At 40.6% G+C, this 288,358-nt stretch overlaps 1 protein-coding gene across 1 annotated transcript; it reads left to right on the top strand.

Moving 5' to 3' along the window:
- Positions 1-100,065: 100,065 nt before the first annotated feature.
- On the top strand, positions 100,066-106,146 carry CB4H12orf42 (chromosome B4 C12orf42 homolog). Its single transcript, XM_047867346.1, is given in 5 exon segments — positions 100,066-100,117; positions 101,324-101,461; positions 105,649-105,830; positions 105,833-105,997; positions 106,000-106,146. Coding segments are annotated over 5 exon segments (684 nt in total).
- Positions 106,147-288,358: the final 182,212 nt, after the last annotated feature.

Below are 288,358 nucleotides of genomic sequence, written 5' to 3'. Positions count from 1 at the left end.
GCCTGCTGATATCAGGCTTTTCCCATCCTTGCTTTGGAATCTCCAAGACCCGTGCCTAGGTGTTGATTATTCTAGAAACCTGATTTTTGATCATTTTATTGAGAAAACAAAATGTTTTGCCAGTCAGTGAAAGGAGAATCTGGTTAGGTAGTACTTTAGAAATAGATCTGGATTGAGATTAATTTAAATACCATTCCTGTGCTAACTACATAAATACTATTCCAAATAGCTCTTGGCTGTAAGGCAGAGTAGCAAAGTTATCTTTTAAAAATGTCTTTGACAACAAAGTTGGATGAGACCAGAATCAGAGTTCAATTCCACAAATTTGTTAGTGTCAAGTGACTTTATTAGATGTTTTTTTTTCTCTTACTTGGATCTCATGTAATAAGATACAGTCCATGAGTTCATTCAGCCAACCATTGGCTCATCTATCCTTTTATCCACTTACCTCCTCAGGCCTCCCACCCACCTATCAACCTGACCATCTTTCCTCCTATCCATCTCTGCATGCGTCCATTTATCTACCCGGGAAATATTTGTAAGCATCTACCCAGAATAAGGCCTTCTTAGTTACAGAGGGGACTGAAAAACAAGCAAGACAGTCTCTGTTCTCAAAGTACTTAAAGGTTACTAATGGGCTCTTAGATCATTACAATGGGGACCTGGATAGAGATAAGGAGAAAGAGTGTGTCAAGGCAGAGGACAGACTATGAATGCTGCTTGGAGCTGGGAGTGTGTGAAGCATGGTGGGATAAGTGAGGTGTGTGCATGCGGTAGGGGTGGGGGTCGGGGGGGTGTTGACTAGGGGAGAATGGTGGCTCTGGCTGGGAAGGTGGTCTGTGTAAAGACACAGAGGGACTTAAATGCCAAACCAAAGAGTGTGGAGAACCTTTGGTGATTTCTCACCAGGGAAAATAACGTGACGAGTAAGTAGTCTTCGGGAAGATCCATCTGGTCAATTTGGGAGAGGGACTGGAAGAGAGAAATAAGAGAGAGATAAGAGGCAGAGAGACCGGTTAGTGCTTCCAGATCATTAAGTTTACTTTGATTTGGGTCACTTACAACACATGGACTGGGCCACAGTTAAGTTAGGGGACTTTCCCATTAAAACTACTCAGGTACCGGTCATATTTCAGGGATAGAAGATAGAAGTTATGTTTATGTTACTCTTTTTAGCTGACGTTCAATGTTGACTTTCCCCTAAATGTTGAGGAGGGTGATTTATTTAGTCACAAGAATTGTTCTGGAACATTGAGCTGGAACATTCAGGTAGGTTTTGCTTAGGAGGAAGACACAATTATCAGGCACAAGTTTGCGAGCGGGGGAAGGAAAAGTCCTTTCTCTTAGTAAAATAACATCGACATTAGAAACCAATCTTTTGTCCTTGCACATACTAGTTGTAATATCTTTTATGTAACTACTGTGATGACAAATATTTGACTCATTAGTGATGTAGTTTTGAAACACAATGCTCTGGGTAGGGAAGGCTAAAAGAGAAGTGAAGAATTTTGAATCCGTTCTCAAGGTCACCAATATAAAAGAAAACAAAATCAGAACCATGCAAAGTACAGAACAGTAGATTCTTCTTACAGAGTGGCTAGGATGTTTGTAAAGTTATTTCAGGGCAAAATATCTTTGCTGTCTCGGGAGCAAACTGTTTCAGCTCCCTGCATACAGCAGTAAACGGCATGTATGTGAATAAACTTGCTCCTTTTTGGGGAGCAGACCATTTTAATGCTTTCTCCAGTATCAAGAAAATGTCTTGTCCCCACGAATTTATTATTCCTGCATAGCCCCATTGGAGACAACCTAAAACCTCACTGCAGAAATGTTCTCTGGTTACCACTGGATTTCCAGCCTCCCAAGGAAGTTGTCCTAGTATGTTGAGCTCGGCCCAGGTCTGTGTGTCATCCCCTAAAATGCACTGAACCTTTTGGTTCATAGAATTCTCTCTCAGATCTTGAGGGCTTGCCCAGCTCCTCACATCGACTGAAAAACTCTGCGAGTCAAAACCCTTTTCCTACATTGCATTTATATCAACTTCTGTATTATCTTATATAAATGTACATACCTTTATTGAAGAGCACACATTTTAATTATAAAAGAACCAGCAACCCAAATGATACCCCAGCTACACACATGAACACACACTCAGTTGCAAAAAGGCTGGTAAGAAACATATTGGGAGTGCCTAGGTGGCTCAGTCGGTTAAGCGTCCAACTTCTGCTTAGGGCATGATCTCACAGTTCGTGAGTTCGATCCCTACATCGGGCTCTGTGCTATCAGCACAGGCACACTTCAGATGCCTTGTCCTCCTCTCTCTTTGCCCCTCCCCAGCTCCTTCTCTCTCTCTCTCCCTCAAAATAAATCAAAACTAAAAAAATAAAAATAAAAAAAACACTTCGAAACAAAGACAAAGGTGTCTCAGTAATTACCACAAAGTCATCAGGACCCATCAGAAGAACAAGAATACTTGCAAGAGAAGACAGAGGGGGTTTTCTTTTCCTGGAAACGGGCGAAAAATGAATAAAATTTGGCACTTTCTCAGTGTAACAGCTGTGCCTGTCTCCACAAGAAAACACCATCAAGCAATTCGTGAATTCATGTTAAATAATTGCTCTTCACGTAAGGTGACCATTGTGTTCTGTCCCTCATTATGAATATCTTGTGGTCTGATTTTCAGCACATTTAATCCTGTTCAAAACCAAATTAAACTCTGAAAGCATATGTTACTGTAAAGTATGAGTCACAGACTGTCATGATATTTTGCAGAAGATTATTCAGCAGCTGTCTTAAAAATAAAAAAAGCAAAGAGCTACATCTACGCGATGCTTGTTATGTGCCAGAGGCTGTATTAACTGATTTGGGGCCAATGTTAGGGGAGTGTGGCTGGGGACACATGAGGTCTGCGTTCAAAGGGTCTGGGATTCGAACCCACAGCATCACCTCCTATCAGAGAGGCGAGCTCACCTGAAGGAGGACCTGCTTCACTCTCCAGAAAATGCCCGCAAGAGACCATCTGGCTGACCCCCCAGGGAGGCCCCACATTCCTGGGCAGTGCTGGGAAAAGGGGAGACCATCAAGAATAGCCCACCTAGGGGCACCCGGGTGGCTCAGTCCCTTAAGCCCCTGTCTTCAGCTCAGGTCATGATCTTGTGGTTTGTGGGATCCAGCCCCCCATCAGGCTGTCTGCTGTCAGCATGGAGGCAGCTTCAGATCCTCTGTCACCCTCTCTCTCTGCCCCTCCCCACTCTCTCTCTCTCTCTCTCTCTTTCAAAAAAAAAAAAAAAGAAAGAAAGAACAGGCCACCTAATGGCTGTGGTGTTTCAGTCTGTGGTTTTCTACCAGTAGCAGGGTTGAGTGGGTTGAGGGACATGTGAGACAACGTGAATGTGCAGTTATAGAACGTATTAATTTCATTGACCAGAATCTACAAGAAAGGAAAGGGGCCCCTGACACCCAGGCATTTTTAGACACGCATGCTGGAATTTACAATTTAAACAATTACTCCCCTCTAAATATTGATTTGTTTTTATTGCTTCTTCTTGATTTCCATAAAGTACCCCCCGCCTCATTCAGGGGAGTCTCACAGGGCTGTCTGACTCTTTGACCGAAGGAGGCGTATTCATCACCGTTTTTATAACCACTATCATTATGGTGCCTGGACTACCTTCGTTGCTGGCCATGCAGCCCTCTCTCGGGTGACACCGGGTACATACAACTCCAGTGTGCTCCTGACATCTTATAGACCCATTCGGTCTGACATTCGTAGGTTTCCACTGCCCTTGTATGTTGTGCTTGGTGAAGCCTGGCGTTTCCTCAGATTATTAAAGTTAATTTCTCAGATACATCTTTAACTTGATCACTTCACATATGTCATGGTAAGTTTTATTTACCACATGAATTCCCTAACATCTACTTCATCAGACTGTGATTAAAAGAGCTAACTGGTGTAGATGCTTGGCACAGCGTAGGTGTTTGATAAATGCTCGCTTTTGTTATTAGTCACTGGAGATCACAGCGCCAGCAAAGGAAGGAAGAGACAAATGAAACATGTCAGGCTCCAGAGCCCAGGCTTTCCCCGCCTCACACACAACTCGGCCTCTCCTATGAACAGAAAAGCCAAGTTCACTCTTTGATATGGAAGATTAGTATCTCTCAAATTTTTGTTCTGGCTCATCTGATAAACACCACAGCACGTGTTTGTATTACAATCATATTTATTTGGTTATCACTGTTTAGTTGAGGGAAAAGAATCTCAGTGTTTAGCTTCAAGGCTCTTAATAATAAAGGGCTTGATGTTCAAAGTATTCTCATTTTGATTCTGACATATGACATTTTACTTGTGCTCATTCAAAGGTTAAAAATTTGGACCTAGTTAAAATGTTAGTGAGCAGAAAGAGTTCCAGAACATGCGCTTTATGAAGCTGGGGTATCAGATGGCGTTTGCTGCCTTGGTAACAAGTCCAGTTGTGGCACCTGTGTTTCTGTGTCATCTACTTAATTATGCTCTACAAACTCAGAGCACCCTAGTTAGTTGCGAGGTCTCATTGCATTGGTCATTCAGGCCGTTACCAGGGGAAACACTATTGGGCTCCTTTATGACTTATATTTAGAGTAGGAGTAGGGTATGGAATTCCAACAATCAGTTTTATGTCTCTCTCTCTCTCTTTCCAATTGTGCTTATCAGAAATTTAGTTTCTGTAATTTTACTTTTGGATAGAACTCCATTTTATAGTACCTGGCGGTGCTATATCAAATGGAAGAAAATTAGAGGGTTCTGTGAAGAATGTACTGCTATAGTTTTGCATAATAAAATCGACAAGTAAGTCTTCCTTGATCATTAGTTTGCTTATTGGGGCAGTCGGTTAAGTGCCTTGGCTCTGATCACGATCTCACGGATTTGTGGTCTGTGTGCTGATGGCCTGCATTCGTCTTCTAGCTGATGGCACAGAGCCCGCTTGGGATTCTGTGTCTCCTTCTCTCTGCCCCTCCCCTGCTGGTGCTCTCGCTTGCTCTGTCTCTCTCAAAATAAATAAATAAATTTAAAATAAATAAATAAATAAATAAATAAATAAATAAAGTGTTTGCTTATTAAGAAAGATTAATAGGGTTCAATATATATCCTTGTTAGAAGATTGATTTAAAAATTTTTTTTAATGTTTATCTTTGAGAGAGACAGAGAGAGTGAGTGGAAGAGGGACAGAGAGAGAGGGAGACACAGAATCCAAAGTAGGCTCCAGGCTCCCAGCTGTCAGCACAGAGCCCAACTTAGGGCTTGAACTCATGAACTGTGACATCATGACCAGAGCCAAAGTCAAATGGTCGACCGTTTGAGCCAGTCAGGTGCCCCAAGATTGGTGTTTTATTTTTGGATATGTAGCAAGTTAATTAGTTGCGTATTCACTTGATATAATGGATAAAACTGGTAAAGGAATCTGCAGTTGTGCAATGCACTAGAATAGACGGGAGAGTGTGGGAGCGACACAGCAGAGTATTTTTCTGTACTTCTATCTCGAAGGGAAATAAAACAATAGTGAAAGCTACTGGGGGTATATTTTGAGGAAACATCTTAATTCAAATCCTCCTGATTTAGTAGCTGAGTATCCCTGGGACTGCCAGCTAATCTTTCTGTTTTCTCACCTGGAGACAGACTGTCATACCTACTCTGTAGGGTTGTTGAGATGTGTTCAGTCACTGCTGATCCTACTTTCTCCTTAACCTAGTGCTTGACTTTCAAGACAGGGAATGGATATGAGCTTAGAGGCTCTTTTACTTTTAGCCCTGATTTGCTGATCAAAGGTTGCTCTGAACTCTAAGAACAAGAACTTCTCTGGGAATAATTCTCACGTGCCCTGGTCTCCCAGCTGTTCTTGCTGGACAAAGTTACGACCCCAGATGTCCTCCTCATAGCTCTTTTCTAGGCATTACTTAGGGCTAATATGGTAAACACGGGCATATGTTTCCCCATCCACCCTGGAACTTGCTTGTGCCCATGATAATCATGGTGCTCTTTCCCAAGATCCCTGGGAAAGCTCAACATCCTGGTAACATTCCAGGGAGCCGCTGCCAGTTGATCTGAGCTGATGTTCAAGTTGAAGCTGATTTTTTGTGCTGACCAAACATCCCTGCAGGAAAAAATTTACAGCATACAAATTTGAACACAAGGATCTTGACTCAGAGATGGGCACACAGATATTTTTACCTTTTATTTACACAAGCATGGAGAGATTAAATGGGTTGCTCAAAATCCCAAGTTGGTTGAAGAACCAGTATTAAAATTGGGGGGCTCTTGATCTCAAAATTAAGGCTCCTCTCAGTCTAAATTTTCACATTTTTGCTTATTAAAAGGTTGTCCCACTGCAAATGAATGGCTGCAGGAAACAGTGACTCGGAAGTCTTTGTGGGATGTCCAGCTATAGCCTGGATGACAGAGAAGGGGAGTGTTAGAGAGGGGCTCAGACATCAGCTGGGATCTTGGATTAAATGATCCTTAATATGTCTTCCGGGCCCCAGATTCCAAGATTCTCCTAACAGGGTCCCTGAAGAATGCAATTTCCTAAACATGAAACATCTCAGGAAGTAAGTTCCATGTCTGGGGCTCATTTGTAATTAGCCATGCAAGATTCTAAATAAAATTTGGGTTAATTAGCTTTTGTCTGGTTGCATGAAACACAGTTAGCACTTCTGACCATGTCAGTGCATTTGCTCATGGAAACGTTGTTAGCAGACTTGTGAAAACGGAGATTTAGAAAATAAGGATTGCTATGTCAGTACCTCATGGTTTTAAAGTCAGGGAGCTCCTGAATGCATGACCAGATATCACTTTCTTTTTGGTAGGGAAGAAATCTTACTCACTTAAATACCATGTTTAAATAGGCTGTATAAGAAAGTTGGCAACTTGAGATAATCCTAGAATACGAAATTTCAGAAGTGCACATCTGTCCATTTCTGACAACAATGAATGTTAAGTAGATTTTCAAGGTTTTTTTTTTTTAATGGATAACACAGTTTTGTTCTTATTGAACCTTAAAAGCCATAGTGAGCCTCTCTTGTCTCCCACCTTCCCCTTCCTGTGCTGTAAATCTAACTTCCGCCTGTCCTATTGTTCAGAAAAAAGCAGCCATATTGTGCTGATTGCTATAAAATTAAAGCAGAAAGAGAGAGGCACAAATGTGGGAGCCCATCTTACCAGCAGGGATACCGCTATCTTTTATTTTGCATTTTGGGAGGGTCAGAAAGTCATGACAGGCATCTGACCTCTGATAACCTCTTCAGTGCTTCTGTGTGCAGTTTTTGGGGGAAGAACTTAATTAAATACAATTGAATTTCCCTGCTAACATTGCCACTGAAAAGACTCCTTTTAAATGGCTTGGTGTTTGCTGGTGAGGAACAAACAAAGATGCTTCTTTTGTTCCTCAAAGAAAAGTTAGCATATGTTAGTTAAGGATTTGTGATTTTCTTTTGACTAGCCTGGCGGGTTCCTAAAAAATTCAATGAGTCTTCTGAAATGGGACCCACAATAAAAGATAAAGCATATGAAGAGCTAAAACCCTAACTCTTCTTATTCCTGATAATTTTTGTGAAGGTTAATGCTTTTAAGACTTTACTAGGTTTGTTTATGCTCAAATAAAAATGATGATCTTAGATTTATAATGTAGTTGCTAATACTTGGCCACAAAAAATATAACTTGTCCATCTCCCGCATTCTCCAGCTACCAGAGGAAGAGAAGAACTGCCAGCAGATGTATTTCTAGTATTTTCTGTTAGGAAACTGTTACAAGAGGTGTTGAGAAAGAATGCACAGTTTTTGGTTACAAGCAATTTCTCACGTATAGTAATTGTTGATAAGAAGCTCATCTGCAAGTTACACATCAATAAAAAGCAATAACTACATAAATATGTGGCTTAAAATCCATTTTCCCATTGTTATTCTTGGGCTTCTGAAACCAGAGGAATTGGAGAATCAATTTTATAATCATGACCTATAGAAAGAGTAAATTATTTTATTCAAGTTTGCGTCTTGGTGCTTATTTTGAGAGGAATCAGGTTTATGTCTTAGATTCAAAGAATCTTTTAATCCCGCATGATTTTGTTTTCCTTGAAGAGAGGATTAGAATGAGGAATTGGTGCTTTTGAATTTAAAGTTGACTATTGTGTGTGTTAAGCCCACTTCCTCAACTCACACCCCCTTCCTCTGTTTCTGAGCTTTCTCAGGTCTCTCTAATTATTTAGGGGGTGAAGGAAGTCACCACTTGACCCTGCTGACCTGTCTGGCTTCTGTATCATCTCTTGTTTAACACCCTTGGTTGAACTCCTGAAAGTAGTATGTGTTATACCCATGGCTTTTCTTTCCAGATCACTGTGTCTCCAGAATCTAGTTTCTGTGTTCACCCATGTACCATGTACTATGTACCCCAGCTGCAGTCACCAACACTGGGGCTACCATGTACGTTTGGAAGTGAGTATCCTACACAAGCTTTCCAGGACAAGGGGCTAAGTGGAGGCTGAAATCCAGAGACATTTCCTGGCCCCACCAAACCCTGTTGTAGGGATGTAACAGTCCAGAGGGGTCAGCGTTTTATTTTCTGGGTTTTTTTTGTACTTTTCCCAAAGTCTCCATAGTGCTAGCTGTGGCTTTGTCAACAATTCCCTGACCCCAGTCTCAGCCTTTCATGTCTGATCTTATTCTTCCAAATCTAGACCTTTAAAAAGATAATAAATAAGTATCTGATCAAGAGTGAAATCATTAGCAAACTGGTGTGGCCACTCTAGAAAACAGTATGGAGATTTCCTCAAAAAATTATAAATAGAACCACCCTACGGCCCAGAAATTGTACTACTAAGTATTTACCCAAAGGATACAGGAATGCTGTTTTGAAGGGGCACATACACCCCAATGTTTAGAGCAGCACTATCAACAATAGCCAAAGTATGGAAAAAGCCTAAATGTCTATCGACAGATGAACAGATAAAGAAGATGGCATATATACAATGGAATATTACTCGGTGATCAAAAAGAATAAAATCTTGCCATTTGCAACAACGTGGATGGAACTAGAGTCTATTATGCTAAGCAAAATAAGTCAGAGAAAGACAAGTATCATATAATTTCACTCATATGTGGAATTTAAGATACAAAACAGATGAACGTAAGGGAAGGGAAACAAAAATAAGATAAAGGCAGGGAGGAAGACAAACCATAAGAGACTCTTAAATACAGAGAAAAAACTGAGGATCATTGGAGAGGTGTTGCGTTGGGGGGATGAGCTAAATGGGCAAGGAGCATTAAGGAGGACACTTGCTGGGATGAGCACTGGGTGTTATATGTAAGTGATGAATTACTAAGTTCTATTCCTGAAAAAAAAAGGTAAAGGTACAAAGCTAAAAAAAAAAAAAAAGAAAGTTCAACCTTGTGCAATATTTGGTTGCATGTTAGCAACGGGTTTGTGAGATGCCATAGTCCTATATGTGACCTACCAGTTAGAACCATGGATCCAGCTAGTAGTGGTGATTTCTGTGAAGAAGACAGTCTGTGTTACCTTTGTTAAGAGAAAATTACCCAAAACTTGGAAATAAAGTAGAAGAATGAATATACAAAGAAAAAAAAAAGAGAGAGTAAAATCATTAGTTTTTTAAGGGGACAAAATTTTTTTGTAAACTGGATCCTGTCCAAGGTTGTTAAAATCTTAAATCACCATGGGATTGGATGGGTCATTTTTCTGTTTATTGAGCAAAATTCTAGTTGAGGGAAGGAAAAATCAAGGCTGGAATCCTTAAAAAAAATGCCATGTCAATTCCTTATCAGATCAATCCTGCCTCCCATTCCACAGCCCAGTTGCTGAAGTCCTCAGAGCACAGGCAAAGAACAAAGCCTGTACGACCAGGCAGACCCATGTTGGAATCCCAGGGCCACCACTTAGTGATATGGCCTTGGGCTGTCATAAATCCTCTGGGCTTCAGAGTTCTCCTCTACAAAATAGTGATAAGAATAGGCGCCTCTCCGTAGTTCTTTGGTGGAGGATTAGGGGAGCTATTGGAGGGACTCACCTCCCATCTTGTGGGGAGTTGGGATATTCTCACAACGGAGACGTTTCCCCATGCTGATTATCTGCTAATGATACTCTTACTTCCTCTTCTTCAACTAGATATTTTTTTTTGCTCAAACTTCGGGATTCAACATCTCTTCCAAGAATTGTCTCCTGATATTTTTGGCTTGACTAAACATTCTTCTTAGCTCTGGGTTAGTTGCTCCTCTGGTAACTTAAGCATCTTTTTTATCATAGATTTTATCCTGCTGTGTTGTAATCTCCCTGGGGGACACTTATGGAGGTTATGCTTCATTTACGTTTACATCCTGGGTGTTTAATGTAGTGCATAGCATTTCGATAATTATTTGGTAAACTCAGTTGTCTGGATTTCAACAGCTGGAGAAATGTTAAAAAAAACAGCTATGGCAGCTGGGAAGCGCATATTATGGAGTAGTGGGGACTGAACCATTTTCCTTGCATATTTCATTTCTAACGAGTATTCATTCCTCATTCTTAATTTCTGGACAATTAAACTTTCCAGGTTTCTTCTTGGAGAGGAACTGACCTATTTCCAAGGCTTCAGTTACCTCTGGTCCTGATCCTACAAACTTTTCAAACCAGTTACCTACTACAAAGCTGAGTAGATCAGCACCTTGCTGAATGGAACTCAACATCGCCTGGGAGCTTACTATAAAGGCAGAGGGTGAGGCTCCACTCTAGACCTCCTGAGTCAGGATCTGCATTTTAACTAGTTTCCCAAGTGATTTCAATATGCTATAAAATGTAAGAATCGCTCGATTGGTAGCAAGTGCTTTTAAGAACAGTGTATTCCTTGAATATCCTTTATATAAACGTATTTGTCTGTGAAGAATCAGGAAAAGGTATTAGGATTGTTGCAAAGAGTATGAGATAGGACACTGATAGATCAATGAGGTCTTGGTCAAAACCAGGAAGTAATTCTGTGACCAAGAAAACCTCAAATAAAACACTCCATATTAGATCAGAACAAGGCAGACAATCTAAATATTTTAAATGGTTTCAAATAAGTGAGAAATGAATTTTTTAGCTTAATGTCTTGATCTTATGCTAGGAAATAAACATGTTTATATTTTTAAAGAAAGGCCACATTTCTAGGAAGAAACATACACACCCCATTGTGGCAAACACATTTTTTTTTTTTTTGGTAGCAGTTAAATGATCTAAGTGAAGATTTCAGAGCTCTCTCCTAGTTTCCGTTTTCTGTTCCAATCCCTAGGCAAAGCAAGTATTTGCTTTTAGCATAGTTGATACCCAAGCACTTTGCAAATGTTTCCACAAAGCCAGCTGCCCTTTATAGATCCCCCTGGGAACCTTTCTTTTGGTTACTAACCCTCAAGCGCCCACAACCCCTGTTTGCGAAGGTATTTGTCATATGGGAAGGGCTCATGAATCTTCAGATCTTTTCCGTGAACATGTTCAAGACTCCAGTCTGGAAAACTTTTTGCTTTGGCTCAGATCTTTGGGCTCATCTGAAGACTAGGTCCTCCAGCCTAGGCATAGATTGTAGCCCTTGGAAAGAAAAAACTAAACCAAACAACACCTCTGTAGTATGTCTTGGCTAACTCTTATAGGATCGAAAGTTCTGAGAAAATTCATCTTGAAAGCTTTATTGGATTCCAAATGTAGTTTTGGAGGAAAGTTTCTCATTATGAGTGTTGGGGCCACGTGGAATCTTGGGTTTACTTGCTTTGTCTCTTCTCTAGTTCAGTCCTGATTTTTCCCTGGGGCGGTTCATTCATTATACCTACCATTGAACCTCATTTTTCTTCTCTTTCCTGAGTGCATTCAACGATGGACCTTTAGATTGAATAAAGGACTATAGTCAAACGCTGGGGGAATCAAGTTGCAAGATTGTCAGTGACAGAGACCTGGTAACTCCTGAGATGTAGTGGCTGTCCAAGAACCTGACTATGGATTCAGGTTTTACTGTTCACACATCTAATAGCTATTTCAATTATGTAGACGGTGTGTGGGTGTACGTGTGCATCTATGTGCATGCCTCTGTGCGCAAACAGAACAAAAACTTGAACTCTCCAGCACGTACCACCTGTTTTCACATCATTGTTGTTACAAAAGGGTTTTCTTTCTTTCTTTTAATTAGCTGAGCTGTCCTATTTTTCAGTAACTTGCCTCTTCCCTAACATATGGGCTGTAACCGTATTTCTTTTCATTAGACCTGGGCCTTGTTTGTCATTTATACCATACTTTTGCCTTTCTCTTTCATTTTGAAAGAAAGAGAGGTTTTTCTATTATTTTAGAGCAAAGCACCTCTGGTTTATGTGGCGACTCTTGTGGCTTTCTAAATGCACTTGATTTAGCTTTCAATGTGTAATTACTGCCAAACAAGTTAATTGCTTTATAACTGTCCAAAATTCCCTGGTTTAATTTTGCTTTCATTTTCCAACCTTCATTATACATCCACTGTTCAACATAAACACAAATGATTGTTAATGAATGCCTAATGCCATATTCATTAGAAAATCAGGTTAATGACTGGCAATGAATATCCCAGCTCCTTTATTCTTTCAAGACATTTTTTTTTTGCTTGTTGATTACAATAGTGTTTTTGTTTACAAAGAAATCCTACCTGCATTATAGGCTTGCTTAAAAGTTTAAGATAAAGCTTTTCTAAGAAATCAGATAACCCCAATCCCTGATTCTTCTTTCTGCGTATGGGTGCCTTTACCCTTTAGAAGGAGTCTCCTATAAAATGGAACAGTCAGAATGCACATGATTTCCTTGGACTGTCATAGATAGCCTGTTGGTTATCATGAAACCTTATTGTTTGGAGAGCAAAAATCTCAGGATTGCTGTGTACAGGTGTTTAGGTGGTGCACTGAACAACCTTAAGAGGTATTGTTTGCTTTACACTCTGAATGATGCCATCTACTTGTGCTACCATATAACTCAGAGCAGTGACACAAGAAATCTCCACTGAAATAAGAAGTGTGCATAGTAGTGTGGTTTGGGACAGCATTTAGTGCTTGGTGCTGACCACCGTGGACAAGGGTTATCTCTACTCAGAAGACTACCAGATAGGGTTGGAATGAGTGGTAAGAAGTCCACTGAGGAGGAGAATGGAGGTACACATCGTGGAGATGGGCCTTACTCTCCACCTGGCGATTCTTGTTTTGTGAGACCCCTTCCTTTCCCCACAGATGTGGGGTTACTTTCCTAAGAAAACTTGACTTCTGGGTTTTGACGGCCATTTGTGTGCTGATTACTGAACAGGGGATTACGTGTGGACCTAAACACAGAGCCCAGACTTTTGTCTCTACGTGCTTAGGTGGACTCGTGTGGTTTCCTCATCTGTCAAATAAGGATGTTGGGGATGTAGTATCCCTTCTAGCTCTTGTGCTCTGTGACTCCTTTTGGGATCGTAATAAAGTCCATCTGCATTCTTTAAAACGATTGATTGGATGCTTACCGTTTGCCTGGCACAGAGCTGATGCCAGGGATCCTGGCTTTGTGGGAAGACAAATAAGTGTGGCCCGATGCCCCCCATTACACCTGCCAGGAAGTACAAGTGTGACACACAGTACCAGTCATTGTCAGTGCTCTGGAATCTTGTGATGCTCCCCAGTCTCTTTCAATCTTCTTTCTTTCTTCTTCCATCTGGAACCTTCTTCTACTTCTCTTGTCACCTTCCTTTAGTCGTGGTACTTTGATCTCAGAGACATCCCTGTCTCTTTCGGTTTTGTCTCTTTTTGAGGTTCTGCTCTCCACCAGCCAGATCTGCATAATCCACACTCCTTGGCTGCACGCATGTCTGTACTCCACGTGGCTCTCCTTCATCACATCCAGTAGTATTGCAATTTCGTGTGGTTCTTTGGGTTCTAGCTTCTGCCTTGGACTCTAATCTCCTCAAGGAAAGGAAGTGGTAGACTATTGCTTTTATGGTGTCTAGACATTTGCCAGTGTCCTGGTAATAGGTCTGTTAAGGTATTGTTATCATGACAACGGGCTCCTCAGGCCAATAAAAGGCTGAGGCACAATTTTAGCAATATATTAACCACCAAAAAAAGGTCAAGAACCCTGAAGATTGTGACTAATTCAACAAAAATAGTATTAAATTGAAGAACAAAAGTATGAAAATAAATCCTGATGTTATCTTATTAAGGTTTGGTATTTTAATATTAAAATTACAAGATTCCCTACCTTTGTCACATCCTCAGGGGTACCTCTTCTGACTCCTGAGTGGACCTATTGTGTGTATATTTGTATCAGTCAGGTTTCTGCTCTGATCATTCTGCATAACAAACAACTCCAAAATCAGCGATTTTTCAGCATGAGGCATTTGTTTCTTATTTATGTTCCCTGGTCTGCATGTTGGGCTTGGCTCTGCTGGGCTCAGCTGGGATCGCCTCAAGGCTGTGGGTTGGGGTCTAGTCTGTTACATTTGTCTCCTGGGTCTAGGAAGAGTAACTACTTCGGGCATGTTTTTTTTCTCGCTAAGACGGAAACACAAGGGGCCAAGGCAAACTCTGCATGTGCATTTAAAGCCTCTGCTCATCTCACTGGCTAGAGCAAGTCACAGGGCTTAGCTCCACATCAATGAGACAAAGAAACATTCTTCATTTACTCAAGCGGGAAGTACTTCAAAGCCTCCCGGCAAAGGATGTAAATGTTTAAATCTATTTCATCCTAATAGAGTATAATGTTCTTAAAATACTTTGTCTTTCTCATTCATGCATTTGTCACAGTTGAAAATTTGCATTTATTTGTTTTATTCTTTAGCCACTACCTGTGTTTACTTCTGGACTTTTGAAGGTAGGGATTTGTGTCTGTCTGCCTTCATGTTGATCCCCTAGCCCCTAGCACAGTGTTCTGGACAATATCAAGTACTCAACAAATGAAGAGCCATTGTTCAAATGAATTAGCTTATAATCTACCTAAAAATCATCTCAGGAATGGAAATATATCTTTGTGAAAATTACTGAAGTGATACTAAGTGCCTTGTAGCAAATCTTTCAGAAATCCCCTTTTGCTATATTCCCATGGTGAGACATGCAGCCCTCTCCCATGCAGATGTGAGTTAGCAGAGGGGGACTGTGGAGTTTAATTGTTTGGGGTTCAGTTGCTGATACATGGGAAACTATGTTCCTTTATATCTGTTTTTTTCTTTTTTTTTACTTTTTAGCTGGGAAGGATTCTTTTTTTATTTCAAAATAAGGAGAATATTGAAACACATCCTATGGAACTTTGGATCTCTGTCTGGGATTTACACTACCTTTTTATCCTGTATACACAGATATGTATCCTGAGAAAATAACATTCATTTGATAAAACAACTGGCTTGTATCAAACAACTAGGAATCACAGCGCATCAGGTGTATGTGCAGTGCTTGTCCGTGGCACAATGTGCAGAAACTAGGACAAGAGTTCTATCTAAAATAAGCAATAAGGGGCGCCTGGGTGGCGCAGTCGGTTAAGCGTCCGACTTCAGCCAGGTCACGATCTCGCGGTCCGTGAGTTCGAGCCCCGCGTCGGGCTCTGGGCTGATGGCTCAGAGCCTGGAGCCTGTTTCCGATTCTGTGTCTCCCTCTCTCTCTGCCCCTCCCCCGTTCATGCTCTGTGTCTCTCTGTCCGAAAAATAAATAAACGTTGAAAAAAAAAAAAAAAATTTAAAAAAAAATAAAATAAGCAATAAAAATAAACAATTGAGTTCATTCATCATGCAAAAGGCTGACTGGTTAGTGATGTTCTCCCCCATCCCACCTTGTACCCACTGGTTCCTAGCGCTCTCCTCACGGTGAAAGCCACAGTGAGTGTTGCTACAGCGTGCCTATGCATGCCTATAAATGACTGCAGTGTGCACATGGAGATGGTCACCATGGCTGGCCTGTCCAGTTGTCATGGAGCTGTGGTAGCTTCCCAGGTTTCAACCTACCAGAGCTGTGTTTACAAAAGCAGGGTTGGGAGAGAAAGAACCTTTCAGCCAGCACTTAAATTTACATCCTAGGGGCTCCAGTTGCCTTCCTTTCCTTCCTATTTACCACAGAGGGAATGGCAATGTCTTTTGGAGAAGACCACAGAGCTCACTGACACTGATGACATCCCAAGCTCTGAATTCCTGCTTGCTGAAAAGTACCATATGGGGACTGCAAATAGGATTCAAGGGCAGAAATCCAGGGATGCGGGACATCATATTTTAAGAGTAAGGAAAAAGACCAGAGGGAAGAGGAGAAACATAACCTAGTTGAAAAACATGCTCTGGTTTTCTAACTGTTCTTCTACACCACTAAACAGCAAGCACAGGAATCTAGACAAATAAGGCACCTGAAGTATGCCGTTTCATCCCTTATTTTTCCATTTGAATTTCAGGCAGTTGACCTCTTAAGAACCTTTGCAACTAAAGGATTCCACGAGTCCCAGTATGGACTGTGTTGAGGACGGAAGAGACCCCGAGAGAGTCCCTGCACTGCTGTCATTCCACCACTAGTACCTTAAAGCTCCAAGGAGGCAAAGCTTTGTGGGAGGGGACCACAGGCCCATTCACTTGACAAGCAGTGACGCAAGTCACAGTGAGGATCGGAGGTTGTTAATTAGCTTATGGTACAGACATGTAATGCCTCTCAAGCTTACAGACAGGTGCCACCTGGGCACATACCGCCCTCTTCTTCCTGCAGCTGAAGTGAGCACTGGGCCACCGTGAGGTCAGGGGCTTGGCACCAGCTGGATCCTCTTTCAGATTGTTTCATCCCCTCTTTTTCTCTTCCCCTTTTTTCTTTCCACGTTTGTGTGACTTCAGAGGAATTCTAGAATAGGACTAGAACATTTTAAGATTTGTGTCTTTAAAAGATTTTCCTATTATTTGTCATTGTCTGTTTTATATTGACTATTATATGTTTTATTACCTATTATATATTATGTGTTCTATATTGTGCGTTGCACATTATATATTGTATATAACATACCTTATATAATAGGTTGGGCATCCTGTCTAATATATGGCCATATATTATAGATCAAATGGTCCATATTGTATATGTGTGTATTCTAATTTTACACATTATATATTACATATACTGGCTGCCTTTGGTCAGGAGTCTGTTCTGAAAGCAACAGTAAAGAAAAACTCTTTACCTTCTAAGAGCCTGTCAGATAAGGAGGAATATAAACAATGGAAAATTAGCAAGTAAACAAAAAATAAATCAAGTAATTGCAGGGAGTGAAAACTGCAATGCTGTGAAGAAGGTAAATTGGGGTAATCAGGTCAAAGATTAAATGGGTGGCAGGGAGGATGTGGCCTTAGCGAGGATAAGGTGGTCTGGGTAGACTTTGCAAAGAGGTGATATTTGAGCCTCATCCAGAACTATGAGAGAGAGACACCCAGGTGACATCCTGGTCGGCAGAAAGTTCTTGGAGGCACACTATTTAAAGCAGAAAGAGCAACCTGAGACGGACTGGGCTTAGCACATTGAAGAGTGGACAGGATGTGAACGCACTGTAGTGGAGAGCAAAGGAGTGGATGAGATGGTAGCAGGAGCCACTAGATCACACGGGGCCTCATGGCCGATGAAAGGAGTTTGTCTTCCACATGCAAGGCAGAAGCCATAATGAGAGTTTATTTTATAGCAGAAGAAATAATCTGAACTTCTTAAAGTTCACTGGGCACTGAATACAGGATGAATTTTAGGGAAATAGGAGACCTTGAATTCAATAAAGAAGTTACTGGAATATTCCAGAGAGGGGAGATGGTGACTAGGACTAGGTTTGTAGCAGTTGAATGAGTTGGAGGAGGTGGTTAGACTTGAGAAATATTTTGGTCGTGGAGCTAATAAGACATCATGATCGAATGTGGGGTGTGAAGAAAAGAATAATCAGGGAAGGCTTTTGGATTTTTGCCTCAAAAAAAGGGTGCATGATAGTGGAGGTGGTAGGAATCTTGAGAATAGATTTTTGGTGGCAATCATCAGTGGTTGCATGTGGAGAATGCTAAGCTTGAGATGCTTAGTAGTTAATGTCATGTTAGTTAGAACTTAGTCTCATGGTCAGACCTCACTGCAAGAGAGGTGAGGGAATGTCCACTAACTGGGCACATTGTGGCTTCAAACTAGTGCTCTATTACAGAGGAAGAGCAGAGAAAGAATGTGAGGGTAGGTGCCTAACAGTATCTGCCCCAGAAATAAATAATAAAAATATGACCCACAATATGGCTTCCAAAAATAATTACGTTGGAATGATTCATAGGTCAAAGAAGAAATAATGACGGAAAAGAAGGAAAATACTCAGGATTGAATGATAATAATTTTAAAAACGTGAGATGTAGCTAAACTGGTTCTTAGGGGATAGATTTATGCCTTAAATGTCATATTAGAGAAGAATGGAGGTTGAAAATTAAAGAGTGAGGAATTCAACTTAAGAGTAACTCAGACAACAAAATGAATTCAAAGGGAACAGAAAGAAGGAACTAATCAAAGTAAGAAGAAAAAATCACCAAAATAGAAAACAAATGCAACTAAAGATAATTTAAAAAGCCAAAAGACTGTTATTTATTGGAAGGGGTGTATAAATGAGATAATCCAAGCAAGACTGATCTAGAAAAAAAAGAGAAACAATATTATGAATGAAAAGGCAGATATAAGTACAAATACAATGGAGACTTGTAAAATCCAGAGTCAATACTATATAAATAACTTGTGTCAACAATTAAAAACACACTACTGAGTCAATATTCAGAAATTTCCATACCCTCAAAAATAGCATGCTAAGAGTTTTGTAGCTGAGTTTTATTAAAATTTCAAATGTGAGATCATCCTTATTTGGAGAAAGAGAAAAAGGCCCCTGAGTTAATTTTTGAAGTTAGCAAAACATTTAAAATAAAATGGGATAAACTATGGCTCAATCTCATTTATGAAGAATATTAAATTAAGAACTAGCCAAATTATATTCAGCAATGTATACAATAAAATACCAAGTAGAATTTATTCTAGGGATGCAAGAATAGTTTCATGTCAAAGCATCAATTCGTGAAATACATATTAATAGATTTACAGAGTGAAGTCATAGAACCATCCCAGTAGATACTTCAGCATTAATTTATGAGAGGGAAAAAATCTTTTTAGAATACTGGAAATAGAAGGGAACCTCCCTAACTTGAAAAAAATCTATAAAAATCTACAGAAAAAATAATTAGATTTAACGGTGTGTTTTTGGAAACATCTTCATTAAAGTAAGGGAAAACAAGGGGCTCCTGGGTGGCTCAGTTGGTTAAGCATCCAACTTCAGCTCAGGTCATGATTTCACTGATCGTGAATTTGAGCCCCTTGTCAGACTCTGTGTTGACAGCTCAGAGCCTGAAGCCTGCTTCTGATTCTGTGTCTCCCTCTCCCTCTTGGGCTCTGTCTCTTTCTCTCAAAAATAAATAAACGTTAAAAAAATTTAATTAAAAAAAAGTAAGGGAAAACAAGAATGCTTACTATCTTTGCTTCTATTCAAAAATGTCCTGGGGGCCCAAGGCAATGAAATACAAGGAAAAAAAAAAAGAGGTGTAAGACTTTTTTGGAAAAAAAGATAATATCTATTATGTACCCTCAAAATCTAAAATTATACTCATATTACTAAAACTTATAAATTATTGAAACCAAAAGTATAAATTACTTTGGAAAAAACCTAACAAAATGTTTGTAAGACCTACAAGGATGAAAGTACAAAGCATTACTTAAGGATATACAATGAGGGTCTGAATACAGGAAGGGATGCTATGCCAATGAATGAAAAGATTATCACGGTACTTTGATGAAGTTAAAGAGCTGATCCTACAAGTTACATGAAAGATAAAAGACTAAGAGAAGAAAGAATTATGAAGAATAAGATATGGGAGCTTATCTGACCAGATATCAAATTTTTTTATAAAGCTACAATAAGACAATGAGCTATTGGCTCAAGCATAAGTTGATGGAATATAATAGAATACATAAATCTGATGTGTGAAAGAAGGGACATTAGAGACTAATGGAGAATGGAAGTACTACCTAATTAATGGATCTGGACAACTGACCATTCCTACACAAAAAAAGTGAAATTAAATGTCTACTTCACACTATATAGCAAAGTAAATTTGGAGGGTTCCTGGGTGACTCAGTCAGTTGAGCATCTGACTCTTGATTTCGGCTCAGGTCATTATCCCAGGGTCATGAGATCGAGCCCTGTCTAGGGCTCCATACCGAACATGAAGCTTGTTTGGGATTCTCTCTCTCTCTCTGTCTTGTTCTGTTTCTCTCACTCCCCTACTCCTCCCCTGCTTGCATTCTCTCAAAAAAAGAAAGAAAGAAAGAAAGAAAGAAAGAAAGAAAGAAAGAAAAAAAGAAAGAAAAGTAAATTTGGCATGAGTTTAAGACTTAAACGTGAAAGGAATAACTTTTAGAAGAAAATAAAAAACACTTTTGTGACCTTAAACCCTTAAGAAGGATTTGTTAAACGAGGCATACATACAAAGCACAAACTTTAAAAGTACATCGATATGTTTACTACATTAAAATTAAAATGTTTTATTCACCAATATTTATAATAAAAGCCAAAAGACAAGTTATAAGTTAATGATAAATACTGGAAAAGCAAATACTAACAGGAGATTGGTATCTAGCATTTATGGAGAATTCCTAGCAGTTGGTAAGAGGAAGGTAGGTAATGAGGTTGGAAAATGAGCAAAGGATATGAATTGACAATTCACAAAGAGGAAACCTAATATCCAATAAGTGTGCAAACAAATGCTCATGCTTGCGAGTGTTGAGGGAAATGCAGATAAAAACCATAATTAAGGATCATTTCATATTCATCAGTTGACATGAGCTAAAAAGTTTGTTGATAACAAGTGTTGGCAGAGGTGTAGAGAAATGCTCATACCCACTGTTGCAGAATCACTTTGGAGAGTGTTTTCAGGATCCAACACAGTTGTATATTCCACAAACACCTTTGACTCAACCATGTCCCCTCAAGTGTGAAATTTGAGACTAAGTGTAGTCAAGCAGACACATAGAATAGTTCTGTTGCATTGATTTTTGATAATAGAAGATTGAAAGGACATACATGTCCATTAACGGGAGAATGGATAAATACATTGTGGTCTATTTATACAGTAGACTATTGCAAGTAGCTTAGAGGAATGAATGAAAACTACATATATCATCAAGGATAAATCTCAATAACCTAATGCTGAGTGGAAAAATCAAGTTATAGAATTAACTCCATGTTTAGTGTGATAGATAGTGTCATTTAGGGGATAAATTTATACGACTTTGCTGTCCCTTCCCAGTTCAGAGTCATTTGAGATGTAGACTCACAAATCAGACAGATGGTGATAAAAATATATTCCAGGTCAAAGATGGACTTAAGGACTTATTAATGTTTCCCAAAATATACACAGATCATATAATCTTCTGTTCACAAACGGCCAATGGTCTTCGATTTCACTTCCAATAAAATCCAAAGTCTTTATTATGACTCCAAGATGCTATGCAGTCTGGGCCCCACTACCCTTCTGACCTTGTCACTTACCCTTTTCTCTCCAGCCATTCACGACTTGAGCCCTTCGTGGATACTTCCCTCCTAGTCCCTTTGCACTTATTGTTCTGCCTACCTGGAATGCACTTTGCTCCCTCCCTTCTTTCAGGGCTTGGCCCCACTTGCCTCAGAACCAGCAGAGCCTGGTCTGGAGGGACATGCAGGGCTGGTGCTCTCCTCGGTGAATGGATTTGAAATTACCCACCTGCTAGTCTGTGCCCAAGGATCTAAAATAACTGTGTCCAAATTTTAATTGCAAACTCTTAGCAATGAAAGAAAAGTTCCCATTTCCAATATATTTATATTTATTTATGTAACATATTCTACTCCATTCATTGGAATGTTATAACTATATTATAAATATATTATAAAATACATATCCCATCAAATTTAAAAATAAATGGGACCAAAGTCAAAGTGAGTATTATTTTTTCATGTCTGATCATGATCATTTCATACTACCTTTAATTAATGTGCCAAGAAATATTATACACAAGGGTCATTGTTAAAACAGGATATAAAATCTTTATATAAAGTCTTCAGTAAGTCTTCTTACTAAATTTCAAATATTTTGGCCAACTTCTTGACAACCCATTTGAGATCATCATTTTTTTTTTTTTTACCCTGTAATGTGGTGGATGAAGACATTATACTAGAAAAAAGAGAAGTGCTAACACAGCCATTTTCTTCAACTGATTAATTCAACAAATATTGATTCAAGGCCTGCTATGTGCTAGAATGTAAACTTTGTAAGGGCAGGGTGTAGGCTATTTGTTTTACTTTTGGTTGTATCTCCTTACTTTTGGTTGGACGCCTGATACATATTAGATGCTCAGTTGGTATTTGCCGAATAAATGAGTGAATGAGCTGGGCACTCTGCTGGTGCTAGAGATAGTCTGGTGAGCCTTTGTCCCTGATTTTCTACTGCTGTGTTTAGCTGTTGTTTCTAGCATGACCTTGCTTTGCTTTGCAAGCTGCCCCATCTGTACCACCACTTCCACTGGTCTTGTTTCCCAGCATGTAACCCCACACTGGATGGGATTTGTTCTACAGGGTTTGGAGTCAGCCTCAGTTGTTGCATCCCTCCTCAAGGCATGGGGATGGAAAGGGGATTCCATCCAAAGAGCTTCCCACCAACTCCATCCTTCCAATGCTTGCTTTTCCTCATAGCATTGTTGGGATACAACTGTTGGTACTTGTGGAAAAAATTTCATTGCCTTCTGGAAAGTATGGTTTCAAGTGATTCCACATTTTAAACATTTAGCCAAATCAGTGATTGCACGCTAAGCACATATTTTAAAGTTATGTGCAACTCAAGGCTTGAATACAAGCTGTGGTGGTTTCGAATGGGAAAACATGGAGGAGAGTTGGTCATAAACAGGTTAGTAACTTGGAATGCATCGTTTCCATTGCAAGTATTAAGAATGAGCCAGGAAGTAGGTATGCTGTGGATGAGCTGAGGGCTGCGAGAAGTAAGGTAAATGTAGGGCAGGTCATGACACTTGTGACCTAGAAAAGAGCATCAGTTTCTCAGCAGGTGTGAGTAAGATTTGCACAGGAAGACATTTTCAGATCTTCTGTGAATGAGTAATTTGAGAAGTGGAGTGTCTTCATCTCAGCATGCCATGGTAGCAAGCTTGTTCTCTATCTCCTGTGTGATTTCGGCAGGAAATTAATCCTGCTGTGTCTGAGATGGTCTGGGGACACCTTTTATATTCAACTAAGTGCTTCTCCAGACGTTTAAGTGTGGCCCCTGGATGATTTTAGAAATGTTTGGCTTTTCTAATATTCACTATGAAAGTCTGAAAGAAAGAGGAATGTCCATTCGCTTAGACCCAAAACCAATAGTAATTGGCCCCCAGATGATAACTGGCAAGTCAGTGCCCTACAGAAATGACACAAGGAGCTTATCTGCATCCCTGGAGGAGTCCCACTAGAGACTCTGCTGGTGTCCAGGAATTGTCTCTGCCTGGATTCATAGGGTATGAGTTGGATTGCAGGGTGAAATCATTGGCATAGAAACTGAATGAACACCCTCAGTTTTGCCTTTTAACGGACCTGAGTTGTTGTCAGTGTTAAATGAGTTGACAAGAGTTAGATGTTTCATTCATCCAACAAATTGCGTTAAGTGAAATATGTACCAGGCATGGTTTTAGGCAGCTAGCAGTGAACAAAATAAAAGACTTTGACCTCATGGAGATTCCATTTCAGTGTGAAAGTCAGACAGTACACCAACAGGTCAGACAGTGGTAAGTACTATAGAGAAAAAGTAGGACCAGAGAATGGGTGCATGGGCCATTGTTGATAGTGTATCAGATAGGATTCTTATTTGCACTCAAGAAAAGCTAACTCTGGCCAATTAATCAGAAAAGGGAGTGAGCAAAATGAAACTGGGTGGTTTACAGGATCTTCAGGAGGGCTACGGAACCAGATCCAAGGGTGAGCTTCCAGGAACAGTGACTCCAAGTCCACTGCAGAACTGAGCTGATAATCTGCTGTCACCTCCACACCTCCACAGCTGAGAACCAGATGCCCAGACCGCACTGCCGTCACTTCCATGCAATACTCTAACTTGCAGCAGAAGGAGAAAGAGCTTCCTGCCCTTTCCTTGCATGTTACTAGCTCATCAGTCTGGCTGCTGCTGTCAGTGTCTGTGCCTTGACAGTGTCGGTTAGTCAGATTTATTTCAAGATCAAAAGAGTTAGGGCTTTCTCTGCCCGACCGCCGCTGCACCACCATCAGGGACATGAGCCGTGTGCAGCCTATCAAGTTGGCCTGGGTCACCAGGGATGTGTGGCAGGACCGGCTTCCAGGGACAGTGCACGCAGGTGCACATGCAGTTCATGGACGACAGGAGACACTCCATCATCTGCAACATGAAAGGCCCCATGTGTGAGGGATATGGGCTCACCCTTTTGGAGCCAGAGTGAGCAGCTCAGAGGTTGCACAAACCTGTGGCTGGGTCCTGGATGTCTGGGTTAACCACTTGGCTCACAGGGATGATCTGTGATTGTTAATAAAGTGTTTGTGTTGTACGTTAAAAAAAAAGGATCAAATAAGTTAGGGTTAATAAACAACTTCAGCCAGGCTGCAGGACACAAAATCAACCAAAAAACTGGTTGTGTTTCTGCACGCTAGCAATAAACAATCTGAAAAGGAAATTAAAACAATTCTATTTACATATGTATCCATTTACATACTTAGGAATAAGTTTAACCAAGGAAGCTTAGGTTTTATATGTTGAAAATTATTAAAAAATGCTGAAAGAAATTAAAGAAGACCCAAATAAACGGAGAGGCATCTGCATTCATAGATCAAAAGGCTTAGCATTACTAATATGATACCACTATCCAAAGTGATCGAGAAATGTAATGCGACCCTATCAAAATCCCAACTTTTTCTTTTAAGAAATAGAAAAAAATCATCCTAATATCCATGGAATTTCAAGGGACCCCAAATAGCCAAAACAATGTTGAAAAAGTACAAATTAGGAGAGCTCACACTTCTTGATTTCAAAACTTACTACAAAACTACAATAATCTAAACAGTGTGGTACTGTCATAAAGACAGACATAAAGACCAAAGGAATAGAACTGACAGCCCAGAAATAAACCCTCCCAAATATGGTCAATTGATAATTTGACAAGTATGCTAAGACCATTCAATGTGGAAAGCTCAGTCTTCTCAAGAAATTGTGCTAGAATAACTGGATATTCACATGCAAAAGAATGCAATTGGACCTTACACAATATATAAAAATTAGCTCAGAGTGGATCAAAGACCTAAACGTAAGAGCTAAAAAGGTAAAGCTCTTAGAATAAAACAGGAAAAAATCCTCATTATTCACCCTCATTGCCATATTTATGGCCATGACTTCTTAAATATGGTATTACAACAGGCGACAAAAGAAAAGATGAGTTGGACTTCATCAGATTAAATACTTTTATGCATCAAAGGACACTATCAAGAGAATGAAAAGACAACCCACAAAATAGGAGAACATATTTGCAAATTTTTATCTGATAAGGGATTAATATCCAGAATGTGTAAAGAATTCCATGGGGCGCCTGGGTGGCGCAGTCGGTTAAGCGCCCGACTTCAGCCAGGTCACAATCTCACGGTCCGTGAGTTCGAGCCCCGCGTCGGGCTCTGGGCTGATGGCTCAGAGCCTGGAGCCTGTTTCCGATTCTGTGTCTCCCTCTCTCTCTGCCCCTCCCCCGTTCATGCTCTGTCTCTCTCTGTCCCCAAAATAAATAAACGTTGAAAAAAAATTAAAAAAAAAAAAAGAATTCCTACAACTCAACTACAAAAAACAAATAATCTGATTAAAAATCGGCAAAGGACTTGAATAAACACTTCTCTGAAGAACTTATACAAATGGCTAATAAACATATAAAAAAGATATTCAACACCATTAGCCATTAGGGAAATGCAAAAACAAAACCACAGTAAGATATTACTTTATACCCATTAGATGACCATTATTAGAAAAACAGAAAATATCAAATGTTGGCAAGAATACAAAAAAATTGGAACCCCCTGTGCATTGCTGGCAGGAATGTAAAATGGTATAGCTGCTGTGGGAATATGTCGAAATGAACTGAAAACAGAGATTCAAACAGATATGTGTGTGACAATCAGAGCAGCCCATTCACAATAGCCAAAACATAGAAGCAACTCAGGATCATCAACAGATAAAGGAATAAACATACTGTGATGTATACAAACAATGGAATATTATTCAACCATTAAAAGGAAAGAAGTTTTGATACATGCTAACACACAGATGAAACTTGGAAGCATTATGCTAAGTGAAAAGTTTTTGTTTTAATTTATTTATTTTGAGACAGAGAGAGAGAGAGAGAGAGAGAGAGAGGGAGAGTAAGGGGAGGGGCAGAGAGAGAGGGAGAAAGAGAATCCCAAGTAGGCTCCATGCTGCCAGTGCAGAGCTTAATGTGGGGCTCGATCCCATGAACTGTAAGATCATGACCTGAGCCAAAATCAAGAGTTGGGTGTTCAACTGACTGAGCCACCCATGCATCCCCTGAGTGAAAATTATTGTATGATTACACTTACATGCAGCATGTTGCCCCAAGGTCAGGAACTAATTGGGTGGCTTGTTGAATGAATGCATAAACATTGGGTAGAAAGAAGAGGGGAACTCAAGGGCAGTTCTGTGGTTTTCACTCATGGAAAGAGAAAGAATGGAGCTGGTAAACAGGTCCTTGGACAGTCAAGAAGGTCACTACATAAAGAGTAAGCATGTTCCAGGCAGAAAGAATGACAAGTGTAAAGTCCTGAGACAATAACAAGTCTAGGATATTGAGGGAATAGCAAAGCGTCTGGGGTAGGGTCCTGAGGGGAGAGTAGTAGATGAAGTAAGAGAGGTAACAGGGACTTCCCTCTTTGCCCGGCAGAGTCCAGGTTTACGCCTGTTGTTTCAGGATAATTATTGGTAGGCTCCCTTTTTATGCTAAAAAACACACTGAATTGGTCAAAGCCATTATGTGTGCACCAGATCCTGTTCAGATTGTCTGTATGTGTGCGTGCAGGTACCAGTCCTATTAAGTTCAGTTAGAAGCCATTGGGGATTGTACTCTGAATGAGGTGAGGAGCCGCTGGGGGGCTGTGAGTGGCAGGATATGATTTCCCTTTAACAGGACTGTTCATCTGACTTCTGGAGGTGACAGACAAACTAGCAGGTGTGGATTTCCCCCCAAGAGAGGGGGGGGCTTCTGCAGGAAGCATTCCCAGGGAGCTGTCCTGACTCTCAAGACATCCTCCCAGGTCTAATACCTGGAGCCTCAGTCAACACTCCAGGGTACCTACTTGAGGGTGTTCAACCCACTTCAAAGATGCATTGCCTTATGAGGGAGGGAGGGCGACTTCAGTCAGCTCTGTGTGTTTTAAGCAATCCCATAGTACAGGATGGGTTGCTATAATTTGGATCATGTCAACTCTCTTCTGTGATACACTTTATGCCTGAGGATCAAGGTCTCACATTAACAACTATTTCAGGAAGGCTGTGAGTGGCAGCCTCCTTCACTAATGGTGGATGTCACATTGTTCAGATGATTTTGGGGTTTTAGAGTGTTGAGAAAGGATGAAATAAGCCAGAGATAACCAGGGGGCAGGACAAGATGGGTCTCCAAAAGGCCAATTCACTTCCAGAGTAGAGTTTGGAATTACCATTGAGCTCTTGCCTGTATTCCAGGTTCCTTAGCAATGTGATGCTGAGGATGCTGGCACCTGCTTTCAGATGGCTATTGCTAGACTGGGTGGCAAATGGAAAAAATAGTGAAGGGTGGTGATTATACAAGCAAACCCTGGGGTCAGTCTTGGCTTTGCTGCTTTCTGCTCTGTGAGGTAGGCCTTGCCTTCCTATGTCTTAGCTTCCTCGTCTGCAAGATGGGATGATATTAGCACCAACCTCGAATGTTGTTGTGGGAATTGAGTTCAACGTACCTCTCAAAATTAAATAAATGTTAAAAAATAAATAAATAAACCTGTTGTCCTTTTGTTTTTTGACTCACACTAACTGATATTGAGTCATATAGACTAATGTATTGAAGGCTGGTTTTTTGAGACTGGCCCATTTTGATCACTATGATTGGGATTGCTGTCGTCTTTCTGTTTGGGGAAGTAGGTGGGTTGTTTCCTATGGAGGGCTCTGCATGTCTATCAGCCAACACTGTTGGTTTTAAATAAAGCCAAGCTTAGCCTTTGTCTCAAATTTTCATTTTCATTTCAAATTTGAGGAAAATAAAACCAAACTTGTCAAATTTCAAGGTGAAACTTTTTTTTTTTTAATCTGATGAGACAGGTAAAATTTAGAACCTCGGTAAACAGAAATGATGACATCAATTATCCTAAGAAAAATAAGGCAAAGATTCTCTAATATAGAAGGTGACATCATTACAGTTCGTTATAATCATTTAAAAACTTTATTGAGTATGATCTGGATGTATTTATGAATCCTGTTTCGCCTGAGTAGTTTGCATGTTCTGTTAATGGGTTACTTATCACACAAGAAAGAGTACATCTCGAGGAAAGATATATTTGGATCCATTACTCATCATAAGTATAATTATTGTTTAACAATATTATGAAGGGCTAATGATGAGATGCAGGTGTTTAAACATGCAGTGCCAATAGATTTGACACGGTATTCAGTTCTAGGCATATACATTTTTAAAGGCTCCTATTCACCAGGGGGGACAATAAAACTCCACACAATGGTAAGTGTGTTTGCTAAAAACATGACGTGACTGGTTAAGTTTTAGTCTTTAGATTTTAAAATGGATTTTTTTTTCAGTGATACTTGTTTCTTAACTCACTGGTCTATACTTTAAAATTCAGAGTAAAAAACAAAACAGAGCTATATTGATAAAGGCCACTTCTCTGGGCCCTTCCAATCATATCTGGAAGGTGTTGGGAGGTTGGAGGACCCATGTGCAGTTCACCCTCAGACTCAGCAAATAAACTCCAAAGTGGTATTCTGAAGTTTTGACAAGTACCATTTACCTGGAATTATTGGTACCTTAGAAAGGATGCAGCTTCACCTTCTAGCTCCCCAAGTGAGAAGACCGAGTCTGGAAAAGGTCATGATTTGTCCAAGGAAACATGGCTGGCAGACCACACTTCGTAGACTCAAACCGGAGCCTTGAATTGTTGTGCCAGAACTTTTCCTAGTGTGCTATGTTGCCTCTTGTCAAACGTGAGACTCTAATTATTTGAATTCTTGATTAGTACACCCAATTGATAGACATTTTTAAGTATTTACTATGTGCCTAATTGAGGCTCTAGGATCTCTGAAATTCTCAGACTTGGTTTTGATGTAACTATTTTGCTCTTTATTTTCTTATGTGCTAATATTGTCTTCATTAAGTTCTGTGAGGGTGTTAATATGTTTTTGGCTTGTCTTGAATCTTTAGCCCTTAATTGGGAAGGAATAGAAGAAACCAACACTTACTACACAGTGCTTTACACTTGATATGTGTTACTTTTATGAAAAACTTACAAAGTTGACATTGCACCCTAGAAAAAGAGACGCTAAGTCATTTTTTAAAAATCTTTTTTCTTAACATTTATTTATTTTTGAGAGAGAGAGACAGAGACAGAGCGTGAGTGGGGGAGGAGCAGTGAGAAAGGGAGACACAGGATCCGAAGCAGGCTCCAGGCTCTGAGTTGTCAGCACAGAGCCCAAGGCAGAGCTCGAACCCATGAACTGTGAGATCATGACCTGAGTGGGAGTTGGATGCTTAACTGACTGAGCCACCCAGGCACCCTGGGAAGCTAAGTCATTTGATAAGGTTTAAATATCTTTTAAGTGACAATGAAAGAGATTTGTTTACTTAAAAGTTAGGATAAGTGTCTGCCATTCAAACCACTTAAATTTTGTTGAATGAATGAATGATTGAATGAACGATTGAATGCTGGGCTTTGAACTCAGGTCTATGTGGCTCCAAAGATCTTTCCACAATATTTAGTTGCCTTCTTTGTATCCCCTAAGGTCAAGAACACAATGGCTTAAATATCAGCTAGCATATAAGCAATGGTTTAATAAATGTTTTTGCTTATGATGGCATATCAGTTCCCTAAGGCTTAGAATACTTTATAGCTGTCATTATAGATTTCTTCTAAGAATAGAAAGTATGCACCTAAAAAAATTAATTTTTGAAATTGTCATTGGAAGATCAAAGGACATAACAATGGCCATAACAGGGCTGTGAATACTACTCAAAATCCTGGAGGCATGAACATGCCCTCCAGGGATTGAGGCAGCTCTTTCTGCACCAAACACTTCTGGTGATTTTCCGTATCCATGAAAGGGTCACGGCACCCAGACTCCACTTAAACATTTTATGTGGACATATGAGTTTAGTTCAATAATAGCTTACGTTGGCCTGGGTTCAGCACCTTTTTGATGTCATTTAATCTAATCATTCAACAGTATTTAAAAGCATGTCCCCATTTTACAGGTGAAGAAAGTTGCATTCAAGAATGGCTAAGTAGAGATTAAATCCCATTGTACAAGCCCACTGTTATGTCATTTACCTTGGTTGTGGTTTATTATCACATTCCTAGCTATTTGCTGACTCATTCATTCATTCATTCATTCACTCATTCATTTAAAGAATGAGTATTAGTTGTTATTACATCATAGGAAGCGGAGCCAGAGAAACACAAGTCAAATTGTTGTCAAGAGCACATCTACACTCCCTCATGTATCAAGAAATATGTGAACAAGAAATATGTGAGCAATTATTCATTGCAGTATTCCTTAAGGTAGTCTCAAATCAGAAACAGCCTATATATTTACCATCAGGGACTGGTTAAATGCATTCTCAACACTATATGATACCATGTCCTTTGAAAAAGAATGAGGCAGAATCATGGGCTGAAGAGAAAACATGCCTGTGATGAATTCGTAAGTCGAAGAAGCAAACTGTAGACAGTATCATATCGTGACAAGGGGACAAGGACAAGATGTGTGTGTGTATTCACAACCTTGACCTCTCCACTGGCTTTTGGAAGAGAAAAGTGCCTTTGCTGCTTGGGCCCACTAGCCATGTCCAGCTTTTCATTGGGTTCATCCAGTATTGGCTCTAGAGAAGAACTAAAAGAATCCTAGGAGGACTATTGATTTTGGAATGAGCTAAAGCTATGAAGGGATAAAAGTATATTCAGGAGAGGAAGGAGGAAAGGCAGAAAAACTAAAGCTAGCATGGATTAAAATTTGAAGAGTTTCTGTTTTTGTTTTTTGTTTTTTGATTTTGTTTTGAGTAGGGAGGACAAAGGGTGTGAGAGAAGGGAAAAGGCAGAGGGGGTGGGTGGGAAGGAGGGAGAGAGAAATAGAGAGACAGAGAGAGAGAGAGAGAGAGGGGTGGGGGAGGGAGAGAGAAAGAGAAAGCTATCATGGTGTGAAGAGCAGGACCTTAGGGAGAAAGGGGAAGATGTGAGACACAATTTCAGAACACATTGCTATTTGCCATGCAAGGCAATACTTCTTTTATTTGCTGATTGTTTATAATACTGATGTGAAGATTTTACTTGCTTTCCTACTAGTTTTTGGATGTAGGGCCTGGCCTTGCTTTCTTTTGAGTGTGGCACCCATGCTGAAGTGGTGGACCATGACAAAACAGTTTTATCTGGGTTCCATCGTGCTCTCATTTGTGTAAAAAAAATGTATGTGTATAATGGCACTCTATATGCATCAAAACTTTCTGAAAGCAACCCAAGAACATTTTTGTAATTTTAATGACTTCTTGAGAGTAGTGGGATCATCACACTCATCTATACTGTTTAAGATTTTTAGAGGGAGCACTCATTACTTTTATAATTTTAAAAAAGAGGTGTATTTTAGTGATACCACTTTATTTCTGATAAATGGAATAGCAATATTAAGAGGAGGTGCTGCCCCAAGCAACAGTTATATTTCTTGCCTCTAAAGGCTTTAAATATGTAAGATTGTGGAGAAAACTGCTTCTGATGCCTATCTTAAGTTTAAACAATTGCACCAAGACTTATTGGAAGGGGAGCAGTGCACAGACCAAAAGGAAGATGTAGCTAAACCACTAAGGGTTTAATTCCTCACAATGGCTCTAGGGAGTGTATCAGGGAGAATCTTTATATTTTCAAACTGCAGAAAGGACCTGAGGGGTTCATAGCATCTAAGTGGATCTAGACAGCTGAGTTTGGAAAACAGCATGAAGGCATTTCTATAGGTTGAGAAACAAAGATATTTGCCAAGGGTTGAGGAGATGATGGAAGGTCTGTCTCTTCAATTTCTGCTGGGTGCTGCCTCCTGACATAGTGAAGAATTGGTTTGATGCTGAATAGACCAGAAAACAAAACAACCAAAAACAACAACAATAACAACAACAACAACAACAACAACAACAACAACACCAGACACATGTTTATATTGGGGTCTAAGGGATCAATACACAGCTCTCATTTTTATTTTGCATAATTTTGAACCAGGCAGAGACAGAGTAGCTGGCTGATAGACATCGGAATATCAAATAGGTTAGGAATGTGATTTAGGTGTGTGGCCAAAATGGGCTTTCTATTCAGACCCCCAGAATGGCAGCCTTGCCTGAACCAAGATGATAGCTCTCGGAAATGGCAGCACTCCCCTGAAGGGTGGGAGACAACAGACACTTCCTGACAAGCTTCACTCATGACTAAAGGCAGACTGGAGTCAACTGATTTCTGTAGACCCCAGAGACGAAGGAGAGTGAACGGAGTCAACCATGCTCAGTTCTTTCCTCCAAACTCCTCCATCAAGTAGGTCACTGCACCTGTAGAGAGTGATGAAAAGGCAGGACTGATTTTTCAGGCAGAGTCTTCTCTCCAGTATAAAACTGAAGCATATGTTTTTCTAAAAAAAAAACCCTGAGAGGTTTAATGGGGGAGGACCTGGACTCTTCATATAAGAACTGGTGTCTTAGCATGAAGCCCTCTTGGGGCACCTGGGTGACTCCGTTGGTTAAGTGACTGACTTTGGCTCAGGTCATGATCTCATGGTTCATGGGTTTGACCCCACATTAGGCTCTCTGCTGTCAGCACAGTGCCTACTTCTGATCCTCTGTCTCCCTCTCTCTCTGCCCCTCCTACACTTGCTCTCTCTCTCGCTCTCTCTCTCTCTCAAAAATAAATAAACTTAAAAAAAAAAAGAATGAAACCCTCTCATTCTGTTTGGAGGAGCCCCAGCCAGCCCACCCACCCACCCAGAAGTGAAGCCAGTCGGTTCACATTTCTTGGCTGCCTCTACCAAGCTCATGGTCATGGGAAGAAACCCCGAATTCTCTAATAAGAGAAGCACATTTGCACAAACAGAAAGGAAATTCATCAACGAGGCTTTTAGTCACAATACAGGCATACCTTGCAGATATTGAGGGTTCAGTCCGAGACCACTGCAATAAAGTGAATATCACAATAAAGTAAGTCAAATGAATTTGTTTGTTTACAGTGCATATAAAAGTTATGTTTACACTATACTATTATATAGTATAATAATTCTGTTATTATACAGAATTAAGTGTGCAATAGCATTATGTCTAAAAAAAACCCCATGTTTATACCTTAATTAATACTTTATTGCTACAAAATGCTAACCATCATCTGAGCTTTCAGTGAGTTGTAATCGTCAATCACAGATCACTATAACAAACATAAGAACAATTAAAAAGTTTGAAATATTATGAGAATTGCCAAAATGTGACACAAACACAGGAAGTGAGCAAATGCTGTTGGAAAAATGGTGCCCATAGACTTGTTGTATGCAGAGTTTCCATAAAACTTCAATTTGTAAAAAATATAATATCTGTGAAGCACAATAAAGCAAAATGCTATAAAGTGAGGTATGCCTTTACCAAGAACTACCAGAATTTAAGGAAAGCCAATGGCACAAAAAGGACCAAGAAGACCCAATAGAGAAATTGACATTCGAAGAAACTGATATAATTCAGAAGCCAGAAGAAACTTTTCACTTTAGGAGATATCTAATTAGCGCCTCTGGGGAATGCTGAGGAAATCTATAAAATAAGAACAGCTCTGTCCTTGAAAAAGAAGCACGGAGCAAGTAGAAAGAGCTCATGGAATCAAATATATGCCGGTTAAAAGTAAGTAGTTTAACAGAAGACTGCAAGAAGAAGTTGCAAAATATCTCCCAGAGTGTAAGGCAAAAAGAAAAAAAACAAGAAAAATTCAAGAGGAAAAGTTAAGGCATGGGGAATCAATCAAAAAGTGATCAAAGCAAACATAGAAAATAGGAAGTCCACAGGGTGGATCCAGCCTGAAGCACCAATGATTCCTTACTGGTGGATCTGTGAGTCTGGCAGCAGGAGGCTGTAGGGCCACCAGGCCCAGGTACTGACACTTGTCTCCTTCCATCAAGTTCTATTATCATCCCCTCTCCTACTTCCATTGTTCCCATTTGACTTCTGTTTAACAGAGAGCTTAGTGATCCGCCCCAGGTCGGAGCGCTCATTGTTAAGGCCTGAGCCCACAGAACTACCCTGGCCAGTCCTAAGGAACCTTTGGCTTCAGGATGGTGTCAGAGGGAGCATTGCTGTAATACAAGTAGCCTGGGTATAAATCACACAGAATAAATTCTGGAAGCCCCAGGGGAAAAATTATTTGAGCTAAAGTTTAGAAGTTTAATATCTAAAACCAAATCCAGTTATGAGGATGACTAAAATTGAGATTTTGTTAGATATATTTGTATGTGTGTGTTTGGAACAGTGGGAGCCATTTGGGCAGTTATTGCACCTCTGTGTGATTCATTTTCCTCCTCTGTGAAATGGGGAGAGGAAAGTATTGGCTTCATCGGGTTGCCATAAGGATTTGATGAATTCCTGTGTCTAAAGTATTTAAAGCAATGCCTGGTCTATACCAGGTACTCAATAAAATGTTTGTTGCTACTGGTTTATAATGAGTAGTAGATCATTAATAAAAGCTACTCCTAAAAAGATAAAAATCTATAGAGAAGGACAAGCATGCTTTTTCTTCTAAAAAGCAGGTGACTCTTCATGTTTTGGAGGATCTCAACATTCTTGTCTGAAATTTTAGAAATTTAGAAATTTTTGAAATTTCCGAAATTTCACAACTTGATTTTCTTTTCATCCTCTTCATTAGATATGGGCTTATATATCAAACCTCTAACCCCTATTTCAAATAACTTTTTCCCTCTGAGTTCCCCAAATTTATTCTGCATGATATATGCTCAGGTTGCTTGCTTGTATTACAGCAATGCTCATTCTGACACGATCAGCTTTGCCAAGCAGTGCTTTTCAGTCTTCAGGTTTTTGGTATTGTTTGGTAGGAAGCATTGTATTTATTTTCAACAGCACAGGATTAAGAAATAACACCTTACGAAAGAAAAAAAAAATCTCACGGCAGAAGCTTAACATCTGTTTGTGCAATGGCCTCAATAGGTAACTCTGAATCCCCTTTGGTAAACTTCCTATTAGAATTCTGGCTGGTCTACTTCTTATTTGTTAGAAATAACTTTCACCAGAGGAAATTGGGCCAAAAACCTTGCCAGCGTATTTAACTCTTGTCCTTTAAGAAATTATACTTTGATTTTCGAGGTTTGACTTTGCTAGATAATGAAATTATCATGGTGGAACAAGCCATAGAAATAATAAATACAGTAATTCTTCTTTGCCTATTGTGTGTCTTTGCTATTCATAAATTTTAGGGCCTTAGATATTAGATACACTTACGTAAGGCCTCACGAACGGTAATTATCTTTTGGCCAAAGAAAAAGCCCAAACGAATGCTAAGCTGCATTATCGCTTGGCTTCTGACATGAGCTGATAATCAGATTTTCTTGCTTAAATCCATGGTGCTCGAACAATGCTACCCACTGTCTGTGCTTCCCGATATTACCCTTAATTAGAAAGAACAGAAACACAAATCTGAATTATTTCAAAATCTGGTTTCCATGGTCAGTGGTTTGAAGGGCTTAACTTTATTATAAATAAACCTGGCTTTATTGGCTAATGAAATCTGAAATGTGAAGCCTGGGATACAGGGAGTGTAATACTCTGATGTTTACACATCAAAATATCCAGTGTGGGCAAAGTGTTTTGTAATAAATCTTTGGATAATTGAATTATGATTCCTTTGTCCGAGTACAATCTAAAACCCCAGCCCTAAGGAGAACCTGAAAGGAACTTCAGTTTACGTTTCCTTGAGACGTGACACCTTTAGGTTTAATAATGTATGTACCCATAGCTGTCAAGGAGGTGTTGACCTTTTATTTATTTTCTTCCACTTTAGTAGGGTTTTTTTTGACAAGTTAGGGCACATAGTTGTAAGTGTGTGATGGTCTGGCCTTGTACACATACACATACATCCCTCAATGTATTAGTTTTAAATATTCACGTTGGGCCCTTTGTGCTACATAGAATAGTGTGTGGGCTGGCATCTGAGGATAAAATGAGAGATCGGTTATATTTTTATTTATGGTCATGTAAAAAGAAGGCAAGGATACCTGACCCTATTTGAAGGGTTAATCAGTAACTAAATGAAGATGGTGACTTTGTTAGTTTCCTGGAAAACAACATCGAAGCTAATTCCTAGAACTTCTATTGCATAGAAGGACCTCAGTGGTGTTGACAAATGTGTACACACATACACATCCCACACACACATATATATATACATATGTCCTATTTTATACATAGCATATCTCTCTATATCCTGCTTCTCTGTGGCTGGTGGGGTCCTAAGTATCAGCATGTTTGTAGACTGTGGCCTTGATCCCTTTCATTCTCCGTTTAATGGTATTTTTTTCCAAGACCCTATCTTTTCTTCTTTGTGAATATTATGCTTTTCCTTTCAACCCCTCATTAATATTTTCTCCCCACTCATTCCTTCATGACCTCTGTGCTATAGGTGCTTTGTAGTTGCTTCATCACCTAAACATTCATGGCAGCAGGAATTACTTTTCCATCTGTTTTCCAGAGGAAGATATTGAAGATATCTCAATATTGAAGATATTGAGAAAGATAGAATAATTTTCCTAGGATCACATATCCAGTAAATGGTGGAGGCAGGATTCCAACACAGATACCATTAATTCCAAATCCCATGATCTTGAGTACTCTGTTGTACTGTCCCACCAAACGGTATGTATGTTAGTTTCTTTTGGTTTATTTCCTTTGTCTTCATTGCAGTTCTATTTCATTGGCTGGGCTAGATGCCCTCTTTCTCCAGTTACCAGGGACTAGACTGGATTGGATTTGTCTGGAGTTCAGGCTCCTGTGATTTAAGAGTTATCATGGAGCTAGGTATTTGCTTTAAATGGAGGTGTTGGGGTAAGAAGCATCGCTTTTACTACTTCCTGGGATAGCAATCATAAGTGCCTATGGCGCTCCTGGCAGGAAGTATCAGGAAGATGCCATTTGGAAAAGCTAGATGGATCCTTCAGGACTATGAGATGGATGACCACAGGGGGAAAAATACCATCTAACCTGGATAATATAGGAGACTGAGCAGTGAGGGGTGGCTGGTTAAACATGGTAGACTGACCACATCTACTGATCTCCTCTCCCTCTCTCCAAACGCCGCAGAATTAGCAACAGAACAAAGCCTCTCAGGTGGTATGCTGCAAATGGGTCACAGGTGGGCTGAGATATTAATCTATTTAGCCCTCTTGATAGTGTTATGAGGGCTGGGATAGCAAGTAAAGTCAGACCAGTTGGCCTTGGCCTTGAATAGTCTTATCCATTTACCCCAGTGTTCCCTACAAATGCCATCTACTTTTTGTCTTATGTGATTTTGAAAATAATTGGGAACCACTGCTTTTAAACAAAATGCATTCACTCACCAGAAAGAAAAACAAAGAGAGGAGATAACATCAAGTGAACAATTTGAACAATTCTTTTGAAAGCTGTGAAGTTGGCTAAAATGTCGTCGCTGACCTAAAAGAATGGAGTGATTCCCAACACAAGTCTACATGGGGGTCCTACAAGGAGAAGTGAATCAACTCATTCTACCACCAAGAAACCTGGGACTTGAAGGTTTCACATAGCGTCTAAAGCAGGAAAGGAGCAAGGGGCTTAAAACAAGGGGCTGGTGGCAGTCTGGATCCAGAACTCCATTTTTCCTTTGCTCACCCTTGCAGAGTCAGACAAGGATTTATTCTCTGGCAAAATTAAGGCAGAGTGGCTCTCAACCCAGGGACAGTGGGCTCAGAGATGAGGTGGACTCTCCAAATAGGGGTTTCTTGAAATTTTAGGTGGTAGTCTGTGGGACCTTCAGACCCTTTTTCCTGGTCTATTCCCAGAATTCAATCAACCAGACAAATATTTCCTGGAGCATTCTTCTGTGGAGAAACCAGAGAAATGCCCTTCACATTCTGACCTTGAGGGATCTGTCATGGGAAAGTCAAGCTCACTGCTTGTGATGCAACAGTGAAGCCGGGTAATCAACAAGTGAATCTAGAGTTTGCAGATAGCTTGTAGTGCCTTACTATTAAATATCAATGGATAGCCAAAATTGCAAATAAGTTTTTATAATTTTTAATTTTCAGAAGAATTTTTATGCTGATGCAACTGTTACTCAAGCTGTTAAGAGTATTTTTAGAGATGGTGACAACATTGGGACACATTTATAATAAATTGTTTTGAAATATAAATTTTAGTATGTCTAGAGTTGATGATTTTTGCAGACAATTTTTCTAAAAATATTTAACTCTTCATACAAATCTGTTTTGTGTAAATCTGAATTTAATTTTAAATTTAAATTTATACAATGGTATTTTCAGGTTTCCTCTGGACATTTCTGTAATTTGTGAAGGTCTTACAAGAAACTAAAAGTGGCTTGATGTTTTTCATATAATTCAAAACACTTGTTATGCAATTCCATGTAGATCTTCCTACCTCACTGCACATAGGGAGGCTGGTTTTAGCTCCTTACACTGTGGTTCAGTCCATATATTGACAACAGAAAAATACCCCTTTATTTTAGTTGTAAGGATTTGTAGCAAATGTCATCTTTTTCATTTGGGGGCTAAGGAAATGACCTAGGATTTTTGGGCCCAGCTAATTGGAGAATGATGTCAACTAAGGCAAAGTGGGCCTCATCCTTATCAGTATCAGTACTATCTTTATCAGAATTGATCAGTTTTACCAAGAGTGAAATAAACCATTCCATGACCACAGAATCCTCATATCACAAACAGGTCCCTGGGCACCAGGCAGAACAGTCAAGAGAGTACACTTCACCCAACTCAAGCTGTCCTACGCAAAAAGCAATTCAAAGCCAACATGTGCTTGCCTCATTGGTAAGGTGGCGGTGGTGGCCCCGGAGTCTGTAGTGATCCACTGTCAAACCTTGATACTGGAAATCTCAACAAAACCTCATGATATCCCATTGGTTCTGAATTTCAATCCCTGCAGCCAACAAAATGTAATGGGCTATTGTAATCAGATGTGGACATTTGCTTTATCCCTGAAGTCTGGGGGGAAGCACTCAATGTAAACCACACGGACCAAGATTTGAAGTCACGTAGGGGTGCCTGGGTGGCTCAGTCAGGTGGCTCAGTCGGTTCAGCATCCCACTCTTGGTTTTGGCTCAGGTCATGATCTCATGGTTTGTGAGTTCAAGCCCTGCATTGGGCTGGGTTTCTCTCTCCCTCTCTTTCTGCCTCCGCTTGCTCTCTTTGTCTCTCAAAATAAATGAATAAACTTAAAAAAAATATTTGGAGTCACATGGATGCCTAAATACTTGTTCCTAGAAGTAGAATAAAAGTATGTACAGTCTGAGAAGTAACAAATGCCTTCCCCAGGGGTGATGGTAATGGAGGCTGTACCCCTCTCATTGAGTGAGAAGTCAGCTTTGGGCTAGAGAAAGGGCTAAAGTTTTAAACGTAGACTGTCCCTACACTCAGTTTTTCATCGACGTTGGCCAGTCACAGCGACTGGCTGCAGTGCATTTTACTCTAATGCTGAGTGGGAAGAGATTAAGAGCAGTGATTAAGACCACACAGGGCATGGTCCTACTTCACCAAATGGTGGGTAATGCTTCACATAGAAGAAATAATCTTTTTATTCTATATTTATATTTAGACCCCCGGGGTAATATTCTAAGTGGCTATTTTCAATCACAATTCGAATTTCCTCTTGCTGAAATCCCATCCTTATTTCTTACTGTGAGTCTTCACGTTCAGTTAAAGGAAGGTTTTGGATTTCCCAAAATCAAGTTTAAGCACTCTCTGCCAAATACTACGGTATTGAGGAAATCCAAACCTTTCTTTCCGGACTGCAGCGGTGGTCCATTTTCATTATCATGTGGGGACACATACTCAGACAGAGAAGCCCCAATTTCTGTTCCTCTCTTCCCGTGTCTCTAATTACAGTTGCTGCTAGGTGTCCTGAAGTTGATGCTTCCCCTATAGATTTTGCCAGGAGAGAAAGAAAAGTCACCGTCATTGGCTACTGTACTTAGAATGGTTCCTAAGCCCAAGCAAGAAAACCACAGTGATGTTGGCAAGCAAACAATTGAACAGTACAGGTGCTGGCAGTAGGCACTGCCCCAAAATCAACATGACTTGGGAGGAGAGGGGGTTGGAGAACAATGAAAGGTGCTTTTCATTCAGAGAAATTTATTTCTTTTAAATATTTGCAATCTGCGGCCGATAGCACAGGAGGCCACTTGGCATTATTCCCCCACAAAGGGGAGGGCTGGGTGGTAATGAGCAGATGCTCGAGAGGCCTGTGGCGTGAGGTGCACCATCCGTCAAGAAGATCAATATTGACTGTTCTTGTATCTTTGTGGGGAAAGTTTGCTCTTCTTAAACAAAACAAAACACAAAAAAAGTGGGGGCTGTGCCTTAATATATAGAGCATGGATTTGACTTCAGGCAGTAAATCAACTGCGAACAGCAAGGACTTCAGAGGTGGAACTGAGTACTCCCCTCCCCCGCCCAGTGAGGACACGTTCAGCGTTTTAAGGAATAAAATGTATCTGGCTCATGACACTGATCGTCTTTGCTCCCTCCATTCTTTTTCACTCCAGCTAAATCAGACCTTGACGAAGATACAATACGGCTGTAATACTGTACTTCAAAATCTATTTAAAAATATGCGTTAATGTAGTTCACTTTGACTCCATGTGTATCAGTAAAGCAGCATGTCTTTTGCCGCAGGGAGTGTGCTATGCACTGGGGTGACCAAGGTGAAGAAGACAGCTGCTTTTGGTGCCTCAGTTTCCCCAGTGTGTCAAACTTAGATCACAGCAAGAATGCTGGTCATGACTGGCCTCTCATACCACGGAAAAGATTTTATATTTGATTCTTTAGATCAACGTGTAGTCTACTTCTTTAATATGCATACAAATCAGGGCTGCCTAGATGGCTTAGTCAGTTGAGCGTCTGATTTCAGCTCAGATCGTGATCTCAATGTTCGTGGGTTCAAGCCCCACATTGGGCTCCCTGCTGTCAGCGTGGAGCTCACTTTGGATCCTCTTTCCCCCACTCTCTCTGCACCTCCCCCTCTGTCTCCTTCTCTCTCTCTCTCTCAAAAATAAACAAAATAAAACATTAAAAAAACCATGCATACAAATCAGCTGGGAACTCTGTTAAAATTCAGATTCTGATTCTAAGGCCAGGCCACAGAGTCTCCATTTCTAACAAGTTCCCAGGTGATGTTAATAATGCTGGTCCATGGACACACTTTGAGTAAGAAGAATCCACATAATATTGTACCAATCACCTGTGTGACACCTGTTAGCCATGTACATTCTTGGGCCCCCTTCTCAACTTTTTGAATCAAAATCTGCACCTTATTTACTTTTAAGTTTATTTATTTTGAGAGAGAGAGAGAGAGAGAGAGAGAGAGAGAGACAGAGACAGAGAGAGAGGGAGAAAGAGAATCCCAAGCAGATTTTGAGCTGTCAGCACAGAGCCTGACGCGGGGCTTGATCTCACAAACTGTGTGATCATGACCTGAGCTAAGATCAAGAGTCAGAGGCTTAACTGACTGAGCCACCCAGGCACCCCAATCAAAATCTGCATTAACATGTTCTCCAGGTGATATTTATGCATACTAAAGTTAGTTGATCATCAGTTAGTTGATGGGAAACCATTGAACAGTTAAGAAGGTGAGTGCTTTGTTTATTATTGTATTTATTATGTTGGATTGTAGAAAGAGAAGGTGTAAAGGGAATCCCAGTGAGGTGAACCACAGGCAGGAAATGGGTGGAGAAGCTAAGACAGGACTGTAGGGGGATGGGTCTGAAGGATACTGAGAGTGTAAGGCTGACAGGATTCACGCTTGACCTTAGCCAAAAGGCCGAGAAGCGATGAGGCTGACAGGATCCAGTTATGAGTGGATCTACGGGTCAAGAAAGTTGGGGGAGGCCACAGTGACCTTCTAGGTTCTGGTTTGGATGTCTAAATTGCTGGTTGTGCCAATAAGATGGGGAAGCAATGGGGTGCGGGGTTAAGAACACGGGCTGGGGAGTGGGAAAGAGTAGATTTGATGCTGTCTTTAACGCTGACTACTTACACAGACTTGGCAAGTTCATTTTTCATCAGCAAAACATGGACGATGGTGTTTGTGAGGTAATGTTAGGCCCGTTTTGCAAAGGTAGAAATGGAGGAGTGGGGAGGGTGAGTTGTCCCAGCTCCCCTGGGTGGAGAGGAGTGGAGGTGAGGTTTCCATATGGGCCTTCACTGTTTGACAGTCCCTGCTCTGAACGTTTAGCTCCAAGGTTTGTCCACGGAGAGATGCTCTCAGGTAATCAGAGGTACTCACCCAGCTATGAAAAGTTCCTTCTCATTTCACGTTCTCTAGAGGTTTCTTACTTCACCCCTGAGCTACCCCTGCCTCTCTACAACTGTAGAAAGCCCTTCCCTTTCATTTCCCTTAGCTCATCTAAGATGATCTTCAGAAAGACTTAAGATGGAACAAATACTGCTAGAAAAAATGCTGGCAGTGGAGGAAATTTATAAGCTACAGGTTTCTGAGCTTGCCTCAGTTAATCTCTCACACCCTGTTGCTGGGGCAGCTGGCCTGGGGTACTCAGTTCCTGGCCCTCTTCCCACCTTCTAACAGATTATGTGTCCTCTTCAGTTTCATCCCTGCAGGTCTGCCCTGCTCCTTGGTTTGTCGTCATGGCCAAGGGAGAGTTCTTACTCATTTCCTCCTAAGATCCTCCTTCTCTGTGTAAAGGTTCTGGCTTGCAATACAAGCCTTTTCCTCAGGGAATGGATGGGCTGGGGGAGCATGGGTGTGGGGTGAAAACTTCACCTTTCAGGTAAGATCCTATTCCTCATGCAAGAGTGGTTTGGACTCATAGATCCACTGGGTTAACACCACCTTAAACATACAGCATCCAAACAATAATACCCAATCATATCCAAGCAACCAATCTCACACACAAACATTAATAGGAAGTTAGAACTGACTACATGTTTGCTGAATTGTTTTATTTAAAATTGAATCAGATTGTCCTAATTTATGACCTGATTCATGTTAATTATCTGATACCTTTCTCCTCTTTATTTTCCATTTTTATTTTTTATAATATTATTTCAAGATGGCAAAGCCCAACGTGAAACCTCCTTTTGCTTCAATCTTCTGTTTTCCTTCCCTATGGCCTGTGTCTCCCTGTGCCCTGTGACTGTAGTTGGAATTACCCCCATCAAGAAATCACATGGCTACCCCATCTCTGCTTTCGAATCTTTGCTTTAAAGCCCTCTTGTCCAAGAAAGCATCTCTTATTTCTGTATATAAATTAGTACACTATCCTTAACATTTTTCCATCCCCCTTACCTTGTCTTGCTTTTCTTCTTAGCAATAAAACAATTGTCATCAGATATATTATACATGTATTTATTTATTTTTATGTCATCTCCACTAGAATGTCACTTTTATGAGGACAGAGACTTCATCTATTACCAGTTTTTAGAATAATGTCTAGTATGTAGTATAACACAGTAAAAATACGTTGAATGGACAGATAAGTAACTTAATTAGCTGCATGAATAAAATATATGGGAAGGATGTGCATGTATAGGTAATGGAAGTTCATTGCTTTCAGGATCATCTTATTTAAAGGATAAAGAAGCAAAAAAAAAAAATTAAAATATCACTTACTTATGGAAGTAAGAATGGCAGATGGCATGGATTATTTTAGGAACCAGAGACCTAATTTTATTTTGTATATTTCCCCTCTATCTTATAGCCCAGCACTTCTCATGAGAGAACTTGCTTACCTTCCTTCAGATTCTCTGATCACATGAAGAATTTGCTGTTTTCTGCATTTTCAGGTACATTAAGAAACAATCCCAAGAAAGACAAGAGTTTCTTTAGAAACTCTAGAATATGTACAAATAAAAGCATAAAGACTTTGTTGAGGAGCATTTGAAATATGTTTCAAATAGCAACAATGAAGAATTCATTGGCTTATGAAGTTGGTAAATCCACGGGACGGACTGGCTCAAAGCATGGCTGGATCCACTCTTCACTGATATTATCACAATTTTCTTTCTTTCTTTCTTTTTTAAATCTCCATTTGATATAATTCTCACTTTGGGTTTATTTTCAGAATGGATAGCAATAATGGGTCCTGGCAGCTACAGGCTTATAAAATCTTTAGAGCTTCTAATTTGAAAAGCAGAGAAACCTTCTTTTGCTCTGCATCTTTAACAATCCTCACCTCCCACCCAGTGATTCTGCTTGGCCAGACTTGAGTCTCATGTTCATTTCTGGAGCAATCAGGTTTGTGGGAGAATAGAGCACACCGGTCAACTTTTGGTACTTTGGCATTTAACCTCGACGGCTGCATTAATTACACAAAATACATGTGTGTGTGAGGGGTGGGTGGGTGGAGAGGACAGTGGGAGGCATAGTTTCCCCAAATAAATTGATACAGGACATTTTACTTTGACATTTTGTGTCAAGCCAAAATGATACACACATGCATTAATTATATTCTATACAATGCGGCCACCTGAAGTATTATGACAACTTTGGACCATTTCGCTGACCTGAAAAGATAAATTAATTTATATATCCAGTTTCCTACCTAAGAGAAAATAAGTTTTTAGGGCAATTCATAAGGCTGATAATTGTTACACTCTCATTTGGACAATGTATCATTTTACAATGTATTTATTTATTTACTTGTATTTATATAGCAACAAGTCTGTTGCTTATGTGTAGATACCAGGATTATTTGAAAGGTTTTGTTTATTTAATGATAGTTTCAAAGACCTGGAGTAATGCAATTTGAATGAGATCTGTTGAGAATCACACTGTGATGCCCACTCAAACTCTTTTTTTTTTTTTTTAACAACACGTTAGGAAACTGAGTGGAAGGCAGACATATATTCACCTGGTTCAAAACCCCAAATATAAAGAGGTATTGTTCCCCTTTGCTGCAGTCTGCCTCATTCCCCTTCCCCCACAGGAAGCCACTTTTCCTGGTTTCTTGGGAATCCTTCCACATTTTCTCTACGCAAATAAACGTGTGTATATGAGCAAATACAAGCGTGCAGGTAAGCTGCAGCAGTCTGGACTTTGCTGTCTTCACTTAACATAATAACTTGGGGGCTCTATACATAGCAGTACACCGAGAGTTTACTTCTTCTTTTTCTTACAATTTCAGAGTAACATATTTGAAGAATATACCTTAATTTAGCCAGTCTCCTTGATGGACCCTGGTGATTCCCCCTCATCCTCTCCCCTCCCCAATTCCCCAATCCCAATGAAATAATTAGGATTTCATATTTTGGAGCCTTGATGGATGGCATGTATTAAAATTTATTAAAAAAATAAAATATAAAATAAAATAAAAATTATTTAGATTTTTGACCCAGTCCACTTTCGTTAGTTTTATAGAGAGTAATTTGGGCTTAGTGCCAGCCAACTGATGTAATTCAATTCCAACCTCCTAATTATTTTCAAAATACAATGAAAGGATGGAAAATAATTGCCACTACTGGTCTCTGAAAAGTGTGTGGCTTCAAGAGTCGGTATACAGAATTTGATGGTTTTGATGGGCAACCATACCTTTGAGAAACATCATGGTTAACAATTACATGGCTTGCTCTGAAAGCTCTAAATTCCTTGCCATGTTGATATTTGTCTTAAATTTGGGGACATGAAGTCTTCAGGCATGCCGGGATTGAAGGGGCACCCCCTTGAGGGGTATATGAAGACAGCAGGGACTCTGCAGAGATGAGGGGCTTACTTGGCTATAAACAGCACAGATGAGCAGCAGCCTTTGGTCCTGGGAACCATATCTAGATAGGAGCAGAGCCCTATAAGTAGCAAGGAGGGCAGTTAGTGTTAGGCACCTGGGAGCAGAGGAGAGTCGAGCTAGTTTGGTTCGGTTGTGAGGCAATGGGGAAGCATTTCTTTTTTCTTTCTTAAACAAAGGAGTGATGTAATTCAATTGTACCTAGCAGCAGCCACAGGCAGTGATTGAGGGGGCAAGCTTGCAGCCAGGAAAACCATTTTTGAGGCGATTACAATCATCTAAGTGAGGAACAAGGAGAGCAGAAACACAGCAGTGGAGTTAGAGGAAAGGGAGTGACCAAGAGAGACATTTAAGAGGTAACACCCATAGGACGTGACCATGGATTACAGATGAAGACTGAGGGAGAGGGCCAAGTTGGGGAGGGTTATATATTCATTAAGCCTTTCAACAAAGGAAGATTGAGCACCTATTTGGTGACTGGCCCCATGCTAGCTTCTGGAGACATACAAGGTTTCTGTCCTGTTAGGATGTGTCTTTTGAGAAAGGCAGAAATTACCAAGTAAACAAATAAGCAAGATGGGTGAGTTGCCTCATGCCTCTTCACAATCAGCTTCTCCTCTACCCCAGTCTGAGACAACCACTGATTTATTTAACGTTCCTATAGTTTTGCCTTTTCCAGAATGCCATATGCATAACTGTGAAAATGGTTACAAATTTGTATGTGGTTGATGAAACTCATACAGCTGGACACTAAAAAGAATGAGGTCTCCTCTATATAAGTCATGCCTCAGTAAAACCCACATGAAAAAAGCTTGTATACCAAAAATGTAAAAAAATAAGAAAAAGATAAGAAAAAATGGATTAATGGATAAGAATAACCGGCATGGCAGAGGGCTGGGGGTATTTAAAATATGGAGGTCAGGAAAGCTGTCTATGAAGAGTTTACATTCTGCCCACGATTTGTATATTTCATGTGTTCGGGGGGAAAAAGAAAAAGAGACCATTGTGGCTGGAATATAGTTAATAAAGAAGAGAGTTGCATAAACTGAGATTAAGAGGCAAGCAAAGTGCAGATTGTGAAGAGCTTTTTAGGTCGCAGTGAGGAGCTTTGGATATTATCCTAAATGTAATGGGAGGCCATTGAAGATTTTGGGTGGAGCTGTACCATCTTCTGATTTCCTTTTTTAAATGATCTTAGTGTTTTCATTTGGGTAATTAACTATAAAGGGAACAAGTGCGAAAGCAGGGAGACCAATTAGGAGACTACAGTAAAAGTCCAAGTGAAAGATGAAGGGGAACCAGATGGCCACTATGGCAGTAAGATGGGAGCAGGTGGGCGGGAGTTAGAAATAAGTTGTAGATGGATAAAACCAATAATCCTGCTGATGGTTAGGATATGAGGATAAGGGATCCAGAGTGATTCTTATTTCTTCGGTTTGAACCAACTGGATGATGGTACTGTCACTTACCTGGTTGGAGAATTAGTGAGGATTTATTTTAGGGAGGAGAGTAAAGAGTAGAATAAGATCTTATTTCCCTCATAGACACAAAGAGAGTCACAAAGTTTGGGAGATTTTGGAGTTGCCATCTTGATTAGTCTAGATCAATCACATTCACCCTTGAAATGGCTTCTCCCAGATTTTGCCTCTCAATGCACTGTTCCTTGAATAACCCCAGTAATCTCACATCCCTGGATCTTTCAAGTTTCTATTCTCGTGGACTAAGGACAATCCACAAAATTACAAAAATGGCTACAATAATTCATTGCACCCCCAAAAGTATGCCTCTTTAAAATGGTTTTTTTTTTTCAATCCTCCTATCAAGAGGTAAAGCTCATTTCTCCACTCCTTGAATCTGTGCTTGGCCAAATGACTTATTCTGGCCATTGGAACCTTAGAAAACATGACATAAATAGAATGTTGAAAAGTACTTGTACACTGAGGCTTGTCTCTCTTACTGAAGGAAACTCTTCCATCTTTCCATGAATGAGTTCACCCTACCTTCCTGGATGATGCGAAACTTGAGGTTGTCACTCCAGCTAACGTTATCAATAGAACATTAGCCTTGGACTTTCCTTTCTGGGCTATGATCGCAATGTCAGATGCCAAGCCCAGGATGGTGGCAATGGCCAAAGAAGGAGTTTTTGGAGTCCCAATTGGCCTACTAAGCAACCAGGATCTTCCCTTCAGCAGACAGATGGAATGTTCCTCTTGTAACACACCTAACCTTTTGGTTAAAAGCAACAAATGCACATTTACTTAAATAACAAGAAGGAATTAGAGTGCTAATTTTGCTCTAAATGAACCAAACCCAAGTGGCATGAAGAGAAAAAGGGAGCTAAACCTATTTTCTTATCAGCTGAGCAGAAGTTAGCGAAGGAGACCGTTCTATCTAATGGAACTGAACAGACACATTCAAATGGGCATATTTATAGATGTTTTATTTGTTTGTGACTTAGAATAAAGCTCTGAACTCGAGGAAAATATTGTGAAGTCCTGAGAAGGTTGTAAGGAAATCTTGGGAGCAGATGACCTGATTAAGAAAGGGAAGAAAATCTGGGGGCTGAGATCAGAACTCAAAGAAATAGTATTCAAGGAGTATGCACGGGAGGGGAATTGAGAAGGCAAGATCTAGTATGGTGAGGAAGAAGCAGAAGCCAACAAGAGGCATGGCGATTTGAAGTACCCAATCGATATTTAGATTTTTGAGTTTGAATTCCAGAGTAACCAATGACTAGCTGTGTAATGTGGGGCAAGTTTCTTAACCTCTCTTTTCTTTAACTTTTCTAAGTTAAAATGGGGGGATACTAATATATTTAACTCCTAAGGTTTATTGTGTGGGATAAATATCACAATATAGTTAGAGTTTTTGGAACAGTGCCTGGCCCACAGTACATACCCAGTAATCATTAGCATTATTGTCATGACACTTAAAGGAGGCAATGGGTTTCAACAAGGAGTGAGAAACTATCTGTCATCAAATACTAAGGAAAGACGAGTAAGAAACACACTAAGAATGTTTATTTGATCTAATAACTAGATGTGTTGGGAACACTGGCAAGAATAGTTTTCCCAGAGTCATAGAGCTCAAAGTAGGCTGCTGAGACTTGAGGCTCAAGGAGGAAATGAGACTTCTGGTGACCCAGGCTTGGCTCCATCGTTGGCTGTGTGACCTTGCACAAGCTTCCTAAACTCTCTGGATCAGTCTTCTCTGCTATAAAGCAGGAGGAGGAGGAGACTTGGTGATCTGTTCTCCATTTTGAAATGTTGTCAGTCAACCAATGGGAATTCAGATGGTCAGTCAGCAAAATGTTCTAGAAGTGATTTTTAAAAAAATTTTCAGATGGGAGGTCAATGACCAGCCAAAGTTTATGGCTTCCCACTTCTCATTTTCCTTGGTGCTGCTCCTTTCAGAGCCAGACATACATGCCAATATAGTAATAAATGCAGACGAGAGTGCATTCATGTATGTGTGCACCAACAAACACAAATTGTGGTCCTGAGACCCATACAACAAGACTATACATAAGCAGATTATGTCACAGACCACAGATTCGATCCTCCACCTACTAAAAACCTACCGTGTCCTGGGTTTTCTGCTAGATATTGGGGGACACATGGATAAATCCATTAGGATGGTTGTCATTGAAGAGCTTATAATTTAATGGGATGGTTAGGAATTTACCAAAGACAAGGTAGCTGACTGGTAATAAGATCTATGATACAATTCAACAAACATTTATTGAATGCTCTGTCGACAACTGTGCTGGGTACTGGGGAGAGAGGCCTGAGAAAATAAGGAGAGTGTAAAATTATTTCTTATCAGAAGTCTCATAAACTTTCTGTTTTGTTTTTTTTTTTTTTTCTATGAGGTACGTTGATTGTCACCAGGTGATCTCAACATGTCACCTGGGAGGTCTGCTGCTGGCCTCAGTCTTTGCAGTAGAGAAAGGGAACCATGGGAAGATGGGGGTTGGGATGGGGGGAACAAGCTGGGATCTTGCTTTCCTACACTCACCCAGTTTCACTGGGAAGCCACCATTCTCTTTTCAGAACTGAGAGGGTAGCACTTCCCACATCCATAAGTGTGCTTTGGGAAGGTTTCTGTGATCGCTACCCTGCTCCACTATTCTGTTGGCACTGATATCAGCCTCAGCACAATTCATTGTCTGGAAAAGTCTCACCAAGTTTGGAGACCCCTGTGTTGGAGACCACAGAGGCTTCCTGGGGAAGACTCATTTCTGCTCTTCCCATAAGAGGGGAAATGGCTTCAAAATAAGGAGACATATCTCCTGCCAGTTCTCAGAATCACATTATAGCCGACTAAGGGCGGATGAAGCTGATTGGGTCTTGCAGGGTCTGTGTCCCTGAAGCTCTCTTGCTCTTTCTTTGTCACATCCAGAGGCTCTCATTCCTCTCCTACTAAAACTTGTGAGAAAACTCTCCGATTCTGACAAGACTCTTTCAGGTCACTTGCCCTCATGAGGAAATGGTGGCTCCCACTGGAACCTTAAATGTATGGTTCTCACCCTTTCTTGCAAAGAGCTTGGGGTGAGACTTGCCATCCACCCATCCCTTGGTGAAAACCACTTTTCATGGGTTGAGAGAAATCTGCATATGGGGGCAATTTCCAGTCATTTGGCTTTTGAGAGGAAACGGTGCAAATACAAATCCAGGGATTAGTTCTTGGGAAATTAAGGAAGTGTTTTGCAGAAAGGGAGGGGGAGAAGGACATTTGTCAAAGTGCCTGTGCTGCTAGTCCTCGTATAAATGCTCTCTCTCCTTTGTTCCTACCGGACTCTGAAGAATACAACTCAAGCACAAAGCAAAGGAGGCACTGGCAAGTGAATGCAACAGTGTTTTCTAATCTGTGTGGATCAAAATCACACAAATTTTGATTCTGTAAAGAGTCTTCCTTAGCATGCTGGATTAATCGCATGGATTAATAAAACACAGTCGCCTCCACTCACTGGTGCCTCCTGGCCTTTGTACTTGCCTTTCCCCCACCGCCTTGCTTTTTTAAATTCTATGGAAAAAAAAAATTCTATGGAACTTTGAAGGAACAAAAGGCATTTTCTATGAGTAAATTTCTCATTTTCTATGAGGCATTTTCTATGCTGGCCATTGGTCCATCGGTTCAACCCGCCTAGAAGGTAGGCTCTCTGAGTTTCTCAGTGTGCAGAACCCTTGTTTGAGCTTGTATGCCAACCTCTGTGCCTTGGGGAAAACCCAGGGTGTCTTTTGGACCCTACACTTTGCAAAGTTTGCTGTGAGTGAAGAGTAGCACATTACAGAACAAAGACTAAATTAAAGGCATGTAGTGCATGGTGAAGGATACTAGATAAGGGCTCGGTTAGGAATGTGTATGCTGGTCTCGACTCTATTTTAGCCTATTTAACTTTCATAAACCCAAGCCTCCTTGTTTGCTGGGATTAGATCATTCAGCCCAGGTCTAAATGAACAACAACTAATTTTCGATGAGTGGGACTGTGGTACCGGACGTTGTTTTACGCCTACACCTGAAGTATTCATTTAATCCTTAGAGACCTTATGAGGTGCCATGGTATTATTTCTATATTCTGAAACAGTAATTGGGACCAGCGATGTCCAGTATCTGACTGGAGTTCATGCCACTGCTGCGGGGTGGAACTGAGACAAGGCTGAGATCCAGCATTCGCCCAAGCTGTGATCCTAACCAGTGGTACTTCCTTGCCTAGAGCTGGTTCGTTTAAGCCTTGTTTAATGGTGCCTTCATCCAGTAGATAGATTTCTATGCTTCGTCTGCACAATTCTTTAAAAAAATTTTTTAATGTTTATTTTTATTTTTGAGAGAGATAGAGAAAGAGAGAGAGCATGCATGTGCACACACACACACACACACACACACACACACACACACGCATGCATGAGTGGGGGAGAGCAGAGAGAGAGAGGGAGACACAGAATCTGAAGCAGGTTCCAGGCTCTGAGCTGTCAGCACACAGCCCAAACCCACAAATGGTGGGTTTGGGTCAGCAGGGTCCAAACCCACAAATGGTGAGATCATGACCTGAGCCAAAGTCCAAAGCTTAACCAACTGAGCCACCCAGGAGCTCCCTTTTTAAAAAAAATTTTTTTAAATGTTTTATAAATTTATTTTATTGAGTCATCTAGGCACACCGAGGCAAGAGGGGCCACAGGTGGGCTCCCCCTTTAGGAACTACCTGCTACCCATCTTAGAATCTCCGGGTGGTGGGTACACGTGCCATCTTTTTCTTGGTCCAGCTTCAGCGCCCTCATTAAAATACGGGAGGCATGCCCGTTGTCTCTCTTTGTGCATATATGGGGTAGCTGGTCTCTTTACTTTTGATTCAAAATCGTATTTGCCGAGTGCCCACTCTGTGCCAACCAGTAGCAAGCAAGACATGGTCTTTGACATTTCAGAACTGGCTTTGTAGGAGAGGATGCAGCAAATGAAGCCATTAAAATGTATAAGCAACATAATTATGGATTGTGCAAAACAAACACAATAGAGGTAAACTTGGCACAACTCCCTGCAAAAGTGACGGTTAAGCCTGGATCAGAAAAATAAGGAGGACCTAGTTACATGAAGAGCTCGGGAAAGGAAAGTATGTTACTAATTTTTAGGGCAAGACCTAGGAAGTATATTTTTAATAAGATTTCCTCGCATCTCTCTTTAAAAAAAAATAAAGTCTTCAGAAAGATCAATAGAATGTATCCAAGCTGAACAGAAGAGAGAAAACAGACTGCAAAGAGAAGAACGTTCTAGTGGTTATGTGGAACAGGTACCAAAGTGTTTATTGTTGGAAGCCCAGAAAGGGGGGAGGAAGTGAGGCTGAAGAAGAATTTGAAGCAATAATGTCTGGAAATGTGCTAAATTTGGTGAAAAATGTAAACACACACATTCGAGAAGCTATGAGAATTGCAAATAGATAAACTCAAAGAAATCCACATAAAGACACATCCAAATTCAACTTCTGAAAACTAAAGATAAAATCACCATGATCTGTTACCCTTAAATGCCTGGTGTAAATTTTTAAAAGTGCAGATTTGGGGGCACCTGGGTGGCTCAGTCAGTTAAGCATCTGGCTCTTCATTTCTGCTCAGGTCATGGTCTCATGGTTTGTGTTTGAGCCCTGCACCAGGCTGACAGTGGGGAGGCTGCTTAGGATTCTCTCTCTCTCTCTCTCTCTCTCTCTCTCTCTCTCTCTCTCAAAATAAATAAATAAATAAATAAATAAATAAATAAATAAATAATTTTTTAAGAAGTGAAAAGTTAGTGTTTTAAGGGCACAGAAAAAGTGACAACTGGTTGTATTAGTAGGGCACAGCAAGAAATATTTGGCACACATTCAAGGGTTTCACAGATAATAATTCAGTGAAAGGGACAATAGGCAGAGAGGCGTCTTACCCATCTTGAGAGGAATGGCACATTCATTTATCCTTTCTTCTGAGGGAAGATTTTATTCACTTATTTTTAATTTAAAACAATTTTTTTAATGTTTATCTTAGAGAGAGAGACACAGCATGAGCAGGGGAGGGCAGAGAGAGAGAGGGAGACACAGAATCTGAAGCAAGCTCCGGGCTCCGAACTGTCAGCACAGAGCCTGATGCGGGGCTCAAACTCACAAACTGTGAGATCATGACCTGAGCCGAAGTCGGACGCTTAACCGACTGAGCCCCCTAGATGCCCCTGAGGGAAGATTTTAATCTGTCTGTACCTTTTCCTCCTACTGTAACACTCAGATTATAATAGGGTCTTATGTTAGCGGCAATCTTTAATATTTTATGAAATATTCTTCGATATGTATTTCTAGGATGGAAAATGTATGCAAAAAGTGTATTTTGACTTTTCCTTCGTAAGCAAGGAATTTAGCAAACCATGCTTATTCCCAGTGCCCCTTAACTCCCCAGTCTGTAGTTATGTCATTTAGAACTTGGATTACTATTTATTAAAGTAAATCTTTCATTTAATTAATTATAAGTACATTGATTTTAATTCAACTATATAGCTCCCCTGATGTGTTTGAACCATATTATTTACCACAATCATTTAAAACCAATTTTTATGCTTACATTTTGTTTTCTGTGTTCACCCTCAGCCTTCTGCTAACTCTGATTTTTAATTTTTTTTTAAGTTTATTCATTTTTGAGAGAGAGAGAGAGAGACAGAGCATGGGCAGGGGAGGGGCAGAGAGAGAGAGAGAGAAGAGACACAGAAAATCCAAAGCAGGCTCCAGGCTCTGAGCTGTCAACACAGAGCCCTACACCAGGCTTGAACCCACAAACTGTGAGATCATGACCAGAGCCAAAGTCGGAAGCTTAACATACTGAGCCACCCCAGTGCCCCACCTTTCATTTTTAATTCTTACTCTTGATTAACTTTTTGGGTTATTAGGGACACTATCAAGTAAAATTTTAAAGGAGTATACTTATTTGGTTTGTTCTTTTTAAAATTTTTTTAAATGTTTATTTATTTTTGAAAGAGAGACAGAGTGCAAGCAGGGGAGGGGCAGAGAGAGAGGGAGACACAGAATCCGAAGCAGGTTCCAGGCTCTGAGCTGTCAGCACAAAGCCCGACACGGGGCTTGAACTCACGAGCCATGAGATCATGACCTGAGCCAAAGTTGGATGCTTAACCGACTGAGCTACCCAGGTGCCCCCTGGTTTGTTCTTTCTTTATTTCACAAGGCGTGAGCTTCCTGTTTGTCCTCCATACCAGAATTCTTTTAAATCCAACCAGCAGAAGCCTGCCAAGCGCAGTGCGGGGGCCTGCTTTCAAATTAGTTCCCCTCCCACTAGTAAGAGAGACTTACCTTCTAGAAGAAGAGCTGTCTTCCGGGTGCGGTCATCTTCCTGAGCAAACTCCTCTACCGAGCCCCCAGCCGACCTGCCTGCAGGTCTCATCACATTTAACTAAGTCACGTGTCCTCCTCTAAGCCAATCACGGTGAACAGAATGAGATTATCATTAACAGAGATTTTTCCTCGGGGGGGGGGGGGGGGGGGGGTCAGGCTACTTCTCAGAGGTGTGGCTACCCGAAAGAAAGGTGGCTTCTGTTTGCAGACAACCTGGTGTCATGCTGTAGCTGTTTTCACAACAGCGTCTGCTGCATTTTCCTTGCTATTAATTTGGGGGTTTTGTTTTGTTTTGTCTTTGTAATGTTGGTGATTCCGTTTAGTCGTCCCAAGATCTTGATGTTGTTATTGGACATTTAATTTACTTGGAAGTGGTCCTTATCTCAGCCTGCTCTGTCTTGTCTCTGCTTACTAGCTTTGCCTGGCATCCTGTTGTTTTTTAGTCACCAAATGCTTCTGTGCTTTTGTCTCATCCTGTTCTTTTGCAGGTTTCTGATCTTACTCAGTAAGGCTATGTTCTTCCCATTAAGGACGCTGAGCTCTCTTTTGTTGGTTTGTTCATTTGTTTTTTCCTTACTCAAACCCTACTTAGTCTTTCTTCATCAGACACTTTTATTTTCCTTCCAAATTCGAAGCTCCCCTCTCCGGAAATCTCTTCCGCTCTCCAGCGCAATGGTGCCTCCCTTCACGTTCATTTCCTGCCCTGAGCCTAAGACCGTCCAAGCAGTTTGACAGCTGGATCTACCATATCATCTTTCATCATTGAACTGGGCAAATGCAGACGTCTTCCAGCCAGCCCTGAAAGCCTGCCTCCATAGAGCCTTCGAAACCCTTCACGTCATCTCTCTCTTCCTCAAGGTCTTTCGGTGACTTCCAGTCTCACGTTCCAGTTTGTGAAAGGATGTCCTGCTTGCAGGACTCTGCCTCTCGCCGGCCAGAAAAACCAGTCTGTGTCTACATCTCCAAGCTCTGTTTTTTTCAAATTCCCCAAATGATTGGTTGCGGGAGGTTTTTTTGTGAGCCTTCAGGATGATTCATTCTCGCCTTCCTTTTGCCGTATGTAACTACATTTCCGTTTTATACAGCATTATATAAAGTCATATTTTTTCATCTTTGAGTGAGCAGCCGTCTGTGGTCCTTGGTGCTTTCTAGAAGACATGATGTCCAAGTGCCATTTTCCTCTGTTCATTATCCACCCGGAAGCTGTTAGAATCTTTTTCAGGCCTACTGCTGACAAGTAGGTTGATGGTACAGGGCCGGACCTGTTCCCAGGGTTTAGCCTCCATTGTACCCCTAACCACACCTCCACCTGGTGTTGCTTTCCCAAGGTGAGGTGGGACCTCCCACCCACTACCTGATTCTCTGGTACTCCTAGATTGTAAGAGGGATTACAACTCCAGCAAGCATCGTTACCACGAAGCTAGCCTCTGTCCTAACACTTGACATATAGGATCAATATCTTTTGGGGTAGACTGTGCATCTGCTACTCTCCTCTGTCCCTCATAGATTCAAGCACGGTGTTAGGGCATAGATCAGAGAAATACATGGCCTGCCTCAAAATCTCGGTGTGCAGTACATAGAGGTGACTATTTGTTTTTATTTTTTTTCTGGCCCACAGACCCTTGTTATCTGGGCTGGGCTGGGTGGACAACTGGGTGGGGGAAATATCTCCCTCCTATTTTCCCATTAGCTGGGGCTCCTTTGTTAATCTTCCAAAGTAAAGCTATGGCATTGGCAGTTGCTCTCTTTCCATCTCATTCTTCATAAAAATGCTCTTAGAATTCATCATAGAGTGTCTCACAGGCTTAGCTTTTCATAAAATGTGAGGAGAGGCTGTACCGGGGAATGATGGCCAGAAGTTCACACTGTTCTTCCAATAATGGATTTTTACTCGGAAATGTTGAGATGATAGAACTTTTGCTGTGTAACCTCATTTACATTTTATAGCATCCACAAAAGTGGTAATTACATGGCACAGGCTGTCCGTGACTCTGTGATGTCAGCTCTGAGATGGGCTGACAACAGTTCCTCCATACTTCTCATGGTGTGGTAAATCACTTCGTTTTTCACACTGAGCTTCTCGCCCCTTTCTCTCACCATTAAGGCTTGGAATGAGACTACACAGATAAGCAAGAATGCATTTTTGACGTTATGTAGTGAAACTTGTCTTCATTCATAAATACCTTGTGAGCTAGTCTTCGCTTCAACCTGTGACTCTACCAAGATTCTACCTGACATGACAACAGAATTCACAGGAGCAATGTCACAGAGCATCTGGACACAGGAGGCCTACTTAGTGAAATCATGTCAATTGCTGAGGGATTCTGCCCAGGATGGCCAAGCCACTGGAAACCGATGCATTTGTGTAGGAGTGCCTCCTGAAGTCACACGGAGGCTTCTAGAGAGGAATGAAAATTCTTCTTTGCTAACTACATCTGTTAGAGGCTTACTTGATTTCAACATTTTCTAGCACGGCATTGAGATGATTTATAAAAAGAAAGCTCTTTTGCACATTTGAGTCTTGAGCAACATAAGTTTAAACCACATAGGTCCACTTATATGTGATTTTTAAAAACATAATATACAGTACTGTAAAAATATTTTCTCTCCCTTATGATTTCCTTAATAACATTTTCTTTGAACTAGTTTATTTTATTGTAAGAATGTAGTATATAATACATATAACATACAAAATGTGTGCTAATCGACTGCTTATGTTATTGGTAAGACTTCTGACCAACAGTAGGCTATCAACAGTTAAGTTTTTGGGGAGTCAAAAGTTACTGCTCAAGGGCTGGTGCTCTTAACCCCAAGTTGTTTGAGGGTTAACTGTATGTAGTTAAGTGCTAGTGTTTATAATGTTTATCCACTCATGCACCACAGTTATATGCTGCAATGAATTAAGGTGAGTTAGCCCACAGTTACATCAGCAATAACATATTATTTATTTAAAGATTTAAACTTTGAAAAATTTTAATTTACCATTTAATGGAGTGTAATTAAGGAAAGTGATCACTGTCAAAACTATGGAGGAATGGGTACCTGGGTGGCACATTTAAGTTAAACATCCAACTCTTGATCTAAACGCAGGTCATGATCTCACAGTTTGTGGATTCAAGCCCCACATCAGGCTCTGTGGTGATGGCATGGAGTCTGCTTGGGATTCTGTCTCTCCTTTGCTCTGCCCTTCTCCTGCTTGTGCTCTCTCTCTCTCTCTCTCTCTCTCAAAATAGTAAACTTAAAAAAATTCAAAAAAAGCAACACGTTAAAAAAAAACTATGGCGGATTATCATAAGCTTCCTCTATATTTGAAAACAACAGGACTTGTTTTCTATGACTTTTTCATCATTAAATGTTGGAAGAATCTAATTAATAGATCACAATATAATTATTTATATTATTATGAAAAAGTCATTGCAGAAAGTATGGCTAAAGCAGTGAGTTTTCAGATCCTCCTGACTTGACAAAACTTATCATTGTTTCAAAGACTTATTTAGACTTTCCCCATATGTGTAGGTATTACCAGAACTTCAATCATAGAAAATGTAAAACTGTATATATTCTGCTTTAATTTACTATCACATCATTTTTCTATAATGCCTCATCGTGTTGTCCAACAAACATTTTTACATATTTTTTAAAAAAATATTTATTTTGAGAGAGAGAGAGAGAGAGAACAAGCAGAAGAAGGAGAGAGAGAGGGGCAGAGAGAATCCCAAGCAGGCTCCATGCTATCAGCACAGAGCCTGATGCAGGACTCAATCCCATGAACCTTGAGATCATGATCTGAGCCGAAATCAAGAGTCGGATGCTCAGCCAACTGAGCCACCCATGCGCCCCCATTTTTACACATTCTTTTAATGGTTCAACAATGCTATACCCAGTTGGCTTTCCATCATTGAATTAAGCATCTCTCCCTTATGGGACAAACAGGTTGCTTTTATTCATTTTTTTTCCTTTCATGAATAACTTTGAAATGCTTGCCTGGATAGAATTCAAGAACCACATTAACATAAACTATTGCTCTGTGTCAGCATATTTAATAGGAGTGTCAGCAAGAATAGCCCTAATGAAGCATCCAAGATTTACAAAGTCCTGAACGGAGGCAAGAATAATTCTATCATTTGCTGATGAACTAGCTTAATCTGCAAAAATGGTGATGTTGAAAGCACTGCCGGGTTCTGCAAAGCACTGGGATGACAGTAATAATAGCAGTAGTAATTAACAACAATGTCAACAATGCTAATAATGACAAATAAAATTTATGAGCCTTCACTTTATGCCAGGCGCTCTTCTCTGTGCTTTCTGTGTTCTTACAGCAACGCTGTGAGTTAGATATCGTTATTATTTTTATTTTGTAGAAGTGGAAACATACACAGAGAGGTTAATAATTCCTTATTATTGTAGAGCTGGTAGTTCTTGGATACCTTATGTCATTGACTTTACTAACTGCTTTACATGTATCCTTTTATTTATTCCTCCCCAAATCCTTATTAGGGGTAGAATTTCAATTTTCCATGTGAAGTATTTGAAGTCAAAGAGGACAAGTCAGGTGACTGAGGTCACAGTGCTTGTGAAGATCAAAGCACAGATTTAAACCCAACTTTGCCAGACCCCAAAGTTGCTGAAGAGAGCTAAGCTGTGAGCTATACTGTCAGCATGGAACCAGAATTGAGCAAAGTCAAATGATTTATATGGAGCTACCTCATGAACAGCAGAAGATCCTGGATTGGAAGGCATCTGCTTTCTCCTAGGCAAATGCCCTTTCCCGCACCCTGTTGTGATTTCTATTGTCTTTTCTCATCCCCTTTTCCAGGGTTGCTCACGTGCACTTGCTTTCTCTCTCTCTCTCTCCTTCTTACTCCACGCACACCCGCTTCACTCTGCTTCTGTAGACCACCTTCCTCTGCTGCACTTATACTTGAACTATCACAGGCAGCTCCAAGTGTGCCCTTGTCCCCGGGTCTACCAGACTTTTCGGCCAGTTGATTTAGTCCCTGGGTCTGGATTTCAGATTTCTGAGACTGGAGGAGGGTCTGTTTGGTCCAATCTGGCCCAGGATTATCCAACCACACCCATGCTGGGTGAGTGTGGGTCACATGGTACAAGGCTGTGGTGGGCCTCTGTTTCTCTCAGGAGGGGTATGGGCAGCAAAGCAGAGGGTGACGTATTTGTTACTGATTGGAATCAGGTAGGCAAACCTCAGAGCTTCCCAAGGAGAGGACAAGGACTGCTTTGCCACCTACTGGCGCTTTTGTTGATCAGCCCACAGAGTTCTCACATACAGTGAAGACTCCTGGAAGACTTCAGTGTCCATTGGCCACGCTCTGGCATCATCATGACCATTTCAGCAGTGGCCCCCTTTGTGCCGTGAGAACACAGCTTGGGGACATTTGATTAGATTAATTTTCATCTTTGTGGATGAGGTCTGGCAGATTTCTTTATTTTGATCCAAGACCCAGCTGCCCCACCTTCCCTATTTATTTGTATAACAAAGATGAAAACCACCGAAAAACAAGTTAGTTTTTTTAGAGAGAGAAAGAGAGAGAGAGTACAAGCGGGGGAAGAGCAGAGGAAGGGTGAGAAACAGAATATTAAGCAGCCTCTACACTCAGCACAGAGCCCAGTGTGGGGTTTGATCTCATGACCCTGGGATCACTATCCGAGCTGAAATCAAGAGTCCGACGCTTAACTGACTGAAGGAGAGGCTTCAGATGCATGGCCTTTCTCTATTGTGGTCACATCAGCTGGTAACATGCTTGAACTTGGCCACTACTTCTTGTCCAGATTTAAAGATGAAAAAGATAAAAACCTTTGCTTCTGGATATGTACATTCAGGGCACATAGATATACTAATTGGTAGTGCTTATTGTGGTGCCAGTTCAATAAGTTTGTACCATTAAAACTAGCAGCCCTGGAGAAAAATGTTGGACTTTCTCCCCGTGATTCTTTTCAAGCATTACTACAATTCTGGTTTCTGAAATGCCATTAAAATGCATCTCAGGAAGTATTCCTTAGCTGACCCTACTGCTTCTGTTAAGATGTTCAACTACATGATGACTTTTATAAATATTCTGTTTCAAATGGAGAACTTTGTCCACAGTCTGATTTGAGAAAGATCTTTGATTTTTCCCTTTTTATTTTTTTTTTAATTTTTTTTTTTCAACGTTTATTTATTTTTGGGACAGAGAGAGACAGAGCATGAACGGGGGAGGGGCAGAGAGAGAGGGAGACACAGAATCGGAAACAGGCTCCAGGCTCTGAGCCATCAGCCCAGAGCCTGACGCGGGGCTCGAACTCCGGACCGCGAGATCGTGACCTGGCTGAAGTCGGACGCTTAACCGACTGCGCCACCCAGGCGCCCCGGTTTTTCCCTTTTTAAAGCAAAGTTTTAATTTTGTGGCACTGAATCTTCCCCCAACCCCTCGCAGGGTAAAAAGAAGTCAACTCGAATTGATTTTGTGCCTCAAATGCCTATATGGAAACAAATTAAAAGAAGATATTAAATATCTCCTTTTTTTTTACAGGAAATTATTTGGGGGAATCATTTTGTGTCTGCTGGAATATAGAAGAGCTTTGCTTTCATTCATGAGCATTAGAACTTCATTTTGTTATATAACGTTGGCCACAAACATTGAAATTTTGAAAGTGGATCACTGTATTTGGATTTGTACTAAAATTCTAACAGTTATGTATTTTCCTTTTATTTTTTTCAATATTACAACATCTCTGACAGGTTTTTAAAGCTCTCTGCCCTCTGGACGCAGAGTAGGAGTTGTAAACAGGGGAGCAGGCAAAGTGCTCTCAAGCAGTGCCCTTGAATCTGTCCCCGGTGCTTGTCTGGTTATTTTCTTTCTGGCATCTGGAAGGGTGGCAGAGACCTGGTGACAGGACAATGAGGTTTTCCTATCAATGCTGACCCTCAGAAACTGACGTCATCTCTGTAATTTAATTCGTCCAGCTGTCTCTGCATTCTGTAGCCTCTATCGTGGAGTTTTGGTCAAGAGTGGGCTTGTTTTTATAGAAAGATAGAAGAAAATGCATATGTGGTCTTTGAATTTGCATTTTTTTTTTATCTTCAAAGAGCAAGGGTGTTTTCTAGTTAACAAGTTTTCAGATTAGCTTCGCTCAAGTTTCTTAAGGAGCATGTATTATGAGGTAATAATACTCAGGTACATTTGAGGACCGGAGATTGTATATATAGAATACCTAGTTCAGTGCCCAGTACAGTAGGTTCTCAATATATATTCATTTTTCTCCGTCACCTCTGTATTTGAGCATCATTTGTAATGGGATCCGGTAAGGCATCCTTCCTTGTCTAGATCTCCATAATCCCAGACTACACGGGATGAGAGATGAAGTGTGACACTGCTGCTTGATCTCTTTACAAGCTTTTCAGTCTTAGGAGATTGTTTCTTCTGTTAAAAGGTTGAGAAGGCCCATAAGTGTTTTGAGTATCTACTGAGTCTTGAGGTTCATCATGTGCTAGAGGTATCCAACCCAGTACCCTTCTAGCTGGGAGATCTGTAGAAATGCAAACATGCTTGCAAATTGATCAGTTTGGTGTAGATGTTTTATCCATCTGTCCAGCCAGCCAGCCAACCAGCCATTTCTTCCTTTATCTTCTTCCTTTTTTTCTTTCTCCCTTCCTTTCATCCTTCCTTCCTTCCTTCCTTCTTTCCTTCCTTCCTTCCTTTGTCTCTTTTTCTTTCTTTCTTTCTTTCTTTCTTTCTTTCTTTCTTTCTTTCTTCTAGTTTTTATTCTTTCTCCTCTTCCTCTTCTTCTTTATCATCATCATCTATTTATTTATTTGAAGTATTGATTATACTAGCATGGTAGGTAGTGAATATCATAGACTAGGAAGAAACTGAAAGATGATGGGCCTATAACACCAAAGTACATTCCCTCTAGTTAAGGGAACTTTTCTCTCTTTCTTTTTAAAATGTAAAATGGACTTAAGCTAGGCAATCTTTTAATCAAGGCATAATTGGCATAAAATAAACTGCATATATTTAAGGTACACAAATATAATAAATTTTGACCTATGTATATACCTGTGAAATCTCCAGCTCACTTCATGACAGTGAACATACCCATCACCCCCCAAGTTTCCTCATTTTTCTTTTGTAATCCCTCCTTCCCATCCCTCCATGCTTCCCTTCCCCGGGCAACCACTCATTGGCCTGCTTTCTGTCACTAAAGGCTAGTTTGCATTTTCTAGAATTTTATGACAATGGTGTAACAAGCAGTATGGGCTGTGGTTTTTTGTTTGTTTGTTTGGTTGGTTGGTTGGTTGGTTTTTTTTGCAGGGGAGGGGACCTGTTGTCTTTCAGTGTCATTATTTTGAGATTCATCCATGGTGTTGCACATACCAGGGGTTTGTTCCTCATCCTTGCTCAGGAGTGTAGCGTTTTGTAGTACATCACGGTTTATTCATTCACCTGTTGAAAGGGATTGGGTTGTTTCCAGTTCAGAACTATTACAAATAAAGTTAGTGCAAACATTTGTGTACAAACCTTCATATGGACATATGTTTTCATTTCTCCTGGATAAATACCTATTAGAGGAATGGTTCGATTGTCTGGTAGTTTAACTTTATTTCTTCACGTTGATCTTTGTAAAGTTCCAGCAGCAGTGGTGAAAGTTCCAGTTGCTCCATAATCTCCCCCAAGGGTTCACTGGTTTTGATTCCCATTCACACAGGTGAGTAATGGCTTAAATTTGCATGTTAATGACTAATGTTGAGAATCTTTTCACATGCTAATTTGTTATCCACAGATCTTCTTGGGTGAATTGACTGTTCAAATTGTTTGCCAAGGTTCCCCTATTGGGTGCCACCAGGGTGCCAAGGCTCAGGACTCTGTGAAGGTGGTAAGCTGGACAGTCTCAAGGATCACCTCCGTCTCTGTCACCCCTCCAGTGTCACTGTGCTTTCTGATTTACTTGTAAATTTTTTTCCCAACAGCTTTTAAGAAGTCTTCTCCGCTTCCCAAAAAACACTGTTCAATGCATTTTATAATGTGATGATAGTTTATTTTACTTAAATTCCGATTGAATTATTTAAGTGCAGTGGATCTTTTGAATATCACTTGCAGTTCTGAAATAAATATCCTTGCTAGAGAAGCACGAAGATGAAATGTAAAGTCAAATACTATGTATATTTGAATTTACCCAATAATATATGCATCTCAGTATGTCATCCTACCTTAGAGACCCAAAATGGAAAAAAATATTTATGTCTTAAATTATTCTTATTGTGAAAGTTAAGAAAAGAGAAGTCTTCTAAATGTATTCTGTTTGGAGTTTAAAAATCAGGAAAATGATGAAACTTGGGCATATTTACATTAATTAATTCAAACAAATATTCCAGATGGCTCTTCTAAAAATGTGCTTTTCTGGGGCGCCTGGGTGGCTCAGTGGGTTAAGCGTCCGACTTCGGCTCAGGTCATAATCTTGAGGTTTGTGAGTTCGAGCCCCACGTCGGGCTCTGTGCTGACACCTCGGAGCCTGGAGTCTGCTTCAGATTCTGTGTCTCCCTCTCTCTCTGCCCCTCCCCTGCTCATGCTCTGTCTCTCTCTGTCTTAAAAATACATAAAACATTAAAAAAATTAAAAACGTGCTTTTATATCAATCTTTACCGTAAAAGAGACAGAAGTTCGTGCCCTGAGACTAGGTGGCTTAACAGAATTGGATTCAGCTAATAATTTGGTAAAAGTGTTGAGCAATTAGTCACAATGTCTCCTGTCATTGTCCGCCTCTCTGGTCCCCATTCCTGCCACCCTGCTTCCCATTCCAACCTCTCTGTCTGCAAATGGATGTATCACCAGCCTTCATGACCTGAGAATCAGCCAGAGGATCCACCAAGCACCTCTGTTATTGGACACGTGCCAGGGACCCAAGAACTATAGGCAACGAGGTGAAGCTGTGGTCTGAAAACTGAAAGGAGTAAAGTGTTGGAAGAAAATAGAAACACGTGAAGAAGCTCTTACCTTGAGAAAGGGCTTTATGAAGCCCTACAATCTGGAAGGACAGGATTCTAAAGATTAAATGCAACAGAGCAATCCCAAGTGACCAGGAAACACTGCTTCAGTCCTCATTAGAACAGCTTGCTGTACAGAAGCCAGACGCTACTCTGAACTTTGCCAGGATGACATCAGTTTCAAGTGCGCCACTATAGCAGTAAAACACAGAATCTGAAATGTCGAGTTCCAGGTGTTGGTCAGAGAGTTGTTAATAGATTTTCAAAGGCAACCAGGAAACATGGGGCTGTTTCTTTGTCCTGTTAGAGAGTATGGTTGTCCTCTGAAGAGAAGAGATAGGGCCAGATACAAGAGAGGGTAAAGTCTCTAAGGAAGGATATACCAAAGAAGAGACAGAACTTTGTGGCTGTGCTGCTTAAGATACTAGCCACTAGTAACATCTAGCAATTTAAATGCAACTTAAGTAAAATAAGATGTAAAATTTAGTTCTTCAGTTGCACTAACCACATGTCCTGTATTATCAGCCACATCTGGCTAGTGGCTGCTGCATTGGACAGAACATTTCCATCTGTGCAGAAAGTTCTCATACAGTGCTGCTTTAGGAGATGCTTATGTTTTAGACAGGTGGAGGGTTAGACAGAGATGGAAGGAGAGCCAGTAGACAGAAAATGAGAAAATCAGAAATATGGAGGGTGAAGCAAAGAAGGCAATGTCTAAAGACAAAGGACAGTCGTGGAAGCAAGAAACATACAAAATGGCAAAATGCTGCAAAAAAAAATGCAGTGAAATGCTGCCTGGTGGACAAGAAGGAAGAGGACAGAGAAGTGGTTGCTGGGCTGGGGGACTGTGGTGTGGTGATGGACATCAGGAGAACAGTGTCAGGAGTGGAGGCAGAATTCAAATAGAAGATTAAGGACTAAGTTGGGGGTGAGAAAATGGAGGCATTCGGAATGGAGAGGACGCCCTTTCCCCAAAAGTTTTGGTAGTACAGGAAAAAAGAAAGGTCAGATAGCAGTATCAGAGCTAAAAGATCTGAGTTGTCTGTAGGTACAGAAGAGATGGAGATTTCCAACAGGAATGGGGACAGTCGAGGTGTCGGGAGAGGTGATGGGAGAGGTAGCAGAGGATGAAAGGAAGAGGCCAGGTAGAGGCTCACCTGTGTCCTGACAAGGAGGAGAGGACAAAGAGTGGCTGGGTAGAGGCAGACAGACGAAGTCCATAAAGGGGTTCATGGTAGAAGGCTTAGTGTACTGGGTGGGGCAAGGCTCAGGCTGGTGATGAGGTTCTCGGCTTGAGGAAAGCAGAGGAAGTTTGCATGGCTACCATGGCAAGTCCACAGAGATGAAGTAGAGTGAGAAGGAACCCATGCAGCATCCCCTTCCAAATAAAATGTTGGCTTTCTAATGGAGAACTTCTAGAGGCAACATCTTAACCCCAAGACCATGAGTATGTAAGAGTAAGAATTCCAGGGTAACCTAGTGAGCCCAAGTAAAGACACACGTTGGGAAGGGCAAGGAGACCTTAGAGCACAGGTCAGCTCACCGCATGTGGGTCGGGACCCACTCCAAACTCTGTAGTATTAACCCCGATTGTCACCTCCCATGTACCCAATCAGCTCGTTCAAAGCAGGGCAGTCTTCCTCAGGGGAATATTCAGAGAATCATTTTTTTTTTTAATTTTTTTTTAATTTTTTATTTATTTTTGGGACAGAGAGAGACAGAGCATGAACGGGGGAGGGGCAGAGAGAGAGGGGGACACACAGAATCGGAAACAGGCTCCAGGCTCCGAGCCATCAGCCCAGAGCCCGACGCGGGGCTCGAACTCACGGACCGCGAGATCGCGACCTGGCTGAAGTCGGACGCCCAACCGACTGCGCCACCCAGGCGCCCCCAGAGAATCATTTTTACACAGCAGTCACTTAACCATGGATTAGGGAGGCTGGGTAGCATGAGCATGGAGAGGGAAGAAGAGACTGGGCTTGGACTGGTGGGGGGTGGGCATGGTGCGTGTGGCTTACTAGAGGAGACCCAGCTAGGGGGACACAGTCCAAGGGAGAAACCACATCTTACATTAAAATTCCCTGGCCCTCCCAGGTTCCTGTCTGCTCCTCTGCATGGTCCCAGACCCTCGTCCCCAGCCCTACACCAGGGACTCCTAAGCTGCCGGGTCGGAACAAACTTTTCAGCTGTGCACAAAGGAGCAGACAGCACCAGGACAGAGGAGGTCTGCCAGCAGTGATCTTCTCAGTTACAGTGGACTTGACACTTTTGGCTTTGGTTTCTCCCTGAATACCTTTCTCGGCTGTAGACCGATCAGAACAGCAACTCTGCTTTAATAAGTTTCCAGCTCATTTCACTGTAGCAGGATCACGTTTTTGGTTATGCAGCAGAAGTATTTCCATTAAGAGCAGTTTCATTGGCGAAGCACCCCAACTTTCCCTCAAGGGCTGAACTTTGAACCAGGTTTGATGACCACCAGCAGGATGAAGGTAGGATGCCAGAGATTTGAGAATCCTTTGTTTAACCAAGCTTTTGTGAATTCTCTTCAGGATGGAAGCAGAAGGGGGCTTGTTTCTAATGCCCTGTGTGAGCCATGAAGAGGGCTACTTTAAGCTGTTTCTTTCCCCAGTGATGCATTTTTAGTGTTTTATGAGTTGATAACTTACGGGGGTGGGGGGGGGAGGCTTGGCTCAAAATAAGAGTAAACCCATAATAAACTCCTTTCATGTTCCAAGTTAGCATTTATTAGCGGTTCCTTCAAATAAGAAACTCTGGGATCAGACAGATTTGATGTTTTGAGAAAAATTCATTGATTGTGAACTCAAAAATAGGCAAGCTTTGTAATCTATATGTTCAGCACCGCCCTAAGTAGTTTGCATCACTTACATTTTAATCCACAAAATGCCACAAAGGAGGTATTATTTTATTTGTTTCCTACCACATTTTATCAACAGATAGGGAAACTGAGGCTTGGAGGAATCAAGAGGGAGTTAGTCAAAGGTGAAGTGTGGAGTGAAGTGTGAGATATATGACTTTCAAATTATGCTGTTGCCCCTAGATTTTCTGGCAAAAAAATGTATAGAAAACACTATACCAGCTGCTCTCTGACCAAAATAGAGCATGTTTTTTTATTTTATTTCTTTTTTTCTTTTACAATTAGAGTTTTAGAGCAGAAACACAGGAAGACTATAATTATAGGCCAGTGGCAGTCAGAAGGACGATACCATTAAATAGATGTAATGTTCAGTATCAACTTACCGTGCCCACTGGCAGAGTTCCAACTGTGATCTATAAAATGCTCATGGGTCCTAGCCTCGTCTGGTGTCATATTCAAGATGATTTAAAGTATTGTGGCTCAGTCAGTTAAGTGTCCGACTTCAGCTCAGGTCATGATCTCATGGTTCGTGGGTTCAAACCCTGCCTCGGGCTCTGTGCTGACAGCTCAGAACCTGGAGCCTGCTTCAGATTCTGTGTCTCTTTCTCTCTCTGCCCCTCCCCTGCTCATGCTCTGCCTCTCTCTCTCAAAAATAAATAAACATTAAAAAAAAGATGACTTAAAGTATTGAAAGTATTTATTCAACGATTGCTTATTGAAAACGTATCCATCGTAACCCCAACCATCTAGCTGGTACTGAGCTCTAGCTACTAAGAATAGAGCAGCGAGCAATAAGAAGCAATCTATGTCTCCAATAAGTTTAGAGTTTAGAAGAGGGTGCAGGTATTATTCTAAGACATCACAAACATAAAAAGAGAATGACAGTAGTCATTCACTGTGTCTGGCACTGATTCACAGTTTGCTTGTGAGATTCCTCTCAACTGTCTCATTAAATCAGTACTCCTCTGGTGATTTATTCCAGCAAGGCCTTTCTTTTTTTACCTGCAAATAAGAGGGAGGATCTTTTGGAACTTCTGCCATGGTACAATGGTCTGCAAACTGAAGATATTTGAGAACCACTGACCTATAGCCAGACTCTGAGAATTGCATTAGAGAACATGTCAATTGCCTATCTTCTTTTTCTCAGGGTTGGTAATGTTTGCATGCAGAGAATGTGAAGGCCAAGGTCAGAAAGCAGTCAGATGCAAAAGAAAAAAAAAACACAAACAACTTGTCAGGGGTAAATCCGTGTTGTTGCCCTAGAAAATGCAAAAATGGGTGCAAACTTAGGTATTTTTGTCTTGCAGCATCTATACTAAATGCATGTTTATTTTCTGACTGTACAAAGATCTTTTTCTCTTGAGAGAAATTATCTGCCTACTCAGGCTTTTACTCTCGGGGTAGTGAACTTGAAATCTTAACTGGGTTCTTAAGTCTTCCCGCTAAAGAACATCAAGTGCATTTTCTGTTGGAGTAAGGAGGTAGGCATTTATTTAAAGAGGCCAAAAAGTGCATCCTGCTTGAGACAGCACTAATGGCATTCAACCTCTTATGCATCAAGGGCAAAAAGCATGCAGGTACTCGGCTTTGACGTCCCAATATCTATATGGACTGCATTTGTCACTTTTTTAAAAAGTAGAAAGCCATTTAATGAAAAGAAAGATTTTTGGTTTTGAAATCTAGGCTTCTCCCATTGGGTTGTGGCATCTCATTAAAAAAAAAAAATTACAGTTTGCTCCTGGACTGTCACCTACTTGAAAGGAAGCAGAGTGAAAGAGACAGAGCTTGAAGCTGGAAAAGAAAAAAAAAAAACCCAACTTTTGTTAATGTATAGGCATTCAGCTCCCACTGTTCATTAACACACATATTGCTAATGCTTGGCAATGAAGCGGACATTTTTCTTGAGTGGGGTCGAAAAACTCATTATTCGCCATATGGTGGTTGGCCAGCAACAATTGCTGAAGCCGTGGAAGCAAAGGGAAGTTGGCCGAGTGATTTCTTTGGGCAGTTTGCACAGCTCTGACTCTCTTGACATATGCCATTCATGTGGCCTCTGGAGAACAGATGGACCAGGGCTGGGAACGGAGGGGAAATCATGGCTGGGATCTGGTGGCAGCCCCTGTCTCTTTATCCTTCAGAATGACTTGGAGTCACATGGCATGTGAAAATAACAAGCAGGGGATTGTACTCAGAGGATTTCCCTGCCTTCTTTTATAAAGCCACAGCGTAATTTTGACTGCCTTTTCGTATTTTGTTTATTAAAGGGATCAGGGTTTTAGATGAAAGAGATTCCTTGGTTGTGGGTAGGGTCTGGCCTATGCCAATGACACTTGCTCATTGTCAGCAGGAAAAATGCTGGCAGTTTGATAAGGGATAAGAAAATAGAGGGTTTTTTAAATTAAAATTTAAATTACTCTTTATTTGTTCTCTTCCCGTTTGTAAATCTCACATAGGCAAGTTAAGATAAGAGCTGGTTTAGATTCGGGATACTCAAACCTCCTGAAAGGAGTTAGTGTGGGCTATTTTTTTTTTTCCTCTCCTGAGGATCGAGTGCAGCAGGAAAGCCAGGGGTAATGTGGACATGGTGCAGGCACAGCTTGGGTGCTTTCTGGATTTTACATTGTCCAAAACAAACCAAACGGGAGAAGGAGAAGATGTTGCCAGTTAGAGATTAACTGGGCATTTACATGCGTAAAAACAGCTTTACCTAAAATTGTTCACTCAGCAACTGAAATTTTAATTAAGAGACACTTGCGGTTAGAGCAGCAAAGTTACGGCCCCAGGAAAGTATTTACTGCTATTCTTATTTTCACTTATAGCCCTGCTACCTCCTAAATATGAGGAATTATTCTTGGTCTTAATTCTGGAGATTGACTTCCCAAGCAAATTCCTCAGAGACACATCCTGATTGTCAACTACAGTGGTTTACAAGTTGTGAGCAAAATCACTTGGTGATTTGAAATGGAAGAATTATAGGTCTTTTTTTTTTGTTTTTTTCTTTTGACTTTTTAACATTTTGAATTTCTAGCGTGGCACGTTTGGCTCTAAGACAACAAGATGATAGGGAAAGAGGACACTGGGGGGTTTTCAACTCATCCGGGAAGTTGTTCTGAGTTCTTACAGTGAGAGCACAGTGTACCTGCTTAGAGCTGAACAAGGAAAAATGGGTTTTGTTCTTCCTTACGTTTCTTCCCTGTTTCCGAAATTTATTTTTAACCTTCGGTAAGGTTTGGGCAAAAGGCCATTACTCTGTTCTCGAATTTGTGTACTTTTCCTTTGTGGCCCAATGAGACAAGCATTTTATGGTTTCGTTTCTTGCCATCCGAAATCCCTCTCTTTGTTGTCTTCAAGCTCCGTGTTATGCAGTTTGGAGTGGCTTCCTGACTATTTGATTCTCAAAGCAGAAGCAGACCTTTTAATCCAAGGTCAGCAAATTTTTCCGTGAAGGGCAAGATAGTAAGCAATTTGAGATCTGCAGGATGCAGGCTGGGCCAGATTTCGTCCGTGGGCCATAGATTGTGGATTTATGCACTGTTGCTGGCCAAGTGTTCTAGTTCGCTCAAGTATTAACATATTTTCAGCCAGGTCATTTTTCATTTCGGGCTTCTTTTGCTTGCTGAATCCATCCTTGAGATTGCCTTAAAAACATGTTTTCTAGCCCCTCCCTCACTGCTCAAAGTATGGTCTGAGGACCAGCAGCTTGGGCATCACCGCTCAGGAGCTTGTTGGAAATGCAGCCTCTTACCCAGATCTCCTGAAACAGAGTCTGCTTTTTAAAGGTAAGAGGAAGCACTGGTAGACAACAGGGCCTGCTCAGAGATGTCAAATAACTACCCAAAGTCACACAGCCAATAAGAAACCAAGCCCAGATTTTTCTTAGGCCTGTCTCATTCAATGATTTACTTTTAACCATTCTGGTATATTGCCTACAGATCTAAAACTCTTGAAGTTGAGGATCCACAACGGGAATCTTCCCAAATTGGAGTGAATCCTTTCAAGAATGACTTTTCAACTTTGAAACAGAAACTCAGACTCGTTCCTTCATAACGAGTCCTGTTGATGCTTCCAGTGTACCTCCTTCCCATTCTTTCCATCCATTCCCGCATTCAACTCTCAATTCTTTCAACTTGTATCACCTCACAGTTCATTCATTTAAATTAAACAAAAAATTTTTAACATTTATTTATTTATTGAGGGACAGAGAGAGAGCGGGAAAGGGACAGAGAGAGAAGGAGTCATAGATTCCAAAGCAGGCTCCAGGCTCTGAGCTGTCAGCATAGAGCCTGATGCGGGGCTTGAACTCACAAACCATGAGATCATGACCTGAGCAGAAGTCAGACCTGGATGCTTAACTGACTGAGCCACCCAGGTGCCCCTATTCATTTCGAAGACAGTTGTCAAGTGCTGTATTCGTTTCCTAGGGCTGCCATAAAAAAGTAGCCCAAACCAGGTGACTTACCCAAGTTCATTCCCTCACAGTTCTGGAGGCTGGAAGCTTGAGGTCAAGGTGTCGCAGGGCATTGCGCTCACATCAGGCTCTGGTGTCTGGTTCTCTCTAGCAGTCCTAGGTGTTCATTCCTTTATTTGCAGGTGAGTGGCTCTAATCTTCCTCTGTCATCAAATCACCTTCTGTCTGTGTGTCTCTGGGTCTCTTCTCCCTGTCTTAGAAGGACACTGGTCATTGTAAATTAAAGGCCCTCCCTATTTCAGTGTGAGCTCATCTTTTTTTTTTTTTAATTTTTTTTTAACGTTTTATTTATTTTTGAGACAGAGACAGAGCATGAACGGGGAGGGTTAGAGAGACGGAGACACAGAATCCGAAACAGGCTCCAGGCTCCAAGCCGTCAGCACAGAGCCCGACGTGGGGCTCGAACTCACAGACCGAGAGATCATGACCCAAACTGAAGTCAGCCGCCTAACCGACTGAGCCACCCAGGCGCCCCCAGTGTGAGCTCATCTTAATTTACATCTTGATTACGTCTCTAGAGACTTTTTTTTTTTAAGTTTTATTTATCCATTTTGAGAGAGAGAGCAAGAGAGTATGTACTTTCATGAGCAGAGGAGGAGGGGCAGAGAGAGAGGGAGAGAGAGAATCCCAAGCAGGCTCTGTGCTGTCAGTGAAGAGCCCAATGTGATGCTTGATCTCACGCCCATGAGATCATGACTTGAGCAGAAACCAAGAGTGGGATGCTTAACCAACTGAGCCACCCAGGCTCCCTGACTCATTTGTTTTAGTTGTGTGGTTTTTTTTAATGTTTATTTATTTTCGAGAGAGAGAGAGAGAGAGAGAGAGAGAGAGAGAGAGAGAGAGAGAGTGTGAACAGGGGGAGGGGCAGAGAGGGAGACACAGAATATGAAGCAGGCTCCAGACTCTTAGCTGTCAGCACAGAGCCCCATGTGGGGCTCAAACCCACAGACCGCGAGATCATGACCTGAGCCGAAGTTGGATGTTTAACCTACTGAGCCACCCAGGTGCCCCAACTCCTTTCTTTTAAGCTAATTAATTTATTTTTAGAGAGAGAGTGAGACAGAGTGTGCATGCACGCATAAGCAGGGGAGGGTCAGAGAGAGTGGGAGAGAGAATCCCAGTCTGGCTTTGTGCCCAATGTGGGGCTTAAACTCACAAACCGTGAGATCATGACATGACCTGAAATCGAAAGTCGGACACTTAACCAACTGAGCCACCCAGGGACCCCTAAAGACTCTTTTCAAATAAGGTCACATTCCCAGGTGCCAGTGGTTAGGACTTCAACATCTGCTTTCTGGGGACACAATTCAAACCACAAGTGCCCACCATGGGACAGGCATTACTGAGGATAAGTGACAAACCAGCCACACAGAGTCCTGCCTTTAAGGAGGCTCCGTGAACTAGAAAGATAAGCACATAAAATATTTTCAGATAGGGATGAGTGCTATTTAGAAAATCAAACAGGGGAGGCACCTGGGTGGCTCAGTTGGTTGAGTGGCTGACTTTGGCTCAGGTCAGAGTCTCATGGTTCGTGAGTTCGAGCCCCACGTCAGACTTGCTGCTATCAGCACAGAGCCCACTTCAGATCCTCTGTCTCTCCTCTCTGCCTCTCCCCTGCTTGCACTCTCTCAAAAATAAATAAAGAAATTAAAAAAGAAATAAAGAAATTAAAAACGAAATAAAGAAAATCAAACAAATATAAGAACTCAAGTGACTTTTTTTAGTTGGGGAAGTCAGTTAAGGCCTTCTTTGTTCCCCCAGATTTATTGAGGTATGGTTGACAAAAATTATATATATTTAAGATATATATATATATATATATATGTATATATACTTACAGTATAAGATGCTGTTTTGATATATGTATACACTGTGAAATGATTACTGAAATCTAGCTACTTAATACAGCTATCATTTCACATAGCTTCTATCTCTGTATCTATGTATCTAACTATCATCTATCCATCTATTTATCTATCTATCTATCTAGTTGTGGTTTTGTGTGTGTATGTGTGGTGAGGACACTTAAATCATACACTTGTAGCAAATTTCAAGGATGCAATGCAATATTATCCACTATAGTGGCCATGCTGTATGTGAAATCTCCAGAACTTTTAATCTTGTAATTGAAAGTTAGTACCCTTGGACCAAGGTCTCCCCATTTCTTCTACCCCCCGACCCGGGCCCCTGGGAAGCACTTTTCTACTCTGTTTCTATGAGTTCAGCTTTTGAGATTCTACATATGAGTGAGATTGTGCATTATTTTCCTTTCTGTGTCTGGCTCATGTTACCCGGCATGATGTTCTCCACACTGCCAGGTGTATCCATGTTGTTGCAGATGACAGACTTCCTTCTTTTTAAGACAGAAGGTGGTTGTACATACATACCCCATTTTCATTATCCATTCATCCACCGATGCACACATCGCATCCGTACCCTAGCTGTTCTGAATAAGGTTGCAGTGTGCATCGGAGTGCAGGTATCTTCTCAGACATCTTCACTCCATCTTCATCTTTTGGAAATATACTCAGAAGAGGGATTGCTGGACCATATGGTATCTTATTTTAAATTTTTTGAAGAACATGTATATTGTTTTCCATGAGTGTACCAATTTATATTTCCACCAACAGCGTAGAGGGGTTCCCTCGTCTCTACATCCTTGCCAACGTTTGTGATCGTACGACTTTTTGATAATAGGCATTGTAACAGGTGTAGGATGGTATCTCATTGTGGTTTTGATTTGCATCTCCCTGGCGATTAGTAATACTGAGCACCTTTTCATGAGCACCTGTTGGCTATTTGTAGGTCTTCTTTGGAAAAATGATTATTCAGGTCCTGTGCTCAGTTTTTAATCAGTTTGTTTCAGTGCTGTTGGGTTGTATGGATTCCCTTTTATACTTTAAATGTTAACTCCTTATCGGATACATGGTTTGCAAATATTTTCTATTATTCCATAGATTGCCTTTCGTTGACTGTTTCTTTTGCTGTGCAGATGCTTTTAGTTTAATGTAGTCTCCTTTGTTTATTTTTGCTTTTGTTTCCTATGCTTCATGATCCTTTCAGTTTGCTAGTACTTCGTTGAGGGTTTTGCATCTATGTTCATCAGGGATATTGGCCTGTGATTTCATTTTCTTGTAGTGTCCTTGTCTGGTTTTGTATAAGGGTATGCTGGACTTGAAAAATGAGTTTTGAAGTGTTCCCTCCTCTTAAGTTGTTTTGAAAATTTTGAATACTGGTATTAATTCTTCTTTAAATGTTTGGTAGAGTTCACCAGGACCAAAACCATCTGGTCCTGGGCTCTTTTGTTTTCGGGGAGAGGGGAGAGATTTTTGATAGTTAAGGACTCTTAAATGTCAGCAACCTCCCCATACTGTCCTTCATCTCACACTTCAAATTCACCTTACACTTCGTTGCTCAGGGAATTTGCCCCAAACACTGATTTCACCATTCTGACTTATTACGTCTAGAATAAATTGGTGTGGTGAATGAGCCAGAGAGGTCACCACTTGCTTTATGACCTTAAAGTAACTTTTGAAGAAAGCTTCAGTACTGTTATCAGTGAAATGGTAATATTGTGAAAGTTAAGTGAGCCAGCTTGCATATGGTACCAAGCCCAGAGCCTAGCTCTCAGGAGCTTGATAAACACTTTCTCCACAGGGTACAATTTTTCATTTTCTTCTTTTACCTCTCCTTTATACTTCCTTTTGCACAAATTGCTTTCATTGTCATTCTCTTAATTTCTGTATCTGTATGTCTTTCCTAGAATTCTCCCCTCCCAATTTCTATTAACTGAAATCCTCTCCATTTTCCAGAGCCCATCTCAAATGCTGAGCATCTTTTTCTGTACTCCCCACTGTGGGGAGTCAGAACCCTTGTCTATTCTAACTCTCCATAGGACTTCATGGCTCATAGCCTATCCTGCTACACAGTATCTTAACCTGCCTTCCTTTGTGGGCAAGAACTATCTCTACCTCCAACTCATGTATTTAATTCTAAATGTGTAGGCTAGTGACGCATTTGCCAAGACCCTACACGACTTAGCCCTGCTCACCTCCTCAGCATCCTTGTTCTTCACGGTGTACTCTCATACTGGGCTCCCCTCACGGCCCTGTTTTTCACTTCTACATTATCTCTTGCCTTCCATCTTTCACAGTGCAGTTCCCTCTGTAATGTGACGGCTTCCACCCCTTTACAATCAGTGAACTGGGTCACATGCTCCTCCTATGTTCCCCTTTGGCTCCCTGGGCTTACCTTATCTTCATACTTTCTACATTGTATGAGAATTGCTGTATATCCACCACACATAAAGAAGAAATAGCCTTCCATAGTCTCCTTCCATATAACGACTGCTCAAACATTTTATGAAGAAATGAGTGATTACTTCCTTGCTGTTGAAGTAGTTAATGCTTTCATCAGGGTTATCATGAACTCTTATGTCATATAACATATATTACATCTTACATGTTGACAATTTGCTTGTTTTTTAACAAAGACCCACCAGTTAGCAGATGTGAGTCTTATATATATTATACTTGGTTGTTGCCCATACTTTTTTATAAAGTAAATAGTACTTATTTGATAATGGACTTGAACATCATGAATGTCATAAGGGATTTTCTGAAAGTTAGAACTGTTGAGGGGATGCCTGGGTGGCTCAGTCAGTTAAGCATCTGACTCTTAATTTTGACTCAGGTCATGATCTCACGGTTTGTAAGACTGAGCCCCACATCGGGCTCTGCTCTGACAGTGTGGAGTCTGCTTTCATTTCTTTCTCTCTCCCTCTCTCTACCCCTTGCGTGCCTGTGCTCTCTCTTTCTTTCTCTCTCTCTCAAAATAAATAAATAAATAAATAAATAAATAAATAAAAGAACTTTACTTGAAGCTGTGGGTTGGATATATTAGTCTGATTCTCTTTCCATAAAAAATATACAGTTGATGGCAGTGGTTCTACAGGCCAAATTTGGCCAATAGATATGTCTGGTTTTCCTTGTAAAGCAGCTTAAAATAGAAGGAAAGAAAGAAGAGAAGGAAGGAAAGGGAAGGAGAGGGAAGGAAAGGAAAGGAAAGGAAAGGAAAGGAAAGGAAAGGAAAAGGGAAAGAAAAGAAAAGAAAAGAAAAGAAAAGAAAAAGGAAGAAAGAGAACAATACCGGAAAGAAAGTGTAACTAGGAGGATATTAAGGTTTTTTAGTTTTTTTCAGAACAAGTAACTTACATGTTTCTATTCTTTTTTTAAAAAATGTTTGAGAGGGGCGCCTGGGTGGGTCAGTCGGTTAAGCGGCCGACTTCGGCTCAGGTCATTATCTCGTGGTCCGTGAGTTCTAGCCCCGCGTCGGGCTCTGTGCTGACAGCTCAGAGCCTGGAGCCTGTTTCAGATTCTGTGTCTCCCTCTCTCTGACCCTCCCCCGTTCATGCTTTGTCTCTCTCTGTCTCAAAAATAAATAAACGTTAAAAAAAATTTTTTTAAAAATGTTTGAGAGAGAGAGAGAGAGAGCGGGAGCATGAGCAGGGAAGGGGCAGAGAGAGGGAGACACAGAATCTGAAGCAGGCTCCAAGCTCCAAGCTCCCATCACAGGGCCCAACGAGGGACTGGAACTCACGAACTGCGAGATCATGACCTGAGCCAAAGTCGGATGCTTAACCCACTGAGCCACCCGGGGGCCCCATACTTACATGTTTCTGTTTGTAACTCCTTGTCTATTGGTAGGAACATGAATATGAACATGAATTGAAGCAATATGTTAGAACAAGAGCAGTGTGTTCGATAGTTTACCAGAAACTTTCTTGCACATTGTCACCTCCTTCTCACATCAAGTTCCTGAGATAGATGGCAATAGTTATTTTTGTATTATGTGTGATATTATTAAGGTTAGGAGAGTTTTGTTTCAGTTCATCTGTCATGAATAAGCTAATATTCACCTCCAGGCCTTCTGTTGCTAGGTTTAGTTATACCCCTACAGTCCTGAATACAGGTAGTAGGTTGTTGTTTAAAACATTTACTGTCCTGAATTGTGGGAGGTTCATGCTTCTCTGCCTCGTTGACATCAGGATTGGCTATGTGATTGTTCCAGTGAAGTATGAACAGAAGTGTGTCACTTCTGAGCAGAAGCTGTGAGAGCCACGGCCTCTTTCCCCTGTGTTATGATACAAGCAGTATCCCACATAGACACTGTTCCTTCTATATGACACCAGAATGACACTGATGTGGAGCAGAGCTGAAGCCAACTTGCTAATGAACATGAATTGTGAATTATCGAGAATAAATTTTTTTCTGTGGAGCACTGAGACTTGAAGGTTGTTATTGCAGCATACCCTAGCCTTAACCTGACTGATAAATAGAACCTGAAATCATATGCTAGGCAATTTCCCATGAGCCATAAGGTCTAGAAGAGAGGTTCAGAGAATCATAGTATCAACATGGGGTGAAGCAATCTGACAGAGGCCTTAGGTAATAATGGATGACATCCTCAATCATCTTAGCTTCCTTTCCCTTCCAGGATAAATGAAGTCCTATGATTCCACAGAGGTACCATTCTGTAGTGCAAATGCAGTGGGCCAGAGCTTTCTCTAGCTCTGCGTAATGATCTTGTGTCATTTAACTTTGGGGAGTTTAGTGTTTCTGAGCCTCAGTTATCTCATCTGTAAAATGGGAATATTAATGTCTGCTAACTCTATATTCCAGGGCTATAATGAGAGGCTTCTATCCTATTGGTGCAGGCTTCCATGACAGCCTTTGTCACACCATGTGGTGATTATTTAGTTATCTTGCTGTCTCTAGGCTGGAGCCTCTAGAGGGTAGAGATTGGGCTTCATTTATTTATCGGTTTAAGACCAACATGTAGCACAATGCCTTGCATGTAGTAGATGACAACAGTGCCTTGTTACGTGAACTTTGAAAGTTGTAAGTCCTCTTTAGGAGTGAGTGTGGCATGGGGTCAAGGCCTTTCCATGAGGTGATGTGTGTGTGTGGTACAGGAAGCTGCACTCTCACTGAAGCCATGTCTGCCTTTGTGTATTTCCATAGAGTGGGAGTGATAGAGGTTTGGAGGTAGGCAGTCACTCATCCCTCCCCGTCAAATTGGCAATCGACACAGGAGCCAGAATAGGACCAAAGCCTCAGTTTGATCAATGAATGGTAAACCCGGGTGGGAGAATGTGGCAGTTTGGCCTGGTGTGCTTATAGCATGGGTAATGGAGGCACCAGTGAGCCTGCTGCACACAAGAGCAGGCATAGAAGAAAATAGGAGTGTGGCAGGAGGCATAAATCCTATTTTCCTGCTTTGGGGTACAGTGATCCCTATAGCTGATAATCTTTCCAGCCTTGAAAAAGGGAGAAAGAGAGAGGACTGGTAAGACCTTGACATTGAGTTCCTCCTACACTTAAGTTTAGATGCATCGAAACAAAATAGATAAGGAAGACATAAATAATCCTTGCAAACAAAAGAATCAGGTAAGGACACCGATGCCTGTAGTTCAAGATAATACAGGTGATGAGAAATAAAGCCCCACGGGGAGTTAGAGCACAGAAAGATCACAAAAAAATACAATTGCAAAGCAGGAGATGAGGATTTGGGAACAGTGGTGACAGTGGACAAATGGCCTTCATCCTTCCCCACAGAATCATGCTTGTCTTGGCCAACTGTCTGAAATAAATTCAGATCCAAATAGTGTTTCTATGTTGTGGCCTGAGCAGCCAACTATATCAGTTTAAAGTTAATGGTTACAGATTATCCACACTTTGACACCAAGGGATTTATTGAGACTAATGGGTCTAATCCTATTAGAACTCCCTGTGCCCTCCTGGGTGCAATTCCTTTACCTCCAATGGAACTACCTCCTCATTTTTGAATTTACAAAATAAGATAAGATAATCTGAAAATCATTACTGATATTTAACACACATGGACATCTGTGAAGTCAAGAACCACAGCCTCTGTATATAGGTCCATCTGGAATAAGATTGACTCATTAAATTCTTTTCAATGGAGTATTAAAAGTAACTGATATTCATCCCAACCCACCACTATAAATATAATAAAGAATGCTTTGATGCTGGTCTAAATGTGAAGGAAGACATTATGAAATCACATGAGAGTTATTTGTTAATTATATTTCATGACTGCTTCTATACTTGGAGAGGTAAATGAGCAAAGGAAGTCCAATGACATTTTTATCTCTCTTAAAGTTTATGGCACTTCAATTTTCTTAAATTTTTTGGAGTTGTAAATCTCAGTCTGTTTTGAATTTGACGTCTTTGCCTGCCAAAATGAGTCATTTCACTTGACAATTTCTTTTTATTGCTTCTGTCAAAAAGACTGTCCAAAAGGAATGGTGATATTATCATACAGCAATATTATAGAGTCATAAAAAAGTCTTCAAAGGAAATTTATTGGCATTGGAAGTGTCTAATGATGGAGGGTTAAGTTAAAAATAGAATATAAAATCATCTATATTACTATTGGTGTCATATATATCTCCATGGACATACACATCCATTATACATTTTATATATACCACATTAATACATGTATATTACAATGGTCTATTTTTAGACAGAGAAAGGAGGAAGATTGGATAAAAATAGCATAAGAGTGCTAATAGTGGTTATGTATTTTTCCCCTTTTCCCATGTCTTTTCTTTATTTGCCAAATTTTGTACAATGAATATGTATGCTTTTATTATCAAACTAAAAGCCTTTATGTTTTATAAAGAGCGATGCGATGGCTCATCATTTAGTCTCTTTTGGACTATCTTAGTAACCACTGAAATGGCAAGGTGACGAACTACAAGATGTTGCAAATCCTCGCACACAAACATATGGCCCCTGCATTATGAAAAGCATAGAGATGAGAGCCCTCCATGTGGCCCCCTTGTGTTAAGTACCATCTCCTGTGCTGCCATAGCCTTGAATGTATATCTGCCTCACTATACTCATCACATCATTTTATCATCTCTGCATTTTGTTTTCTCTCCCTCACTAGGTCAGGATAGTCTGAAGTACATGAACCATGCTTTAGGTACTTTTGTCTTCCCGGTTTGGGGACACAGTAGCGGGGACATACTAGATGCTCAACAATCATTTTCAATTCAGAAACTTTCAAGAAATACAAAGGAGGTCCATCTCTCTCTCTCTCTCTCCTTCTAAGGTACTGAGTTCCTAGTGTTGGACTGGTCTGTGAAATTGACCCACCCTCACCTAGAACAGGCTGCCTTCCTCTATGACTTGCACAACCCCGGAGGTGGGAAACCACTGCCCTTAGAGGCAACCTATACCACCATCATCCACCTGTATTTATTAGAAAGGTTGTCTTTCTAAAGAATTGAAATGTTTCCTGTTCAAGAACTGTTTTCACTCAGTGGAACTGAACAGTGGGAAGGGGGCCGATTTGGGGAGGTGGGGAGATGCATCTTCCTAGTGTGAAGGAAGAACTTGTTGAAATTGTGAAGGCATAGCTGGAGCAGGATGACTTTAATAAAAGGGTGTTAGCATGTGTCATGCTATTAATATCACCGATGTAGACTGAACTTGAAATATGGGACTCTCTGGTATTTTATCTGCCCAGCATCCAATACCCTTTTTTTTCTGGTAACATCACCCTTCTCCCCCACTTTCAGTCCCTATAATTTGGGTGGGGCTGACCCTACTCCCAATTTCATGAGCACATGACCTCAAGAGTCTCATTAGAGCACTTGATTCTCCTGGGCACAGTAATATTGGTTTGAGGGTTGGCATCTGACCCAAAACAGGCCATGAGATGATGTCCTTGCAATTTTGCTGAAATTACTAAGAAGAAGAATCCTTTTCTCCTGATTAGATTGCTGACATGCTAGGATGTTGGCCTGGAACACAGGTGATCATTTTATCACCATGAAAGAGGAGATTGCCTGAGAAGGAAGCCAATGCAGGGAAAAATAGTGCTGAGACATGGATCTGAATCCTGATGACATAATTCCTATACTCCTGAATTCACTCATTCCTGAATCAAGAATGTCCTTTTTTTTTTTTTCAGTGCAAAATAACAAACCCAGTTTTTTGCTTAAGCCCATTTGTGTTGGATTTTGGTTACTTTCAATGAATGGAGTCCCGTCTAATACAGAGGAAGTCTGTCTGGTCTCATCCCTTCTGGCCTACTGAATTCTTACTGTTGGAGCAGGCTTTGGAACCAATCCACACTCACCCAGAACAGACTCCTTTTATCAACATTCATTCAAGTCTTTCAACAGTATGGCTTGCACACGCCTGGAGGTGGAAAACCACTGCCATGAGAGGCAACCCGTTCCACCATTGCCCACCTGTACTTACTGAAAAGATGGCTTCAACATCTGGTCTTAGTTCTATCCTCCAGAGTCACAGAGACTAAAGATCTTTTTCTCTTCAGATATTTGAGCATCCCTGCGAATCATATCTCTTTCTCAATCAAAATTATTTTCTCCAGACTGAATATCATCACTTCCTTTACCACAGGGTTTTTCTCTAAGTGTGACACATAATGTTTTCAGGTAGAATATAGGACACTCAGTTTATCCTCCAGATTAATTTTTAGTATAAGCATGACCCCTGCAAAACATTGCTTATCCGTTAACTAGGCATCCTATGGGTTATTTGCTAAATCTGACAACCTTATCCACATATCACCTGAATTAGATTCATCTAGGAGCTTCCCACGTTAGAGATTTTGACACTAAAGTGCATTGTTGTTCCCTGGAGTTTGAGGACCGCTTCTTTAGCCATTTCTTACACTCCTACCTGTCCTGCTTTGAGCATACTTGTGTTGCCTAGTGTTCCAAATTTTAGAGAGTTTTGCCATCTTAAGCAACATCAGGGCTCTGGGATAATTTGTAGAATGTATTGAGTGTTTTTTATATGGCAGCATTGGTCTAGGCAATAAACAACACTAAGGATCCTACTTTACAGAATGTACATTCTGGTGGGACAGCCAGACTACAGACAAGCAAACAAATAAATATTTCATAACATAATTTCAGGAACTGGTAAGTCCTGTGAAGAAAAGAATGAAAGCAATAGAAATAAGAGACGCCATTTTATTTATTTATTTATTTATTTATTTATTTATTTATTTATATTTTTAAGAGATGCCATTTTAGAGGAAATGATTCAAGAAGACCTCTCGGGGGGGGGGGGCAGAGAGCCTGGAGGAGACAAGAGGTTGAGCCGATACCAAGGTCTAGAGAAATAACATTCTAAAGGACAGGCACCAGCAAAGTCATGGAACCTGGGTGGGAACAAGTTTGGAGTGGTCAAGAAGCTGGAATTGAGTTGAAAAGATGGAGAGTAGCAAGGTATGTGGGCAGAGAGATGAGAGGGGGCTAGATTGTGTAAGGCTTTGTGACTGTGATAAGAAATTTTGATTTTTTAGATAAGTGCAATGGGATGCAATTGGAAGGGTTTTAGTGAGGAAAACAGGATCTGATTTAACTTTTCAAAGGATCCTTCTGGCGGCTCTAACGAGAATAAACTGAAGAGCACAAGAATGGACACTGGACCCTGGTTGTGAGGCTATTGGCAAAGGTTTGGTTCTTGCCTTTGACAACCTCTTCTTGTCTTGCTGATCTTTCTCCAGTTTTTTCAAGAGCACCACAGTATAATGGTGAAAGAATATGGGCTCCGAAGCCAAATGGCCTCGGGTTTGAATCCCAACTCTGTCAATTACTATCTGTGGGATGTTGGCCAAGATTTTTAACTACCCTGGGCCTTGTTTTCTTAATTTGAATAAAATGAGGGCAATAATTACACCTACCTCATTAAGTTGTTGTGGGGAATTAAATTAGTTGATACAAGGAAAATGTTTTGAACAGTTTCTGGCACATAATGAGCGCCCAATAAATGTTAGAGACCATTATTGAGCATAACATGCTCTTTTTTGCCTTAGGACACTATTGTCCATTTCCCCTCCATCAGGCTAATTTCTGCTCATCCATCATGCTTTGAGTTGGCACAGGAAGCCTTTCCTACCTTTAACCACATCCTTGTGGGCAAAATGAGTCACATGACCAGCCCAGATTAAGGGGTGGGGAAACACACTCTATCCTGACATGGGGCAAAGTCACGCTGCGGAGGAAGGGTGGAGAATTAGGGCCATTTGTGCAATCTACCAGCAGACATGCCGAGAGAACTATTGTCAAATGCTGCCAGGACACCCACTTCTGGTCACTCACGTGCCCAAAGGACCCTGCCTCAAGACGGTTTCAGCATCATGTTGTGACCTTCAACCTTGGCGTGGCAAGACTCAGCTTTCCTGCTGTCCAGAATGCTGGCTATTCTCTTGGCTGTAGTCGCTACCTTCTGGATGGAGAAGTTGTCGACAGCAGTGTGGGTGCATGAGAGCGTGATGGGAGGTGTGGAAGAGAGAGCCTGTGTCCCAGCAGCTGCCTGCTCTTCGGCCAGCTGATTCCTCAGTGGAGAACCCTCCAGCTTGATGCCAGATCTCAAGGGCTCAGGGCCATGGGGCCTTGAGGTCTGTAAACATCAGATGCTTTTAACGCTGCCATTCTTGCTTTGCCACAGGAGCTCAAAAAGGGAGTCCCTCCCTCTGTCCATGAATAAGGCCTGCCTGCCAACACCAATTCCAGCTGTGAACATGTAATCAGCTCTTCTATGGCCCGAAAAGGGGAGTCCCAGAGGCCTAAATTTAATTTTCATGCATATTTGTCTTCTCCCTCTACTTTATGCAAACACTATTTTGTCGCCAGCACAGGCGCCAACTGTTTTGTTTGGATAATTGCTCGAAGTCAACCCCAAACTACAGGGAGCTCGGTTTTTTCAGAGAGCGCATTTTGGTTAATTTTCGGTTAACCAAATGATCTCTTCCTTCAGCTCTGCCTTCAGGGTTTCGGCGATGATTTCTGTAAACATTTTATTCATTTCGAAGCAGTTCACCACCAGCGTCAGGTCTATTATCCTCTGTCCTGGGTCGGTTGGAAGGAGCAAAGAAACAGGAGTTCCGCAGCCCCACGGATCATCTGCTACTGCTGTTTTTCTTTCAAATAATTCTCTATTCATCTTGCCACAATCAGCGGGTCCTAGAGTGGCTGTAATAACCCAAGTAGAGGTTCGTGGCTATAATAGGGATGAGGGGAGAGGGAAAAATGAACTCTTGTAAAACAAAGATCTTATTTTTATGGAAATGAATAGAAACTCTAAGTAAGGATGAGACATATGGAAAAGCATAAAATATGAACAGAACGTTTTAAAATAGAAGGTCTTCAGAAATGCTCCATATGGCCCAGCAGTATTTAAGGTAACAGAAAATAGCTCATGTTGCAGCTGCTGGCGTTCATTCCTGGGGTTCAGGACTCAGTCCACAAAACTGTACTTTCCAATTTGTCTTGAAGAATGCTTCCTTTGTCTAACTCCTGGGGCTAATTCTTTTAGGGTTTGGGGGAGAGTTAAATGCAGTAAGTTATTAATTAAGACCTACCATTTTAATTCATTGTATTTCATTCTTGACGAAGGGAGAAATTACTCATATGTTATGTCTCTTTCTACCTTACGTGATAATCAATAGTTATGAAATAGTTATGAAAACTTCATGTAGTTTTAGAGCCTGTTTGGAGCTTAGGGGATGTAGATACTAGAGCACAGTGATAACACAGCCCTCGTAATGGAAACATCATTCTAAAAGTGACACAGGACATTAAAATGACATCTCCTAAAAGCCCAGCCTGCATACACCACTAATACCGAGTAGTCAACGATTACTACATAAAGAGTCAACCAAAACAATTATGCACTTTACCGAGGATTGTCAGATTGTTGCCATGGTATTAAAAATGACTTGGGAAAATCAGTGTGGGAACATCAAATGAGTTTTGTTATTCAAAATTCTCCACAGATAATATGCATCTCAGTATACTTCTTGCCCGGTCGAAAATGAAGGGAATATTTACTTCACCAGATATGAAACGGAATCACATTGAGTGATTGCATCATGATATGTCATATGCCAGACTTACTGTAGGAAAGCGCTTCTTTTTAATATCCTGGACTAATATGTGACTCAGATCTGTGGATACTGGCTTGGATTTTTCTTGATTTCCATCTTCAACTGGAATGTGGAAAATGAAATAGAAATAACAGAGGAAACAGAGGAACGTAAAACTCCACTCAAAATTAAGGAGTCTATTTTTGTTTGTTCAATAAGACCTTTTCATTTTTCTGACAGCTTCAGCAGTCTCACTCTTACTTTCCTTGCCTTTAAGTTTGTAAATTCTGCCAGGACGTTTACCATGCTATTGTAGGGCCATCCGTTTCTCGTTTTATTTTGTCTGCACAGTCCTGATCAACTAATTTCATTTTTTCCTGCCGCTAAACCATTTTTTTTTTTTGGCTGCATTGACTGGATGTTTGGCTTTGTGTAGACACAGCCTCACTGTAAGTTGGCCCCCTAATTCAATAATTCACCATGAAGACTGGTTTTCATCCTCAGTGTGTTGAACAGGCATCTAATCAACCATTAATTTCCTTTTTGTTGGATGAACATAGTAACTATTTCTTTCCCTCTGATGAGAAGCAGAGGCAGAGAGGATTAGAGGTTGCCCTAAGTCAGAAAGGGAGGTTGTAGAAGTCAGCCTCAGGAATACCTACAGTCTTCAGGAGTGATGTGGTGGAGAAAGGCCAGAATTGGGAAGAAAAATTGATGGAGAACTGATGGATAGGTGCACCTGTGGGTTGCTAGATATAGTGTTCGGCACTTTGAATGGAGCCTAGAAGGTTCTTCTACCAGTGAAGAATTGGACAACCTTGCACACGTCTCTTAGCTTCTCTAAAACTCTTTCTTTGTCATCCTCAAGTGGAACAGAGCAAATTTAATTTTCTTATAGTGCATCATGGCAGTATTTCCAATGGGAAATGGGAAATTATGCAGATCATTACCTGGTACCTTGTCAATATCACTCTGGTCTTTTGAATTTATTAAGAGATGGTAATAAATTTTACTATATTTATGAGTATGACTTATAATAAGTTACTTCATAACTTATCTATCTTTTTATAAGCATTCCATTTATTTAAGAGAAATATCAGATGAGCTTAATAGCTTTCTTATGAATTGAGACACTTGTGATGGAGACCAGTTCAAACTTAAAAAGAAGTGCAGTTATAATTAATGTGATATGGTTATACTGGCTAGTTTTATTCAAGGTATTTTGAGTAGACATGGATATCAATCTGAATTACATTGATCTTATTTTTCTAAAGTAAATGGAATTTGGAGTGAAGCCTCAGGGATGATCTGAACCAGGGAATCTGAGAGTCTCTAGGACCCTCCATCATGTACCTGTCATTCTTCCTTCATGTTGCCTTTGTTTCCTCAGAGTAGCTTCTTCAATGAGGACAAAAACATGGTCTCTAATAACTCACAGCTCATATTTCAGAGTATCTCTCTTTGGGAAGGAGTAGAGATGTGGTCTTTTAGGTCCTAAGAACAAAACTCTGTTGAGAGAATCTGATTGTCCAAGCTTGAGTCAGTTGCACAAAACCATGGCAGGGAGTGTGGCACCAACTTGGATGATTTTCCCATTGTAGTTGAAGAAGGGAATATTCTAATAATAAGGAAGCTCTTCTTTAAACTGCTTTGACTCCTAGGATCATTGGCCTAAAGCAAGTTTGTGTGTGTGTGTGTGTGTGTGTGTGTGTGAGCAGACAGAATAAAACATGATTACTAAATAAGTTTAATAACGCATTGTCAACAGAAATTCTTCTTTATGAATTTGCTTAAATACTTAGAACAATGACTTTTGTATGTTAATGCATTTATTTAGAAAACACCTCTTGAACCCTCACAGAGTGCAACATGCTAGGCACTGGGCTGGACTCAGAGAAGCATAAATATGCAGATTCTTTCCTGAAATAATTTACAACTTTTTTTGGTTAAAAATGGCATACTCACCTAAGACTTTGAATTACAATGTGCTCGTGTCCAGTGAGAATACAGGAAGAGGTTAGTGTCCAGTGAGAATACAGGAAAAACTAGAACCACTTTCTCTGAGTATTGGCAAAGGACTGTGGGCCTGCACAGCAAGCGAAGGCTTCATAAAAGGAATGGTACTCATCCTGGGCCTTGAAGACTAATAGGATGTAGACAGGTAGACAGTATTCCAAGTGGAAGACATTCTAAGTGGAGTCAATGTACAGGGGTGGAAAGGAGGACTCAGTGCCAAGGTAAGGGGCTGAGTGTTTTGAAACACCATTATTCTGCATAACTTTGTACCTGATATATTATGTACACAGTTATTTTGCTTAGAAAACGCCCCATATAAAGATAGTTCAAAAGTTGACTTCCTTTTATTCCTTATCTGCTTATCCCTGTTCTGATGAATTTGTGAAGCTGTATTGCAGTTAGTGGGTGTCTTGTCTACAGTACAATAAAGGAGAATTGCTCCAGTGCTGAATCCTTCCTTCCTTAATGAGCATGACAATTTCTTTTATTTAACAGAAACTTATGAGCCAAGAGGTGGTATGTTGAGAGTTTGATCCTATTTTATTATTGAAAGTTGCTATTTACGTACAAGTTTTATGGAGCACCCACAGTGATGAAATTGACATATCCAGTCTCTCTCCTTACGAAGGTTGGAGTAATTTTGAAGACAAGATAATTCAATAAGCAATTTCAGGTGTTGATTGTTATTATAAAGCTAGTCCAAGGAACTATGAGAACATACAGAAGAAGGAGCTAAGCAGTTCAGAAGTTAGGGGAAAGAAAAAAAAGAAAGAGAGAAGTAGAAATTGGTCAGAGAAACAGGGTCTGTGGAAGAAATGCCAGATAGAAAAAAAAAATGTCTGAATGTCAGGAGACAGTGTCAGAAGTATGATGTATCCAAGGAACTAAAAAGAACTCTCTGTCGTCTTTCTCTTTCCCTTTCTTGTCTCTCCTTTCTGACTCCCACCATGATTATGATTAAGGTCAGAGAGACAGAGCTGAGAGATATATGCTTATTCACTAATTTTTTCTCTTACACTGTTTTCAGATCTCTTGAAATAAATTCCAGTTCCTTCCTAAGATGGAGCTTAATAACCAGAACCCCATATTTCTAATATTGAACATAAAACTGATTCTGACCAAGACTGTCATATAAGAAAGCTAGCAATGTGCTCTTGGGTCTAGTAATAAATGCATGTGATACAATTAGCTTTATTCAATTCTGCCATCACGCTTCACTTTGGATCGCCTTTAACCAAGACTCAGTGTTGTCAATGACCCAGATCCTTGAGTTCTTTTGTGCCAACTTTATCAAATCTCACTGATAGAAATTTCATGGACTTGTTGGTGTTTACTATTAAGAAGACCATTCAAGACCCTGAGATGTTAAAATAAGTGATTTCTCTTTTCAGTGTGGAAGGTTATGCCTGTCAGGAGGAGATGCCATTCGGTCTTAATGATTACATGTTATTAAATTAATATTTTAATTGGGTTGCCTGGTTATTCTAACCCCCTATGGCCTCAAGGTATATTTCTTTAACGTGATCTCTCACCATAATTGTCTTCTGCTGATTCAAAGAAGTGGAAGGATACTTGATAAAAGAGGAGATCATCACTCAAAATCACTTGCCTTGCTGGTGTCAGCCATCAGGCTAATACATTTATTTGGACAACAGTGGGTTCTGACAGAACTTAGAAAGTTCTCTTTCTCGGTTGTGAGATATGATGGATGTGCCATACCGGTGACCTTTACACAGGGCCACATGTTAATATTCAGGACCTCCCTTTTGTTGGCCTCAAACAATGGCTGTCATTAAGAAAGCTTGGTTTGCCAATATGCCCTCTGTTAGGATGCTGGACCACTCCTGATTGGTCACTGGGAAGTATCATGTGCCTTTGATGGAAATGACATGGAAGATGTATGGTCAAAGTGCTGTGCTCAGCACCACTGCTGTGCAGGGGAGAAAACCACTATGACCCAAATAGCCCTGCACTCAAACAATGTCGCACCAACCAAAGACAACATATTGGGAAGAAAAATGCTTGTAAACTGTGTGTGTTGGAAGATGTATTGGCCAGACGGCCATAGGGCAATCTTTGAACCATTGAAATCTTTAGAAATATTGTTTGGTTCTGAAACAATACTTACAAACCTAATTAATCAAGCATAGATGGTTTATTTTCAGGCTTTCCACAGTGTGTTGCTTTAATGCAAGAATAGGGTCTGTCGGATTCTTTTTGCTATTTCACAGAGGCACGCAGAAACTCAGCATGGGCATTCATGTTCATACAAGTTGAAGCTCTAAATTTCAAAATAATATCTACATAGATCTCTGGTGAGCCCGTCAACAAAGGCCGGGGTTAGGGGTAGCCTGGATTCCTTTTTCAATTGTTCCTGATTCCATGTGTGACTTTTTCCCCCCACCTTTCTCCTTCATTTTATTTGTCAGAATTATTTATTCACAGAATCACTGAAGAAAGATCACCATTTCTGTGGCATTTTCTAGCTTGAGGGGAAACACTTTTACTTTTTATTTTTTTTTATTAGCAGAATAACTGTCATGAAGGTTGCCTTTCCTGAATATGTGCTACTGAATCACCATTCTTTTCCAGTCTTAGTATCACATTTTAAAAGGGTCATCGGGAAACCACACATCCCCCGGGGGAAGGGTGAAAGATGTGAAAAACATTTCATGTTAGAAAGTAAGGTGCCATCTGGAGCGATACCACAGGCAGGTAGCACAAGCCTTTTGTGTCTCAAGCAAGCTGTGGCTGAGATAAGCTCATCACTCAGATGAAAGAATTGTCCAAGTACTTAGTTGCATGCAAAATCGTGCTGGGCCAGAGTTTTAGCAAGACATGAAATATTACACTGAGTCATGGCAGTTGAATTGTGTGAGTACAATCCCCGAGGGTCAATTCCTGGTTATTTATTTAGGGGCAGGTTATCAAGTTGGTGGATTATCCAAGTGCTCCCCACTGTGTCCTCCAGGGCTATGTCACTATTCACCAGCTGGTTAGAATTTGAAGAGCAGGAGAAGGCAAAGGGGCTGAAACTCAACCCATGATTATAAAGCTTGCAAACAATTCAGATGAAAGATTTGGTGGGAGGAGAGATGTTCAAACTCATTATTTATCAGGAAAGTACAGGCTAACACCACAACACAGTACTGTTTTATACCTGCCCGAATGGCAAAGATTGAAAAACATAATCAAGTAGTAGCAAGTGTTGGCAAGGTTGTGGAACAGTAAGAAGCTGGTGGGAATGTAAATTGGTAAAAACACTCTGGAAAACAGTGGGTATTATATAATAAGGTGGAAGATGTGTATACCCTGTAACTTGGCTATTGCACTCCTAGAGAAACTAGAATACATGCAGCCGAGACGTGTGCAAAAATGTTCACGGCAGCCTTGTTTGTAATATTGGAAAACAAAACAAAACTTGATTTCACCCAAACACCCATCAATGTGAAAATGGATGAATAAATAGTGGATATTTATATAATGAAATTGGGTTGGTCTGTGGCTATTTGTTTTCTTTAAACTATGTGTATACATCGTATATACTCTTGTGGGCATATTGAGTGGTAAAATATGAAATTGCCTACATTTGGCCATTTTTGTCCTACAAAATAGCAATTGCGTATGGTAACACAGTGTTCTAAAAATAAAGAAGAGCTTTTTTAGTGTAGTTCAGAGACTCATAGGACTGGAGGGCTCGAAGATAATTTATAGATCATTTTAATTCATCTATAGATGAGGAAACCAGGGTCTGGAAACATTCATTCAATGAATCCACCAGCAACTAAGTGCATTGACTCTCAAATTACACTCCATGTTTGAAAGGATCTGTAGTCTAACTTAGACGTTTAAAGACAAAACGTTCCACTCCACTTCTATGTCCCTAGGTTGAAAAGTTTCTGTGATTCTGTGTACTTAAAAACCGAGTAAGCCTGAAGTATCATGGGAAAAGAGGTGGTGTCATGGGAGGACAGTGAGTTACTTCTGAATGCCCTTCAGTCACTTTCTGATGTGTGGTGAGAGGTGGAAGGTGGACTCTGTGTCCTTTCACTAGAGCGATACCAGGACAAGGACCATCCCTCCTCCAGAATGCAGGGACAGGCACCTGCACACTCAGCAGAGTACCTGAGCTGTGACAGGTGCCTGCTCCTCCAGTAGCCACTTCATTGTCCCACATCCATGGTGGGTATCAGCAACTTCCCCATGAACCAAGGCACAGACCTGGAACTCCCTTTAAAAACTGACTGGGCTTCTGGTGTTTGAGATGAAACTTGTTTGCCCTTTTGATTGGGGACAAGGCTCTAGAGCTGGTGACTGTGGTGAACTGTCTCTCTGAGAGAAACAGGCTTGCTGGGTACTTACTTATGTGCTCTTTCTTTCCCCAAGGAAAGAAAAGGGAAGTGGTTACCCTCATACAGGTCTACTGAAGGGGAGGATGGAGGGTGATGTGCACGTGGAGAAGGGAAATGCTATAACGCTAAAGAGCATCCATTGGAGGGGTGAGCAATTCATTCACTCATTTGTTTTTTCTAGGAGATGTTTCTGAGTGTGCACTATCTGCCTAGTGTTTGAGATACTGTGGAAAACGATTCAGAGATGGTACTTGCCCTCATAAAGCTTACATTCTAGCCAGGAAGATTGACATAAACTTGAAAACAATTAGATATATAAACTATTGTTATACTGAATAAAAATCAAACAGGGAAAGGAGACATGATGGAAGTTGGGAGGCCATCTTGGAATGAAATGGGGAGTAAGCTTCTTTTAGAAGCAGTTACCTTTTAGATCAATTAAAATAAAAAAAATTAAGATATTTATTCTTCTCTGAGTTCTTCCTTTCTTTATGTAGATCTGAGTTCATGACCTCTATTGTTTTCCTTCTCAATGAGAACTGATTTTAGCATTTCTTGTAAGGCAAGTCTGCAGACAATAAATTTTCTCCACTTTTAAATTATTATTTGAGAAAGTTATTTCTCCTTAAGTGTTGAAGTATAATTTTGCTGGATATAGAACTCTAGGTTGGTGTGTGTGTGTGTGTGTGTGTGTGTGTGTGTGTGTCCTCCAATATTTTGTTAATGTTTCATTCTACTCTCTTCCTGCTCATAGTTTCTGATGAGAAATCCACTTTGATTCTCATCATTATTCTTCTAAAAGGTGCTCCCTGCCTCCCCCACCCCCTGTTCTTTCAAGATCTTCTCTTTGTGTTTGGTTTTCTACAGTTTGAACATGACATAGTTAGATGTAATTTTTTTTTCCTTTTTTGGCAGTTATCTTGCTTAATATTCTTTGGGCAGCCTGGATCTATGGTTTGGTGTCTTTCATTAAGTTTGGAAAGTTCTCAGCCATTACTTTAAATATTTCTTCGGTCTCACTGTCTTTTTTTTCTCCTTATGGTATTCCAAATAGGATATGTATGTTATATCCTATAAAATTGTCCCCTACTTCTTGTATGTTCTGTTCTTTTAAAAAAAAATTAAATTTTTAATTTTTTCCCCCATTCCTTTCTCTCTGAATTTTCGTTCAGAAGTTCTCACTGACCTCTCTTCATGCTCACTGACTCTTTCCTTGGCCATGTTCATTGTACTGATGAGCCCATTAAGTATGTTCCTTATTTCTGTTGCAGTGTTTTGTATTTGCAGCATTTCTTTTTTTGTTGCATTTTTGGTTTTTTTTCATTTTTTAATAAAAATTGTATATATTTATAGTGTACAACATGATGATTTGATGCGTGCACACACACACACACAGTGAAGTGATTGCTGCTTTAAAACTAACATGCCACCTCCTTACATAGTTACTTTTTTTTTTTTTTTGGTGTGCAATGACAGCACCCGAAATCTACTCCCTTGGCAATTTCCAGTATTCCAGTATTGTTAACTATACTTACCAAGCTGCACACTAGATCTCTACATGTGTTCATCCTATATAACTGCAACTTTGTACCCTTGGACTAACATCTCCTCGTTTCCCCCACTTCTCTGTCCCTGGTAACCAGTATTCTGCTCTCTGCTTCTGTGTGTTGAACTTTGTTGGATTCCACAGTTAAGTGAAATCAAGTAGCATTTCTTTTTGATCCTTTATTAGCGTTTCTGTCTCTCTCAGAGAAACAGGCTTGCTGGGTACTTACTTATGTGCTCTTTCTTGTTGTCTGCTTTCTCTATTAGAGCCCATCACATATTAATTGCAGTTATTCTAAATTCCTTCTCTGATAATTCCGACAGCTGTGTCATAGCTGAGTCTGGTTCTTATGCTTGCTTTGTCTCTTCAACTGCGTTTTCTGTTCTTGCCTTTGGGCATGCCTTATGATTTTTTGTTGAAAGCCAATCTTGATAGATGAGGAAATAGGAACTGAGATAAACAGATCTTAGATGAGGAAATAGGAACTGAGATAAACTGATGTTTGTGGTGTGTGTGTGGGGTGTTTATGTTAATCTGGCTGGGGGGTGGGCCATGTTTAATGTTTGTTGTAGCTGTAGATGCCAGAGGCTCCATACTTCTTCAGTGTTCTTGCTTCTGTCTCCCCTCTGGACTTGGGCTTTCCCTCGCTATTCTTCCTCAGAGAGAGTCTTCATCTTCAGCTTTTCCAGCTGTAATACATTATTATTGCACTGGAGACCTAGTGGTGCAATGATAAGGTGTAGGTGGGGAGAAGTATTTTATGATTTTATGATTAAATCTCAGTCTTTTAGTGGGTCTGTGTTTTTGGGTTGTGACCTTCCCAAGTATTTCTTGGCTTTTCTTTTCTCCTCCTTATATGAGGCAAGATGGCCAAATGGGGCTATGGTGGAACAAATACCCTTCCCTTGGCTGGGATAAGGCTCTGGTATGCCTTTCTTATGGAGAGTGCTCTGGGCATAATTTGCAGTGACTTTTCTTCCCTTTTCCTGTGTCAGAATTGTGAAGGAATCTTTCTCAGATCCTCAGCTTGAGAAACTGGGGTGGGGAGACAGGATTCTTCTTAGGCAAAACCTACTGAAGTCTAGAGACCCCATAAAACTGTAGCCCTCAGGAGTTTCTCGCTCTCAAGCTGCTCTACGCTTAGACTCCAGCTTCATCAAAATTGCCATTTAAATGATCCTACCACTTTATGGCTACAGAGGCTTCTACTCTAGGTACACTGATCTTGGTTTGATTCTCTGGGTTTACCTGTGTCTCCAGGTGGGGTGCCAGTTTATCCTGCAAACTCAGTTCTCTGGGTTCAAGTGAAGTTGTTGATTTTTATTTTGTTTAGCTCTTTCCTGTTGCAAGGATAAGAATGTCAATTTCCAAGCTGTTTCCATGTTGGAGCTGAAACTGGAAGTCCATTTCTTGTATTTTCCCCCATTTTTATGATCATCATCCCCATTTTACAGATGAGACAGACCTAACACCGACTGGCTAGCTCTGAACTGCTATATAAACTACCATTCGCGTCCAAGTTGCCATCCCTGCAACCTTTGGCTGACTGTCAGCTGCCTTCTGACTGGCTTCCACTCTTGCTCCCTCCTGCCCACCTTCCCTTAGAGATCTTTCCAAAGGTGAGTGCGGCTGTCATGGCTCATCTATGTGACACTGTTAGTAGCTTTCCATCGTACATTGTGCAGCCTCCAGACCTCGCCTGCTCCTTCGCTCCCGCTGACTTCCATTGAGCCACTGGGGCTGGCAGTGTTGGGAACACAACTCAGTCCTTGTCAGGCTGAAATTGTCTTTTCCCCACTCCCGAACAACTAAGTTCTTTTCAACCTTCAGGTCAGTGTCAGAGTAAATGTTGCCTTCGTGAGTCCCCACCCATGTTTCTCTCTGTCAGCCCCTTGTATTTTCTATGCCTTCACTCACTACAATTTGTAATCGCTTAGTTGTGACCTATTTTTGGCATCTTCCCCAGGAGCTTGCAAACTCCATGAGGTCAGGGGCCACGTTTGTCTTATTCTGTTGTGTTCCCAGGATCAAGCACAGGGCAAGACACAGAGAAGGCATTCAATAAATATTTTTGAACAAATAAAATGAGGCAAACTCTGGATGGATGGAAAAGATATTGTTTTATCCTTCGAGTCCTTATTGCTGAAACAGGCCCTTCAGGAGCTATAGAAGGAGAGATGAAGGGACATTGTCAATAACAACAACAATAATAATAAGAGCTAAGGCTTGCTAGGTACATCCTGTGTGGCAGGCACTGCTCTGAGCTGTTTATTAACCTACTCTGCATCTGAACCCCATATGGTAGGTGTTCTCATTACTGCTATTTTATGAGTGTGGAAACGAGGACAGAGGGCAGTGGGGCAGCTTGGCCTGGTAACACAGAGATTTCTTTGACCCAAGGAGTCTGGGCACAGAACTTGTACACTTGGCCTCTGAGCTCTACCACTGCTCAGGGCTTGATGCTTCACAGACTCCTACCGCGGGCTCAACCCCATTGGCTTAAAAATGACTCAGTCCACAGCTAGAAGACATGCTGAGTGTAAGGTGGCGGATTCCATTAAAGTTCACGACGTGGTCAAAAATCCTTTTAAAGAGTGTATTACTGGAGTTCTTAGCATTAATTAAAGACCTGTTTAAGGGTTGTGTTTGATTTTAGATACATAGGAGATGACATCAATTAGCTTTAGCCCCAGTTGGTGCCAACAGTTAAGGGCAAAATGAACCTTGGGGAATTAATGGTCCCTGGGTTTCAGTAATCCTTCCAGGACAGCTGCCTCTAGTTTTCCCATAACATGAACACGCCAGTGAGGAGCCCAAGAAAGTGAAGAGACTGAGGGGGAGGATATAGACACGTAGAAGTCATATGCTGAGGGATAGCTGCCGGGCATGGGCACAAAGTGGGGCAGCACCTTCCTTGTTGGCATCTAGAGGGGCTGAACATGCAGGAGTTACCATATTTGTCATTTTCTTTTCTTTTCTTTTCTTTTTTAACTTTTTTATGTTTATTTATTTTTGAGAGAGAGACAGAATGTGAGTGGGGAAGGGGCAGAGAGAGAGGGAGACATAGAATCCGAAGCAGGCTCCAGGCTCCGAGCTGTCAGCACGGAGCCCAACGCGGGGCTCGTACTCACTAACCTCGAGATCGTGACCTGGGGTGAAGTCAGACACTCAACCGACTGAGCCACCCGGGCGTCCCACCATATTTGTCATTTTCTAATGAACAGAAAATGGATAAAATGAATAAATCAGAATCTGTCATGACTTATCATGAACTACTTTGCTGCCTGAGAGAAAGATAAATTGCTTCTGTGAAATACATTCAGCTCTGAGGCTTATTTTATTGTACCTTGAAATCTCCTGTCTGCCACGATATTACTTCAAATGAAATTAGCAATGGATGCAAGACCTGAGCTGCGAGATGACAGGCAGAGTCGCCTACACATGAAAAGAACTTGTAAAACTGGGATATTGGGAAGAATTTTTTTTTTAAACAAACCACTCCAGAAAACAAAGACCCCAAGTATAGGAAAAGTTGGAGGGGCAGCCTGGGAAAGCGGCTAGAATGCGGGCTTTCATGGAAGCTGATTCCAATCATTGGGCCACAGGCAGATGCCCTTTCTTCCTCTGCACATTAGAAGCACTGCCGATAGCATTTACTATGGGCCAAGGCATGGGTCCCAGGGCAGTGCCAAGTCCATGGTCAAGTGCCACAGCTTGCTAGCTGTTATGGTGGGCATTTATATTCCTTCCTTCGCCAAACCCACTTCATGACAGTTTGCTCTGGCAATGCTGACACTGATTGGGTAGTAGAAAAACAAAAATCCCCTCAAAATCTAAGACCTGAGTGCCCAACCCTAGCTTCTCTGATGTTTGGCTAGTGATGTGGACAAGGTGTTTACTCTCTGACCTCAGTTTCCTCCTCAGGAAAATGAGGAAGCAGGAGGGTTATTGTCAGGCTCAAGTGGGATTACTGATGGGAAAACATAACATATAAAGGAATATACAAGTTGCAAAGTGATACAGAACGCTGGTTTCTGAAATGAAGACTTGTCCACAGAGAGAGCGGAGAGAGACATTTTGACTTCACGCTTTGGCACGTTCATGATTGTTTGGACTGAATAATATTTATAACAGTACCTGAAATTTCTGATGAGTGAATTAGACAAGTGTTTCCCTGATTGCTTAACATAATACCCGCGGAGTTTACGAAGCCACAGGTCTGGGGTCCTGGGACCACGTATCTGTATTTTTTAAAGCATGCCCAACATTGGCTAATGTGCAGTCAGGATTGGGAAATACTGCATTAGATTCAAGAGATGTGTGACCTAACAAAGAGTCCTGGACTTTAAATCATGAACAGTGGATTTTGGCTCCAGTTCTGTCACTATCTTGGTAGATAAATTTGAAAACTTTTTTTTTTTTTAAAGACTGGAAACCACTGGAGTTTGCGAAACGGCCTTCCATTTTCCACAGTCTCCGGTTGTTTAATGCTAAAACAACTGGTTGTTCTATGTGATTCAGGCAACCTGGTAGTTGTGTCATAGAGGAAACTTGAAATTTGCTCTGGTGTCCATAAACCTGAGAGGCTCTGGGTTTCTGTGCTGAAATCCATTTTGCTATATATCAGCTGGTCAATTTAGTCTCAAAATGATCAATTCTGTTGGCCTGAGTAAACTTTTGTCATTGGATTAGTATCTGGTACATGATAGGAGCTCAATAAATATTGGTTATTCAATTAAATAAGCATAGTCACCACCAAGGTGACTTCATCATCCAAGTCATCATCCAAGGTGGCTTTAATATTATTCCTCGTATGTAGTATTATATATAACCATGTATATATATGTGTGTGTGTGTGTGTGTGTGTGTATGCTTATCATATAGCAAATACAGTGTTACTTATTTGCCCTTCTAATAAGATGAAATCCCTGATGCAGAGATAGTGAGATTCAGGCTCCTAGAGGTATTTAAGCAGAGGTGGTTGATGAAGGTGGTGGGGTTGAACTTTAGATAATCTATAAAATCTCTTTCCACTCATAACTTTTAGAATGTGAAGGTGTGTAGAGAGCCTTTGAGACTTCCCTCCTGTTCTTGATGGTTGAACAACAGAACAAGGGCAGATCAAATGCCACTGGTTCTAGCTTTGTAGGTTTTCCTTTGGGATCGAGAGTCCCGGAGCTACTGTTTTGAAATATTCTAGATAGTTCTTTGCATTCAGGAAAGCCTGACGGATTTGTGCACCACTTCAAATTCTGGACTTCAAAGTGAAATGAGGCAATCGATTAAAATGAAAATAAAAGCTCAATCTTCCTAAAGTGTTGGAGGTAGACAAAACGTCTAGAACCCTCAAATCTGCGTATGCACAAAGCTTGCATATGCATTCCCATGGTGCCTAGCTGAATACTTATAAAATCATATTCTGAAATGAAGATGGTATGAACAGAAGCAAATGATACTGTGACTTTTACAGGGCTGGCCATAGGCCAAAGATGCAAATTGATGGCCTGTGGTGATTCAGAGAGCAGATGTGTTTTGTGGAGCCCACGCTGTGTTTTTTAAAAAACTCGAGTGAGTTACCAACACTTAAAAATCAGAAGTTTTTACATAAATAAAAAATATACTTCTGCTTCTCCTGAAAATCCAGAACAATCCGTCTAGACTGGGCTCACATGCCCTCATGGCCACATAAAACAAGGTCTGAGAAGTGGCCGGCCCCTGTGGAAGCACGGCATGTACTTCCAGGGTACCCCCTCCTTGGCCCTTTCTCCCTTTTCTGTTATCTGTAAGTCCCCTTGCAGGGACATTTGCTTTGATTCCTCCTTCTGCAGACAAGGCTGTGGTTTAAGAGGAGGGCTTCCTGGTACCTAACACGGCCAGCGCCCTCTTCGCCACTTGACAAACACCTTGAGAACAGGGAATAGGAATCTGGTAAAAACTTGTGTGCCCTGGCACCATTTCTGCCACACAGAAGAACTCGTGGAAATAGACTCGCTTCCCTTTCCCATTCCACACCTCCTGGCTTTTCCTCTTTTGTACCTTCTACTCCACAAATCTGAACACCTTATTTTTTCCCCCCAGACTGTTAATAACTCTTCTGGGGCAACGTGGGTAAATTGGAACTATTGTGGATCCCCAAGTTTCCTAGGCCTGATGTAAGAAATAACTACAAACTGGATGGCTTAAAATTGCTTTCTCACAGTTCTGGCAGCCAGAAGTCAGAAATCCAGGTGTCAGCAAGACTGGCACCTTCTGAAGGTTCTGAGGGAGAATTCACTCCATGCTTTTCTCTTAGCTGTGGGTGGTTGCCGTAACCCTTGACGTGCTTTGGCTTGGAGATACCGTATTCCAGTCTCTGCCTCCGTCATGACGTGGTGTTCTTCCTGTGTGCCTGTGTCTGATAAGGACACTGGTCATACTGGGTTGAGGCCTCGCTCTAACAGCCTCAACTTGATTGCATCTGCAAAGACTCTATTTCCAAATAAGGTCACATTCACAGGTGCAGAGGGTTGGGGCTTCAACATACCTTCTTGGGAGACACAGTTCAACCCATTAGCCTCAAACTAGTTTTCTAACCTGTAAAATGGAGTAATAATAGCATCTGTGAGACATGGTTCTTGTGAGGACTGATTCATCTTGTCCAGGTCTTCACATGGTGCTTACAGCAAAAGCATGTTCAGCCTTTTGCCTCATTTGCTGTATCTTTTCCCTCCTCCACTTCTTCCACTTTGGTACCCTGGTCCTTGGCTTCTCTGTCATTTCTGTTTGTTCAGTATAGAAATAGCAAACAAAAAAACAAAATCAAATATTGCTTAATTTCATCCTTCCCATCATTAATTTAGTAGGTAATACTGAAGTCCATTTTTTTAAATGAATGTGTTTGTTTTTTGCAGTGTTTCCAGGAAAGGTCAGACTCCAGGGGCATGTAGAAGACTACTTTGTGCTCAACAGTACAGTATACTCAGGTCTCCTGCTCCTGCTGTAAGCACAGCTTTTTCTGAAGAGGAAAGCCATGGAGAGGCCAGTTTCTCCCAAACACCATCCAGTGAATGGGATGAGACCCGATTGATCTTTGCTGTCAGACAAGAAATGAAAAAGAGAGCCAGAGGAGCACCCAATGCGGCCTGGAGTTGTCCACTTTTGGAAAAGTCCATGACAAAAAAGCCTATTAGACCCAGTCACAGTCACGCCTGTGCATCTAGAGGCTGCAGGAACACACGGGAATAGACACGTGAGGCTTCAGAATTAGCCCTCCTTCGATTCCAGGGGTGATTCCGCCCCACTTGGTAAGGATCACCTTGTGGCTCTTAATTCCGTTTTTTTTTTTTCAATTGGTCACATTTTGTTTTTAACGTCATACAAACAGCAAAGCTACTGACCCAATGGCAGGTCTTATTCTAGAAGGTTCTATAAGAACTGTATCAGTCGGTCTTGAATGGAAGTCTTCTTGTTGCCGAGTATCATATTGGAGGAGAGAACAAGTGTGATTTGATGACAAGTAATGTGATGATTCAGGTGTTGCACCTGATAATGATAATGATAATGATAGTGATAATGACAATGACAATTATTACTATCACGATTGCTTCATCCCCCATTTAACAAGCTCTCACCATATGCCGTATACTGTGCTGAGCATTTCACATTATTTTATGAAAGCCTCATATAACACCTTTAGGCAGGTATTGTTATTATCCCCATTTTACAGGTAATGAAACTGTGAATTCATAGCACAGGATAATGTATATTATCCTGTCAAAAATTCTCATGGGAGTAATGATTAAAAGTAAGGAAACAGACCAGAAGGAACGAGCTTCGAAACCTTGGAGACATGGGCTCCAAACTGCTTTGTCCCATCTCAGTTCTGTAGCCATGATCAAGTCCTATAAATGTTCTTTGAGCCCAGTATTTTCATCTGTTAACTAATGACAATTACTGCCTTGAAGAGATGTAGTTAGAGGATTGCTCTAAATGAAGTTCACTGAACACAGCAGGGACTGAATGGTGGTGGTGATGGTGGTGGTGGCATTTATGGGGCTGTTGTTCAGATAGGAGGTGAGAAAATGTGAGGAAACAATGTATATTCTAGACACTCTAGAACTGTCATGTAGAAGGATTATAGTAGTCTTACATAGCTTTTTTTTTTTTTTTTGAAAATCTTTTTGGTATATTTCGCTTCAAATGTTTATAGTTTACTGGAATTGACCAATGGAAGAAAGAAACAGATTTTGACTCAGCACAAAGAAGAACTTTCTTTGAACTAGAGGAGAATGTACTGCTTGGGCTCAAAGTGGTAAAGGAGGCACTGGTAGACCTTCTACCAAAGATGCTGATTCAAAGATTTCTTCATTTCTGGGAAGCTGGGCTTGAGCATGGGATGCTGAGGATACTGGTTGGGTAACATGTTTTTCTCTTATTACGTGTAAGGCAATGTGCTAAACTCTGAACATACGTCTCCAATTTTGATCCATATGGCCAGCCTCTGAGAAAAGAACTGCTATTTTCCTGTGCTTTGGATGCAGAATCTGAGGCCCGTGGAGATTCTGTAACTTTAGGGCTGGAGTCAGGATTCAAGCCCTCCATTTCGACTCCAGGTCAGAGTATACCTCTATTGATTTTGAATATGGCAATAATGGCTCTTGGGGATTGAGCACTTACTACATCCTAGATGCTTTAATTTTAGCATGTTCTTCTCTTGGATACTTAACAAGTTTGCTTTTTCACTTCCTTCAAGTGTTTATTGAAGCTGTCACCTACATGTGACATTTCTTAACCCCCTTTCCCGCATTATTTCTCTGCTTTGGCTTTATTACCAGCTGATACTTACACATTTCTTCATTTGCTTATTAAGTAGTCCACTTCCTCGTCCCCACTCCCTCTCCCCATAGCTAGGATGTAAGTTCTATAAGTGCAGGGATGTTTCCTGCTTTATTCTTTTCTGTATCTCTAATGTTTAGAATACTGGCAGCCATATAACAGACGAGTATTAGTGAATGAACAAATGAATGAACAAATTTAATCCTATTAGTGACCTTTTGAAGTAGGTAATACAACCCTTATGGTTCAGGTAAGGACAAAGAGGCTTAGGGCAAGTGATGTGCCAGGATTTGGATCTATGATGGTCTGACACCAAAGGCTTGTTTCTTCTATGACACCACACTTCTCTGTAAGACAGTTTGTTACAAAATGCATCATTACCGCATTGCATTCAGGGAAGGAATTCCTATTCTTTGCTTATGACCGAGCCTTGATGTGTCTTGACCTGTCTAGGTTATATTCTATTGCGCAAAGTTCCAGAGCCACATCCACGTTCTTCTGTGGAATTCCCTTGCACTGATTTTTGAAGGCAACGAATTAGTCATCTGCCAAGGCTGCAAGTCCAAATCTGCAAATGGTTATTAAGCATCTAGTTTTCGGAAAGTGGTATGTCCGGCATTCTAAAAGCTTTTACTTACCTGGAGATAGAGAAATGCCATTTCACCTTTATTTCCAGGAAATAATTCTCACACTGAAAAATCCAATTCACTAGAAGTTTTTCAGTGTTTGGCTTAGGTATGTTGAGTGTATAGTGGGAGGTGCCCAATACATACCGGGCACAGTATGCGATGAACTAATTGAATTGCCGAGAGATAGACTGGCTCTTGGACACCCACTGTAAGGAAGGTACTGTGCACTTTAATCTCATGCATATTTTTTGAAATGTGAATGATCCCGTAGGTGGTTCCAAATACTCTGTACATCTACACGCTATTCAATGTCCTCTAAAAACTTGTGGGAAGTGGTTTAAAACACATAACTTGTCTCACTGTACTATTGAAGAATTAGGCTATTAGGAAAATGGGCAGAATTTCTCAGGGAAAAACCCTACATAGGGAAAAACCCTACATAGGAATAAATAGATATACATGGAAATCAGATGGAATATGTATATATTCTTTTTCAGTATTGGCTGTATTGTAAACATATCTCATCTTTTACATAAAAAGTATTTGGTTGGGCAAAGAAAATCACTGAATTTATTATTAATATTAGTGTGTACGTAGGTGTTGTATAGACCTGGATCAGCGAATTCCTGGATTGTTTTAATTTTCAGCTGGTTTGAAACTTCTTTTTTTTTTAATTTTTATTTTAATTTTTTTTTCAACGTTTATTTATTTTTGGGACAGAGAGAGACAGAGCATGAATGGGGGAGGGGCAGAGAGAGAGGGAGACACAGAATAGGAAACAGGCTCCAGGCTCTGAGCCATCAGCCCAGAGCCCGACGCGGGGGCTCGAACTCACGGACCGCGAGACCATGACCTGGCTGAAGTCGGACGCTTAACCGACTGCGCCACCCAGGCGCCCCTGATTTTTAAATGTTTTTATTTATTTTGGAGAGAGAATGAGCAGGGGAGGGGCAGAGAGAGAGGGAGACACAGAATCTGAAGCAGGCTCCAGGCTCTGAGCGGTCAGCACAGAGCCCAACGTGGGGCTGGAAGTCACGAACCACAAGATCTTGACCTGAGCCCCGCAAGATCATGACCTGAGCCGAAGTCGGACACTTAACCGACTGAGTCACCCAGGAGCCCCATGGTGTGAAACTTCTAATAAAACGTAGGGAGTATTGCCTTTTGGATGTTTCAATTACTAGTTGGGAGTCTACGTGGGCTGTGGATTCACTTGTTGTGTATGTTCTCTGAGGCCACTTAGTTTTCCATGCAAAAGCTTTTCCCTGATTCCAAATTGGAGGCTCTATTTTAGTCATGGATTCTTCTGTTTCCCCTCTGTTTAGCAGTTTTGAACAGTTTTCCTTGAACTAAAAACGTTTATAAGGATCTTGTAAAAATTATTTTTTGGAGGGGGTGCTTTTAAAAAAAATTGAATGTTTATTTTTGAGAGAGATAGAGGCACTGAGCTCGAGCAAGGGAGGGGCATAGAGACTGGGAGACACAGAAACTGAGGCCGGCTTCAGGCTCTGAGACACCAGGCTCCAGGCAGGGCTCAGACCCAAGACCCTTGAGATCCTGACCTGAGCCAACGTCTGACGCTCAACCAACTAAGCCACCGTGCGCCCCTGGAGGGGGTGCTTTCAAACAGCAGGAAAGGAATAGATCGCATTTTGTTTTCTTAAAGCAATGTGGGGAACCATGGAAGGTAATGCCAGGGATCTCGCTCTCTCGCTCTCGCTCTCTCGCTCTCGCTCTCTCACTCGCTCTCAGCACATTGCAAATGTTGATTTCTCAAACATCCAGTCATCAGCGGAGACCTTCTGCAAGTCCCGGCGGGGCGGGTGAATTCCACCCATTTCAGTGCCACTCCTCCCTGTCTGCCTTCCAGGTTCCCCTGCGAGGCCTCCCAGCGCCACAGGCCTCTGCAGGAGAAGCCAGGCCCCGTCGGCCTCTTCGGGGGTCTCCCAGAGTCCCCCAGAGCCCAAGCTGGAGAACAGGGTGGCAGACGCAGCTCTGGCTGACCCACCTCTCCAAAACCGGCCCTGGGACGCGTCCGGAAGTCCGGGGTGGGGGTGGGGGTGGGGGGCGCGGTTGCCATGGCACTGGAGATGCTCCCCAAGCATCCTCATGGCGGGGGGAAGGGGGGGGAGAAAAGGGGACCCAAGGCGGACGCCTCCCTCCACGGCAATCTGGCAGGGGCGCCCGTTCCTCTGCCCGCCGGTGCTCCCACCCACCTTCCCTTCCCTCCAAGAGGTTAATCAAGGTTTGCTCTTCTCCTCCCCCCGCCTCCCCCCCCCCCCCCCCCCCCCGCCGCCCACCCCAGCGTTTCCATACGGCTTGTTCACAGGCCCCTCCTAGGCCGAGGGTGAATGCTCCCTTACACTGACCGCTGCGAGGGAATTGTCCGCGAGTGCTGCCCATCTTCGAATCAATGCCTGCCCAGAACAACAGAAAGGGCCTCAGATGTACTGGTTTCCACAGAACCATTGTTCGGCTTTTGTGGAGCAGTTTTGAACCTAATAAATAATGTCAAAAGTCTCTATCGCCGCCAAAAATGTTCCTTTTGAAGCATTTCTAATAGTATTTCTGTTCTGCGGTGTCTCCCGGTGTCACAAAGAATTTGTGCCTCACAATGGGGATGGGGTACACGGCGTGCCACTTCGCACCGCGCCTGCAGGGACTGTGAGGACCCCTCTCTGTTTGGCTCTCGCAGGTAAATGGCTTCATTTGCCAACTCGAGCTGTGGTTTAGGGATGTTTTCTAAGGGCCTTTTGAATTTCTAAACAGAGGGTTGGGACACCTAATTGAATGTCTGTAATTTAATAGTTAACATGAAATTTGATTACTCCTGAGGTGCCTAGGGGAATTCTTCAGACCATATGAAGGTCTTTATGTCAGAAACCCGAAGCTGGATCCTCCCTTGAGGTCCCGAGACTCTTAGAACTAAGTTTAATGCAAAAGACATACTGAGTTCTCTTATTGGTGATAAAGAAACACTGGAGAACCTTAGCTAACATTCTATCAAATTGGTCATTTTAGGCACTACTGTTTGCTTCGGTTAACTTGGGTTAAACACAGCGTCTTTTCACCATGATTTAATGCGGAGACTGACTCTATCAAATGATTTAATCTTACTTCAGTTTTTTACCTGTAGTATTCTTTTTCTCAGCGTTGAAAGAGAAACGCAAATCAATGAGACCAATACATCCCTATGGAGATTTGCACTCAAGTTCCTTGCTATTTTCCTCCCCCAGGCTTGTATTCAGAGAGTCTGATAAGTGGAGTTCATAAATCCTCCTGCATTCTGACCCCCCCTTCATTTCAAATTAGTATGTAGAATATGCCTATATTCGAGACCTTATCAAATCGAACGTCCAAATTTACGTCTCAAATTTTAATAGGAATGAAATGTAATAACCAGTAACTGCTTAACATTTAGAAGTCTGGTTAGTCCTTTGAGGAAGATTTGATTTCCTGGCATTCGCTAGGGGTAATGCGCTTTAAAGGAAAAAAAGGATCCCCGAACTTTAGAGCTTACCTTCTTCCAGACTATGGTTTTATAATAAATACATTTTTTATTTTTAGTATTTATGGATTGACATGACTTTATTGTAAGAGAGCATATGGGTTATCAGTGGTGGTCGCTATTGTTTCCTGAGGGGATAGTGGCACCTGCTCACCAGAGTTCACACGACAATTATAAGTTCAACTTCATGCCATTTGGTTGGAGAGAAATGTGTGGTTAACTCCTGGGTGTACGTAAAATTTTGATTTTGGGATATATTTTTTTTAATATTTATTTATTTTTGTTACAGAAACAGAGCACGAGTCGGGGAGGGGCAGAGAGAGAGACACACACACACAGAATCCCAAGCAGGCTCCAGGCTCTGAGCTGTCAGCACAGAGCCCAATGCAGGGCTCAGATCCACGAACTGTAAGATCATGACCTGAGCCGAAATTGGACACCCAACTGACTGACCCATCCAGGCATCCCTTGATTCTGGGATATTTTAATTTGCTATCTAATGATGAGTTAGTACAACTTTTTCAGATCAAGAAACTATTGCTTTAAGTGATTGTAAAACAGTTAATTAAGAAATTTTTTTTAAAGTTTATTTATTTATTGAGAGAGAGAGAGAGAGAGGGAGAGAGAGGGAGTGGGGGAAGGGCAGAGAGGGGAGAGAGAGAATCCCAAGCAGGCTCTGCACTATTAATGCAGAGCCCGACTGGGGGCTCGAATTCATAAACTGTGAAATCGTGACCTGAGCCGAAACCAAGAGTCGGTTGCTTAACCAACTGAGCCACCCAGGTGCCCCAATTAACCAAAAAATTATAATCGTTAATTACAAGGGTGGAGAATGTTTTTGATATCATCAATAGATTCACTTGTGGAAGTGAAACACTGAATTTACTAAAAATACAATACAGAGGAAGCAATTCTATTCATAATTGAGAAAAGGGATACAAGCAAAAGATGTGAAATATGTGGTATGCCATATTGTAAAGAGGTTTCTCAAAGTGTGTTCCATGGAACACTGGAATTACAAAGATGCTTTGTGAGATGGGGAGTCTATAGATAAATACGTGTGAGGGATGTTGTCCAGCATGCTCCCTCCTGGAGAAGCACAGTAACATATTAAGGATCCCCAGAAATTAGCATGATAAAAAAATCTGATAACTCTGTTTAGCCTAGTGCTTTTCAATTTACTTTGGTCAGCAAATCCTGATTTATGTGTGCATTTGTGTGTATACACACACACACACACACACACACACACACACATTTTTAATGTTTATTTTTGAGAGAGAAAGAGACAGAACCCAAGCACAGGAGGGTAGAGAGAGAGGGAGACAGAATCCGAAGCAGGCTCCAGGCTCTGAGCCAAAGTTAGATGCTTAACCTACTGAGCCACCCATGTGCCCCAATATATATATTTTTAAATAGCACCTATCGATAGCTTGTAGCACTTGTGTCCTATGGAACACAGGTGAGAAAACTTTGCTGAAACTCTATTCTAAATATACCAGAATTCATGTAAACTGGTAAGGTTCAGATTAAGGATTTCTTTTCAAGGTAGTAAAGAAAGTATCAGAACTAAAGAAAGAAACCCTTGGGGTGCCTGGGTGGCTCAGTTGGTTCAGCATCAGACTTCGGCTCAGGTCGTGAGTTCAAGCCCCATGTCGGGCTCTGTGCTGACAGCCTGGAGCCTGCTTCAGATTCTGTGTGTGTGTGTGTGTGTGTGTGTGTGTGTGTGTCCCTCCCCAGCTCACATTCTGTCTCTCAAAAATAAATTAATTAAAAAAAAAAAAGAAAGAAAGCATCCCTTAATAAATACCTCCAGGAACACATTCTTCCTTGGAGGAATGTAACAAGCTGTTTCCAGTTATTTTTTTCTCATTTTGGATACACATGGTTGGGAGAAGTTTGGTCAGTCCATCCATGACCATGCTTTGATAGTGATGGATGAGGGACATTTTAAATTTGACTGTGACACTCATGGGCTGTGGGTGTTCCAGTTCTGAATGGCGACTACTTTTTTATTAGAACTTAGACACAAATGCCCCAATGTAAATGCAGTTAAATCTTTCTCAATGCCATTATTTCTGAAAACAATGCTGAATTAAACAAGGATGAATTGCTTTTAGGATATAAATAATATGTATTTATTTATAGTACTATCACTGAGGAATAGAAAAAAGTCCTATAGTTTAAAATAATTGTTACTAAGGTTCTGAATTACAACTTGCTTATCTTTCTTCAGGGGTATGTGATTCAACTTATGGTACATTTTACCATATAGTGTAAGTGTCTTGTAAGGAAGATGATATGCCACTTTAGCAAAAAATGTTTTACTGAAATTTGCATTAGAAAATAGATATTGATGGGGTATCTCGGTAGCTCAGTTGGCTGAGCATCCAATTCTTCATTTCAGCTCAGGTCATGATCTCACAGTTTGTGAGTTTGAGCCCAACGTTGGGCTCCATGCTGGCAGTATGGAGTCTGCTTGGGATTCTCTCTCTCTCCTCTCTCTCTCTCTGCCCTTCCCTGCTTGCTCTTGCTCTTTCTTTAAAATAAATAAATAAGGGGCGCCTGGGTGGCTCAGTCGGTTGGGCGGCTGACTTCGGCTCAGGTCATGATCTCGCGGTCCGTGAGTTCGAGCCCCGCGTCGGGCTCTGTGCTGACAGCTCAGAGCCTGGAGCCTGCTTCGGATTCTGTGTCTCCCTCTCTCTGACCCTCCCCCATTCATGCTCTGTCTATCTCAAAAATAAATAAACGTTAAAAAAAATTAAATAAATAAATAAATAAATGAACTTAAAAAAAAGAAAATAGATATTGATAAATTTTTTAATTGGTGCATTGAAGAAACTAAATATTTAACACACTCTTCAGTGAATAATGTTTACAAACGAGGAATCCTTTGATAATATATAAAGTAAATAATTATAATGACAGGTGGCATTTATTAAGTGTTTATTATGTATTAGGGACTGTTGTAACTGTTTAGCATATATTAATTCATCTAGTCACGATGGCTTTATGAAGTACTCACTATTATTATTATATCTGTTTCATGGATAAAGGAAGCTTTATTTTTAGCAGTTGTAAGATACATATATATGTATGTGTAGGTATATAAACACATATATGCACACGCACACACACACACACATACACACACACACACATATATATATATATATATAAGCTTTGCAGGGCACCTGGCACTTGGGTGGCTCAGTCAGTTGAGCATCCAGCTCTTGATTTTAGCTGAGGTCATGATCCCAGGGTGGTGGGGTTGAGCCCCACAGCAAGTCCCACATCAGGAATCAGGCTCCACACTGAGTGTGGAGCCTGCTTAAGATTCTCTCTCTCTCTCTCTCTCTCTCTCTCTCTCTCTCTCTCTCCCTCTGCCCCTCTCCCCAGCTCATGAGCTCGCTCTCTCTTGCTAAAATAAATTTTAAAAAATAAAAATAAATAAATAAAAACTATATTAATGTTATATATTATGCAATTTATTTCATATACAAAGCTACATTATTATATAGTGTATTATTAAAGTTGACATATATGTGCATATGTGTGTATATTCCACTTACAACAGACAGCATCTATAAATCTGTAAATATACCATGATAGGGGTGCCTAAGTGAGGTTACTATAGAAAGTCTATTCTTATCCCTTTCCTCCTGATAACAAGGTACAGAGTGGGAGTTGGTAACTATGGGTTGATGACATATAATATGTTTCAACACTTTGAAGAGCAAAGTGGGGTCTGAGACTATTATCAGATTGTTCTTTTTGTTTGAAACACCATCTCTGTGAACGAAGGCTCAGAAAATAAAAGAAGAGAAGGTGGTTTTGAGGCTCATTAAAGACGGCAGCACTTTTTCAAGGCTACTGGAGCTGACATCAGATTTGTGGAAGGGATGGGGTGCTGCAGAGCAGGGAGTTAAGGAAGAGCTAAGGTGCTGAGATCCCCCTGGATCCAGAGAACCAAGAATGCATTCTGGCATACGTGAACCTGAACTCAGTGTCACTCCATCCTTTGGCTGGACTTTCGTCACTGTGAATTTGGGATGACATGTTTTGTTTACAGCAAAGGTGATTTCGGGAGTTAAGTTTTCTATCAAATCAAGGCATTTTGAAAAGTAAGAACATTATGCAAACGCAAGTCCTTCTTTGGTGACCAATACCAACAGTAACTGGCACAACACTATCATTGGTTATGCAGGGCTGATTTTTTTTTAAGTTTTTTTTTTAATGTTTATTTATTTTTGAGAGAGAAAGAGTGTGAGCGGGGGAGGGGCAGAGAGAGAAGGAGACACAGAATCCGAAGCAGGCTCCAGGCTCCAAGCTGTCAGCACAGATTCCAAGGTGGGGCTTGAACTCATGAAGGGTGAGATCAAGACCTGAGCCAAAGTCAGCCGCCCAACCGACGGAGCCACCCAGGCGCCCTCTGCAGGGCTAATTTAAGGACTTTTCATCCAACGTTTGCTCACACTGCCAGGGAGTACTATTTCTGGTGATCATGTGATCGTGTCCCTCTACGAAGTACTGTACCTTCATCACAGCGCTTGGGGTAAGTCATAGTATCCCATTTACTGCTGAGGAAACTGAAACAGAGAAGCCAATTTGCCGTAATGATGACTGCCTCCAGTACCCACGCTTACAGACATTGTGCATTAATATATGTAGTTGATAAATTAACAAACCATTCCATTTAGAACCTCCAATTTAGAAAAGTGCAGTTTTAAAAAAAAAACTTTTTTTAAGGTTTATTTATTTTTGAGACAGAGAGAGACAGAGCATGAACAGGGGAGGGGCAGAGACAGAGGGAGACACAGAATCGGAAGCAGGCTCCAGGCTCTGAGCCATCAGCTCAGAGCCCTACGCAGGGCTCGAACTCACGGACGCGAGATCGTGACCTGAGTCGAAGTCAGACGCTTAACCGACTGAGCCACCCAGGTGCCCCAGAAAAGTGCAGTTTAGAGCACAGAATGCTAGTCTGCAGTATCGAGCATCACATCTAATCTTTTAGCCTGATTTTCTATAAAAGTCTGAAACTACCCAGAAAAGGGGCAGAATGACGCAACGTTTTTGTAAACTACGTATGCGATGTCAAGGGTTCTAAATCACACGGGGACCCAGGAAAGAGGTTGTTGTCAGGAGAAGATTTGACATTAAGAAAACTGCCCCAGAATTTTGAAAGGATGTGGCATCCCTGTTGCACAGGCCAAGGTCATTGCGGAATACAAATCCTTGCACCTGTACTTTTGTACAAGTTTGTCACTATGTCTAGGCTCTTCCTCCTCTTGCACCCTCCATCCTCACTACCTGGTGCTTTCCCACTCCTGTGGGAATCAACCTGATTTTGTAAGTCAGCAATATCGGGATCAGCTGTAAAGTGTCTACCGGGTACCTACGAGTCTAGGTAGTCATTGCGAGAGAGTTGAGAAATCTGGTTTCACTCAACCAGCATTTATTGGTGCCAGACGCTGGCCTTGGTGTTGGGGATATTGACTGAAGAGGACGCAATCCTTTTCCTTGACGAGCTCAACCTGCTATAGGACTCAGTTCTTTCATTCATTCATTCTATCAAATTACAGTATAGTGCTGAAGAGTCATCTTGGTCAAGTAAAACCTAAGGGGTGAGACATGAAATAATGACACAATAATGTTAAAGTCTATAATCCTTTAGTCATAACTCAGGAATCCCAAATCTCTGAAAATTGGAAATTCTTTTAAAAAATTTTTGCCAATTCTTTAAGTTTTTTAAAATTGAGAGAGAGCGTGAGGGAGAAAGAGAAAGAGAGAGCATGTGAGGAGGGTAGGGGCAGAGAGAGAGGGGGACAGAGGATCTGAAGTGGCCTCTGCACTGAGAGCAGAGAGCAGGTCATGGGGCTGGAACCTATAAACTGCAAGATCATGACCTGAGCCAAAGTCGTACACTTAACCTATTAAGCCACCAAGGTGCTCCATGAAAATTAAAAAATTCTTTTATAACTCATTTGGTATCAGTTATGACCCAAACCAGGGTGAGGCATTGTATAGCTTTGTCTCACTGGAGTGAATAGTAACGTATATTGACAAAGATGCATTAATATATTTGATTAGGGGGGTTACCTTGGACCTGATGGGTAGTGTTACATAAAACACAATTTATACACCATTACATAATATATAGGGCATTTTATACACTATCACATACAAAAACATTTAAATTCCTGAACGCAACCTGGAGGGTTTTGGAAAAAGGATTTTGAAGTTGTCTAATGGATAAAAGCAGTGGCAACTTAGAGAAGGGAGAAGTCAGTCTGAGTTGGAGCAGTCATAGAAGGCTTCCTGTGGCAGGATTTGAACTTTGATTTTGGAGAAGGAACAAAGAAATGAATGGAATGGGAAGTAGCAATCAGGAAAAGATTCCCTTTTTTGGGGCCTAAAGCTTCCACATTTTGAGGGGGGTTTTTAAGGAATAGAATATAAAGCTATGGATATTATTGGGTAGACAGCCTGGGAAGAACCTTTGCAGATGGAAGGCCCTGAAGCTTAAGTGTTGTTTGTTTCTTAGTAAATCTATCTCTGAGCAAGGCCAAAAGCATAGATCATTTATTTTACAAAATGAAATACACCTGTAGATCTATGTTGGTGAGGAATAAAGAGAGAAGACTTGAATTCTCATAGGAGAAAGGAGTGAATTTGACCATTTTCATCCTTTTGAATTGTTTGAGATTTTGAAAATTGATAACCACAATAAACTCTTTTTTTTAATCAAGGCGTAATATGCATGGCCTTTGAAAAATGGTCCAAAGAGGTTTTTTTTTTCCTTAAAGAATGAATCCAATTATGAGTGTATTTCAGAATGAATGACCTTTCTCAATTTTCCCATGTTTGATTCTGTAGCTAGTCAACTTCTAAAGCTACAAGAAGATTTGACAATCATAAATAATTTAATATACTTAAATGACAGGCTCTTTAAAGGAGAGGAAAAGCTTCATTTCACTTGAAAAAAATTTTTTTAATAGACTAGGCATAGATTGTCTTTAGATCTTAGGGGATACACTTGCATTTACAAAAAACCTTCAGAGATGAGTAATTTAAGATTAAATTGGAAATGTCAGTCTATTAGTCAGACTACATAGCAATACTCTTTTCCAAAGCTATACACAATGATTCATATTTATTCATACAAATAATACTGATAGTCAATGTTTTGTGAAAACTCACTATGGACCAAGTGCTATGCTGATTCCTTTATCGCAGGGTATCTCCACCCTCCTCTCTTGTGTTTTGTTTTTGCCGTGAAGATCTGACGGTCATTCCTGCCTGGCTCCTTTTATTTGTTTATTTATTTTTAATAGCTTTCCTAAGATATAATTCACATATCATGCAAATCATCTGCTTATAGTGTACATTTTACCGGTTGTTAGTGTATTCACGGATCTGTGCAGCCGTGATCACAGCTAGTGATCACACGAAAATGTGCTCCCATAGAAACTCTATACCCCTCAGCTATTATCTTCCACCCCTCCTCTTTGCCCCTGCTCTAAATGATCACTAATCTTTCTGTCCCTATAAATGTCCCTATTCTGGGAACTCAGTATGAATGGGATTATATAATATGTGGCGTTTTGCGGCTGGCTTTTTCCATTTAATGTGATTTGTCACGATTCATCCATGTTGTAAGCAGGTGTCGTATTTCATTCCTTTTCACGGCCAAACAATATTCCCTCATGTGGCTGTGCCACACTGCATTTATTCATTCTTCAGTTGGTGGACACTGGGGTTGTTCCCACTTCTTGGTTATCATGAGTCATGCTGCTATAAACATTTGTGTGCAAGTTTTTGGGGAGACATCTGTGTTCATTCTTCCTGGAGGCCTTAATCCTCTCGGCGCTCCTGTGGCTTATCGTTGTTACCCCCTTAGGCACAGGTGGAAACAGAATTGTGAGGTTCGGGCTGTTGTCCAAAGTCACGTGACCTATGCAGGCCATAAACCTAGCGCTTCTCTCTAGACCAGCTCTTCTCAGAGGGGTTTCTGGGCTTTCCTTTTAAGGATGGCTAAGAAATTGTACAAAAGTAATAACCTCCATTTAAATATACACACCCCCCCCCCCGCCATTTACCTGTCATCCAACTAAATGCTACGTATATTTCCTAAAGAGAATCCATAAAATATCATTCTTACAAACATAGCCTGCTTGGAATTAGCACCCCTTGCACGTTTTGTATCATTTTTTTAAAAACTCACATTTTTGTCACTTTGCCACAAATTATACTTCTATTTCTAATATGTATTGTGGGTAGAGGTTTGGAATGGCAAAGGCCATCCCCAAACTATTAACAAGTCCTCTCCCCTCTCTCTAATTTTTCTTTGGGATGAAATCAGTATTGCAAGTTAGTGCCTTCCTTCCCACACCTCCTCTAGGTTAAAGTTGAATTCTTTGAGATCGCGATTTTGTGTGTGTGTGACTTTAACAATATTCTCTTCACATGTCCTTGCATAAGCCCAACAATTGCTTGTTGACCCATTTTAACCTCTTTTGAGCGTCATCTTCAAAGTGTAACTGTCCTTGACAATGAAAGAGACCTTCCTATTGTCCGGTCCTTCCAGGCAATCTTTAGCATGGCGCTAAATGGCTTTCAGATGGAGGAGTTGGCCAGAGGAAGGAGACAAAGTAAGCTGTTGTTCCTGAGTGACTTTGCTAAAGTTTCCCTTTTCTTTCGCAGAATGGTGCATTTCTATAGAAGATGACAGACGCTTTGACAGGTGCAATATGCTTTGAACTGTTGTGTCCGATAATTCTTTTGTCTTGGGTTTTCCCAGCGGAGTGGTACATCTTAGGATGCTGATATGCATACTGTTTGCCTTTCATTTAGTGTGGTGAGCCTTCCTCCTCACTTCCCTCCACTTCACCCTTTAGGCCCTTTGCATGCAGATGGGGAGGCTGGCCTTGGTGCAGGAACCTCTCCCCTAACCTCTCCCCAGCTTTTTTTTTTTCTCAAAATGGAAATCACTTCTTGCATAGTTTTATCATTATTGTTAAAAAGGAAAGAATGGCAAAAGAAATTACTTGGAGTGGGAAAAAACACAGTGGCACATCAGAGGCAATGGCTGACAGAGCTAAAAGCCTAATAATAATAATAATACCTAATATGTATCAGCACTCCCCATGTGTCAGATACAATGCTCAGACTTTGACACGCCTGGTCTGTTGTGGAAAAAGTGGAAGTTATCTATGACCTAATAACCCAATGACCACCATTGTTTACATTTTGGAGCATATCCTTTCATATCTTTTTCTTAGCTTATTACATTTTTTGCACTTTTTTTTTTTTGGAAAAATTAGACCATACTGCACACACTGTCTGGATTTTTTCCCTATCGCAATGAATGCGGATATCTTTGCCAAATCAACAAATAGTTATCATACCATTTTAAATACCTACATGGAATTTCATTGTACCATCATAATTTAACTAACCAATTCATTATGTTAGGACATTTTTCGGACTTCCAAATTTCACTACTGCAGATACTTTTTGTGATGAATATGATGAATATATTTTACATATCCTTATATGTACTTTTCTGGTTATTTTTGTAATGACAATTCCTAAAAGTGGAATTGTTGTTCAAAATGCATGCAGGATTTAACTTTTGATTATCTTTTGCCCTGTCCAGAAAGATTGCTAAGTGTTTCATCCGACATGCTCTCTGACTTCCAGAACTTAAAGAGATGATGTTACAAAAGATTTAGCCTAAATAAAGATAGACACCAGAGATCCTAAATTAAATCATTTTGCCTCTTCACCTTTTGTCACGGTGAATTAGATCTACATAGATTTTTCTTTATTGAGGGAACGTTTTTACAAAATTGAAGATTTCTCTCACTTCAGAAACTAAAACTGGGAGCTTCCAAATATATAATGAAACAGCACCAATGTTCCATATCTGAACTGATATGGAAGCAGAAACTTAACATCGTCCAGTTTGTTTCTCTGGATGTTCTTTTGTGCATTTCCATTAAATGTGGCTGTTGCCAAGGACTGTGTCCCACATAGGACTAAAAAGAACACGGTGACCCATGATAGGAGGGAATCATTTATAAAATGAAATGAAATGAAATGAAATAAAATAAAATAAAATAAAATAAAATAAAATAAAAATTGCCCTGTTCCTTGTAATAAGTAATTTTACTTTTCGTTCTAATTCGTATTTTTCTTTGTTTTTTATTTTATTTTTTCATATTTTTCTTCAGTGTTAAGAAAATGTCAGAATCGGAGGAAGAATGAACTAACAGGGAGCTTGGATTTGAGGTTTTGCTAACATTAGAAATAGTTAGAGATGCTGAGATGTTTATGTATTTACCTTCAGAACCATCTAAAGATGCTTATAAATAAAGTGCCTTACCTATAAGCAACATCAAACAGAAGTCAATGAAGAGCAAGTTCTGTCACAAGTCTGGCATAATGGCGTCTGGTTTAGAAAATGCCTGAAAACTCAAAATACCGTGCTCTGTGCACAATGATGAACTCTAGCATCTGTGGTTTGGGTTGAAAAAAAGAAGGCAGGATTAAATTTGAATGTGTATTGAAAATAGCGAGTGAAAGTACTGAGAACTGTCATAAGGACACGTTAAATGAAATTGCATGGAGTGCTAAGTGTAATGTGTATTTCCAATTTTTTTTCTTGTAAGCTGTATGGCCAAGTCCCCCGCCTGACTCTGTGATGCCCCAACCCTGACCTTTTAGCCCCCACCTCTAGCTTTCTACTTCGTTTTACTCCGTGGCTCTCTGCAGTCTGAACTGAAGGGTGGAGATGAGAAATCAGTGTGGGTTGTGAATTCCTCGAAGCGGGAATAGTTACAAAGTCACTCCTGCTTTCCTTGGAGCAGCAGGACACTGGCCGTTTGGCAGGCTGTGGGTCATGTGATCTGCTGACCTCTATCTGGGCTCCGTGACTCTGCCTAGTAACAATTGATTAATGGTGGATGGTAACTCTGAGAGCAGGGCTCATCCGTTCCCCTGAGTTTGAAGACTTCCTCATTATCTTAGGCTTTTCACTGCTGCCCTTAGGAAATTTTACTCACAAATTAGGTGGAACAAAGTCTTCTCAAAGAAAATTATTTTCGGTGTTTGGTCATCAGGGAGCAGAAGGCTTGATGGTCATTTACTGCATTGACAAAGGGTATGGGAGGCAAGTGGCGATTAGAGGGCTGGACACCGTTCAGGCCCCCTTCCTCTATACTCCGGGGCTGGGTTTTCAGAAGAGGCAGTGTAACAAAAACGATCACTCAAGTGACAAGTTGGCCTCAAACATTTTTGGGGTGGGGACAGAATATCTGATTTTTGTGCTGGCACAGAGGTTATGTACACATGTATTTATTGAGCTTTAGTATTCAATAGCCATCCGGATTTGTGACAGGCACTGCTAATTGTCTACCCAATATTCATTCTCTGCTTCTTAGTAACAGAACCCCAGTTTTATTTAGGGCAACAATACGCTGGGTTAAAATTATTCTCATCTCCGTATTTCCTTGTAGCTAGAGTAGTTGTGTTAACCTGTTCTGGTCAACTCGTTAGAAACAGAAGTCTACTGGAAAGACCACCATTTTCCTGAAAAAAAGGGAACAGATTCAGTTGGCATGTCCTTTGTCCCTTGCTTTTCTCCTTCTTGCTTCATGACAGATGCAATACCCAGAGATGGAGCAGCCATCCGTCTCCTGACCCCGACGACAAGAGCCACAAGCCAAGGATGGTACAGCTGAAAGCTAGAAGGAAACTGAGCTGGTATGTGAGCCCTGAATTCTCTACCCTTGGATTTCTACTTACATAGGAAGATTATACTCATTTGGTTAAGCTACTGAAGTCTGGTTTCTACGGTATAGAATTGAATATACTTAAATCCTGGCCTATCATTTCCACTTGAGTGATGCCCTCTGAACTTCGGTTGACTCATCTACCAGGTGGGGTCGTCAAAAGCCATCCCCACCTTATAGGGTCATCCTGAAGATTAAACTCGATAGACAATGCACATCAAAGTCTTAGCATAATATCTGACACGTGGAAGGTGTTGATCATGTATTAGCTATTATTATTATTACTAAGGATTTAGCTCTGGCTGCCATTGCCTCTGATGTGCCTTTGTGTTTTGTCTCTCTCTGATATTCAAGTTTATCCCATCATTTTTAGGATCCAAAAAATGATCAGATATTTATGTCTTCATGTTGAGATAGCATTTGACACATCACTTACTTCTTATCTATTGTATATGTATCCAGACCATGGACAAATTGCTAAATCAGGAAACAAAGCAAATATATAGTATTAAATATCATTGGATTATGATTTGAATGGCTGTTTCTCTTTCCAGAGGGACAAAGAGACTGGACTTTTTCAAGGGAAAACAAGCCATGATTGGAACCCAGACCACCTATTTGAGTACTGAATTAAAGATTCCTCTTTGTTATCAGGGGCAAGGAATCAAAAGTCCAGTTTGTCGTTAAAGCACATGCTATAGATTAGGAAGTCTTTTGAAAGCAAGTTATGTCCCCTGGGCTTTTGTGTCACTCAACTAACCGAAGAAACTTTGGAATTCTCTGTTGTTAACAGTCAGAAAACTTCTACTTATTAACCCCTCCTGGGTCAGGGTGGAGGGATAAAAATATGGCGGGTTGACAGCAATTGATCCCACAAATAATTTGAGTCTGTTTTAGGTATTTTTTTCTCTGTTACCCCGAGAACTCATTTTCATTACATTTTTTTTAAGCCTCAGCTTTAGGGGACCTGATTTCTAATTTAAATTCTGTGTTACCTTGAATAAGTTATTTCACTTCTCTGGGCCCTGGGTTCCTCATTTGAAAAATGAGAAGGACTTTCAGAGCTGATTTTCTCCAGCTTTGTCCACCTCCCTCGACTCTACCTTCTCCATCCTGTTTTAACTACGTCCATTTATTCGGCACCACCCTTCCTACTTGCTATCCCATAGAATACTTGATTTTATTCCAATTCACTCCCATACTCGCGGATCCATTTATTTTTCTTCTCTATGTCAGGCCTTGGAAAAGAGGGGCAAACATCTAGAAGTTGAGTCTTAATCATAAAGAGAAACTACAGATGGTTTGCCTCTTTATTCCAAAGGAATAGTAATAATAATACTGATAATGATGAATGGCTGAAGTGTACTGATTACTTAGTATGTGCTAAGCACTTTAGCCACACCTCTGACCAGTGGAGCATAAAAGAAATCTGTTGGGCTGCTCAGGAAAGGTCTACTCATCATTGTTAAAGGAGAGGCATGTGAGAATTCCCAGTTCAGGGCAGCGGCAGCCATCTTTACTCTGGATAGGCAGGTCAAGAGAGTTCCACAGATGCTGGATAATATCCCTGTTATTGCTAAACAGGTGATGGACAGCCCACCTCCAGACTTCTTGTCAACAGAATTACAAGCGTTTACATGATTTCAGCCACCACTAGTCGGGTTTTCTGCCCCTTATAAGCAAAAGCATTCCATTGGATGTAAATCATTGTGGCCAGGTATTGCTAAGCCTTTTATGGCCATTATCTTTTTAATCCCACAGCAATTCTAAGAGGTACGTGCTGTCACTTCCTTAAATTTTGCAGGTGAGGAAATAGATGGAGAGGGCTCAGGAACCAGACCCAAATCACAGATGGTTAGCGCCTCTGTGATGATGCCCATGTTCCCCATAAAGCCCCGAGCCACCTGTGGTTGGGGAGTGTTGGTCACTTCTCCTTGCATCTCTAGGCGGCAGGTGGATCTCCAGAAAGCCAGTGGAATGATTATTGAATGAATGCTCTATGCTTCAATTTTAGTTCACTCTACCCTTTCCTTCAGATTTGTCTCAAGCCAGTACAAGATCATGGTCAAAAGATGATGATGCTCGCGAGCAAAACATTCTGTTTCCCTATGCATCCAAATAGGCATGATGGAATAAAAAACACAAACTCCAAATAGTTATTTATATCTACAGCAGTTTTGAAATTTTGGAAAGGTAAGAAGCCCTTGTCATGTCATTTAGTGTTCTCAGGGGACAGCTTTGATTAGGACCACTCAGGGGTCAGAACTCAGGAAAGAATCATATACTCTGTCACAAGTTTTTTTTTTCTTTCTTTTTTTAATGTTATTTTTGAGAGAGAGAGAGAGGGAGAGAGAACACGAGTGGGGGAGGGACAGAGAGAGAGAAAGGGAGACAGAGAATCCCAAGCAGGCTCTGCACTGTCAGCGCAGAGCCTGACATGGGGCTCAAACTCACGAACTTTGAGATTATGACCTCAGCTGAAATCAAGAGTTGGATGCTTAACTGACTGAGTCACCCAGGTGCCGCTGTCCCAAGGTTTAGACGTGACTCTGCCACTCAAATTTCTTCTTTATCCCCAAAGTTACCTAAATTGTGCCTTAGACGAAGTTGGCACAAAGTTTCCAGGCTTTTTTTTTCCATCCTAATAATTAGAATGGACTTTTAAGAAAATATGCGTTGCATTTGAAAATTCTTGCAAGTTACTTATTCTCTCTTGGCTTTAGTTTACTGGACCTGAAAGAAGATGAACGATTTCCTAGCCCATTCATTCTGTCATTTATAAAGCATTTATTGAGCAGCTACTACATGTCAAGGAAGGTGTGAGGCACGAGAAACAGACTGGTACAGAGCAGACATTACCTTTCTCCTGAAGGAGCTCAGCACCAGTGGGTGGGAGACACACAATGCTGTTGGCTTCAGAGAAAATTGACTTCTTCAGGGGGTTGAAACAAGAAGTTAAAGAGAAACAAGGTTAAAGGGAAGAACATTTCAGGAAGGACATTAGCTGGTCCAAGAATGGAGAGGAGATAAACTAGCATGTGTGAGGCCAGTTTGTCTGGGACACAGAGAGTGAGGAGACTGTGGTCAGAGATGAGGTTGGACACACTGTTGGGGGCCAGACCATGAGGGCTTTGGACTTGCTTTTGAGAATGTTGATTTTCTACTGAGGGCGATAAGCCAGATGGCGGTTGAGGACACGAACAAGTGGACAGATTCTGTTGGTACCAGCCACTGACTCTTGTGTTCTCTGTCAGCACCTCACTCCATGCCCACAGATTATGATGGTGACACGCCGAGGCACAGGATGGAATGCTGGGGAACCTTGTCAATTTCAGACGTCAGTTTGAGATGTTGTTTTATATTACATTAAAAAGGATAGGGAAAAAAAATGAAACATTCATATGACATTTTAAAGCTCAGATGGAAGACTTCAAAGACATTTTCGTTTTGGGCCAAGATCCTTTGGGCTCTGCCTCCTGGTTTCCATGTATGGGTCTGTGCACTCACTCGCGCACACGTCATTTACCTCTGATAATAAAGGTGTTTCTATGGAATAACTTGAAAACCATTGTCATGAGGTGTCATCAGACCCTCCTCCCCAGAGTGTCTTCCCCACATAGAGCCTTTGTGAAATGTCCACGTTGCTAATGTGAACAGCCAAAGAGGGGTTTGTCTCGTCTACCTGTCTTTGTCTGCTGTTTTGAATCAGCATGTACCAAGAGGTGATGGGGCATCTCACTCATGCTGATGACAGATACAACGTGCCCAGCCAGAGCCAAGTGGGTGAGCAGAGACAAGCCATCCAGCATCCCCAAAACTCCCTCCAGTGCTCCCTTTGCCTTCCTTCCAGATGACGGTGTAGGCTTCATTTTTGCAAATCCCATGATGCTTCATCTGTGATATTACCACTTGGACTGTTTTTGCTTCCTCTTTTTTCTTAGTGGAGAAAAAAAGACATGATTTTTTTTTAAAGCCTGTTTTTGTCCAGTGGAGGGGAAAAAATGATTTCTAGAAGTATATCTTGAAAATAGCTATTTTCAATTTCATATACCATTTAAAATTTTTTAAATGTTTATTTATTTTTGGGAGAGAGAGATAGAGCACGAGTAGAGGAGAGGCAGAGAAAGAGGGAGACACAGAATCCAAAGCAGGCTCCAGGCTCTGAGCTGTCGGCACAGAGCCCAACGCAGGGCTTGAACTTACCAACCGTGAGATCATGACCTGAACCAAAGTCGGATGTTCAACAGACTGAGTTATCCAGGCGCCTCCATTTTCCTTTATCATAAAAAAGATCCAATCAATAATCAAAAATGCTTCTGAGGCTTCCCATAGAAAATATTTCCCATTTTTACATTTGTTAACATAATGATTAATTTTATGTATTAACTTGGCTAGGCCATGGTACCCAGATATTGGGTCAAACATCTAGATATTGATTTAAAGGTATTTTTTACATGAGATTAACATTTAAATCAATAGACTTTGAGCAAAGTGGGTTATACTCTATCTTAGTTCAGGCTGCTATAACAAAGTATACTGGGTGGCTTGTAAGCAACAGAAATTTATTTCTCACAGTTCTGGAGGCTGGAAGTCTATGATCAAAGTGCCACCATGGTCAAGTTCTAGTGAGGGCCCTTCTCTGGGTTCCATCTGGGCCATCTTCTTGCTCGGTCCCCACATGGCAGAAAGAAGGTGAGAGAAATCACTGTCAGGTTCCTCCCCTGTAAAGTCACTCTTTTTATTACCTTTCCATACTGTCCTCTTTGGAAGGAAGTTGCTATGCGCAGCCCAAACATCAAAGATGGGGAGTGATGGTCCACCTCTTTGAGAGATGAGTATCATTTGTATGTTTTTGCTGGTATTGTTATTGATGCTTTGGTTGATTTTGTATCCAGCAACCTCCTTGGACTTTTATGAGGGCACTAATCCCATTCATGAGAGCGCCACTGTGATGACCAATCACCGTCCCAAGAAAAGCCCTCCCCCACAGCACCATCACATTGGAGATTAGGATTTCAACATATGAATTTTGGAGGGACATGAGCATTTGGACCATAACACCCTCCATAATGCAATGGGCTTCATCCAATCGATCGAGGGCTATAAGGAAAAGACTGACCTCCCCAGAGAAGGAGGGGACTCTGCTAGCAGACTGCCTACAGAATGAAGCTGCAACAGATACATAGATGATAGATACATAGATGATAGATAGATAGATAGATAGATAGATAGATAGATAGATATTATACACACACACACGAGTGTGCACACACGCACCCTGTTCGTTGTTTTTCTGGAGAACCCTGACAATACAGGAAAAACAAGCACCCTAAATAACAATTAATGGTCCTACATTTATAACCTTTTGACTCTTAAATGGATTTTCTATAATCTACATGAGCCCGGGTTAGTTGATCCCTTTGAAGGCAGTAAGTTAACAAATCAGATATTTCCAACATGGCAGAGTGCTGTATATGACAGTAATAAAAATAGCAGGTATGACTTTTGTTAAGAGATGAATATTAAAATCCTTAAGATTTAAGCTTCTGGCTCAGAATAGAGGCATAAAAATATTTGAATGGGTGAACATTATGTACAGCAACCTTTTAAGAGTATAAACTTTCGTCAACAAATAAGCTTCTAGAAAGTAATGACCAAGTTAAGATTTTTGTTTTGTATTTTCCTCACTGCTTTACATACCTCAGCATCTTGGTGTTGCCCTCAGTACAGCAAGATCTTGGGCAGAGCAGCTACTGGCAGCAGAAAGGGTGAATCAGTGGAAATGGCCAACCATTATTTACTTTTCATTGAGCCTCTATTGAGTAAGGTTATTGTTGATGTTACTGTTATAATTGCATTGAGCTATTATTTAGAATCCTCCTTGTTTTCCTAGGAAGTGGGTTGTGATCACCAGAGAGCTTCTTGCTTGCCCAGCACCCAGAGAAAGAATATAAAAGTTTGGAAGGCATGGGATACAACTCATTTTCCCAGTTTAAGACAGGGCTATACTGGGGGTGGGGGCAGTGGGGAATCCTAGAAAGTGAGAAGAAGGAAAACAAGGTATGAAGACTGGGCAGGGTGTTGAGCAAAATAATGTAGAATATCTATTTGGGAGAGCAGGTGGGGGTCCTAGGAGAAAAGACAAGTCAGTTATTTTTGAGGTTGTGCTCTCCTGTAGAATGTATGATGTCAAAGATTTTACTGTTTTTCATTACAATCTTGAGTAAAATCTCTATCAATCACTTGTACTTTTGGGCAGTGGATTCTGTCTGGGAAAGTAAAGAGGGGCTGAGATTTACATTTTGCTAGGGATTGGAATAGCACATAATAGCACATCCCACATGGATGTCTGGGTTGCACAGGGGTAATAATCAACACCTGACCCTATGGCTTTCAAACTCAAATCTGTAAGAACGAAAGACAAAATGAAAATGGTTTGGCCTATTTTCTTTTCTGGCAACGATAAAAGACAACAATTATAGTTATGAACTTTGCTAGTGTAATTAAAAGTTGTGGTTTGCTCTTGAAAAGTGATCTTGCATTGAAATATGTTTGGTCTTTCAATGAATAAATATTATCTTAAGTATGTTACACAAATTAGTTGATGCAGTATTGATACATTTTAAGACTCCTGGTGAAAGACAACACTGAATTCAAGTCAATTCTTGGGCAAGTGGTGATGTCCATCAGGGCCAAGGGGAGTCTCACATGTGGGAGCTGGCCCTGGTGATCAGGAGGAAAACTGTCCCCTCATTTGCTGATACCACATCTGAAGATGAACTGAACCAACTTTTCTGAGAGATTATTTCCCCCGTGTGTCCACTGAGTGGGGTCACTTTGGAGGGATCCATGGAACAGCTAAAGAAAGGCCTTTAAAGTGAATGCTTGCTGAGCCAATGCAAACCTTCTGGAATTCCAATGAGAATTCCCTCTTCATCAGGTCATACTGTTGATGGAGTACTGCTTAAGCCATGTGGGTCCTCTCCAGCATCTACTGAGTGGAGCCAGTTGGGTGTCCCAAGCCCTCAGCTGAGGGATGTGACTAGATTTCACAGCTTTGTTTGAGTCAGAAATCTGAGGAGATCAGAGTCATGTTCTGATGCCCTGTTTCTAATATTACATGACTTTTTCAAAGAAGAAATGTTTATTTAGTTTTTAAAGTTTATTTTATTTTAGTTTATTTTTTATTTTATTTTATTTTTGAGAGAGAGAGAGAGAGAGAGAGAGAGAACAGGCATGTGCAAACAAGTGGGGAGAGGGGCAGAGAGAGAGGGAGAGAGAAAATCTCAAGCAGGTTCCGTGCTGTCAGTGCAGGGCCCAACATGGGGCTCAGAATCACAAACCATGAGATCATGACCTGAGCCGAAATCAAGAGTTGGACGCTTAACCAACTGAGCCACCCAAGCTCCCTGTAAAAGAAGAAATGTTTAAACTGGAAAACCATTTTATCTTATCCATCCCAATGGTACTGCACTAGAGAACTCCTGCTCCCACTGTTCAATTTCTGTCTTTGGAGGCCAAGGCTGGTGGTAATAACACTATAATTTAAATACTGTTGTTCCATCGCAACCCCTTCAGTCAATGTTTTTTATCATTTACCCTTAGTTTCACAACTTTGTAGAATTACATTCTGATAAGATGAGAACAAAGCACTTTAAACATAAAAATTAGTAGTTTTCAATAAAACTACGTGGTCTTACAAAATTTTTTTGCTCTCCTTAAAAATGTGTTATTTGTGTACCTCTATTTTAATATTTTCATTTTTGAATGAGTTCATTAAATTCCCTCACCCACTTCACCCCCCACCCCAAAAATCTTGCTGGAATTTTTTGTATTCATTGAGCAATTTTGAGACAGAAATTTACTTTAAACAATGTTGTCAATCTACCCATGAAAATGATTTATTTTCCATCTTATTCAGGCCTTTGTTGTCTCCCTTAAAAGAGTTAAAAATTATCCTGATCAGGGTCAGATGTGTTTATTTATCACTGGTTGTCAAGTATGGTCGGAAAGCTTCTAGTGGTCCCTGTAACCCTTTCAAGGAGTCTGCAAGATAAAAATGATTTTCATAATTATAGTAAGAAAGTTTTTTTTAAGTTTATTTTTTAAAATTTATTTATTTATTTTGAGAGAGAGAGAGAGAGAGAGAGAGAGAGTGTGTGTGTGTGTGTGTGCGCGCACACGCACGAGCATGCACACGCAAGCAGGGGAAGGGCAGAAAGAGGAGAGAAGTGAATCCCATTCAGGCTCTGCACTGTCAGTGTGGAGCCTGACAATGAACTCGAACTCACAAACCATGAGATCATGCCCTGAACAGATATCAAAAGTTGGACACTTAATTGACTGAGCCACCCAGGCACTGCAAAGAGTTATTTATTTTTTTACTTTCACTTTCCAGAAGCTAAATGACATGCGATATAATAAATTGAATGCGGGGCGCCTGTGTGGCGCAGTCGGTTAAGCGTCCGACTTCAGCTCAGGTCACGATCTCGCGGTCGGTGAGTTCGAGCCCCGCGTCAGGCTCTGGGCTGATGGCTCAGAGCCTGGAGCCTGTCTCCGATTCTGTGTCTCCCTCTCTCTCTGCCCCTCCCCCATTCATGCTCTGTCTCTCTCTGTCCCAAAAATAAATAAATGTTGAAAAAAAAATTAAAAAAAAAAAAATAAAAAAAAATAATAAATTGAATGCTAGAACTTTATTTTGAGGGGAGAGAAAGGATTTTATGCATATGATTTCATTATCTTTAATAGGTGGGGCATTCAAGGTTTCTGTTTCTTCTGGTGTTAGTACAGGCTTTTTACATTTTTTCCAAAAATTAATGCGTTTAATATAGATTTCAAAATTATTGGTGTAAGGTTTTTCATGATATTCTTTTACAGTATAAAAGATAACTATTATATCTTTTTCCCCTAATTCCATCAACTTTTTTTCTTTCATTTTAAATGATTTTTAATTTTCAATGAATTTATTTTCAATCAAATTATTATCCCAATGTTTCTAGATGAATTATTCCAGAAATAAGGGTCTTCTTTTCCAGAAGTCAGTCATAGGAAAATGGAGATATAGGATACACCAGTGAAAATGCAGAATTGGTAATTAAGGATTAAAATTCAGCTGAACTTAGGTAAGGCATTCACTTAAGTCTTTTAAATAAGCCATAGATGAGAAAAAAAGGAGTGATTTTTTTTCTCCAAATATTGTCTCTTTTCTCACAAAAGGAAACTCTGAAATGTCCTAACTGTACATAGAACCAAGTAGTTAAGATATCAGGAGGAAAGAGACTTCGATTCTGGCATATCAGTCAGGACCTTGGAAACTAAAGGAAACAAATTTCAAATTGAGCATGGAGTGTTTGGCTAGCTCGAAAGAATAACAGCTGGAAACTTCTGCTTATTAAATCTGAACAAGCTGTATTTCTGGGGCTTTTTTTTTCCCAGTAGCAAATGCTAAAACTTGAGAAGGATTCATTTATTCAGTACATATGAAAATATGGTTCTACACAGTGTGCATGCGTGCGCGCGCACACACACACACACACACACACACACACACACTGACAAACCTCAGGCAAACAAATACCTATTTCTTTTAATGTTTACTTATTTTTGAGAGAGACAGAGAGAGGATGTGCATGAGCAGGGGAGGGACAGAGAGAGAGAGGGCGACAGAGGATCTGAAATGGGCTCTGTGCTGTCAGCAGAGAGCCCAACGTGGAGCTTGAACTCACGAACTGTGTGCGATATCATGACCTGAGCCGAAATTGGACGCTTAATTGACTGAGCCACCCAGATGCTCGAACCAATACCTGTTTCTATGCCCAGATGAGTCTTGGTTTAAAGATGCACCCGAGGTTAACCATCTCATATGTGAGGACCCAAGAGGGTCTGATTCCGGACAGCCACGTATACATTTGTGAGCACAGACACTGCAGCCACACTGTCTGACTTTGAACCCTGCTCTACCACTTGACAGCTGTGTGGCCTTGGGTATGCTACTCAACCTCTCTGTGTCTCAAATTCCCGGTCTGTAAAACAGAGTTACTAACAGTACCTATGTCCTAGGGTTGTTGCGAGGATTAAATGGAGGAATGCATGGTAAAGCACTCGGAATGGTTTCTGTCCCTGAATAAGACCTCGGTAATACCCTGTTGTGAATCTGGAAAGGGGACAAAATGGGGAGGCAGGGGAGGGCATAGGGATGCTCTTGGGAGGATTTTTCTTGACCCTAGACAGCACACTGAATACTTAACAATTCTGCTTTCCCTTCTTGGACTTTAACTAGAAAGTAAAAGAACCAGTATCGGGAGACATTGCACAAGTGTGTCAATTCTGAAACTGTGGACAGGTCAATGCTGCCTCAGACCAATTCAATAATCAAGTATGCACTGGGGTTTCTAATCTTCTCCTTCCCACACCCTCCCTCTGCCTCTGCCTCCACCCCCTTCCCCTCTTCTCTTTTACTTTTCCCCAGTTTCTGGTTTTTTAATTTACTGGTCCTATTCCCATACCACCTCCTTATTCTTACTCCTTAGACCTTTATTTATTTATTTATTTATTTATTTATTTATTTATTTTTAATTTTTTTGGTTAACGTTTATTTATTTTTGAGACAGAGAGAGACAGAGCATGAATGGGGGACGGTCAGAGAGAGGGAGACACAGAATCAAAGCAGGCTTCAGGCTCTGAGCTGTCAGCACAGAGCCGGACGTGGGGCTCGAACTCACGGACTGCGAGATCATGACCTGAGCCAAAGTCGGCCACTTAACCGACTGAGCCACCCAGGCACCCCACTCCTTAGACCTTTAGACACAGCATCCTGCATATTAACAAACTTGACAGATTTTCCAGTCATGAAATTAGGAATTAAAGAGTCTAGACCTGGGGCGCCTGGGTAGCTCAGTCAGTTAAGTTCGGACTCTGGATCTCAGCTCAGGTCTTGACCTCAGGGTTGTGAGTTCAAGACCAGCATTGGGCTCTTTGCTGGGCATGAAGCTTACTTAAATAGATGAAGAATCCAGACCTTTGATTTAATCGATGAGAACATGCGCCAGGAGAGTTCAGTGATGTGCCGAAGACGACAGAGGTGGTGAAGCTAAAATGATGACCCGGAGACGTGTCCCCAGAGGTTTCCCACCCTCCATCATGGCAGGACGTGGCCAATATTCAATGATGTGTCTGTTTTTAAAATAATTCCTAAAAGCAATCGTTACAGCCATCAACATTTTATTTATCGTTTCACTAGGTAGTAAATTATGTACATTCAACACGTTCTTATTCTTTTATTACCTTTTTTTTTTTTTTAACCTCAGTGGCTAAAAGGTTAAAAAGGCTTCACCCGCCGGGTGCCTGGAGGATCCAGGCTGGAAACATGAGTTTGAGCTGTCAGATGCTCTGATACTGAGTCACGCCAGCATAGAAAGAGTGACTAATATCCTGACAGCTAAACATCAGCAGGTGTTAAGATGTAAGAAAGAAAACAACCTGCATTAAAAATACTCTTCTGCCTTGCGTCTAACAGGGAACACACGAGGAGCTTAAGAATAAGCTGAAACAAGTGAGCAAAACTCGACTTCATGTGTGAATATGATGAACTTGTGATTGCGTGGAAGTGGAGAGCCTGATCAAATGGTGAGCAGAAAGTACGCTTGGGTGACAGTCAAGAAACAGAGAAAGGCAGGTCCCAGGCCAGTCAGGAGGCCTGAGTGGTTCTGCCTCTCACCAGCCGCGTGTCCCGGGGCTGTTTTCTCCTGGGTGTAAGGAAAGGTTCAGATGGACCGGTCCCTAAATTCTCTCTAAAGAAAGAGACTTTCAACAATTCCAAGTGGACAGTTCTCTCTCGTTTTGATCTTATGCTACTTTCTACGAGCCTACTTTCTGTAGGAAACAGAAACCACTGCAGTCCCCGCAGTATGTGTCCCAAGTTGTTCATTCGAAAAGAAGAGTGCTCCTGTTGGTGGGAATGCAAATTGGTGCAGCCACTCTAGAAAGCAGTGTGGAAGTTCCTCAGAAAATTAAAAATAGACCTACCCTATGACCCAGCAATAGCACTGCTGGGAATTTACCCAAGGGGTCCAGGAGTGCTGATGCATAGGGGCACTTGTACCCCAATGTTTATAGCAGCACTCTCAACAATAGCCAAATTATGGAAAGAGCCTAAATGTCCATCAACTGATGAATGGATAAAGAAATTGTGGTTTATATACACAATGGAGTACTATGTGGCAATGAGAAAGAATGAAATATGGCCCTTTGTAGCAACATGGATGGAACTGGAGAGTGTGATGCTAAGTGAAATAAGCCACACAGAGAAAGACAGATACCATATGGTTTCACTCTTATGTGGATCCTGAGAAACTTAACAGAAACCCATGGGGGAGGGGAAGGAAAAAAAAAAAGAGGTTAGAGTGGGAGAGAGCCAAAGCATAAGAGACTCTTAAAAACTGAGAACAAACTGAGGGTTGATGGGGGGTGGGAGGGAGGGGAGGGTGGGTGATGGGTATTGAGGAGGGCACCTTTTGGGAGGAGCACTGGGTGTTGTATGGAAACAAATTTGACAATAAATTTCATAGATTGAAAAAAAAAAGAAGAGTTCTCTTTCCACATGTTCACTGGCTGATGAATGGATAAGGAAGGTGGTGTGTGTGTGTGTGTGTGTGTGTATACACACACATACTTAGCACAATGCAATGTTACTCGGTGATCAAAAAGAATGAGATCTTGCCATTTGCAAAAACATGGAGCTAGAGGTATTATGCTAAGTGAAATACATCAGTCAGAGAAAGACAAATATATGATTTCACTCATATGTGGAATTTAAGAAACACAGCAGATGAACAGAGGGGAAGGGAAGGAAAAACAAGATAAGAACAGAGAGGGAGGCAAACCATAAGAGACCCTTAAATACAGAGAACAAACTGGGGGTTGTTGGAGGGGTATGGAGGGGATGGGGCTAAAAGGGTGATGGGCATTAAGGAGGACACTTGTTGGGATGAGCACTGGCTGTTGTATGTAAGCGATGAATCACCGGGTTCTACTCCTGAAACCATTATGACACTATGTTGACTAACTTGGATTTAAATAAGTACATTTTTTAAAAAAAGAAAAAATGAAAGAAAACAAAAGTGCTCTTTGCGTAAAATGTAGTAAGTGAAATCCAGTTTTCCCACCGGGGCAATTCAACCTAATGACTGGTGCATAAGCGTCGGAGGCAGACCCCCGGTACCATCACCGATTAGCTGCTTCCCAGTTATCAAGGTGTGAAATCGCTGTGGTCCTTGGTCAGTTGGCTCAGGGGGGCCGTGGGGAGGGTGCAGGGATTTCACACAGTGCTGGGCACATGGTAGGCACTCAGTGTTCTGGTCATTTCCTTACTCATTCTAAACATGTTCAGCTCAACAGACTGTGTGAGTGCCTCTTTAAGGTCAACACCGTTGAGTCAGTGCTAAAGAAGGAGAAATAACAGTCACGGTCAATGTTACGGCCCAGGACAGCGTGTTCCTCTTCCATGGCGCTAACGTCATGCTTAATTTAGTCATCCAATTTCACACCACCTCTTTATTCTCACCTCTTAGGGCTTTAGTCACCGCGTTCTGTATACTGGTAAACTTGACAGATGGACAGACATGAAATTAAAGAGTGTGCATCTTTCATCTCATAGATAAGAAAATGTGCCAGGACAGTTCAGGGATACGCCCAACATCACAGAGTTGGTGGTGGAGCCAAAATTACGTTGGTCATAGCAGTGTGGCCAACATCAGTGCTGTGTTTATTTCTGAAATAATAATCAAAAGCTAGCAACATGGCAAAAATAAGTGAGACCATTAAAGGAACCTCCTGGAAGGAAGTGTCAGTTGCAGCCTGCCAGTGGCGAAGACTGGCTCAGAGTGACTGACTCCTTCGATGGCTAGTGACCTCGTTCTTACTCATCGTGGTGTAGCAATCCAGCCTCGCCATCATCCACCCAGAGTTTCTATTTACTCCACAGTCTCTAAAATGCTGGTCATAGTTCTTTATCTCCTCATAAAAACCCAGGGAAATAGGCATCAGTGTCTCCATTTCACAGAAGAGTAAACTAAGGCTCAAACAGAGTGTCTTGCTGAGACCCACAAGTGGCACAGAGGCAGACCCAGGATCACAGAGGATGGCTCTCTGCTCCTCTGCGATTCACTTTCCTGCTCTCCCTCGGATTCAAAGCCACTCTCTAGGGCTGCCTGTGAGACACAGTCAGTCTCAGCGCTGTGTGAAAGTTGCATCTGAACATTGTATTTTCCCAAGGACGATGATTTCAAAGTGGCTTGTTTGTCTGGTTGCTGTGGTTAGGCTATTAGTGTACTCAACGTAGTAACAAGTGATTTCCAACTTCGAGTGCAGACCCGGAGGGTGGGTGCTGAGCCCTCCATCGGAGAGGAGTGTTTCCAACACCCTCCCTCCCCCTCTGCAGGGGAGGCCACTGGGGCTGGTGAAAGTTACACAGCCCTTTGTGACACACAACAAGGTACCCTCTGGCTAATTTAGAGCTGAGAAAAAACCAAACACTTCCAGAATTATTGCTTTGTCCCCAGCAGAGGAAACAATAGGATCCACATTTCTGGGTTCTTGCTTTTGTCTTCTATTTCACAATTCTTTCCTACCCTGCTCCAGGAAACTGTCAAAATGATCTCACTTTTGCTACTGCTGTAACTAAAGAACAGCAATAGGCTCAGTTTGAATAAAGTGAGTACTGGTTACAGCTCCTTTTATGTATCAAGCCGACATTTTTGGGATTTTGCTTTCATTTTTAACACCTAAATTTTGTAAGATTATTGAGAACAGAAAACCAAGAATCATAATCTAATCGGAGGTTTCTTTAGTTTTTCACAGCTCTCTGGAAATTTTCCTTTCCTTCCTTCCTTCCTTCCTTCCTTCCTTCCTTCCTTCTTTCCTTCCTTCCTCCCTTCCTTCCTTCCTTCCTTCCTTCTTTCCTTCCTTCCTTCCTTCCTTCCTTCCTTCCTTCCCTCCCTCTCTCCCCACCTCCTTCTTTCCTTCTTCCTTCCTTTCTTCCTTCCTCTCTTCCTCCCTCCCTCCTTCCTTCCTTTTCTCCTTCCCTCCCTTCCTCCCTTTCTCTCTCTCTTAATCTTTCCCCAACACCCCCACCCCAATCTACTGGAAATGCTTTCCATTCCCTTTGTGTCTGGTATACTCCTACTGGTCCACTAAAACCCATCTGAAGTGTAATGACTTTGCTCTACCTCTCTCCACCCCCAGGGCAAAGAGCTGCTTTTTTATGTTTGCATAGTACTTCGATCGTGTTTCTCTCACAGTACCCACCATATTGTATTATAAATATTTGCTGCCAAATGCTTATGGGCCACATGGCTCCTCTGCTCAAATCCTTTAGGGACTTCTTCTTAATTTCAGTATAAAGTCTAAAGTCCTTAGTCTGAAATCCAGAATCCTTTGTCATGAAACCCTGAGAAACTCTCACTTCGTAGCTCACCATCCACACTTTTATCCTGAGCTGCAGACATAAAGCTGAGATGCTAAAAAGGGTTATGCTGTTCATGTCGACATCTCTAGCTCATTCTTTCCCCAGCACCTAGAGGACCTCCCCTCCTCCACCCTTTGCCAGGGGACGTCTGAACGTCACCACTCTTGGGAGCCCTTTCCTGAGCTCACTTGGTTCCCAAGGTACAACTTCCGTGCTTTCCCATGACACCCTGGTACCATTACCACCGTGCTGAGCATATTGCATTGACTTTGTCTCTCCCCCACCACACCATTACTTCAGGGGAAGTTCTGGGTCTTCTGTCCATGTATCTCCAGCACCCAGCTGAGCGCCAGGCACTTTTTAGAGGCTCAGTAAATCCTTGTTGAATTTAACCAATGAAGAACAGCCATTGCCCGTGGTGATTCCAATAGTCATTGCATGAATATTAAAAACTGGTTTATAAACTTGTCATAGGATAACAGAAAAGATAACCTGTGGGCGGACAGATGCGAATGGAACAGACTGATTCCGAAGACCATGATTGCGATTGCTACTTACTGTTCTTAATTTTTTTTCTGAGTTTCGAAAGATGAAACACAAGATGAGTGTGCCCCTCTTCAGTGCAACTGGTGGGAGCAGCCACACCAGAGGCTTCCCCCGAGGCCAGCCCAGATGCTTGCTCTCAAACAAAGCTCCAGCCACACTTCACCTTCGCTTTACCCTGTCATTTGCCTACTTAGGACATTTATTTGCTTTCACTGACCAGTTCTCTCTCAACTCTGATTTTTTATTTGACTTTGGCAGGTGTAACATAGCATTTTGTGGTAGCGTATGATTGTTTTAAAACAGCCCTTCATTTGCAGGTTACAAAGCTAACAGAGACCCTTGAAATACCACAAAGATCATGAAGACAGAAAGTAAACACCTCTGGAGTTGTAGTCAGAAGTCATTTCCCTCCTAGTTTCTGGTTACTTTCCTCTTAATTCCTGGCAGCCTGCAATCATAGGGCTCTGGTCGCAGGCACCAAATGGTAATTTATCATCTTTCTTGGCAGGCTTCCTGCTTCATCCTGCACCTGCCTTCTTGAAAGAAAACAAGACATCAGATACTTATTCAAATAATGGAAGAGCTGATCAACTAGGTCTCCACACAATAGTGAGTTATCCATGATAAAAGGACAACTTTTTCATGCAGTGTATGTGACATATGCATCCCTTCTCTTAAGATTTATGAACCCATGACTATTAGTATTGTTAATATAATTAAACCTTTTACAGCCTCACTCCGAAGCTTAAACGTATTATCAATTGGCTGCTAGGGGGAGTCAATCAATTTCATAAATGCTTAAACACCTGCACTCTCTTCGGATCAGGGGAAAAAATCAATACCAAGTCATCATTTTTCTCCAACTATAATGCCACGCAATGTTGCTTACAAGTTTGGGAGGACTTATAATTAAGACAGCCACACTTAAAAGATATGGTGAGCTTGATCCCTAGTGGTGGTTTTTGTGGTGTGTGTGTGTGTGTGTGTGTGTGTGTGTGTATTTTGCAACAAACATTTATTACATACCTGTTAACAAATCAAGGTGCCAGTCCTTGAATATACAAGGGTGACTGAGACAGGAGACCCGCATTCAGGATGCTCAGGATTACAAGACCTGTAAACTACTTGCTGTAATAGTTATATAAATCAGAGTAATGTATTTGCTGAATGTAGGGGCAAAGAAAAGAAGGGGAAAAGCAAAGGAAAGGAAGTGAAAAAGAAAACAAAAAGAAAAGACAGCTTATTAGATGCTAATCACCAATACTAATGCAGGCTACAAACTCCACTTCTCGATGACATTTAATTCTTGCAGTATATGGTGACAACAAGGAGGGAAGTGTAAGCATTCTTAAAATGCTATCGATTCCCTTTTTGTCATAGTTTTTTCCTTCTTTGTTATTTGAAAGATTTTTTTTCAAAATGCAGAAAAGCAGTATCACATAGAGGAACTGTTTACTCATCACCAAGAATTAACTGAAGTTCACTTTTTGCCCCTTCAGCTTCAGATTTCATTTAAATAGAAGAAATGGAATGTTGCCGACAAACTTCAAGTCACCTTGGTTCCTTTTGCCCACCTCACGCCTCATCTTTCCTCCCTCCCTAGAGGCAGCCCCTTGCTGAATTTGCTGTACCTTCCAGGTCATGTGTTTATAGCTTTATGCCACTTACTGATTCTTTGCATTTGTCATCTGTACAAAGAAGTCATTAAGGGGCAACTCAGTTGGTCAAGTGTCCGACTTTGGCTCAGGTCATGATGTCACAGTTTGAGAGTTTGAGCCCCATGTCAGGCTCTATGCTGACAGCTCAGACCCTACATCCTGCTTCGGATCCTGTGTCTCCCTCTCTCTCTCTGCCCCTCGTCTGCTTGTGTTCCTCTCTCTCTCTCTCTCTCTGTCTCAAAAATAAATTTAAAAAATGAAAAAAAAAGAAGTCATTAAAACTAGCTGTCCTCCCCATCCAAAGGGACTTCTCTGAGCATCCGATAATATCCTGATGTGAAGGTGCTTTGTAGACTGTAAATTATGATTGAAATGTTATTTGTTGTTATTTTTTAATAACTCGAATCCAATTTATGAACAATTGTGATACTGCTTATGTGCTTGTAACTTGCATAAATTCACACACACACACACACACACACACACTACAACTCCTCTTTTCCCTCCTCAATACCTGGTTTTGATATCCACCATGTTAACGCGTATCACTGGAATAGGGCCTGGCCCACAGTAGGCACTCAATGAATGTTTGTTGAATGTGTGTTGTCTATCTTTTCATTAGACGCTCAGTAATATGAGGCCAGTGTCTATTTTCATTGAGACCCTTACTACCTGAAACACTGTTGGTGAATTGACTGGAACCAAGGAAACTTTCTGGAAATGATAACATTCTATCTGAGACTGGAAGTCTTTCCACAGGCAAGTGAACAATGGACGGGCCCTGCCTCTGAGAATAACCTTAGAAAAAAGCTGGGGACGCTGGAAACAGGCACTGTGTGCTTCTACTCTGCTCTCTCTATGCTTCTCCCTGGGTTTGGATTAGAAGGTGCTCCTAATTAGCATATATCTTTTTAATAGTCATATTTTCTTTGTAGTTAAGTTGCAAAGCGAAATGGCTGCCAGGGGTTAGGATAATAACTGTCTGGTCTTTCTTGGAATTTTCCCCAGATACCCTAGAATGTTATTTTTCCACTTTTTACACCTGCTGTTTGATAGTGTGACACCTGGTGACTGGAATTTTCTAGCTCCCCACCTGTTCACAAAATATGTTATTTCTTTAATCTAAAAATACTCTACTTTTTTTTAAAAAAGATGAAGAACAGAAAAGAACCAACTTAGAAAGTTTAAATAGTCAAGGTAAGCAAGAAACATTCAAGACTAACCTGGGTTCCGACTGACTGATGTTTTTACACCCCAAATCTATACAGGAATGGAAGAGATGGCCCCACTTTCGCGCACGCTTACCTTAACCAAGTTGACGTTCCTTTGCTTTGCTTTATATTATTTTTTAAATTTCTTTAGAATTTAAAAACCACAAAGAGATACAAACACAGCCACTTTGACAACAGGCAAAAAGAACTTTGCAGAAGGGGCTGCTCAGACTAGATAATCTAATAGAAATTTCCCCTCCCTGACTTCTCTGGTAACACAGTACATGCACATTCTCTTGAATAATAGCACTCAGCTGGACGGTCCAGGACTAGGCCATCTGCCCTGCAACATGAAAGATACACACATAAATACAACCAGCCCTGCAGATTGAGTTTTATAAGATTTCTTCCTTCTATTTTGGATATCTAGTTTTCAGAGCTTTGGCATCATTTCCAAATGAAAATATATTTTTGTATTCAATTATGGTGATTGGATCTTAAAGAGACCTCTTCAGTAATCACTTGTTTGGTGCTTTTAGAAGCTTCTGGTGGGAGTTAATAGAAGGAAGACACAGTGCCTGTATTCAAGGAGCGTAAACTCAGAGGATGTTGGCAAACTTGTCTGGACAAACATGCTGTTCTCTGCTTGTGAAGCTGATGGATCACACCCTACCAGGGGTCTCCCGAGAAAAGTCAGCGAGAGGTTATCTGTTTAGGGTGATCAAAGGTAGGGGCCCATGCAGGGGCTCTGTCGGTGGAGCATCTGACTCTTGATTTCGACTCAGGTCATGACTGCAGGGTGGTGGGCTAGTGTGAAGGCTGTTTGGGAATCTCTCTCTGTCTCTCCCTCTCTTCTGCCCCTCCCTCGTTTGTGCTCTCTGTCTCTCTAAAATTAAAAAAAAATAAAACAAAATATTAAAAAAGGATGATCAAAGGTAGCTTTGGTCAACAGACCTTCCAAGGCAAGATGTTCAGGCATGGAGGTCAATAGCATGTGACAATGGCATGAGTCCTGTAAAAGTCAAACAAACAAATCAACTAACAAACCAGTCTAAGAAATTTTGAAGGGTGATGGCAGGCAGTGCGTCTGGACTGCATTTTCTCTAGCAGATGCTAACCCCTGTCTTCTCCCTTTTCCCACTTGCCACGCCCCCCACCCGATGTATGTTTCAGTTTCTATGTACCCTCGGAATGACTCCAGCTAATATCATTCTGTTCAATGCTTTGCCTGTGTCATCTGTAAAATGATGTCAGTAAAACTAGCCTCCCCTTTCCTACTCCATGGGACTTTTTTTGAGCATCAAATAAGATACTGGGTGTAAAACTACTTTGTTAATGTTCAATTATTGTTAAAATGGTTTTTATCACTTTTTAAAATAACTCTAAATCTATTAAAATGGAACAGGATGAAATAGAATCAAAATAGGGGCTCCTGGGTGCTCAGTCAGTTAAGTATCCAACTCTTGATTTCGGCTCAAGGCATGATCTCATAGTTCATGAGATTGAACCCCACTTTGGGCTCTGTTCTGAAAGTATGGAGCCTGCTTGGGATTCTCTCTCTCTCTTTCTCTCTCTCTCTCTCTCACACACACACACACACACACACACACACACACACACAAACAACACAAACACATGCACATACACTCTCTCTCTCAAAATAAATTAATTAGTTAAAAAAATAAGAAATAGAATCAAAATATTGTGAGGCACTTATCTGCCACTTTGGTAAAAGGTAAACAGGTCAGGGACATAATCAGTTTTATTTATTGTCACATCCCTGACACTTCCCATAGCACCTGCCACATGGAGCTCACTTGATAAGTATTTGCTGGAGGACAGCAAGTACTGTAGAGAACGAGTGGCAATGTTCTTGGCTCCGTGTGCCCAGGTAGCCAGATAAATAAAGGAGAGGAGGAGAAACCATAAGAGATGGAGACAGTCATCCAATCAGATGAAAGTACCATATGATCAGGGTGTGATTTCGCTTTAGACTTTAATTTGGGAGTTATAAGTAAACAATCATTTCTTAGCTCTTAAGTCCATCTGTTTTCTATTCTTTGGGACAGACCCTACCCAGTCCAGTCTTGAAGTAAACTAGTTGCACACAAAGATCACATGACCTGCTAAGTTGTGAATTCGTGAACGGGAAACGTCAGCCTTTAGGAATTTGTAGGTTAAACTAGTTTAAATTGTGTGGAGTGGCATTGAAATCCATTGTTGAGTCAGCTGATAAGCATGTGTGGAGGGTCTGCTGTGTGCCTGGGCCATCGGGAACTGTGGGGGCTGAGGTCCCCAGGGCTCTCTCTTTGGCTCACTCCTGATGGGACAGCCGTTCATTTCCTTTCTGAATCCTCTGGGACACAGTAGTCAGTGGGGCAGTCTGCTCTGCATTAAACCCTTTCCTCTTTCAACCATTTCAACAGTATGATTGGTTTCATTTTACCCCGGCTACGATGGCACAACTTGATGTACGGTGGCACTAACTCTGGGACCTACAGCGTGGGGAGGCCTCATGTGTGGGTTTACTCGATGTACGTGTTTTAGAAGCGTTGTCATGCCATCAGGTTTGAAACTAACAATGTCGCGCATTAAAGAAATATATTCCAAGACAGGGTACATGTTGATGGCTGAACTCCACCGGAATTGGGTATTTTTGGGAGGAGGGGGTGGAGGGCGACAATGTTTCACAAGCCACAATGAGAAACACAGAGGTAACTCACCCTCCAGCCGGTGGTAGAGAATGAGAAAACAGCCCCTCTCTGGGGCGCCTGGGTGGCTCAGTCAGTTAAGTGTCCGGCTTTGGCTCAGGTCATGATCTCACGGTTAGTGGGTTTGAGCCTCGTGTTAGGTTCTGTGCTGACAGCTTGAAGCCTGGAGCCTGCTTCAGATTCTGTCTTCCTCTCTCTCTGCCCCTCCCCTGCGTGTGCTTTGTCTCTCTCTCAAAAATAAATATTCAGGGGCACCTGGGTGGCTCAGTCAGTTAAGCGTCCGACTTCGGCTCAGGTCATGATCTCGCGGCCCGTGAGTTCAAGCCCCGTGTCAGGCTCTGTACTGACAGCTCAGAGCCTGGAGCCTGTTTCAGATTCTGTGTCTCCCTCTCTCTCTGCCCCTCCCCCGTTCATGCTCTGTCTCTCCCTGTCTCAAAAATAAATTTAAAAACGTTAAAAATTTTTAAAAAATAAAAAAAATAAATAAATATTCAAAAAAATTAAAAGAAAAACACCAGTCCCTCTCAACTAAAGGATGGCTCCAGGGGACAGTCAGGCTTCAGTTAAAGAACAAAAGTGAAGGAGACGCTCAAAGAAGAGGTGGCCAATGTAGGGCATGCTGCCGCTGACCAAACAGCCTTTCCCAGGCTGCAGTAGAAGTGTCTGGAGTCATGAAGGAGCACACGAGATTGGGTCAGATTAGGGGATGCACCGAGATGCATAGGGGTGAGAGTCAGGGTGGCATGGGAGGACCTGGGGTCATAACCAGGTATGCAAGGGCATGATGGGATTAGCCTCGTGGTCTCAAGGCCAGGGCGGGCAGGCGGAGAGCGTGTGGAGCAGGAAGGGCACACTGCCTGCAGGGACCATGTGGCCAGGCTGCCAAGGGTTATCTTCTTGGAGCCTTTATGGTTCTGTGGGTGCCCCCTACCCCTGTTTCTATCCAGATAGGAAAGACAGCCTTACAGCAGATCAGCCATGAAGAGACCATCCAAAAGTTTGAAATAGAGGGGTATTATGGCTTCACTTAACTCAAATTTGTTTTCTTGTGGGTGGCTGTTCAGCTTGGCCACTGGCCAGTGTACCTTGAATAGAAGGTATTCTTAAGATAACATTTCTTTTCCCTCTACTTTTATACATGCATATATGTTTTATAAAATTAGATATGCAGAAAAAATAAAGAAAATTAAAAACACTGGTAATTCTATTCTCAAAAGACAGACCCAACTCATCAGTATGGTTATAATCACCCTTACAAGTTTGGTCTACTTTTTTCAGACCGAAAGGTACCACCTCACACATCCAATTTCATTTTATTAAACTGAAATTAGACTGTAGGCAATGTACCTTTTAAAAACTCAACATTATACTAAGTGAATTTTGCCCCACGACTCCACATCCTTTGAAACTGCATTGTATTCTACCGGATAGGTGTCACATAACTTGCGGTGGGATATTTTTTTTTTTTTTAAATTTTTTTTTTTTCAACATTTATTTATTTTTGGGACAGAGAGAGACAGAGCATGAACGGGGGAGGGGCAGAGAGAGAGGGAGACACAGAATCGGAAACAAGCTCCAGGCTCTGAGCCATCAGCCCAGAGCCTGACGCGGGGCTCGAACTCACGGACCGCGAGATCGTGACCTGGCTGAAGTCGGACGCTTAACCGACTGCGCCACCCAGGCGCCCCGCGGTGGGATATTTTGATAAAAGGCCTGCAATAGTAAACTTGCACATGAATCTTTGTGTGTATCGCTCATTATTTCCCTAGGATACACCCCTAAAAGTAGAATTATTGAATCAAAGCGTGCACGCAATTTCAAGTTTCTCGGCTGTGATCATAAACGTTCTTCGTGCGGATTTATTTCTCTTCTGTTGAAGTAGAGGCACTGTGACCAGAAATAACCAGTAACCGTTTCCAGGCGCAGGACATGGCACGCTCTGATGGCCTTCTCACCTACAAACATCCTAGAAATTCTAAGAAGTCACTCATGACAGGGAAAGTCCTGGCACCGAAGTCAAGAGATCTGGGGGTCAGTCCCATCGCAGCACCAACCCGCTAGTTTTCCTTAGGCTCCACACTATTTTTGCAAACTTACTTTTGCAATCTCTTGCGAAATCCCCTCATCTTCTCTAAAATCGGTGTGTTGAATGAGTAACCCGAGGCACCTCCCATCTGTGAAATTCTATGATCTTGTTTCTTGTAATTCTGTGAAAAAATTGCTTTACGAAGAATAGAATATTAACGTGTTCCCAGCACACGGTACAGACTCAATAAACGTTTGTTGAATGAGGGGAAAAATGAAAATTACAGAATTTAGTATATAAAGCAGAGTTAAATCTTAAAAAAATAAACAAATTTATTTCCACTCAAAGACTATTTTACTGCAAGTCTCCCCTGGATAGTAATCACTGTTAAGTTTTACGAAAGACAGGAATATAAGCAGACAAGTTTTGTAGCGCTTTTGCATAAAGAATCATAAATGAATTTTGATGAGGAGATAATTTACAAATAAATCAGAATTATGACAGTTACTCTTAGGGTTATATAATTTCATACACAGAGACAGAGTTTGTGACCCTAGTGAAATACATTGAATAAAGTGGTAATAAAATGCTAAAGGTATAAATGATACAGCTAAGAAATGTTGTAGGAAGTGTTCTGTGTATCCTAAGTGTGACACTCTTAAATTTCTTCAAGGAAAATATCAGATGAAATAATGTTCTATTTTTAGGAAAAAATGTCCTCAATTTTGTTAAACTGAGAATTCAAGGGACCCCTAAGATGAACATAAAAACTAGCTGAGTGTGGGCACCCCTGGAAACGGTTTCGGAAAAAGTCGTACAAGAACAGCTATGCACTTGCATGGTATCCTAATTGCGAGTTTCACCTGTTGGCAAGGTTCTCAAGATGTCTTTGTCCACATTTAGTAAGGACCACATGATATTCAGCAAATTAATTTCCTGGCTATTTTTATTTGGGCTCTTGTGGTTTATTATTATTATTATCGTTACTAGTTTTTCATTCATTGGGTCACCTTGTGCTCTCTGCCACTGGTTAGCATATCCTAATTTTTCCAAGGAACAGTTGAGTAAAAAATCAATTACTTAAGACAACTTTGAATGCCCATGACTTAGAAAGTTCGCTCAGAAGCCAAAGAGCAGAATTAATATACAAAGCTTGGCGTATCTGGTTGCCTGGGCAAGTCGACTTGCCTTGCATATGTGAAGATATTAAATTCCTATCCAGTTAATTAAAAGAACTTCTTCATGTGTCAATGCAAGACCTACTCCATGAACGGGGCATTAGGGGCTTACTCATGTTTCAGGACACAGCACACTCTCCAAGTTTCTCACACTTAAAAAAAAATTTTTTTTTTTTTTTGAAAGTGCCTGCTGGTCACCTGTGCGTTTCTTAGCAGCAGACTAGAAATGTTTATTACAATGCTGTTGGTTTAGTTCTAGAATGATATTTTTGGGAGAGATAACTGGTTGCTTTGAATTTATTCAGCTTATGTAATTTTTCCTTTACTCTGATTTTAAGGTGAAAACATACGATCTCAGTTTCAACCAGAGATATGACAATATTTTATGGAGAGACTGTGGAGTAGTAAGTAAGAGACCAGGTGCTGCTGTTCCGCAGATGCAGATATAAGTCCTAACTCCATTACTTACTCTCCAATTGACCTTGATCTTGGGAGAGTTACTTAATTCCTCCTAACCTCAAACCTGTTTTGAGCCCTGGCGTGATAGTGAATAGAAGTGGTGATGAGGCATCTCTGACTTGTTCACAACTTCAAATTAAATGTTTTGTCACGAAACATAACATTCGCTCCAGGTTCTTGGTATGTGACATAGTTCTTGCCATTATGACCACATTTTAATCTACATTATGATATCTACATTATCTGAGCATCCATCTATTACATAATATCCTCTCTCCCTCAAGCTCGTATTTAGTCTTAGTCCTTCATTCATTTAGGTTGTTCGAAACTTATTCTGTAGTAAATTCCTCAGGAAGGGCCCTTTAGAATAGTATTCCATTCATTCTTTTTAAAAAAAATTTTTTTTTAACGTTTATTTATTTTTGAGACGGAGAGAGACAGAGCATGAACGGGGGAGGGTCAGAGAGAGGGAGACACAGAATCTGAAACAGGCTCCAGGCTCTGAGCTGTCAGCACAGAGCTCGACGCGGGGCTCGAACTCACAGACCACGAGCTCATGACCTGGGCTGAAGTCGGCTGCTTAACCGACTGAGCCACCCAGGCGCCCCAGTATTCCATTCATTCTTGCATGTTGATAACAGTTCATTTGTGTCCAGTATTCTTTAAAGTCAGTTTTAGTAAATATGAAAACCATTGCTCATACTTTTATCCTTTAAATACCTTAGTATTTAAAGTGATTTAGTATTTAAAGTATATTTAAATTGTGATAAAAGTATTTAAAGTATTTAGTGATGCTATCTATTTTCTTTAGGAATAAAATACTTTCCTGTCAAAAGTCTGGTATAACTCTAATTTATTTCCATTATAAATCACACGATCTTTTTTAGTAGATGCCCAAAGGATTTTTTTCCCTTTTTCTTGAAAGTTTATTTATTTTGCTAGGATTCTTCTTGATAGTGGTCACTTTAAGTAAATAGTGTCAGGTAGTGACAAGTTTGTTTTTTTTTTTATTTCAGGTTTTTTTTTTTTTATTTCAGGTTTTTTTTTTTTAATTAAAAAATCTGCACATGTCCTATTCTTTTGCTCTGGTTTCATTCATCAGGGACTCCTAGTATCTGTATGTTAGATCTTCTTTGTCCATTTTTGTATTTGTCACTTTCTCTTGAAGCTTTGTAATATCTTTATTTCTCCTGATTAAAAAAAAAATAGTTTTCATTTTCTATTTCCTTTCATTCATTTGCTGTGTATTTTTTCTACACTGTATCCTTCTATTTTGGTCTTAATTTCTTAAAGCATATTTTCTCTTATTTTTAATACTTTCCTGAGTTCTGTCATTTCAGGTCTCAGCTTGAAAAATTCTGATTTATGTTATTTTTTAATATCCTGTATAATTTTCTTGGTGTCTTTTAATTAAGTTTGAAATGGTAAGTTGCATGTTGATCTGTTGGTGAACATAATTTTCAGGCATGCTTTCATCATCTCTAGAGATGTTATGTTCCATTTATGTTCTCTAGAAATGTTGCCTCATTTCTTATTATAACTTTACATGGGATTTGCCCTTGAATACTTCTCTGTTGCTCATATTTATGTGAAATTGGTTATCCTGACCTTTCAGAATGAGGCAAGATTCAGGGACGCTATTCTAATGTCACAAAGCTCCCTCTTCTGTTATTTTTATGTAATGTCTAAAAATATGGCTCCTTGTTTCCTAAGATTTCCTGACTGTCTTCCTTACTCCACTTGGATCTGAATCTTCTCTTTTTTTCATCTTAATTTTCCTTAAATTGCTCAATTTTATTCTCCTTCTAGTAGTTTCTCCACAGCGTGGTTTCTTTATTGAAAGGAAGAGCATTTCAGGATTGAAAGCTCATAAGGGTTAAAGTGCTCCAACTCTTTCAGCCACTTGGGATTAGAGAGAGAAAAATCCATTCTCAGTGTTGTCTGGTGGTCCAAATTGCCCCTCTGTGCTTCCCAGTAAATGACTGTTGGTTGTTTGGGGGTTCTGGTCAACAGTAGACACAACCCTATTTGCTTCCCTCTACTTTGTCCTGCACAGATGCTAATACCACGTGTGTCTTGTGACTGTTGCTGGCTTGTCTCCATTTGCTCCTTTAGGGCATACGTTGTTGCTAATTTTATTGTAATTTTGTACATGGATCTTTGGTTTCGCTATTTAATTGCTGTGTCTGCTTTAATGTGGGGATTCAAAAAAGATTTAAAAAACCACACTGTCACTACCCTCTTCCCAGAATCTCCAGATTGGATTTTAAAAGCAAACACTACAAGTACAACCACACATTCAGTTATATGTGTGTTTTTTAAAAATAAAAGGTGTAGCTAAGGCATAGTTATGCAGAAAATTTTAATATAAAAGGATAGAAAAAGATATGCCATGCATTTACAAATCAAAATATAACTGGTATAATCATATAAATTTTAAATAGCCTTTAGGTCAAAAAACATTATTTAAAAAAATTATCATTACATAGAAAATAATTCACCAGGAATATATAAATCATGAATCTATATTTCCCTAAGAAAATAACCCTTAACACTGTATAGAGCAAGAACTGAATAAATTGCAGAGAGAAATAGACAAATCTGTAACTTACATGGGCAATTTTAATCCATGTATAATACAAGATCAAAGGTGATATAATGAATATATACAAATAATCCTGCATAAAATAATTATAGACTATGTCCTTTAAAGCTATACGGAAATTTACAAAATATGAATCTGTAGAAGGTCACAAATGAAAACTTAATAAATACCAGAATTAATATTACACAGACCACATTCTTCAACCACAAAACAAAACAATTAGACAAAAAGATTATCCCTCTTTCCAACTTTAAAAAACATCCCTAATATGTTAGAAACAAGGAATATAGTGAAAATTTAAAATATTTAGAACTTGGGAAGGAAAACACTTATTGCAAAACTTAAGGGATGCAGCTAAAACTGTAGTCTTAAATGTATACACCCAAAAGAAAATAAAAAATTAATAAGCATCCAGCAAGCAGTTCACAGAATGGGTTTAGAGACCACCAGTCCATCCTGTTCTCTTTTCGTAGCACTAATTACATTTGCAATTACTCACCTACTTCTGACCTTCCATGCCAGAATGAGTACTGGGCAGGAATGACATCCTACTTTTGCTTTGTTGTTACCCTAACATATCAAGTGGTGAATGGCATATTGCAGGTGCTTAATAAGTATTAGATGAGTGCAACTTGAGAGTTCAAGAAAGGGGTGTTCTTTGGGAGCACCAAAGAGGGAATCTGAATTTGAGGTATGGATTTGAACAGTGCTTGAAGCCATGGAAGTGGATGGATTTATGCATAGATGTATACACACAATGATAAGAGAATCCCCAGGACAGGTCTTTAAGTACACTCACACTCAAGGGAACGACAAAGAAGAAAAATCTGGTGAAGGGTTCTGAGAATAAGTGAATAGAAAAAGTGACATTTGTAAAAACAAGGAAAACATCATTTGAAAATAAAGCTTGCTGGAGCACCTGAGTGGCTCAGTCAGTTAAGTATCCAACTCTAGATTTCGGCTCAAGTCGTGATCTCATAGTTCGGGAGTTTGAGCCCCACGTTGGGCTCCTCACTGCCAGCACTGAGCCTGTTTGGGATTCTCTCTCCCTCTCTCTCTGCCCCTCCCCCCATCTCAAAATAAATAAATAAACTTAAAAAAACAAAATAAAGCTTGCTATTGAAGTAGTGTGACTGCTATAAGTCAACCTCTATAAGGATAGTGACACTCTCTCTCACCTAACATCCCCTTAAAAGACCAGCTTGATTTGCTTTTATTCTCTTCCTTTTTTCCTTTGAAGAACACTTGAACCGTATTTCATGAACACTCTGTATTCATCGTTTACCTCTCCCTTCCCTGGATTTTGTCCACATATTGCATTCCTGTGGCCATAATGATTGTTTTCTTCCAGCGTGGGCACAGTGCAAAGCTATAACAGTCTCAGAACCTTTTGTAGGTGCTCTTGGGGAAAAGGCTTGCCTTTCCTACTAGATATGAGGGTGAGGAGTATGAAGTTTGGGGCTGCTTCAGCCATCTTGTGACAGCAAGAGGAGAAGGGAGCCAACAGAGAAGAGAGAAGATCTTAGAGACAGGAAAACCAGGGCCTGGCGACATCACTGGAACCGCCAGTCGAGACACGCCTAAGGCAAGCCCAATCTCTGTTATAGGAGCTGATAAACCTCTTTGCATTTTTATCTCAGAGTCTCAACTGACATTTAAGAAACAAAATATATTAGAGTCCTTTATAAAATTAAACAGAGAGAGAGGGATGTAATTTTTGGGAAAGTGGGAAAAAATTTTTTGTTTGCCTCAACTCAGATCGCAATTTTAACTATGCGGAAGCTGATGTTCTTCGGGCAATATTGTCATAAATTGAACAAAAACCTTAGTGGGTGTAACATGGCTTTCTTTCTAAATAGCAACCAGCCCTGCTGAGTCAATGTTGACATATGTAACTCTTTCCTGGAAGGCAAGAAAATCTAAGGGTTGACTGGTACGTTCACTCTCCCCGGCTTTTGTTTCCTAACGAATGGGTAATATTAGTCTTTCAGTATGATAACATAAAGCTGACTGATTTGCATTACTTGGTATTGTCCTCTCCCTGTGTTTGAGTTTGTTCTCTTATTTAATATGAGCTGTACTGAAACTAGGCAGTCTCTGTTTACTCAGCGGCCTCTTATGAGTGCTGCCTTCTCTCCTGGATTGAGTTGGACCGGGGAAAAGACAGATGTGGGATAACGTAAGGAGGTTTTCTTAGCTACTGCAGACATTCCCTGACTTTTCCCCACCCTAAAGACTTCGGATGAGGCCTTTGGTGTCTTTAGAACACTACTCACTCCAGCCTGGAACACAGAGTTGATGTTCGTCTCTTGCTTTACTTATGTTGAGACTCTGGCCCAGCTACCTGCTTTTAGTCAATTACCCTCTTTTGCCATGCCTTTGAATTATGGTGTTCTTATATTGCCATCCTTATTTATTCTCTGGTGTTCATCTTTATGAACATTTGGGAAGTACTCTCCAGACCCTTCTATTTCATCATCTGGAAAATGGGAACAGTTATATGTAACGTACAGGTTTGTTGTGAGGTTTAAAGGAGAAACTGAGTAAAGAAGCTGACTCTCAGTCTGTGGGAGTGTTCACAAGCTTGGACCACCCATCCTCTCTGACGGCCCCCACTCCTACCCCCACTCCTCACCCCAGGCCGTCCTCACCTCTGTGCAGCACAGATTATGTTGTGTTTTGTTTGTTGGCCTTCTGATCATTCTTATTAAACTGCGGAGTATTTTGGAGGCTCAATTCTGTCTGTCAATTTCTGTTTTCCCAGGGAACGAACCATGAGTAGAACACTAGTAGGGAGTCAATAAATGTATGAAAAGGGTTAAAAGAAAGAGAAAAAGAGCTAACTTTTAAAAAGAGTTGACCAGGTACCAACATTGTTGAAGACACCTTCACATACATAATGACATTTAATTATTTCAATAAGCCAGTTTTTACAGATGGAGAAATTAAAAGACAAAGAGGTTAAGTGGCTTCTCACCCACAGCAAGAGGGTGTCACACCAGAATATCACCCCTTTTCTATTTGGCTCCAAAAAAGTTGCCTCAAAACAATAGAATATCCCTGTCCTTCATGACTTCCTTAATCTTTGGTATTTTCAAGGTCGCTCTTACATCTTTATGTTTCTCAAAGGAATGAGAAAATCTTTTTTACATATTCTATAATATATATATATATATGTGCATAGACATATTATGCATACATTTACATATGTGTACATATATGTATGTATACCTATCGTTTTTTTAAAAAGTCTGAAAAAAAGACAACTTGATTTTCAAGTTAAAAATGCTTTGTTCACATGGAACCCTTAACTAATTGCCTTTCCTTGACTTGAATTATCATTTAGCTATGAAGACTGTGCCAAAGATAATTTAAATCAAACTATTTTGAGTACTTTATTGTTGACTTACTGTAATGTCAGGTCATGCCGTTTGACTAGTGAGTGTTAAACATCACCATGCTGATTTCCAGAGACATAAGTGAATAAGGGTAGTAGTATACGCTAAAGTTCATTATACAATGGCCGAACATTTGATAAGAAAACCACTTCATTGTTTTTCTTGTTTTTAAAGTTTATTTATTTATTTTGAGAGAGAGAGAGAGAAAGACCGCAAGCAGGAGAGGGGCAGAGAGAGAGAGGGAGAGAGAGAATTCCAAGCAGGCTCTGCAATTCATTGTTTAAAAGGACAATGAGGGCCACCTGGGTTGCTCGGCTGGTGGAGCGTGCGACTCTTGATGTCTGGGTAGTGAGTTCAAGCCCCACATTTGGTGTGGAGCCTATTTAATTAATTTTTTTTTAATTAAAAAAAATTTTTTTAATGAAGTTTTCTTTTCATAAATGCTTCTTATAAATTTCGAATTTATATCTCAAAAGAAGTTTTAGGTCTTGAGCATAGAATAAAACCCTAAAGAAAGGTAGCACATCACAATGATTAACAGAACAGATTATGAAGTCTGGAAAATCTGGGTTGAAGTGCTCCCTCACTGCAAATGACATGTAGCATGACTTTGGGCACATTGCTTATCTTTTCTCAAGCATTAGTGTCCTCATTTGTAGAATGGGAATAATGATAATGCATACCAGTTAGGAGGTTGAAATGATAACCCATACAATAGCAGAGCCTGCCACCCAGTGAACATTTAAGAGCTATTAGCTATTTTTTTTTCTTTTCATAATTAGGTTGTAAGTATCTCACAATGGCTAAATTATATATACATACACACACACACACATATATATGATATATATATGATATATATATCATATATATGATATATATGATATATATATTATATATATATAATATATATATTTAAGTAGTCTCCACACCCAGAATGAAGCCCAATGGGAGGTTCAAACTCATGATCCTGAGATCAAGACCTGAGCTGAGAAAGAGTTGGACACTTAACCGACTGAGCCACCCAGGCACCCCTGATTGATTATTTTATTTTATTTTTAAATGTTCATTTACTTATTTTGAGAGAGAGTGTGTGTGTGTGTGTGCATGCAAGCAGATGAGGGCAGAGAGAGGGAGAGAGACAGAACCCCAAGCAGGCTCCATGTTGTCAGCACAGAGCCCGACTTGGGGCTCAATCTCACCAACCATGAGATCATGACTTGAGCTGAGATCAAGAGTCAGACGCTCAACCAACTATGCCACCCAGGCGCCCTTGAATGATCATTTTAATACAAACTTTACATTCCCAGTCTGTAGAGCCAAGTCCAACCACTAGAGATAAATACAGAGTGGTCAAGAAGCTCTCCCAGCTGGACCAACGGCAATCAAGCAGAGTCCCAGAGAGAAGGTGTGAGAGAAGGTGTTGGGTTAAGTTAATCTTAAAGGGAGGAGAAGTCATGAAAAAAGAGGATGGGGCACTTCGGTGGCTCAGTTGGTTAAGCATTCGACTCTTGGTTTCGGCTTAGGTCATGATGTCAGGGTTAGTGAGTTTGAGCCCCACATTGGGGTCTGTACTGACAATGTGGAGCCTGCTTGGGATTCTCTCTCTCTCTCTCTCTCTCTCTGTCTCCCTCTCTCTCTCAAAATAAACAAATAAACTTAAAAAAAAGTCATGAAAAAAGAGGAAAGAATTGGGGTGTGTGTGGGGAAGACCACTGGCCTGGGAGTAGGCATGGGAGCTAGAGGCCCAGAGCTGTATTTCTGCTTTCTCATTTCAACCTCACAGCACTTCAACATCTTATCCCTGAATAGAGTAGCAAATAGCCACTTTTGGGAATTGCATAAGAAATGCTGATTTCATAAATGATATGCTCATAACATAAAACGTTCCTTGATATAAAATGAATAGAACATTAGACAGACTCCTTCACCAGGACTCAAATTATTTTATGGTGTCAGGGAACAAATGAAATCTTTGTTTTTGTTCTATTTTTCAAGCAAAACTACGGAAATAACAAGGCACTTACCTGCCTTAGGTTGTGTTATATGTACATGTCTAGTACATTTTCTCAATATAATTTGATTAAATGTTAACTGAAAATATTAACAGGATACTACTGAAAGTAAATTTTTTTGTTTGTTTGGAGAAAATGGTGCTTGTTCTGTGAGAAAGAAGCCTTCATTTGACCAAGTTAAGAATTCATAGGCTTGAAACTTATCAAATATTGCTCTTTATGGTTGGTTCTTTTCTAAAGATCATAAAAAAATTTGTTTCTTGCAAAGCATAGTATTATCAAGATAAATATAAAGGAACTGAAATAAATTATTGAAAATAAAGAAAACAAAATCTGAGAATTTCATTTAATTCAGTTTCTGTAAAATTAACTCTGAATAGTAAAACCAAGCATTCCTACTGATGAATTACTACTATAGTCATCTATTTCTGGGTCAGAAATCTCAGACCCAGAGGATTTTCATGTTTCCTTGTACCTGTAATGATGAGTCTGCAGGCTCACACTGAGCAGGGAAGAAGGTTTTTAAAACGTAGTTCAAATGGTCACTTAAAGCTCTGCATTTTTATTCTTCTCTGCTTTCTCCTTCCCAGATTCAAAGCCTCCATCTGTTGGGCCCAAAAGTGGGTTGTTTACACTGACCATATGAACAGATAATCCCTTTCTCTCAGGTCTATGTCTTCGAAAAGATATTAAATCTTTGCACGGTTGAACTACTTTTATGACTTCATTTCCAATATTTGGAATGTTTAGGTTCCAAGGGTTATACACACACTGTAGGCAAACAATGACATCTTTTTTTTTAAAGTCAGTTTAATTAAGTTTGATCACATATGGTACAGAGTCATATGGCATAAGATCATTTGAATATATTTGGTATTCTTCCAAATCCTTTAAATCCTGCCCTCTTAAAATAGAATTAATTGATAAAGAGGTAAATTAGTGTACGGCAAATGTTTACCCAATGAAACTTCCCTAGGAAAAGTCACTTTGGTTTCCAGTTATGTTCTCTCGAAAGAAATTGTCAAACCAATATTGTTTGGTTTGGGGAGACCTGATATTCTCCATCACATGGCATATTTCCGCCTCAGTGTTCTCAAATGATGTTATAATTATACAGAATGCCTCCATGTCTTGTTGTTTTTTTTTAAATATTAGTCTATTCTGGATTTACTTTGACTGAATCTGTAATCAAATTGACAATTTTAGGATGACTCATAATAACTGGTTAGCGATCAAATTACTTCTGGTCGCTTCTGTTGAAAATGTGGCCAAATTAAGTAAATTCTATCCATTATTTTGGCTGCTTTATTGGCTAATTCATAGTTGTCCCACCTGGATACCCTTTTGGCCCATCCAGCTCCTTCAAGGTCTGACTCAAAGGCCAGTTCTTCCCTCTAGAATCTAAATTGCTCTAGCTGGAAACTTCTGCTGTCTTAAAACACTTAGGCTGGCCAGCCAGGTATGAGGTACTTAGTACCCAACACAATGCTTGTATAAGTGTCATGTCTTTTCTATATTATGACCTAGGAGACACCTGGGTGGCTCCATCGGTTAAGCTTCCAACTCTTGATTTTGATCTCATGCTTTGTGAGATCGAGTCCTGAGTGGAGCTCTGTGCTGACAACCAGGAGCCTGCTTGGGATTTTCTCTCTCCTTCTCTCTCTGCCCCTCCCCTGCTCGCATGTCCTCGTTTGTGCATGAGTGTATGCACACACTCTCTCTCTCAAAATAAGTAAACAAACTTAAAAAAATAAATTATGACTTATTAAGGGCAAAATAATGTTGTACGCATTTCTTTTTTATTTCTGCATGGTGGCTTCTATGCATCAAGGCACAATACACATTTACTGAACAAATTAAGAATTTTTGGCCCAGTTTTTGGCTCTTACAATCACTAATCTTTGCATTAGCTTCCAACTTTAGGAGAAATAATAATCAATACCAATTAGAAAGTGCTTAGAATGCTCCCAGCATCTAAATAGGCACTTTAAACATGTTATCTTATTAATCCGTTAAATAATCAAGGGTTTATTTCACTCTTTTTCACACGAAAAACGTGAAGCTCAGAAAGGTCAAGTAACCTGCCTATAATTGCTCAGCTAGTATTTAACAGAAGTGGAATTCAATGGCACATCTTTCTGACTCCACAGAGGTGCTCTTCTGTGAAGCAATTATGACCTCCAAGAATTACTATCACTGTACAGGTAAAAACACTGGAGTTAAGAGAACTTGATAATTTTGCCTAAGGTTGTATAGCAAAAAACCACTCATAATTTCATCACGAGGTGGGTTTTCTGATGTCTGTTTCCAATTAATTTTTCTGATCTCAAGATAGCAGTATTAGAGACTTTTTATACTGTTGGAGTCAAGCTCAAGTTTTGAAAAATGCACTCTGTATCAATCTCTGGGACTACTTCAACTCTATTCATTGCAGACGGCTATTGATTACATTTGTCCCTGATACTTGGTGGAAATAGGATAATACGATAATAGCCTCTTGCTTTTTTTCTTTGCTTCTATTTACTGCTTGCCATTAAATATGTTCTTTGAAGACATGAAGTAACATTTGCTTTTGAAATCGGTTCAAATAAAGACCTACAGAGATGTTTATGTATTTGGGAATTATCATTGGTTATTTAGCAGGAATAGTAGTATGAAGACAGCATACCCTGACACACTGGACAAATGTCTAGAAGTAAATGGAGAAAACATTAATGGCATTAAAGGGGGTTGGGAGAGAAGTGGAAAACGAGAGTCCAAAGTACATTATGTCCGAGTAAAAAAATACACTTTACATGAGGCCTTGGAATCAAGACAAGAAAGGACATTTAGGTATCTTGTTTTATTTATAGTACAGTATTTATATATGTCTACAGCACCGTTTTTTGATCAGAATTCTACCTTGATATTAACGCAGGTATTTTTAACCTCTATTTTCTTCTTTACAAATGCTGGGCATTGCTTAGGTGAAGAGATATACTTGTAATTGACGGGCAGTTGTCAGAACAGGTCTCAAGGAGGGGAGAATGAACACAGGGGAGGGCTCCTGTGGTACGTGGAGCGATACCATCGCTACTCTTGTCTAAGCAACCACGCAAAAGCCAAGCTACACATGGACCAGGCCACGCAAAGCAGATGACCTCAGAGGGGATGCCATGCTGCTGGCGGTGGGATTGGAGCGGATGGGCCTCATCTTCTCAGGGGCACAGCTCTTCCCTGGAAGAGCCCTTCTCAGATTGACATCAGCGCAAGATCCCAGGTCAGGGATTGGGACCCTTACCTATTATGAGACTAGGACTTTAAAGACCAAAAGTTCTAGGTGGCTGAATGTTTTTATTTGGTCACCTCAGAAATGCGGGCTACTGGTAATGAGAGCTAGGAAGGACGTCAAAGGTCAGATGTTTTATTCCTCCTGTGCATCCTACAGCCCCAGTTCTCAACGTGGTTGCACGTTGGGATCCTCTCTGAGAGCTTTACCAAACACTGGTGTCTGGGCCACACCTCCCAGAGATTCTGATTTAACTGGAATAAGTGTAGCCTCTGGAATGAGATTTTTAAAAGCTTTCCAGGTAATTCTAATGTACAACTAATATTGAAAGCCACTGCCCCCAAGTACGCCTTTCTTGCTGATATAAAACATTTATTTTATGTTCTTCTCTTCTGGCACTGACATAGACAACAACCACTTTTCTAACAAAACAGAAGCGACTTGACTTTGTCCTCTACCGCTGGGAGAAGGGGACAGACCTAAGCATTTGCATAGAATTAGATCCAGTAACTAAGAATAATTATCAGTATATTGTTAAGCTTATTGTGGATAAAGTTTTGCTAGGAAAAAGGAAACATTTCCTACTTGTAGATCATTAAGGGTATAATTATAATATTAATATGCCTTTCAGGCAGATTTTAAAATGCGGATGGTAGCACACTGAATAAAACAAGGCATTATTTCCTGAATATCTAAGTGGAATTATTTTAATGATTATAAAAAGTTATCGTAAACATTTTTGCAGAGATTGGGGCATGTACAGCATGGGGTCATTGGCCAACTGCTTGTCTTTTTCAAAATTTTGTTTTCCCATCTTTACTTAATTTCAAATACATTATATTGCGGGGTTTTCCATAACATTCAGATACTCAGTGATTTCCGACAGAAATCCAGAGAGTTTAATTATGATGAAAAGGCAGTAAATGGCAAGTAGTAAAGTATTATAATAATATATACTGATATAATTATAATAAGATCATAATTTCCATAATAGGTAAGTGCCACTAAAATTGGATCTCAGTAAAATTTATATTAATAAACTTACTTTCAATGTATTAGGAAAATGTAATAAGCATAATTTTAACGTGAATCTTTTTACAAAGTGAGTCATCACAAATATATTTTTGCATAAATGTGGATTTCCATATATTGATTCTTCTCCCCAAAGTAGCTACTAAAATATTGTCTCTATTTTTTATAAAGGATGTTTAATCACCTAACCCAAAACGATTGCCCATATATTTCTTTTTTTTTTTAATTTTTTTTTCAACTTTTATTTATTTTTGGGACAGAGAGAGAGAGAGAGAGAGAGAGAGAGAGCACGAATGGGGGAGGGGCAGAGAGAGAGGGAGACACAGAATCGGAAGCAGGCTCCAGGCTCTGAGCCATCAGCCTAGAGCCCGACGCGGGGCTCGAACTCACAGACCACGAGATCGTGACCTGGCTGAAGTCGGACGCTTAACCGACTGCGCCACCCAGGCGCCCCAATATATATTTGTATTCCAGATGTTAGAATGGCACTATCTTGGGAGTATACATCTGATACTTATTTTATTGCAGATGGTTGGTGGGACAAAATGACTTCTTGGAGGTTAGAATTTTGGTGCTTAGTGACCTGTTAAGATTTTTTTCAGTGGAAAAATATAATTTGGTCGAGCCTCCGACTTCAGCTCAGGTCATGATCTCCCAGTTCGTGAAGTTTGGGTCCCACATCGGGCTCTCTGCTGCCAGTGCGGAGTCTGCTTTGGATCCTCTGTCCCTCTCTCTCTGTCTCTTCCCCTCCACAGCTTGTGCTTTCTCTCTCTCAAAAACAAGCAAACATTAAAAAACTTAAGACTGAAATGAAGTCTGGAGAAAGTCTTCATACCACAACTGAAAGAAAATAAATTTAGGTGAAGCACAAATGTAATCTGTAGTGTCCTCACATTTGCCCATGTCAGAACAGGTGGGTCTCAGAGCTGGGTTCCGGTGCTGACTTTGGAAAGCTCAAGAGAATAAGGTTAACAATTAGTTCTTTGTTGGCTTACTGAAGGCAAGAGGTTAGAGGATCCATGATTCATGTTCTAAGACTTGAAATAGTTAAATTCCATTAGCCAAATGAAGGAGAAGAAAAAGATGCATTCACCATGGGAAAATGTTTCTCTCACTTATGGCTTTCATTTTTAATTGTCCTTAGAGGAGCTTTCAGCAAGCATTTAATTAAATGAGTGTATAGGTATAAATCCAGAGGATTAATAAAGAAGACCAGGATTAATAAACAAGATTAATATATGGCACCTGGGTGTCTCCGTCGGTTGAGTGTCTGACTTCAGCTCAGGTCATGATCTCGCAATTTGTGGGTTCGAGCCCTCCATCAGGCTCTGTGCTGACAGCTCAGAGGCTGGAGCCCGCTTCAGATTCTGCGTCTCCCGCTCTCTCTGCCCCTTCCCCACTCAGGCTCCATCTCTCTCTCTCTCAAAAATAAATATCAAAAAAAATAAAAAATAAATAAGGAAGACCATTCTTTGAAAATTTATAACATAAACTAAATAGGTAACCTTAAAACAAATGACCTCAACACACATTTCAAGCTTGTTTTTGATCCTATGTCCATACTCTGGTTACTTTCAAGCCCCGAGAGAGCAGAAGGCATCTTGTCTGCAACTCTGTAGCCCCTGAAATGCCTTGCAGAATACATTACTCAGAGTGGGTCTTGAATGAATATTTATTACCTGAATGAGTGTAGAATTTTAAGATTGGAAAGACTTTTAGAGAGAATTTGGTCCAATCCTCCATTTAAAGACCAGGAAGACAAGACCCAGAGAGGAAAGTGACCAGCCAACAGTCACAATGGTCTTACGATCAAAGCTCTGGCTGTGACCCAGATTTCCTAACTCATGTTCCAGTGCTCTTTCTACTCCACCTTCAGAAGGTAAATACAGAAATTTGCCAGATATTTTTCAAATTGCCCATGGAAAGTGGTCTGAATGGCAGGTGCAACCACCGGACGTTGTTACTTGATCTGTTCAGTTGTATTTACTTTTCAGTATGTTTGCTTTCCCTACGAGAGAGACCAGCTCCATTAGGTACATGACTAATCCACTAAAATGGAATCTAAATAAATGAAGTGGCATCTTAGTGCTGCGTGATGTTATGGGGTGGGGAAAGGGAAAGTCAGAGACAGGAGAAGGAGGAAGTAACACCTAATAAAAAATGTTTTTAAACAAAACAGCTACGTTTTTCGTAGGGATTTTTTTTTCAATATATGAAATTTATTGTCAAATTGGTTTCCATACAACACCCAGTGCTCATCCCAAAAGATGCCCTCTTCAATACCCATCACCTACCCTCCCCTCCCTCCCACCCCCCCATTTTGTAGGGATTTTTAAAACAATGTCATGGTGCATTTTGAGACCAATGATTTTTATAATCTTCCTTGTCAAAAAATTTGAGCATTCCTCCCCCCGCCCCAAGATGTAATAGATTGTAATAATAAATAAATGAATAAATAATACACAAATCAGAATAAATTTTTATTAGATATTTGCATTTCTTGTAGCGGCATGATCTGACTGTCTTTTCACAGGGATTGAATGATATGAGAACATAGCCTTTACCGTGAGCAGTTTGTTATGTCAGCAATTCATTCATTCTTTCATCCATTTTGCAACATGTGTAGGGCACCTGCTATGTCCTAAATGTTTTATTGATACCTGGAACACAAGGTCGAAAGATCCGCAGTCCTTGACATCCAGGAGCTCACAGTCCTTCTGGAAGAAGTATACATATACTTAAGTTCCATGCAATGTAGGAAACACTTTGATAGAGGTATGTACAAAGTAGTCCTTATATCAAGCAAGGTATGTCTCTAAATGTGTGTAGCATTTAGAGCAGAGTAGGGACACTCAGGAGAGGCAGCAAGGAAAGTGCAATGTTCGGGCTGAATCTTCGAGTAGGAATTGATTAGCATTCCTATTATCTTGGGACATGAAAACAGTTGTTCTTCCATTAAATAAAAACTCCAGCTATAGGCCTATATATAATCCAACTAATATTGTGGCTGGTGGCTACCATTACTTCAATTCTGGTTAATTCAGGAATAAGTATGACTCTTCAGAGCTCCAAATGTTGTAGGTAAGGATGAGAGGACTCTGGAATTACATGCCTTAGCTGCAAATACTCAGCACAATGACTTGCCGGCATGCGTCTCTCTTTCCGTGTCTTAGTTTTCTCATTTACTAATGGTGATAATAATACAAACCGCATCTAGAGTTGATGTTAAACCCATGTCTACTCTGTGGTCTTATCAATTGGTTCTAGCTGGCATCTGTTCAGACTTCTTGATGTCTGGGCCATATAGGCTGTGAGGCATTCTGAGGGTCTCCCCGTCTGACTCCAATTTGTTGTGAGGTTTCAGTCAGAAAAGCATGCTAAGGCCTTGTCTTACTACCTGGCACATGGTAACACCCAGTAAATGTTGATTTTTAGAATAATATTTATTATTATAAGTGACATGCCACATAGTAAATGCTCAATGGTGTTTGATAATCGGAATATGAAGTTCTCGATAAGGGTCTGTGCACATGGTGGAAATCCCTAACTGTGGATTGAACGTCTAGTTTTCAGAGTTGTATGTATTGGTAATATGGCCCCTTCCATATTTATTCTGATGTCTTTCCACACTTCTTCCAAGCTGGAACCTCAACCAGCCTCCAGCTGGAAGTTCAGGCACATTTTATCTCTCAATTTTACCTTCACCCTGACAATAAAAACAACAGCTTCTATCACCTGCGTCCTCAGGGGCTCCTTTCCCATCCCCCAGACCAACGTAGAGAAGACCAAACTTCAGTATCTCTCCCACCGACACCCTTTTCCAAGGAAAACCACCCACCCTCATCCAGACATAGCTGATTGGACCAGGGGTGGACATCTGACCCAAGGGGACTCAATCGCAGGCTGGCTATCTAACCATCTATGGACAAGGCAGAATAAGCTGGACAAATCAGACTCTTTCATGAGAGGAAACTTGAAGAGAATTTTCCAGTTGGCAGTGAAGCTGCAGGTGAGCTTAGCGTGGCAAGCCAAGGATATTTGTAATTCAAAGTTGTGAGTGGCCAGAGACACAAGGAGGAGAGGAGGAGGAAGATGATGCGTAGAAAGAGAAAGACCCCCTAAGAGTGGTGTGCAGAGGGGAGACAGGTGAGAGATGGGAGGAAGGTAAGAGAGACTCAAGGACTGAAGCTGATCCCAAGAGCTGTCTAAAGCCCTGATGGCTTTTAGGTTCTTGTTCTGAGGCGGATGCTGATGCTAATGAGGAGGAGGAGGAGGAGGAGGAGGAAGAAAATGATTGAAATAATAGATAACACTTCTTGAGGGTTTTGTATGTTTTAGGCAGTATTTTAAGCCTTCGTATGAATTAACTCAATGCTCACAAGAAATCCACAAGGCAGGTTCTGTAATATTCCAGTTTTATGGACTCCCCATTATAGCCTCACAGAAACCCCTCATGCATACTTGTTTTCACTCATATATTCTTGAGAAAATTAAAAAACTAAAATCCCAAGGAGACAGCCTGAGCCGGCACCCCCACCCCACCCGCAAGTGCAGGCACAGCGGCCCAGTCTCAGCGGCTCTACAAGTCTCAGCTGACAGCCATGCTCGACACCTGCGGTACTACGGTGGCCCCCGAATTGCCTGTTTCTCTTAACCCTCTAGGACTCCAAGCTAGAGAAGCGGCTTCTCCCACCTTGATTCAGACTGTGCTCCTGACTATTCCCTGGTACCTCCTCCTCTGGTCCCTCAGAAATCAGAGCCCGGTCCTGATCAGCTGATTTGCCTGGGGCGCCCACAGCCTCATTCTCACTGTCTGCACTCTGGGACCTCCTTTCCCTTCTGTATCTCTAGGTTGAGGGCGTGATCTCTGCCAAAGATGGACAGAGCTCCCGGAACCAACGCGGCAGCCAGGCGGGCTCCCAAATGAACTACAGCTGTTGGGCTTTATGGCCAGGGCCGGTGTTTTCAGGAGTAATCACTGGGACCCTTACACGCTCCTCCAAATGTGTCCAACCCATGTAGCTGGTATCTAGCCCAGCATGGCTCAAACCTTAGTGTGCATTGCCAGAGGAAACTTGTTGCAGATTCTTAAACAGTAGACCTAAGATTCTGCATTCCAACGGTGATGCCAAAGCTGCTGATCCGTAGACCACACTTAGGGTAGTAAAGCTCTGGAGTAGACTTCCGTAAGGAACTGGAGAGTATCTTGGACTTTCCAGGCTATAGCATCTGCATTGCTACTACTCATCTGTGCTACCACAGTGTGAAAGAAGCCACAGATAGTACGTCAACAAATAGGTGTGGCTGTATTCCTATAGGATTTTATTTAGAAAATCAAGCAGTGGCTTACTCTACTCCAGGTGACAGATTTGTCTCTATTTGTCTCTCTGTCCATACTGTAGGATATATGTTACATTGGTGACCTCAATAAATGGCGTCCCTATCTCAATGCCCTTTGCGATATGACTTTACAGATCATTTCTTTAATAGACAGAAGTTATTTCCCTTTACCTTGAATTTAGGCCTTCCTGGTGACTTGCTTAGGCCGACAGAACATGGCAGAAGAGACACTGGCCAATTAAAGCTCAGTTCTCAAAAGGCTTTCAGCACTTCTGCTCCCTTGGAGCTTGGCCTCCACCAAAGGAACAAGTGTGCACTAATGTAGGATGAAAAAGCACAAGGAGGCACCCCAAAAATAGCATAAGCGGAGCTGTTCACAGATGCATGTGGGAGGCCATCCAGGACCACAAGGACCCAGCTGGGCCCAGTCTAACATACCATGCTTCAGGATCACAAGCAAACTAAATAATTTTTGTTCATGCTTCAGACTTTGGGTTGGTTTGTTTTGTTTGTTTTTTTAAAAAAAATTTTTAATGTTTATTTTTGAAACAGAAAGAGACAGAGCATGAATGGGGGAGGGTCAGAGAGAGAGGGAGACACAGAATCCAAAGCAGGCTCCAGGCTCTGAGCTGTCAGCACAGAGCCCGACGCGGGGCTTGAACCCACCGACCGTGAGATCATGACCTGAGCCGAAGTTGGACACTTAACTGACTGAGCCACCCAGGTGCCCCTTTGGGGTTGGTTTGTTATGCAGCAAAAACTAACTGATACACCTACTATGGGGTAAACCTAGACAATATCAAGGATCCTCCCAACTACCACATGATTATGATGTCCACTTTACACACATGGAGCCAAGGTTCAGCTAGTGAACTTGCCCAAGGTAGCATGGCAGGTAAGTGATAAAGCTAGGATTTGAACAGCCCCAAGGCCTAGTCTCTTGTTACTATGCCAATGTTGTTTGTCATCTCAGTTTGGGTTGCTATCCCCCTCTTCATCTCTACCTACAACCACAGGATGGCTACACACACACACACACAAACACACACACACACAAGCATTGTGGAGGACTTAACACTGGAAGTTCAAGCCCACCAGGAAACAACAACTCGCTCGCATGCTGAGGGGTCCTTTTATAACAACTCTACAGCCCTTGTGATTGCTCCCAGCCCAGGCTGCATGTGTCACATTTCAGAGCATGCAAGATTTAACTTCAAATATATCCAAACCCAACCCAAAGAGCTACTTAACTAAGGAATATTGACATCAGTGTACCTGTATAAAACTGAAAAAAAAAACATTGAATGGTACTTCCTTAACAGATATGTTAATGTACGTTCTGCACAGTGTGGGCATTGGATGAGGAGTAATGCTTCCCTGGACACCCTGTATTTGACAAACTTCTGGATGTGCCAGGTCTACAGTTCTTTTGGCAAGCACAATTTTCGGTCTCACAGATTTAATGAAAGATTGATTTTCTCCCCTCCTGGACAAAGATAAACCTCATGAAATGGTGATTTAATTCACAACACAAAAGCATGAAAGCCCTCCTTAAAATTAAAAGTCTTACACACACACACACACACACACACACACGCAGGTTCATTCACAGCAATAGGCCACTTTATTATTTTTTTTTAGGGCAATAGAACTTTGCTAATTCTCACTAATGACATAGGAGGCCCATTGTAGAAGAACCAATTTTACTGATTACTGAATCGTATAAAATATTCTGAGAAAGAAATGAAATCTTGGTCATTCAAGACCCCGTTGTGGCTCCATGTGTCTTGCTGAGAAATAGGCAACCACTGCTGTTTTAATTGGGAGAATAATCAGGTTTGCAGTTTAGTGAACTGAGATAATCACAAATACCATCCAAGTGCAAACCTACATTTCAACCATTATTAAAGAAGACACTTTCTGGTGATAAAAACCAGTAAGTCCCATGAGGCAAATCAACAACTCACTGAGTTTAAGGTAAGTGTTTTCAGAGATGTGCTTAATTTTTCAAGTCATTAGGTGAATAAGGTTTCAAGTTATACTTCAAAGTTTACTCATCCGGCAAAGTCTGACCCGTAACGTATTATCTCAAGGTACACTTAGAATCTCAATATTAACATAGCATTTGACATTAAAAGTCAAAACCAGATGTGGAGGTGGAATACATACTCAATTCACAATGGATGACTAAGATGTTGAAAAGTGTGGTTAATTAAAATAAATCAGGGCTGATGGGGGGTTCAGTTGGTTGAGTGTCTGGCTCTTGATTTTGATTCAGGTCGTGATTCCAGGGTCATGGGATCAAGCCCCCATGTCGTGCTCCTTGCTGAGCATGTAGCCTGCTTAAGAGTCTCTCTCTCTTTCTCTCTCACTCTCTCTCTCTCTCTCTCTCTCTCTGCCCCTTGCCCTTCTTTTTCTATCTTTCTTTAAAAAATAAAAAAATAAAATAAAATGTTGGGGTGCCTGGGTGGCTCAATTAAGCATCTGACTTCGGCTCAGGTCGTGATCTCACTGAGTTTGAGTCCTGCATCGGATGAGCTCAAGCCCTGCTTAGGGTGAGCATGTGTCTCACTTGGAGTGAACATGAGGTTACCATGAGCCCCACTTTGGGTGAACCCTGCTTCTCTCTCTCTCTTTCTGCCCTTCGCTCCTTTGCACCTTCTCTCTCTCTCAAAACAAAAAATGAAAAATAAAATAAAATGTTTAAATTGAGTTAATTTGTTCATAAAATAAAAAAGAAACAATAAAATATTTGGAAAATACAGGAATTCCTAAAATATAATCTCAGAGAATTTCAACAATGGCAACCAGGAAGTGTATACTCTCAGAGAACTTGTCTTGCATTTGACTGAGAATGGTTTCTTACTCAGTTATTCAGGTCATCAAGAACATATCTGATGCCAACATCAGACACCACCAGAATTGGCAAGAATATTAAAAAAGATATGCCAAAGTTATTGCATGTATATATTTTAAGCTCAAATGTCTTCATTGTTTTATTTTACAAACATATGGATTCATCACTTAATTTTTTTTAATGTTTATTTTTTGAAGGAGAGAGAGAGATAGAGCATGAATGGGGAAAGGGCAGAGAGAGGGAGACAGAATCCAAGGCAGGCTCCAGGCTCTGAGCTGTCAGCATAGAGCCTGACACGGGGCTCAAACACACGGACCACAAGATCATGACCCAAGCGGAAGTCCTATGCTCAATGGACTGAGCCACCCTGGATTCATCATTTAAATGAAGAGGCAGTTGTAGTTGGATCTCCAATTCCAACATTAACATGATAGGAAATCAACATCTACATATGAGAAAGGCATTGTTCTAGAAGTTTTGCATGCATGAACTCTCTTAATGCTCAAGTCTACTCTTAGACAAGTACTATAATTAAATCCACATACAGATGAGGAAATTGAAGTACGCAGAAGTCCTATAACTTGCTCAAGATCCCTGCTAGTTAAGTGGAGGAATTAGAATTCAGACCCTGGCAGTGGGGCTCACCCTGTACTCAGATCTCCACTGCCTTAATACCATTACAAGGTGCACCTGTCCATCTAGGCTTCTGAAGAAAAAAAATTCTTTTAAAAATCGTTATAAACACAATTTTGTCTAAAATAAAGTCATCATTATTAATATTTTCATGAAAAGTTCACATTTAAATGAAACTTCTAAAATCATCAATATAAACTTATCTTTTTTGATTCTCACAACCCTCTCTTAATGCTTCGGTTAAGTGTCCGACTTTGGCTCAGGTCATGATCTCACAGTTTGTGAGTTCAAGCCCCACGTCAGGCTCTGTGCTACAGCTTGGAGCCTGGAGGCTGCTTCGGATTCTGTGTCTCCCCCTCTCTACCCCTCCCCTGCTCACGATCTGTGTCTTTCTGTCTCTCAATAATAAATGAAAACGTTAAAAAAATTAAAAAATAAATGCTTCCATCTTTAGCCAGTTCAAGTTACCATAATGGAGAAAAAGGAGACAAATCCAACTAAAGACAAAATGTGATTTGACTTGTCACAAAACCTGCCATGGGTGTGAATGAGCCAAATTGATTCAAGTTGTTTTAGTACAACAAATCTGGAACATCTGGGTCTTGGATTACACAACAATTAATGTAAAAATGTCAGTAGTATTTATGGAAGTTTATTCATATCCTATAATTAGTTTGCTCTAACTTGGAACATTTATGATGTTCAGGCAGACGGACTCCTTCAAAGTGATTTTCAATTAGTGAAGTTACAACCATGAATGTTTCTGCATTTGAACATGGAAATTTGCATATTCTTTTAGCACTTATATATTGGATCCTTCCTAGGTAATGTGAGGCTACAAAAAAGACCAAGATTCAGTTCCAGACTTCAAGGTTCTTAATAATCCAGTAGGAGGAATAACATATGTTCACAAAAAATATCATGCAATGCAAAATAGGGGCAATTTATAACTGAGAAGTAGAGTAAGTGCTGAGATGGTTCATAAAGAACACAGGGGGTTTTGATATGTGTATGTGGGTTGAGAAAGTTCATTCTAAGAGGAGGGAAGAGCCAGAGAAAAGGCAAGTCATGGCAGGGAAATAAACCAAGGTAAGTGGTCCAATGCATCAGCGATATTAAATGTATGAGGGAATTGGGGGGAAAGTGTAAGAAATTAAATTAAATGCAAAGTTGTAGAGAGACCTATGATCTTCCAGAACACCAGTTAGTTGAATGTGTTGTGCACCAGCAGAGTGGGAGTGGACAGGCGAGAGTGCATCCAATGCTGCTCTTATCCATGCAGATTTGTTTCGGAAGATATAACACCATCGTAACACCAAGAAGTCTTTCCTTAGTTCTCCTACTTCCTCAGCCACCATCCACAAGACATTACCATGACAAACCACTCTAGAACAGTAATCAGACAAAGTTTATAAGATATTCAAGACTTGAAGAATAAAATTAATGATTATTCTAATAGGCAAATATGCAATGCTGCCTAAGCACATGAAAAACAGTTATAAACATGGACCACATTTTATATCATAAAAGATGCAACAAGTTTTTAAAAAAATAGTGTATATAAGACCACAGTTAAAGATGATATCAAAAAGGGATAATTGTTAAAAACCCCATACACTTGGAAATGTAAAGTATACATCTACATAATTTATGAATTATAGAAGAATTCTACTGGAAATTGTACTATAAGTACCATGTGGATATTTAAAAAGTACGTATAAAACTTATAGGATGCAGCTATAGAAGGGACCTTTATATCCTTGAATGCTTATATCTAGAAAAAGAAAAGCCCAAGTTAATAAATTAAATCTCTAACTTTAGTTGTAAAAAGAACAGCATAATAAATCCAAAAAATTAAAAAGAAAACATATTTAATATAAGAGCAAAATAAATGAGAAAGCAAATAAAATTAGAACTGAGGAAATCAACAAAGCTAAAAGTTAATTCTTTGAAAAGACCAATATTCTTGTCTCTGGCAGGATCAGTGGAGAAAGTCAGAGAAGAAAAGCGTCAATATTAGCAATGGAAAAAGGGCCATAACTATAAATGCAACAGAAATTCAAAAATATGAGTAAACTACAAATATCTTTGTACCAAAAATTTTGAAAACAAATTCCTAGAAAACTACTGCAAGTAACTGAAGCAGGCTAAAAAAATAGAAAGTCTGAGTGGTCTAATAACCATGAGAGAAATTGGATCTGTAGTTTAAAATCTTCCCACAAAGAAAAACACCAGGCCCAGATGATTTTTATGGGCTCTAGAAAACATTCAACAAATAGCTATTTCTAACCTGGAATTTTTCTAAAAAAATTTTTTTTACATTCCAGCTTATTTTATAAGCTAATGTAAGATTTATACCAGCAGACAGGAAAACTATGACAGAGGGAAATTAAGTATAACTCAACCTGTAAGTGTAGATGTAATCTTCAAAAATTATTACCAAAGCAAATTCAGAAATGAACTATATAATTTGAACTCATTCCAGAAATGGATACTTGTATCAACATTAGAAAATCTATTATTATAATGCATCATGTAAACAGATATAGGAAAATCAGTAAAATTAAAACATATCTATAAAAAATTCTTAATAAACTAAAAATAGAATATACCTCACCTGACAAAAGATATCTAATAAACATTTCCTGAAAACAGTAAAAACATTCTTTTTAAACTGTGAAATAAGGTAAAGGTACTCACCATAAACACTTGTAATCAATCCTATATTAGAGACTCTAGACAGAGCAATAAGACAAGAAAAAGAATTGAAAATAATAAAAATGAAAAAGGAAGAAATAGATGTCATTCCTAGATATTATTCAAATAAAATCCAAAAGAATTTATAGTTTATGAATGAACGAATGAATGAGTTGAGCACGTTTGTAGACTGAATAGTAGAAGCTGAAGGAGAGAGAGGGCCTGGAGATATAGAAAATGAAGGAAATGTTGGAACAAGATTCCTAAGAGAGAAACAGGAAAGGTAAATCCACATAGAGATGAGAGAAATTGTCCTTGTAGGCAAAATATACTCATTATGAAGGGAATGTGTAAATTTTAGTTTCCATGGCTAGTATTTCAAGATCTACCAAGGCTGCAGCTTTCCTGTCATCTCCAGTCCCACTTCCTAAACATTCTTACCCAGAAGCCCCTGATGAGATTATCTGCTTCTATCTGCAAGCCTCATGGACACTGGTGGCTATTTATTGTCTCAAAAATAACCACATATAATCTTGGGTCTGATCTAAGCTTAAGCCTATCCCTGTTGCTTTCTTTCCTGCTTCATAGACTTAGCACAAATTTCAGTCATAAATTTCAAGTGTGCATATCTTTACCACAGATCTTAGTGTCCCTGGGAATTCAATGAGAGAGATAAGAACTGCCTTCAAGGTGTTTAAAATTGTATAAGGGTCCCTAACCCTGCTATTTCATCTCCTTGCCCCGAAGTCAAGGAATCACAGACGTTGGCACTGGAAAGGACGATGGAAGAGGGCTTTCCTTATATTATAAATGCAAAAAGTCAAGGACCCACTGATTAAGGGGTTGTCCAATACCATGAATCAGAGGGACAGTCAGAGCCTCTGATTCCCAATTAGAGACTTTCTGTATACCATGAGCAGCTACCATTTGGAAGATCAGTGTGCAGTGCAGTAAGAGATGGTACAGGATGAAGGAAAAGTCCTTGACCTTTAAGGTTGCACAAATAACAGAGGCAGAATCGCAGGTAATTATACTGTTGGGGCCTTTTTTAATGACTAACTGCTGAAATGAGTATAAAAGTGAGTGCAGTGGAAGACGTTTGAAAACTGGGACTGGACTTTATTCATTTCTATTCTAGCACAGTACTTAGCACATAGTAGGCTTTCAATAAGTGAATGCTATGTGAATATTGAACCACAAAATATTTAATGTATTTGGAGTAAACATTTCCTAGAGTCTGGACTCAATGTAGATGTTTTACAGATTTTTCTTTGACATGGGCCGTGCTATAACATTTTTCAAAATGATGGCTGCATAAAAACAACAGAAATACAAATGTTGTTAGAGGTCTCGGTCTGTCCATGTTAAATTCTATCTCTCTAGAATGTTCTAGAATCCTCTCTATGTGGTATTTATAAGTTCCCAATTTATTTCAAACATTTGTATGGCTTTGGTCAAAATAAGGCTAGTATTTCCTGAATCATTTGACATTCAGCTGTTGCTGAAGATGTTAAAACTACAGCAAACTTGCTAATCGTAGACAACAAAGCAGCTTAATCCTGGCTGACCAGCGATTTGTTTTGGAGCCTTTGGAGCAACAGAGAGATTCAAGTTTATAAAAGGGGGTAAATAGTCAGTTAGAGATTAGAAGTGAAAAAAGGAAAAGACTTCTTTCCCCCAGACCACACACTGATAGGGAATCTTCCTTGAGCAATTGTTTGAGAATGTTTCATGTTTTGTCCCCCTCCCCTCCCCTCAGCGCCACTGCCCATTCCTCCCCCTTCCTCAGCCACAGAAGGTTTGATTGACACTTGTCACCACTGATAGAGAGAGAAAGATGTTGGGTGGGGGAGGGAGTGTGTGGGGGGAAGCAGCCTCGTCAAAAGCAGCCTTCGTCAAAAGATGATTCCTTCTTTCTGCATGTGTTTTGTCTCTCTCTAAATTATTCAAATCTGGGTGGCATCTAGGATAACTGGCATTTTGACACAGCTTAAGGGATTGTCTCACTAACACTATTGAACTGAAGCTACCACCCTTTAAAAATTGTATAAAGAGATCTTTGGTATAATCTGATATGTCTACAAATGAAAGGCGTTTTATGAAAAAGGCCTTAAATATTTTTGACTTATTATTTTGTTTCATCCATCCCTAAGAGTAATCTGTACTAGCTAAAGAAAGGGAAAAGCTCTTACTTGAATTTATTTAAAGAATAGGCATAATAGCTTGGTGGATGTTGGTTGGTCATACAGCTGAGGCAGCTGGTGGAGAATATAGGTGTGGAATTTCTAGGCCATAAAAAGTTTGCCTTTGTTAGAAATATTTTTAGTGTAGGGTGTAGAAGGGGCATTGAGGAGTTGGGGTGATCTGGTTATAGCCCCAGATATGCCACTGCCAATTGTAAGGTCTTAGACGAGTCATAGAAACACTCTTGGCCACATTTTCCCCCCTAGGGAATGAGGCAGTAGACTGGTGTCCCTACCTCCATTCAGACTTAGGATTGTGCAATTATTGACATTCTGACACAGTCCTTTGTGCATGTGAGATACTTAGTGAGATTTTAAAACTTTAGTTCAGGTCAGCAACCAGTTATTGATGCTCCTGAGTCAGGTACTGTGCTGGGCACCACAGGGTGTGTGTGTGAGGTGGGGGGTGGGGGGGCTGCAGGGGATAGAGAGAGAGAATGGGTGGAGCAGATACTAAGGGAGGCTCTTGACTCCTTTTCTCAAGAAGTCTGCAGTTTTCACCTCTGTTGTTGGCTTACTTTTAAATCTCCTGTTAATAAGATCCTCTGAATATAGGGTCACTAGATGCAGCAAATAAAAACACAGGGTGCCCAGTGAAATGTAAAATTTAGCTAAGTGACAAATAACGGTTGTACAATATTTGAGACAAACTTAGACTAAAACATTATTTGCTGCTTATCTGAGATTCATGTTTAACTGAGCATTCTGTTTATGTATTAGCTGGCTACCCTACATGAAGTCATCCCCAAGCTCTTTCCTAAGATGTCATGAAAATTCTGCTCTTACGAGAATTTTTGAGCCTTGACTAAAACTGTCGAAGTTATATATATATAATCTGGTAAGATTGGTTTATTCACGCATTTAACAAATATGTCTTGAAGACCTACGATGTGCTGGGAACTAGGCTAGGTCCCGGGGACACAAGTGGAAGAAGAAAGTACAACCCATGCTCTTACAAAGGTTATGGTCTACCAGGAGGGAAAAAGACATTTAAAAATTAATCACATTTAATAAGTACTTAATTCCAATTGTCATAATGCTCATGAAGGAAAATACAGAATGCTATACAATGAGAATATTTAACAGAGGTGCCTAATCTCATCTTGGGGGTTGGAGCAGGCATCTTTGAGGAAGTGCTATTAAAGCCAAGATGACTGGGTTCTGGAGAAGAGGGTTCCGGACACAGGAGCCACTAGGGAGCTTTTGTTGTACCCATGAGGTGGGGAAGATAAGTTCAAATCCAAGGGAGATTAGAAATAACAAGGAGTCGTTTCCTTTTCTTTTCTTTTTTTTTCTTTCTTTTCTTTTCTTTTCTTTCTTTCTTTCTTTCTTTCTTCCTTTCTTTCTTCTTTCTTTTACTATAAATGCAAGAACAACTATTACCTCAGAAAGAATTATGTTTCTAGAATCAAATATTAGGGTTACCAAAGTCCATGTAGCAAATGCTCAGATAGAGGGAAGGAGAGAAGACAGAGAAAATTGTCTTGGTTTATTTGCCAGGATGCCAGTGAGTCTATACTTGTCACCAAGAGCCCATGATCTGTGAACTTAAACACAACTGGGAGAACTCTCTCATCAGGAGAGCAATTCAACATGATTTTTACCACTTTGGTGTGGTGGATGGTGTATTCGTTTGCTAGGGCTGCCATAACAAAGTACCAGACTAAGTGGCTTATTACACAACAGAAATTTATTTCCTCACAGTTCTGGAGGCTAGAAGTCCAAGATAAAGATGTTGGCAAGGTTGGTTTCTCCTGAGGCCTCTCTCCTTGGCTTGCAGTTGGCTGTCTTTTTTTCTGTGTTTCACATGATCTTTTCTCTGAGTCTGTGTCGAAATTTCCTCTTCTTCTAAGGACACTAATCATATTGGATTAGGGGACTCCCTAATGACTTTATTTAACTTAATGATCTCTTTAAAGACTGTGTCTCCAAATATGTTTACATTCTGAGGTCCTGGGAGTTAGGACTTCAACATATGATTTTGGAGGGGGACACAATTCATCCCATAACAGGTGGCATGGAAAAATAGTCTTTGCTACATCCTCTCTCAGAAGACTAGAGGGGGTGCTTAGCTAAGCAAATGGGCTGGCTTGCTCTCTGCACCACCAGCCCTCAAAATCCAGGCCTTCAGGCAGGACCTGAAGGACTATGGGTCCTACAGACACTCTTATCCAGGATTACTGCCTTTTGTGGACAGTGCTTGGATAAAGAGAGAAGAAAAGAGAATAAATTTTCAGGGATTACAGCCTTTTAATTGATTAGTGGCCCTTGCTCATCCATTAAGCTACTCATTTCTTCTCCATGGAGAGGAATAGGTAAAAAAGGGGGTAAGTGGCCAGGAGTGTTTCTCTTGTGGAGGTCCATCCACATGGGGAAAAAAAAGAAAACGAGAAATGGTTGATTCGTACCAATACCAGTATCAGTCTTTGTGTTAGTATTGGTCTTGGTAAATAGCATCAGTATTTGTGTTAGTATTTGTTAGCATTAAAATTGGTATTGGTGTTAGTATTAATATAATAAAACATCTAGAACAACGTTTTGGCACAAATAGGGGCTCAAGAAAGTTTTTTTCCCTCCTTTTGTTTTAGGGAAAGATCGATTCTTTCTCTTTCACCCAAAACATTTTTACTGAGAATCGTTCTGCCGAATCCAATGAAGTGCCACGGCAAAGTATTGACTTTAAGGTGTAGAAAATATTCTTGGTTGAGAAGAACCTTGAATGATAGAGTCATTCTTGGGGAACATGGGGAGCCCTTGACAGAGAAAGGAATCTTTTTTGGCAGTTTTGGTGAGGTGTGGTTCTGGAAAGCTGAATAGAGAGATTAGGGTAGTGTTGGAGGCAGGGGCGGCAGGGCAAGGCATGGACAGATCTCCTCCCCAGTGTCCATCCTTGCAGGGAAACAATGGGAAGAGTGAAGAAGCATTTCAGGGGAGTCAGTGGGAGCAAAGGTCTTGGCGTTTTCAGGGGTGTCTCTTCATGATGATAGTTGTTTCCATACAGCAAACAAAAGCAGTGAGGACGTTTCTTCTTCAGATGTCTTGCCTGAGTATGATCTGCTCTCCTGCGGACTTGATTTGGATATGTTTTCACATCAGCATTTTTTTTTACTCAGGATATATTTTCTAAGTAACAGTTTGTCAGCCTACTTTGTTAAATATAGAACGCCACATGCTAGATAAACTGGACCTTTGTGTTGGGGGACCTCAGGTTAGTGCTGAGAGGAAGCAGGACATAGTCAATGGAAACTGCATTTGTCAGTATTTTGGAAAGGGGGATGCTCAGATCATTGCTACGTGCCGTGGTTTCTCCCTTGCAAAATTAGATACTGTTCAACAAGTCTTCATGAAGCATCCTCAATATCCCTTAAGTCATCACTATAAGACAAAAAGAAGAAGAGAGATCACAGAGTTGTACCAACAGACTACATAATGTGATTCTTACATTTATGTTCTGTGATCTCACGAAGAGCTAACATTCTAAAGTCTAAGCATCCAGTCATGGCAGCTCAGGTGCAATTGTTCAGAGTACAATCGTCCCCCCCTTATCTGTGGGGGATATGTTCCAAGACCCCCAAGGGATGCCTGAAACCGTGGATAGTGGCAAACTCTATCCTTATATCTATACTATTTTTCCTATGCACACATACCTATAATAAATTTTAATGTATAAATGAGGCATAGCAAAAGATTAATAATAATTAATAATTAAATAATAATAAAAATGATAACTTTTTTTTTAATGCTTATTTATTTTTGAGACAGAGAGAGACAGAGCATGAACAGGGGAGGGTCAAAGAGAGGGAGACACAGAATCCGAAACAGGCTCCAGGCTCCGAGCTGTCAGCACAGAGCCCGACGCGGGGCTCGAACTCACAGAGTGCGAGATAGTGACCTGAGCCAAAGTCGGCTGCTCAACCGACTGAGCCACCCAGGCACCCCTGTGATAACTCTTAATAATAATAAAATGGAACAATTATAATAATATACTGTAATAAAAGTTATGTGAATGTGCTCTCTCTCTTTCAAAATATCTTATTGTATTGTATTCATTGTTCTTGTCATGGTATGAGATAATACAACATCCACATAAGGAGATGAAGTGAGGTGAATGCTTCAGTCATTGTGACTTAGCATTAGACTACTACTGACATTCTGACAATATGTCAGAAGGAGGGTCATCTGCTTCCAGACCATAGTTGACTCCAAGTAACTGAAACTGTGTAAAGCAAAACCATGGATAAGGAGGGACTACTGTATAGGGTCCTAGGTCAGACTGCATGGATTCAACTTCAAGTATCATAATTTACCAGCTGTGTGACTTTAGTCTATTCTTAGTCTACTAATTTACCCAAAGAAAATGAAAACATTAATTTGAGGTATATGCACTCCTATGTTTACTGCAGCAATATTTACGATAGCCTAGATATCAAAGCAACCCAAGTGTCCATCAATAGATGAATGGATAAAGAAGATATAGGGGCACCTGGGTGGCTCAGTCAGTTAAGCATCCGACTTCAGCTCAGGTCACGATCTCACGGTCTGTGAGTTCAAGCCCCGTGTTGGGCTCTATGCTGACAGCTCAGAGCCTGGAGCCTCTTCAGATTCTGTGTCTCCCTCTCTCTCTGCCCCTCCCCTGCTCATGCTCTGTCTCTCTCTGTCTCAAAAATAAATAAAAACATTTAAAAAAAAGAAGATATATATAATATACTTATATATTATATAATGGAATATTACTCAGCCATAAAAACAGTGAAATCTTGCCATTTGGTACAGTATGGATGGACCTAGGGGGTATTATGCTAAATGAAATAAATCAGACAGAGAGAGACAAATACCATATGATTTCACTCACATCTGGAACCTAAAAAAAAAAAAAAAGGATAAACAAACAAAAAGCAGAATTGGACCTATAAATACAGAGAACAAACTGATGGTTGCAAAATGATATACTGTAAAAAAAAAAGCACTTATAAAGGCCATCAAATAAATAAGAACCCTGGCCAGATATTTGATGTTATTAAGGAATAATTATTAAATTTGGTGAGTAATAATAATATTGAAATTATGTTTTAAAAAAGGCTCACTTCAAATACTCTTTTCTTTTCCCTAAGCACTTAAAACCATGAACCATTGCAAAAAGAAAGATCTTTCTCCCTTCACACTTAAGCACCAAGAAAGGGACGTTTTTATGCATAGCCACAAGGCAGCCATCTACAAATCAGGAAGATAACACTTGCCAGAATCTGACCATGCTGGCCTCTTAATCTCAGGCTTCCAGCCGTAGAACTTTGGGGAACAGATTTCTGTTGTTTAAGCCACTCAGTCTATGGTTAGGACAGCTGCAGATGACTAATATACATGCCATTACTTCCGCCATATGCTGTTGCTTTCACAATGGAGGTGAGGATTACATGAAGAAGCAGGGAACATTGGAGGCCATTGTGGAGGCTGGCTGCTATAGCTTATATCCAAAATATAAATATAATTGTTTAAAACAAATAAGGCAAATGCTCCAATTAAAACTGGGCAATATCCTCTGGGTGGCTCTGTTGGCTGGGTGTCCAATTCTTGGTTTGGGCTCAGGTCGTGATCTCACAGTTCATGGGTTCAAGCCCTGCATCAAGCTCCATGCTGATGGTGTGGAGTCTGCTTGGGATTCTCTCTCTGCCCTCCCCTCCCCCACTATCTCCCCCTATCCTGGGTGGCTCAGTCGGTTAAGCATCCGACTTCGGCTCTCTCTCTCAAAATAAATAAATAAATAAATAAATAAATAAATAAATAAATAAACAAACTTAACATAAATTTTTTAATGGGCAAATTATTTAAATAGACATTCACAAAAGAGGATATATATCATGTCAAATATGTCATGTCAAATATGTCATGTCAATATATGTCATGTCAATGAGCACATGAAAAGATTCTCAGTTGTCAGGAAAATGCTGGATTAAAACTATAAGATACACTATATACTTGCTAGAATGTTTAGAGTAAGAAAACAGACAATTCCAAGTGTTGGTGAACAACCACAATGGTCATATGTTCCTGATAGCAATACATAATGCTACAGTCACTTTTGAAAGAGCTTACCCATTTTTTTTTATCAAGTTAAACACGTTCTTTCCACGTAACCTGACACTCTCATTTTTAAATATTATCTAAACGAAATGAAGGTATGTGTCCATACAAATACTTTAAACAAATATTCATAGCATTATTCATAAAAGCAAAAAAACTTGGAAACAATTAAATGTTCATTAACTGGTAAATGAATAAGTAAATTCCAGTATATCCATACTATGAAGAATTTTCCAACAGAAAACATTAAATTGTTAATGGACTCAACCCACACGGATGAATCTCAAAAAGAGTAGGTGAAGTAAAGAAAGTCAAACACAAAAAACTATATATATTGGATAACACCATTGATACGCAATTCTAGAAAAGGAAAAACTATAGTTACAGAAAGCAGATTACTTGGGCCAAAAGTGGAAGGAGTGGATGGTCCACAAAGAACATGAAGTATCTTTTGGGCGTGATGGAAATGCTCTTTATCCTAACTGCAGTAGAGTTTACACAAGTGTATATAACTATCCAAATTCAACAAACTGAATGCCAGAAGTGGATGAAGTTTATTCTGTGTGAATTAAGCCTCACTACAGCTGTTACCAAAGAATGAAAAAGAAGAAAGAGTGGAAGGCAAGAAGGATTCTTTTCACACACGCATACTACTCACATTCCATTGGCAAGCCCTTAGTCACGTGTCCCCACTTGCATGAGAGGCTGGAAAGCATAGCTTCCAGGTGGATGGCATATTCGTTTGCTACCTACCCCCCCCCCCCACATGCATACAGTTATTTACACACCTTTCTTTAGGAATTGAGGGTAAGTTACAACAAGGTGAGTACGTAAACAATGATGGAGGAAGCAGGGAATTCATGAAATGGACAGGGCACACGGAAGAGGCATGGGGACTTGTCAGTCAATAGCAATCAGAAAGCCCAGGATGATGGTGCTGCAGATGGAAAGAGGAAGCAGTTTTGTTGAGGAGAAGTGGAAGTGGTAGAATATCTAAGTATCTGACTGTGTAGAAAAGAATATTGAGAAGTGATTTACAGTTTAGGCTGTGAGTGTGGGAAGAATCACAAATACAGAAATATAGAACATTTTACAAATGGAAAATGATGTTGTCGACTCCTAGTAGAAGCTGGGTAAGGGGAACAATATCTAATCACAGTTCACAACTTGACTCAACAAAGAACATTATTTGCCTGGACTTAATAATGTGAATATTTGATATTGATTTAACCAAAAATTGTGATAGAACTATAATCTGGAATAATGGGAGAGGGAAGACAGATGGTGAGAGGGATAGATGGTCCTCTTTTGGATTAGGAAGATAACAGGAAATGTCTAAAATTGACAGAGACATGTCGTTTAGAAATACAGAGGGAAGAGCTGAGAGACCGGGAAGCTGTTGCTTTTACAGGAGGGCAGGGTTCTTTTGTTTCTGTTGTTGTTTTTTAAATTTATTATCAAGTTAACTAACATACAGTGTAGGCTTGGCTTCAGGAGTAGATTCCCGTGATTTATCACCTACATAAAACACCCAGTGCTCATCCCAACAAGTACCTTCTTTGATGCCCATCACCCATTCTCCCCCGCCCCAAACCCAGTTTGTTCTCTGTATTTAAGAGTCTCTTATGGTTTGCCTCCCTCTCTGTTTGTAACTTATTTTTCCTTCCCCTCCCCCATGGTCTTCTGTTACGTTTCTTAAAGTCCACATATGAGTGAAATCATATGGTATCTGTCTTTCTCTGACTGACTTATTTCACTTAGCATAATACTCTCCAGTTCCATTCACGTTGTTGCAAATGGCAAGATTTTATTCTTTTTTATCACGGAGTAGTACTCCATTGTATATATGTACCACAGCTTCTTTACCCATTCATCAGTTGATGGACATTTAGGCTCTTTCCATAATTTGGCTATTGTTGAAAGTGCTGCTATAAACATTGGGGTACATGTGCCCCTATGAATCAGCACTCCTGTATCCTTTGGATAAATTCCTAATAGTGTAATTCATAGGGTAATTCTATTTTTAATTTTTTGAGGAACCTCCACACTATTTCCAGAGTGGCTGCACCAGTTTGCTTTCCCACCAACAGTGCAAGTGGGTTCCCCTTTCTCTACATCTGATGGGGTTTTGTAACTTACTTGTTCACTTCTCTTTAAACATGTGCATGTATGTTGTTCTTTGATAAAAGTGAAATTTCATCTCACTGGGAAAGAAATTGTTTGAAGGATGAACACTAAAAGTCAAAGACAGAGACAACCCTTCTTTTCACCTCACATCTGGGAGTGTAGTTACTGAGTGGAAGGTTTAAGCCAGACTGCAGGGTTGACTGACCGTGCAAGATAGGCAGAGCTAGGAAAGGGATCATCAGGGACCAGGGAAAGGTTGAGCCCCTCGAATCTGCTGGGAGGTAATCTTAAGAATGAGAGTTTCTCCAAAGACTGCCCTCTGAGACCTCTCCTTTGAAAAACGGTCCCAATTCTGTGACTCAATACCGGCTGCCCTGTGAGTACAAGTCAGATTCGGGGCATTTTCAGAACAGATGACACTGGTAGAATTTTCTTGGCTTGCAAACCATCTTTTATTAATCCTGTGTCATAAGGACTATGTGACATAAGCTAATGAATGGAAGCCAGACAAAGAAACTTTGCTGGTGAGGTGCTTACATGGACAGCTTTCTAATGAATCATATATATCCTAAATACCAAAGCAGGGGTCTGTTTCTTCTCTGCTATGTCTCCTAGACCGTGTTATCATTAAGAAATATAATGGATATATGGATGTATAATGGGGATCATTCCACCTAGTGGAATGAATGAATCAATAGGTAGAATGAATGAATTGCAAACTTTGAAATGATAAGGAGGTTTTGTATTTCTGAGTGAGGGAAATAGGCTGCCTATTCAAATCGATCTTATGACAGAAAGTTGAAGTTTTCTCTTTCCATAAAATAGATGTATTGAGTACGTTCTAAAGAAAGTTCATTTTTGAATATTTCAACATTTCACATTCTGTCCATAACCTCTCACCCCCAAACCACAACAGGGAGTTAGTTGCATTAATGGTCCTCAAGTGTCATCATTTATCCATTTTACTCTGCTTTTTACCAAACTTGAGGAAAGGAAATGGGAAGGAACAGCTCATCTTGACTAAATCAGCTGGAACCATTAACAGTCGTTTGGGACTCAGATAAAAAGAATTTCACTTTGTTTCTATGAAAATGAGGAGATTAGAAAAAGGGACCAACTCTGTCTGGGAGGATCATTCTTCCTCACTCGAAGGGCTGAGAGCTGTTCTGATGAGGAACAAACACTAAGCCATTTTACATCACCCAGGAACCCAGCATTTCCACCTGCTTTAAGGGAGAGCACACTGAGTAAAAATAACACAAATGAATGCAAGAAGTTACCTCAAAATGGACCTGCTTGAAGCTTCACACGGGAGAATGAACACACATACTCTTCTGCAAAAACGTGGGAGAAGAATGGAGTTGCTGTTGTTCTGGATGTTTCCCTAAGGCAAGTCTGACCAGAGTCCAAAAGAAATATATGGTCTAAGATAAGGCCAAAAAGTTAATCTCTCTTGGCACAAAATCATGTTGATTCCCTTTGTCATAATTTAATGCCTTCCTGTAACTTCTACTTTTTTCTTCGGTCAACAATGCAGAAACAAAATGTATTGCAGATCCGAAAATTGTCTTTTCATGGGGCATAAAAACAATTCATGGTTTATATAAATGTAGTAATTCTCGAGATTACCATTTCATGGTCCACCGCACACCAAAGAAAGCAACCTGTGTCTTTCTAGAAAATGTATGGGGAGGGGGAGGGGGGGCCCCGGAGGGTGGGTGTGGGGAGCCCCCAGCCCCAGAATGTGATCAGATAAAGCTCGTGGCGTGGTATTAGTGTGTCAGCTTCGCCTAAGTCTTAGCATCTTCAATGGGCCAGCCCTCTCCTCATTTGTCACCCCAGCGCACCTTTTGTGCACATAATTTCCCATTGGTATTACCCAGAGCTTGGGGTCGATAGCCAACTAGCCTCTTTGCTTGTACCATTATTTCCAGCAAGCTGGCTACATCTGCAATAAATCCTGGAGGCTTTGTGGGTGGACTGAGAAGTATGAGTGACAGAATGAGGTGATTAGGCCTGGATTCGGCTGAAACAAAAGCCTTTCCATTCTGGCCTGATGTGACTGAGCCACAGCCTCTGCCGGCTCGATTTGATCAAGGTTCTGCCAGCTGTCCCGCGGAGTTTGAGCAAGTTAAAAATGAGGCCCTTGACCATTTCTTTCCCTCTCTGTTAAGCTTGCCTGAGAGGACCGGTGCTGAAAATGCCTCTTTTCTTGGCCATTTTATGTTGCGGTGCTTGGTGGTGAACACTGGCTGCGTCCGGCGGCTGTTCTCAGTGACAAACCCAGATGAGAAGACAGACGGTGGCTTCATGAGGCAATCACAGACCATTTCCAGGCGTGGGAGCAAGAAAGGCGGTTTAAGCAAAATTTTTCAGCTTACTTGCAGAGGGGGTACGCCAAGCTCTTCAAAGTAGAATCGCTTTTCAAGCATGATCAAATCATGGCTGTCGTTTTATACACGTTTTTCTCTTCTTGGGTTTTACTATTATTTTTTGATGCAGAAAGGCTTAACTTAGAAGTGGTGTCTGTTACCAGAATGGCGCATTATGTCTTTGTATGTGTGTGTTTCAACATGTAGATGAAGGGAGGGACTGTGGCTTCTGAAAAGCATGTTGCATAACAATCTGTCCAATCGCTGCGATCTTTTCATGTGGTTCTTCGGACGTCAGCGTCCCTTGCTAGGTCTGTGTATCAGTCAGAATAGTCTGAGTTATGTCTTGATAACAAATGCCTCCAATATTTTAGCGGTTTACAAAGAATGAGTTGTCCATGCTACGGGTCTGCTATGGACTGAATGTTCGTGTCCCCACGAGTCCGAGTGTTGTAGCCCAAATCCCCAGTGTGATGGTATTTGCAAATGGGCCTTGGGGAGGTAATTAAGTTTAGTTAAGGTCATGAGGGTTGAACCATCGTGATGGAATTGGTGACCTTACACGGGAATGAAGAGACCAGAGCGTTTGTTCACTCTCTCTCTCTCTCTCTCTCTCTCTCTCTGTGTCGTGTGAGGATATAATCAGAAGACAGCCATCGGCAAACAAGGAGAGCTCTCACCAGACACTGAATACGCCAGCACCTTGATCCTGGGCTTTCCAGCCTCCAGAACTGTAAGAAATTAGTGTTTGTTGTTTATTGTATGTGTTGTAGCAGCCCGAGCTGACGAACACAGTGTCCACTGTGGCTCAGCTGTGTGCTGTGCAGGGGCCCAGGTAGACGGAGAAACCTCTGTGGGGGACATTGCCTGTGTCACAGCAGCAGAAAGAGGGAGAATGACAAATCTTGCAGTAACTCTTAAAAATCTCTGCTTACAAGAGACACGTATCACTTTTGCTCACATTTCCTTGACCAAAGCATGGCACAGAGCTAAGCTTGTCATCAGTGGTGTGGGGGAAAGAGAAGCATTCTACATGAAGAAAACAGAACTGTTTGGAGACGCAGTAATACAATCTTTAGCAGCCCTCAGTTTCCCCGTAGGTAAAGTAAGGGAATTGGATGTCTCTGATTCCATTCAGTGACACTGTGAGGCAGCACTTCTGGCTACAGAAACCTGTTGGAGATGCTCTGGTGCAGAGAAAGCTCCAGAACCATCCTAACATGGCTAATGAACGTGAAGTTCCAAGTTGGTTGGTTGAGAGGTATACATGTCACGGCCAAATAATAGCTGTGGGAAAGGAAGGAAAACCCAAAGAGAAACTGTTTTCAAATATTACACTTTATTTAAGTTAGAAATCATTTTTTCCTCCACCCATGAGGAATACAAGTCATTTTTAATCCAATTTTGTGTGTGTGAGATATAACAATTATTAAAAAGTTTTGAAAAGGTGAATGTGCAGCTTAATGGCTTCTTACAGAGAGAACATACATGCAACCACCACCCAGTTCTAAAAATAGAACATTGCCAGTGTTCTAGAAGCCCCAAAGTGTCCCTTTCCAAGAATGGCTCCCTTCACTTATTTTTTCTCAAAGATAATGGGTAAGGTCTCTTTTAGAGTTTCCTAAAAAAGACTCTAAGATAGAAAGCTAAAGGCAGAACGTTTACCAGGGATGTTCTTGTGATATGCACTGTAGGGAAACCAGGAAGACAAGATGAGCAGAGGGCGAAGCTGGTTTACAGCATGGTTGCCCCAGAGGACATCACCACTCCTGCAGGTGTCTCAGAGATGGACTAGCCTTTCAGAGTTGTCCTAAATTGAGGCAAGTGGGCGGAGCTTTCTTATTCCCACCTGAGCTAGTCATTAGACATAAGCCAACCCCCAGGGAGGGAGGAGGTGTGACCTTGGGTGTAGAGTTTCCTATGGCCAAGGGTAATGCCCAGTGAGGGACCCCACTGGGAGCCATCAAAAGAGAATATTCTCAGCAGCGGAGGAAAGTGCAGGACTCCCCGAAGAGGGGCTCCCATAGAGCAAAACAACATCTGCAACTCTAGCTCTTACGGTAAACCACTTCCTTTATATACTTTCAAATTTAAGCATGCCACATGTATTTTTTAAATATCTGGTTTGTTTGACTCAACATGACACTTTTAAGGCTCAACATTGTTGTCTGTGATTGTAATTTATTCATTCCCTTGAGAGTACTGTATTCTATTTTGTTATACTCCAATTTATTCATCCATTCTGCTGCAGAGGGACATTTGGGCTGTGTCCCACCTTTGGCTATATATACATTATGCCATATGAATATCACCATATGAATGGCTCCAGGTGCATATTTTTATGTGTGTGTCTAGACTGGGCACCCAGGAGCCACATTGCTGGGATGTGGACTAAAAGACTTTCAACTTGCACGGAGAATGTCAAAGCTTACTTTCCCAACAACTGCATCTGCATGTCCATTGTTCCACAGCCTCTTCAGAACTTAGTGTTTTTATTTTTGTTGTTGTTTGTTTTTTTTAAAAAAAGAAATTTTTTTTTTTACTATTTTTTTATTTTTTGAGAGAAACAGAGACAGAATGCAAGTGGGTTAGGGGCAGAGAGAGAGAGAGACACAGAATCCGAAGCAGGCTCCAGGCTCCAAGCTGTCAGCACAGAGCCCCACGCAGGGCTCGAACTCACGAGCTGTAAGATCATGATCTGAGCTGAAGTCGGGTGCTCAACTGACTGAGCCACCCAGGTGCCCCTTGTTGTTTGTTCTTAATGTAGTTATCTGGTAAGTAATCACATAATGTCTCATCATTATTTTATTTTCCATTCCCTGCTGACTAATCAATTCGAGCACTTTTTCACCCACTTTTTATCTGTTTAGAGTTTCTTCGTTTGTGAGGAGAAACTGTTTTTGTCCTATCTTCTTCTGAGTTCTCCTTTTCTTAGTAAATTAAATAAGATCTTTATACATGTCAAATGTATAAAATATTACAAGTCAGAAAAATACTGCAAATACATTGTGATACTCTGTGGTTGCCTTTCTTAATGGTGTCTCAGAGGTTCTTAATTTTAAAATAACCAAAACTTACCAATTTTTTCCTTTTGGTTAGTGCTTTTTGTGGATGTGTCTTGTCAAATACATTTATCTTAAGCTTGTCTAAGTCATTTTAGATACAGATACCTTGTGAAATGCACTATCTCATTTAGTTCTCAGGTAAGAAGGTATCTTATACTATTCTTTCCTTAAAAAAACATTTTGAGTGTCTGGAAAGAGAAACTTTTGTTGTTGTTGTTGCTGTTGTTGTTTGTTTTGTTTTGTTTTGTTTTGTTTTTTGCAAAGAGGTAAGTTTGCCTTCATTTTAACTTCAAGTTCTTTTAACTTTCTTTGGTCACTGAATCCATAAGGAAAAGATGCTAGTTATTTAAACAGAAAAAAAAAAAAGATAAACCAACTTGCGAAAACATACAGATGCCATTCCAATTCAGCTAAGTGTTTAAAGTTGAAATCTCTTTTTAGAAGGCATGATCACCGGAATAGTTAAAAGGAAAAGAAAAATTAACCCTTAGCAGGAGGCTGTAAAGAAAATCTGTCAGATGTAGTCTGGAAAAATGAACAGATCCAAAAGGGTTTAGATGAGTTCATGGACTGATGGTTTTATAATGGGATTATTTAAGGAAGTTGAGAGTTTTAGGGTCTATCCATAACCTTTTGAGAGCTATGTCATTCAGGGCAGCGACTCCCAGCAGTGCTGTAGAGCCATCTCATTGGACATTAGTAAGACCATTGACCCTAACATATTCCAAAGTGCTAATTCCTCTTTCCCCTATGCATCTCTCAGGGCCAAGAATGTAGGCATGAATTTAAGATGGCAGAGGCTGAAGCTATGCCTTCAAGTTGGAATTGGACGTGTGCATCTGGTGGGTTTTACCAGCTGAAGGAGTGATTTCATCATCATGCTATTTTAGTTTAAGGGAGAAGGTGAGCTCATCCTTAGGGGGTCTTTCCCTCAATAGTATCCTTCCTACCAAAAACAAATTTCTGCTATCCCCCCCTACCCCTTTGCTGTTCTCTGGACTGAGAGGTTGGGTGCTTATCTTTCCTAGAGGTACATCTCAATTTTCTGTAGACTCTGGTTACACTTGCCTGTGCTGTAGCCCCCAAGGTTGAGAGTCACTGACACCAAGCAACTTTGCCCTTCGTTTTGTAATTATCACATACTAGTCAGCATGGGAGTGTCCATGCTCTCATGTTTGGGAAACTCAACCTGTCTTTGTACTGCAGTGTTGCCATTGGTGATTTCTCATTTATGTATCCTTGTCCTGGGAAGGGGTTCCATCTGCAAAGATAAATGTCCATCTCAGTTTCAAGAAAGGATATGAGAAAACCATGGTTTCCAAATAATCAACCTGGACAGGAAGTTCTTTATAAAGTAATTACGAGCTTTAATTGCCCAAGATTTTACAAGTTTGGGTAAGATTAACCTGTGTGGTTTCAATCACAACAAGAGGTCAACATTTTCTTAGTAGCCTTCTCAGGGGCCTGGTAAATATTCTTTTCACTGCCTGGGTTCTGAACCATATCGAGAAAGTAAAGAAATGGAGAACTAAGGGAGGTATAAGAAAAATTCTGTTATAGCATGCCTTGTGATCATACAGGATTAGAGATTGGGGTCTGTCCAGCTGTCTTTTTCAACAAGAAGGGAGGAGGGGATGTGGAAGGGAGGTCAGAGCCAAGTAAGGTAACTTCAGGTAAGCCCATCTTGAAACATGGGGAGGTAGGGGGTGTATCTGCATATCTCCAGAATTCTCCTGATCCAATATACTTGAAGCATTATGAAAAAGCAGGTATCAGATAGGTGGGAAAGTCTGGAGCTGCTGCCACTATCCAATCCCAGCCAGCTGCAAAATTTTGAGTCGATCATTTCTCAATGGGGTGGGGCCAGGAAAGATTTTAGTCACAAACTGGGGCATGAGAACTGTCGGCCAGCTAGCTACTCAAGCTCACCAATTAATCCATCAGTGTCCTCATTGGCTGACTGTATATCTTATGGCTGAATCGTTTAGTCCCCACTTACTATGGGTTTTACCTTCTGTCCTTCATTACAGATGAAGGCTAAGTTAAAGGAAATAGTTTAGTTTGAGATAACTAAGCCTGCTAACTGAACCCCAGAAGTAGACAGATTTATCCATCTTATATAAGGTGGATAGAATATTTATATTTATCCACAGATATAAGCCATATAAGCAATGCTCCCCACATTAGAGCAACCCGAGTAAGACTTATGGCATAGAAAGGCAAGGAACTTCCTGTGAGCAACTGTCTCTGAAGAGGAGAAATGGAAAAGCTAAGCAAATAATATGCAGTTTATTCTTTCCAGATTTTCCCTTTAGGTATTTTCAGGATACACCATCTCAAATCCTTTGTCCCTGTACACTTAAAAATCATGGAGAGGACAATATTTGTAAGGATCTGAATGATGGGTAGACTATGCATTTCTCCAGGTCACTGGTTCTTAAAAAAATTGTGTTCATTTGTTCAAAAACTCTTTAGTAAAGATCTCTCTCTTTCTCCCTCCCTATCTTTCTCTCTCTCTCAAGTGAAATATGTAAACATATGCAAGCAGGGACTCTAGTTAAAGAATACTGGGGGACACAGATCCTTTTTCACTTATCTGTCATTCTTGTGAGTTTCAGACAGGGCTCCAGGGGTCATTGGGACTCTCCCAAGGATCTACAGGAATTCATTACTCCAGAGAATCAGAAACATTTCCCTGCATTAATTGAGAGCTAAAGAAAGCTAGATTTTAAACCCTGGTAGAGTTATTTTTACTAAATTATATTTGGTTGTGGTGCCTTCAGCATACACTACGGGAGGTTATGAAAACACAAACAGACGCACGAAACTAATTTTATTTATTGTAAGGATATTATTGAAGATATTGTTTACCATATTAAATAATGTTCTCCATATGAAGACCCAGGGGAGAAGTGTTTCTTAGATTGTTGTTTCTAGGAATCGTTGCTCTTTTCCTTAGCATCTGGCTTGTTTTAATCTATAGACACTGTCTTACTTCATTCAGGCTGCTCTCAGAGAATACTGTGGACTGGGTGGCTTATAAACAATAGAAATTTATTTCTCACAGTTCTGGAAGCTTGTATGTCTAAGATCAAGGTGCCAGCATGTTGGGTGTCTGGTGATGGACCATGTCCTAGTTCACAGATGGCTGCCTTCTTGCTGTGCCTTCACAGGTGGAAGGGGAAATAGAGCTGTATGAGACATCTTTTAATTTTATAAGGGCACTAATCCCATTCATGAGGTCTCAACCCTCATGACCTAATTACCTCCCGAAGTCCCTACCTGCAAATAGTATCACATTGGAGATTAGGATTCCAACATACAGAATTTGAGGGGGCACATTCAGTCTATAGCAACAGCTGTCCATATTTCTGCTTTTGTATGACTGCTAAAAAGATCAGACCCAAACTGGTGACCTACCTGAAGCAACTGAATGCATTTCATGTATTAACTCCAGTCTTGCCTTTATCTTTTTTTTTTTAAGTTTATTTATTTTGAGAGATACACAGACAGTGTGAGTAGTGGGGAGCAGAGAGAGGGAAAGAGAGAATACCAAGCAGGTTCCACACTGTCAGCACAGAGCCCAATGTGGGGCTCAAACTTAATGAAACTGAGAGATCATGACCTGAGTGGAAAGCAAGAGTCAGAGGCTTAAAGGACTGATCCATCCAGACACCCCGAGTCTTGCCTTTATCTTATGTTTCTTACTCTGTATTTTTTAATTTTTTTTTTTTTTTTGGAGAGACAGAGAGAGAGAGAGAGAGAGGGAGAGTGAGCATGAGTGGGGGAGAGGCAGATAGAGGGAAAGAGAGAGAGAATCCCAGCCAGGCTCCATGCTGTCAGCTCACAGCCTGATGCAGGGCTCAAGCTCAAGAACCATGAGATCATGACCTGAGCCAAGATCAAGATTCAGGCACTTTACCAACTGAGCCACCCTTTGCCCCTCTTACTCTGTCTTTGGAACTATGTATTAATTAGGACTATTTTTGGCAACTGACAGAAAATCCAACTCAACCTTTTTGGACATGAAGATGAGACTGATCCCACCCAACACACATTTATGGATGCGAGGGGTGGATTTCCAAAGGAAATTCAGGATAGTCTTACCAGAAGAAAAGGAATCATGGCAGCAAAGTGGCTTTGGTAGCTCCAAATCTCACACCAAATCACTACCAAATCAGGTGAAAGAAAGGAAGATTCTCTCTTCCCTTCAAACTTTGGGTAATGTCTGCTTTTTTCTCACTGGATGAATTGAGGCTAAGTGCCTATTTTTGAACCAATTCAGTGGAATCACCACTTGGCCTAAGAAACCCTTAGTCAAGGGGCAGCTGGGTGGCTCAGTAGGTTGAACGCCTGACTTTGGCTCAGGTCATGATCTCATAGTTCTTGAGTTCAAGCCCCATATTGGGCTCTCTGCTGTCCATGCAGAGCCCACTTAGGATGCTGTGTCTCCTTTTCTCCTTGCCTCTCCCCCCCACCCCAATAGATAAGCAGTAGCAAAACAAAACAAAACAAAACAAAAACCCTTGACCGATACATCTAATGCTATAACATGGATAGGAAGTGGGTAGAATATGGTTCTTTTGACCTAAGTATTCCTGCTCTGCCCTTCCCCATGCCATTTTCTTTAGAATTATCTATTTCATATCTGTTTCTATGCAATTTTGGCCTAAGCTTGAATGGGTCAATCCCTGCTCAGCTGGTAATTTCCAGATAACATAATGCCTTAACCTCATTTACAAGTCCCTTAACGAGCCATAAATGCAGGGTCCCTGGTTTACTTTTTATTTAAGGGCATAAAGTGGAAGTAAGAACAAGGTAGTAAAAACACACCTAATATTGAGTCCCTTCTTCTTGCTACTGGAGGGAATTCTGACTTCTTTTTTAGCAGCCCAAATGAAAGGGGAAGAGGATAGAGACAAGAGCACAAGAGATGATGGGTTAGCTTCATTGACAGGTGGATACATGGATCGATTGTATATCTTCAGGCAATCTCCATAGATGCTTTTTCTTTTATGAGTTTCTGATGGATATTATATTTCAAAGCTGAGGCAGCACTTGGTACAGAGTAGAGTTTGCTAGGTGAATGAAGAACCCATGCTGACACTCTCATGGCTTATGTAGAACAAATCCAGCTGCCCAGCACCCCACCCCCTGCCATGAAGACCAATGTCTGCCAGGGGATTAACTCCTCCTTTCCAATTTACACAGGCCCCTGATGTTTTAAGCTGAAATGACCACAGCAACATTGCCAGAACTTCCTCTATCTCTGTCTTTCTTCTTTTATGAAGAGTGATGGGTTGCCCACTCTCGGGTTTGGAAAGTGAAATCCATGTTCTCAAATTCTACCTATGGGATTCTGGTGCTTCTGCACTGTTTCTTCTTCTTTCAATTTCATACCACCATCAGGATACTGCCTCCTACTCCTGGCTCAGATCCCTGTATTTTTTAATTGGTTAGGGCAGCGTATAAGAAGCAATTAGTCAGTTTATTTAAAATGCAGATTCCTGGGCTCCACTCAAATGGAATTCTGAATCAGTATCCTGGGAGGTAAGAGTCCCGGAATTGCCACTTCGAGAAGCAAACCAGATTCAAATTTTAGCCATTGAAGTCAACTCTTTTTCAGCTTTTAATACCCTACAGTAAAATCACAGTTTAAGTTAGCCTTGGTCAACCTTTGGCTCAAGGAGCTTTGGGGGATATATATATATATATTTTTTTCTTACTCACCACCTACCTTCTCATCCCCTGCCATGAAATTATATGTTTTGATACTGTGGTCCTATGAGGGGATACAAACCATGGTAATATTTAAGTATTTTTGCCACCCCCCACAAGGAATAAGTTTTCACCCCCTCCCGGGGAAGATATTGGCCTTTTTGGGAATACATGGTTTCAGTCAAAGACTTTTGGAAGCTCGCTGTGCCCATGCCTGACTGCCGTTTGCCCACGGTGCCAGTGGGCACCCAAATTCACCATGCTTCTTAGTCACTTCTCTCCTCCACCTTCAGACCATCTTTTCTGAGTGCCTTCTGCTGGTCAACAGCACTTGTCCAGTTAATGTTGTCCAGATAATTCCAGAAATGTTGGAATGGTCCCAGCTTCTCCCTATCCCCTGATCCTGCCAATTTTACCTGCCACACACTTCACGAACACGAATCTTCTTCTGTAACCCAACCTGAATTCTCAACGTCATCCCCTCTCCCCTGAATGGTTGTCACAGTCTGCTAACAACTTTCTCATCTTATTCAAGTCCAAAGATTTGACTAAAGATTTATACAAAGATCTGATCCCCTTCACACCCTTGCTTTAGCCTTTCAGTGGCTCCCTGATGCCCTTGAGATGAAGCACAGAGGTTTTCAAATGGTGGCAAGACTCTCTAAAGCTTGGTCGCCTATCCTACTTCTCTGCCCCATCTCCTATGTTTCTGTCTTCACATGTTATGCTCCAATTTAGTGTGCTGTGAATCTCACTATTTTATGCTTCTTTGTCTTTCTTTATGTGGTTCCCTCTTCCCGGGATTCCTTTCTGATTCTTCACTAACTGGTTTATTACTCTATATCCTTTAAAACTCAGCCCAGTCTCTGCCTTCTTGAAAAGCCATTCCCAAGAGCCCGGACTGTGCTAAAGCTTCCTCCACACAATCCCAGGCCACTCTACATTTCTTTTTGTGGCATTGCTTTGAAATCATGTCTGTCTCTCATTAAATCCCAAACTTGTGGATGGCAGCAACCACCTCTTTTTTTATTTTCCTATCTCCAGAAGCTAGAGGAGTGCTTGGCACATGACAAATGTTCAATAGTGTTTGTTGAAGTAAACCGAACTACCCTTCCCTAGGTTGGGGGTACTAATTAGTATTAAAATGGACCAAAAAAGCAGGTGCCCAGGAAGGAAATAGAAAGGCCTTGAGAATCCACCAATGGGATAATTACTTCTAAATAATTCAGATTGAACCAGAGTTGTTCCTGAAAGATGCCAAAACAACTGGTCAGTTCATCGGAAAAGTCAGCCAGTTGGCATCGGAGACCAAAACATTCAACCAGTCATTTCACTAGACTTGTGACTTTTCAGCAGGTGTCCGTGCAGCCTGGGATGGAAGAAGTTACTGATCACTCTTTGTCTCTTTCCACTTTCTCCTCCTTCCTACCCTCCCACACCCCCCACAACCTATGCTGGTGTTTCAGCACCCGTGTGACTATATGAACATTTTACAACACTCATGTTTGAGAAAATTCCCTGAACCGGCTAGAAAAATTCCCTGAACTGTCCACACGGAATATCCTACAGGCGAAAAGGCGACTTGAACCAAGTTGCTCTAAAGCACTAGCCCCTTTCAGGTTTTGGACACGTGGCCTCTCTGTCTGAATGGACAGAAAGTCTGAATGTGTAAGAGGAGCTAAAAACAACGACTCAAACAAGACAGCCATTCTCACTCCCCTCAGACCACCGCTCCGAGAGGCTTGCTCTCCGACGGGTTCTACATGCTAAATAACTCCCTATTCTTAGTTCACGTTGACTTGGTGGCCCGAGCCAGGTGAAAAGACAATTGACCCAAACAGCCAAAATGAGCTCAAAACTTCGCTAACGAGGTGAATATTTTCTAATCCCAGTCGGCATTGTCCAGCACCGAGTGCCGCTTTCTAAAAATATGTCCTTCATGTAAAAGGAAAATTGTTAAAAGAAGGTGGGGGTGAGCAGAAAAGGGGTCCCTTAATGGACTGTTTTCTAGTTTTGTTGTGTGCTTTCTTGCAGGCGACTTTTTGGCAAATACTGCATCTTCAGCCAGGAGAAGTTGGCTGAGTACAAAAGAGCTTTTGAAGCGGTGAGTGTAAATTCAGACTCCTTTTCTTTCTTCCTTCCTTCCTTTCTTCGCCCTCTCTCTTCTCCTGTGTCTGGAGACCGCTAAGCAGAAATAATAAGCACCATTGCTTGCAGGACACGTCCCATGAATGATTCAAGCATCAAATGCAATGTTAGGATGGAGACACGCTTTATTCTTTTCTGCAAAAGTTTCCCTATCCATTCTTTATTTACATGTCATGGTAAGGCTAAACGATGCACAGCCAGTCAGAACACACACACACACATGCACACACACACATGCACGCACACACACACACACACACACACACACAGAGGAGGCCATTAAACAAATTAAAAGGGATGGGGATGACTAATACAGTACTCTTGGAATCCCCAATTTGATTAGTCTGAGTTTAATACACAAAAGCAGCGCCGGAGAGAGAGAGGAGGCAAACTGCTCTTTAATAACCTGTACAATTAAATTATGGTGATGAATTTAACTATTCCGTGCTTCTTAAAGGAGTCTTATTATCTGATTGCTTGTACAAGAAAATCAGTTTTTCCTTAGGGTTTTCTGAGTGAGTCGCTGGATATCTCATGGTGGCAGTTCTGTGCTTTAAAAGATGTTTCTTTCCTCTTTGGGGACTGCTATCCTCTTTCTGAAGCTTTGTCTCCAAAAATTATTCAGATAGTGTTAGCCCCTGGGGAATGCTGACCTTTCTTTAGCCCTCTGGAAAACTGGAGCCAGAAAGGAAAATATAGGGTAAGAAGATTGGTTTTCCCTTTGGTAGCTATAGCTGGATGCTTAGGGATGACTTTTGGTCGAGGATCCTAATATGCTTTATATTGTGGACAGCATCCTGCTTCTTTCTTTACGGAGGCTCATTTTACCTTAGGAATAGAGGCACCTCACCAAACATCAGGGGGCATAGTGTGTCAGAAGCTGGGCTTGATTTTCTAGGGACCAGGCTGCTACATTTGTTTCCATCTTGGGAGGCATCATGCCATTTTCCGGTATGAATGAAGGGTGGCGGTTTCTTACTGGCACCTGAGTCCTGAGAGATTTACATGTACTCTTCCTGTGTAGTTACCAGAGTAGACTTTGTTTCCAGGAAGTACAAAATATGTGTCAAGAACACAGATTCTGGAGCCTGAGAGCCTGAAATCCTGGTTCTGCCACTATGGCTTCAAGAATTTAGGTCTGTTGTACATCTCCCTGTGCCTCAGTTTCCTCATTGCAGATGCATTTGCATCTGCAAATGCAGATGATAATGATACCACAAAGAGTTGTTGTAAGACTTAAATGACACACGTAAAGCCCTAGGGCAGGGCCAGATAGGTGAATTGGGACCTCACTAATTATTAACCAGTTACCATATGTCAGGCCCTCTGCTGAACTGCTTTCTTATCTCATTTACACAACAAGCTAAAAATGTGGTTGGTAACTTCTCTATTTGAGAGACGGGAAACTGAGGTTTATTGAAACAATGACTTGCCCAAGGTCACGGGATAGAAAGTGGTGAATCCCAGAGTTACCTCTATGAATGTGGGTAGTCTGTCTCCAAAACACGTGTGCTCAGCCACTTTTTTTACAAATGTATATTTGAAAATGTTTACCTGGTTCCCCAAAGTGTATCATCCAACAGAAAGGAAAACAGTGAAAGCATTTGGAAATGCAGATAGAATGTTCTCCTTGACTCAAATTCATCATCTCTTTTCATTTGCTTCCCAAATCGGTGAATATCTACCATAGGCAGGGTAGGAGTGAACATTGGGGAGTTCCTGCAATGAAACCATAGGGTAGGTAGGGCATGCTGAGAGAACGCCACTGGTCATGAGACCAAAGTGGAGAAGGAGCCATGATAGTGACCAGAAGGCAGAAGAAATGAGGAACGAGCGTTGCCAACCTTTGTTGCCTTCTTTTGTTTTTAAGTTTATTTATTTTTGAGAGAGACAGAGACAGAGACAGCACAGTGCAGGGAGGGCAGAAAGAGAGGGAGAGAAAGAATCCCAAGCAGACTCCGTGCTATCAGTGCAGAGCCAAACACAGGGCTCCAACTCATGAAACTGTGAGATCATGACATGAGCCAAAACCAAGAGTTGGACCCTCAATGACTCAGCCCCCCCAGATGTCCCCCTGTTGCCTTCTTTTGGCACAAGACAGAATCACAGGAAATGGGCTTTAAAGACAGAAGGAGCACTTGTTTAATGGATGCTATTGATGGGAGAAAAAGAACAAGGGATGGAAATCTAATGAAAGTTACAAAGACTCTTGGATTGCTTTCCCCGAAAGGTCTAAGATCTGGGAGAGAGCTAAGATTTGCTTTCTCATAGCTTGAGGTACTCAAACCTGCACGAGAAAATGGTAATGTCAAGGTTCAGAAGGTTCTCAGGCACAGGCTTTCAGTCTCCTGAGCGATTACCAGAAATCACCATGCAGTTAAGTCCAGAGTGGGAAGCTGATATTCTTTAACACAGGAAGGTGTCTGTGGAGCGTATTTAGAGAAGAATTATCCTATACCAAATCTCCAGAGAGGGAATGGGGAGGTCTGGATTTCAGCTTTCACGGATTCCCCATGTGAAATCAGACTCATCACTTAGCCTCATCATCTGTCTCCTACTTTATTAAACAAGGGTGTTAAACCATGTAATCCCTGATCAATTATACTTCATGATTTTTATGTTCTGGGCATATAGGTGCCAATAAAAATGCAAAACTACACATGTATGGATTTAATAAAATGCTCAAACAGTCGCAGAACCTTGAGAATGTTGCAAAAATCTTTGGTAACCTTAGGTTCAGTTTGTAATTTGAAGAACCTGGACTGGATTATCTTTCACAGCCATTGTGGTGCTAATTTCCCCAAAGGACTATTTTGTTCCTGGAGAGAAGAGGACACACACTTCAAAGCCTTGTCTGGGGGGAGCTCTGTCCCTGGACATCAATTATTGGGCAATACAAACAAAAACACCCATGGAAATTATGTGGTGGGAACTTTAATTATTAACATAGGGTGTGAGTTCAAGAGATCCATTTGATGAAACTCAGAATCTAGGCACCAAGGAGGCTGATGTTAGCTTTAGAATTGAGCTATTACACCATGTTCTTTTTTTGGATAAAATTCCAGGAAAAAAAGAAAACCCTAAAACCGTTGGAAAGATTTTGTAAGGCTATCCTTGAAACAGGCCAATAAAATCTTGGTATGGTTTGTTAGGAAATAAATGGTGTTGGCAGAGGACTTTGTGGATTTGCTGCATGAAACTGCAGTGAAATATCACCTCCCAACTTAGAACTGGCTTGGGGACCGTGAACTTTTAGGCAAGTCCTTTGCTTATCTGAACCTCCTCTTCCTCATCCATAAATAAAGGGGGAATATTATCCATCACATATAACATGAAGAATGAGTAGGACATGGGGGGAGGTGGAAAAGGAACCAGACAAAAGGGAACTGATATTTCTGGGAAATATGATTGTTATCACCATCACTGTCCTTACAACCATAGACTTCTCATCCTCGTTCATTCTGTCAACTTCTTCCCACCATCTTGGCCCTTAATTACGTCACCAGTTACTTGCTCACTAGGCTTTCTTAACTTCACTGCTTCATTACTTCTATACTCAGCTCCTCAAAATGCCCTACTTCATTCATATTACTCTCTTCTGTTGTTCTTGCAATCACATACTGGGACACCCTTGAGGGCAGGAGATCTAGCTTATTCATGAATTTTAGTAGCCCCTCTCCTGCCTAAAATTTGGGAAATGAATGAATGAATGAATGAGTGATGCTCATTCTTAGAAATAGGCATGGCCCAACCTGATCTTCACCTCTGGAGTCTCCATTCTGCCCTGTCTTTACATGATAATTCATTCTGGTGGCCCAAACCAGCCCTTTCCTTGTTTCATGGCCCTGTAGTGTTCAACACAGAAACATTTGCCTTTGACATTTCCTCTCTGAGTATTTCCCACCACCATGGCCTTTGTGTGTCCTTCTCACCGGGCTCCCTTTGTCGTCCCTGGCCTGTCAACCAACTCATCTGTAGTTAGGTACATTCTCTAGTCCCAAGATACCAACTAGAGAGAAGAAGAAAGGAAGTCCTACCTCTTCTTCCCAACCCTAGGCATGAGTGAGCCCCAAGGATTAATCTTTGACCTTGTGCTTTTCTCCAGTCTTTTTGTTCCCCAGCCTGAAATCGTAGCATAACCCCAGTCTTCAATATCACTGCCTCTCAAATAACTTCTGAACTTCTCTCCCTAGCACTTATTCTATTTCCCAACTCCTAAACTTTTTAAAAGTACTCTTCTCCCAATGCCTGAGACTCAAAATTTCTTAGACCGTTCCTTTGCCTTTGGCTTCTTAGATCCCCTCAGAAGGGATTATAAAGTATGTGTTCATAACATCCCTCACTTCTGGCTCATCCTTTCCTTATCCTTTTTGAACTTCTCATACCTATCTATCTGTTCTTTTATTTGCTCATCCAGTCCTTCATTCAACAAATACGGTGAACAAGGCTGACAATTTCTCTATTCTCATAGAACTCACTCTCTAGGAAAGGAAGATGGATAAAGGCAAATAAATGAACACAGACTTAAGTGTATACATAACTTCAAGTAGTGGTAAGTCATACGAAGAAAAACTGAACAAGGTAAGTGAATAGATGGTATCGGAAGGCTGCCGTTTTAGTGGCCCCTCTGAGTAGGTAATATTTAAGCAGAAATCTCAATGAAGTGAGAGTGAGCAGGTGGCTATAGTTGTCTTGAAAAGAGAACAGCCATAATAGAAGCTCCAGGAGAGAATGTCCTTGGTATATTCTAGGAACACTATGGAGATCTGTGTGGCATGAATATATAACATAGAGAGCAAATATAGCATGGTGGGAAGAGTATTGGGTAAAAAGATCAGAGTGTGCAACCTGATGTGCAGTCTCCAGAGAGTCGTCTCACCTCTCTGGATTGAAAGAGTTAGATGATCTCTAAAATATGCTCAGGTGTTGAAATATTTTATCATCTCAATGAGACTGTCAGTTATCTGAGGGCAAGGAGCCAATTCATATTCACATCCTCCGTAGTTGACAAAGCAATGGCAAACACTGTATTCAATTGAATACATTAGGTATAAATTGAGTGATAGAAAGGAAGTGAAGATAAGGACAGAGAAATAGCAGGGGGCAGTTCATGTAGGACCTCATTGAGGACAAGGATAAATCTTGGATTCTACCGAGATAGACAATCAGTGGGGGGGTTCGAGCAAGACAGCAACACGATTTGACTTCCATTTTAAAAATGATCACTCTGGGGTGCCTGAGTGGCTCAGTCAGTTCAGCGTCCAACTCTTGATTTAGGCTCAGGTCATGATCTCACGGTTTGTGAGTTCAAGCCCCACGTTGGGCTCTGTGCTGACAGCACAGGGCCTGCTTAGGGTTCTCTCTACCTCTCTCTCTGCCCCTCCCCTGCTTGCACTCTCTCTCTAAATAAATAAATAAATAAACATAAAAAATAAAATAAGATGATCGCTCTGACAGCTATGTAGAGAGCAGACCATGTACGTGTGGGGAAAGGAGAGCTGGCGAGTTGAGGGAGGGTAGTGAGAGCCTGATGGGAGCTTGCTCTAGGGCATGAGGGAAGTCAAATTTTGAAGTGGTCAGATTTTGAAAAAAGAGCCAACTTGCTGGGAAAGAGTGTGAAAAAGAAGCGTCAAGACTGACACTGAGCCACCGAATGGAGAAAAAGCAAGATTTGGAGAAATACCAAAATGTCGGCTTTTCATCTGGCTACATGTATGTCTAGACATCCAAGGGAAAATGTGGAGCATGTGGTTTGGAATCACCAAATGGTAGGTCATTTAAAGTCATGAAATAAGGGCATAAGTGTAGATAGAGAAGAGAAGAGATTTAAGAGTGCAAATCTGGGGCCCTCCAAAATTGAAGGGTCAGGAAGATGAAGAATACCCAACAAAGGAGGCTCAAAGGTGTAGCCCGTGGGCTGGAAGAAAACCAGAGTGTTCGCCACCCAAGCCTGGATTGCTGCACTGGAGTCTTGCATTTCAGCCTCTTGACTTTCCCATTTTTTCTGACGTGTTGCTATTGGTTTCAGCCCCATAAAAAACTGAGAATCATTTTTAATTATGTTTAAACACTTCCAGTGTAGAGAATAAAAGCATGAAGTATCCACCATAATAATCATTTCCTGGTTCTCCTCATTGTCTCTCCCTCACTCCTCAATAAAGACATATATACACATGTGAACATGGACACAATTTAAAACATGGAAATTATTTAGAATTCAATTTCAAGAGAGAGCTGTTTAGAAGCACTTACATATTCCCACACAAACATACCCCCCAACACACACACGTACATACCCTCAGGGAGAGTTTGTTAAATGCTTCTTTCTGTTTCTAGCTTACTTTTCTTCATACCTCCATCTATAACACTTTCCCCCGCTTTGCTGCCTGTTTGTCCTGTGACTCGGAAAGTTCTTCAAGAAGAAGTGTCGTTTATATTTTTGTTCTGTTCAGTGCTTGAGCGCAAAGATGATGCTTACTAAGTGATTATTGAAATCAAGTGCTAACATCTCATCCAGTGAGTGGAAGAAATGCAACAAGAGATTTTGGTCACTGGTGGGTAAAGGATAGCATATTTCTTCCAGCAGAATCCATGGGATTGAAGCAGGAGCCAAGCCAATGGCTAAGCAGGAGATGCAAGAGGCAAAAATGTCAGGATTTCAGGGGGTTCAAATAGGATCCACGCAGCTTCCAGAGGTGACTACTGTACAAATCAGGGACTAGAGATTTGTGGTCTGAGCCCCAAAGAGGAGACTAATGCGAAAAGCCTCACTTTGGGGAAACCCAAAATTTTCCAGTGATTCTCCAGGTACCCTGTGATTCAGGTTTAGGGAAGTAAGGCTAAATATATGCATGACTGACAGGTGAAGAGCCAGCTTCTAACCCCTTGCCAGATGTAATTCCCTTTGGAAAGGGGCCATGGTGATACTGACTTCAGCCTGATGGTCCTTGGTTGGTATCTAGAGCTGGGTCAAGTTGGAGCAGGTCCGGACATTCACCTGCAAAGATCTTCATGTGAAAAAGGCCATGATTACACAACCAGTGAAGTTATCAGGCTCAGAGAGACCTGCCAAGCCACAGGTGCAATGTGATACAGGAGCCATATATACTGATGAGTACAGCGATTCACTTCAAAAGCAGGAATATTTGGAGAGAAGCAAAAAGAAATTTATTGTGGAACTAGAAATACCAAAATTGTTTTCAGGTACCTGTTTTTAAAGAGTCAGGAAAGACAGAAAGACTAATGATAATAACAACAGCAACCAATCTCCCGAGCCATTAGTAAGTACCAAGCTCTGTCCCGAGCTTTTCATCTGTAGAGCAGTTTAAACAAAAGAATCAATGCATGAAACTTTGCCCCAAGAAATTAATTAGCATGTTGAAAGGAGAAAATTTGCCCATCGTCAATATAAAACCAAATGAGATGGATATGAAGACAGAGTGAAGACAGTGCGAGAAAAAGGAAAAGGATAAATATGAAATGAAACGTCTCTACTCATCTCAGGTGAGAATTTTAAAAATGAAAGCAGAGCTTATTGCCTTTGGATTGAAAGATTTATTAAGGAATGTTGAATAGTGAAAGAGCATGACCTTAGGGAGCAGACAGGCTTCAGTTCTGGTCTTGACTTCATTTATTATGCGATCAATCATCATTAAGTTATTTTCAATATTTTGAGGTTTTATATTCTCATTCGTAAAATGGGAATAATATTACCTACTTCACTGGGTTGTTGTAACAGTCAAGTGGAATGAGATTAAATATGCAAAATGTTTGTTAGAGTGTCTGAGTCTTGAAGCTAAGGATATTTCCTTGATTATATTACATATTCTGTGTTATATTTTGCATATAATAATAATAGCTAACTTGTGTTAAACATTTATCTTGAGAAACATCACTAAGTACTTCCTGTACAATATCTCATTAGATATGCAGAATAACCACCCTATGACACCCATCCTATGTTCTCCACTGCATAGGTGAGGAAACTGAGGCACAGAGCCATTCACATTTCTTGCGCGAGGACTCAGATTCAACTTGCTGTGGAGCAAGAGTTCAAAGCCAGGAAGGCTGACTGCAGGGCCCATGCTCCTGACCGCAGTGCCATGTGGTTTCCTCAGATTATGCGCTCCTAAGCACAGTAATCTGGTTTGGCCTTGTCATGCTCTGTCCACAGCTCTTGGTACAATACCAAGCCCCTGTCGGTTGAAAGGCTAACCTATGTGGTTTTCTCATGGCTTTTGTTAGAGAAAAACAAGAAGGAAACTGTCCACTAGTCGGTTATGTTACATGAGTTTGCAGACCTACCTACTATTGTTTCCATACCTCTCACACCTGTTATTATCTTTGACATAAACTTGCCACTCTCTCCTGTACCTAAGAGGTGGATTTTGGCATGAAGAAAACACACTGGACTGCATGCATGTTGTGGTGAACCTCACTGCCTTTGTCTGAAGATTCTTGTCCCAAGTTTCATGGGTCCCATGACCCTAGATTCAGTTAACTCTGAGCGTATTTCATCCCAATACCCTACATTCGACATTTGGGAATATATTAATAGGCACCTTTTACCTGATAATTTATCTTGTTTCTTCTACGGAGCCAGGAACTCAATTCAATACGACATAACGCAACCCTATCCCTGTGCAGGGTATTGTATGGAATAAATACATGGTTCCCTCTCTCCGAGAGCTTAGAATCTGGATGAGAATAAAAGGTGTACAAACCTGATACAAAGGACAGAGCAAGCATAGAAATACTAGTGTGGGTATAAGTATGCGGAAAATAATGTGATTTGTGAGTTCGTACAGGACAATGTCTGCTTATACTTGTACCCCTCTGGTCCTACCCGGGAGTCATGCAGCAGTCAGTCCTTCTGTGGAAAATAAAGAAATTCACTCATTCGTTCATGTATTCATTTATGTCTTCCGCTAACACCCGTTTGCTCAGAGCTTACCATGTTTTAGGCACCGTGCCAGGTACAGGAAACTCAAATATGATCTGGTAGTAATTTGTTTGCAAGGAGTTGCTGCCCCGAGGAAGAGAGAATATATATAAATTGATAATTTTCATGAAATGGGAGGCAAGATTCAAGAGGAACATATATGGAGCTGTGACGTCAGAAAGCAAAGAGTGACTAGTAATGTCCCCAAGACTCAAAGCTGCTGGCATGGGATCATACAAAGACAGGAATAGCATTGTCACTTCCGTAGTGACACAGAGTCTCTTTGGGGAGTCTTAATCTGCTTATGGTAAGCACTAGGCATAAGTGCTCATCATCCGGACTGCTTTAGAGACAAAAAAAAAAAAATGATACACTAGAATTCTTTTGTCTTTCTTTACAGCTCTTAGCACAGAACCTATAGCAGAGGGCATACAATGATCTCTTTCTATCATGGTCACCTGACTGAGGAAGGTGTATAAACTTCAGTGACCAGTAAATCTAATTGGGACCCCCTAATTCTGTGGCTTATTAGCATTGGGGTCTGACACAAGGTCATCTTCTCTGAGCTGCTTCCCCCAGCTGTAAATGGGAATGAACATCATCACACCTGCAAGAAGTACTTTTTGGGGATTATCGCTTTGCCTTCGCTATCATTATTTCCATTTTACAGATAAGAAAACTGAGGGCCAGGGAGCTTAAGTCACTTGCCCCAAATTCACAGCTAATACTTAGAAGCTGGCAGTCAATCCCTGGTGCTCCTTCTCCATTATACTTCACAGCTGACTTTTCAGGTCTATGGGATGAAAAATAATTTTGTAAACCATCTAGCTCAGTGCCAGAAACATAGCGGGTCCTCTCTGCTATTGTTTTTTTTTTTTAATTTTTCGATGTTTTTATTTGTTTTTGAGACAGAGAGAGACAGAGCATGAGCAGGGGAGGGGCAGAGAGAGAGGGAGCCACAGAATCTGAAGCAGGATCCGAGCTGGCAGCCCAGAGCCTGACGCTGGGCTCGAACTCACAAACCACAAGATCATGACCTGAGCCGAAGTCAGACGCTTAACCGACTGAGCCACCCAGGCACCCCTCTGCTATTGTTGTTTAATTAACTGGTGATAGAGGGTCAAACATAGACTTGCAAGGCTGTAGGCACAACAAAGGACCTGCAATGTCTAGATCCTATTTCTCCAGCTCTTCCTTTCCGAACTCACTGCCTTCTATCCCTCCTCTTGGAAGAAAGGGCAGTCCTGGAGCCATGATTCAGCAGCCCCAGCATTTTCGGGGGGTGGGGGGGGGGTAACAAAGCCAACACAAAATGAAGGCATTTTTGCTCCTTGAGGTCCGACTCCCAACCTAGAGACAGTGGACTGCCTGATTCCTTCCCCTGATCACACATCACACCTCAATCTGCCATTGATTGGATCTAGATGAAGCACCCTTTCTATGGAGCAGGATCAATTTAGCCCATTTGTCTGATTTAGGTGCTGCTGAGATCAGTTCCTTGAAGCCCAGGATTGGCAAAGGGCAAACTCCTTTACGCGAATTTGTATTTCATTAAACCGCTCCCTGGTCTGTTAGTAAAATTCTCCCCCTGGTTCCCACATGCTGGTGTGAGCAAAGAGTGACCTCTGAAGTTGGCCAGGTGATGTTAAACGTTGCCATCATGCAAACACAGTGGCTCCCAGGGAACAGGAGCATTTTTTTTCCCTTCAGTAGAAATGGTTTTCAAATATAATTTACTGTTTCTACCTGGTGAAAGGGCATCTCTCCCCATGAATCCACAGGATGCTGAGATGAGTGCCATTTCTTTCCAGAAGGCCATGTTTCCAAATTAACTTGTTCAGATGCTAAGCAGAGAAGCAACCATGCTGTTAAGCAGAACAATTACTTTCCCTGGGTTGCCTACGTGCTGGTTAGTTCAGCTCTCTTTATGTTCCAAACTTTGGCCGGCTGGGGAATGGTGGTTCAAGACTGTGGGGGTTCCGAGTTCTTATTTCAGCCAAACTGGTGAAAGAAAGAAATGAGAGCCTGGCGAATTTCTTGTAATGTGCCAGGTTAGCGCGACCTGTCTTTGGGGTGACTCAGGCAGACATTGTGTGCACACATGTGCACATGTGCGGCCACTGCATGCATCGTGTGCATTCGGGTGTGCACACAGACGGGCACACACACACACACACACACACACACGCACAGACGCACATCCGGTTCGATATCACCGCAGCCTCAGATCTGTAATTGAAGGTGCCTTTGAAAGGCCATTTCAGCTGTGGTTACAGCTTCCCCCCTGGCCAGCCTTGCAAAACAAGCCCTGCGGGCGGTTTGGACTTTGGACTCATTGCTTTGCATTGTCTGGTGAGGCAGCAGCCTGCCCTGGTGGAGACTGCCCTCAAGGTAGGGGCTGATCCTGACGAAGCGTGGTGGCGCAGCCCCCCGCACGCCTTGCTCCATACTGTCGCTGTCACTGTTCATGGCCCAAAAGGTGCCGCTTCCTTACAGAGTGCTGCTGATGCCAATTCACTCTCGGGGGAAACAGGACAAAGGCGCACGCTGGATCTTCACATTTTAGAATGAGGATAATCAATCTTACTCCATGTATAGAGCAAAGCCAATGTCAGGGAAGAGCAATAAACCCTACCAGCTGCTCGGGGGCATTGGAAGGCAAAGGAGAAGGGGGGCTGCGGGTGGGGGGGGGGGCTTGGAAGCTTTTTTTTTCTTCCCCAAACCTGTGGGAACAGATTCTGTAGTAGATTACTACACAAAGAAAGAGTGAGAGGCAAAAACCTATTAGTGTAGAATGGAGTCCAAATGATCTATTATCTAAGGAAGACAACTTTCTTCTGAAAAAATAAAAAACAAACTCAAAGTCAAGTTATTTGTGCTTGATAAATGCATAAAGCTTTTCACAAACAAGCAGGTCATCTACGTGTTACTGGACTCCTGTCACTGTCCCCCGAGTCTACGAGACCTCAGTTTTGTGGCCAGGTAAGATCATTTGATGAAAGGACAACGTAACTGTGGCCAATATTAACTACAGAGCATTTTTAAAAATGTTTGCTGAGAGTTTGGGAAAACTGAATGGTGGCTGTTTCCAGTAACGTTTATTGGGGTTTTTTTGTTTGTTCGTTTGTTTGTTTTGTTTTTTGATATTTCCCCCCATTTCCAGTGTGTTTTCCTAAGAGCACAACTTCCAAGATATTAACAAAGAGTCTGTAGTAAAATTAATGACAGCAATACTACGTGAGGTGAAGTCCAGTAGGATTCCTGGCTGAGTGATCTTTTCGAGCCTTTCGTGTGTTGATGAATCTGAGAACCACCAAGATAGGGAGAGGGTAGCAGAGTTTTTAAAATATATTTGACCAGAGCTGCCTTTTCTTGATGAGCACCTGGTAGCACCAATGCTGGGCATTGATTGTTGCTTTGGAACATGCTAGTGTGAGGGCTGTTTCCCTCCTGGAATTACTTTAAAAGAACCCATCGCCGTGTGAGCCTTTACAATGCTGATCTATTTGGAGGTCATAAGATCTCTGCTCTAGTGTGGGATTCTGGATAAGAAGAGGGGACATGAGGGAACTTCAAGAGGAACCCTGTGAGCTAGAATCTATGCAAGGACCAGAAAGAGAAGTCTTCCCCACCTGGATGGTACTTATGACACAGTTTGACAGTGGGACAAATAAAAATTGAGTGCTCAGATCTATGGGACACTATGCTCAACATTTCCCTGGGTGGTTTAGGCTTCCAAATAGTTCGGTGAGGATTGTTGTTTCCACGCTACTTTGGAGGAAAGTGAAGTTAAGCAAGTTGCCCCACAGTGTAACTGTTTAATGGGTGGTGGAGCCAGGATTCAGACCCACACACCGTGTCCAGAACAAAATGAGGCAATCTGACTTTTAGCCACTAGGTTATGTTGACATATCTGTGTATCTTACCTTGTCCAACTCACAGTTTGCTTGAATCCCAGAACTTTATTTTCTCATGGAGATGGAACTCTTCTGGGATATTAAAGCTACCTTGAAATGCCTTTGGGAAGTTATGGGCTGGGAGTCAAGAAAGGTTGAGGTTGTCTGTCTGTCTAGTGGTTCCCTAGCAAGGGATCGTATGAACAAAAGTGAAGAGTTGTGTTTTCAGTAGACTTGAGAGCTTTTCTTTTGAGGGATCCAGCCCATAATTTGCAAATGGTGACCTCGAGTCACGCTACTGATTATTTTTTGCTTTCTTTGGGGAAAAATTACATTTGACAGCAAAGAGTCTATGCCACAATGTCATCCCCTAGAAGCCTTTTTCACTAACTTCTAGAATACCTGGACACCTTTGTGGGAAAAGAGGAGTGTGGATGGACTAGCACTGGGCAGTTTTGCTCAAAAGAATTCTACACATTTCCCTATGGTTATAGGGATTATTCCACTCTTCTTTGCCATAGAACGTCAGGAGTTTTTGATAGCAGTCCAGATTCTGGGAAAGACCAAAGATTGCACTTTTATTTAATGCTACCTGGATACTTTTTCTCACTGAATTAACTTTAACAAGGGAATTGTAGTGCTCATTATCAGTCACCTATAGCAAACTCTCAGCATCTGATAACACATCAAACACCGTAAGGTGAACACCCCATCAAATAGTGCCCTGTTGTCTTACCTCTGGTGCCCTCATCTCAGAGAAGCACTTCTAGATTAGCCAGCCTGGTTTGTTATAGGGGATAGGTAGTCTAGAGTCATGCAACCATTATTCAGTTGATCAACAATATTTCTTTTTAAATTTTTTTTAACGTTTATTTATTTTTGAGACAGAGAGAGACAGATCATGAACGGGGTAGGGTCAGAGAGAGGGAGACACAGAATCTGTAACAGGCTCCAGGCTCTGAGCTGTCAGCACAGAGCCCGACGCAGGGCTCGAACTCACAGACCGCGAGATCATGACCTGAGCCGAAGTCGGCCGCTTAACCAACTGAGCCACCCAGGCGCCCCTCAACAATATTTCTTAAGCTAAGTTGGGTGAACAAGGTGTTCTAAGCATGCACAAACTAAAACATAGAGTCCTTGCCTCCAAAGAGTTGGGGAGATCTAGCTGGAGAAATGAAATACATGTGCACACACATGCACACATGCACACCTAGGATACAACTGGGAGGCGCCATGAACACAGCATATGAACAAATGGGACAGTGAAAAGGAAAGTGTGACCTTAACCGTGGAAGGGAGAGTAAATGGATGGCAAACAGTGTTTGTTGCAGAAGGCAAGTACCTTGGTCAGTAAAAGGTGGGGGTGTTTCAGCTGGCTTGATCTAAGCAAAGCCAGTTGTTCTAGGAGTAATCTACAGATGGAGGCTGGTTCTGAGGTGGTTATGAGGCTTTTGGATCCCAAATCCATTAGTGACAAGATTGGGAGCTTCTTGAGAGCAGGAAAAACGTCTGACTCACCACTGTATCCTCAGCATCCAATACGTAACACATCTGGTATATGGCAGGATCTCAGTGAAGTTTTGATTAAGGACACAATTACCCCTAGCATTAGGCCAGGGTCTCCCACATGCACTACTGGAGTTCACGCAAAAGTAGTGTGATTTTGATGGAGCAAAGATAAGGGGAGGGGAGTCTGTCCATAAAGCAATCATATCAGCCTAATTTGGGTCTTCTTGTACATTTTTTTTCTTAAAAGCCCAGTATGAATAACTTTACTTCCTCATCTCCTTGAAAAGAGATGACTGAAATATCCTCTCTTCTCCTCCGGGGGAGTTAAAAGTCTTACTGAGGGTTCCACAAAACGGGATCTTCTCCTGTTTTGGGCCTTGACACAAGATTGTTGTTTCTCATAATTTAGTAGATAATCCACCTCCCCCCAACTCATGTCTCATTTTATTTGCTATATTTTTAAAAAATGAAAAGAATCAGCCTTAGGGTATCTAGACTATTGACCCATTTCTTTTTTCTTTTTAAACAGCAAAACTGAAATTGTCATTTGTGACCACAGGGATGGTCCTAGCAGGTGTTATGCTAAGTGAAATAAGCCAGACAGAAAAAGACAAATACCACACCATTTCATTCATAAGTGGATTCTAAAAAACAGAACGAACAAAAGTGGAAAAAGAGAACAGACTGGTGGTTGCCAGAAGGAGGGGAGGTGGTTGGGGGCATGGATGAAATAGGTGAAGGGGATTAAAACAAGTTGAAGAGCTGAAATTGAATGCATATCATGGAGCTTCAAGCAGCATCTAGGTAAGAGGACCACTGACCTAGGAAGACTAAGATGAAAAAAAGTCCACGGGCTAAGGAGTCATTGGGGAATGGAAATGAAGGCAAAGGAGTTCTCGGTCTCTAGAATGCAGCACTCATGGAGCCACTGCTTTGTCTCCAGACCACATTGCAACAAGCTGGTGTTGTCCTGAAAAGCAGAGACGTGGATGACGTGGCATGGTGCAAAAGGAACAGGTTTGGGCATGAAACAAACCTGAGTTAAAAAAATCTTTGTGGCCGGGGGCGAATTATTTTCTGTCTCGGAGCCTCAGTTACCCCATCCGCCAAAAAGAATAACAAAACTCATCTCACCAGGTGTTGGATAATTAGAGACAACACATGCAATGTTTGTGACATATACGAGACGTTCAAAAACGGAGACTTCTGCTTTTGACGTTCAAAAACTGAGACTCCTGCTTTTATGGTTAACATCCTTGCTGTCAGAGTGAAGAGACTTTTCCTTCTTTCTTAATTACCTTTTGGAAACTTAACAGAGTAAAACTTTTAAAAAAGACCACATAACCAAGCAACAGTTTCTTAGTATAAACGATACATTGATGCATAAGGAAAATGTTGTAGTATACGGAAAACACAACTTGATAAAATTACAATGTGTAAATTTCCATAACCAATGTGTAAATTTCCATACCATTCTTGTACAATAATTTTTATGTAAATCATTTCTTGACAATGATTTCAACAAATTACCTTTTTATTTTACTTCTTATTGGAGCATCATGCTCATGCAAAGAAGTTCATATAAAAGTACACAGTTCAGTGGACTTTTACAATCAGCACCCATGTTAAAGAAGAACATCATTGCACCCAAACGGCCTGCCCCCTTCATGGCCCTTTCTAATCACTACCACCCTTAAATATGACTGCCATCCTGACTTACAACAACAAAGATTAGTTTGGCCTATTTCTATACCTACATAAATAGAATCATGTAGTAGGTATGATTTTGTGGCTGAGTTGAACAAGTTCTGTTTTTAAATGTCAAAAGAAACTGTATGGCCTGGAGATTACAACATTCAGACTGATCTGGAAATGATAATATCTCAGCTTTGACCTGCGCAAAATGCCATAGGCACTAGTCTCTGAATAAATAGGTAATAAAAATTATGATTATAATGACACTTAATATAATTACTGCTATTATTATTATTTAATGTTTATTTATTATTTTTGAGAGATGGGGAGGGACAGAGAGAGGGACAAAGGGCTTGTACCCACTGACCAGGAGATCATGATCTGAGCCAAAGTTGGAAGCCCAATGGACTGAGCCACCCAGGCACCCCTATTTTGTTAAATTTATTTATTTATTTGTGAGAGAGAGACAGAGGAAGCAGGGAAGGGGAAGAGAGAGAGGGAGAGAGAGGATCTTAAGCAGGCTCCGGACTGTCAGTGCAGAGCTTGATGTGGGACTCGAACCCATGAACTTTGAGATCATGACCTGAGCCAATAATAAATAATAATACATAAACATATATTAAACATATATAAAATATAATATATAAACATATATAAAATAATAAGATATAAATGATATATAAATAAAAAATATAAAAAATAATAAGTAAACATTAAATAATAATAATAATAGCAACAAATCAAGTGTTGGTTGCTTAATGGACTGAACTACCCAGGTGCCCAATTACTGCTATTAATACTTATTAATAATAATATAAGATATTATTTTGTATTCATAGGTACTCATAATACATTAGCAAAAATCTATCTTCTACTAATGAAAAAGTAAATGCCAGATCTGTAGGAGACTGCAAAGGAATTTCCTTTGAGTTTCTTCAAAGGAAGCGTATGTATAATTGTGACCCAGTGGCAAAGAGTCTTAATAGCCTCTTTAGAAATAATATACATGAACAAGCTGAGCTCACGGTAGGTACCCGGCTCTCCGGTAAAGGGAGGGGCCGGCAGCTCCAGCGTGCCTGGGTCATTCACCCACTACACAGCCCATCTACCCTCGCTCACAAAATTGGCTCACCGTTTCTGTTTAAATGTCAGTGATTTGAACAACCTTTGTTATTAGTGCCCTTGTAGTTCATCTAGAAGGTATAGTCGAGGGTCAAAGTCAACCTTTGCGACCAGGTTTCCCCGTGGCATTCCCTAAGCTTGAGGTCTCAGACGGGTTGGACATACCTGCCACTTACCTCCAGTCCCACTCCAATGTGGTCTCCCTCGCCCCCGCCCCGCAGGCCCCACCAGCCCTGTGGTTTGACCATAGGACTAGAGGAAGGAGAAACTAAGGCAAAAATATAATTTGGGAAGACACTGTTCAAAAATGATTTTAAAGAGCCTGAACTAGGGCAGAAGCCCTGGGAACAAAGAGAAACGGATATGTTGGGATTAATTCCAGGGAAATGTTCAGAGTAGAGTATAAAGGGTATACACTGATTTAGGGCAGAGAGAGAGAGAGAGAGAGAGAGAGAGACAGATAGAAAGAAGGATGGAGGTTTCCGGCTGTGAGCATCAGCTCACTGACAGAACACAAGACTAGGCATTTTGTCAGAGAGGCAGTGGTGGTCTGGATGGCAGTCCTATGGTGTGGAATTGAAAGTACAACATGACGGAAATCATTGTTGCACTATATGCTAACTAATTTGGATGTAAATTAAAAAAACAAAATTAAAAAAAAAGCCTGAACAAATACAAAAAGAAAAACAAAAAACCTGTCCCCAAAAAACACTGAAAATATCTAAGGATACAGGAGTCATGTACATTGTCCAATGCTGAAAATGGATCACTGTTTGTCAAAGCTGAAGCATTAAATCAATCAATCAATCAATCACACACACACACACACACACACACACACACAAATAAAAAACAAAGTACAACATGATGGAGGTAGAATGATAAGTGAAATGAGTCAGACAAAGACACATACCATAGGATTTCGTTCATATGTGGAAGTTAAGAAACAAAACAAGTAAACAAACGAAAAAAGAGACAAAAAAAACAACACTCAAATACAGAGAGCAAACTGGCGGTTGCCAGAGGGAAAGTGAGTGGAGGGCTGGGTGAAATTGGAATGCCGATGAAGAGAACACTTATCGTGATGAGCACTGAGTGATGGATGTCACTGTTGAATCACTGTATCGTTCACCTGAAACTAACATAATACTGTATGTTAATTGTGCTTCCATTTCAAAAAATTAAAAAATAAAAATAAAAAAATAAACTACAACTGAAAGCCAATACACCAGGACAAATATATAATTGCAAATGCAACTCATTTTTTAAATGGAAAGTTATTTCTGGTTAAGCAAAGAATAAGACAAACACCACTTTCTGTCTTCGTTTTGTCTGAGTATATGATCGGGGGGAAAAACAATTTTCCTCTTTTTTTCCCTTAAGAAAGTAATTTATCCTTAGTAAAGAAAATCAGGAAAATATAAATAAATTGAAGAGGAAGAAAGAAAGCATTCATCATCCTATCCCCAAATAAAGTATTACTTTAGTCTATCTCTTCCCATTCAACACTTTGACTTAAGGCTTTTTCCATGTTGTTGCAACATCCTACATAATATTTAATAATTGCCTAATGTCTTATTGAAACAATGAAAGTGCCAGGGTCTACATACCACTGTCTTTTTGTCATATATTTGAATGTCTTCTTTCACCATTATAAATAATACTTTGGAGTGCCTGGGTGGCTCAGTCAGTTGAGCGTCAGACTCTGGATCTGGGCTCAGCTCACGATCCCAGGGTGGTGGGAAGGAGCCCCACGTCGGGCTCTGCACTGAACATGGAGCCCGCTTGAGATTCTTTCTCTCCATCTCTCTGCCCCTCCCCCTTTCTCGCTCAAACAAATAAAATACTGCCTTAATATACAATGTTAGTCATAACTTTCTGTAACTTGTATTATTTCCTTGGCTTACGTTGCCGGAAGAAGAATTACTAAGTGAAAGAAATTTAAAAAAAAAAAACTTTTTAGATTTCAGTTATGTATCACCAACATACTTTCCAAGTGAGGTGAAATCAATTTGTTTCCTCACCAATAGGTATCAGCAACCCATACATAGGACAGGCACTGGCACCCCCTTTCCAATTTGACACATAAAAATATTTCTTCATTTACTATGCATTTCTTGGCTACTAATTAGGCTGACATACTTTTTTATATCTTTTGCATTTCTGCAGATGGTTTTTGATAGAATTTAAAACTCATATGGATTCCATCACCCAGTGGAAGACAACTGCCTCCTTCTGCTAGAAACATCCCTCTAGGCTGAGCATGGAGCTGAAGGGTGCCTGACCCGCCTGCAAAACATGGAGATGTTGTCGGCTTCTTTTTAAATGTTACTTTTTATTGACGTAAGATATTCCCACAGAAAATAACGCACACATAATTACATAGCTTGATGAATTTTCATCCGCTAAATCCAACCTGCACCCAAATGAGGAAATAGACCATTACCAGCACTCCACAAGCCCTTTCCCCAACTTCACGTCCAATTCCAGTCACCTCCCCACACAAAGGCGGCCACCATCTTGATATCTGTCAACAGCAATTACTTTTCCATATTTTCTACTTTTGTTAAGTTTATTTATTTATTTTTGAGAGAGAGAGAGAGAGAGAGCACGAACAAGGGAGGGGCAGAGAGAGAGGGGAGAGAAAACCCCAAGCAGGGTCCTTGCTGTCGGGCCAGAGCCCGAGGCAGGTCTTGATCTCAGGAATTGTGAGATCATGACCTGAGCCGAAATCAAGAGTTAGACTCTTCATCGACTGAGTCACCCAGGTGCCCCTATTTTGTGCTTCTTATATAAATGGAATTGTATCACATGACCTCATGTGTCTGGTTTCTTTTATCAACGTCATCCCCATTCTTGTATGTCTTTGTCAACTGTTCATGCTCACTGTTGTGAGCTCACTGCTGTGTGGTATTCCATTGTGTGACTACACCACAATTTATTTACTACTGGTGAAGGGGATTTGGGCAGTTTACAGTTTTTTACCATTATGAATAGCAAAGCTCTCAAATATTGTAGTATGTGTTTTCGGTGAACATACGTTTTAATTTCTATTAGGCATACACTTAGGAGTGGAAATTCTGGGCCATAGAATATGGATATATTTAGATATTATAGATACTCAGTTTTCCACAACAGTTGTACCAATTTATACTCCTGCCATCAGTACATGAGAGTTTCACATGCTCCATGTCTTTGTCAATACTTGGTCTCTTTGTCTTTTCTATTTTCAAAAAAAAAAATTTATGTTTATTTGATTTATTTTATTTTTATTTTGAGAGAGAGAGAGAGAGAGAGAGAGAGAGAGAGACAGAGCAGAGAGAGACAAAGACACAGAATTTGAAGCAGGCTCCAGGCTCTGAGCTGTCAGCACAGGAGCAGGGCTCAAACCCACAAACCGTGAGACCATGACCTGAGCCAAAGTCAGATGCTTAACCGACTGAGCTACCCAAGCACCCCTTGTCTTTTCCATTTTAATCATTCTAGTGTAGATGTGATAGTTTTAATTTCCCCGATGACAAATGAATTTGAGTACCTTTTTAAAAGTTCATTGGCCATTCGAATATCCACTTTTATGAAGTATTTGTTCAAAGTTTGTGATCGTTTTTCGATTGGAAAGTCTGCCTTTTTCTTCTTGAATTGTTGATGTTCTTTATATATTTAGGGTATGAATTCTTTGTTGAAAAATGCATTGAAAATACCTTGTCCCATTCCATAGGTTTACTTGTAACTCTCTTATTTGTGTCTTTTGAGAAACACAAAATTTTAAATATGTATAGTTGGATTTAACAGATGTTTTTCTTGGGGTGTCTGGGTGGCCCTCATTGCAGAGCCTGCTTAAGATTCTCTCTCTCTCTTTCTCTCTCTCTCTCCCTCTCTCCCACTCACACACATGCTCCCCACCCCTCTCTCTCTCTCTCTCTCAAATAATTAAAAAAACAGATGTTTTTCTTTTATAGTTTTGCCTTATATGTCAATTTAAAAAAAAACAAAATACTTTGCTTTCCCCAACTCAGGAAGATGTTCTCCTTCAATTTCTCTCTAAATGATATATTGTTTGATTCTTCACAATTAGATCTGCAATCCATCTGGAACTTAATTTTGTATACAATGTATGATAGGGATTAAAATACATTTCTTTCTATAGTGATATTCAGTTGACACAGTACTATTTATTGAAAAAATAATTCTCTCTCTACCTAGCTGATGAGCCACAATAACCTTTTCTTAGCTCTTCTTAGACCTGTGCATACTGGCAGAAAAACAGGCACATAGACCAATCGAACAGAATAAAAAGCCCAGAAATAAACCTACATGTATGAGCTCAACTAGCCTTCAACAAGGCCTCCAAGAACACACAATAACGAAAGGATAATCTCTTCAATAAATGGTGTTGGGAAAACTGTATATCCACATGCAAAAGAACAAAGTTAGACCCTACCTTACGTTGTTCAAAAACATTAACTCAAGATAGATTAAGGATTTAATTGTAACACCTGAAACTGTAAAAATCTTAGAAGAAAACATAGAAGAAAATCTCCTTGACATTGATCTTGGCAATGAATTTTTGGGTATGACATCAAAATCACAGACAACATAAGCAAATTAAACAACTGGGACTACAATGTGTTAATTTTACCCAGAAAACTTTCAGCTGCTTGTCCCAGTGACCTTGGGCAGCTGTAACAAGTTACTATAGATACTAGGTCGCTCAAACAACAAAAATTTATTTCTCACAGTTCTGGAGGCTGGGAAGTCCAAGATAAAAGGGCTGGCAGACTAGTGTCCGATGAAGGGCCTCATCTAGGTATGCAGGCAGGTTTCTTCTTGTTGCTTTCTCACCTGGCAGAGTATGGGGGTGGGGAGAGAAGGGAGAGAGAACTTTGAAATCTTTCTTCTTGTAAGGGCACTAATCACATCCATGAAGACTCCTGCCATGTGACCTAATTACCTTCCAAACGTCCTATGTTTTAATATCATTACAGTGGGTGTTAAGGGTTTCAACATATGGATTTTGGGGGGACAGAAACATTTAGTCTGTAGCTGCTATAAATTATATTGGGACTGCAGTAGAAAGATAGATTAATTTGTGGGGACTTGATAGTGTCAAAATTCATGAACATGGTATATCTCTTTAATTGCTTAAATCTTTAATTTCAGTGATGTTCATTAGTTTTGGGTACATAAGTCTTGCACATCTTTCATTAGATTCCTCAAATATTTTGATTATTTTGGTGCTATCATAAATGATCTTTCTAAAATTTTATTTTCTACTTTTTGTGGCTTACTAGCCACAAATACAATTATTGTGTTTTATAAAAATATAATTATTCTTGTATATTGATTTTTCTTGTACTCAGCAACTTTGCTACATTTATTGTCAATTCTAAAAGTTTACAGATTCTTTTGCATATTGTAGTTCCACAATCATGTAAACAAGATAAGTTTTATCCATTTCTTTTCAGTCCTTAGTGCTTTTTATTTCTTTTTGTTTGTTTGTTTTGTTGTAGCTGTCAGGGCAACCAGTAGAATATTGAATAGAAATAATGAAAGCGGGCATTTCTGACTTCAAATAAATTTTTCAAAATATTTGTCATTTAGTTTGATATTTCTTCTGGATTTTTAAAATACAGATTTGAGTTCCTTCTCCTTGTTACATAACAAATTATTACAAATTCAGCAACTTAAAACACCACAAATGTGTTATTTCACAGTTTTGTAGGTCAGAAGTCTAGGCAGAGTTCAACTCGATACTCTACTCAGGGTCTCATAAGGCTGAAATCAAGGTGAAAGTTAAAGCTGGGTTTTGGTCTGGATATTTGGGTCCTCTTCTAAGATCTTTCATTGGTTGAATTCAGTTCCTTGTGGTTATAAGACTGAGGTCTCTATTTTGTTTTCTGTTGTTTTCCATGTCTGGGGGTTTCTATAAGCTTCTAGTGGTCACACTCAAGTCCTGGCCATTGGACCTCTTCCCTCTTCAAAGCTAGCAATGGGGAATCTCCTTTACAACAAATCTCTCTGACTTCAGGGAGGTCTCAGGCCCTTTTAATGACTCACCTGATTAGGTCAGGCCCACCTGGACAATCTGCCCTTTGATTAACTTGACGTCACTAATTAGTAACTTAATTATGAAGTGATATCCCATCATATTTACAGGTTCTGCCCACACTCAAGGAGAGGGAGCTGTATAGAGGATTCTTTATTAATTAATAAGCCTAAAGTTTGTCAACAGTTTTATCATAAATGTGTGTTGAATCTGATCAATCTTTTTCATCTCTCAAGATGACTGATTTTTTTTAATAGCTGAATTCTACTGACTTTTTTTCAAACCTTATTTGATTACGATGCTACTCTTCTTAAAGAATTTGCTAACATTAGTTTGAGTCGTGTGAAATGGCTGCTTTTTGACCACATTTCACCTACAAGTGGTAATTGATACGTTAAAACTCGTGTTTCTATAGGTTTCATACCTATTTTTACGAGAGACATTGATCTGTAAGGTTTCATTCTGGAAAATATTCTTGTTGGGTTATGGAATTGAGATTATTCTGGCCTCCTAAAATGTGAGGAAGTAGTCTATTTTTTTCCGTTCTCTAGAAGAATTTGTGCAAGGTTGGTATTATTTCACTCCTCAATGTTTGAATTAATTCCCTGGTGAAGCCATTTGAATGTCTGCCAGTATTAATCACTTTGGAAGATACCCTCTCTTCAGGTGATAAACAGGTCAAGAAATCTGAGCTGTAATCTATGATGGGTTTCTGGAGCAAAGTGGTGATGATGGGGGGAAAAAAAATAATGAGTCAGTCCAGCAGAGAAAAACTCAGGTAGATGTGAGCAGTTATTAGTTCAACAATCTGCAGCTACTTCAGTATTTTGTATTGGAAATAGGCACGACGCTATTGGCGATCCCTTAAGGAATTTACTGCGAGCAAACAAAAACTCTGAATCACTTTGCCTCCATCCTATATCCCGGTTCTTCTGATTCACAGCAGGCATCGACTGGGCCGCTTGCCAAAGATGCATGGGCTTGGGCATTCTGTCTTGCTCTGCCTCGGTTTTCTCACCTGCAAAAAGGGAATAATAAAATAATGTATGCCATAGAATTATGGGGATTCATTTAGGTTATGGATTAACCTAAATTAGCACATGACTAGCCCACAATAAGCATTCACTAAAAGGTAACTTCAAAAATGTTTATCTAGTCACTGTTTTAAAAAAATTTTTTTTTCAACGTTTATTTATTTTTGGGACAGAGAGAGACAGAGCATGAACGGGGGAGGGGCAGAGAGAGAGGGAGACACAGAATCGGAAACAGGCTCCAGGCTCCGAGCTGTCAGCACAGAGCCCGACGCAGGGCTCGAACTCACGGACCGCGAGATCATGACCTTTCTGAAGTCGGACACTTAACCGACTGCGCCACCCAGGCACCCCTAGTCACTGTTTTAGAAGCACTTCGGTTTTTTGGAACATGTATTCTTAGCAGAAGTAACATTTGTGGGTGGTATTTCTGAGGTATTTTAGCAACAATGATACATTCTTGCATTTAGCTCACCCCCCCCTTTTTTTTTTGGCCAATTTGTGAGATTCTTGAAGAAAGGGACATTACCTCATTTATATTTATATATCCAGTTCCCGGTATAGAACAGGTGTTCAATAATCTCTAATAAAAGACCAAATAAAAAGAAAAATCCCAAAGTATGAGTGACAGAGATTTATTAAATTATGTCATTATCTTAAATTTTAGGAGCATATATATTCCTAAAAACTTTGGTTTAACAATTCGTCCCCCAAGAATTACTTTTATAAATTACTTACGTTTTGGAAACCTTGGCGTTTTTAATAGAGGTGCAAAACTCAGCCATTTTATAAAGAAAGCTGCTTTACAAAAGTAATGAGCAACATGTTGTTGATATATTTCTGTATAGACTGTCCCAGATTATTAATGCCAACCGTAAACACGCCCTTTGCTGAAGAAACTTAGAACACAAGGGGTAAATTAAAAATGAAATTTTAATTTCATGACTAGATTGGTTCTTAAAAATTTTTAGAAGGCAGGGGCATTTACTTAGATATCTATACATGAACAAAATATTCATTGTTTATCTGAAATTCAAACTGAACTTGCATTTTTACTTGCTAAACGGGCACTGCTAAATGTGTCATTTTTCACGCTGGAACCAAATCTTGAACCACTCTTTGCCACACAGTGTTCTGTGGGAACACAGTTGAAGAATTGTTTTTTGGGTTTTTCTGGTCCCCAGATCAGAATGAACACTTCAGTTGTTCTACTGACAGAAAACTAATTCTCAGCAACGGTTTCATTTTACAAATCAATGAAAAGAGAATACAGTTTAAGTTCAATCTTTGAAAATAGTTTTGCTTTGGGGCACCTGGGTGGCTCAGTCGGTTAGACGTCTGACTTCGGCTCAGGTCACAATCTTGCCGCTCGTGGGGTCAAGCCCCATGTCGGGCTCTGTGCGGACAGCTCAGAACCTGGAGCCTGCTTCGGATTCTGTGTCTCCCTCTCTCTCTTCCCCTCCCCTGCTTGTGCCCTGTCTCTCTTTGTCTTTCAAAAATGAATAAGCAATAAAAAAGAAAAAAAAGAAAGTAGTTTTGCTTCAGTTGTACTTCAAAATGGATTGTTGAAGGCAAGTAAACATTTAGGTAGAGTGGTCAGGTATCGGGGCTTCCTAACCCACGACAAAGGAAATTTGTCTTTCATGATAAATGAGAACAGAGACTTATACACCAGCTATTCTCAATGCCCTGTTTTGTAGTCTTTTTTTTTTTTTTTTTTTTTTTTTTTGAGAGAGAGGAAGAGAGAGAATCTTAAGCTGGCTTCATGCTCAGTGTGGAGCCAGATGCAGGGCTTGATCTCATGGACCCTCGGATGAGAACCTGAGCCGAAATCAAGAGTTGGTCACTCAACCAACTGAGCCACCCAGGCACCCCTGTTTTGCAGTCTTAATATAAATCTGTAGAAGGAAGTGTTACGATATAGTAATTCCTTCTTGAGTGATTAAGGAACCCTTAATTCTCTGGCTGCATAGACATCTTGGGAAGCTTCTGAAATTTCCCCAGCCCTGATTTTTAACCAAGTGCAAGCTAGAGCATGATTTTGTATAATGGTTAACCAATCTGTCTTCAGTTTTCCACATGGAAAGTGGAACCATCATCTACTTCCACATATGTTACATGACAGAGATAATTTAAAAAAATACTGATAGAATATGAAACAAATACCAATTTCTTGGTTATTGCAAAGTACCTCACTTAATGAAAGTGGACACCAACCTTTATATCTGGTAACAAATCCTAGTGGGTGGAGTGAGCCCCATTTAGCATCTTTTCAGTTTATGGTCCAAGGGCCCAGAGAACAAGACAGAGGGCTGAAGGAAGAAATTGAAAAAAAAAAAAAAAAAAAAAGGCTTTCATGATATAAATCCAAGCATCAAAAAAAAAAAAAAAAGGAACCCTCTCTCTTCACACTCTTCAAAAATGCTCCAATATTTCAAATTAAGGATGGTAAATAAAGAAGTAATTTGGGAACAAAAAGCACCCAACTGCAAATAAAGTGGGATTTGCAGAGAATTTCCAACTCGGTGTTCCTGTTAGAACGGTATGGGCCAAACAAGACCGTAACCAATCAAGGCTATAAACAAGACTTTTAAAAACATAATTAGAACTAGGAGAGTGCCTTGGGTTAAAGCGAAACATACTTTGGTCTGAAATTAAATAACACTGAAGTCACATTCAAGGGCTTGACTCTTGATACAGGCATATAGTGATAACTACATTAACAACCTTTATTAATTAGCAAAGCCCTTTACGTGCGAGAACCTAAAATAACCTAAAATAATTGGGTTTCTATCAGACCCACACATAAACCTGAGCATGTCTCTGGTGTACCACAGTGAAGACTGAATTCCACAAACTTACCTTGTTTGTTTTTATTGAACGGAGCAAATTTATTTTTCCATCTGCCTGCGTTAACTGTCGCCCATCAATAATACAGAGAGAGAGAGAGAGGTATGATTCTACCACACATGCTGGTCCTTTTGAAATTAAATGGCCCTCTTTTGTATGAGTAATAAAAAGAGGAGGGGCTGCTCACAACATTTATTTCTCTCATTGTTCCCCAGGAGCTTTGTCCCGTGGTTGAGAGACGAAAAGTTAAACCACAAAGTTGGTCAGGCTGTTTGGTTTCTGGCCCCTGTGCCTTGGGCAAACGGACTTTCTCTGCAATCTCTTCCCCTCTTTTGCTGGGCATTTTGTCCTCTCTTGCAACGTCTGAACAAGGTTTTCCAAAGCAAGACAGACCTAAACAACATGACGTGTGCCGTACCAACAACCCAAGCGAACACCAGCCTCCCACAGTCGCGGCCTTACAGGGCACATTTTGTGTGGAAGTTACTGTGTGCGGTGCAAAAAAGGGAGGGAACCAGAGGCAAGGTCTGGTGCGGTGCATTCGATTTGGAGACACAAAGACAACTGGCAGGAAAAAGAGAGAGACAGTTTCATTAGAAAGAACAAAAAAAGAAAAAAAAGAAAGGAAAGGAAAAAAAAAAAAAACCCACCCAAAACAAAACAACAACAAAAAATTAACCTCCGCCTTGCCCTGGGGTCCTAGCCATGGATTTCTGTGTAGAAAATGCTCCATTCATTGCAAAGGTCCAAACTTTAATTTGGCATAATGTTCGTCCTCCATTTTACAAAGTGTCTTTCATCATACTAAGCATCTGAATTGGAACATGACTGCTTAGGAAAATGAAAACTAGAAGCCACGAGAAGGGGGAAAGAAGTAGACAAAATTGTTTTTGTCCTTTGAGACTTCGTTTTGACCACAGCACAGGGAAACGCTTTAATGCTTGCTTTCCTGCCCCCGTTAGAGGCCCCCTTATTTGCAGAAACCACGATTCAGGCTTAATTTAAATACAAAGTGGACATATTCATCTTGGGCTGCACTAGATGAGTGCATCTTCTGCCTCCGGGGGGGCCTCTGAAGTATGCGCCGTGAACCAACGTCGCCCTTCCAGAAATCAGGGATTAGGCCACTTTGCTTGCTGCTCTATCTATTGATCTCACATCTAGACCATGCCTGAATGGCATTTCTGGCTACCTTAGCGGGACCTTCTGTTTATCTGCCCAAATGCAGTTTTCTATTCTCCCACCCATGAGAGTTATGCAAACCACATTAGTAGATAATTTTTTTTGAGTTGCTTTCACCTCATCATGTGAACAGAGACCTAAGAAAGAACATTATGATCTGTCTTATAAACATGTAAGGATGCTTTCAAGATGATTCGGACTTGTGCAAAGAGGCATTTTTCCTAAAAGAGCACAATTTACACAAAGCAAATTCTGAAATAGTATCTGTGATATTGACCTCGCCTCTACATGCTAATTTATGGTAGATTATATATTCTTTTTAAAAATTTTTTAATGTTTATTTTATTTTTGAGAGAGGGAGGGGAGGGGCAACGAGAGAGGGAGACACAGAATCCAAAGCAGGCTCCAGGCTCTGAGCTGTCAGCACAGAGCCCAAAACTCACAGACTGTGAGATAATGACCTAAGCCGAAGTCGGATGCTTGACTGACTGAGCCACCCAACCGCCCCAGTAGATTATATATTCTTAACCTAAAAAAAGCCTTATTAAAAATGTTTATTATATTTCAATTATATTTATAGTACATAAAGACAAAATTATCCAACAAAATACAAAAAGAAAAACATAAAATCACCCATAATCCCATCCCCTGAGGTTACCATTATTAGCATTTGGTGTGGCTTTCCAAACATTTTTTTCTTCTTTTTGTATATTTATATATATTAATCTACACAAACTGTATTTCCACTTTTTAAATAGAAAGTTTGCCATATTTCACATACTCCTTTGAACATCTTTTTGTTCATCAACGACATATCATAAATATCTTAAAATATTGATAAATATTCTCATAACATCTTTTAATAACCAGAAAGTATTTCATTCTAGGGTGTACCACAGTTTAATCAACCAATCCATCGTTTGTTGGACATTTTTGTGGTTTCTAATTTCTCACAATTATATACAATGTTGCAATATATATCTTTGTGCTTAGACTATTTTTTCCCTTAGGATAAACTTCTAGCAGTGGAATTATTAGGTCAGAGGATGTGGACACTTTTAAGCCCCTTGATACATAATACTAAATTGCCACTCAGATGAGCTGCACAAATTTAATCTCTATCTAGCAATGTATGAGAGTGCCTGGTTCACTATAACTTCATCACTGCTGGGTATTATTCCATTTTCATGTTGGTCAATTTCATATACAAGCAATAAATTTAGCCCATCTTTTTCAAAGCAACGGAGGTGAGCCTGAACTATAACATCTCTATTAATAGCCATGCTCATTTCTACCCTTTCTCGCAAGAACTCTTTGAGATAAATTAAGACCCATACCTACTGAATTGGAACTAGAAAACTCAGAAGTCTAAGAATTACCTATTTAAATTGTTTTATGTTTATTTATTTTTGAGAGAGAGAGAGAGAGCAAGCAGGGTAGGGGCAGAGAGAGCGAGAGATACAGAATCTGAGGCAGGCTCCAGGCTCGGAGCTGTCAGCACAGAGCCCCAGGCCGGGCTGGAACCCACAAAAGGAGAGATCATGACGCAACGGAAGTCTGGTGCTTAACCGAATGAGCCACCCAGGCACCCCTAAGAATTGCCTATTTAGAATAAACATAGGAATTTTTTAAAATGTGTGAAAGGTGATAACCATGATTAGATATGAGTTTAATTCTAACTTTTTTGCAATGTTTAGAAAAGTACAGTGTAGTAGCGATTTATCCAGGTGCCCACAATGCAATACTAGGCCTCAGAACATCCTTACTGCTTTCCTGGAGAATCCTCCTTTGGGGGCAGCGGTGCGAGGAGATAGCGCCCTCCTTTTGGCACTGGGGAGAACACAGCCCCAACACAGCCCAGAACATCAGGGAGGGGCACATGACCAACCTCCACCAATCAGATATGCTGTCCTAGGATTCCACCTCTTGAGAGTAGGACACAACGTGGAGAGGTCAGTGATGACTCTTCAGCCGCAGAGGTGTGCTTCTTACTGCTTGGTTCCGCGCAGTCGCGATGGTTCTTGTGCATTCTGAGGCTGGTCCTGCTAAACAGTCTCGTATCATTCCAGAATAATGCCTTTTGCTTAAATTGCCCAACTCAGTTTCTGTTGCCTGCAACCAAGAAGGCCGGCTACATACAATGGATAATGTGATATATACATATTTTTAAGGATGTGAATGCTAAGTAGTTGTTCTCCCACCCCTCAAAATTGTACCACCCCTTGTGAGCATGAGGAATGCATGTTAAAGCTCAACCCTCAAATGTAATAAATCCGTGTGGAAGACTTCCCTCATTGCCTTGCCATGATGAAAGCTGATACCAACATCTACTTTGCCTAGTACATTGCTAAATCAGAAAATTGTACATCTCTGCCTCTTTGGTGTCTCATTTTTCATTAAGGGACTTACCTCGTTACTTCAGATATGGCTTAAGGATGGGAAAATACCACGGGACTTTCCTCAGTCTTGCAAAGGTGGCTGCAAATAGCCACAAAGCTCTGGGGAGATAAATGGTTTGTGTTTAGAGCCAAGATTGCCTACAAATCCATTCTTTCGGCTTCTTCTTCTCCTCCTCTTCCTCTGACTTATTTTCTTTTAAGGGAAGGAAGCCAAAGAAACACTGAGAAGCCTTTCAGCCGAAGCTCCCAAAGTATATGTCCAAGATTCTTTGGTCAGGAGTCTCCCATCAATACACATTACCGAAGTTTATATTTTATTTCTATTCAGAAGATAATAATAATGGTAAACATAGTAGTAATTGAGTTAACTCTTGACTGTGAAACACTAGTATATGCTATGTTTGGATTAGCTCCTTTGATCTCCACAGTAATCCTGTGATAATAATGATAATTCTTCTTCTTCTTCTCCTTCTTCTCCTTCTTCTCATCATTATTATCATCCCTATTTTACAGATTGGAAAGCTGAGACTAGTCGTGTAAAATCCTAGCACATCATATATAAGTAGGAAATGGCAGAGCTGAAATTCATCCTCAGGTAGTCAGACTCCTAATCAGTATTTGGTTTATGCTTCAGAGGTTACCGTCATATGAAAAATCTCCCAAACGTTTCTGTTATCTCATCTGATAAATTCTTCAAGGCCCTTTTCTCCTATTAGAAAAAGACGTTGTAGACGCCATTTGGAATTCCATTTGGAACTGCAAGTCTTGAGAGATACTTGTTACAAAATATGAGGTGAATTTTCACTCTTCTCATATTAACTGGGTGAGGTTTTGCAAGTCTCCATTGAGCGCGGGGAGACAGTCAGGCAACCGGGGGCAGGGTTTGTCACTCATTGGAGAGCAGTTTTCCCGGGTTCTTGGTGTCTGGGGTGGTACCCCCCTCCCCCCCCCCCCCCCCCCCCGCCACCGCTGACTCTTCAGGTCTGGGATGTGACCCAAGCAAGGAGGAAGGAGTGTAGGGGTCAGGAATGGCATTGAAGGTAACAGTCAGGGAGCCTGGCCTCCTCCAGCTCCTCTGGCTTATTTTGCTCTTAGAAATTGAATTTCCTTCTACCTAGTAATTTTCCAATACGGAATTCCAAACCTGCCATTTGGTGGGCATTGAACTACCAATGTCCCCTTTCATGGGTCAGGGGGTTGAAAACGCCATTCCTGGCTTGGAAAAGAGGACACCCCACAGTGTCTACTATTTGCTAAAATACATTTACATTTTTCCCTCTCCTTTTTTATCCCCTGGGGTGAAAACTTGCAGACAAATAACCTTGTCACCTGTCACGTTCCGGTGTAAAATGTGCTGCTTGCAGACAGATATTCTTGTACCGACTCAATCCTCTAACCTTGCCTCCTTTCGCACTTTCATGTTCTGAGCTGGGAGGTTGCCCCAAAATACGGTTTTGTGTGTTAAATGGAATTGCATTATGTTTTCATTTGAAAGGCCAATGTCAGGTGCTTAAAAACTTGGCTTACACACACTTGGTGGAGTTGGTTAAAATATATATATTTATATTTTTGCTGTTAGTTATTTTGGGAAAAGATTGTTGGCTACACATGTTGAGTTAGACATTAAAATGCCCTGAGCATGGAGATTAGGCCATTTCTGTGGCACACACAGACAAATAAAATGCACATGAATTTAATTTCCGTCTTCCTTTTTGATTTCTCCCATCACTGAATCAAAACCATCATTTCATAGTTTAGTGTAAAGACATAAACGAAATGAAATTTTTGGAAATAAAAGTTCTCTCTTTCTCTCTCTCTTTGAGACAACAAGAGTCTTAAATGTGGGGCCAGTCCCTCGATAAAAAATACATCTAACGAGTTTAGTGACTTAGATCCAGCGAAGGCTTGCAGGAAAAACAAACCAGATACAGTTATCTTAATTCGAGTAAAATTTGCAGAAAGCATTCCAAATTCCAAAAGCACTCTGAAATAGCTGACATTTTAAAGTGGTTTTGTTTTTTCATTTTATTTTTTTTTTAATATTTTTGTTGTTGTTGTTGTTGTTTAAGTGATTATCTGTCAGGAGAAGAAGCTGGTGAGGAGGAATGAAGGATGTGTACTGTTCATTTCAAGGAAAGTCCATTTCTGAGAAAGCCAGAGTAAAATCTACTTCTTTTTGTACCAAATTCTGACTTTTCCCCACTCATTAATTTTAGTTTACTGCAAACAACAACGAAATAATAATAGTGGAGTTGGAAGAGCCACAGAACTGGCCACTCCAACTTGGCAATCACGTACTTTAATCCATTTCTTCCATGTCTACCTCAAGTGACATATTTGGAAACAATGCCCGATCAGAGAAAAATGGTAATTAAAGAGATGATTAATTGGACATTTTTAAATATCTAGGATTTTAATTTCAGTGTTCATTTCATTTTAATTTTTGGAATCGCATATTCGTTTGGGTTTTTTGGAACACTTTGCTGTGGACATTTTCAAACTCGGACAAGGATTGCACAAAGCATATCCGTATGCCCACCACCCAGATTCTACAATTAACATCTCTCTATATTTGTTTTATGATAAAAAGATCCATTCACCCATCCTTCTATCCACCAATGCGTTTTATTTTTGGATGCCTTTCAAGGCAAGATGGGGACATCAGTGGACCCCCCTTCCCCTCCCGCCCTGAAACACTTCAGGCTATTACACTAGAGTTCAACTTTTGTTGTGAATTAGTTATTTTTTTAACGTACTTTATTTTTGTCTTATATCTTAGGGCTCTCTACTGACATCACACCTTTTCCAGATTTTCTTTTGTCTCTTTTGCTATTTTTCTTTCCCTGGTTGTCCTCATCTACGTTTTCCTTACTCTTTGTCACCTTGTTTAATTCTTCCCCTTTAGAAACAGTATTTCTCAGGTGGAATGATCGAGGTCACTGCTGAGAACTGCCTTGGCCTGGTAAAGATTACGGAGTTTTCAGGCAGCTACTCAGGCAACTGAAGAGTCTAGTCCTGATCAAATGGGAGGCCCTGGCTTGTTTGCGATAGTCCAAGTGGGTTCTGACTCTTCTCTTACCCCATAGTAACGAAGGTGGTTCGCTTGGGAGGTGGTGAAGGCCAAATGCCTTTCCCAGGCATGTAAGCTTTTGAAATTCAAGTATAGGCTTATATTTAGCGTTTGAATCCAACAGCAAGTTTGCGCATCTGTGTGCCCGCGCATACATTGTGTGTTGTTTGTGTGTGCGTGTCTCCCCGTCGCCTTTGGGGCCCCCGTGACCTACAATTCAACATGGGGTTTGTCACCAAGACTCTTTAGACTGTCAGCTTTATTGGCGCCATTTTTTTAAGTTTGTTTTGTTCCCTATGCTAATAAAGCTTGTCTCTGCTTCAATCAAAGCATATTATCTCTCCCTTTTTTTCCCTGTAAGTAAGGCAGCAATCTGTTCTGTTTAAATGCCTCATCATCTTCGCTCTCCCCATCCCGTTTCCCTAGATTTTTGAGATTGTTGACTATTATGTAACAGATGGCCTGACAGACCTCCGGCTCTTTGCGATGTTGGCCGGCTTGGCTCAGAAAAATCGCAGCACTGGAGTAAATTTTCCCAGGCGTGGGGCGCTCATGAATTTTAACTCCTCTGCAACAAAGGAATTCAAAGGGGGTAAGAGCCAATCTATCAGGAGCCGAGGCAATTAAAAGATGTAGGTTGGCATTCTGCTGTACAGGATTCCCTTCTAGCGTTCTGAATATTTAGACTAGATTAGGTCAGCCTGGCTCCCATTCATTGCTGCCCTGCCGCAAGGCGTCAAAACAATGAAATGACTCAAACACAGAAGCCAGCAGGTTTTTAGCTTTTAATGATAAAATGTTTGTATTGTGTAAGAATACCAGGGGGAAGGGGACAGAGGAGCCATCCTGATCTTCCCGATGGCAGCTCCACTGACAACCGGCAGAAGCCATTTCTGGCCTCCAGTCACCTCCCAGAGCCCCGGCCTTTAGTGTGTTGGCCTCGCAGAGGTTGGGCTAGAGCTCAGGTTCCTTCCACTTTGGCGATGATTTCAGGGTAGGAAGAGGGGCATGTGAGCAGTGAGAGGAGACGGAGGGGTGGTTATTTATCTGTGTTTTAACTTTAAAAGTATGGAAATGGGCAAAGGAGAAAATAGCTGTTTTTCATAGTCCCACCATTATACAACACTTGGGTCACGTTTGCTTCCTGACTTCTTTTTTTTTCCTCTATATTTGCATTTTTTTCTTTAATTGCATATAATATATATCTTTAAAGATTAGACTATTACAGATAAAACTTTACAGACTCAGTACCTGAGCCCCTGCAGCATGGCCCCAGTTCTGGCCCTCTCTGCCCCTCAAAATCAGCCCAAATTCATCTCTGAGTGTTCTGTATATCACTTTTTTCTTTTCTTGTTTTCCTCTCCTTTACTTTTCTTTCTTTTTTATTTAACAATATTTTTTTGAAAGAGAGAGAGAACATGTGAGCAGGGGAAAAGGGCAGAGAGAGAGAGAGAGAGAGAGAACTTAAGCAAACTCCATGCTCAGCACAGAGCCCTATGTGGGGCTCGATCTCATGACCCTGGGATAAAGACCTGATTCAAATTCAAGAGCTGGATGCTCAAATGGACTGAGCCAGCCAAGCCCCTCTCTTCCTTCCTTCCTTCCTTCCTTCCTTCCTTTCTTTCTTGAAATATACACATCATATTTTTTTTGGTCCCTGGAAATCTCCTTTTTTTTGCTCCCGTTTTTGAGCTCAGCTACATGTATATTAATATTTCTTAAATACTATACTCTATCATTTCTATGAGTATAGAAGCAGAACAGGGATGATCCTCTGTGTGTTTAAGCCACCATCTAGAAAAAGATGAAGTTAGTTTTTAACCTGAAACAATAAATGGTAAATTCAAAAGTTATACTTGTAATTCATTGAATAATATTGTTTGAAAATATGAAAGAAAGGAGATTTAAAAAGGGATTGGGTTGAGGGGGACTTGGACTCTAAGAGACATTATCAAAAAGCAGCAAAACCAGTAATCACTTAAGATGGGTCTGATACGTAGTAGTTGCTAAAGAAATACTTTGGTTGATTGATTTATTGATTGGGAAAAGTGGGAGAGGCAAATGGAATAAACCAATGAACTGTGTCCAAAGAAACCTCACCCCATCCAGTTGATTTCTCCTATCAACCTTCTAGTCTTTGATGCCACCTGATTCAGCTCTGGTCAAGGTCCAGGGTCAACACACCCCGATGCCACTCCATTCCGTGTATCGTAACGTACTGGAATCATGTGCAAAGTTTGGACAATCAATAGTTTTTCTTGCCATATCTGTTCACGGTTTCATTTCCTGTAGTCCAAGTATTTTTCTAAGCCCTGAATCAGCATTTTCTCTCTCTCCGTGTTCTTGCCCTCTGGTCCATGACTCTGATGTAGGTCTTGAAGTACAGCTTTCAAGCATACAGCATGCAGCCCCTGTGTCTGTCAATGATCATAGGGTGGTTGAGGCAGACTGTTAAGAACACCGTTGACTAATGTATGGGAAAGCCGCCCCACTTACTGGGCCTTCCCCATATCACCTGCATATCACCCCTCAGACTGTGCAGTCAGCCAGCTAGGGTGACATCCCAAGAGAAAGTTGAAGTTTCTTTCCTCAAGAGCGTGTAAAGTGCTATGCTCCCCTCTAGCAAGCCGGTAATTAATTTGTAGAAATAGTTTCAAGATATATATTAAATCTCACAGCCCCCTAGGCTCATTAATAACTAATCACCTGCAAAAACTTCATTGGATGACCAGGATGACAAGGATAATGATGGTGCCAATGAGATGATAATAATTCTATTTACTGAGTGCCTACCGCACATCGTGCCCTGTCCGTAGCACTCGTCATACATGATCATATTTACACGTCACAGCAACTGTGGAGGGTACCGTTGTTCCCATTTCACAGATGAAGGATCAGGGCTCTAAAAGATTAACGCGTCTGTAGAAGGTGACACGGTAAATATTTGCAAAAAGTTTGGAACAGTGCTTGCCAAATGGAAAGCACTGTGTGTTTGTTATGTAAAAACAGCAACAACAATAAAAAATAGCGGGCTGCAAGATCAAAATTTGAGCCCATCTCTCTAACCCCCCAAACCGGTGCTCTTTCTTCCATCCCATGTGGCTCTCATTGTATACTATGCTGCCTGCTCTCCGGGCTGCCCTGTACCAGATTCCGGGGTAGGAGGAATGATGGAAACTGAAGATTTACAAAGTCAGCAGCTTTTCTGTTATATTCCTCCCTTCCTCTCTTCCCTTCTCTCCTCCCTCATTCCTTCCTCTCTTCCTGGCTTTCCCAACCGGGTGCCAAGCACTTCTCACATGTCAGGTTTGGGAACATGTGAGAAATGGGAACGCGATTCCCCTTTGAAAGTTGTTCATGGTTCCGGACCTCAAAGGGTTCATAATTTAGCTAGACAGTTGAGACAGACAGAAAACTATACCAGAATAACACCAAATGGGCTATAATTGTCCTAAGTGCTCTGATACCCACTGGAAGTATGATAGTAGTTCAGAGAAGGGAGATGAAGGTTAATGAATAAGAGGCAAGCAGAAAGTGACACTGTAAAGGCATCTCTCCCTCCCCCAAATTGGATATTATTTTATGATTTTTCTGACTCTAAAAATAATTGAGCTTCTTTGCCAAAAACATTTAAGCAACAGAAGAATATAAAGTGGCAGAAAACAAAAATACAACAAAACAAAAACCCAAGCAAAGAATATTCCCACAAGTACTATGCACAGAAATATAACTGCATGTATATCAGGGTTTCTTAACTTTGGCTCTTGACATTTGGCCAGGTAATTCTTGGTTGAGATGGGGACTGCCTTGTACATTTTAGGATACTTAGTAGCATTCTTGGCCTGACACGCTAGATGTTGGTATGTTTCCCCTATCCAGTTGTGATAAACAGAAAATATCTTCAATTGACAAAATGACTCCTGGTGAAGAGGCAAGGTTACTCCTATGAGAGTTCCGTCTTTCTCTCTGTCTTTGTCTCTCTTTCTCCACACACACACACACACACACACACACATATATACACACACATATACACTGACAGTTTAATTCTCAGCATTTCTCTGTGCAAATGATATGCTTCAGTATATCAAAATTGGATTATGTTATGCACATTGTTTTATAACCATTTGTTCTTGTTTGGGTAAGAATATTTCAATTATAATACGTATGCTTTTTTGCAAAAATGTTGCATTTTATGTCTAGTATGGCAGGATACCGTATTTTATTCCTATATGATATTTGCCAAACTATAACCCTAGTTTTGCTCATTAAAGTGATTACCAAATGTTTTCTCAGCATAAGAAATACTGCAGTGAAAATTCCTATTCATAGATATTAGTAGAGGAAGATTTTTTTTTTTCTGATAAACTCCGAGAAGTTTTTAGGCGGATGACCTTTGTAGATTTTGTTAATCTTTCTCCAGAAAGTAATCAAGTAATTAAGTAATTCTTCTCTCAGCACTGTATGAGAGTTCTTATTTCTCGTGTCATCAACAGTTGGTATTAAGAATATTTTAAATCTCTGCCAGTGTGACAGGTAAAATGAATAGTATCCCATGGCTAATTTGAATTTTTTGATTATTGGTGAAATTGAACATCTGTTTGCATATTTTACCTACTTGCATTTCTTGATTTTAGCATTGTATTCTGTGTCCTTGGCTAATTTTTATCTGGATGTTTTCTTTTTTAAGAGTTGATTTATAAGAATTCTTCATATGGTATATAGAATGATCCTTATTCTTATATGCAACAAATTCTTATATGCAACAAATAATTTTCCAGTTTGTCATTTGTCTTTTAACTTTAGTTATAATTTTTGTGATTGTACCAGAATTGTTAAAAATTCTTAAAGTCATTTCAAAATTCTTTAACATTATTCGTAAAATTTATAAGTAATCCCATGGGGAATTTTATTGGAATGATAGTCTTTTTAGGTTAAAAAACTCACAGAGGGGCACCTGGCTGGCTCAGTCGTTTAAGTGTCCAACTCCTGATTTTGGCTCAGGTCATGATCTCACAGTTCATGAGTTTGAGCTCCGCATTGGGCTCTGTGCTGTTGGCACTTTTGCTTGGGGTCCTCTCTCTCCCTCTCTCTCTCTGCCCCACCCCTGCTCATGTGCGCGTACCCACCTGCTCTCTCTCTTTCTCTCAAAATAAATAAATACACTTAAAAAATGATAGACTATAGACAACTTTATATATTTCAAACTAATACTTTAACATTAATTTTGGGAAAATTGACATTTTATCATTTTTAGAGGAGGAATATCGTACGCCCTTCCGATGTGTTTATGTCTCCTTTTAAGTCCTTTGGTAAGTTTAACAGTATATTTTTATAGATAAAAAAAATTCTTAAAGTTTTACTTTCAGCTATTTCATATTTTGTCGTTCTTGTCAATAGATTCTTATTTCTTGGAAAGAAACTTAACCGTCATGTGGGAAACTAAGTGGGGATGATACCTGTGAGCACCCTTCTTGGCCCTTTCTCTTTTTTCAGATAACGCCATGACGTTTTCCATCACATCTACAAGTAGCTATAGGTTTACATCTTCCTTTCTATTATTTAACCTCTCTTCCCATTCTTGAACCATTATATTTATTATGGCTTCCAGAAACATTTTGATAATGCTCTCATAACGGGTATCTTATCTTGTCCCTGATGTTAACAGATCTGAAACTAACATTTCACCACTAGGTATGATTATGGTGATCCTTCAGATAGAGAACTTTATTCTCTTAAGAAATTACTCATTCCTAGTTGTAATGGGTGTTTCTCAATTGTTTTAGAATCAAGAGTGGGTATTTAACCATTGAGATGACATGGAAAGGGCCAGAGCTGTGGCCCTCCCCTACAAGGGAGTGTACTGGCATCATTTCTTTCCTGCTTTCAATAAATCCACTATCTCTAGGCAGTTTGTCCTAATAGCACCTGTCTTTTTTATTTTTTAACCCAGTTTCCTGGGGCAGATACAGGCGGCTGTGTGGCCTGTGTCTTCCACAAGACCTCTTCCTTGTGCTGTCAGTCTAACCAAGAAACAGCTCCTGCCATGCTATAGGAGCTGAACTTCATCAGGCATGAACTCTGAGAGTGGCCCAGAGTTACAAGCTGCTTCCACAAAAGCTCAGTGCGGCAAAGAGGGGCCAGACTGTGTGCTCTCCATCTGCTGTTTGTTCTTAGGCTGAAGCACTGGGAGTGGATAATGTCTCAGTCCAACATGGTCTCTCTTCCCCCGTTCCTGGCAGGAATCTGCCAATGTTTCTGGCATCACAAAGACATTCTTCTTTACTTTTCATGAGGTTTCAAGTCTCTCCCACCTTCATTTCTATATTGTGAAGGCGGTTTTAATGGGAGTTGGGAAAGATGGAAATGATCGCGTGTGACCACATTGCCATTCAACCCAGAGGTCCTTATCAGCGGTCAGTCGCCTGGTAATTAGTCACTGCCCTCCCGCTTCCAGTACAAAAACCAAACTTCCTGATACAAGAAACAGAAACAAGTGAAAGAGGTACTCAGCTTTCTCTGTCTTTGGTAGCATGATACCAAGCAGTGGGTCCATCTCTTTTTAATCTTTAACCTCTCATATAATTTTCTTTTTTAAAAAATCTACAATTTTTTGTGTTCTTGATGTTGGTGGCCTCTGCACTTACAGATAGGGAACATTGTTGTGCTTGCACCAGACTGAGGTCACAGAGAGTCCCCTGCACGGTTTTGCTGGTAATGTGGGTACATCCCCGTCTTCTTCCGGGATTGATATCATAGGTGATTTAATTGCCGGCCTCTTAGGATTTTTCAGAGTACTCTATGGGTCTTGGATTATTTTCTAGATTGGAGTTTCTGGTTTGGCGGGGGGGGTCATAGCTACATTTTCTCTGAATTTTTTAGAAGGTACCATTTTCTGATCTAGATTGCTACTAACTTCCGGTGAATACTTGCAGTCTGTAGCCGTTCCCCCTAAGGTTTTAAGGACCAAAAGACAGAATATGAAAGAGTGGTAGAGTCCAAATCACCATGACATTTGAGAATGAAGGAAGAATTTAGGAGAGGAGAGGATTATTTTCATGAGCCTCGTAGAAGAAAGCCCGGTTTACCAGCACGTATTCCTGGCCCTGATTCCAAATATCTACATCTACTATGCACCTGTATCAATATCCCAAATATCTGAAGATAATCCTACATAGTAATGACGTAGGATGTATAGGTATGAAGACCAATAAAGAACCAGCAGTATAATCTTATGCTGTATATGACCGTAAACAACTATGGCCCTTTGATTTGAGTCTGAGGTGAGTCACTTGGAAGTGCCTGCCTTCCAGATGCCGTATTGCCCAAAATAGCTCTCAAGAGGTCTGAAGGCAGGGCCACTTTATGGCTTTGACATGTGTAGTGGTAATGTTACCCAGGCATCTACAGGGGCTTTGGAGGCTGCTTGTGCTCAGAGACTGTGTGATGCCAAGGACCTCACTGTGTTCTTCTCAACCTCCTTTGTTGATGTTGATGACTTTCCCATCACACCCAGACAGACTGATACCACCACAAACCCACCTCTTATCAATAACTTAGCATAGAAACTCAGTAGAAGTGACTTTCTCCCCCACTTCCTTCACACTCTATAATGAGGCTCTAAGGAAATCAAAAGAAGCTTACCATGTGGAAACGTATCCTTTGGAATCCTGAGGACTTGCATACGACCTGTCGAGCATCTTGGGGTCACAGCCAATGGGAACCCTGGCCAAAGGAGCAGAGACAGTTCTAATGTGAGCAGAGCTGTCGTCAAGAGAGGGTTCCAGGGGAGAAGGTTTGCTGCCCTAGCCAAGGTACATACTCTTTTGTGGTGCTCCTAAATACACTGATAATCAGGGACATTAAATGTGTCCTAGATGGACACACCAGATAGAATAGACCTTTAAAGACCAAAGAGCTGCACCAGGGAGAAAAGACACTGTCTTGATCTAAATCCTGTCCCCATTAAGAAAAGTCATGATTAATTTAAAGTAAATGTGGGGAGCATCGCCTGGATGGCTCAGGCAGTTAAGCGCCTGACTTCAGCTCAGGTCATGACCCCACAGCTCCGTGAGTTCAAGCCCCGTGTCGGGCTCTGTGCTGACAGCTTGGAGCCTGGAGCCTGCTTCGGATTCTGTGTCCTCTCTTGCTCTGCCTCTCCCCCACTTATGCTCTCTCTCTCTCTCGAGAATAAATAAACATTAAAAAATTTTTTTAAAAAGTAAATGTGGGGCAATTGAACTATCAGAGATTTTGAATATCAATTACTTTGCTTTGCTTCCATTCTTTTTTTTCAAAATTTTATTATTTTTTTTAATTTTACTTATTTATTTGAGAGAGAGAGAGAGAGCAGAGGAGGGGCAGTAAGAGAGGGAGAGAGAGACTCCCAAGCAGGCTCTGCACTGTCAGCGCAGAGGCTGATGAGGGGCTCGAATTCACGAACCGTGAAATCATGGCCAGAGTTGAAATCAAGAGTTGGATGCTTAGCCAACTGAGCCATGTCGGCACCCCCTTTGCTTCCATCTTAATACATAGTCTTCCTATCATGGCTGAAAGAATAAGAATTTCAACCACTGGCTGAGTTTCCTTTGGTAAGGATTCTCTAAACTTTGATGTCTTCAAGGAAAGCAAAACCAAACTGGCAGTTACCTTGAAGCACTGCTGGGAAGTGTTCTGCACACTCCGAGCAGCTCTGCCTGATAGAAATATAACACGGGCCACAAATGGGACCCATAGTATATTTTTACCCCCTTTAATTTAAAAAAAATTTTTGTATGTTCTTTAACAGAAGTTTGGTTGACATGAATATTGTGTTTGTTTCAGGTGTCAAACATAGCGATTCGACAACTATATATATTGCGAAATGTTCACCATGATAAGTGTAGTTACCATCTGTCGCCATATGAAGTTGTCACATTATTGACTATATTTTCTAGGCTGTACTTTCCATCCCTATGATTCATTTATTTAATTTTAAGATTTATTTATTTTTTTATTTTGAGAGAGAGAGAGAGTGAGAGAGCATCCAACACAAGCACAAGGGGCAGAGAGAGAGAGAGAGAGAGAGAGAGAGGGAGAGAGAGAACCCCAAGATTCTCAGCACAGAGCCCGATGTGGGGCTCAAACTCACGAACCATGAGATCATGACCTGAGCCAAAACCAAGAGTCAGACGCTTAACTGACTGAGCCATCCAGGCACCCCTGACTTATTTATTTTAAAAGTGTGTACCTCTTAATACCCTTCATCTATTTCCAGCCACCCCCTGCCCTCCCCTCTGGAACCACCAGTTTGTTCCCTGGACTTCTCAGTCTGTCTCATTAGTATAATTTTAAGTTTTCTGATGGTCGCGTATTTTAAAAAAGAAAGGAGTGAAATTAATTTTAATACTCTAATATATTTATTTAAAGTTTATCCACAATGTTATTTCAGCATGCGATCAATATAAAATCTATTAAAGTGGTATTTTACCTTCTGTTGTTCCGTACAAAGGTTCTGAAATCCATATGCAGTTTACATTTTTCAGCACATCTCAGGTCAACTAGGCGTTTTTCAAGTGCTCAGTAGCCACATGTTACTCATGACTCCCATATCAGGAAACATTTCTCAAACATTAAACATAGGCTATTATTATTATTATTAATTATGTCAGGCACTAATTCTTCCTCACCAAGTTCCTTAATTAGTGCTTTGGGTTAAGCAGGGGAAGTCTAGTTGCAAGGTCCTGTCTCCTACCTATTCCTTGAAATCAGGTACCTCCTGTGTCCCAGTGCGGGGACAACCAGGACCGGGGGCATCCAGGATTATCCTGGACACTGACTTCCTGCCACCTGCTAAAGCAGGCAGCTTGCTTTCTGACCCAGTCAGTTGGAGCATCTGAGCAGCACTGCGGCCAGCCTTCTGCGCTCTCTGCTCGCAATTCCTTGTCTGCAAACATTTGCCAAGTGGCTGAACTTTTCCCCAGGTAACGTCCTCAGTCAAGGATGGTTTTGACTCTCTAGCAACACAGGGCAGGTGCTGGCCCATGCAGATTGTGGCAGAGTCTCTGAAGATCCCCAAATTTGAACCCGTTAGCTTCCCCCTAACACGCACCAGTCTCTACAGGAACCCCTGTGAACAAACATCTCCAATGAAACATGTCCAGAATTTCACCACTTCCCAACCGCCCACTGCTCACAGCTTGATTCCAACCACCATCATCTCTCACCTGGGCTGCCATAGTGTTTTCCTGCCTCCAACCCTCCCCCTCTTCAGTACCTCCCCCCACAGCAATCAGACTGAGTCTGTTAACCTTCATGGTGGCTTACACCATCCCTCTATCCCCACCCTCCAACGTCTTCCCGGGTCAGTCACAGTAAAGGTCAAAGCCCTGTACCAGCCTGTAAGACCCTTCCCAATAGTGTTCTTGGTACCCCATCCCCACCCCCACTTTCTTACTCTGCTCTAGACCTTCTTGTCTTCCTGCTCCATAGCAAGAAGGCTCCTCACTCAGGGACTTGGCACTTGTGTTTCCCCTGCCTGGAACGTGCACCCCTAAGAGAGCCACATGGCTTGCTCCCCGATGTCCTCGGGTCGTTCTTCAAATGTCACCTTATCAGTGAGGACACGCGTTATAATCTTGTTCAAAATTGCAACCCTCCACCAAGACTTGATCTCCTTTTCCTGTTCAGTTCTTTTCATAGAATTTATCAATGTCTAACATAGTAATACATTTTACTGACATATTTATATAGTTTTTCTTATATACCAGATCCAACTGGGATCCCATTCCTGCTTCTGATGATTAAAATATTCTTACCTCCAGAATGTGCTGGATCACTTGGCACACTGTTAACATTGTTCATCATGTCCATCTGGAAATGATGGATTTTTGACCTAAGATCACAGGCAGAATTAATCAACCCCTTCTCCTTCTGAGTGTTCCCACTATTGCTCTTACCTAGCTGTCCCAGAAATGTGCTTCTTCCCTCTCCTTTGAACTCAGCTTTCTGGCAAGGAGCTTGTCTTATATCTGTGTCTCCAATGCATGGTATAGTGGCCAACACATGGTAGATGCTACACAAAGAACAGTTTTATAGATTAAGAACGTGTTTTCCAGGGGCACCTGGGTGGCTCAGTTGGTTGGGCATCCAACTTCGGCTCAGGTCATGACCTCGCGGTCCGTGAGTTTGAGCCCCGCATCGGCTCTGTGCTGACGGCTCAGAGCCTGGAGCCTGTTTCAGATTCTGTGTCTCCCTCTCTCTCTGACCTTCCCCCATTCATTCTCTGTCTCTCTCTGTCTCAAAAAAGTGAAGAAACATTAAAAAATTAAAAAAAAAAACAAAATGTGTTTTCCAGATGCACAGGAAATGGCTCCCTTCTATGTCTTTTGTCTTTCCCTGTCATTCCTTGCCCCCAGACCTCTAGCGCTGAAGGGACTCCCCACTTGATGCCTGAGTGAGACAGCCAATGGCCAATTTTCCCAGAAGCAGAAATAACCCAGGGATGTACCACATAGGATCTTCAGGTAACAACACGACCAAAAGCAAGTTTGGATTGAGCTAGCAAAATCTATTGCCTCTCCCTTCGTATCATGAAGGGTAATGCTTTGCTTGGGGTGATATGTCAGAAGTGGTGACTCCATGTGTTTGCACATACACACGTGTAGGGTGTCACCGTCTTCAGCCCTATTCATTCATCCTTTCAACTAATATTTATTCAATGTCTTCTATATCCCATGTGTTGAGCTAGGTGCTGAGAATACAATTTTTACAAAGAGTAAAAAGTTCAGATATAGCCCTGCCCTCGTGGAGCATATAGCTGAAGGCAGACATTGAAAAATCACTCCATTCTCTGAAAAGTTATCTGGATTTGTCAGATCATGAGTCTTCATTAATTGTTGGGTAGTTACCACCACTATTCCCTGCTACCACAGTCTCTGTCCTGGGCTCTTCTCCAAGGCTCAGGGTAGATGCCACCAACCACATTTAGTGGCCATGCTATTCCTCAATGGGACAAAAATGGGAGGGGAAACTACCTTCATAGCTGATAACCAATATTTATTGAGCGATTACTATACAGCAGGCTTTATACTTCTCCTCATGTATTATAGTATTTAATTATCATAATAAGTATCAAGGTTGATGCTATTAGCAATTCTTGTGGGTTTTTTTAAAGTTTTTATTTATATATTAAGTAATCTTTGCCTCCAGCGTGGGGCTTGAACTTGTGACCTCGAGATCAAGAGTCGCACGCTCTTCCGACTGAGCAAGCCAGATGCCCCAGAAATTCTGTTTTAATAACGGTAATTACGCATGACATTGAGAGAGGTTAGGTAACTTGCCCAGGATTGAATAGTTAGCGAATCAAGGAGATAGAACTAAGATCCAGTTGTTAGGTTCCCAAAGCCCTTATGTTCTAACCATCTAACTATACTGCTTCCTTCAGGTCTAGCGACAGCAAAGGAATCCAGCAAGTTCCATCCATGCCAGTTTTTCTTAATTATCCAAAACAGAATGCTTTTGAGAATAAAGGAACTGTTAATAATTAACTCCCCTTCAGGACAGCAGATATAAACCAGGACATTTTAGGCAAGTTGGGGCATGGGGCCACCCATTATGTATTTACTTTACAGGCAATCTCAGGCTGAATTTCCAGGAATGTGCAAATTTAAATCACAGATATATAAAGAGGGGTACCTGGGTGGCTCAGGTGGTTAAGCATCTAACTCTTGATTTTGGCTCAGGTCATGATCTCATGGTTCTTGAGTTCGAGCTGACAGTATGGTGTCTCCTTGGGATTCTCTCTCTCCCTCTCTCTCTGCCCCTCCTGAACATGCTCGCTCGCTCTCTCTCCACCCTTCAAAATAAATAAACTTAAAAAAAAGAAAAGAAAATCCTTAAAAAATAAATAAATCATGGAAAGGTAACGGATTAAATACCTTGATTCCCATAATTTCATAAATCTAAGGCATAGCTTATGATCGTGTGAAAGCTAGTGTTTTCATAGCAACAGGTACTTAAAGAAAGTGGATATTTACAGAAGTAAACTAAAAAGGTCCACGTATGATCTTGGACCAACTCTAATTTCTATTGGCTCTCATGCCTTTGCATTAGCAGGGGAGCCTGATGATGAACTTCAGGGCTTTATGCTCCCTTTACCATCTCACCTCCCAGTAGACAGTTGGATTCATTCATTCTCGAAAATATTTATTAAGTGCTCAAGTGTTTTTGTGTGTGTGCGTGCCAGGCACTGGAAATCAATAAACCAAAAAAGTCATAGTACCTGCCGTCCAGATTCTCAGTCAAGTGAAGGAAGCAGACACAAAAGTGATTGTCATAGTGGCATAATTTCTCTGCAGGTCTGAGCTCCCTCTAAACCTCCTGAGTTATGAACACACTAGCCTTCTACCGTCGTGAACTTATGCCCCAAAATGGAAATTTTAAGGACCCCAAAGTATGCTACACTTCCCTTTGTGACTTATAATTTCCAGATCATTTTTACATAAATTAGCTCATTTAATCCTTACAATAACAACAGAAAGAAGGTATTCTATCTTCATTTGGTAGATGAGGATGAACTTTAGGATCTTTGAGACCATAGGGCTAATAAGCTGGGGTGCCAGGGTTTGAAACATCAAGGTTTTTATTTACAAATCAGAGCTATACCCAAATTGCATTCATAGAACACACTGGAAGGAAATAAACAAAACTCAAATCTTTCTACAAATAGACTCTTACAGAATTAAATCTGACCCTTTGAGCTATTGCAACTTCTCTTCCTTCCCTTTGGGGATTGTTCTTAAAATATTAAAACAGTCATTATCAACCACATACATAAAAATATGTTTTAAAGACCAAGTGATCCTGCACTAACATAAATTGGCTAATCTCAAGATTAGTCAGAAATATCCGTTTATTGAAAGGAAGGAAATCACTTCAATGACAGAAGTGGGGCTGTTTGTCTGATACTCAAGAGCCATACGCAGCCACAAAATTCCATCCTTTCTCTGAGAGCCACGTGCTTCCATGGCCACTCAGGATTGAAGGCAAACCCAGTGCATGAAATCGGACAACTGGCTTTGAATGCCAACTTTGTCATTTACTTAACTCTGGGATCTCAGTTTCCTCCTCTGCATACGGGGATGGTAACAGGGACAAGCACTCACCCCCCTGTGTTGAAAGTTATACAAAAAAAAAAAAAAAACAACAAAAAAAAAACAACCAAAAAACAGAAAGTAAACAATCAACATAAGTAATAAGCAACCGTACTTTAAACTCAGTGAGTTATTCTGAATCTATAACTCCTCTGTTGAAAGAGTATTTAGAGTTTACAATGCTCATGACAAAAAGGGCTAAACATCAAATATAGTTGGAAGCCATCAGGCATTTTGAAAATAAGATGGGAGTAAGAGTTAGACAAACCTGGATTTGGATCCGGTCTCTGAGTACTTAAACTCTCTGTACCTCATTATTGTAATCTGTGAAATGGGAATAAAAATATCTGTGCTGTAGTGAAGACTATAGAAGACTATAATGAGTACATAAAGAACCGAAGGGGGAACTCAGTGGGGCAGGGACTGGTTTTGTCACATGCACTGCTAAATTTCCAGCATGTCACCCCGTGTCTCCACACAGCAAATGCTCACTAAGGAGTTAATGAGAGGATTTTACTGGCACAAGAGGAATGCTCAATGGGTCATCACTATTTTTATAAATAACACCTGCTGGCACTGGAGATTTGGGGCCAAGGCAGTGGAGGGCACATCACAATACTCGCAATATAATGGAACAACTGAGCTTGGCCGAGAGTCACTATGACGTACTCAACAAGGCAGCACCTTAGCACCCTAAATTTAAATGTCATCAGGAGGCAAAGGACACCTTTATCAGCACCCCACTTGGGCAGTAAAAATTTGCTCTGACTCTCCTTATCAGCAGGGACAATGATATGTTCACATATTGATCCATTGTTTCATAAATGTTCTTTAAAACCCAAACGCCAAAACCCTGTCCATCTCGCTACCTATGTGGATAGCCTGGCTAAAAAAAATTAAAAAAGGCTATAGTTTTTGTGAAACCCATCACTATATTCATGATTTCCACAAGTGATTCCCGTCCTATTTACCAAGAAAATTCAAACGCTGTGGGTAGAATTGGGAGAGGTCGTTAGATGTTCACAAAATCAAGCCTTGGGCCTTTGAACTGACTTTTGGAGATAAATCTAAGTGATCTTAACTGAGCACTTAGTATGTGCCGACCAATGCCAGAAATTCTTTGCATGTACTAAACATCTTATTATCTCATTAAATAATCCAAACAACTCTGATAGGTGAGTGATACGATCCTACTTTACAGGCCTGCTGTGAATAAAAGACTGACTTCTCTACATGCCCTAAATAAAAACAGCATCTACACTGATTTTACTTAGGTGCCCACACAGTTCTCTAAAATACTCTCCTGACTTCATGAGATTAAGAAAACAAAACAGCTTATAGAACTCTTAACTTCCAGTAAATAGAGGCTTTGAGGGGCTGTGGCGGTGGGGGTGGGGCAAATACCCTGATAACATCGCCCTGGAACCTCAACTAAAACGGTAAAAATCTCCAGATTATTTTATAGTCATAATCAAAAAAGAATACAACGGCTATGTGGGGATCCAACTGAGACTCCACAATTTGTGTTATTCTGAGAGCATTTGCTGCTCTGGGAGCTTAGCCATGAAGAGGAAAATGAGAGATTAATTTAGAAATTCTTCATTTAGAGATTAATATAAAGGCTTCATTTCTTTTGAGAGGTGATGGGTGACCAACCAGACCAAATGCCATTCTCACAACATGTTTTTAGTTCTCAGACCTTACCGGTGAGACTGAAGTTCAGTGTACAATTTGTTATCAACAAGGACCGAGTACATCGGGATACAGTTATGCCAGGATGAAAACAATCGCTAAGTGTTTTGGGGTGTCTTTTTTGCATGGCTTGCAAGTTTTCTTGTTTGCCCTGGTAAACACTGGGTCATTTCCATGAACCCTCGAGCTGACTGATAAATGGCCTGAGCTGCTTGCCCTAGGAATGGACATCTCCACTTTGGGGATAACGGACAGAAAAAGTCAAGGACATATTTGTGGGTAAGGTCCAGGCCTTCTGTCCTCAACAGCATGGAGGACACTACTTAGATTTAACAAAATCTGATTCGGCTATGTTGCAGATTGATAATACTAACCATACACCATGCCGTTTGCATAGCACCTTTGTAGTTTAATCCAGAGAGGCAAAAACACAAATTGAGGGCCATAGAAGGTGACTAACTTGGCCAAGGGACATCAGTAGGAAGTGAAAGAACTTTAGGTCCGTGGCTCTCACACTTGGGTGTGTGCAGCAGGGTTGTACGGAAGGTCTGTTTGCCTGCCCCAGCTCCCGAGTGTGTGAGTCAGCGGGTCTAGGGGGGCCCGAGAATCTGCATTTCTCACAAATTCCTAGGTGATGCTGATGCTGTTATTGCTCCGCGGACCACACTTTGGGGGCCATCAGCGTCAGAGATGGGCTCCTGATTCCTAAGCCATGCCTCTTCTTTCTAGACCCCACCACCACCACTAGGGTACAACAAATGGCCACAGCTCCACTGGCTTTCTCCCTCCAGCCACTTTAAATGAATCTTTCTTTAAAATGCAAACCACAACATCTTATTTGAATAATTTGAACATTTACAATTGAATATCTTCTATCTTTTTAAAACATTTTAACAAAAATGGAATGTGCCTTTTTTTTTTTTTTTTTTTTTTCCTGGTAGGGGAAAGAATAATTACTAATCACGGTATTCAAGATTATCTTTTTTAAAAAAAAAAAAGCATGATTTGACAAGAAAATGTAAACTTTGACTGTATTGTAGTATTCATGTAAATGAACTCATTTACTGAAAAGAGACATATACTAGATAAAGTGAAATGTGGTCTGGTTGGAATTGATATTTCCACGCCCCCAAACCCTATGTAAGTGTTCACAAAATGAAGAATCTGAAACGTATACTTGAAGGACTCCATAGCATCTAGGAGAAACCAATTAATTTAATTTAAAAAGCAGTTAGCTTCTTCCAGATCTCTAATGTTAAACTTCAACACTGAACTGGGAGTCTCTCAACCTTGAAACTATTGGGACTTGGGCTGGGTACTTCTTGGTTGGGGCAGGGGAGGAGGGCTGTTCTGTGCATTATAGGAACTTCAGCAACATCCCTCACCTCTACCCACTAGAGGCCAGGGGCAGTTCCTTAGTTGTGAGGACCCAAAATGTCTCCAGACGTAACCAAATGCTGAGAACAAAGACTTATTTAAGAGAAGGGAACTGAGATTAGTTGACTGCCTGCTCTGTCCGAGGCTGGGTGGGGCATTTTGCATAGAAGATGATTGAGTGGGGCGCCTGGGTGGCTCAGTTGGTTAAGTGTCTGACTTCAACTCAGGTCATGATCTCGAGGTCCGTGAGTTCGAGCCCCACATCAGGCTCTGTGCTGACAGCTCAGAGCCTGGAGCCTGTTTCAGATTCTGTGTCTCCCTCTCTCTCTGCCCCTCCCCCGTTCATGCTCTGTCTCTCTCTGTCTCAAAAATAAATAAAGGTTTAAAAAAAAAAAAGAAGAAGATGATTGAGCTAGTTTAATTGAACGTGGACCTAGAGCTGCTGGGGCAGCCTCAATCCCACAGCATCTTCTTTTCTTGGTTGCTGTTCTTGAAATCCCACTAAATGTTTGTTTTCCTTTGGGCTAAATGCCAGCCTTTTGTTTCCAGGAAATTCTTTAAAGGTGCGGGGACTCTGAAAGTGGTAACAAACCAGTACTCACACTCCCGAGTATGACTGGGGTTTGGGGACACTAATGTCAGAGAGGCCCAGACAGGGCAGGGGTTCATGGTTTGAATTCACATGTTTTAAATCTATTTTTCTGAACAAGTGATTGTTTAACATGTTAGTTATTCTTCAATGTCTTATCTTTGTTTGGGGATTAACTTAAAATAAGGGACAATAAAATGGTTGAAAGGGAAATCACAGATGAAAAACCCAGTGAAAGATGGAATAAATAATTAAGATGCAAAATTAAGTTAAGCTGGCAGCTGTACCTGATAATTCAGCGAGCTCTGAGTTTCCTGGAGGCCAAAGCATACCGAGTTTTGATAAAAAGCAAGAGTGGGAATTGATAATGTTAGCTTTACCTCATGCCATTTGCATAGCACCTTTGTAGTGAAATCCAGTGCTCTCTGCCCTTTCAGCCATCAGTGGGGTGAGAGCATGGGGAACATGGCATTTAATAATGACCAAATAACCTATCTGGTGCTACCCACTTAAAATGTATTCGCATGTTTGCCATAAATGACTAAAAATTAGTGCGTCTAGGATATTAGCATTGTTTGTAAATAAAATCCTTGCCAAATCTCTCCTCCCAAATGTACAAGCCAATTTAAACTATAGCATGCCTCTTTTCTAAAATCCAGAAGAGTTTTGAGAAAAGATAATCAAGCAGTGGGTTTTTGTGTTTATTTGTACTATAAACACTCATAGAGATTTCTGGTAATTTTATGTAGTGTTTGCATTAGCCAGAAATTTTGTATGATTTTTTAAAACTTTAATTTTGATACAGTTCATACATGAAATGAGCCTGTACAATAATATATCAGGTTCTTTTGTACCCACTACTTAGATTTAACAAAACACTTTGTCATAATTACTTCAGAGCTTTGGTTTTAAATACAATAGATTTGAAGGTAACTTTCCCTAACCCAACTCTCCTTTTGCAGTCCCAGGAAGAACTCTTATCCTGAGGTTGCTCTGTATCCCTCCTGTGGCTTTTAGTACACACCTGTTTCCATAAACAACAGGCAGTTTTGTTTAGTGTGTTCCGAGAATTTACATAAATGATATCATACCCAAGGTCCATTTTTGATCATTGCTTGGTTCACTCGGCAAAATTTTCTAGTTTCAACCATGTTGATACTTAGAAATCTCATTAATCAATTTCTCTGCCCCGTAGTATTTCATGGTGTAATACATTTTGTACCCTCTGTTGATGGACACATAGGTTGACTCTCCAAAGAGGTTATAGCAGACTGTGGAAGGGACTGTTTCCAGGATTAAAACCTTTTACCGGACACCATCAGATGTGTGACATCATCAGACGTTTTGTTTTTACAAAGTGTAAGAGCGAACATTCTCTCACTGGTGCTTTACTGATTTTTTCTGATTATTATTGATGTTATTGTTGGGATTTTTACTTCCTCTGTGAATTTCTCATTGCAGAGAGCTGGAGATGAGGGAAGAATTGTCTGCCACCCACTTAATATTAATTGCAATTGTTTATATATTTTGGATGCTAATAAATTGTCTTTAGCCGTTCAATTTGCATTTAAAAAAATCTGTGGCTTATCTTTTGTATCTGCCCATTGTGTCCATTTTTATATAGGTATTTAAATTTTAATGTAGTGTCATTTATAAGAAGGGTCCATTTATGGTTGATGATTTTTGTGTATTGTTTATGATATCATTGTTCATCCAGATATTATAACAATGTTTTTTCTTCTAAGCATATAAAAGTTTTTCATTTCACATCAAGAACTTTAACTTATCTAGAATTGCTTTTAGTGAAATGCTTAAGATGGTGATCCAATTTTTTTTTTTTCTGTATGCAAGCCATTTGTCCCAGAATCAGATTTAAGTGGTTTTTTTTTCCCCCACTGATCTGTAATGGCACCTGTCTCATAGACTAACTTTACAACACTCACACACGTGCATGCACGCACGCACACATACACATAGGTATGTGTATAGGTTTGTTTCTGAGTCGTCAATTATGTCGCATTGGTCTGTTTCTCTACACCAGCAGCAAGATCACCGTGTTTTTATTAATCTGGCTCTATAATAACTCTTAATATCTGATCAGACAAATTGTCCTCCTAATTCTTCAAAATTATCTTGATTATTCTTGGCCCTTTATTCCTCCATGCAAATTTTAGGATTATCTTCCTGCCAAGTTCATGAAAAACTGTCAGGGTTGTAATTAGATGCATTGAATTTAGAAATGTATTAGATAAAAATCAACACCTCTATGATATTAAGTCTTCCTACAATGACATATACATCTCTCCAAAGATTAATATCTTTCCTTATGTACTTCAGAACATTTTTATAATTTTCTCCATTGGGTCTTTCATATCTTAGATCTATTTGTAGATAACTTATAATTACTTAAATATTCCAGAAATATTCTTTTACATTCTGAATGTAAGTCCTTTACCACATACATGTTTTGCAAATATTTTACTTCAGTGGATGGCTAATCCACAGTTTTTAGGTTGCAACTGGTTAAGATCTTCTATACAATGTTAAATAGAAGCTGCTAACTGGCCTCCTTGATTTGTTCCTAATTTTGGAGGAGTGCTCCTATCAATAATTATGACGTTTGTTTTCAGTTTGAGGTAGCTTCTCTTTATCAGATGAAGAAAGAATCTTTCAATTCCTGTTTGGCTAAAAGTTTTTAAAATAATGATTGTGTTGTATTTATACAAATTACCATGTGTTTTTTGCCCTTTAACCTGTTCATGTGATAAACCACATTAATAATATTTTAATATTGTCATATTTACCTCTTATGATATCAACATATAAACATACACATTCTCTCTCTCTCTCTAACACACACACACAAACACACACACAGAGTTGGGTTCAATTTCTTGCTATTTCATTTATGATTTTGCATATATGCTCATGAATGAGTGTGCCTTGTAAGTTTTCTTCCTAATACTGGTTTGTCTGCTTTTGCCATGGAGATTTTATTAGCTCCATGAGATTATTTAGGGGACTTTCTTTTCTTTGTTGTTTTCTGAAACAGTTGATATAGCACAACACTGTCCGTTCCTGGAAGATTTGATAATTCTCCCCAGTAAAATTTTCTTGGCCTGTTCTTTTTTATAACAAGGAAATTTTGGATGTAGAGCAAATTTGTACGAAGATTATAAATAAATCTGCTCATGTCATCTAGTGCTGCTTTAGCCAATTATAGTAATTAATATTTACCTGGACTATTGTTCATTTCAGTAATTTTAAAAAATCATTGGCATTGAGCTGTTTTTACTTTATATTTTTACAAAAGGTTCTGCCTGTATTTATTTGTCCTTTTAAACTTACCAATTTTTTTTTGTTTATTTCTCCTCTTTTTTTAAGTCAGTCATGCTAGAGAATGATTTTATTAGTCTTTGCAGTAGGACAGCTTTTGGTTTGTTCGTTCTTTATCTTTTTTCTTTTCATTAACACATTTCTTTATTATCTCTTTTACTTAAAGTTTACACTGTTGCTCTTTTCTAACTTCTTGACTTAGGTGCTTAACTCATTCATTTTTAATGTCTCTCTCTTTCTAATTTATGTCTTTAAGCTCATAAATGTTGTCCAAGTATTGTACAGCTCCATCTCATAATCTTTAAACCATAGTGTTTTCATTGTCACCTAATTTTAAATATTTTGTCATTTCAGTAACACATTGTTAACCAGTAAACTATTTAAAAATACATTTTGTTAATTTCCAAATACATGAGAGGTTTGTGACCATAATCTTATTATTGTTTTTTAATATTTATCTATGTCATGGAGAAAAAAATCAAACCGGCACTTTGACTCTTTAGTACTTTTTGGCAATTGCTTTGTGACTCTGTGCATGGTTAATTTCGTAAAATGTCCACTGTGTGCTTAAAAAGGATACTGTTCTCTAATTTTAGGATTCCATGTTTCAATATACAAGAGATATATTCAGGAGTTTTTATTTTGTTTTTCAAAATGTTCTGTGACTCTGCCAATTATTTTGTCTGCTTAACTGACCTATCAGTTTCTCAGCTTCTCCTGTGAATTTGTCATCATCTGATTGCAGATTTAGATGGTGTGAATCTGGATGGTGTGGTTCTTACAGGCCAGGATTGCCATAGTTTTCTGATAAATTATTCTTTTTAGCATTACTTACTTTTAGCATTCCCTTTGACAATGCTACACTGTCTTCTTTTTTCTCCCCCAAGTTTTTATTTAAATTCCAGTTAGTTAACATACAGGGTAACATTAGTTTCAGATGTGGAACCTAGTGATTCATCACTTCATTCAACACCCATTGCTCATCACAAGTGCCCTCCATAATACCCATCATCCATTTAACCCGTTCCCCCACCCCCACATCCCCTCCGGTAACCCTCAGTTTGTTCTCTGTTTTCTGGTTTGCCTTTTTTCTTCTCCCCCTGTGTTCCTCTGTTTTTTGTCTTAAAATCCACATATGAGTGAAATCATATGGCATTTGTCTTTCTCTGACTGACTTATTTCCCTTAGCATAATACACTCGAGCTCTATCCACGTCATTGCAAATGGCAAGATTTCATCCTTTTTGGCGACTGAGTAATACTCCATTGTACGTATATAGCACATCTTCTTTATTGAGTCATCAGTCAATGGCATTTCGATTCTTTCTATAATTTGGCTTTGTTGATAATGCTGCTATAAATATTGAGGTGCATGTGTCCCTTCGAATCTGTATTTTTGTATCCTTTGGGTAAAATACCTAGTAGTGCTATTGCTGGATTGTAGGGTAGTTCTATTTTTACCTTTTTGAGGAAACTCTATACTGTTTTTCAGAGTGGCTGCCCCAGTTTGCGTTCCCACCTGCCTTCTTCTGATTAATATTTTCCTGGTAAATACTATTCCTTCACATTATGTTCAATCTCTCATCATCATCGTATTTCAATAGTATCTCCTAGAAACCGCCTTAGGATTTTATAATTTTATTCAATCTGAGTATATCTTTCATAGTCTTTTGACTATGGAGTTTGACAAATTCATGTTTGTTGTGATTAATGATACATATGATTTCTTTTTGTTGTTCAATTTTTAGTTTTATTTTCCCCATGCATTCTATTTTTGCTCCTCTTTTCCTGCTTGACTTTTCCTTATTTCTTTTTTTCCCACCATTAATGTTTAGAAGTCATATACATTACTTTAATACTTTTAGTGGGTACCCACAATTTTTAACTCTATTCACAAAGTCTGAAGTTTAACAATATTTCTGCATTTCTTCTTAATGACACAAAAAGTTTAGATCACGCATGTTACATTTCATGTTACTGTTGCAAAGTTATAATTCCATAGTTTTATTTTAAAAATAAATTTTATTTTTACGTAAAAATAAAATTTTAGGGGCACCTGGGCGGCTCAGTCAATTAAGTGTCTGACTTCAGCTCAGGTCATGATCCCAAGGCTCGTGGGTTTGAGCCCCGTGTCAGGCTCTGTGCTGACAGCTCGGAGCCTGAAGCCTGCCTCAGATTCTGTGTCTCCCTCTCTCTCTGCCCCTCCCCTACCCACCCTTTTCTGTGTGTGTGTGTGTGTGTGTGTGTGTGTCTCTGTCTCTCAAAAATAAATAAATATTAAAATGTTTTTTTTTAATTTAAAGAAAAAATTTAACTTAGTTTTAAAACAAAACTATGGAATTATAAAGCTGTGGAATTATAAAAATAAAACTATGGAATTATAACTTTAATTAAAAAAAATTTTTTTAATTCTCAAGTTAGTTAACGTAAAGGGTAGCCTAGGCTTCAGGAGTAGATTCCCGTGATTCATCACTTACATACGACACCCAGTGCACATTCCAACAAGTGCCCTCCTCAATGCCCATCACCCATTCTCCTTCCCTCCCAACCCTCCACCCCCATCAACCCTCAGTTTGTTTTCTTACAGTTTGCCTCCCTCTCTACCTTATTTTTCCCCTTCCCTTCCCCTATGGTCATCTGTTAAGTTTCTCAAATTCCACATGTGTGTGAAATCATGTGATATCTGTCTTTCTCTGACTGACTTATTTCGCTTAGCATAAAACCCTCCAGTTCCATCCATGTTGTTGCAAATGGCAAGACTTCATTCTTTTCCATTGCCAAATAGTATGGAATTATAACTTTAAAATTACCCCTTTTTAGAAAATAGTGCACGTTTGTTCATATTTGCCCTCGCATTTGGTATTTTATTTTTCCACTGTTGCTGGAGCACACTGCTCCCTTCAGTTTCAGCTTCCTTCTCACTCAGGTGTACCCTTTACTAATCTTATTTCGGTGAAGGTCTACAGACGATAAACTCATCCTCATTCTTGAATTTTAGGAAAGCTGGACATTATTCCATCATTTTCTGACTTCTATTTTTGTTGCTGGGGAGTCTTGTCAGTCTTTTTGCCCTATGGCAACATTAAAATAAGTTTTCTCTGCAATTGCATCATGATTTATCAGATACGACTTCATTCTTTTTGTCCCAATTGGTACTAATGTGGCTTGTCGGTCTGCAGTTCCACATTTCTAATGAATTTTGGAAAGAACGTTGAATATATTGTCTTCTCCATTCTCAAACCTCTTCCAAAATGTCTGTTGAAATGTTATATCACTATGTTCTATCCTTCCTGTCACTAACATTCCTTTCAAACTTCACATGTGGATATAGAAGATTCAGAGGACACATGGGGCACCTGGGAGGCTCAGTCGGTTAAGCCTCTGACTTCAGCTCAGGACCCACAGCTTGTGGGTTTGAGTCCCACATCGGGCTCTGTGCTGACAGCTCAGAGACTGGAGCCTGCTTTGGATTCTGTGTCTCCCTCTCTATCTGTCCTTCCCCCACCCATACTCTCTCTCTCTCAAAACAAATAAACATTTAAAAAAAAGATGAGCACTGAGTAATGTACAGAATTGTTGACTGACTATATTGTACTGAAACTAATATAACACTGTGTGTGAAATATACTTCAATTAAAAAGGAAAAAAAACCCAATAACTTCCACATGTTCTATCTTTTCATCCCTCTGTATAGCATTCTGTGTAATTTCCTCGTAGGTAGCTCCACATCTGTACTTTTGCTTCTTGGATCTAGTCTGCTGTGTGTATATTGAGTTTTTAATTTAAATAAGATATATTAAATTGCAGGCAGTTCCGTTCAATTTTTCTTCAGATCTAACTATGTTTAAGTTTTCAGTCTATGTTTAAAATTAAGTTTTTTATTTCCTGTTTTATAAGCTTCAGATTACAATAAGGTCTGAAATTATGGAGCTGCTCGTCTGCTCTTTATTGGGTCTGCTGCCTCTCCCTTATAGTGGATCATTCCCTTGTGTGATTGGTCATTTTTCACTATGAATTCATCTTCATCTGTATTTTCTTCCTGCCAGGTCCCACGAGCCAAGGTAGAAGCGTCTCTACATATGAGGATAATGAGCATATTCATTTGCTTCCGGTTTCTGTCTAAGACAAATCTTCACGTGTGTTTCTTTGCCTTCAGCACCAGCACAGCGTGGAGACGTACGTTCCAAGCCACCCCTGCAGGCAGTTCAGGCGTGGGTTTTGATATTTCATGGGAAATGTGGAGCCTTTTGTTCTGCTAGAGCCCCAAGGAGAGGCAAACATCCCTGCTGCCCTCACGGCCTTGTGGGTAGAGGTTTTCTCCCCACTCTTGCCTGGTGAGGGAGGCCCCTCAGGGTTAGAACATCCTGCACATGCTTCAGCTCCAGCTGCACATTTTGGGCAGGCCCAAGGCCACACCTCAGTCTTCTTTCCCTACATGAACATGAACACCCCCAACTCCTAGCTATTGGAATATATTTCTACATCCAGAGTCCCCCTCGGTTACTGTCATGCTCATTTGTTCAGTCTTCACTCTGGCTCTTCATTCTGGTATCTGGGAGTTTGTCTTTCTTTATTTGAATTCATGTGTATTTAAGTAACCATATTATATTTTATTCAATGTGTGTGTGTGTGTGTGTGTGTGTAGTCTGGGAAGGGGCCCTTTGCACTGCATCTATCATGTTTCCGGAACTGAAAGTACTCACATGTGACTTCATTTATATATATCTGAATATCATTTTTGTCACTTATTAGCTACGCTCTACCTACGTTCCTTTTGCCTCAGTTTCCTCATCCAAAAAATGGAGCCAATCATATCTATCGCATTTGCTATAAAGTTGAAATGAAATGCTGCATATAAGCAAGTGCACAGCACCTGGCTTAGAGCAACCACATGATAAATGTGAGCTATTAAGTGAGATTGAGTACAGTTGACAAACTTTAATTATGTTGTTGAATAACTGTAACGCTATAGATTTTAGACATTATCGCAAATGGTTTTTGCTTATTTATTCCTAGTAAATGCCAGCTCATGTTTGTATGCAGTGTATTTATTTTATTCTCCAGAGTCTTAAAAAGAGTGAAAAACCCATTTGGCCCACACAGTTTCCTTCTGATTACTTTTTAGTGTCCAGAGGTCCCAAGATTAAATATAGTTCAAAACTGAACAGATGCTATGTTTTGAGTTCAAGCCATTTATATACATGCCACTTGCCTGCTGGTCTAGCCGTGTCACTGACTTGATGAGCTTATTCTAAACTGAGAGTCTTTTCTGTGTGTCCCGGCTTATGTGAGAAAGACTTTCAAGGGAAAGATTTAATCTGTCAAGGAAGATGTTTACCTTTTAGGTGATAAGAACACATGAATGGATTAAAAGCCAAGGAGTGGCATAATCCAATCTGTATTCTGATGAGATGGCTGCTTTTGGAGGACGTATAGTAGACAGAATTCTAAATGGCCCCCAATATTCTCACTGCCTGGGAGCAGGTGTGCAAAATGTGTGTAATCCCCTACCCTTGAGTGAGAAGAACGTGTAAAGGATAAGTCAAGTCATTCTTGTGATTTAGTCATATCGTATATAAGATTCTGTGTTAGCGTACTGGGATGGACAAAGGATGGAAGTCAGAAAGATGCGCTCTTACTGACGTGGAAGAAAGCAAACTCCTGTGTTTATAGAGCAGGCCTTGTAATGGGACCAACAGGTGGCCACTCATGCTGATGGCCAGTGAGAAAGTAGAGACCTCTGTCCTGCAACTGCAAGGAATTAAATTCTGCTAACAGCCCCATGAGCTTGGTAAAGTGTTCTGAGCTCCAGAAAGGAAAATAATGCAACTGACATCTTGTAAGACTCTCAGCAGGGAATCCATCTCACCTATACCCGAGTTTCTGACCTACAGACACTGTGAGATAGTAAATGGGTCTTGTTTTAAGCTGCTAAATTTGTGGCAAACTGTGACATAGCCATAGAAGACTAATATAGAAAATAACCCTGAAAACACATCAGTTGGGTTGTGAGAATAGTCCAGGTAAAAATGAGAAGAATCTATATTCATCCTGAGTCTTTCAGAATGGAGATGATGAGAATATTGAGTAAAGATCTGTCAAGCAAGTAACAAAACACAATTCAGCCACCCACTAACTGTCAGCATGGAATGTCCCAGAATAACCTTAAAGTTTTTGGGTGGGGCTTGATGGCTTTAAGCAAACTGGTAAAAACAGGAGTGAGGAAAGTTTCACTAGGAACGTAAGTTCAGTTTGGGATTATCAGCAAAAATGGCCATATTAATTCCTCCCCATGTATCCATACTTCTTTGCAGTGAAACTTTGGCCCAAGACATGGAATTTACTCAACATTTTCTCCCACCCCTTGGATCCCGGCTGGCCTTGAGACTAGCATTGGCCAGAAGAATGCAGAGTAAGGAACATGTGCCAGTTCCAGTCAAGAGCTCTGAACATCTCTTCTCTTTCTTTTGGAACCATGTAGCCCCATGTGAGCCTAGGCTGGCCAACGATAGGATGGAAGATCGTGTGCAGCAGAGACAAGCCACCTTGGCCGAGGCTATTCTGGACCAGCAGCCCACCCTACTGAACAATCGAACGTGGATACATAAGCCAGTCCAGCCAACACCAGCACAGACACCCTGCTGAACCCAGTCCAAATTGCCAACCCGCTGAATCATGAGCTACATTGATAGTTACTGTTTTTTAAAAAAATTTTTTTAACATTTATTTATTTTTGAGAGAGAGAGAGAGAGCACAAGCAGGGGAGGAGCAGAGAGAGAGGGAGACAGAATCCAAAGGAGGCTCCAGGCTCCAAGCTGCCAGGACAGAGCCCGACGTGGGGCTCGAACTCACAGACTGCGAGATCATGACCTGAGCTGAAGTCAGCCACTCAACCAACTGAGCCACCCAGGCGCCCCAATAGTTACTGTTTTGAATGACTAAGTTTTGAAGAAGTTTATCACACAGCAAAAGCTAACTTTTTTTTAACTTTATTTTATTTTGTTTTGTTTATTCATTTATTTATTTATTTATTTAGAGAGAGAGAGAGTGCGAGTTGGGAATGGCAGAGAGAAAGGGAGAGAAGGAGAAAGAATCCCAGGCAGGCTCCACACTGTCAGGGCAGAGCCTGATGCAGGGCTCAAACTCATGAACCATGGGATCGTGACCTGAGCCGAAGTTGGACGCTTAACCAACCAAACCACCCAGGCGCCCCAGCAAAAGCTAATTTTTATGGAAATATGAAGTTTAAGAATCCTGGGAAGTATCCATTTAATTAAGAAGGAAGCTTGGGTGCCACATCTGGATCTTAGGAGAGCAGATGAAGTTCTAGGAAGAGATTTATAGGTTATCAGTATGGAAACAGTGATTGATGTCAAGGATGTATATGAAAATATTTCTTATTTTCTGAGCAAGATGTTAATCTTCCAATGAGTATGACTGTCATGACATGTTGTTCTTCATTCAGCTCTATTGCCATTATTTTTGAGGAGATATCATGAGATGAACAACTAGGGAAAATACCTCTAAGAGAGTGCTTGATTTTTCTCTTGAGGTAGTTTGAAATGTTATGTAGCTTGAATCATTCCTCTCAGAATAAAATATATGGAAAACAAACTTTAAATTTGCCCTTTCACTGACTGTTTTTACCTTTCTTTACCCTGATAGACCAACCTACCTGCTGGATATGTCATACCTGTGCCGAAAGAAGGTAGTTCAAAAGTGAGAGATAACCAACAGTTGTGTGATTCAACATAATCTACGAGCTTCTTCCTCCTATGATCCTTGCAATAACCCTATGAAGTTGGGGTGATGATTATTCTCATTTTACAGGTGGGGAAATGGAGATTCCTTAGTTTTAAAAGTTGCCGACAGTCATTCAACAAACACATTTTAAAGCCAAAGTTCAAGCCTGGTTTTCTAGCTAAGTCTTTTTCACCTCCTACCACGCCATCACGTCCTTGATGAAGGGCTTTTTATATATACAATTGAATTCAGTTCCCGGCATTATTTCTGAGGTATTCCTTATCATTAAACCACCTCCTATATCTTATAAAGCTTTCTGTTTTTGTCGTCCCCCCACCCTTTTCTATAGATTATTTTACCCTGTCCAAAATCCCATGGATGCCCCTCCACATGGCCCAAGAAATAGGGCAGGACCAGACCGCGTTATGCTCCCGAGTGAGTTACACTAACCTATCTTGTCATTAGAAATGGCTCTGAGCCTTTATCTGCCCACAAACTCTAATTAATGATCATTTAACTGTACTGTCAACTCCGGTTAAATCTGAGTGATACCAGTTGTTCCTTCCTTGGGCCGACCAATAGTAACAGGGGAAGGCATTCATGCATGCCGTTGTCCGGGTGGCTCTGGGCCTATAGCAGCCCAGTTTAATGGGCATTCAGAGCTCATTAGTGGGGAAACACATCGGGAGTGACCGCTCCGGTGCCACACGTTGCAACTAATAGCCCCGCCGAACAGAATCGTTTCTGTTTCTGCTCACTTGTTGTGAAATCCTTTCAATGTCAACAAGTGGTCGTGTCGGCGGGAGCCCGCCATCCTGCCCAGCAGTTTTATCCGTTGCTCTCCTGAGCCAGACTTGTGTCCTCCTCCATTGTCCGGTCCCACAAAGGAGCCTGAGCAATCACAAAGCCTTCACAGCCATTCATCATCAGCTCACCGATTCTGCGGGCGAGACTGCCCGCCAAAGTTTGGGCCAGGCCTGTGGGCATGGCATGTGTGGCTCCAGAGGCAGGACACCAGGCCTATACCCTCCTGCCTTGGGAATCTGAACAGCACAGCCATCCAAAGTCTGATTTCCTTATCTAAGAGGAAACCAAAATCACATGCAAGTTACAGAACCGGGCTAAGAACATACTATGAGCGTAAGAGAAAATTGGCAGGTGTGGCAGGATCGGGTAACTTATTTCATCAACAAAACTATTCTAGAGTTTGGAAAAGAGAGGGAACCCCCTGATCGAAGGGGTAATTGCACCAATTATACAGGTTTCTCTACTCAAAGGATGTATATGTTTTTTATTCTTGAGTAATTTGGTCTATTTTCCCAGTACACAGAAATGAAAGTTGTCTAAAATGTCAGGTAAACATTTAAGTTTTATTATAGGTTTTTAGAAAGAAAGGTGATACTCCTATTTGTGCAACGTTTTGTTAACTAGGTGGTTAGGCATTGGTCACATTTTCCTGAACTAGGTGGTTAAGCATTGGTCACGTTTTCCTGAAATACAGAAGCACTAAAAATGATTTTCCAGATATAGCCCTTCATACCACTGGGGGAAATGCATTATGTTTTAGCTGAAAGAATAGAGTTTCCTGTGTTTGGATGCAATATCTTTTCCAGTTCTTTCCGAGTTCTCCCAAAAAGTCTGTTGTAATTTATTTTGTGTTTGACAAAGTAGGCAATGGTCAACACGATAAAGATCCTCAGCCCCTCAACTCAGCCTTCAAGCCGCTGTACGCCTATCGTGTCCAGCTTCTGGATGCTCATATATATAGTTCTTTTCTAGTTGAGATCTACTGGATTTTTAAGTTATTGGCTTAAAACCAATGTGTCTGCATCCCCGCTACCCTGACAGCTTCTAGAAAGCTGTTTCTACTTCTTGCTTATTTTGGTTGACTCAGAACATACAGGTGAGTAGATGAGCGACAATTATCTCTTGAAATAAGAATCGATGTCACCAAGTCATCAACAAAGGGAATCTATGCCTCTGTGTTTTCAACGTAGTGGTACCACAAAAAGTGATCAGCCTGTTCAACATTTTTGGAATGTTACATCCAGTCGACTTTACTTGCAAATACCTTGCCAATTTTGGACTTTAGGATATAAAAGATAAAAATCACCTCCCGATCAGAATGTTTGCAGTAGGATGAGCACATTTTTTTTTTAATATCCATGTTGTAACTGACAGACAGCGTGTCTCCAAATTATTTTTGTTTTCTTCTTAAGATACAGTTTCTTTGCCATCACATCTGTTACTGTCACCGTAGCTTCCAATACTTGAGCGCCTACTATGTGCCAGATACAAACTGATGACTACTGTCTTTGCTCATTTAAACCCATCTGGCTGCTTTCATGAATTCCATGAACATATAAGGCAACACAATGGTGTGCAATCCTTCTATGGAGTGGTGTAGCCGCAGCCCTTTGCAAAGGTTGTGTACTTAATAACAAATTGTGAAATACGTCCAAGGTTGTTCTGTTTCAGATACTGAACAATTTTTTGTGGTCTTATCTCACATAGCACTTTCACACAGTCACAGTGGTCTCACACTTGGGTTTTAGCTCTGTGGATGAAGGAATAAAAGAATATATATCCCTTGAGTAGATAAACCTATCTAATTGATACAATCTCCCCTTTGATCAGAGAATGCTCTCTCTTTTCCAAATTATAGAAGGTTAAGCACACGGGCCTTGCTCCTTGTTATGGTGAGAGATGAGTTGGATGGGTTTTGAAAGGCAGTGCCCAGATGATGGCTAAGAACTCAGACTTTGAAGTGTTTTTGTCACTATTAAAATAAGAAAAACAAAGAACTATGCATTATTCATGCTTTGCTGTTTAAAAGAGTTTCCTTAGCATCCATAGTAGGTTAGCTCTGACCTTCACAAGCACAATTTGGTTAGAAATACTTTATATGAATTATCTCATTTAATCCTTCTAAGGGTCCTCTGAGATAAGACTTACCATAATCTCCATTTTGCACATGAAAAAACTGAGGCGGAGAAAACCTAACCAATTTACCCAAGATTAGGGGAGCTAGAGAGCCATTGAAACAGGGTTCAAGCTTCTTTTTAGAGCTGGTGTCCCTAAAAGAGTACACCCTTCCATTGGTTTCCATTGTGAGGCCAGGGCTGAAATTTAGGTTTATTTTGCATCTTTGGGCTGTTGCAGATGGAAATTCCCTTAAATAAGTCTCTCGGGATACCACAGCGACTTTGGCAACATTATTAGCCCAGCATCCCTAGCAGGGTACCCTGCCTGTTCTCACGCACATGCCATCCTCTGTTCCCCAAGCCCTGCAAAAACAGCCCTTCACTACCTGACCACCTCTGATATTTTACAATAGAATACGTCGGGGGTTGTTTTGTTTTTGACGCAGAGTAAGTAATATAGAACTGCTATTAAGAGCAGCTTTTGTGTCCCTGCCCGCCTGGGTGGGGAATGGAGAGCTTTGCAGCACATTTCTTTGGGGGACTTTAAAAAGGGTAATTGAATTGTTTAAATCAAATTTGGGGCCCCTGTCACAAATCATTACCTTGTCTTTCCTCTATCTCCTTGTTTTTCAAATTAATGGCACATACCACACACTGACCTCCATTAGCTTAATTTGGTTGAGACATTTTCCAGCCCATATCATCAAAATGAGAGAGAAAATTATGTTGGCCAGGGGACCATCTGTGGAGAGCAAAATGCAGACATTTTTCTGCATTTCTCATTTTTCAGTTTTGAAACTATTCTATGTACAACTCTAGATACTATGGCTACTAACTCAACACGTTTCTGAGATTGCTGACTTGGATTTGGTCAATCAGACTGGTGTTTCTTTTTTTGTTAATTTTGTTTTCTGACGTTTATTCACCTTTAAGTGACAGAGAGAGACAAAGCATAAGCAGGGGAGGGGCAGAGAGAGAAGGAGACATAGAACCCAAAGCAGGATCCAAACTCTGAACTGTCAGCACAGAGCCCTACACGGGGCTTGAACCCATGAACCTTATGATCATGACCTGAGCCAAAGTCGGACACTTAACCAACTGAGCCACCCAGGCGCCCCAAGACTGGTGTTTCTATGGTCTAGGATGAAATTCAAAATATCCTTATCCTCAAGTCCTAACACATAAGCTACACAAAAAGTGTTAAAGGCTTTGACTTCCTGATCAAGCGTTTCTCTTAACTCAGAGACCTATATATAACTTTCTACAGCTACATTCTTTCTAGCATTTCACAAGAAGTTCTGTGAAATAAAGTCATCTCCAAGCACACCTGTTCAATTTTTAACGCGTTGACACATTAACCAGCACTGATTCCTTCCTTCTGCGAACTAGGCAGTTTTTCTGACTTCCCTGTCGGATTAATTATCATCAGCATACATCTGAGTTAAGAACTATTGTCTATATGTGGAAAGGTCACTATATAATTCAACCTAGCATGCGTTTTTCGAGTATGTTCCAAGAATTATGCCGTGTCCAAAGGACACGACAAGGGGAGGAAAAGTACACTCTTCACTAGAGCACAGAGTGATCACTTTCCTTCCAAAATCTAACGTATTCAAAAATCCCTCCACAGACTCTGCATAGACCTAGGGGGAAAGCCTGGTGAAGTAATATAAAAGGGATGAGAAGAGATGATGACCCTCGTCTTTAGCACAGTTTGGGAGCCACGAAACTAGACAGTTTTATCATGGGCAAGTGTTTGTTTTTATTAGACTTTTTGGAAATTATAGAAAGTGCTAAGAGATGCTATTATGACTTTCAGAGACCCCCCAATGAGAAACCGCTAGACCAGAGAATCTGTAGAGACCTCCCTTCTAAGTCTAACACAGTACCATTCATTTACTCCATATTTATTGAGAGCTATTATATATTAGAAGTAGGGGCACCTGGGTGGCTCAGTCAGTTAAGCCTCTGTCTTTGGCTCAGGTCATGATCTCACAGTTTATGAGTTCAAGCCCCACATCAGGCTCTGCACTGACAACCTGGAATCTGCTTCGGATTCTGTGTTTCCCTCTCTCTGCCCCTCCCCTGCTCATGATCTGTCTCTGTCTCTCTCTCTCTCTCAAAATAAATAAACATTAAAAATTAAAAAAAAAAAAAGAAGTCAATCTATGGTCTTAGGATATACCACTGAACAAACCAGACAAAAATCTGTCTTCGTGGGACTTACATTCTAGTGGAGGAAGACAGAAAATAAAATAAGTGAATTATGTTGTATGTTGGAAGGTGATAAATGGGGGGCAGTCAGGAGTCCTCAGGCAACTACAATTTTAAACAAGGTTGTTGGGAATAGATCTTATTTGCATCCACACAGGGACTTGGAGGAAATGAGCTGTCAGTCCCGTAGAAATCTGAGAAGGGTATTGCAGCCAGAGAGGCAATCAGGCACAGACTTTAAGGCACAAGAGTATCTGGGGTTTTCAAGAACCAGCAAGGACCCCAGTGTGACTGGATGGGAGCCATCAGAAAATGGAGGGACAGGAAAAGAGGTCACAGATGAGGCAGGATTGGAGGCTGAACAGGTAAGGCCAAGTAAATCACTATAAAAACACTGTGCCTCTTCTGAATGAGATGGGAATCCACTGGAGCTTTTGTGTGGGGGTGTGACATGATCTGACTTACATTTTAACAGAATCAGCTTTGCTGTTGTATTCAACTAGACTGTAGGGGCAAAGGACCAATTAGGGGGTTATTACAGTAATCTAGGTGGTGGTGATTATAATATGATATGATAATGTATAACATATAATTATATATATTATACATTATATAAGTATATACTATGTATATGTGTGTGTATATATATATATATATACACATATACATATATACATACACACACACACACACACACACACAGTTGATGGTAGCTTAAATCAAAGTAGTGGTACAAGTGGTAAGAATGTCTGGGCTTCTGAAAGGATGTTCTGATAGATCCTGGGCTGTGAAAGAGTAGAGTCAAAAAGAATTCAAGATGTGGGGCACAAGGCAAAAATAAAATGCCACAATTTGAAAATTTGCTAAACGTTGATATGAATCAGTCCACAAAGTAATAAAGTTAACCTGACTGTTTGATTTTTGAGTGTTTCTACTTTTTTTCACCTTTTGCACTGAATATTAAACAATTTTACTATGAAGTGCCTTCAGAACACACTAACAGCTCAGTCCAACCAGATGCATAGCACAAACCACAGATACTTAATAAAAAATTAGATTTCCTCTAACAAGTATGCATCTTGAATTTTATGCAGCAGGCAAAGCCAACCTTGGGTTCTTTGGAGATGAACATAATTTGCTCCTGCCCTCAAGAGATGTACGATCAAAGAGGTAAACAAAATACGTACATATGGAATATTTACAGGTAAAGGGGCCAGAAAAAAAGGTGCAGATAAAGCACTGTGGAGAATAGGAGGAGGAAGAGATGACTTCTAGCTTTTGCTGTAGAAGGATGATATCGGGAAAAGGACCCATGAATTACACGGACCTCCAGGAGTGGAAGGCACTGAAATCTGTTGAGATAAGAAGGAACCTCTGTTGTCGATGAACTCAAACAGAGCCAGGAATGGATGGTCCCTTTAAAGCTTATGGGAGGGAAGACTGGCTTTTAGTACCTGTGTAGATAAGACGTAAGAGTAATTTGAACTTGATTCAATATGAAATGGAGGACCACTCATGGTGTTTCAGCAGTAAACTAACTTGAAGGGACGCAATATGCAAGACACATGGAAAAACTAATGACATACAGCATGAATGAGGCGGTAACAAAGACCTCATATAGGCTCGTGGCAAGCAAAGTTGAAATAAGGTCACAGATTTCAGAGATTGTGGGGTGGGTTGTTTCACCCACCACAGCCTTGACTAAGAGGAACACTTGGAACCTTTCCTCTCATGCCACCATGCTCTCTCTAATATGCAGGACAGAGCCCATTCTCCGCTTCAAGGGATAGCTGGCAGGGAGAGGTTTACAAAGCCAGGGATAGGAGATTGCCCATAACGGTACGTTAGTAGGTCACAGTGAGTCATTTAGGACTTTGATGTCCTAAGTCCCAAGTCCTTTCTGCTGGTTACTCTCCATAGATGAGCACCAGATGCCATCATGAAAAAACACTAATGGAGCTGGCCAGCATGGCCATGTACACTGTGCACTGAGATGAATCTCCACCGGAGCACTGGCTCAGCTCTCCAAGGCTCACAGGACTGGCTAAGGATGACATCCAAAGGAGTGGAAGCTGTGAAAATCCTCAATGTGCTCAATCCTGGTCTCCTTGTCCTAGAGCTCACAGACTTCTTTCCCTACTACCCCTCTGGTCTGATCATTTTTCCCTTCAACCTAAGATATCCTTACTGAGCTGATGTGGATAGGGGGGCTGGAATTTACCACAAATTGCTTCAAATTCAGTGTTTACAGAATGAGTTCCCTTGGAGTCTTGGTTTTGAACTTGAAGACCCAAGATTTTTTTGTTCCGTGACATCTCCTTACTGCCAGGTGAATGGTGGTCTCTGTAAGACAAAATGTATGTGTAAAAGCACTGGGTGTGAGAGGGGGTGGGGTGACACTCTAGTTCATCAGAATATCCTGCTGGAAGACGTTATAGAGTTTGAATATTGATGACCAATTGGTGACCGGTTAGCAGGGGAAAATGCTACAGAAACAGGAGCAGGTTTAACAACAGCTAACTTGGAAGTAGTCGAGCTGAGCTGGGGACTCATAAGACATTCTCGAGGGAAGAGGAGATCAGGTGTTGGGAATGAACGACCACAGAAGTGTCCACTTGAGGTCGAAATTTGGGGCTGTCTTTTTAGAGGAGATCACAAGGAATCACAGGAGAAGATAAATTGCTAAGACGGAAGATGTAGAAAGAAAAGAGAAGGGGGGCATCTGGGTGGCTCAGTCGGTTGGGCGGCCGACTTCAGCTCAGGTCATGATCTCGCGGTCTTTGAGTTCGAGCCCCGCGTCGGGTTCTGTGCTGACAGCTCAGAGCCTGGAGCCTGTTTCAGATTCTGTGTCTCCCTCTCTCTCTGACCCTCCCCCGTTCGTGCTCTGTCTCTCTCTGTCTCAAAAATAAATAAATGTTTAAAAAAAGAAAAAAAGACAAGGGAAATAGGAGGAGAACCAAGATGGTGACACATCACAAAGGCGTCAGGCTGAGTGGTTCTGGACAGAGAGGCAAGAGCTGTTCACTAGAACAAGGTCAAGGGGCTTGAGGGCTGTAAACAGGATTTGGCTACTCAGACATCCCTGTAATAATCTTGGTTGCACAGTAACCAATTATACAAATCTATAATTATCCCATAATACAACCTTTTTCAAAACTGGTGGCAACAAAGACTTGAGAATGATTCCATTGGTACTTCATGATATTCAATCAGTACTGACCGGATGGGTGCAAGGTAGGAGGCGGTGGGTGTTGGGGAGGCAGGAGAATACATTTCACTGAAGTCATTCAATAAATAAATAGCATTTGGAGAAAGAATGTCTCAGATGAGTTGTGAATTGCTGTAAAAAATGCATTCTTTTGGGGCCCCTGGGTGGCTCAGTCGGTTAAGTGTCTGACTTTGGCTCAGGTCATGATCTCACAGTTCGTGAGTTCGAGCCCCACGTTGGGCTCTGTGCTAACAGCTTGGAGCCTGCTTCACATTCTGTGTCTCCCTCTCTCTCTGCCCCTTCCCTGCTCATGCTCTGTCTCTCTCTGTCTCAAAAATAAATAAACATTAAAAACATTTTTAAAAGGGCATTCTTTTGTTGTTACAGTCATAGATGCTGCAGCTCAGTGTCATTAAGATTTCGGTTAACAGACCCAGCTGTGAGTATTTTCGTGTCATAATATCCCAGTGACTGGAAACCCCAGGTACTCTTGGCTAAGGGAAGGTCACAAAATCCTAAATTCAAATTTTATCTTTCTTCCTGCAATTTAACAAAAGAATCTGAGATTCCTTCTATTATGAGCTTCCTACATGTTCAAAGAACCTGGAGGGGGAAGTTCTACCAAAAGGTAGATGGTAGGAAAAACTCATGTGCTTCCTGCTCTCTTCTCCGATGGCTTGGACTCGTGGCTGAGAAGTATTAGGAATCCCTGCAGGCCAGTAGCTACTGTAGGAAACCAAAATCCTTCATGATGTCCCCCAAGAAATGCTAGAATCAGAGGAAGCCATCCTCTAGCAAACAAAAACAAGACAAGCAAAAAATAATTTGCTTTTCTTTGTGCATTGACTCTTCTCCTCCCGTGCTCTGACCAGTTACCATTACAGCATCTGTCACAAGTCCTATTGATGACATCCAACTCCTCAGTGCCCTCTCTCATAGATGCTCTTTTAAAGTATGGAATTTGACACACCACTAGGTGAAAGACTTTAAAAGACACTTTCCCTCCCAGGAAGGGCAGAATTAATCTTGTAAAAAAAAAACCCAACACCGTGCATTCAATGAGTGATACGGTTCATTTAGGGGAAAACGTGATTTCGAATGAAACACATTATTGTTCAGTGGGTTTTTAAAAGCAGAAGGTAGAAGGCAGCCCCAAAAGTCTTGAAAATAAAGGACAACAGATCTCTAGGCTTGTCAAACGATGCACCAGTAACAAGAATCTATGCCTTGATCACCGTACTTGTGCCTGACAATCGAATAATCCCAGTTTGCAGATTAATTCTAGATTTGCACTTTTACTAGCATTAGAATTTTTATTTGGATGAAACTTTACATTTGTTCTGTTTCTTTCTCCTATTTCTATCCCAAACCAAAAAGAGGACAGCTCCCCTAACATATTGCCATACCAGACACAAAAACAGAAAGTAAGTAGAAGATATAATGGACTCTGAGAGCGTTCTGTGACCCCAAAGAAATATCTGTTCTTGTATCCTTTTTTATTTAAACCGGGGGGAAAAAAACTTCACAGAGAAGTAAACCTGAGACACTGATTCAAGAGCCAGACAGTTCAATGAACAGGATAATCGGGGTAGTTTTTGACAGGTGCGGCTGCCTGCCTATAGCTGGCATATAATCATTACCATTTTAATAAGGCTCTAATAGGGGGGCTGATCATTCAATGGGGTGTGAGGATCCTAATTCAGCTCCCAATCCCACATGAATGTGCTAGAATTTGCAAGCTTTGTTTTCCTCTTTTGTACCTCTGAATGCCAATAATTACTGGCTATAGATTCAAAAATTCTTAGAACTGGAAGCTAAATTAGCTCTCCTAATACTGCACAAGAATGTCAATACTCATAAAAAAGGAAGCAAGTGGTTTTTTTGTATTCTTTTTTTTTTTTTATTACACTTGTAGGCATTATGAAGATCAGCAGTTGAAGTGGGCTGGCTTACTGCATGAATAATGACATTACTGTCTCTCACAGGAAGCGCCCTCCCCTTGCAGGAACAAAAGTTATCCATTGGTCCCAGTGAAATAAGTCTGCCCCAAATCATACGTGGCTTTTTAGCTTTCTGCCTGGCTTGTTGTGAAAGACTTCTGTCTGGTCTGGTTTAGAGACAGGATTTATAAATATTCTATAACTCCTGGTCGAAACCTAGGTATCTCCCCACCAAAAAACCCATTTCCAAAGCCTTTCTTCAAACCACTTGGGTCAAGGGTGAAATTGTAATAATAGTTATTATGGTATTGGTATCATTTAGACGGCACAGTGTGCTAGACATTGTGCTTGATGCTTTACGTGGATTGTTACATCCTTCAACACCCCTATAAGGTAGACACTGCTCGTTGTAGACCCATCTACAGAAAATGACACTTAAAGTAACTAAATAATTTACCTAAAGCCATACATCCGGTTAGTGTCGGGGAAAGGATTCGACCTGCCTATATAACAATAATTTCAGTCTGTGCTTCTTATAGGTGGCCTTCATATTGTCTGAAACTCTCCAAGGCACACGCAGTTAATTTAGTGGTGACTGTGCCTCCCCCCACATCCCACATGATGTCACAAGGTGCCACTGCCGTTCGTGTCTCGTGTGGGCAGACAGGTTCCTCCACGGAGCTGAGAAATCGGGCCGATGCCAGGAACACGTGTATTCCCCTCCCTCGCACATCAGATCCCACTCTCGCCCAACAAGCCGTGGAAAATGAAAACTTCAGGTGTTGGTAGGCAATCTCCAAGTAGTTTGTCTACACTGACGACTTGCTACCTTGCTGTTGTTTGGGAGCCACGGCAGCTGCTCTGCCTTCTAACGCAGTGAGCGGTGGCAGTTACGTGCCAGAGACTTTTGGGGTATTTTTGCCCACGTGCTCACCTTAAACCAAAACCTCTTTTGTGTCCATCAGGGACATGCTGACGTTCCAAGTACCCACATTTTAAGTCCGAGGGTGGCCGATCACCATGGTCAGGCCTGGTTTTGTTTGGTCGCTATATCTTATTCATAAAACTTTTAGCTAAAAGAGATTCTCAATTTTACAATGCAGAGAGCTAAAATGTCTTGACCATTGTCACAGAGTAAACCTGACACCAGGATCCAATTTTCATGATGTCTCAGAATTATTTTCGTTATGAATTGAAATCACTAGGGAACTTTTTTTTTAATTTTTTTTTTTTACATTTATTTATTTTTGAGAGACAGAGAGAGACAGTGTGAACAAATCTGAAGCAGGCTCCAGGCTCTGAGCTGCCAGCACAGAGCCCAATGTGGGGCTTGAACCTATGAACCATGAGATCATGACCTGAGCTGAAGTCGGATGCTTAACCAACTGAGCCACCCAGGTGCCCCCTTTTTTTTTTTTAATTTTTTTTTTACTAGGGACCTTTAACACACACACACACACACACACACACACAATCTCCACAAATTGCACCGAGACCATGTGAAACATCACTAGGAAAAGATACCGTTAGGCCTAATTCTTATATGAAAGATTGGAGTCTCACTGACTGGTTTGCGATGGACCAATACAAATCGAAAAAGATAAGCAATAGAATGAGGTACCACATGATATCATATATTTATTTTCTTAAATGTCCGAGTCAACAACTCCGTGTCACTCGATATGACTCTGTATTAGCTATCGCTGACAAAGGACTTACCTCAAAGTTTAGCAGCTGAGGGCAATAATAGACCTTTTTTTGGACTCAGATTTTGTGGGTCAGGAGCTCAGGAGCAGCTGAGGTGCGTGCTTCTGGCTCAGGGCCTCGCATGGGTTTGTTGTCAAGATGTCAGCCAATGCTGCAGTCACCTGAAGCTTGTGGAGCTGAGAGATCTGTTCTGAGGAGAACTCACTCACGTGACTGTCCCACTGACCCTTCACTGTCCCGTCACAGAGATCTCTGTACTGGGCTGCCCGAGTGTCCTCACACGAGGTGACTGCTTCCCACAATTCCCTAAGAGAGAACAAGGTGGAAGCCACGATGCCTTTTATGACCCAGTGTTAGGAGTCGTACAACATCCTTTCTTCAACATTTTGTTGGCTCTTAGGTCAGCCCTACTCAGCATGGGAGGGGACTACACAGGAGCAAAAATACGGGAGGAAAGAATCACCAGGGGCCACCTGAGAGGTGGCTATCACAAACTCCACCACAGAACTCTTGACCCTAGTACTTCTTTGGATGCAAAAGGAAAGGGGTAGTTCTCACGCTGCTAACAGAGTTAACTCTCCACATACGAGTTGACACGGAAGCAGAGACCTCAGGGACCCAAATCACAAACCATCTCATATGTGTTTTTATTGATGTCCACCTCGTGGCTAGGAAATACGAAGACGTCTATTTCTTATTTAGTCATGTGTTCATCCTCTCTTTCAACAAAAACTTGCCGAGGACCTGCTACCTGCCAGGCACTGTGCTAGGAGTTGGATAACAACAACGAAAAGTGTAGGTAGAATGTACCCTCTAGAATTCAACTTCCACTTTCCCAGAAGCGTACCACTGAGGCACTGACTCTCTCCTAACATTCTAGGTTTGGGACTCCTTATGTCATCCTTAAGGGAAAATTTAACTCGTTTGTGAGTCTCCTTCCAATTGCCATGTTCCTTAAGGATCAAAGAACTGTCAGACCCGGGGAAGCATTAGACAAATAAGATACATTTCCCAGCTAGTGCAAGGAGGGACATTTTGGCAAAGATCAGCTGGACAAGAATAAGGCTACGAAACGCGGCTTGCAGCATTTAAGACTGTCGTAACTGAGATGATACCTGGTCTTAGTTCATAACATCCAACTCCTTACATTACCTAGAGTAGTTATGCGCAAATATTATATTATTCATAAAATGGAGCATATTAATCACGTCCTGTGAAAAAAATATATCGCACTAATGTAAGAGATGATTGAAATAGCCATACCTGACCCGATAGTTTTTTTCCCTTTAAATTGTTGGACCTCATTTTACTCATTAGAAAAAAAATGAGTGTAAAAATAATAGCATCCAGGGCACCTGGGTGGCTCAGTAGGTTGAGCATCCTATTTCAACTCTGGTTATGATCTTGTGGTTCGTGAGTTTGAGCCCCATATCGGGTTCACTGGTGTCAGCACAGAGCCCACTTCAGATCCTCTGTCTCCCTCTCTATCTGTCCTTCTCCCACTCATTCTCTCTCTCTCTCTCTCTCACTTCCTCCTTTCTCTGTCTCTCCCCAAAATAAATAAACATTAAAAACTAAATAATAGCACTTATTTCATAGGATTATGTGAGAATTAAATGCAATCATTTATATATAGCACTTAGCACAGTGCCTGAACCATAAGTGCTCAGTAAATGTTGTGATTATACACCAGTATGTTATTATAAACCACTCACAGATAACTGGCTTTACTTTGATGTTACTAATTTATTATTAACTCTTCTAGAAAATGTCAGTGATTGATCAAAAACTCAAATTTCAAACTAAACTTTTGCCCTAAAGCACCAAATTATCCTCCATAATTACTGTATTCTCTTATGATCTAAAGGGAATGTCTCTTCTTCTACGTAATTTCTCCTACATATTTTTCACCAGTGTCACATGACCCAGGAACTCATTATATGACTCAGAATAGTAGTGTTTTCAACAAGTTACAGTGTCATTTTGGACTAAACTCGGAATCACTTTAGTCTATGACATATTTTTCCATGTGCAAAATGTGATGAATGTTTTTATTAGTCTTCTGTCATTTAATCCACTACAATTAGTCTCTTACAAAGCAGAAATGTACGTGTTGATGAAATTACTAAATGGCAAAGTAGATGAAATTAACCTATGGTGTCCCACCTCAGATGATATCCTTGAATTTTTCACTCGTCAGCATTTTCACTTGTCTGTTTCTGTAACAGAGCAGAGCAATTTATTTTGCCAGTACCCAAACTTCTGCTGGTTTTGTGAGTGCCTTTAGAACCAAATCTAGGCCTCCCTGCTTCCAGTCCTGCTGAACGCAAAGAAAATGTGATTTCCTGAAGCCAAATAAAAGGCTTAGAAAAAAGACTGAGAAGTCTCCTTAGATATCAAATAGCTCTTACGCAACACGGTTTTGATGAAGCAGTGTAAGCGAATCAGAAACATATGTATTAAATTTCCCTTGAGTTACTCGGGGTTTCAAAATCAAGGGATTAAGAAGATGGTAGGGGTTGCCCTTCAGTTGCTCGGTGCCCTTTGAAACCCCCCAAAACATGTTTTGTGGGGGAGATTTAGTCAATCCCTCAAAATTTGGGGATATTCTCTGGCTGACCAGGAAGTACCCAGAACTCCCAAGACTGGCTCTTCTTGTCAGATCTCCAGGCTCATTTCTAGATCAAAGAAGTCGAGTTAAGTACCCAGATGCTGGGAGGCTTATCTGTACTGAAGTAATGATCCTTTCCTTAGGTTTGTCATGAATTAGAAATAATCCTCTCTTTTTTCCATCTTAAACCAGAAAAGAAATATTAGACACATTTTTCTGTACTGAACTCCCATTCTGAAGCTATTGCCCTCAGAAGAATCCGTGAAATTAAGAAGTGTGACTATCTCATCTTTCACGTAGCTTAATTGAGCAAAGTAACTCTTCCGTGCCTCAAGCCCCAACTCTCTGATTGTTTTGTTATTGCAGGGCGTCAACATCTGTCTCCAAAGGACGATGGAGCATGCTTAAAAATGCTCCGATTATATTGTTAAACTATATTCTAAAAAGCCGACAGATTCCTAACGTGACTATCAAAGTGGAGGAGAGGTGGGAGAAGGCGTGAGTTGTCCAAAAGTCTAACAACAAAAGGTCTGCTCTGAGGTATTGGAGTTCCATGTGGTGAACAAATTCAGATTAAATTGAAATCCAGCAAGATTTGGAGACCATTCTCTCTGGAGCTTGGAGAAATTGGCAAACCAGCTATTAAAAATAGGACTGGAGTGTTTTATCTGTGTTGTCCTTTGTAATTAGGCTGCTGAATAACAGAAGTATTATCACACCAGGGTTAGTTCCAGAGGATTATCCAAAGTTTTACAAATGGGATGCTAAAGTGGCCCGAACAGGTGCACACACAAAGAGTAAGGGAGGGGAGAAGCGAGAGAATGAAAGCTGAGGCCTACTACTTTGAGCCACATAGTAAAATTAATGGTTTCTGTAAATGAATGGCACGGTTAGATTACCATTGAACTTGTAAAATTAGAGGAAGGAGTCAGATTCTTCATTACACTCCTTTTTCTCTTTTTTAATTTGAACGGAGGAGGTCGACCTTAATTGTCGTTCTACCTCCGAAAAGAAAACCTTTTCATTCGAATAATTTTGCAGCAGGCACAGTGACTCCTCAAAGAAATTGTGCTTTCTGAAATCTTTTTTTTTTTTTTTTTTTTCCTTCCTGCCTGGTCTTCTCGTGTGACCTGTGGGCTGGAGAGAAAAGAGGGTTAGATTTAAACGAGGTCATATTTGTGAAATTGGTGAATTTTTAAAAAGGGAAGAAAAATACCCACTACCTTAAGAACAGTAGCAAAAATGGAAAGTCATTTTGGGCTCCACGCAGGTGAATTAAAGAATAATACTTTTTTTTTTCTAAGATCTTTGCTTAGAATTAGAAGCACCTGTGTAGGAATCCCTGGATTCTAAGTGTCCTCAGTTGGACTTTATGTTAATTTCTCCCAAATGTATCTATTTTCTAATACAATGGTAGTTCCATTCATTTAACACTGAGTTACTTCTTTATTATGATTTACTTGCAAAAAAAAGCTTGGGTGATTTAACTTTGCAAATTTAAACGTCCTGAAGCTGCTGCCTGAAGATGATTCATTTCCATTTCCACCAGCTCTCCCATGCTGTCTTCCTCAGTTCCCCCCCCCCCCCCCCCGAGCTGAATGGCACACGTTTTTTATTTGGCTCTCTGGGTAAGCCTGCAGCACTGCCTCTGCTTGACTGGTTTTAGATTACAAGAACCTGACAGCGTTACCAGGTTTCCAGGCCTTTCCGGGGCACCACAAGTGTGTCTTGACTTCAGCCAATATAATGCGTACGAAGGATGAAACTCAGCTCCTGACCAATGACAGCATCTCAAAATATATTCAACTGGTATTGTTGTTTTTGCTGTTATATCACCTTTCTGCCAACACAGCCTCAACACATCCTACCAATATAAAACGGCTGCCAGTAGAAACAGGCTAGTGCTCCCTGTACAACCACAGAATCTCCTCGTAAGCACAGCCCGTGGCCGTGAAATTGCATCACTGACACCCCCTTCCAAGAATGAAATATGGAGTCTGAATTTCATCTTGCGCTAATCAGATGATCTTGTCCGCTATGTCGAGATTATTAGCTCTATAGCTATTGGAGAAAAGTGTCAAAGCATTACATACATTTACCACTAAATCTTAAAACTGAGTTTCCTTATTTGCGTAAAAATTGGGGAATTAGAAACCACAGTTATCACTGGCTAAGTATTTACCGCATCAAGCACTGCGCTAAGGACATTGTGCCCAATACTACATTGAATTTTCCAAAAAACCTTCTCTGGAAGTATTATATTTTCCTTTTTTTATGGCTGAGGAGCCTGGCGGTTAGAATTCGTGACAGTTTTGCCAAAAGATGCGACGAGTGGCAAAGTCAGAAAACTCACACGTGGTTCTCTAGTAACTAAAGACTCTGTACACCACATTGTTTTAGGTCTTATTTCAGTACACTATATTTATTGATTGAAATCAAGACTGTTCATATTATCCAAGAGCCATAGAAGATCCCGCAGGTAGTGTAGAAGTTTCAACCTCAGTTCTTCATATGAAATTACCAGCCGAAGTTTTGTCCACCTAAAGAATGACGTACTTTGGGGCACCCGGGTGGCTCAGTTGGTTAAGCGGCCGACTTCGGCTCAGGTCACGATCATGCGGTCCGTGAGTTTGAGCCCTGCGTCAGGCTCTGTGCTGACAGCTCAGAGCCTGGAGCCTGTTTCAGATTCTGTGTCTCCCTCTCTCTGACCCTCCCCTGTTCATGCTCTCTCTCTGTCTCAAAAATAAATAAACGTTTTAAAAAAATTTTTTTTTAAAAAAAGAATGACGTACTTTATTTTTTTTATATATATGAAATTTATTGACAAATTGGTTTCCATACAACACCCAGTGCTCATCCCAAAAGGTGCCCTCCTCAATACCCATCACCCACCCTCCCCTACTTCCCACCCCCCATCAACCCTCAGTTTGTTCTCAGTTTTTAACAGTCTCTTATGCTTTGGCTCTCTCCCACTCTAACCTCTTTTTTTTTTTTTTTTTCTTCCCCTCCCCCATGGGTTACTGTTAAGTTTCTCAGGATCCACATAAGAGTGAAACCATATGGTATCTGTCTTTCTCTGTATGGCTTATTTCACTTAGCATCACACTCTCCAGTTCCATCCACGTTGTTACAAAAGGCCATATTTCATTTTTTCTCATTGCCACGTAATATTCCATTGTGTATATAAACCACAATTTCTTTATCCATTCATCAGTTGATGGACATTTAGGCTCTTTCCATAATTTGGCTATTGTTGAGAGTGCTGCTATGAACATTGGGGTACAAGTGCCCCTATGCATCAGTACTCCTGTATCCCTTGGATAAATTCCTAGCAGTGCTATTGCTGGGTCATAGGGTAGGTCTATTTTTAATTTTCTGAGGAACCTCCACACTGCTTTCCAGAGCGGCTGCACCAATTTGCATTCCCACCAACAGTGCAAGAGGGTTCCCGTTTCTCCACATCCTCTCCAGCATCTATAAAGAATGACGTACTTTAAAATCCATACCTGAGGGGCGCCTGTGTGGCACAGTCGGTTAAGCGTCCGACTTCAGCTCAGGTCACGATCTCGCGGTCGGTGAGTTCGAGCCCCGCGTCAGGCTCTGGGCTGATGGCTCAGAGCCTGGAGCCTGTTTCCGATTCTGTGTCTCCCTCTCTCTCTGCCCCTCCCCCGTTCATGCTCTGTCTCTCTCTGTCCCAAAAATAAATAAACGTTGAAAAATAAAATAAAACAAAATAAAATAAAATAAAATCCATACCTGAGATGAAAAACAATTTATATTGAACAATGGACAGCAACAGCCTGAGAATCTAGCTAGTGTGTCTATTAAACTGCCAGGAAAAAGACCAATTAGCTTAACCTTTCCTGTCACACTCTTCTCATAAAATGAAGTTGTTGTTTTTTTTTTTAATGTTTATTTATTTTTGAGAGAGAGACAGAGCATGAGCGGGGGAGGGGTAGGGAGAGAGAGGGAGAAGGGGGAGAGAGAGAGAGAGAGAGAGAGAGAATCCAAAGCACACTCCAGGGTCTGAGCTGTCAGCACAGAGCCCGACGCAGGGCTCCAACTCACGAACTGCAAGATCATGACCTGAGCCAAAGTCAGATACTCAACCGACTGAGCCACCCAAGCACCCCATGAAGTTCTAATTCGCATATTTAGATGATCAACATAGAAAGTATACCTTAAAAAATCACCTTAGACAACACCAAGAATGAAGCCTAACGTAAACCATGAACTTCAGGAGATTATGATGTGTTGATGTAGGTTCATCCATCATAAAAATGTACCCACTGGTGAGGGATATTGATCATGGGGGAGGCTAGGCATGTGTAGGACAAGAATGATGTGGTAAACCCCTGTACCTTTCAATTTTGCTGTGAAACTAAAATTGCTCTTAAAAAGTAAAGTCTTTTTTTTTTTTTAATCTTTTATTCACTTTTGAGAGGCAGAGACAGAGCAAGCATGAGCAGGGGAGGGGCAGAGAGAGGGAGGACATAGAATCCAAAGCAGGCTACAGGCTCTAGGGCGCTCAGCACAGAGCCTAACACGGGCCATGAATCCACGAACCGTGAGATCATGACCTGGGCCGAAGTCGGACGCTGAACCAACTGAGCCACCCAGACGCCCCGAAAAAAGTAAAGTCTTAAGAAAGTAACCCTGAGCATCAAATTGGATGCGGGACTTGGAAATGATTTTTTTCCTTTTGTGTCTACGCTTGAGTGTTTTTCTACTTTGGGCCTCACTTTGTGTCTCTACCCTTGGTAGGCACCCCCTTTGAGCTTGCTATAACGCCGTTGCCAAAATGCCCACGTGATGAGCATGCCATTGCCTTCACAGAAACCTGCGGAGCCCCCACGGTCTCAGCTGTGTGTCTAGTTCATACTGACACGGAATTAGCTCATTTGCAGCACGCTACCAAATAGCGTCACAATTTACCTACCAATTTACCTCTCGCGTAAGACATGGTGGTATCAGCTTCTGTGGTGGTAGTTTTGGAATAGTTGTACTGGCTTTAGGCACAGAGGATATTTTAAACAGACGATAATGCTAACCATTTAAAAGGATAGGAATGACTTTAAGGATCAGAGGTGAAAGTAGATGTTCAAAATTATTTGTAGAATGAAGGAAGGAATATACGAATGAAATAAAACGATGTGAGAGAAGAAACCACCAAACAGAGATCAGATGCAAGTGAGGTTAGCGCAAAGTGGACTAACAGGGGAGAAAAACATTGCAGACAAGAAATGGAGGGTTAAGCCTCATTTGAACCATGGCTCCTGGTTAAGCCGTGATTACCATGGGCTAAGCATATGTCCTAGTTTGCCCAGAACAGTCCTAGTTTACCTGGTTTCCATCTGCCTTTCTTTTGTAATTATTAATTACAATTATCATCCACTTTTACTCTCAAAAGTGCCCTGGTTTGAAGGATATATTCTATGGTCACTTGACATATTAGCATGTGACACTGAAAAAACTATGTAAATTTTTCCAGATTTTTTTCTACATATAGAATAAAATAGTTGAACCAAATAGACTGTGTCTCACCTTCAGCTTTGGTACAAACTGCTTCCTCTTTCTCAGGTGTGTGAAGTCATTCCTTCCCCGTCTCCTTGCCAACTGTTCCCACTTTCTACTGGTGCATGTATGTGTGTGTATATATATATATATATATATATATATATATAATAACATTATTATATATACATTATATATATATAATAACATTATTATATATACATTATATATATATATATATATATATATATATAAAGTGACAATACTAAAAGAGCTTCTGCAGAAACAAAATCAGATTGTGGGAGAGGGGAAAAATATATAGTTGTGTTAACAGTAAAAGTGAGGACAATCATATTTGTTTTTTTTAAGTTTATTTTTATTTATTTTAAGAGAGAGAGAGAGACAGCATGCACGGAAGTGGGACAGAGAGAGGGAGAAAGAATCCCAAGCAGGTTCTGCATTATCAGCATGGAGCCCAACATGGGCTCGAACCCATGAACTATGAGATCATGACTTGAACCAAAATCAAGATACAGAACCTCAAGCAACTGAGCCATCCAGGTGCCCTGAGGACGATCATATTTGAACCATAATACAAAGCGTATCCAGGTTATTCTGCAACTATAAACCAAAAATAAAAATCTTACAAATATCCACCATGTACACTGTAAATTTAACAAAATATCAAACTAAATTAGTAATTAAGAAAATTATGTGATTATTTTTGTAATGTCAGTCACTTACTAAGTGGGATCAAGAACCAGAATGGAATTGAACCCCCTTAAAGCAATACTGAATGCTAGAAGATGATGGAGTAAATGGCTTTCGAATCAGGAGAGAGACCTTACTTCCAACCTAGAATTCTAGGCCCAAACAAACTATCATTAAGTGTGCACGCTGAATACATACACTTTCAGAAATGAAAAGTTTTAATAAATTACCTCCCATGCACCCTTTCTCAGGAAGCTACCAAAGGATGTGCCTTAGCAAGACAAATAATGGACTAAGAAAACAGAAGGTATGGGATTCTAGAAATAAGGAAATCCAACACGAGAGAGAGGTGAAGGAAGACTGACAATCTCTCTATGAAGAAAGATCCAAAACAGTAGCTCTGGACCGGGCCTAGAGAATCATCCGCTCAGCTTCGACTAACTTGGGGGACTCTGAAAGCAATCGGCAAGAAGGTAACATCTTTAGAACAGCTAACATGTTTGAATGTATGGCGAGGGGGTTTTCACAAGTTGGGGAGATTTTGAAGTTAAACTAGCGGCTCGTCTATAAATATCACACTCACAGGTATACTGATTACTAAATATCTCTATAGCCCATGGAAGATGGCAAGTGTGTCTGTGTGTGATGGGGAGAAGAGGTAGACATGGGGTGGGAAGCTAATGGATAAATATTTAAAACTGAAGAATCAGAATGCAGATATACAAAACATGCAGCAATTCAATATAGCCTAGTAGTTACAAGCACAGACTCTTGATTCAGACTCTGAGTTTAATTCCCACCACCGCCAATTAATCACCATATGACTTCAGGCGAGTTGCCTTACTGATTTGTATCTCAGTTTTATCATCTGAAAACTGGGGTAGTAGTTTTCTGTCTCCTAAGGTTGTTATGTGAGCTAAATTTCTCAAGTGCTTAGAACAGTACATGGTTCTCCGCAAGCAATATGGGAGGGTTAGCCACTAAGAAAACATTACTAGAGATATGGAAGTAAAATATCAAAAGAATTCAATTGAAAAAGTAGAAAGTGGTTGTGGGGGAAGGGACTGATGCCATAGAAAGAAGATTGTTGCTTTTCATACTTTGTCGGCATTTGACATCTTATTTTAGTTTATGCTCACCAATAACTTCACAAAAAAAAAAAAACAACTAAGTTTGAAATGATAGGAATTATACTTTTTCAGTTGAGCCCGGGGTTGGATAAAGCATCTTTTGTTCAGGTGTTTGCAAATGTTGTGATAAGTAGGACAAGGAGAGTGCATGTCATTTCAGACCACTTGCATTAACCTGATTCTTAGATGTAAGCAAGAGATTTGTTGAGCTGGTTTCAATACAAGATGTTGGGGAGCATGCCAGAGACCTAGGCTTTAAAACGGACCAGTGTGCGGGAAGCTACAGCCATAACTATGCCTGGAACCTCACCGCATCCCGTGAGCTGAGCTTTCCGTACTGTTCACTGCTGGACTCTGAACACCTCAGTTCACACTTAGATGCTGGAAGTCATTACTGGCAAGGTTGCCACAGCCGTCCCTGAAAATCGGATGCTGGGGCCACCGCAGCCTCGCCGAAAAGAATTTTCCCCTCCTATGTTGCTTTATATTACTAACCCCAGTTCAAATCATGCCCCAGTGTATATGATTGGGGCCGTAAGACAATTATCAAGTATTTATAATTTGTATGCCCAAAGACAGGTCCTGCTTCCCTCCAGGAGCCATAGCATAGGTAATTTCCCAATTATAGAACTGGATGACGTGGACCCTTCATTGTCACTTATACTCATTGCCTCTCTAATGGGAGAAGCACATTATCTACCCCCAATCGACTCAAGCTTAGCAATGTGACTAACTTTGGCCAATCAGATGAGTAACGGTGACATATATCCCTTCAGGACAGAAGCATGAAGGGCCATCATAGGGTCCTCCCAATTTATTTTTCCTTGCCTCTGAAAATATGGAAGCATGATAAGATAATGCTTCTATCAGTCTAAGTCCCTGAGTGACTACAACAAACAAAATCTCCTTGCCAAAACTGTGGTGGATATATAACTGACTATAACTGACTATGGTGATAGAGTTGCTGGGAAGTCAAAAAAGGGACAAAGACTCAGCATAGTACTTATCTGTACACCAAACATCTTGAAACTTGTCAAACTTCTTAATTATCAGCTAATAACTGTGAGAGCAGCTTCTCTGACATTATTCCAGAAAACTGTTCTTAGATGCCCTTTGTTTGCCTTTGACCTATACTCTTTCAGAGCCTATTTCTATCTAGTTACTATGCCTTATCTCTCTTTCCCATTCTTGCCCTATGGAATCAACTCTGATACTTGTTCTCCTAAACCTTGACTCTGGCTTATTTCAGACCTAGAGAAGTAAACAAAACAGACCAAAATTCCAGGTCTTCAGAGCTGACATCCTAGTGGAGGGAAAATGGTAGAGGGGTTTATGGTAAATACCATAGAAATTTAAACATTAAATTTAAACCTTGGTCAGGGTTAGTCCTCATTAAGAAGGTGATATTTGAGCACAGATTTGAAGGATTATGGAAGTGAACCATGTGGTCATCTGAAAGAAAAGTATTGCAGGCAGAAGGAACTGGCAATGCACACTCTCTGAAACAAAAATATACCTAGAATTTTTGAAGAACACCAAAGGGGTCTTTTGGGAAACTCCTAACTTGTTAGTAAACATGGGTACCCACTTTCTTTGATATAATACATTTTTTTCTAATTTATGACTGCACAATCTGGGCTTCCAGATATGCCTTTGGCAATATCACCTACAAGTTTATATCCTCATAGAAGAGAAAATTCTCAGTTCCTTTTATCTTACTTTTATACCAGTAAATTATTTGGCCATAATTATCCCAGACATTTGGACAGGGGAACTTTCCACAATCAATTACAACTTATTGTAATGACCCATTCCACTCACATTCTTTCTTGGAAGTCATCAGGAGTCCATATTTGGCCCAAACCAACCACCACTGGAGACCGTAATCTCTAGGTGTCATGGAAGATGTTTAAGTGCTTGAAGAACTGATGGCCATTTTATAAAAATAAAAGAAAAGGGCAATAAAAAGACGTGTTCACAGATGTCTTCCCATCCTCTGAGAGCAGCATGAGAAAGCACACTGGAGCCGACCTCAGTTTTCAAATCAAATATACATTCCGATAGCTGAGTCGTTTGAAGTTTGCCCCGTGTGGTTTAGCGGGCGGTATAAGATGTCAAATAAAGCATAGTATAAGATGTCAGTGCCCTTTTGGACCAAGCAACTTCTGCATTTTCAACAGGGACAAAATTACATTCATAAGAGTAGAAAACACCCACTGCCATGAACGAGACCCTTCTTGTCTTTAGAGCAAGTCTTTTCAAATATTTCAAGATTAAAATAGAACGTGCCAACAATACCTATAATCAACTTTTCTTCCCCAATACCTGTCACTCCCTAGACGTCACTTAACCTCCTAAGGGAATGCATTCAAGGTTTTCGCTTTATTGGGTTACTGTAGACCCACGGTATCAAGCACTGTGCATGCAGACGTCCTACAGTTGACCAAATCTAAATTTTGATAGTGAGAATGCAAATATATTTCCATTGTATTTGACCATTAAATCGTAACCCAAGGACAGCACCCAAGAGACGGAGGTTAAAGGTAGGTTAACATGATGGTCACCCAAGTAGTAGCACTAGAGTTCACAGAATAGCAACAATACCACACCTCTTTGTGCACTTCTAAAATTCGGGAATTATGGGTTTGCAGTGATGAAAAGAGGTAAAATGCAAAAAAAAAAAAAAAAAGAAAGAAAGAAAGAAAAGAAAACAAAAGAAAAAAAAAAGAAGGAGAGAGAGAGAGGGGAAATTTAAACATGTAAACTTTGATGTTGTAAATCCTACCAGCTGAATGACTTTAAGCAAATTCTTTTTTTCTTTTTTTAAATGATTAAAAAGATGTTTTAAATGTTTCAATTATTTGATTTTCATTTTACACAGTGTTATACTGGTTTCAGGTGTACAATGTAGTAATTCAACACTTCCATACAACACCCCGTGCTTACCACAAGTGCCCTCCTTAATCCCCATCACCTATTTCACCCATCCCCCACCCACCTCCTCTCTGGTAACCATCAGTTTGTTCTCCGTAGTTAAGAGTCTGTTTCTTGGTTTGTCTCTCTTTCTCTTTTTTCCTTTGCTTATTTGTTTTGTTTCTTCAATTCCACATATGAGTGAAATCATATGATATTTGTCTTTCTCTGACTTATTTCGCTTAGCATTATACCCTCTAACTCCATCCATGTCGTTGCAAATGGCAAGATTTCATTCTTTTTATGGCCGAACAATATTCCATATATATATATATACACGCCACATCTTTTTTATCCAATCATCAGTCGATGGGACACTTGGGCTATTTCCATAGTTTGGCTATTGTAGATAATGCTGCTATAAACATAGGGGTACATGTATCTCTTTGAATTAGTGTTTCTGTATTTTGGGGGTAAATACCCAGTAGTGTGATTACTGGATCATAGGGTAGTTCTATTTTTAACTTTTTGAGGGACCTCTATAGTGTTTTCCACAGTGGCTACACCAGTTTGCATTTCCACCAACAGTGCAAGACAGTTCCTTTTTCTCCACATCCTCGCCAACACTTGTTTTGTCTTGTGCTTTTAATTTTACACATTCTGACAAGTGTGAGGTGATACCTAATAGTAGTTCTGATATGTATCTCCCTGATGATGAGTGATGTTGAGCATTTTTTCATGTGTCTGTTGACCATCTGGATGTCTTCTTTGGAGAAATGCCTGTTCAAGTCTTCTGCCCATTTTTTAATTGGATTACTTGGTTCTGTGTGTTGAGTTGTAGAAGTTCTTTATATATTTTGGATACTAATGTTTTATCGGATATGTCATTTCCAAGTGTCTTCTCCCATTCAGGAGGTTACCTTTTAATTCTTTTGGATTTTTTTCTTCCTTTTCTGTGCAGGAGCTTTTTATTTTGACATAAAAATAGCCCAATAGATTATTTTGGCTTTTATTTTCCTTGGACTTTAGGCAAATTCTTAATTTTTTTAAGCTTCTGCTTTGTCAACCTTAAAAATGGGCCATAATCTATCAATCTCTAATATTTTGAGGATTAAATGAACCAACACATGTAAAGTACCTAAAACAACACCTTGTATATAAAAGGCAGTCAACAACTTTAGTTTCTTCTTCCCTTATTTTATAGATGATTAAACAAAAGCCCATGCAGCATCAGAGAACCACCCAGCATTGGTCATCTAGTGAATTAATGATAGAACTAAGGCCCAGCGTTGGTCATCTAGTGAATTAATGATAGCACTAAGGCAGATTTTTAAAACTTTAATCTAGTGCTCCTTTGATATTTTGCAAATTTTCACCATCAACTTTTTCTTGACCTTTTATTTTCATCAAATCATATTTCATTTGTTACACTATGGGGCTAAAAATGGGACCAACTCAAGTTGTGACTACATAAGAATAAATGTCACTAATGGAAGGAACTATTACAGACTCTAAATTCAGAATTTTGATTCCTAACACTGACTTTGGGGATTAAGGTACGAATGGCCATTTGGATCCCTTCCACAACACTCATGACACACCAGGGAGCCTTGTTCTCATCCTCACTGGATGTTAGTAGGTCACACATGTGGAAAGTTATTCTTTTATGGCATAACAGGATCACCTGGTACTAAAAGTGTCTCCAGGAATTCTGTTGGCTTTCTTTGGGACTTATCCCAGAGAGCTCCCAGTCACAGACGCCAAACAGTCTCTTCCTTTATCACCAGCTGCTATGTGGCTAGTCTGGATCAAGACAGTATAGTGGGTAAGAATAGAGGATCGGGGTTCAGCTGCCTGGGTTCAAAGCCAGTTCCACCATTTACTTGTTAGGTGACTTGAACAAGTTACTTAACTTCTCTGCACTTTGGTTTCTTCGCTATATAAATTTAGTCCCTATGTATACAGCTTTTAGAAGAGTGGTTTGGAACACAGTAAATGTAATATGTTTGCTGTTACTAATATTATCAGGCTCCCTCCAGAGTGTAGGTCTGTCCTGACTTTATAATATCCAATACCAAAATATTTGTAACTTTCTTCTCTGTTGACTGGCATTTTACAATGCTTAATGGATGTTTTCTACATGAGGTACTCCAACTAGCAATTTAAATTCAATGCCTCCAGATTTGTAGAACATGTTAATTGCATCTTCAATTATTTTTTGAAAGAAAGAGGGCATAAGCAAACAGACAAATCCATTCTTTCATATCAGTCCTAATAATTTGATATTAGATTGTACATACTTTGGGAAAATGGGTCTAAAACAAAGTGCCAAGATCTTGCATGCGGTATATATATGGGTACAGTTCTATTTTTTTCAATCTAGAAACTCAATTTAGGTTAATTGGCTGATATGAACAATAGTACAGCATAGGCTCTGGGATCAGGCTGCCTGGATTTGAATCCCAATTCCATCACTCACTATCTGTTTGACTTGGGGAAATTTTATTAACCTCTTAACTCAGTTTCCTTATTTATAAAAGGTGGATAATAATTATACCTAATGACAAGATTGATACAAGGATTAAATGGGTTATTATAAAGCACTTAGCACAGACTATGGTACATTGGAGTGCTAGATACACATTTGTTTACATAAATAAGGGTTAGGTATCATTAGAAAGGCACGAAGGTGACTAGCATGGAATAGAATGATTCCAATATGAGATTTTACCATATGATTCACTGGAGTCACTGAATAAGTCCCTCTTGTGACTTTGTAGGAATGGCCCTGGACCCAGTCCTCCTATGTATCTGAGAAAGTCTTCTCTGGCCCTAGAATAAGCACGTTACCAGGCTTATTAAGCTTAAAGAAACATATTGGACTTGAGTAGTCAATGCAACAGTGATAGCCCATATTTCTCTGCCTTTTGCCCTCATCTGATTGCACAGAACGTTAACTTCCTATAAATTACCCAACAAACATTCTAGGGAGGTCCAACACAAGACCATACTTGTGTTTGACAATTTTGCCTGATATTAATGCCTATTTTAAATATGTTGATTTCTTGAAGACAACCCAAACTTTGGAAATCACATAGATGTCTCAAAGAGTTTCAAATGATACCTGCCCCAAACCAAACTCAGTTACCTCTCTTCCCTTCACATTATCCTGGTTCCTTCTGAGTTCTTTGAGTTCCCTTACCCAAACTAGAAAATGTGGGGTTGTGTGCAACATCTCACACTTTCTCTTTATCCCCTCAACCCTCAATCAAGTGTGGAATCCTAATAATCATGCTTCTAAGATGTCCTATAATAATCCTCCTCTCCCATAGTGACTATTCTGATCATACCTTCCATTGTTCATAAACTAGGAGGTGATACTGAGACTTCATTCTTTCTTGCCTGGCTGGGTGGCCAAAAATGGATTGGTTGAGGGTAAAGTTACATAAGAGAAATAGCTGCTTTCAAGAATTAGGCAAATAAGCTTTATGGAATAACACAGGAGCTATGAAATGAGTGAAAGGTGTACATTAGTACAGAACATGAAACTGGTCAGATTCTGGTTAAAGTGAAATATAACCTATGGTTATAATGTGCTATTTGCATGCATGCTCCATCTACTCTACTCCATGGTAAGCTTTTCCATGGAAAGGTCTGTGTCTGATTAAGCTCTGTATTAACCAAAGTATTTTCATCGTACCTAAACAAAAAGTGTTTATAAAGCAGACAAATATTGTGGCAGTGGGAACTGCTGTCTTCAAGAATAAGTAAAGTTTCTTTCTGAACAAGAGTTCTACAATTCTCAGCTCCTCAGATACTTTCTCTGAGATTATAACTTTTAGCTCACAGCTCCCGTCCTTCAGTTTCATTTAAATTATCTCTCTCCCAATTCATGCTGTACCTTTTATTTGCCTATAAGCAAGCTCATTTATCTAAATTCTACTTACTCATCAAGGTTTAGAAGATGTCAGACTGGAAGGTGATACGCTGCAGGGGAAGGGCAGAAACTATGGAGTTGGTTCTCACTGGGTTCAAATTCTGCTTGAGCAGAATTAGCTATATATTGCTCTAAGCCAATATCCTTACCTCTGTAACCCCCACTTTTCTCATCTTTAAAAATGTCATGATTAGGAACCTTCCATGAAGAAATGCTTTGAGAAATTAGTGATCTACTGTGTTTGATGTTTTTTGTTCTCACTTGAGACACAGACAATATTAGTTTCCTTCCTGTTAGATCAGTCAGCACTTATTATTTCTTCTGAAAATCATTTTGCCTATTGTTTTTTAATGGGGTAGCCCTGTGTCTTCTCTTTGGAAGTCTTTGGAAATTAATACAAACAAGGGCCCTCCTGTCACTTCCAATGGCTTTATACAGGTTTCAGGGGGTCATTAGCCATGCTTACAGAGGATCTCCCTGAAAATTTCCTCAACTCTGCTACTCTTTTGACTACACTATGTTTGGCTTTTGCATTTTTAGACTTCTTTTCCATATTCTTAGAGAAAATAATAATAGGAGAGCCCTCACACTTAGTTTTAAGCTCATCAATGAAACTACAAAATGTACGGTCAGGGGTAGAGACAGAAATTAAAAAAAAAAGCTGCCATTAAGTGATTACTGTCCATTGTAGGGGTGAGGGGTACCTTTTGCTAATGGTTTGTATAAGGCAGGGCATTCTCACATGCCCAGAGCACTTGCCCTTGTGGAGCTGATGTGCTGGTGACCAAAATTTCCTGCTATAGGATATAATGTTCATGAAGGCTCTTGTTTTTGTAAAGATTCTTTTTCTTGGTTGAAAGAAAAAAAAAACAAGCATGTTTGTTTGTTTGTTTGTTTTTATTAGAGTGGGGTTAATTCTCCTCAAATGGATCTATTGATTCAATTGAAATCTCACCAGGATTTTTTTGTAGAATTGCAAAGCCGATCCAAAAATGGAAGGGAGGGATTCTATTCATGGGTAGTTGGAGTGGATGTACTTTATCCTTTTTATCCCACTAAGCACATGAAATACTCTGGACTTTACATATAAAACAATCATACGAAGGCTGAAAGATGGACAGAAGGGAGACTAGCTAGGGACCTGAGACCTGCAAAATAACATGGAGGTAACTTCTCTGGATTTCCTTTCTGACGAACAGATACTAAACTTGGTAGAGAAGCCAGCGATTTGGAAATACCACTAGGACAACAAAATTCTTTTTTTTTTTTTTTTTTTTTTTAATATTTTTTTTTCAATGTTTATTTATTTTTGGGACAGAGAGAGACAGAGCATGGACGGGGGAGGGGCAGAGAGAGAGGGAGACACAGAATCGGAAGCAGGCTCCAGGGTCTGAGCCATCAGCCCAGAGCCCGACGCGGGGCTCGAACTCACGGACCGCAAGATCGTGACCTGGCTGAAGTCGGACGCTTAACCGACTGCGCCACCCAGGCGCCCCGACAACAAAATTCTTAACATAAGCCTGCTCTCTTTAGCCAAAGCACCAGGAAAAGGACAACTTAGCAAGACTGGAAACTTTTAGACAATAACGTCTCTACATCACCCAAATACAAAAGATTAAACTGGAACCCCAATCTCACCAACAGCAACAAAGACTAAGAAGGAAACTTGCCTAGCTTTCTACCCATACTCGGCTGTTAGTGAGTTGCCTTGATCATCCTGCCCCATAAATTGGGGTTGTGCCAGAGAAGATTAGCTGGCTGGCTGTCTCCCCAGTTTCAGTGGAGATCATATGGGGAACTTGGACTTCCCTTCTACCTAGCAGTAATGAGGGCTCCTACTTACTTTTCTAGTTGGACAGTGCCAAAGGAGGCCAATGGAAAGCCAGGACCTTCACCACTAACCGGCAGTAAAGAGGACATCTCTATCCATGGGGTCAGTTGAAGCAATACGGGGAGCAGTAATAAGACACACCTACTTCCCCCAGCAAAGGAAGTATCAGTGGAGGCCTACTGAGGAGCCAAAACTCCCATCACCACCTACCAGAAACCAGGAGCACCCCCCTCAAGTATTAACAGAGGATTAGAAAAATATGCAAAGAGGGACACCTGGGTGGCTCTGTTGGCTAAGTGTCCTACTTCAACTCAGGTCATGATCCCACGGTCCATGAGTTTGAGCCCTGCATTGGACTCTGTGCTGAGAGCTTGGAGCCTGGAGCCTGGAGCCTGCTTCAGATTCTGTGTCTCCCTCTCTCTCTACCCCTCTCCCACTCACACTCTGTCTCTCTCTCCCTCAAAAATAAGTAAACATTAAAAAAGTTTAAAAAAAAGAAAAGAAAAATATGCAAAGAAATGATGAAGAAAAATTCTAAACTTTGGCAAAAAACATAAGTCTACAGACTCAAGAAGTTGAACATAATCTATACATGATAAACTTAAAAGAAATTCCATCCAAAGCACATTATAGTCCATCTTCTGAAAACTAAAGACAGACAAAATATCTTGAATGCAATGAGAGAGAAATGATACCTTACCTACAGAGATAAAACAATGTAGATGACAGAGTATTTCTCATCAGAAACCACAGTGGCCAGAAATGGCACATTTTTCAAATGATAAAAGAAAAGATGACATCACAACCCTGCATGTGTATGTCCCAAACAAAGAGCCACAAAATATGAGAAGCAAAAATTGCTTGAAGAGAAAGGATAAATAGTCAAGTCCACAATTAGAATTGAAGACTTTAACATACTTCTCTCTACACAAAAAATTAACAACACCATCACCAATAAGATCTAATGGACATTGACAAGACACTTGAACCAACAAAGCACAATACAGATTATTTCCAGTGTCCACAGAATATCTATCAATATCTATCAAGATATCCCATATCCTGAGCTATAAAACAAACTTCAACAAATTTATTATTTTTTTAAAAATTTTTTTCAACATTTATTTATTTTTGGGACAGAGAGAGACAGAGCATGAACGGGGGAGGGGCAGAGAGAGAGGGAGACACAGAATCGGAAACAGGCTCCAGGCTCTGAGCCATCAGCCCAGAGCCTGACGCGGGGCTCGAACTCACGGGCCGCGAGATCGTGACCTGGCTGAAGTCGGACGCTTAACCGACTGCGCCACCCAGGCGCCCCCAAACTTCAACAAATTTAAAAGAATTAGAATCATTCAGAAAGTGCTTTCCAACCATGATGTAATTAAAACTAGAAATCAATGACAGAAAGATAATGAGAAAATCTCCAAACACTTGGGAACTAAAGAACAAGAGTCTAAATATTCAATGGGTTAAAGAAGTTTCAAGGGGAATTGAAAAATCCATTTAACTGAATAAAAGTGCAGCATAATACAACTTCTGGGACATAGCTAAAATGGTATTGAAAGGGAAATTTATAGCACTAAATTCACACATTAGAAAAGAGGAAAAATCTCAAGTTAATAACCTAAGCTCCTCCTAAAATGTCAACATAGAGAAGAGCAAATAAGCCAAAAAACAAGCAGAAGGGAGAAAATGATAAAGTTAAGTGTAGAAATAAATGAAATTAAAAACAGAAGAATATAGAAAAACAATGAAACAAAGAGCTGGTTTGAAAAGATCAATGACATTGACAAACCTCAAGCAGGACTGACACAATTTGCCAATATTAGGAATGAAATAGGAGGTATTACTACGGACCCTGCAGACATCAAAGAGGTAACAAGGATAGTGAAGAGAAGCCCTGCATACATCCATTTTACAACTTAGATGGAATGGACCAAAAAGAAAGGATTTTTAAAAAGAATTAACCATAAAAGGCACAACTGATAAATTGGATTTAATAAAATTTAAGAACTTTTGTTTCTCATAAAATACCATGATGATAGTGCAGAGAAAAGCCACAGAGAGATTTCATAGTGTACATATTTGACAAAAGACTAATATCCAGAATATATAAATAACTCCATTGAATCAGGAAAAAAAACATTCAGACAACTGAGTAAAAGATGGACAACTGCCTTGAACAGGCTTTTAGCAGAAAAGGATTCTAAATGAGTGACAACCCATGCAAAGATGCTAAAGATCATTAGTTATCAGAGAAATGCAAACAAAACCACTACATATCCATCAGAATGTCCAAAATAAAACACGTGGAAATACCAAGAATTGGAAGGATTTAGGTCACCTGAACTCTTCACAGACTGCTGGCAGGAATATAAATTGCTGAAGCCACTTTGAAAAATCGCTTGGCAGCCTCCATAAAACCAATGATATGCAGACCCCGTGATGAGAACATTCACTGTTGGTATGAACCCAAGAGAAATATGTATTTAGGTATGCAAAAATATGTACCAAACATTCATCGCAGCATTATTTTTTCATAACCTAAAACTGAAAACAGAGCAAAAGTCCATGAACAAGAAAATGGAGAAACTGTAAATGTTTATAAATGAGATATTCTAAAGCAATCAAAGAAATAAATTACTGCTACACGCAACATGATAAATGTCATACACCAGATGTTGAGGGCAAGAAGCCCCAGTCTCACAAGAATATGTACTATGTAATTCCATTTAATAAAGTTTAGAGACAGACAAAACTAGAACCACATTTTGTAATTTGATTAACGACTGGGAAGAAGAAGGAAGGAAACTTCCAGGATACTGCTAATCCCCTGGGTCGTGGCTTGCTCTGGGTTGTGGCTACATGGATGTGTATCCTTTTTAAAATTCATTGACAAGCTCACTTTAGACTTGTAAACTTTTCTGCATGTACATTATACTTGAATAAAAGTGTTTTCAAAAATTATAGGGATTTGGCCATTCGTTGGATGCAAGCAGTAAGGAGAAGTGGCCATTGGTCTCTGGCATGAACAAGTGGGGCAATGGAAAAGTCGTCCAAGGTACAAAGCAGGCTGGGAAGCAACACTGCTTAGTGGTTCACCGCATGGGCTCCAGAGCTACAACGCCTTGGTTTGAATCCTGGTTCTGTTATGAATTCTAGGAGTTTAGGTGAGTTGTA

Source organism: Prionailurus viverrinus, chromosome B4 (genome assembly GCF_022837055.1).
Source record: "Prionailurus viverrinus isolate Anna chromosome B4, UM_Priviv_1.0, whole genome shotgun sequence".
Lineage (NCBI taxonomy): Eukaryota > Metazoa > Chordata > Mammalia > Carnivora > Felidae > Prionailurus > Prionailurus viverrinus.
This window is presented reverse-complemented; position numbering and strand designations above follow the sequence as displayed.